Source organism: Falco peregrinus, chromosome 16 (genome assembly GCF_023634155.1).
Source record: "Falco peregrinus isolate bFalPer1 chromosome 16, bFalPer1.pri, whole genome shotgun sequence".
NCBI lineage: Eukaryota > Metazoa > Chordata > Aves > Falconiformes > Falconidae > Falco > Falco peregrinus.
Genome location: NC_073736.1, coordinates 2,571,569 through 2,848,925, shown reverse-complemented (window position 1 = coordinate 2,848,925; position 277,357 = coordinate 2,571,569). Strand labels below are relative to the sequence as shown.

General features: G+C 50.7%; 13 protein-coding genes and 2 long non-coding RNA genes across 32 annotated transcripts in view; 7 read left to right on the top strand and 8 right to left on the bottom strand.

Moving 5' to 3' along the window:
• The window catches only part of LOC129785757 (uncharacterized), a 16,073-nt gene extending 2,226 nt beyond the window's left edge, over window positions 1-13,847 (bottom strand). For both annotated transcript variants that reach the window (XR_008749956.1, XR_008749955.1), the window contains exon 1: window positions 1-13,847. This exon is cut by the window's left edge and continues 942 nt beyond it. This is a non-coding gene — a long non-coding RNA (uncharacterized LOC129785757).
• Window positions 1-20,805, top strand: part of LOC106112649 (uncharacterized) — a 22,260-nt gene extending 1,455 nt beyond the window's left edge. The window contains exons 2-3 of the long non-coding RNA XR_008749957.1: window positions 18,768-19,048; window positions 19,134-20,805. This is a non-coding gene — a long non-coding RNA (uncharacterized LOC106112649). The remainder of the gene's footprint in view (window positions 1-18,767; window positions 19,049-19,133) is intronic.
• Window positions 20,806-23,352: 2,547 nt separating this feature from the next.
• PI16 (peptidase inhibitor 16) lies at window positions 23,353-32,984 on the bottom strand. 3 transcript variants are annotated; one of them, XM_055820027.1, is made up of 6 exons: window positions 32,069-32,984; window positions 29,375-29,593; window positions 28,661-28,770; window positions 27,815-27,903; window positions 25,522-27,372; window positions 23,353-25,150 (listed from the first exon to the last, which is right to left on the bottom strand). In XM_055820027.1, the coding sequence occupies exons 1-6, from the start codon at window positions 32,219-32,221 to the stop codon at window positions 25,008-25,010; spliced, it is 2,565 nt and encodes an 854-aa protein (XP_055676002.1). In that variant the 5' UTR covers window positions 32,222-32,984; the 3' UTR covers window positions 23,353-25,007. The 3 variants fall into 3 exon arrangements, with proteins under 3 accessions (XP_055676002.1, XP_027645705.1, XP_027645704.1); XM_027789904.2 differs by lacking the exon at window positions 25,522-27,372 and having other exon boundaries at window positions 23,354-25,147; window positions 32,069-32,938; XM_027789903.2 differs by lacking the exon at window positions 25,522-27,372 and having other exon boundaries at window positions 23,355-25,150; window positions 32,069-32,938.
• A 1,959-nt stretch (window positions 32,985-34,943) lies between these two features.
• On the bottom strand, window positions 34,944-60,229 carry C16H6orf89 (chromosome 16 C6orf89 homolog). Of its 2 annotated transcripts, none has more exons than XM_055819753.1 (8): window positions 60,156-60,229; window positions 56,205-56,412; window positions 54,760-54,925; window positions 42,677-42,831; window positions 42,183-42,304; window positions 40,791-40,917; window positions 39,969-40,092; window positions 34,944-39,589 (listed from the first exon to the last, which is right to left on the bottom strand). In XM_055819753.1, exons 2-8 carry the CDS (start codon window positions 56,391-56,393, stop codon window positions 39,504-39,506), a joined length of 969 nt encoding a protein of 322 aa, XP_055675728.1. In that variant the 5' UTR covers window positions 56,394-56,412; window positions 60,156-60,229; the 3' UTR covers window positions 34,944-39,503. The 2 variants fall into 2 exon arrangements, with proteins under 2 accessions (XP_055675728.1, XP_005239685.1); XM_005239628.4 differs by lacking the exon at window positions 60,156-60,229 and adding an exon at window positions 56,757-59,403.
• A 4,277-nt stretch (window positions 60,230-64,506) lies between these two features.
• On the bottom strand, window positions 64,507-78,768 carry RAB44 (RAB44, member RAS oncogene family). 6 transcript variants are annotated; one of them, XM_055819651.1, is made up of 17 exons: window positions 78,399-78,743; window positions 76,790-77,015; window positions 76,589-76,703; window positions 76,156-76,327; window positions 75,733-75,879; window positions 75,286-75,379; window positions 75,069-75,164; window positions 74,536-74,723; window positions 74,108-74,156; window positions 73,683-73,777; window positions 72,733-73,127; window positions 68,796-69,389; window positions 68,226-68,307; window positions 67,780-67,894; window positions 66,929-67,030; window positions 66,030-66,106; window positions 64,507-65,577 (listed from the first exon to the last, which is right to left on the bottom strand). In XM_055819651.1, exons 2-17 carry the CDS (start codon window positions 77,012-77,014, stop codon window positions 65,493-65,495), a joined length of 2,631 nt encoding a protein of 876 aa, XP_055675626.1. In that variant the 5' UTR covers window position 77,015; window positions 78,399-78,743; the 3' UTR covers window positions 64,507-65,492. The 6 variants fall into 6 exon arrangements, with proteins under 6 accessions (XP_055675626.1, XP_055675627.1, XP_055675628.1 ...); XM_055819652.1 differs by having other exon boundaries at window positions 75,286-75,376; window positions 75,733-75,876; window positions 78,399-78,740; XM_055819653.1 differs by lacking the exons at window positions 64,507-65,577; window positions 66,030-66,106; window positions 66,929-67,030 and having other exon boundaries at window positions 67,860-67,987; window positions 78,399-78,751.
• Window positions 78,769-81,002: 2,234 nt separating this feature from the next.
• Window positions 81,003-83,350, bottom strand: CDKN1A (cyclin dependent kinase inhibitor 1A). Its single transcript, XM_027789883.2, has 2 exons — window positions 82,940-83,350; window positions 81,003-82,414 (listed from the first exon to the last, which is right to left on the bottom strand). Exons 1-2 carry the CDS (start codon window positions 83,340-83,342, stop codon window positions 82,365-82,367), a joined length of 453 nt encoding a protein of 150 aa, XP_027645684.2. The 5' UTR covers window positions 83,343-83,350; the 3' UTR covers window positions 81,003-82,364.
• A 13,415-nt stretch (window positions 83,351-96,765) lies between these two features.
• SRSF3 (serine and arginine rich splicing factor 3) lies at window positions 96,766-102,825 on the bottom strand. Its single transcript, XM_005239626.4, has 6 exons — window positions 102,708-102,825; window positions 101,720-101,927; window positions 101,040-101,174; window positions 98,794-98,832; window positions 97,902-97,988; window positions 96,766-97,618 (listed from the first exon to the last, which is right to left on the bottom strand). Exons 2-6 carry the CDS (start codon window positions 101,923-101,925, stop codon window positions 97,591-97,593), a joined length of 495 nt encoding a protein of 164 aa, XP_005239683.1. The 5' UTR covers window positions 101,926-101,927; window positions 102,708-102,825; the 3' UTR covers window positions 96,766-97,590.
• A 12,775-nt stretch (window positions 102,826-115,600) lies between these two features.
• STK38 (serine/threonine kinase 38) lies at window positions 115,601-131,696 on the top strand. Of its 2 annotated transcripts, XM_055820051.1 has the most exons (14): window positions 115,602-115,790; window positions 117,544-117,676; window positions 119,902-119,953; window positions 120,124-120,246; window positions 120,808-120,891; window positions 122,751-122,874; window positions 123,770-123,924; window positions 125,028-125,130; window positions 126,051-126,112; window positions 126,654-126,771; window positions 126,968-127,091; window positions 127,811-127,906; window positions 128,159-128,253; window positions 128,885-131,696. In XM_055820051.1, the coding sequence occupies exons 2-14, from the start codon at window positions 117,546-117,548 to the stop codon at window positions 129,013-129,015; spliced, it is 1,398 nt and encodes a 465-aa protein (XP_055676026.1). In that variant the 5' UTR covers window positions 115,602-115,790; window positions 117,544-117,545; the 3' UTR covers window positions 129,016-131,696. The 2 variants fall into 2 exon arrangements, with proteins under 2 accessions (XP_055676027.1, XP_055676026.1); XM_055820052.1 differs by lacking the exon at window positions 128,159-128,253 and having other exon boundaries at window positions 115,601-115,790.
• A 1,432-nt stretch (window positions 131,697-133,128) lies between these two features.
• On the bottom strand, window positions 133,129-160,310 carry KCTD20 (potassium channel tetramerization domain containing 20). 4 transcript variants are annotated; one of them, XM_027789826.2, is made up of 8 exons: window positions 160,218-160,310; window positions 142,082-142,281; window positions 141,119-141,398; window positions 140,147-140,249; window positions 139,511-139,631; window positions 138,388-138,585; window positions 137,772-137,882; window positions 133,129-136,340 (listed from the first exon to the last, which is right to left on the bottom strand). In XM_027789826.2, exons 2-8 carry the CDS (start codon window positions 142,230-142,232, stop codon window positions 136,048-136,050), a joined length of 1,257 nt encoding a protein of 418 aa, XP_027645627.1. In that variant the 5' UTR covers window positions 142,233-142,281; window positions 160,218-160,310; the 3' UTR covers window positions 133,129-136,047. The 4 variants fall into 4 exon arrangements, with proteins under 4 accessions (XP_027645627.1, XP_027645630.1, XP_005239680.1 ...); XM_027789829.2 differs by lacking the exon at window positions 160,218-160,310 and adding an exon at window positions 154,966-155,063; XM_005239623.4 differs by lacking the exon at window positions 160,218-160,310 and adding an exon at window positions 151,710-151,826.
• A 3,868-nt stretch (window positions 160,311-164,178) lies between these two features.
• Window positions 164,179-171,092, top strand: ETV7 (ETS variant transcription factor 7). Its single transcript, XM_005239703.4, has 8 exons — window positions 164,179-164,664; window positions 166,638-166,755; window positions 167,043-167,207; window positions 167,477-167,584; window positions 168,549-168,731; window positions 169,034-169,176; window positions 169,514-169,614; window positions 170,279-171,092. Exons 1-8 carry the CDS (start codon window positions 164,659-164,661, stop codon window positions 170,388-170,390), a joined length of 936 nt encoding a protein of 311 aa, XP_005239760.2. The 5' UTR covers window positions 164,179-164,658; the 3' UTR covers window positions 170,391-171,092.
• A 3,712-nt stretch (window positions 171,093-174,804) lies between these two features.
• On the top strand, window positions 174,805-179,567 carry LOC114012783 (apoptosis facilitator Bcl-2-like protein 14). The gene is made up of 6 exons (XM_055819953.1): window positions 174,805-175,115; window positions 176,239-176,960; window positions 177,637-177,774; window positions 178,151-178,212; window positions 178,485-178,748; window positions 179,111-179,567. The coding sequence occupies exons 1-6, from the start codon at window positions 175,108-175,110 to the stop codon at window positions 179,156-179,158; spliced, it is 1,242 nt and encodes a 413-aa protein (XP_055675928.1). The 5' UTR covers window positions 174,805-175,107; the 3' UTR covers window positions 179,159-179,567.
• Window positions 179,568-184,381: 4,814 nt separating this feature from the next.
• Window positions 184,382-194,999, top strand: PNPLA1 (patatin like phospholipase domain containing 1). The gene is made up of 8 exons (XM_027789879.2): window positions 184,382-185,029; window positions 187,869-188,101; window positions 189,167-189,232; window positions 190,507-190,719; window positions 191,088-191,148; window positions 191,235-191,375; window positions 191,686-191,785; window positions 192,297-194,999. Exons 1-8 carry the CDS (start codon window positions 184,828-184,830, stop codon window positions 192,409-192,411), a joined length of 1,131 nt encoding a protein of 376 aa, XP_027645680.1. The 5' UTR covers window positions 184,382-184,827; the 3' UTR covers window positions 192,412-194,999.
• A 115-nt stretch (window positions 195,000-195,114) lies between these two features.
• Window positions 195,115-206,701, bottom strand: LOC114012771 (omega-hydroxyceramide transacylase-like). Of its 3 annotated transcripts, XM_055819946.1 has the most exons (11): window positions 206,619-206,701; window positions 205,778-206,014; window positions 203,831-203,963; window positions 201,787-201,836; window positions 200,721-200,828; window positions 199,862-200,082; window positions 199,397-199,462; window positions 198,676-198,885; window positions 198,529-198,589; window positions 197,805-198,026; window positions 195,115-195,861 (listed from the first exon to the last, which is right to left on the bottom strand). In XM_055819946.1, the coding sequence occupies exons 3-11, from the start codon at window positions 203,923-203,925 to the stop codon at window positions 195,740-195,742; spliced, it is 1,155 nt and encodes a 384-aa protein (XP_055675921.1). In that variant the 5' UTR covers window positions 203,926-203,963; window positions 205,778-206,014; window positions 206,619-206,701; the 3' UTR covers window positions 195,115-195,739. The 3 variants fall into 3 exon arrangements, with proteins under 3 accessions (XP_055675921.1, XP_027645676.1, XP_055675922.1); XM_027789875.2 differs by lacking the exons at window positions 205,778-206,014; window positions 206,619-206,701 and adding an exon at window positions 205,436-205,526; XM_055819947.1 differs by lacking the exons at window positions 200,721-200,828; window positions 205,778-206,014; window positions 206,619-206,701 and adding an exon at window positions 205,436-205,526.
• A 32,203-nt stretch (window positions 206,702-238,904) lies between these two features.
• Window positions 238,905-256,954, top strand: LOC101921124 (potassium voltage-gated channel subfamily A member 3). Of its 3 annotated transcripts, XM_027789822.2 has the most exons (3): window positions 238,905-242,459; window positions 250,830-250,952; window positions 251,532-256,954. In XM_027789822.2, exon 1 carries the CDS (start codon window positions 239,077-239,079, stop codon window positions 240,826-240,828), a length of 1,752 nt encoding a protein of 583 aa, XP_027645623.2. In that variant the 5' UTR covers window positions 238,905-239,076; the 3' UTR covers window positions 240,829-242,459; window positions 250,830-250,952; window positions 251,532-256,954. The 3 variants fall into 3 exon arrangements, with proteins under 3 accessions (XP_027645623.2, XP_005239679.2, XP_027645624.2); XM_005239622.3 differs by having other exon boundaries at window positions 250,830-256,954; XM_027789823.2 differs by having other exon boundaries at window positions 250,793-256,954.
• A 9,609-nt stretch (window positions 256,955-266,563) lies between these two features.
• KCNA2 (potassium voltage-gated channel subfamily A member 2) lies at window positions 266,564-276,696 on the top strand. Its single transcript, XM_055820025.1, has 2 exons — window positions 266,564-267,212; window positions 267,838-276,696. The coding sequence occupies exon 2, from the start codon at window positions 269,111-269,113 to the stop codon at window positions 270,608-270,610; it is 1,500 nt and encodes a 499-aa protein (XP_055676000.1). The 5' UTR covers window positions 266,564-267,212; window positions 267,838-269,110; the 3' UTR covers window positions 270,611-276,696.
• Window positions 276,697-277,357: the final 661 nt, after the last annotated feature.

The following is a 277,357-nucleotide window of genomic DNA, read 5'->3' as shown; positions in this document are numbered from 1 at the left end:
CCCATCGGATGCCTCTCGCGTTGGGTGTGTGTTCCTATTCAAGGACCCGCCGCCTCCTGTCGTGCTAAAACCAGGAAGGAGGGAGCCCAGGGCTCGTTTCTGCCTGGACGTTGGGGCAGTGGGCGAGGGAGCCGGTGATGGAGGGTGTGAGGAGGGAGGAGGGGGACGAGCAGGCGGGAGAAGGAGCCTGGGGGGCCGGAAAAAAGAAAAATCCACCTCCCCAGGCCTTTTGTTTAACCTGCATTGGTGCAAATGAAGGTCTTGGCTTTGGCTTTATATTTTTTTGCTTCCCCTTGTCCTTTTCCCCCCCGCCCCCTCCCCGTGCTTGAGCCTGGTGGGGCATTTTCAAGCCCAACGGGACAACTTCCCGGAGCGGGCGGTGTCGGAGGTTGATTTTTTGGGAGGTGGCAGCTCGTCCCGCGGGTGCGCGGCTCCGAGTGCAGGAATTCCTGCCAGCTCGCCTTTGTGCCAGCCTCCGTTGGCCTTGGGTGTCTCGTTCGGATGGAGCCTGGCATCTAGGCACCGCCCATTTCTTGGCGTTGAGCTGCGAGGAGAAGGAAAGGGGAGAGAGCGAGCGAGAGAAGGGAAAAAAAAAAGCTGTCTCACTCAAACTGGCCTTTCTCGGAAAAGGATCCTTCCCCGATGATTGTCCGGATAAGCGGAGCTAAATCCAGCCACCACTCAACAACAAAACCACTCTCTTCCACGGTGCGTCTCTCTTGCTGCCTTGGTACGAAATCGAACCTCACTCTTAATTTTGGGTGTCTTTTTTTTTTTTCTTTTTTTTTTTTTCTCCTTTTTTTGTTCGTGCGGTTGGGTTTTTTTTTTGGTTTTTTTTTTTTTTGCCTTTGATTTGAAATAATGTTTTGTTCCTCCAGTTGCTCAGTCGCTTTGTTGTTGCTGTAACCTGCCTTCTCCCCGAAACCCTTTCCTGTCGAGTCCTCCGGCCCTTGGTGCTAAAACATCCGACTTTAAAATCGGTCTCCTATAGAGAGGGATGTATAGCAGATAGGCAGGACCCTACGTACAGGGCGTTTGGAGGAGAACTAGGAGGGTGGTTTCTCTCCCTGCCCTCACACGGCCACCCGGGACGTCCCCGAGAGCCACCCAGGGCTGGGTGCGTGTCGTGCGGGTGCTTCTTTAGTTCCCCACCGGGCACCACCGAGGTAGGAAAAAATATGTCGAATCATGTCGGATTTGCAATTCAACATGGCAGCCGCAGCTAACGTGGTGGGAGCTCCGAGCAGAGCGGCGGGCACGCGTGCTCCCAGCCGGCCGTGCCAGTGCAGGGTGGGGGCACGGGAAGGGTGGAAGGAGGGAGAGGGAGGATGGGAGGGAGGGAGGGAGGATGCCCGGGTGAGGTCAGAGGAGGAGGATAATTTTATTTCATTTTGGGGGGGTGAATTACACCAGGAGGATTCGGGAAGGAGGGAACTCAAGCGTTTTGTCAGCGTTAACTGTTTAGAAGCTGGCTCGTTTTCCACGCTGGCACGGCGTGCCAGGGCGGGCGGCAGGGCTGGGGAGATGCCCAGGAGCAGGGTGGGGGGCTCTGCTGGCCCCCGTGGGCGAAGCCGGCTGAGGGAACGCGCCGGCGGCAGCTCTTCTCAGAGCGATGGCGGCCTTTAGGATTTGGACACGGACTGAGCCAGGCGTTCCTGGGAGGAAGCTGCCTTGCGAAGGCATCGGGATGATTAATGGGGCTGCTCGCGGCCGCCCGGCACCTCCTGCCTCGTGGAGGTTCGCGCCTCTCCCCTCACACCCGGCCGAGATTTGGCACTGCCGCGCCGAAGCTCTCGGGCTCTGCCCGGCCATAACCGAGCCCAGGGGTTTGGCCCTGGCGCATCTGCCCTCTTTCTGTCAAACTTAATTTAGGCCCGTTTGGGACACAACAAAAGCAGCTTGTTTGCAGGGCAGGGTCCTTCTTCCCAGCCGCCGTGCACTTCGCAAGTGCTTGGGAGCCATGAGAGCTGCCCCTCCTCCTTCACCAAATTTTTCCTCCACTTCCCACCCCCCACCCCAGCGTTCCCCCTCCTTCTCCCTTCTCGGAAAAAAAAAACCCTCTTCCAGCGAGCAATGCGTGACCCTACAGTAAAGCCTTTGAACCGGCCACAATGCACCCCAATGCCCCAGCGCTACTTTGCCTCTGTGACCCACCAGCCCGCGCTGGCTGTCTCGGCCCTGCTCCAGGGACACCCCCAAAATTGCCTCACCTGCCCCTTGCCTCTTAGAGATGCTGTCCTGAGCGTTGTGCATCTCCACGGCCCTGCAGCGAGCTGGGTGGTCTCGGGTACCCAGGTTTGGTGGCCGGGATGCCGGGGTCTGGCTCTGAAGCTTGCCGCTCGCTGGCATGCCATTCGGCGCAGCCATACGGGGGGTTCACAATACCCTTCTCCCCCGTTGGTTTGGAAGCCAAAATTCCCATGCTGTGGGAGCTGGCGGCAGGCGGTCATTCATGGGGTCTGACCCCCCCAAATGTGTTGGGATGCCCTCTTCAGCGGAGCGTGATTACACCCGGCTCTACAGCCAGACCCTTTGTGCCAGTGAGAAGGCAGCACAAGTGTTTTGCACCTCACTCCAGCTTTCTCCTTACAGTTTATTTATACAGACGGGGGCTGGGGTGACACCAGACCTTTTCTAGTTCGCTCCCAGTCCCTGTTGCTTCCCTGGGAAAAGCTGGTAGAGGATGGATATAAAAAAAAAAAACCAAACAACAAAACACTGAAGCTCCAGTGGGCTTTGCAGCGGGCAGCCCGAGAGGAGAGAAAGTCTGAACTCAAGCAAGACACTTCTGACGTGTCCTAAGCAAAACATCTGGCACCCCTAGAAGAGCCATCCAGCCAAGGGACGCAGCTGTTTTATTCCACACAGCTCACAGCAAAATAGGGCTTGTGCTTCTAGAACATGGCTGAGCAAAAAAGGACAAATTCTTGAAATTGGGAGTTGGATCTTTCTGCTGTTCATTGCCTTTGAATCCCGAGTTTGCTCTCGGGCTGCTCTGGTGAGAGCTCTGCTCCATCTCCAGGCGGGGGGTCAGGGGCTTTTCTCCATGGCTCGAGCCTCACCCAGCTGCTGTAGCCCCCCCAGCAGTCAGCAGAGCCACTCTGGATTTGCACTGGCATTCCTGAGAGCAGGATCGGGCCTCCAGGTTTGTTGAGGGTGGCTCTGGGAAATTTCCTTTCCTTAAAAGGGCCATGTTTGGCCAAGGCAGAGTTTGGATTGTGATTTCCTTTTTGCTTTTTTTTTTTTTTTTTAAAAAAAAAAAAACCCAAACAAACATAGAAAACTCAGAGCAAAACTCGCACTGGTGAAAATCGCCTAATTTACAGTTGTAGAAAATGCTGGGCTTTGTGTCTCCACAGGCCAGACCCGAGGCGACCAGCTTCCCCCATGCTGGACCATCCATGTCATTAGCTTCACCACTCCAGTGGCCACTTCTAGTGGGGAAAGAGGGGATAAAAAGGCAGGGAGATTGAATTTAGCCTTTGTGGGCTCCATCCTCAGCCTTTCCACTAATTGTTCCAATTTTGGGGCACAAATTTAACAGGATCCTTGTAGGAACACATCCAAGGGAGAGCCGATGCTAGCAGCTTCATGCACCATGGGGTACATGCAGTGGCCAGAGGTACCCAGATCTGATTCACCATCCCAGAAGTGGTCCTCAGAAGAACTCAATATCATTTGTTTTCCTTCCTGAAGGTTTTTTGTGTTTGGTTGGGTTTTTTTTGTTTGTTTGTTTTCTTCTTCCTTTCTCCACCACCTCTTTCATTCCTTAATTTCCCTCCACTTTTTTTCTGTGGTACCGGCTTGTTATTGTGGAGTTGCTCGTAGCTACTGTTTATCTTTGATGTTACTTGGCTGCTGCGAAAGGTGAGGACTGGGAGGACAAAGCGAGGCGGCCGGTTTGTTATTGTAGGGTTGCTCATGGGCACTGAGCTGTGCTGTCTGGCTTTGCAGTTGGAAAGCCCATGAGATAGGTACGCAGGGCTAATGTGTGCGGGGTTTGGCACACTAGGGTCGCTCACGAGGTAGTCCTGGCCACAGAAAATGTAAAAGAAGTAGCCCAGAAAAGGGTACATGCTGCATAAAGTGAGGTCTGTGGAGTCTAAGAGGTATGTATTACATTATCGTGATGATGATGATGATTAAATATTGCCCGGTGTGTGACAGCCAGTGGTTTCAGGAGGACCGTAGCCAGACTGGGGTGGTGGTGGCTTTGCAAGCACCTCTCCGGCTCATTCCCACCAGTGCTGTTCTGTCCTGTGGCTGCTGCCAGCACATCAGCTTCACTGTCCTGGGCTTGGGGACTGAGGACCAGCCAAAGGGAGATGGCTGTGCATCCCAGAGCAGCCCTGGCCTATGCAGGACCAGGCAGGAGGTTTCTCCTCACATGCAAGTCCATGGCAAGCGCTGTGCTGCCTCCTCCTCCTCCCAGCCCGAGGGCTCCGTGGGGCAGCCACAGCCACCTTTGACTTGGTCAACAGTTCAGTCAGGACCTCCAGGGTCTGGATTGAATTTGTGGGATGGCCCGTGCTGATATTTTAGTGCCAGGCGTAGGGACCTGAAGCAGCTTCGGCTGGGCAGGGAGGTTCTGGGAGTAACACCAAGAATTCAGGGAGTGGTTCTCCTCTCCTGCAGTCTTGGCTTGCTCGGCACTGGGCACCGGCTCTGCCGAGGGGAACGGAGGTCACCGGGGCGGCACGTGGCATCCCAGCGTGTGGAGCCAGGATGGCTTAGGAGCCGGCAGCAGAATGGGAGCCAGCTAATTTACTTGCACCGAGTTTGACAACAGAAGCCCGAGAGCCAGGAGTGGAGGCACCCTGGGTGTGCGAGGAGAGGGTCCCAAAAAGCCCAACTCAGAGCAACAGTTCGGGTTATAACATCTGTCAAGCAGGCTGTGGTCCTCACGTGGAGACTCCACCAACAGTCAGGGTGGGTGCCGATACCAGCGTCCTTGACAGCTTGAATTTCTACACAGTGTGGGAGAAGGATTGGGCTAAGAGCTGAGCAGCCCCACAGGGAGGACGCCGGGGATCGTCCCTCCAGCTGCGCTGCCTTGGGAGCACATCGCTGCGGCCAAAGAGAGCTGGGTACACAGAGGATAAAGGGGTCTAGGAGGGTCTCGCTCCTTTCTCCAAGCTGGCACTGCACAAAAGCCAAGCAGGTGATGAAACCTCATGTTTCAGTCTCCCAGAAATAAGAATACAGATAAGGTCCCCAACGTCACCTCCCAGTTCAGCCCAGCCAGTCGTCCTACAGCCTGCTGGGGGATCACCTCTGCTGTTTTAAATCTGCAAAAGCTCCTTTGCTCCCCAGCTGTTCGACACACACGGGGCTCCACCCCAGAAGCGGCTGCATCCCAGCAGAGACGTGGAGGTGCACGATGTGCCGAGCCCCAGCGCTTGTCTTTGTTGCACAACTCTCTCTCCTTAGTCCCAAAATCTTCCCAGCTGTTCAGAGAGGCGGCGGCAAAAGAGAGTCCGGCCACGAGCTCCCAGAGTAGGGAAACTTGAGCCGGCGGAGCCTGGCTGGGCTGGAGCTGACAGCCAGGATAGGGCCTGACCTGGGGCTGGATCCAGCCGTGCCTGAGCACTGTGGAGTTCCCATCTGGATCTCAGCTTTGCAGCCTGGGCCCTCCCCTGCCCAGGGGATTAGCTGAGATGTGGTTCCCAGGGCGGGGGAAGGGCTAATGAACAGAGACAGGATAACGAAGCAGGTAAGGGCTTCCTGTACTTTAGCACTCAGGAGGAAATCCTGCAGCTGGTGGATCTGGATACGATTAGTGTCCATTTCTCCCTGTGTAATCAACCCATCTGTTCATCCTTGCGCATCAACAGTGCATGCCCCGTTGCAGGCAGATGCCTCCCGGGTACTGTTTTTATCCACGTCTGCCACGGCCACTTCAGGCAGGCTGAGAACAAGGCTTGCTCTGAGCTGTGGATGCCGTGATGGCGTCTGCTCCCTCTCCCCGCCGGGCTCAGCAGCGTAGGTCAGGCTGGAGGGAGCCCCGGGAGAGCTGCAGACAACAAACCGGCCAGGATTGCTGCAAACAGCAGCATCAACCCCAGGAAAAGCCTCTTTGGAAGGCAGGCAGGTGTCTTTTCCAAAGGGCTTTGAACAGAAGTTCAAAGGGATCTTTGTAACGCACCGATCAGCTCAGCTTTCCAGGCGCTGCCTGCTCATCCGAGCTCAACTTTACTGCAAGCAGGTAAAGGTGGATTATGTTTTGCTGCCAGGCTTGTCAAGTCTTGTTCATCATGTGGGACCTTGAGTACAGGCTATACAGTCCCCACGTGGCCACGGAAGGGACTGGGCTTTCAGTCCGGCTCTGTAAGAACACTGGTTGGAGTTGGTAGGTGCTCGTGCAGGATCCTCAGGATTTGTTCCACTATCTTTTCCTCGGCAGTCTTGTCCATCTGTGCAAAAAACACATGGCAGCCCTGCACTGGCTTGCAAATGCCAGGCCGATGTGCCTGGCTTGGGCTGAAACGAAGTCAAAGGAGGAGCTGGTGTGTGGATCAATTCTTTTTCATAATGCCGCAGCTCAAGCTTGCACGGTCCTTTAGGGTCTTCTGAAAGGTCAAAGCTTGGTGACAGAGTCAGGACAAAATCGAAGGGTTGTAATTCCCAGTCCTGGTGTCCTGTATGTTCCAACTGTGTCAGACTGCGCTTATATTAGCTCTTACTGGTGTCACATTTGGTTGTGGGAATGTCTTGAGGGATCCATTCTACTAAGTGCTGTCCTTAGTAGATAAAGATGGTCCCTGCCTGGAGCAGTTTATGTGCTCAGCCCAGATCTCTCCTGTGTGTAGCGTTAAGTGACCCAGGCACCTGAGCTCCTGCCATTTGCAGAGTGCCAAAACATCATTAGCGGCCAGAAACAATTTGAGGTACGCATCACAGATTAAATATTTCATTTCCTGTCAAGGGCTACTTGTTGCTTAACTTCTAAATGCAACCTGTCTTCAACCCCTATTATATTGCTCTGGACTGCTCTTCGGGTCCTAAATCTTCCGATTTTTGTTTGGTTTGGAATGCACTGATTTACCGCTGAGGAATAAATGAAAAGCAAAAGAAAACAGCAGTACTTGTTTGCATAGGCCCTACATTGTTCTGTGTTCTGCTGCTACTGAAACAGAAGTGATAAATCCTACTCCCTGGACAGAGCGAGGTTTTTGGGTGGTGGCTGTGTGCAAACAAGGCCAGGGAAGATAAACAAGCAGAAAAACATTGGGTTTAGGAAATGACAGTTGAGGATGGCCAATCAACTGATGGGTCAAAGCCAACACAACACCATCAGTTAGCAAAGACATATTGCTATTATTTCTCCAAGGCATTTTTGCATCAACAAAGAGGGAAAAGAGATGGATCTGTGTGATGGTATCTGTGGTCAAACTTGGCTGCAATTAGGAATCTGTATAGTTTCTGTGTTGGAAAAAGGGGTGTTTTGTAAAGAGCTCAGCCTGTGGAAAAATATGTACACAGTTCCAGAAGGGCTCAGCCAAAAGGGTGATGAAAATCTGTCTGCTGGTGGCATCGTCAGAACTGCTGGAGATGGGAACATTTGCTAATCTTGCTTATTTCAGGGGGTCTGCTTTCGGCAGCAGTTCATTTCTGAAAATGCAACTCTGAAAACTCAGCCCTTTAAGAGCCTAATACAATACACACCTCAGGCTAGGCTAGAAAGAGGGATGCATTTTTCAGACTGTAGGTTCTTGCCTGCCTAATTATGATTTTCAGCTTCTAAAGATTAGGTCTTTGCATTGTATACATGTGAGACAGAAGAAATAGCTGTGACGTTGCCTTGCGCTTTCCTTTCCAGCTGGGGAGGAACCCAGCTGAACCCGGAGAGTTTCAGAGCTTGCAGAACTGATGCGGGAGGAGAATTTTGTTTCACATTTGGAAATCAAACTCCATCTCAGTTTTCTGAGCGGTCAAAATTGTCACAATTTGTCTTCCATCTAGCCCACACAGGATGACCAGGGAACAGTCTCACATTCTTAAGGGGCAACTTTTGGCACCCTGATGAAGCACAGGGTCTGGATGGGTTGCTGCATTCATGCCCGAGCAAGGCAAACAACCCCCATCAGCTCTGGCCGTTACGTCTTTGTTGGATCCTTTCAGAACTAGGTCATAGCCTCTGCTACAGGGTTTGACTTTACTGTTCAGTTGCCTCCACAGACACATAAGGTGCTTGAAGCTGCATGAAACAGCCTTTGGATGAGCTCAGGACTGGCCAAAGTCTAAAAGGGTTTGACTTGCAGGATTCATTGCAGCTGCAGCTCCAAATCCAGTTTGGGATGGGTCCCAGCGGGGTGGAAAGCGAAGCTGCCTCTCACTTCAGCAGGCAGAGTGTTCTCTACCACCACCCATCTTCTTGAGGAGAGAAGAGAAACTGCCTCGGGTGCGCGCAGTCCCCCAGAGCGAGGTGGGATATGGGTCACAACCAGATGGCTGGGCACATACCAAGAAGACTAGCAATGCTGTCAAAAACCCTAGCCTGGATTTCCCGTTTCCTTGCTCTGGAGCCCCAAAGCTGTGTTTGTGAGAAGAGAGGCAGCCGTATCTTCATCCTTGGTGGGAGAAGCAGGCAGGAAAGAGCTTGGATGGACCCCGGCAATTTGTGCTTCAGATGTGCTGTGGCAACGGAATGAGTAATGCATGTAAGTTCAATTCTTTTCTGGCTGAGGGCAAGGTGTCTCGGCTGGTAAGAGCTGGGAGCCCAACCTTGTCAAAGCCAGCGTTGGACTCAGACCTTCATGGGATCTACTGCCTCAGGCAATTCCGTTGTTCAAAGTACATTCACTTAATTAATACATTAACTAATTAACCTTCTCAGCATCCCAGGTAGGGACTATCTATCTCCCAAAGGAGGAAACAGGCAAAGTGACTCACTAAGAATGGATGCACAAGCTCAGCAACGCAGCTGTGAAGTCTGGGTTTTTTCTTCCTAAATTATTTTGTCGCTGCTGCTGCTGCCTTATGTATATAATTCCCCTGAGACAGAAGCAGAGGAGTCCTAAAGACTCCCAAGAGAGTCCTCAGGCCCAGTGAGGAAAGGTACAGCTGGACAAACCTGGAGAAGAAAACAATCCATCCAAATACCCAGAGAAGGCAGTTTGGTTCACCCACAGCTTGCACCAGCTAAGGGAAAAAAAGCTAATACCATTTATCCTCATTCACAAGGAAAGTTCTTCTTACCAGCAAATGAATAACCCCCCTTTGCTTCTTAACTCACATTTTTATCCACTCTAAATTTCATGAACCAGAAGCAAAACAGCCAGCACAAGGAGGAGAGAGCATGTGAGGGTTGGCAGCAGGGCTGCGTTTGTACAGACTTGCTGGGATAGGAGCAGACCAGAAGGATAAGACCTGAAGAGGCTCCAGCAAACAGCCAGAGGGGAAGCTTTGATGTTGAGGAAGTCCACCAACTCAAACACATGACGATAAGCAGCTGATTTCCACCGCTGTACAATGTGGTAGGAAAAAAACAGAGCTAAAGGATGGGTTTCTTTGGCTTGCAAGACCCATGACAGCATCACAGACCCTTTTTCACAAGTCCTGATCACAAACAGAAATGGGAGTCTTGTTCTCCACACCCAGCGCTGATCTGAAGTCAGACAGCATGCTTTGCTCTACCTACTATCAAATGACAACCCTTGGCAGCAAGTATATGTGTGTGGAAGAATGAGAACCAACTCCCTCATTCCATGATTCACCCCTGAGGAAGGGTTTCCTGGGGCTGAAGTAGGGGCCCACGTGCCTTAACAATCCTTTGCTCTTGGTTTTCAACTGGTTGTTGCCCAGGCAGTAAGCTCTTCACAACACTGGAAGCTTGAAGAGCAATATCAAGGGTGTGCCTTGAATGAAAGCTCCGGTGATGCCACAGCAGCAGCACGTGAAAGCAGAAAGCATCACCAGCGAGTGACCCGTCCTGTGGAAGGGAGTCCTTTCACAGCCACATCTTAATCTACCACCAGTTTACTAAGCCCACAACAACCCTGACTGGAGGCTACAGAAATATCCCCCCTGCTCAGCACCCTTACCCTTTGTGAAGCTCCAGCATTTTCATCACATTCACACCTCCTTCTCCTAACACAAACCGTCTCAGCTCTGTCAGTAACCCAGGTCCGCAAAACCTGTGCGTTCGTGATCGCCTTCCCTTGCTCATGTGGTCAGACACCGTCCGCTCTGCACTAATAAGCCTCCCAAGCACACAAACCCTCTTCGTTATTCTTCTTATTCCCATCTTTCACCCCATGCACCCCCACCCCCCATTTGGCTGAAATACATTGAATAACCAACTAGCGCCGAGAGGCTATATGCAGTTTTGTGGGGGCTATTAATGCCTCCAGCAATCCCAGCCCCACGCACATCCCTAATCCTCCTGCTCTATCTCAGGACCCACCACAAAGGTGCTGCCCAGCTGGTCGGGGGGCCCTCTTACTGGGAAAAGCAAACCACCTCATCTTGCAGATGTAGCTTGTCCCGCCTTGTTCGTAATAAGTTTTAACTTAGAATAAGGATAAAAATAAAGTTCCTCAGTTTGTCAGGGTTTTTTCTAGAAGAGAGCAGTGGTGCCAGGGCAGCTGAAATTGTTTCTCACTCCTAGCTTCAAACCGATATGCTGCATGTGACCATTTCTTGATCTGTGGCTGCGGGCGATATAGCCCTTTGCTCCGCAGGCTGCCTCGACGTGTCTCCCAGCAGAGTAATGCAGGAAAAATGCAAAAGTCTTTCAATGTGAAAGCTAGGGGCTCCGAGCGAGCCTTGCCTTCCCAAACCCTACTGCAACAAACCATACCTGGAGCTCTCAAATACCTTCAAAATTCCCAAACTACAAGGTTAATACAAAGTGCACAAACCTACCTTTGAGGTCAGACGGCTCCTCCCTGAGCCCATATGAGAAGTGAGGATGGGCAGGTACTTGAGAGTTTGTTACAGCTGATGCTTCTTTTCAGGACCACTTTAATAAGGCTAATCAATCACAGCAAATTACTAAGCAATAACAATTTTCACCTGGAGATCTTAGGTTACTTTGCAGAAGGATGCAGTGAGGATCAGACACTGAGGAGTAGTGGTTATTAAAAAAACCCTAAAGATTTTTGGGTTCTTTGCAGGATAATTCAAGATGTTGGCATTATGTTTCTGCTCCAAACTACTCTGCAGAGAAATTGCCCTCCCCACTGACTAGATAAAGTTTAGCAGGTCCAGCCTCCAGTGCTTAAATTTATCCCACATGAATATGCCACAAAGTGCCTTGTTCAATTAACAACCTTCCTTGTAGGATTTTCCTACCAGATCTGTAGCAGCTTCAAAACTGTGCTAGGTTTTGGCATTTCCAGTTCCCTGCATCCTTAGGGGATGGGGCTCGTAACTGGCAACTCTTACCCATCCTAAGTGCTGGGAATAGTCCTGATTTTCACCGCTTGCCTCACCTACAGAAGTGGAAATCCCAGTGGGTGTTTGATTCACGTGCTCCTAAGGGTCTTGCCGTGCCGGGTGCTCTCGCACAAGGTCACGAGGTGCTTGCCTTGCTCTAAAAACCTCTTGTCTGGTTTTGGTCAGCACTGGAAGGGCTTAACCTTTGTGGTGAAGGGTGGGATTCATCTCTGTGGCTTGTTGGCTTCAGTGAGGCTGGCTGCTAACCCGGAACTCTCTCCCTTTGGGGAGAAGTGGGTCGGGTGAGGTGCTGCTCCAGCATCTTGAGCCGTAGGCGCTGCCTGGACGGGCAGCGTCGTCGTTGGTCCATGGAAGGGCAGAACGACAGCTAGAAGTGGAGCTGGCGAGGTGCTTCGCAGGTGCGAGGCAGGGCTGGGGGGAGGCTCAGCCCCATCCTCCCCTGCCCGCCCGGCCCTCCGCTCCTCCCGCCGTGCTCAGAGGGGCAGGGGCAGACCCGTGGAGCCAAGAGGTGTCGTCGCAGACCAGCCCTGCGCCGGCCTCGGCCATGCTGAGGCAGCGAGCGAGGGAACCTGGGCTCGCTCCTCCCCGGGGCCTCGTGGCTGCAGGTGCCATTTGGCTCTGGGTGGTAGGGGCCATGCTGCCACCGAGCCGCCGTCCCGAGGCCCGCGCCGGGTTCCTCCCCCCTCCCCGCGGGTGTTATTTACACCGTTTCCTGCACAGGGAAGTTCAGGAGTTTGACGTTACCGCGTTGGTTTCCGCTCGCCTGCCTGGCTCCTGGTGGGAGCTCTCGCAGCGCCCGAGCCCTGCGGGGCCGGCAGCGGCGGGGCAGGAGCCTGCCCGTGGCAGTGGCCATGCCCGGGGAAGGCAGCGTAACCCCTGTCCGGCCAGACAACTCGAGCTTAGCCCTGGGAAGGCTGGAAAAGCCGACCCCATGTCTGTCCTTCCACCTCGGTCCTGCTGCGGGGCTGGATAGGGCCGCTCAGCCCCGGCGGGAGGAAGGCAGGGCGCGCCCGGGCATCACTGCGGAGCTTTTGGGTTCCTGCCGAATGGATGCCCTCCCCTCTCCCTCCCTCTCCCCCCCCATCCTCCCTGCGCACTCCCGCCTGGCCTGCGTCTCCCCTCCCTTCCCTTCTCCCTCCCATCCCGCAGCAAACAAAATGGCTGCTGCATGGCCATTTTGTTTTCCGTCTGGAAGGGGAAAGCCAGGACGCTGGGACTTGGCTCTTTTTTGGAGGCTGCGGCCATGTTCGAGCCCAACTCTCCTGTCTCTACGTGGCACCGGCAGTAGCGAGAGAGAGAGAGAGAAAAGAGAAAAAAAAAAAAAAAAAAGGACCTTTTGGAACGAGACCAAAGTCAGAGGCAGAGAGTGGGTAGTTTTGGCGTATGTTGAACACTGAAAATGCCTGGAATTGCCAAACTGAGCTTTTGTATTAGCAGCATAAGGCTACTCGGTGCACGCAGAGTCGCAGGGCTGCACGGTATAGCCGGACGGAAAGGTTTGTTCGCTATATTCAATAAAACAGCCCTCCTTTCTTCTGTATTTATAAAGTACCAGAGAGCACTGTTGTCTAATTTGTTTTTGGACGGGCGGATGGTTTTACACATCGGCTTGGTATGATTAGAGCTGGTCATTGCCGGACGGTAGCATTTTAACCTGTTGTGTGTCCTCTTGTTTTTGGTGAATATGATATCTGACCTTACCACTGATCTGGCAGCACTCGGATTTAGCTGACGTGATACGGAGGATTTTATTTTTTTTTAGGGATTTTTCTTTCGTTTATTGCCTTCTTTCCTTGAGAGTTTTCATCTCAGGAATACAAAAATCTTAATTTAAATATTAAAAGGAATAGCTGTTCTTGGCTTTTTAAGCCCTTGCTTTTCTTACGAGGACGGAGCTGTGCTGTGATAACAAGCTGTTTACTGCACCAGCGTGTGTATCCTGCACACGTTAAGGTGTGATACACAACAGAGACGCCATCAACAGTAACATGCCTTGAAAGTTTAAGGGAACTTGGTGACGTTACCATACAATTTTGTGCAGAAGCATGGTAAAAATACCAGAACCATGCGCCAAATAAAGGCGATTTTTTTTTTTTATTATTATTATTTTTTTTTTTTAAAAAAAGTGATTCTGCATTTCCTTCAGTAGCCTGGATGTCTTGGAGTTAGTAGTCACGTCTCTTCGTTCACGGATGCTTGGAGGAGCAGATCTCTGTCCCTGTGGCATGGGGGGGATTGGGCTCTGATAAGGCATCGGTGTTGGAGCGATCGTCCTACCTTTCCTTGAGGGGCTGCCCAGACACCTGGAGAGAAGCAGACACTTTCAGAGAGGAGCTGGGAAGGAGAGCAGAAAGAGGTGAAATCGCTTTTCTTGCACAGAAAGGTATTTGCCTCCATATCTGCTTGCCTTGCTTACAAATGGACAATGTAGAGAATTACACAGGTGACGGTGGTCCTGGGGCCGGGGCTGTAGGGGTGGGTGCTGGGCTGGGGGTTCGCATTGCAAATTAAATATTTTGGACAAAATCTACGTTCGGGCTGGACGTTACCTGCACACCTTGCGCGAGCAGCTTTGGAACTGAACATCGAGAAATAAAACAGTATTAATGGAAGCGTTTTATATCACAGGAAAGGATCTGCTTGCTTTAGGTATTTAAGTGAACCTTTAGAATCGAGTATGAAGCAGGTAAAAATAAACCAGAAAGGTATTTTTTCTCTTATATCTCTTGATTTTTAGTGTTTCAGAGGAATTATTCTATGAAATATCAATACCGCCTGTTTTACTTTTATGACGAAAATTCTGGGTGGGTTTTTTTTCCTTCAGGAGAGTGGAAATTATATGCTAATTTACAAAGAAAATACAGGAACGTTTAGAAAAACCGTTACCTTTGTGGCCACCTTTAATAATGGATTTATCAAGGGTTAATAAAAGATAAGTAGTGTAACAAGCAGGTTACAAATGCCTATATTACAGATAACAGTATGAGATTCATTAATAGTGATCTAGGTGTTTATAAACATCTGATAGGACTTGAGACAACCCCTAACAGAGGAGTAGCTATTTATTAAGATACCTGCTAATTGTTTAATAATAAATGCTACGATAATACTGGTATAAAATACGACCTACGTCATTAAAAGAGCATGGAGGAAAAGCATTGCTGGGAGACGGGGGCTGTTGCAGGAATGAACTTTAAGTATTTTTACTTCCACTTCCGTTTCCCTCTTCTCAGCACCTTTGATTAACGCTTTCAAAGCGTGATCTTTTAATATCGGCTCTGGGACGGGGTGACTGGGAAGACGGCCGGCCTTGCTTTTCCGAGAGGTTCGCCTGGCCTGTGAGAAGTTAAAAGCAACTTGTCCTCGTGGCTGGTTTGGCAAATGTTTTTTTTTTGCTTTCCAGTAGCGCAGGGTGCGTTCAAGATGTTTTTTTGCTCCGTCTGCTGCTTTTTCTGCGAGCGGGCTCCTTGCTGCCGGCCAGTAGTCGCACGGCTCTAAATGGCACCCTACATGGCGGCAACATCGGGGAGCAATTGCAGACCTTCCTCGCTTCTTTTTGTTTGGGTTTGGTAGAGCTTTTTCAGTTGGTTTTGGTTTTTGGGTTTTTTTGGTTTTTTTTTTCCCCCTTTTGCATGTTTGCTTTTTGTTTTCCCACTCCAGCAAGGCGGCGAGGCGAGGAGATGAAGGCATGACCGGCTTCCCTACTGGCAAAGCTAAGGAAACAAAATGGCTGCCCGTCAGCCATTTTGTGCCAGTGCAGCCGGCGGGCTGCAGGCAGCTTGGCATCAGCTGGGGCCGGTTCTGCCCCAGCGCAGCCCATGCTCCAGGAGCCTGAAAAGCCTCTCGGAGACTTGGGGCCCTGGTTTCCCACTGAGAAGCCCTGCCTGTCCCCAGCACGTTTTGGCACCGACACACGGGACTGGGGCTATACAAAGGCTGAAAGCAGTGTCTGCTTTTCAAGGAGTGACTTTGTTGTTTTACGGTTTCCTCCTCCCCCCTCCTCCATTGCATTCAGTGCTCCTTAATAAACCAGATCAGCTCCTCAAAGCTTCGGAGCCTTTCCAGCTACTCTCCAGGCTCAGTGCCTCCCGGCTTTAAAGGCAGAGACTTGGCCGTGCTTGGGCATCTTCGGTCTGCAGATGCTTTGAAATTTTGGGAGGCATCAGCTGGGGTTGTCTGCTGGGGGGCTGCTGGGCCAGGCCGCAAGCCCCGCTCGCTGAGGATCAGTTGTGCTTCACCTCCCTCCCAAAAATTAATCTGAAAGCTGGATGGGAAATGCCAGTTTTTTGCCAGCCTAGAGGATCTGGCTGTGAAAAAAACGTATTAATCCTTCCCCTGCCAGTTTTCTCCAAGCCTCCAAGCACTTCTAGGCAGCTGGACTGAGCGGTGGCACGCTCTGAGCATGGGCACCTTCCTGCAGGCTCTCACAAAGGCCTTTTTTTTTTTCACGAAAATTTTATTTTTTAGTGAAAATTTTATTTTCACTAAAATAAAATCTGGGTAATTTTGAAGGATTCGTATGAATCCGGAAAGGGAAGATTGCCATGCCACTACCTTAAGGTCTGCACAGAAAATGGTGTTTTTCAGAGGTCCGGTTCCTAGCAGTCAACTATCCAAACATCTTCAAAATCTGAGCTTAAATAACGTAGAAGGCAGTGAGAGGCTTTGGGGTACAGGCTTCTGGCTCCTACAGACCCTGTTGGCGATTTGATCTGGAATTTTGCATATCTACATCCCATTCCGGCCCTTGCAATCCAATGTTCCGGCAGCAATACGCTAGAAGGGAAGGCTCCGTGTCTGGAAAGCAGGGCAGAGCTGGAACGCAGCTCACTTTGGCGATTGCCATGGGATTATTTTTGCTGAGAATCTTGGTAGACACAGTTTGCACAAATCTTATGGCTGCGTGGATATATGACTAATTCGTGACGCCTCACAAAACCTCAGTGGGGTTCTACCATTGCACTGTTACCCAGTATGTGTGTGATCTCTCTCCCAGGGTCTGTGGTTCTCCTGCAGATATTAAAATGGAACATCACTTTTTCCCTGTCAAAGACAGTCGGGAGAGGTGGGTAGTGACCTGTGCTAACCTGGTTAGGTTGGTCCAGACAAACCATTGCCCTGGCAGTGCGACCAGGGTCTGGAGCAGGACTTCCCAAGGCTGGTACCAGTGTCACCATGGGTTTGCTGCGTCATCTTTGGCAAATTTGGTCACCTCTCTGCTTCTCCTTCTTTCCCCATCCTCTGTCTTGATGGTTTAGACCACAAAGCCATCCAGGAGAGGGGCTTGCTGTTGTTGCAATTTGTATAGCACCTAGCACAAACAAGTGTGACAGTGACACCAAGGGTAGGATGGTCATGGTGATCCTTACTAGGTGCAGTGTTTCTAAATTCTCCCGTTTGACTCGTTTCTTCACAGACCCTGGCAAGATCGGGATTGCAGAGTCAGCATCTGGGTATTCCCAAAACGTATGCTCATTAAGACAATTATTACAATTAAATCTCCTGTTTTCAGGGTTACTTATAGAAGTCAGGAGGAATTCCACCTCCACCACCCCCCCATGTATAATTAGGTTTATGTGAACTAGGAAATATTTAATGTAATTTCCCACCCACAGTTTGAGATTGGTCCAAACGCCTATTCTCTGTAATGGTATCAAAAGTGACCTTTTAAATGCCTGGCCCATACATCTTGCTTATATGTTTAAAGGAATATCAATCACCAGCTTGGGAATCAGGAATAACTGCTCCTCCAAGTCAGTTGCCAAGAGTCTTTTAGGAGATGATGAGCTTTCTCTGCTACATGCATCACCTGATGCCACCATCCAGGCCACCCCACCTCCCCAGCCCTTTACCACTGCAGCGACCGCTGGCTTTCTTGCCACCACAATCCCTTCTGGTTGGTGCCTGTGGCACTAGTTTAATTCTTGGGAAGCTGAAACGCTTTAGACTAAACTCATACTTCTGTCCCCAAGGAGGCAGAGTGGCCTGTGACAGACTGGATGGACCTTTGAGCCCGACTGTAACCTCGGTGAAGCTCTGGCTGGTGTTGCGTGTGAGGAGGAGGAATGTGCAACCTCTGCGCATCCCTTTCTGTGCCAATAAAACAGGGAGAATAATATTTCCCATTGGAAGGCTGTTTGGGATGCACGGTACTTGGCACCGTGGATGGGCTGGGTCCTTCGATGCTATAGGAATCAGTCCTGCAACATGGATTTTTTGACTTTTATAGCCCTTCACACCGGGACAGGCCTGGGCCAGATGGCCTGGCACAGTAGGGCATCCTTTGTGGAGGCTGAGTTTGTCAGAGGAAATTAAGAGAATTACCTGGACGGTGTTGAACACCAGTGAGAAGGACTTGTGGACAGCTCTGCAAAGGAAAAGGGACACTTTCCAAACCTTGCTGCGAAGATATACACCCTAAACTCTCACCTCAAGGACCCCGGCGGCCACAGTTCGCCAAGCCTTTGGGAATCTCGCTTATTTAGGCTGTTGCCTGTTAGCTGGGGAAGAACAAAGCATCAGGCAGCCATCGTCCCTTTGGGGACATTTGCCTTAGCCCCAGCCTCTCCCACCGCCGCACTGGGCAGCCTTTGGGGGGGCTGGGGACACCTCCCGCTGAGCTCTCATGGGAAGCCCTCCATGGGCTGCTGGTGGCTCCCTGGTACTTACGGCTGGCTTTAATCATCAAGGGGAATTCTTTCTCATTGCAAAAAGAACCTCACACGTTTCTTTTAAACTACCAGCTTAATACCTTGCATCTGTATTTGGGTGTACAGAGAAGGAGAAAGTCTCAGAAGGTGAGCCAAAGGCTTGGGGGGAAGCCAGTCCGTCTCAGATCCATGGTAATATTGCCTGGCTGCGCTACAGCATTAAAGGGACACCGAGCCTGCATGTTGCACTCATTTGTTTAGGAAATAAGATCTGCCTTGATGTACTCGATACCATTCCATTTGCAGCCTAAAAGCTTCCTTGTACTCAGTTATTTCTAATCTGCTCAATTCCCTGGAGTACATAGCAGCTAAATTGATGGATTCTCTTATCTGGTCTGGCAGGTTTGTTCTAGATAGGCTTGTGTGTTCAAGGTGAGGTCAGCCCAGCTGCTGTGTGTTACTTGGTGTTACTGCAGTCTCACAGGGCCATGCTACCTGCACGTATGGCCCTGGGTTCAAAGGGGAGGGCTGCTGCTTCCGTAAGCCCTTGGGTACATAAAGTCTGCAGCCAGTGTGATTGCCAAGGGTAAAGTATAGTCCAAGTGGACTGAAGGAGGTTTCAAAAAGGAGAGAGGGCTCCAGGACAAGGTTGAGTACGAGACTCCTTTTCCCTAACATCATGAAGTCTGATGAATTTTCATGCATTTCTCTTCACAGGGGCTGCAGAGTAGCCGATGCCTGGATACGGATCATCTCATTGCCTTTGGACTGCCATGGTGCCAAGCTGTCCTTGAGGCTGAGGTAGTAGATTGAATAGTTGTGGAGTGCGGTCCTCCCTTTGAGCTAACTATACAATCTACTGTCTTTCCTAAGGAGACAGTCAGGTCTTCGGTTCTCATCATCTACTTCTACACCAAGCACGGAGGCAGGTGGTGCAAGTAATGCAAAGCCAGCGGTGCAGCCGCGAGTCACCAAGGCCTCCGTACTGCTCTGTGGAGGTGAGGTAGTAGGTTGTATAGTTTGGTGGGAGGGATTTTATCCCATTTCAGGTGATAACTATACAGTCTATTGCCTTCCTTAAAGAGCAGCAAAACCACTTGGAGGACTGGCTCAGCCACGGAGCTCCTGAGGCATCATCAGTTCTTTCTGTTGAGGATCCTAAAACACAGCATGGTGTTGTTGAACAGCTCAGTGGTCTTCTCTTACAGCATCAAGGATTGCATTCTTCCAGGGACCGCTCTGTGCCTCAGCCGTATGAGTGTGGAGCCACCTCCTTACAGAAAACTGAACCTCTCTTTAATGGGTGCAAGAAAAACAATGAAATGAGTTGGTGCATCAGCTCCTAGTGTTCCGTTCTAGTCTTTTTTTTTTTTTTTTTTTTTTCCCCGGAAGATGGGCTCACGTTGTAGAGGTTTTAAGCATGCCGTTCTTTTCTGGTCTTCCCTCAAGCCTGGAGGGGAGTAGATACTTTGGTACAAAGCAGATTGATCTGAGCTTGCGATTTTAAGTTTGTTGTGCCCAGTTCTGAAGTCTGGGTTAAGAACTGGCTCCAAGAGCAAGCTTAGCCCGTGGACTCAAAGCCTTGGGAGCTGATCAGATTTGGCTGTTTGGCCCCTACTCAGGAAACACATTCTGTTTTGGACAACTACCCAGCTCTCCCATGGTAGAGGGTGGTTCTTTCTGACTTGATAATCCGTATCAGCCTAACTCACTTATATGCAAATCCTGGCGAGGACATTAGGGCTCCTGTGTTTTTGCACAGAATAAGCCAATGTTTCAGACTAACACCCTGTCCTAGAGGGGAGACAGGTGGGGAAGAGATGTGATCCAAAGGGAGCAAGTCCTAATCTTTCTGGGTTCTCCCAGGCAGGTAGCACTGTCATCTGACAACAGGCATACGAGAAGACAGAACGCTGCAGAGCTCTGGTGCTTGACAAGGGTCAGGGAGTTGTTATTTCTTCTCTTAGGAGCAGATGGGACTATTCCTCTGCCATATTCAAAAGTAAGTAGGATCAGGACCATAAGCGGAGCTGTGACACGATCAGGGCTGGAGGACATCTCAGGCCGTTATCACTGCCATCCCACTGTTAGGGAGAAGCGTGAGATCTGAGACATTGGGGCGTGAGGGCAAGCAGAGGACACCTTCTCAGATGAACCGGGAGGAAGCGAGCTGCAAAAAGAAATTGGAGGCCTGAAATTTCACCCTGACCAAACACAGAGCGAGACCCAGACCTGATTGCTTGGGCCATGGGACTCCCCAGAATGAAGCAGCTTAAGGCTTCTCCGCTTCTTGGGCTGGGGCGCAGATGCAGCAGGGCTGGGACATGACTTCCTCAGGCTGGGCAACAGCTGGTGGGTGGGGATGCCGCAGTGTCTAGCAGCGAAGGAATGCAGTCCTCTCTCCATAAATCTGGCTCTTCAGCCGTCCTGGCAACTTGCTGTGCGAAACTACAGCTTAGTCCTCTTAGATGCGTTATTATCCTCAAGCTGCTTGCTAAGGGGCAGGGCTCCTACCCGCAAATTGCTTGGAAGGTACCAAAATAGCACCACAAGCATGGGAACAGAGCGGTATATCCACTTCGTCTGTAAGAGGTATCCCCTAGTAAAGAACTCATCCTGTGTCCCCCAAGTGAAACCAGTTCATCCCCCCCCCCCCCCCCCCCCCCTTCCCACCAAGAGAGTCACAAGCAGTGAAACTGTGCGAGCTGGGAGCCGTGAATTACTGGAGAGATTCTCTTGTGAAAATAAACTTGGTTTGATTTTTTTAAAACAGCGTCTTTTTACTGCCTTGGAGCCAGCTTGGCTGGTGAATTGGGACCTCTAGAGGGGTGGCCAGCATTCCTGACTGTGTGTCACTGGCCAGATTCTCCATTTGACCAAAACCCTGAGCGTGAAAGGGAAGCCACGGCCAGGGCACGATGAGAATGTAGGGCAGATCGGGTTGGCCAGGCAGCGGAGACCATCCGTTCTGGCTGTCAGCACAGATCCTACCACCAAGCCCTAACCTGCTTCCTCACCCTCAGCCAGCTCAAGGGCTGCAGCTTGGGCTTCCCTCTACCTTGGATGGTCCTTGCTATAAGTGTGTTTGTAACCCTTGATACCAGCCACAGAAGATGGGGACTTCCAGGCTCCACTAACCCCTCGCCTTGTCTCCAATAAATCACAACTAGGGCTCAGAAAGCTGCCGAGGCAGTACTCACCGTCACGCCGATCCTTGCTGGTACAAGGGAAGGGCAGCCCCTGCCCAGGAGGGGGGTTAGCAGGCTGGCTGAGCTCCTAAGTACGGATGTCTGGGGCACCCAGCTAACGCACTGGCCAGGATCCCGCAGCGCATCTCGGTGGGGCAGCCCTTCTGGCAGCAATGCCATCACTGGCTGCAGTGGCAAGGAGGGGCAGGCACCTTGCCTTGGTGAAAAGTGGCTGAGAAAGGTGGGTCCCTGCCAACACCTGGGATGCTGTGGGAGAAGAACACTTTCAGCCCAAGCACCCAGAGAGCGTACTTGGCAGCTAGCCCGTCCTACCAGCATTACAGCCCCAGCTGCACATCCCCCAGGATGGTGTGTATGCGTACCCCAGTCCTTCCAACTCACCATATTCAGGTCAGCTTCAGGAACGGGAGCTAAGCAACCTCCTCTCCCTCAACCAGCAGCAGGCACATTCCTCTCCCCAATGGGAAACAAGCCCCAGGGGTAGAGAAACCAGGCAGGTGGGGCTAATGCAGCAGCCAGACCTTATAAACCCCACAAATCCCATGATTTTAACCCAACTGACCACAGCTGATGGTTAACACCTTCTCCTCCTCCCACCACACCCAGCCATGGGGCTGCCAGGACCTGGCAGCATCTCTTCCACGGTCTTGGCTCCTTCCCCCTTCCCCCCCCCCCCCCCCCAAGGAGCTGCCTGCTGGGTCATCCTGATGCCAGAGCATCCTTCATGCCAGCCCCGGAAATGGAGTGGAAATGCTGCAAAAGTCCCCCTTGAATGGTTTGTGTCCTCCCCCGTGCCCCACGCCGTACCCTGCCCTTGCCATGTTGTCACCTTCCCTCCTTCCCTGACCCCCCCTAATTTAGGATTAATCCAAACCACCCCAAATGCCTGTGCTGGCAGGGCTCAGCCCCGCTGCCCTGGGGTGCAGAGGGAAGAGGAAAAGGGATTTCCCTTCTGGTTTTGAATTTTCTGTTACAAGGAACTCTATAAATAGGTTCTTACACAACTGCGTGTCTCCAGAAGTCAAAACCTTAAAGAAAACAGAACTCAACAGTTTTCACAAGGTTCATTAGCCCCAAATTAATGATAAAATATTTAAATCCTAGAATTATTTTGATGGGCTTCTGCTAATGCTGTTAATCAGCAGCACGGTTGCTCCTAGCTCCGTGGTGGCTCTCAGCAGGGTGGGGGATCCGGCTTTGCAAAAAATCAGGTGGTGACCAAATGCCCTGATTTTGCTGGGGGGAGAAACGCTTTTCTGCTCTTTTTATTTTTTGTAGGGAGTGAATGGCTAGGTTCTTCACCCAGATACAAAAACCGTCCTGGTCCTGAAGTGCTCTCCCAGCTTCATCCCTGCCAGAATCCTCACCCCTTAAACAGGTGAACCGCAGCTGCTCCGGCTGGATTTTGATCTGTCCCTAACCCAAGGCTGGATTTCCCCCCCCGCCAAGAGCAGCTCAGCAGCAGGAGCTCAGCCAACCATGGCACCTGGGCATGAGGTTGTTTTTAATTTGATTCTTAACTACGTCTGATGCTTGCGATTAAATAAAGCCCTAAACTCTCCATACGGTTCCGCGTAGCGAGTTGGGAGCTGCCCAGTTCTCTGCGGGGTCTCTCCCACCGCCATCTGCCGGTCACCATTTAGCAGGGCTGGCAGTGACCGTGACCTAAAACAACCCCGCAGCCAGCTGGTTTCCTGCAGCAGGAGAGCTGGTGCTGCTGGGCTCCTGCTGCAGGATTTCAGGGAGAAGGGAAATGCCGAGCTGCAGGGCAAAGCGGGGGCAGAAAGGTGGGGAAAAGCAAAAAAGCAAAGGTCTGATCCCGGCATCGCTCCTGGGCTGCGAGTTTATGCCTCGCCGAGACCCTTTCCCCGTGTGCTGCTCATCCGCTGATGTCTGGAACTACTTGGCTGAGGGATAGAGGTGGACTGGAGAAGGTGATGTTCTCCAGCAAACGTGCTGCAGAAACACAGGATCTGGGGACACACTTGCATTTAGCATCTTTCTCTGCTGTGAAGGTGAAAAATTGTGTGTTTGGGGGCGGGAGAAGCTGGCTGCTGGACCTCTTAAAAGAGGGAACCAGAAACACTCCAGCCCCCCTTTTGATCTCTTTCTTTTTTCCTCCAACTTCTCTTCCTCTTGCTTTCCTTGACCAAAAATTCCTGGCGGGGACACATCTCTGCTTTGCACTCAGCTGGGGGCTCGGGGAACATTCCCTACATCATCCTCGATCATCTCCACCTCCTGCTGCTTTTACACAGGTTTAAAAACATTAAGTTGCAACCTTGCAAAAACTGGCCCCTGGATGCTTTTGGAAAGCCGAACCCACACCCCCTTCAGCACCTCCAGGAGTAATTCTGCATAAGCACACGCTCAAGAACATTTTATAGATAGAATAAGCAGGTCCCTGGCCTCTGGATCCCCCAGCGAGACACTGCACGCCCCACAACAGGCTTTTACAACAGGATTTATTCAGTGCATGCTCTGGGGATGCACAGGACACAGCATCGTGGAGGAGGACACAAATATTTGCCTTCAGGTCATTCTCCACCTCATCTGTTTAAGAAATCAAGGGATGCAACAACCAGAGAAGGGACTGTATCACCTAGTCCCTTCCACCGCTCCGCAAAGCTCATCACATATCCAACACACCTTACTGGGAACCTTCCAGTGAAGGGAGCAGAGACATGGGGCAATAAACCACAGTGTCCCAGACAATGAAAGCAGCCCTGCAACAAGTCCTGGAACCGCTGGTAACCTCTGTCACCATTCACTCGTCTCTCTTGAGCTCAAATTGTACCAGCACATGTGATGACTTGTTGCTCCTGGACCAGGTTCCACCACACGCAAATTATATGTCAACTGGGATCTGCATCTAAATTCAAATACACAGCAGTTACGCAAGGAAGGAAGCCATGCAGAAGAAAGCTGCGTGAAGGAGCCCGTAACTCCTCTTTAGCGCTGAAGGTTTTTCTTCTGTGCATGATGCACCCAGGTGCAGGCACACGCGTAAAATAAAGTGGTGGCAACGGACTAACTGTGGAATGGGTACATGCGGCACAGGGCAGAAGAGAGGAAGGAGGCAAGGGCCGAGGGGTGTGAGGAGGAGAAAGGAGTACATCTGGGTAGTACTGGCCACATACTAGAACCAGGAAGGGAAAATAAAATCCTCTCCTGTGGGGGGAAAAAAAAAAGCAAAGCCACTCTTTCTGGACAAAAAGGGAAGAGATGAAACTTCTCCAAAACTGAGATGAACAGGCACATCAGGAAGGGAAAAGAGCATTTTTGTTGGAAACTCATCCTGACAAAGACCAAACCACCACGTCTCAGCTACAAACACCAAACCCAATGACCATGTCTCATCACCACTCGGGTTTCCAAGTCATTCTGCTTTCCCTGGGGACACGGTGCAGCGGGGCCTGCCAGCCACACAGGTGGGTGGGATAGCTCATCACTTCCAGTCTGGAAACGGACCAGAAGCCCAGGCTGGCTGGGAGGAAAGGAGAAGCATCCAAGGTCACCAGCATTATGTCAGACCCTCCTGCCCTTGGGTCTCTTCAGGAAGGGGACCAAGTTCCCATGGGACTGCCAGCTGCCCTTGGCTTGTCGGGGCTGGAGCAGATAAGGCAGCATAAGAAGAGAGTGTCAACCTGAATTGTCCATGGTGTCTCCCAAGCCCACCATGGCTGTGGAACTACCAATGCTGAAGAAAGCCTTGGTGACTGGTGCAGGGACAGCTGAGAAAGACCATTCAAAGCAGAAGGCCCACCAGGATGACACTGGGTAGGAGGAGGAATGAAAGCCCCAAGCAGGTACTGGGGGCTCCAGCCGTAGGCTGATCCATGCTTGTCTGATCTGAGTTTGTCTCCGGTTCTTCGGTGTCCAGGGCACCTGCTGGCAGAAGAGAAGAAAACATGGAATTAGAGGTGAAGATGTGAACAACAGAGGAACTCCTGCTCATGCAGCGCCATCAGTGACGTGCACCAAGACACTGGGAGGTGCGAGGCAGCAGTGCACAGATCCAGCGGGGGCTGGTGCGTTAGTGGGGAGCAGGCTGTAAACAGAACCATGCTTCACGAGCGAGACATCCAACCGGTCCCTTTCAGTGTTAGAGAAAAGAGTGAGGGGAAGGCTCGGTGCCACAGACAAGAGGAGGATCCAGAGGACCAGTGCAATACTGGGTCCTCCCAAGCGCTCTCCATGCTGCTTGGGGATCATCGAACATCTGAGGGTCCATGCCAGGACAGACCCCACAATTACCTTACCTGAGAGGGAGGTCTGGAAAGCAGGGCTCTGCCCTTTTTTTTCTTTGGAAGATGATGTTAAGCGCAAGAAGGTGGGCTCTTCGGGGCTGAAGACCACTGACTTTGAGGGGGTTATGAGCTCAGCTTTATTGAAACCTAACCTGATGTCTGGAACTACTTGGCTGAGGGATGGAGGTGGACTGGAGAAGGTTGATTTCTCCTTCCCATCCTCTTTGACACCTGTATTCGTTTCTGGGACTGGTTTGGGGCTGAAGGCTGGGCTTTCTAATAAGGCTGGATCCTCTGTGGTTAAGGGGCTAACAGACCCTCGAGCGTCTACCTCTGCTTCTGGAGATGCTTTATAATCCAGGTCTAATGAGGGCTCAAAAGAAAGAGTCAGCCCCGTTGCCTCAGTAGGACTGGATCGTTCTGTTTCAGGGGGTTCTGGCTTTGTGGTTGTGGAAGTTTGTGGTTGTGTCTTTGCTGCTGTGGTAGGTGCTGGTGTTGTAGTGGTGGGTTTTGGCTTTGCCGGTGTTGTAGCAGCAGGTGTTGGCTTGGCTGCAGTGGTGGTGGGTGATGGCTTGGCTGGAGTGGTGGTTGTGGTAGGCTTTGATGTGCCCATCGTTGTGGTGGGTTTTGGTGTGGTGGGTGTTGGCTTGGTGGTAGTGGTAGCTGTGGTGGTTTTTGGTGTGGTGGGTGCTGGCTTGGCTATAGTGGTGGCTGTGGTGGATTTTGGCTTGGCCATAGTTGTGGTGGGTGTTGGCCTGGCTGTAGTGGGTTTTGGTGTGGTGGGTGCTGGCTTGGCTGTGGTTGTGGTGGGTTTTGGTGTGGTGGGTGCTGGCTTGGCTATAGTCGTGGCTGTGGTGGGTTTTGGTGTGGTGGGTGCTGGCTTGGCTGTGGTTGTGGTGGGTTTTGGTGTGGTGGGTGCTGGCTTGGCTGTGGTTGTGGGTTTTGGTGTGGTGGGCATTGGCTTGGCTGTGGTTGTGGTGGGTTTTGGTGTGGTGGGCATTGGCTTGGCTGTAGTGGTGGCTGTGGTGGGTTTTGGTGTGGTGGGCATTGGCTTGGCTATAGTGGTGGCTGTGGTGGGCTTTGGTGTGGTGGGCGTTGGCTTGGCTGTGGTTGTGGTGGGTTTTGGTGTGGTGGGCATTGGCTTGGCTGTGGTTGTGGTGGGTTTTGGTGTGGTGGGCATTGGCTTGGCTATAGTGGTGGCTGTGGTGGGTTTTGGTGTGGTGGGCATTGGCTTAGTGGTAGCAGTTGTGGTGGGCTTTGGTGTGGTGGTTGTTAGCATGGTGGGCTTTGGCTTGGCAGTAGTAGTGGTGGGTGCTGGCTTGGTGGGTTTTGGCTTGGCCATGGCTGTGGTGGCTGCTGGTGTTGCAGGTTTTGGCTTGGCTGGGGTTGTCATTGGGAGTGTGGTGGCAGGTTTTGGCTTGGCTGTCATTGTGATGGGTGCTAGTGTTGCAGGTTTTGGCTTGGCTGTGGTTGGGAGCATGGCTGTGGTTGTGTTTGGGACCGTGGTTGTGGGTAGTGGCTTGGCTGTGGTTGGAACCATGGCTGTGGGTCTTGGCTTGGCTGTGGTTGGGAGCGTGGTTGCGGGTTTGGGCTTGGTTGTGGTTGGGAGCGTGGCTGTGGTTGTGGTTGGGAGCGTGGTGGTGGGTTTTGGCTTGGCTGTGGTTGGGATTGTAGTTGTGGGTGATGGCTTGGCTGGGGTTGTGGTTGGAAGTGTGGTTGTGGGTCTTGGCTTGGTTGTGGTGGGCACTGGTGGTGTGGGTTTTGGCTTGGCTGTGGTTGTGGGTTTTGGCATGGCTGTGGTTGGGGTGGGTGGGCTTGCCTTTGCTGTCACAGAGGCCGGAGTGGTCTCTTCTACTGTGGGTTCTGGTGAGAGACGAAAAGTGCCATGGGTTAGGGCTGGGGTCCTCAGCGGATCTCCTGCACTGAGCAGGGCCAGCAGAAAGCAGTGGGGGGTGAAGCAGCAGCTGACCCCTCTCAGGTCACCCTGGAGCATCCCTCACTCTGGGGTTCCCAACCTGGAGACATCTCTACTCCCTCACGCAACCTTCTGCCCCTCAAGGGGCATCCTCACGGGGCAAAACTTGCTGGCTAAGGGGGTACGAGGTCCTTGTCCGACCCTCCTCGTCCCGAGGCAGCTGACCTGTCCCAGGGGCTGCCATCGCACCTGACGTCTCACACTCCACCCTGGAACTGTGGGTCCAGGGCTTCCTGATAGCTCCAGGGGGGTTCAGAGCTTGGACCCCCAACCCAGGGGTCTGGGTCCCAGTAGCCTGTCAGGGGACACGCGCCGCTTTGCTTCACTCACCGCACAAGGAGTTGACGCAGACTCTGCCCTCGGGACACTGCGAGCATGAGGGTCCTTCCTTGTACGGCTTTCGGCCTTTCATGTTACCCCTGGTGGCAGAAGACACCAAGAAAAGGAAGGCGTGAGAGGGGGAAGCGCCCATCCCAACGAGGGGTCTGACTCAGCTGGCGTATCCCAGCCAGGGCAGAACTCAGGTTTCACGTAAAAACCAGGTCTCGGTCTCCTGCCCCAGGCTGTCAGCGCTGGTTACTCCACAACCTGCCCCCAAGGCTGCTAAAACCAGGGAGACAGCTCCAAGGGCCAGATTCTCCACCACCCTTTAGAAGAGAGCAGTGGGTGGGCATTCAGACAAGTGTCCTTGTCTCCCTTCCCCTCCGGACCCCTAAGAAGGTCTGCAGGTGATGGCTGCTCTTGGTGTCACCAGCTCCAAGCACCTGGTCCCCAGTGGAAGTCCCAGGGCTCTGCAAGCGGGAACCCACCTCTCCTCCCACGTCCAACCCTTCCTGCTGGTGCAAATGGGCTTCTCCACCCCAGGTGACCGCTGCTCCTGGTGGGGAGGAGCAGGGAGTTTGTACCCTCGGCTACTGCGACATCAGTTCTGGGCAGGTCCTGGGGGGGGAACGTCCCTCCCCGCGTCAGTGCCAGGAGCTGAAGCAGACCTCGGCAGTCGCAATCGCGGGCGAGGATCACCAGACAACCCTTCCTTCCTCCGAGACCAGCCCAAGATAACAAAAGCCTTTCTTGGAATTGCTTTGCTTTTACTTCTGAGCAAGGCCAAATCCTGCTCTGCTACGAGGACATTTCCAGCACCGAAACCCACCAAGCTGCGTGAGGTGTGGGACTTACGGGGGATAATAGTTGCAAACAAGCAGGTACATGTCCTCTGTTTCGATTCCATCGATCTTCTCACAAAACTTTGCCCCACAGCCGATCTGATGCGTGCTTGCCCAGACCACCTAAGACAAAGATAGAGGGTGAAGGTGAAGTGGTTGGGTGAAGGTAGATGTCCTGTGGGCAACCTGTGCCCTGGCCTTGAAGGCTTCTCTGTCACTACACCAACAGCCCCTTCATCTCTTCACGTGTGCCCCAGATCCCACATCCCCACATTGCTCCAGCATTCAGGATCCTGCTGCTGCCTGGACCACCTCTCAGCCTAGGGCTGCAGCCCACATTCCTATATGCCACAGCTTTCCTACCACATAGTCTGCCCAGGTAGAGCATCACCATCTCCACTTCGGTCCTGGCACCCCCCATCCATCCATCCTCACATTTGCCACCACCGTCTCTGCTCCTCCTTGCTCCCACCCAAGACTCAGCCATCTCTGCCTAAGACAAGCTGGCACCCACCTCTGCTCAGCATGACCTGGGCTGCAGAGCATGTTTAAAAAAAGGTCTTCTCCAAAGGGCTGCTCACGGCTGTCCCTGTGGCTGACCGTGCCTGGGTCCCCCTGCGTCACCATGATTCCCACCCGGCTCCTTTGCAAGGACTCTGGGAGAAGCTGGGGCTCTGGTACAGCTCCTTTCCCAACAGCCCCATCCCTCCCCACCACCGCCCGGTACCTGGGTGTAGTGGCCACACATCTGCCCGGGGACACACGTGGAAGTTGTCAGGTTGTAGTATTTCTCCTCCCCATTCCAGTCTTCCACGGCAAATTCCAGGTCCAGGGTTGGGGCCATAGCGAAGAGGTTTTCCCCCCGTCGGCCCCTCTCCTTGTTGTGGTCCCAGATGCACTTCTCTGCGTAGGCTTGAGCAAAGGCCTCCAACTCCGCGTCCCAGCTCTGAAAGGAGCTCAGCGTCAGTGCCCAGAGAGGGACACTGGGCTCTCCGACACCAAAAGGACACATACCCAGGACCCCTGGGCTCTCTGGCCACCATTTCCCCATTGACACGTAAAATTCAAATCCCTGCCCAACACGGCCCTCAGGAGAGGGGAGCTCCACCGTCAGCTCAAAGAGGAGCAGGTCAGCGCATCGGCGCGACTCTCACGACCCCAAGCACGTCTAACGTCATCGCGGAGCATCCTCAGCTCAGTGTGGACCAACCGTGAAGTCGGGTGGTCGCAGGGAGGAAACTCACCCCAGGCCACGCAGGAGGGGGCTTTGGGACACCCCTCTTTGATCAGGGTGGGGATGGGAGGAGAGCGGGGCGCATCCCCCCCAGCAGCTGCACAGACACTGGGAGCACGCGCTCCTGGGGAACATCATCTGCTCGCCTGGATCTGAGAGGCGGCCGCTGGCTGCGTGCCAAGAGCCAGCCCCCCCCCCCCCACACACACACAGGCCGCCAGCTGAGCCCACTGGCCACACTGATATGCAGGAGGAGGAGGAGGAGGAGGAGGAGGGGGAGGAGGAGGAGAAGGAGGTGGAGGAGGTTTTCTCGCAAGGAGGCACACGGGGAATCCTACGCTGCAGCTGTTTGGCCCGTCCTTGTGCCATTTGATGGAGACAGCCGCTTTGCTTCTGCCGCGGGCTGGAAGGCAGCCCGGCCAACAGCGTGGCCTGGGGGGGATCCCCCCATTCGGAGCCAGGGCTGGATCCAGCGAGGGACAGGGTCCTGGTGCAGGGCACGTCACCATCGGGGTGCTGAGCGGGGGAGGACACGCCATGGAGCAGCAGTGCTAAGGGACTAGGGGGGAAGGGAACACCGAAATATCTGGATGGGGGCACAGTGCTGGTTGACCTCCCGCGGTGGCTCTGGGCCAGCGTGACAGCGATGGCTGGAAACCCAGTCTGGGGAGCGCGCATCCCTCTGGCACGGAGCTGGGCTGCGTAAACGGGCGACCCACACCTGCAGGGTTTGCCTCATTAAAAACTAGAAACGTGGCTTTAGGCTACATATCCCCCCAGCGCTTAACTATTTCCACAGCAACCAGAGCCGTGTCCCAAACGGGGTGACCTCAGCTGGGCACGGTGCCATGGCAGCAGGTGAACTTGGAGGCGAAGGCAGCCCAAGCAAACATCCCGGGAGGGAGGCGAGGACGATGCTCTCATCGAAAACCTCTACCAAGAAATCATCGGGGCTGCTGTAAGCTAAACATTTGTTGTGCTTCCAAAAAAAAAAAAAAAAAAAAAAAGACAACAACAACAGCAAAAAGCTGCAGAGCACAAGCGGGTCCTGGGTGTTTAAGCAGGAGCAAAGCAACGCTGCGGAGGGAGCATCCCAGAGCACACAGTCCAGCTGGGAGCAGCAAGCACAGGCTCAGGGTTGCTGCTGACTTCAGGACCCTGCGAGATCGTTTCTCTCAGGCTTGCTCTAAGACTTTGCCTCCAAAGCTCTTCTACTCCCAGTTTTCTGTGCCTTGCTCCGGTGGGTGCCCGCGGGTTCATGGTGCTTAGGGTGCTGGCTCCATCCCCTTCGAGCCCAAAGTCAGCAGTCAGACCCTCCTACACCTACATATCACTTCTTGCTTCATTTAGTTGGCAAGTTCTCGTCTACCAGCCCACAAAGGTCTAATTCAGCCTGGGCAACATTTGGGCCAGGCAGGGAGGTCTCCTCCAAGCACCACAAGAGGAAAGCACCCCAGCTATCCACACTAAACAGTCCTTCTCCTCCACAAGTTCTGTTAACAGCGAGAAAAACCACGTGTGGTACAAGATACAACACGATAGGCAAGTCTTAATCAAATCAAGGATGCGAAGACAAAAAGCAGCATCAGCTCGAGAGCTCGGGTTTGCTCCCACTGAGCCACACGTGATGGTGGGCATCTGACTGTTTCCCCAAGCAAAAAGGGGGATCCCCCACCCCCAAGACAGCCGTGTGCAAGGCACGGTGAGCATTAGGAGCATGGTGGAAAGCTCAAATAATGGAATGGTCGTCGTGTTTGACGTTGCCGTTCCCTCCTCTAAAGAAAAGCTTGTTCACCTGCAAAGGTGAACACCACGCAGCAGGCGATGCCCCGCAGCAGGATTCCTCCCTCCAGCCCATGGCACCAGCTCATGGCAAAGTCTCACCGGCCTGTCCTCCCCATGGCAAGGGGCCCCAGCGGGCACTCAGTGAGTGAGAGCTGCTTTGCTTTCACACAGACCACCGAGGGGCTCGCATCCCACTGAGGAACTCCCAGAAACCATCAAAGACAACTCTATAGATGAAAGAAAACTCATCTCTTCAGAGGGAATTTGGGGAACCCCTCCAGGGATGCCCAGCTGTAACCCCGCTCTGCCTCCCCTAGAGCAAACCCCGATCCCTCCTGGCATTAGGATGGAGGCTTGCACTGCGCAAACACCTTCTACACGTCTGCAGCAAAAGCCACTTACCATCTTCAGCATATCCATAGCAGGGGGAGACACCTGGGAGCGGTATTTGTTATGCCCGTCCAAGATTATCTTCTTTTCTTCATCACTCAGGGACCAGCTCAGCTCCAGCGCTGTGAGCAACAGGAACGCAGGAGGAAGACCTGAGCTCAGCATCGTGCAGCCAGCTTCTGCTCTTAGCAGCCCACGGCTCTGGCAGTCGGATTTAAAGCACCTCCCAAAAGCAAGGAACACCCAACAGCCTGAAGATTGGGGAGGAAATGTATTTCTTTATTAGAGTGGAGTTTCGGAGCCACGCGGTACACACCCATCTCACATATCGGCCTTGATGGAGAGGCAGCAGCATGGCCGGTGCCAACAGGCACGCAGGGTCCACTCCCCCAGGCAGACCCCGCGCCTGAATCATAATCCCTGGGTTGGCATTTTTCACCTAAACCTCTGCTGCTCCGAACGTCAGGCGTCCCCTTAGCCCCCGGTTGTGGGTCCTCTCTTCTACCCCCGTCCCTTTTCTCCTAAATTGTAATAATAATAATAATCATCATCATCATCATCCCTAAGCAACCAGCAAAGCCCTGTTTTACACAAGGGTCCTCCCCTGTCCCTGGAACGCAGCTGCGTCTAGAAACGAAGGCAGCAAGATGCAGCCGCTGAGAAGAGTTTCCAGCGACTTCCCAGCTGGGAGCCAGAGCCCACCTCGCCCAGCCCCACATCCACGCTGGCCGCACTGGGGGGAAGCAGCGGGGGGCTGAGGAATGGCCCCCCCGGGGCTCCCCCAGCCTGCTGGGAAGCGGGGAGCAAGCAGAGGGTTGATGCCCCTTCCCTGTGCCACCTAAGCAGGAGAAGAACAGCTGAAATTGCCCCAAAAAAGGAGGGGCTGAGAGTCTGTCACTGCCGGCTGGAGCGCCCCGAGCAGGGGCTGTGTGGGGACAGGCTGTGCCCCCTCCCCAGGGCTCAGCATCGGGTGTCCTGGACCCTCCAGCCTGCCCCATGGAGACCCTCCATCCCGCCCCACAGGGACCCTCCAGCCTGCCCCACGGAGATCCTCCAGCCGACCCTGTGGAGACCCTCCAGCCCCCCCATAGAGACCCTCCAGCCCCCCCATAGAGACCCTCCGTCCCACCCCACAGGGACCCTCCAGCCCACCCTGTGGAGACCCTCCAGCCCCCCCCCCCCCATAGAGACCCTCCAGCCTGCCCTGCAGAAACCCTCCAGCCCCCCCCCCCATAGAGACCCTCCATCCCACCCCACAGGGACCCTCCAGCCCGCCCTGTGGAGACCCTCCAGCCTGCCCTGCAGGGACCCTCCAGCCCTGCAGCCTCTTCCTCCCCATCTGCGATTGTGCAACCGCCCCGGCTCTGCTCCAGGAGCTCCTTCGGGGATCGCAGGCTGTTCGGATCAGCGGGTGGGCAGCTCTGGCCAGCAGAGCCAAGTTAATCACACGCTGTTGGCTCTGCCTCCCCCTCTCCCCTCCTGGCTCCCCAGGCAGCGCTTTGCCATCTTTCCTGTTGCTTTGGACCATGCTGATCACCCCTCTTACCACAACAGCTCTCCTACTGCCCCCCAAATCTCTTACCTCAGCACCTTACCTTCTCCTTCGTTAGGTCCTGGCTCTGCCATACTCTCAAGAGTGGAACAATTTCTGCAAGCAGGGTCTGAGGGTGACACCTCGACGGGTGATCTTCAACTCACCTGGTCACACTGGGGCCCCCGTGTATTGCTAAGGAGTCTGGGTCAAGGCAAACCTGTCTCCATCATGAGACACCTCAACTGCTCTGCTGCTGCGTCTCTGGAGACCTGGAGAAACATCTAGAAAGGACCCACGTTGGCTGCAGCTCCTGCTGGCCAGCTCACGGGGCCCTGGCTGGCGAGGAGCAAGGCAGTGCTGAGAAGACCCCAACGCACGCACTGCTCTCTGCAAGCGAGGTGCGGAGGTGAAGGGCCAAGCCCCCCACCACCCCCGGCACGGCAGCATCCTGGCTAAGCCTGGCAGGAGGTAGCGCAGCAGCAAGGAATAAGGAAAACGGGACACACAGTGCTTGTGGGGAAAACAGCCCCGGAGGAGCCACAACCCGGGCGCGTGGCTCCCGGGGAAACGTGAGGAACAGCCGATGCACTCGGCAAGGTCAGGCGCGGCTGCTGGCAGAGGGGGCGCGGGGCCGTTTGTCAACTCCCCAACCTGCCCCGACGGCTGTTTTTGGAGCCAACGTCTGAAGCCTCGAGATTAACAGCGCAGGGTCCAAGCCCCACCCTGGAGCCGAGAAGCTCGTGTCCAGCCGGCATTAGGTAAGCGCGTGAGGAATGCAGCTTTCCTCCGGCTCACTCATGGAACAGCCCGTCCGCCACCCCCCGGGAGCCGGCAGCCTCAGCGCGGGAGAGGGGACCCCCATGGCAGCACCCGAGGGGGTGCGGCGTCGGGCTCAGGGCCGGTGGGCTCCGGGAAGGCACAACTCTGTGCTGGGGAAGTGAGAAACCCTCCTTTCCTACTGACCCACGGCTCGAGGGTCTTCAGCGGGGCTTCTCCGGCGTCAAACGCATCGCCTCGGTAGTGGCTGGATCCTTCTCGCTTCGCCTGTTTTGACGAGCTCTGGAGGAGTTTATCTTCTTCTGCCCCTGAAGGGTTGGCCGGAACAATCGGGAAGGAAGGACAGAGATTGTTGTTGGGAAGAAAAGAGCTGTTGCATCAACTTTGTTTAGGGAACCAGGCTGAATTGACAAAACATTTTCCAAAGTGTTTCTTTTGACATTTCCCAAACAGAAGCATCCCGACTTTTCACTCAAAATGACCTTTCTGCTTAGATAAAGTGCCCGAAAAAGGGCTAAATAACCCCTCGGTGGCTGACAGGCAACGTGAAAAGAAAAATCAGGAAAGGGGAAAAGGTGCATTAACACTTGTATTTAATTGTAAAAAGTAAAAACTTTTTTTATTCTTCTTACATACAAATCTCATTTATTTACACACTTTACAGGCTTTTCCCAAGTATTTACAAAGTTTGCAATATATTAAATTATGACCATCCATAAAATTCTGCATTAAGTGCATATTTACATTCTTTTTTTTCTTTTGAATCCACCACTGAATTTATAGTGTTCAGCATTGAAACAGTCTTTATGCATATATAGCTTTACCTCCCAGCGCCCCTGAGCCTTTATAACACGGCTCCCCTCCCCGTAGACAAAAAGATAATGCTAAAAATAAATCACCTGTCACTTGTTTGAATGGCCAAAGCAAAGGGGAAGTCCAGCATCTCCCTTGTTTAACTCAGCAGGACAGTAAACCCATCCTTTACAAGGAGTTTCCTGAAGAGGCGAATATATAGTTCTACATATAAAATTTACGAAGAGGAGCAAATTTGGCTTGCAGGTAGCAGAAGCTCCACGTGCACCCACAAACAGCCTCACCCCCGAAAGTGTTTGGTTCCCTTGGGGACAGCGGGGCTAAAAGTGAACCACTGAGCCTGGGACTGGCCGATGTGCGAACGTCCTTGTCCCCAGCGGTGTCCCCGATGCGAACACGGGGTTTTGCAGGCAGGAGGATCACCCTCCCGCGATGCTGGCGTTCACACAGCTCACCTGGCTACTGAGATGCTCTCCTGCCCCCACCTCCCCTCGCCGGGGCTGTTCCCACGCTGCGAGCCTGGCTGCTGCAGAGACCAGCCCCAGAAGGGGGGTGCTTTGTCCAGCCCAGTAAAACCAGCTCCTCTGCCAGACCATTACAGCAAGAGGACTTGCAGGAGAAGCTAGGGCCCCCAGACTCTAGGGTTGGATTTCCTAGGAGAGCTCTCCAGGGCGCTGCAAAGGGAGTTTGAGGTTGGGATTTGTAGAGCTGCCTCTGGGGAATGAGTGTGTGCAATGCCAGCGAGGAGAAAACAAAACAAAACAAAACAAAAAAATCAATAGAAACTGGCAGCTTGGTTCCTTAGGAGATGCTGATTTCCTGGTACTGAAGTAAATAATACTGCTCCTTTCTCCTCCTTTCAGTTACCCTGAGTTCAGGAACTAAGAGCAACGGTCAATGACCCCTGCTTTTCGCAACCAGCTTTAAACCATGATCCTCCTGCCCTGCCGATGGGCGACAGCCCAGCTTCCTACCCTGACAAGCAGCAAGATGCCCCCTCCGCACCCCTGCCCGCCGGGCTCTCCGGTGGGACTGACTCGCTGCACCTCGCCGGCGTGATTCCAGAGCAGCTTTGCAGCCTCCGGGACACGGGGTGGGCAGGAGCCCATCTCCCGGCTCACAGGCAAAGAGCTCTGAAGCACACAAACAGGTTTGGAAAAGCTGGGATGCACGCGTTGCCCGAGCCGGCCGGGGTGGGGAGTGGGGGGATTGTCCAAACCAGCACATGCGCTGGGACACGCACAGGTGCCAAAGTGAAGCTGAAGGCAAGGGAGCCCCCGAAGGGACACACACCCTCTGCGACTCACCCGATCGCATCTGCCGCCGCGATGCCGGAATAGCCACGCTCCCCCTTCAGCCTCGGCAGGCCACGAGGAGCTGCCAGGCTCCCTGGGGAAGTCACAGCCTCCCGCAGCCTTCGCAGAGGCTCTGTGAAGCTGGAGCTCTGGGTGAGGAAGATGAGCTAGGCTCACTCGCAGCTGTTTGGCCAAGGTGTCAAGACGTCCTTTTGCCCATCCTAGTTTTGCCACCCCGGCCTCACGTCCCAGTTTTCCATCCCGGCTCCTCGCTGCATTGCAAGGCGGAAGGCACGAGCACTGCTTCTCTGGCAGCTGAAGACAGGAGCTGCTCTAGAAGCCGTGCTACAGACCAGGGCTCCGCACTCAGCGCTCAGGGCCAAAATCAGCTCTTTATCAGCAGGAGGATTGCCCTCCTGTTTTAGTTTAGCAGCTAATTCCTTACAGTTTTTGGAAGAGGAAGAGAAAATATACTGGAAGTTTAAAAACAAATGATGTAAACTCCAAAGGGAGCAAGGTTGGGACATATGCAATGTATCGCCTAGACACAGATCTGGAAACTTATGCAGAGACCCTAAAGTGCACTTGGAAAGCTGATCTGCAAACAGTCCAGACTCACCATCTTCTGTCCAACCAGCTGCAACTCTTTGAGGGGAGAAGCAATACGTGAGAGCACTTTTGCTAAATAGGCACAAACCTGCCCTAGCCCCCCCCCGCCACCCCCCTCTCCCCCCAATCTAAACAGCAACCATAAATAGATCCATTTTCTCTGCTTCTTCCCCAAGGAGCCAGACGGCCACAATGGCTTAAGCGTGACTCACAAAACACAGGCGTTTCACAGACACTTGAGAATTGTCTCCGCAGCTCTTTTACAAGTTACATTCAAGGACACTTAGAAGTAACAGCATCGCCAAAGCACCCGCAGTCTCAGCAAGAATGGGTCCCGCGGGTTCTCTCCGTACGCACCTCTAACCCAGCGCTTCACAGAAATGGATCAGGTACAAAACCAGTAAGAGGTGAAATAACCTCGTCAACCTTTGAATTTGACTTGAGAAGCTGCCAAAGCGTAAATAGCAACGGTCACTAACGAGGCCCTAATTCTGCCATCACCAAACTCCCGAATTTCCATTAACTAAGATCCAGGCTTTAAGAGGAGGGAGAGGGGTGGCGTGTGTGTCTTGGCATGTACAAGATTGCATGTAGTGTCACACATGTAAAACACACCCCAAACATTAACATTACTAGTGGAAGTCTTACAAGTCCAATTCCCTTTAATATTTTGCTACAAATTAGGTTAGTCCTTTTCTGTCCCGAGAGAGTCAGACCCTCCCCCTTTGGTTCTACTAGATCTGCTGCGTGTCGGTCCCGTGTCGGTCCACTGCCGAGGGCCGTGCACACAGACTGACACGGGTGCTGAGGCTGTTCCCATTTTTTTTTTTTACAGGAGAAAAACAAGGGTTATGCATAGAAACGTTTTGCAGAGTCAAGGCCTCACAGACTAAATTCTTTGGAGCAGGAACTGTCCTCTGCCTTATCCTCGTACAGGCACCAGACATGGTCATCCCACTTGGCAGTTTTGTCAGATGCTAGTAAGATTAGTACAGGGTTTGCTCCCATTCTCCTGGTCTTGCTCAAAACCAAAGGCTGGATAGACATTTTTCCAATCTGTCATTTTACGCGTACCTAAAATATTTACAGAAGAGGTTCTTGCTCCTGAGAACACAGTTAACTCGCTTTCAAACAAAACCCCTCCCAGTTCCATATTAACAAGTGTGAGAGTATGTCCTGAACCCCAGCTCTGGCCTATGAGTTCAGCCTGACACATCTGTAAATGATCTTCAACAAGAGCAGGATCAGACCCAAAGGATCAGACTTGGAAGGGACCGCAGCATCCGCAGCCCGCAAACACTGAACCCGAGCCTCTCTCAGGGCATTGGATAAAGCAGTGCTCAAGCAACAGGAAGCATGCGAAGGCAGCTTGGAAAGGACTCAGGAAAAACCAACGTTCGTTCTGAAGACACAGTTCCAGGTCTGGAAGGAGTCGATGCAAAAAAAACATGCCAGGGACGAGGAAGCTTTCAGGTGCTCCCGTAGGTACCCTGGGCCGGGAAGGCAGGCAGCATCTCTCAAAGCAAGGAGCACACGGAAAGGGTTGTGAGCCCTGGTGTCTTAGGTGCACAATCAGAAGATGGAATCAGAAGCTGCTCTGCACCCAGCCCCACCTCCATCCCGAACTACTGCACTCCCAGCACCAGCACCACCAAAACATGCATCGGTATTTTTATAGGAAAGGAGGTGGAGGAGAAAAACCAAACCCACAGTTACCATTTGACTCACTCACAACCTGCTGATAGAGAACCACAGAAGAGTGATCACAAGACACAAAGAAGAGGCCTGAACAGATTCTTTTGGTACAAGAACGACGCAGTGGGTGAGGGTCTCTGCCCCTAGGCTGCAAGGCTCACCTCAGCCCTGGAGCACGGAGCTGAGGTCGGCTTTGCGGGGTACACCTCTGAGGCACACAGCTATGTACGCGGTGGAGAGAGGGGGTGGAGTTGGGACACATCACCAATTCATTCCCTTTGTAGAGCTGGCCCGACAAGACAGGCTCAAAGCTTCCTCCTCAGGAGGAACGTACACAGAAATGTCACCCGCCCCCTCCACTCCCAACCCCTCCCCGCGACGTTTCAGAAGTGCCATAATCCACAAAGGACACAAAGTGAATCTCATCCTGAGAAATCCCTCTGCTGCTCCTGGAAAAAACCCTTCGCTGCAAACCCAGGGCTTACCTGAGGGGACAGGGAAGGTCGTGAACAGCTTTAGCTTCTCCCAAAATACATTTGAGGAAAGGCAAAGAATTACCTCAAGGGTCAGGAAAACAGTCATTTTTAAACACTGTAAACATGCAGGGTGGCAAAGCTGCCTGCCCCAGTTGCCCCAGCTCGCTCTTTTTCAAGATGTTGCCTTGGCTTCAAAGCTGAAAGTCTTCTTGTCCTGGGAACAGCTCTGTTTTCCCACCCCACCATCCTTAGCTAGCAGCTCCATCACAAACCACTGCCGGCTCTGTCCCTCTGGCCACGAAGCTCATCGTCCAGTAATCCGCGCTGGCGTAACCTTTGGAAGATGCAACGAAGAGGCCGTATTAGAGGAATCCAACCCAGGCTTAACGACTGCTCACATTTCCCGTGAAGTGCTGCGGGTGTGCAGCAGCGCTCTGCAAAGACCCAGCGCTCAACGACACACTGGGTTTGGGACGCCCAGCAGAGCAGCCCACACTGCTCGGTTTTCAGACTGAGCATCCCATGGCATCCCACTGTTTGTGTTCCACTCCCAGTCCAGAATGATCACTCCTCCGTACTGTGACAAGCAGGCACGCACCAGTTTGGAGGCGGCAAGGGCACACACCACCTTCTCAGGTGTCAGAGAAGCCTCAAGCCGTCTCCTGACTCCAAGAGATCTCCCAGACCCTGCACGCTACAACACCGGTACTCACCCAAATCTCCAGCTTCCAGCTCCACCTTGAACATCTCACAGTGTCCTCTGCACTCGTCCAGAGGCACGACGGTCAGGGTGAGCTGTCCACTTCCAACAGCAAAGAGGCTGTGCAAACTGTAGCTCTGGGGCAAGAGGAGAATATTTCAAAAGCCTCGCCAGCTTTTCTTGGGTCGGTCTGATCACACAAGGGGGAGTCACTGCCCTGCAGCAAGGCGAGACAGCACAAACCACGGGGTTCTGCTCCCCCAGTTGCCAGCAGATCACAGCTGAGGTCGGCTGCACACAAGGGTCCTCCTCCCCTCTTCTGGCCAAGGCAATGCAGGCCCTCCACCCCCCCAAAGCCCACAAAAAACGGAGGAGGAGATCAGGCTAGAAGCCTGAAGTGTCACTACCTTCAGTGAAATGCCTTTACGGCACGTATCTCAGAATGGGCGAGACACACTGCCAGCAACAGCTCCTCAAACGCAACTCTTACATGAATTCTGCCCAGCTGTGCACAAAAAGGCCACCCCCTCCACCAGCCCCAGAGGAATCCCAGGACATAAACGTGAACGGAGCTGGGACACCACACAGGCATCTCTAAGTGCCGAGGGAGATGGGCACGGTGCACCACCCGCGCTAAAACCAGACACAACTTGTGGGTGGTACGGCAACCGTGAGATGCCACGTTACGCGGGAACGGACAGAACTGGCACAGCCCTAAACCCTCCTTGCCAGGATTGTATCAGCTGGAAATGTCTTGCAAATCCCTCAGAGGCTTGGGACTTCTGGAGGACAACTCAGAGATAAGGAGATAATGCCTCCGGGATGAATTTCTCACCTTATTCCCCAAATCTGGATGGCGGATGAGGAAGCAGCTCTCCAGGGACACTGTCTTGGGGAAGGAGAGCAAAGAGGAAGCGGGGAAAAGTTCCTGCAGAATCCGAGTTTTATTCACAGATTTGTTCCTAGACAAAACAAAGCGACCCATGTTAAAGAAGTATCACGCAATGATATTGCTTGTATTTAAAAGACTGCTTTCAGAGATCAAAATTCTTCACAAATATTCATGCTTGATAAACAGCATGACAGACTAGCCCCAGGAGCTAGGAGCAAAATTCAGCCTCTCAGCTTCTAAACCTGTGCTCCTTCACATCTTCCTCTCAGTACCTGCAGCAGGACCACGTAAACAGGGAACAAACAGATCATGATGGATGCCTAAACTTAACTTCCCTGCTCTCTTCCCTTAAAATGATCCGAGTTATTGATCGGATCCATTAGTTACAAAAGATGCAGAGAGGTGGCATTGCACGCAACCGTAACTGAAACCACATGGCAAGGCGGGGGCAATCAAGTCTATTCTCCCGGCCAGGGAATGTAACTGGAAAAGCCAGGGTGGGGCTTGTTATTTTTACATCTCTGTCTAGTGGCTTGACGTGATTAATACTGCTGTACCCTGATCATCTACCACTGCTGCAGTCGAGAAGTGCAGCCAGAAGATCCCACCTAAACGTTAGCCAAAGCACAGGCTCCACCATGCCCTTCTCCAGGTCTGCTCGGACACTGCTCCTCTGCTCGTGGGGATGTGCCAGGGAGCCCGCTCCACACCAGGAGGCACCTGCCCACGTTACTTCTCACCCTTCTCCCCGTGAAAAGACTTTGCTACCACGCTGGATTGCCCTGCGACCTTACAGACCCCCGAATTGTTCACGTCTTGTAGCCACACTAAAATCCCTTAGCAAAAAGCTTTTAGTCAACAGGGGATCAGGATGAGCGTTGGCTGTTTTTTTCTGTGTGAGAACCAAGCACAAACTGCAGGATCCCCTAGCTAGTTACTCCTCAGTGTTTTGTAGAAGTCATGGTATCTCTTCTCGGTTGACCCTAATGGTGGAGGATTTCCACTGAGCAGACACAGTTGATTAGAAATGTAAACCAGTTGCCTCAGGTGACCAGACCACAGCCCAGATGATTAACCTATGGCCTGAAGAACAGGACCAAGCACTCAGTCACTGGGATATTTTTGTCTTCTAAGGGGAGCAATACATGAGTCCCAGCCACGACACTCCATTTTTAGTGCAGAAGCCTTCTCCTTGGATCCAACCAGTGCCAGCAAGCAGCCAGAAGCCTGTAACCCACTCCTCTTCCCCCTCTCTCCAGCTAAAGTGCTGCAAAGAGCCTGGGCACCGTGCAGAAAGGATGTATACATCCATCATGTGTTTTGTCTTTGACTCACCAGGGAAAGAAAAAAGGGCAGCTCCACAATTCAGCTGAATTTTCTTCTATTATAACCTCTGACAGTTCTGGATCCTGGGACTGAAAATGCTTCAGTTCTTCATAGGAGAGACGCTGCCCCGTCTTAAACGACACAAAACAAAGATAAAAGCTGTACACCTCGGGTTCCTCCCTGCTCCCATTTCCATCCCGCCAAAGAACATCCGAGAGTGACAGCCATCTAGATTGCTAAGTTTCCAACCACGACGGTAATTAGTCAGAGGAAAAACCTGCTACGGATGCAGTGAGCTCCTCACCCCCCGACATCTTCAAAGTGGCTCTAAACGTCTTCTTAGATTGTTTATTATTATATTATATATTAGAATGTTACTTAGATTGTTTAGATTGCTCAACCAGCAGTTTGAGTTTGTGGTTGAAAATACTGGGCAGGAGTCTTTGGCTGGTGCTCTTCAAGAGTTTGGACCAATTATCCAGCCTTACAAATCTATGCGTTACCTTGATTAGAAAAGGCTGAGACCTCTGGAGCTTTTCTGATAGTTCTCCAAAGTCTGTCACTATCTGAAGGCTTTTCACAGCAGAACAGACTGTGCAGTTTGCAGGAAGCGTAGAAGCGTTCTGTCTGCAACCTGCTGCCCACCAGTCCTGGCATTCTTGGGAAGAAACAAGAGAAACATGTTTAATAAGATCAAAAATGAAATGGAAAGGAGACAGACTCGATGATAAACTCATTATCCCTGACATGAAACATTAAGATTTCTTACAGCTTCCAATGGCTGCAAGTTACTCAAAAAGAGCAAGCTTCACCGGGCAGGGAGCTCATCGCTGAACGTTTCCAGCACAGGCTGAAGGTTTTGGAGATGTGGCTCAGGGTTGTGAGAAATGGGAGAGCTTTATGGAAATTCCACTTCTCTGTACGTTTCAGGCATACAGGCTAAGCTACCCTTTCATTATCGGTGGCAGGATGTCAACCACCATATATAGTGCAATTAAACTGAAACAAGTCCGCAAGTAAAACAGCAATCCAAACATGTTATCGAGGAGACACCCAGACGACAAAAAAGAAATCCAAGTTGAAAAGAGCAACTCTTAACACGGTTAGCACTGGGGCCATGAACCCTGCTAAGATACACCTGAAACCACTACCCTCCCCTTCACCTATGCGTTAATTAAGAAATACTCTGTCCCAGGCAAAGTTTGCCCAGTCCGTGACATGCGGAAGATGCTGGGGAATGCAGAATTTCCCCAAAATGTGCTGCTGCTGTTTTCATTCACCCCGTGCAGTGACTTGAAGACGAAATGGGGACAAAAGTCCCAGCACGAGGAACCCCTGGACCACAGCTATATCCATTTTAAATTCCAGAAATTGTTGTTACACCCTAATCAGCTGAACCAGCCTACAATGAACACTGCAGATACTTACACCCTCAAAAATGCAATTTTTATGTGAAACCATGACTTGCTGCCTATATCCTGCCTCCTTCCTCCAGCTTAACAGCCCTCCCAGCACAAAAAAAGTCGGTAAACACGGACAGAAATGACATGCTGCAGCACTGAATGAACAGGACAAGGGCCAATAATGCTGAATGTCCCACGTATTTCTATCCGAAAGGGTCTGCAGGAGCAGCTGCCACACCTAAAGGACGTGGCTGTCATTTTGTGGCAGTGATAGCCCTGGTTCTGCAGCCTGAATCCGACAGGGAGATGTTTAACTCGAGCAGTGGCAGCAAATCCACCCAAGCACTTGATCTGTCAGGGCAGGTTAGGAAAAACCCAAGGCTCAGGACACATCTCACATGAAACACCCAGAGATCTGCCATCACAACAGGCCTACCCGTCCTGTCCAGTGCCAGCACATTTCAAAACAGCTCGTCTCCCTGACATCACTGCAGGCCACCCACTTGGGAAATGGAGTGGATGGGAAAGGGAAGAAAGAAGAGACAGCGAAGCCTGTCTAAAAAATAAAGTTGGGAAATGAGGATGCACAGCAGCTTTGCAGGGGGAGAAAAAGACCACGCGCAGCCTGCCTGTTACTGCCGCTGCGGTTTCCAGCCATGCTCATGCTCCTGTGCGTGGGTAATAACTCATGAACAGCACTTAACAGGAAAGCTGTTGCCTTAATTTTCCCTCCGACATCTGCAACAGACAACGAGGAATGTTACAGAGGATTTACGTTCATTGGAACGTAACAATAAAGAGCAGATTTGGGATTCGTTTTGCTTTTTTTCTTTCTGAATATTTCCAATCAACTCCCAAATGCTGCATTTCCCACCCTACTGCTGGGATAGGGACTGAAAAGGATCAGGATATAATTCCTAGCCTTTCTGGAAGACGCGTCTACACTGCTTTCAGGGAAAGGGGTAAAAAGGCAAAACAAAGTGTAAAATCCTTATTGCAAGCAGAAGTCCCACTCTCATGAGAAACTGCTCCAACGTACTTTCCCTCCCTGCTCACGAGAGAAAAAAGAAAATCTTTGTTCCATTGCCTGTAGAAAGCTTCAATTTTACAACAACAAAAAAACCCTCAACTCACAAAAAACAGCTGGTCAGTGACAGGAAACAAAAGGCTGAAAGATCTCACCAGAGGAAGGGCAGTTGCCATGAAGAGACCAAGAAAACATATCTTATGGTCTGTCATCATACAGGGAGCAGCAACACTGTAATTTCTCTCTGGGCAAAATTTAGAAACCTCATCCCAGAGCGTTAAGCACAGCTGTCCCAAAATGTTTCTCTCTGGGCTCAGGGCAGTACCCCACGTAACGGGATGCTAATCAGCTTGACAGTATAGAGCTTGATTCCTTTTTGAGCTAGGCTGGGATATTTGCATTCTCAATTGCTCAATTCAGGAGGTTATTTCTTTTCCCCATGAATAACCCAAGCGGAGCACAGTTGAGACGCATTTCAAATGCCGCAAGTGGGGTTGTGGGATTTTTTTTTTTTTTTTTTTTTTTTGGTAATTAATCTTTTAGATTTATTGTTGAGGGTGTTAGTCTGTGCACCAGCATGTGTGTGACTGGCATGACAAGTACGGGCAGCGAAAAGTGCCTGCCCTTCCCAGGGAGGGAGGGAGAAGAGGCTGCGCACAGAGGAGAGGGCATGCAACCGCACACCGGGGACCAGAGCAGGAGTTTTACCAAGGATGCTTATTCTCTCTTTCGATTACCCTCCCTGCATTCCTTTTACATTATCACCCTGCCCAGACACCCTGGGGGATTATTTTGGTTGGAGTCGGGCGCGCTGTCTGCGTGCACAGAGTCTGCTTGGAGATTGAAAAGAAAGATGCACTCTTCATCCCAGTGCAACCATCACACGATGGTTCCATCCACTCACAGTCAACCATTAAAGTGCTGGGCGTGTGCAATGATCCCTGTGGAGTTTGAGCGCAGGGAAGCAGCTGCGGTACGGACACGTACAACTATCCATTACGCGACAGAAGCACGGGCCAGTCCCAACTAACCTCCTCTCCACGCTTGTGCTTCTGCACCCCTTTTCTGAGGGGCAGCTTGCAGTTTGCGAAGCCGAATCTCAGTTCCCCACTGGTCAGACCCACCTGGTTATTTGCTTTTACGCTTTATTAGCTCTCCAGAACAAGAGCTGTCTTCTCCTCTGTGTCAGTAGAGCTCCTGGCAGAGCCAGGCCTGGGGACTTCCAGCTGCTAACACAGCACAGACGAAGAGATAACAACTTTCCTTAAAATCCGTCTATGATTAATGCTAGAAGGAGTTTATGACTGTACTTTCCACTATGCAGAAAAATAATTTTCAACTTACAATCAATTTAAAATGAGCACCCCGCCCTTCTTGGCCATTTTCACAGAGGATCTCCCAAGTTTTTGGCTGTCCCCAGAACTAGAGAGGGGTGTGTGCACACAACCCCAGAGATGCTGGGTGTGGATGATCAGATTGGAAGCTGAGAGGTTATGGAGAAGACCTGGCCCTGCTTCTGCCCGTTGCAGTGAAGCAATAAAACTTATGGAAACTTGCCCACATAGATCTGAAAGCAGGATCTCAGCAACAGCCCTGGTCTCTTTAGGGACCATATGGAGGGCGAAATACCAGTCTGCCACCACAGCAGGTTCAAAGGGAAGCCCTGTAGCAGGGTGAGATTTTGCTCCTGCAAGACACACGGAGCCAAGGGCTGCTCCCGAACCTAACAAAGTGCTGAAAACAGAAAACCTCCTGCACGTAGAGCTGCAGGTGCTGAGGCAGCTTGCTGGCTCCCCACCGAGCTGGTTTGCTCCCCAGCGCACAGGACAGCAGGCAAGCGACAGCTAGGTCCGCACAGGAAAGTCTGGTCCAGGGGAAGGGAGAACCCCCCAGGATTTCACCACCACCAGGTCTTCTGTCCTTCCAGGCTGCTGCTCCAGTCACCCCCAACAACTAGAAGAAAGCTCCCCAGAGGGCTGCCTAATGCGCTAAACAGCTCCACAGTCCACAAAGGTTGGTTCCAGATCCCCGATTCCTCTTTCTGAGAATGATGCTATTCCCCAGTCCCACCGCATACCTCACTAGGGATCGGTGCTAGGAGATTTGAAGCAACTTCAGCAAGACTAGGATGAACCTGGGGCTCCCACGGAAGACCAGTCTACGCGCTGGATATTCACAAGACATCTTTCTGTCCTTTCTGGTAGGTCCATTGTACAAGACTGGCTGTTTGTTCCATTAACACCTACAACACTTTTGGACTGTCCCTCACAGGGTCCAACGTGCCCATCGAGAACTACAAAAATACTTGTCATCAGGGTAGATCTGCAGGCTCTCCAAAAGCATGACCGACCCTACACTGGCCAATTCAAAGGTAAGCTCAGGATGGGGGTGGGCTCACCCAGGCCCAACCCAGTAACTCATTTATGGCGCTGCACTGACAGCTACAGCCCCGTTCCTACATGCTAGATCCGACGATGAGAAGATGCCGATTTCCACTTTTACATTATCTCCCTACAGCCGCACGTTCGTAAAAGTCAAGGGATTTGTCAAGACGGATCTGAAGAGACCCTTCAAAGGGAGGGATTAAGGCCTCAGCCTACCCTCTGCTGCCTGTGACCGTACCTTCCCCTTGGCCAAAGGGACCCTTTATGGATGTGCATCTGACAGTGGGATACCTGCCTCCTCCATTCATTTTCATAGCAGAAGCCCAACCACAAGCTGGTTCTTATGGCTGACACAGGGCAGAGCTGTTTAAGAGTCATTCAGTCCCACCTGTAAGATTCCCAGTAGCCTGGGCTGCATCAAAAGAAGCGTGACCAGCAAGTCGCGGGAGGTGATTCTCCTTCTCCACTCTGATCCCACGAAACCCCACCTAGTGCACCGTGTCCAGCACTGGGATCCCCAACATAAGAAGGGCACAGACCTGTTGGAGGAAGTCCAGAGGATGCCACAAAGATGACCAGAGGGATGGAGCACAGCCTGAGTCAGGCTGAGAGAGCTGGGGCTGTTCAGCCTCTTGAAGAGAAGGCTCCAGGGAGACCTTACAGCAGCCTGCCAGTACCTAACGGGGCCGACAAGAAAGCCGGAGAGGGACTTTTTGCAAGGGCATGTAGTGACAGGACAAGAGGAAATGACTTTAAGTTAAAAGAGGGTAGATTTAGATTAGATATTAGGAAGAAATTCTTTACTGTGAGGGCGGCAAGGCACTGGCACAGGTTTCCCAGAAAAGCTGTGGATGCCCCTGGACAGGGCTTGGAGCAGCCTGGTCCAGTGGAAGGTGTCCCTGCACACAGCAGGGGGTTGGAACTAGATGATCTTTAAGGTCTCTTCCAACCCAAACCATTCTATCATTCTGTGATATGATTCTATGACAAAGGGCCCACGAGATCCTCAGTGCTCTGATGTCCAATTGCTATCATCACAGAAGGGCTGCAGCTCTCCCTCCTGTTGGAAATACCTAGTTTCCAGATGCTGGATTTTACAGTGCTGTTTTCCATTATTTTAAGGACAGGGATTTGCAAGGTCTAGCCCTTAACCTTAAAGTGAAGTTGCAGCTCATAACCTACTGCTATTGCTTTGACAGCCAAATATGCAGGCCAGGTTGTTCTTGCTCCTGAGAGATGACTAGCCACCTGCCGAGTCGGGACCACTGCAGACTTACAGATACTGTACTCCTCAAGCAGACAGCTTGCTACTTGTTGTGCTATGCCATTACTACATGAGTATCACCATGCCCCCTTTCCCAGACTTTACAGAAAGATAAAACAGCGTTCTAAAAACTCAAAAGCAATTTAGACATCCATTCGTGATCACAATCTACAACATGGGTAAATCTCATCGTTCTCACTTTACTGATGCAGAAATTAAGAGCTCTGTAGTTACCGTGTGGCACAGTTCAGAGGAGATACTCAGTGCACTTTGCTGCAAAAACAACGCTTCCCAAGCTCCATCTTGCTGAAATTCTTCACTAGGTTAAAAATTAATTTGATCATTTATAATGTCATGTCAAAGTCAGGCTAAACTGATGGGTTCTTGAGCAAGTCAGACAGGAATCATAAGGAGAGCTTATTAATTACAGTGTGGAAGTCCTGATTAAGGAATGCATCACAGCGGGGTTTTAAATATATACTACAAAGAGAGTCCCTGTTCAGCACAAGGTCCTCACCACTTCCTCACGCTGAACTTTTTTGTAGCTCTGAGTATACTGAATATATTTATGCCAGGAGAAGAAAGTGCCTCCCAGTTTGGTTCCTAGCATTTTTAGGAACAGCTAGCAACAAAATAACAGCTACAAATAAACCCATCAAGAAACCCCTATTTTTGTTCTGGGTAAAAAGTCAACAGCTCCAAGAAATACTCATTCATCTCACTAATGGGTAACGGCTGGTCAAACAACCAAAGGATGATTAGTCAATCTCTAGCAAAGCACAGAAATTATTTTGATCCAATGAAACATTGTGAAATCAAGTCTGCTCAGCCTAGCCCAAGTCCACTGGGGAGCAAGAACATTATTTCCAGGAGAAATCTGCACCTACCAATCTAGAAAACTGAAGGCAGGGACCAAGCTGTCAGGAAAGCCTCCAAAATCCACTCCAGCCTGCACCTCTGGTTACATGCCCTAGAAGACAGCTTGTGCTGATCTGGCAGTGTCTGCGTGAGCAATCTGGCTTGGAGGAACAGCAGGTTTTGGAAACAAACCCCTCCCAGCTGCCGCCACTTGCCTGATGGTGGCTTCAGTCTGTAAAAGGTTTGAAGTCTGTGTGTCACTAGTGCAAACAGAGCTCTGCTAGGCTGCTAAACACCTCTGCAACAGGCCACGTACAGCACACACACTCTGCAAGTGAGGAAACAAGAAATTCTGGAGCCATCAAGACATAGAAGCAAAAGGAAGAGTTTTTCATGTTCCGGATTACCACAATGATTTGTAGTTAGTTTACTATCAGCAAATCCAAATAAACAGTCCACAGGCTGAATGGACGCCAAAGTAAATGAAAACAGCTTGGCACCAGCCTGCCCTGCAAAGTCAGCCTTTTTCTTTTCCCCCTGCTTTGAACGAGCCAACACACATGCCTGTTGGTCACTCTCAGGTTATATTATAAAAGGGTTGTTTACACACACAAAAAAAAGATCAGATAAAGCAGCAGCTGTACGGCGATGGGAAGGAGTCCTGCACGGTGCTGCAACGCACACCATGCTCAAAACGCCTCAAAATGCTCCAGGCCCCGGAGCGGGTGCATGAGAATATGCATGAATGCAAGAGCAAACCAGCCTGACTTTACTTAGGGGGAAAAAAAAAAGAAAAAAGCTCCTTTGTGAGCAAGAGGAGAAGGCCGCGCTGAAGGCAGCAAGAAGTTCGAAATCAGATCCTGCTTTACCTCCCAAGCAGCCCTGTGCAACCCTTCCACTCCGAGCGGGCCCCATGTTCCTTCGGCTCACGCATCACCGAACCCAGCAGGTCAGACACAGCCTGGGCTGCCAGGCTGGGGAAAGGCTGGCTGAATACCTGGGTGCTCCAGAAGCAGAAAGTCCACCCTCGTGTAAGGCAGGCGTGCTGGATGCTCCCTGCCTGCGCGGAGCTGCGCCGAGGATAAACACACTTAGGGCTACAGTAAGAGGGGAGGAGAGTGCGAAGTGGAGAGAAGCGTGGCTGGCCCATCGCAGGCTGCCTGCAAAGGGTTAAGATCAGAAAGAAGACAGGAGCTGGCCAGGTGCCAAGGCAAGCCTCCAGCTAAACTGAAGGCGGCCAGCCAAGAGGCAGAGGCTGCTGTCTTCCCCCAGTAACCCAGCCTGCTCTGACCAGTCCCCACAAACAGCTCTCCCACCCAGCAGGCTGTGACAGTGACAGGCCATTTACAAGGTGTTGCTTAAACACAGCTCCTCCAGTTGCGTTCCTTTCTCTAAAACAGATTGTGTATAAAATCCATAAACATGATTTTAGCCCTACTGGTCTAGGCAAAAAGGAGTGAGCCTTTAACACGAGGAGCCTTTAACACGAGGAGCCTTCTGCAAGCTGCGGGGTAACTTGCGCAGGATCCTTTTTCCAACACCGAGATACACGTGTGCTTGTGTCTGAAGTTAGGTGTGCTGAGTAGCTACTGATCCGGCTGATTTTGAACCGTGTAGGAGTACGCGTTCAGGGCTGGGTCTCATTATTAGAAGCCAAGTTGGATTTTCCCCGAGGTCACTACAAACCTCTGCTATCAGTACGATGCACTGTTGGACGAGAGCCTGTTTGCCACTGACCCACCCGCAGGTTTTTGAGCTGCAAGGACCAAATTTACTACGGGCAGAAACACAAGTTAATGTCAGAGCAACTTAATGCTCTGCTCATCGTGTCATTGCTCTGTGCGGCTGGCAGGGAATGGTTATCAACCAGCTGACATTCAAATTCATATTTAGATATTAAGAAAGCTATGAGGATGTCACACAGTTGGGAAAGGAAGAACCACTCGGTCGAGTGACCATCATCGTCGTTTTAAAAGAGAAAATCCCTTTTCCTTTGGCTCTGATTACTAAAGGCTTGGAAAGCTCATGATTGCTTCCTAATACTCGCAGGGAGAGGGAAGCATTTGTACCTGCCCTTTGCACCAGAGAACTGCCACACAGAGGGAACAAGTTGTCTGTCCCAGCTTATGTCAGAGAGGAGAAGCAACCCCAGTTACACAGGTCCTACTTTCTCCTTGGAACAGCACTACAAAGCCTTGAGTTAACCGATGTGCCCACCCCAAATCCACCGTGTTCCTTACAACAGGTAGAGCCCAGAGGTCTGCAAACCCACCGCCTCCCTGGGGGCTGCGGGAAGCGCTGATCCTGCCGGCTATCAGCTGCGTGCTGCAGCGGCGAGAGGCGTTTCCCCCCGCCCCGAGCAGGCAGCATGACCCAGCACTGGGGCTTACACAAGCTCTGTGTAAACACAAGCTCAGGAAGAGCAAATGCAAACCACATTTCCACAGAACTTTTCCCCAGCTGAAGGGACCTGGGTTCCTAGCCCTGGGAAAACAGCTGAAAAAGAGGCACAGACGCCAAACCCAAGGGTCTAAGAGTCATCTTTGAAGAAACAAAGGGTGGGAACATTCGTTTTAATATGGGAATTGATCTGGGGGAGAAAGCCAGCAAGCAACAGAGCAGAGACAGGCAAAAAGGAAATTTACTTTGGATTTAATCCTACAAATTTAACGCAAGAGAGTGCTTTGCGGACGCTGCTCCTCACCTCGGCTGCTCAAAGGTCCACCCACAGCCACCAGCAGACAGGCAGCCCTTGTCATCCACAGCCCGCCTCTTGGGATGGAAGGGACGAGGATGAAGGTGAGAGTGCAGGCAGGTCACCCCGAGACAGTGGGAGAGAGCAGCAGTATCCTCCACCCCTGCTCCTCCCAAAGCCTCACCGCCACTCTAACGTGGGGCTCTGGCTCTCGGGGGAAACCAGGCATCTGAGCTCCCCTTGTTCTGCAACACAAACCTGGCTGCTCAGCCCACACCTACCAGGGGAGCAGGCTCCAACCTGCAATCCCGGAGACAGGAAAGCTGCCCCGAGCCCACTGCTCCCCGAGCAGGCTCGGGGGGGACAGCAGAGCCCCAGACCGCAGCCCCACGCAGGCAGGCTGCCCCTGCCCGCCCAGGCGCTTCAGGCTTGGAGGAAACGGCACGGACCACCCGTGCGCCCACGCTCGCTATGGCCAGGCTTTGTCTGCACCACGTCGGGCGGCGTGGCCAGGGGAAGTCTGCCAGCACTGCCGGTGGGCCAAGGCAGCCTCCAAACTGCTAACAGGTGGCTTTCAACAGGAACAGCCCAAGCTGGATTTGAACTGGTGCCCAAGCACAGAAAGCTCCAACTTTCGTCCTCAGCCCCCTCACAATTTTCATTTACCAGGATCTACATAGAGAAAGGAAGAGGAGTCTGCACATCGAGTCCCTTCGTTAGCGGTTTTCTCTGCTGCTCAGTCTCCCTGCACGAAACCTTCTCCTATGGAAGCATGATTCAGAGAACGCCAGACCTGCCTGCAAGACCTCCCAGCCTTATGCTCACATCAACAAACACGATGGCGAGAGGCAGCTTTACGCCTTCCTTCAGCAGGCCCCAAGGCCAAAATCAAGGGCAAAACGTTACATCACGCACAAGGCAGCGCTGAGAGCGAGCCTGGGAGCCCACTCCGCCTCACGCCATGGAACTCCCTCTCCTGGGTCTGTGCTGGATGGCTTTACCACAGCCCACTCAGCAGCAAGCCGTGAAGTTGACACCGGTGCCGCTGGGACAGTCCGGTGGCCACAGCTGCCTGCCAGGAAGCCAGGACATGAGGGATTCCCACAGGAATCCAGCCAAGGTTCAGGCTGGGTGTCGCACTCTCCCATTCAAACAACCGGGGTCTAGTCCAGTTCCTTTTGCTGAGGCAGGATCAAAGTTCCCCCAGCCATCCGTAGCAAATCTGCTAACTGGGACATGCTGTGGTTTCCACCACAACTTAATAGTGGTTGGAAAAACAAAGCGGACGCTGCCCTGTCCCCTTCGTGCCTCCCCTCCTTTCCCCACAGCTGGCTTGCTGCCCACCCAATTGCTCATCACTTCAGAACATTTCCAGGACTTGTGGAGGCACGAGGGATTTGATATGCATTTAAACAACAACCTCGCATCCTTCCTTTCCATCCATCCTTCCCCTTCCCCCTGCTCCTTTGGATGCTCCCCAGTCTCCTCCCCATTCAGCTGGTTTTCCCATCAGTAGCCCAGACTTGCTCCTGCTCTTCTTTAGCTTCCCAGCAAGACACCCGTGATTTCAGGCAGCCCTTGTCCTATAAACTTTTTGCTGTCCCAAGGAACCTCCCCGGGCTCTCCCCGTCCAAGGCGGCCCTGCAGCATCTGAAGGAAGAACCTGTAAACTTTCCGAACAAAAACTCACTGAACAAATACAAGCATTCAAGTTCCTATTGGCTTCCTTCTCCATACAGAAGCAGAGGGGCGTTCGCTCCTGTCAATGCTGAAACGCAGTAGATAAGCAGGCTACTCATGTCAAGCGGCTATCAGAGCCATCTCCTCGCCTCTGTTTTTTCCTCCCTGCGAGAGATCCCAGTGTACAAGGAAGGAAAGGAACAATGGGGATACCCCGTCCCACCCATACGAACCCAAGTCAACCCAAATCCCACGTGTCAGCGGAAGAGAGGGAGACACACAGAGAAAATGCAGGACGGCGCTGGCATTTCAGAGCGCCTTTTTGAGCGATGGCAGGAAGGTCAGAGCCAGAACAGACAACTCCAACACAATGAACTGCTGAAGCTAAATATAAACCCGTCAAGGGCATGGATACAGGAGTTTGTTTTTACAGTGAGCCGACAGTTGATCAACACTGTGCCACATCCCTGCTCAAAATAATTCACAGCTTTACCATTACTGACAGTCTTTGTATTTTATCAGAGAGGCGGTGTCCATGCTTCCACCCATTTGCCAGCCTAAGTCAGTGGAAATGATTAACTGAGAATGAGAAATACTCAAACTTTTCCATTTCTATTATGCCAGTCTAGGAAAATCTATTACATTCCTCTCCTTTGATGGGACCACGTCATTAGGGAGCCACTTATCTGCCGTCCACACACACCTATTACCCTTAATGTTACGTTAATGGCTATGAACACCATAGCTCTCCAGCCCACGGTCCCTTCCCAATGCGCCACCTGGCAAAAACTATTTTTCCATAAACCCGGGTCACATGTTGAGGTTTCTACACTTTGCTCACAGACACCAAGATTTGGTTGATAAAACTGTTTTTGCCTGCCTACTCAGAAAAAAATAAAAAAAGGTGACATTTACCCAGCACAGCTATCGCGGTATGATTCTCAGAGCTGCAGAAATTTTGAGAGGAAGGGGAACTCTTGTGGAAGAAAAAACCTGAGGTGTTAAAAGCAAGGAAAAGAGAATGTGCAAGAACGAAATTATGAAGTTAGAGATAAAATATGCTTCAGCCCCAACGAATGGAAGGAAAGAGCCCTAGCTAGAATTCAGGATGCTATTTTTAAGTACGGTGGTAGGAAAAGAGAAAACCATGGTGCCATGCCAGTAACACACTTGTTATTCGGTGCTCAGGGAGACACTCAAATGATTTGCATGGCTGGTATTTAACTTGGTATTTCTTGCTAGGCTTATGTTACAGCAGAGAAATAATTTCCTTACTCTCGAGCATGTACTTCTTGGCAATAGGCAGGGAGAGCAGCCGGATGTGACCGATGAGGGAGCCCCAGGCATGGGCTCTGGAGAGCGGAGCTTCAGGCGGCAGCGGGCTGTAGGGCTGGATCACGAAGTAAACAGTCAGCAAGACCAATCCCAGTGTGAGCAGGCCCTGCGAGAGAAAACAGGCACTTAATTAATTATACCGCAGTGAGGTGATGCATCTCCAGACCAGGACACACCTCCTGGCTGGTATCAAAGGGTTGTGGCTGGGCGCTGCAAGATGAACGCTCCAAATTTTTGCTGTGGCTTCTCACTCAACTGCAAAGCTATTTACGTACACCGAGTCGTCACACAGTTTTATTGTTAGGGCTGTCCAAGGACAAAATTAAGCAGCCTTCAAACCCAAGCCACACAACTCTTCGTATATTTTAGCACTGCAAATAATCCAGCACCAGAGCAATGAGGATTATCTCCAGATAGTTCCAATTCCTCCCACCTAATCAAATAAAAGCTTGCACTTCTGCCATACCTCTTGCACAAGGATTTCAAGGCTTTTTGCAAACATCCGTTGAGCCTCGAAACACTTTGGCAGAGTTGGCACCAGCTCCCTCCTCCATACCAGAATCCCAAATAAGCCTTAAAAAAGATGACATGATGCATTTCTGCCCCTGGCCAAAGTCAAAGTGAATCAACAGCAAAAACAAGAACAGAAGCCTAAAGTTCCCCTTTCCAGTTTCCTGTTCTGCCTTGTTTTACAGCTTTTTATAGGATGCAAGGAAGAAGGCTTGATTTTTTTCCTAAATAGAAACCATTGTGTTGATTTTGTAAAGACAACACTAAAATATGACTAAGTATTATGCCAGGGGAAAGGTTTTCAACCTTGCAGCAAGCATCTCGAACCTACATAACAATAGCATCCCTTTCACCCACTTTGCAAAACTTTTTACAGCGCCTTTTAGTTAAAGGTCTCAAAACATTTTTCTAGCACCAAGCATCACGGCAGCAGGTTTATTTTATAGACTAGAAGGAGAATAAAGACAGGCAGAAACTTGTGACAGGGGTAGAAACAGAAACTTCATTATTCAACCCTGAACTTTAAGAATCTCCTCCTCTCCTTGCATTTCCACTGAGGGTGCTGACACAGAGAATCTTTGCCTGAAGAATCAATCCAAGTCTCGTTCTTTAATAATTTAAGGAGAGGAAGGTGTATTGACATGCAACATTTTCAGCACACATGAGCAATTTCAAATCCTGGTCAGCTGTCTTCTGTTTTCAAACCAGCTTATGGGATGAAGGAAGGAAGCTACGCTTCACAGCCACTTCACAGCTTTTTAAATAAAGAACTCAGAAAAATTCTTCAAGAAAATGCAATGGGAAATAAAAGGCTCAGGTGCAAAAGGAGAACTCCATCCCACCAACGGCCTGTGCATGCACAAAAGACATCTTACCTTGTAGAGAACCACTAAGATAGGGTATCGTGGAGGTCCCCTTTGGGGTTCGTTTCTTTCTAAAAGTTGCTTGATGAATTTCTCAATGGCTTTTTCTGACATCCCACACTGGTGGCCAGTCTGCCTCACTAGATTAATTGTCTCTGATAGCTTGTCATAAATGCTGAGCTCATTGGCTGAAAGCTCCATGGCCTCCGATGAAAAATCCCTGCGGAGAGATTCAGTACGTTAACAGAAAACACACTCCAGCCGTACAGCTCAACACCAGCACGTGCAGAGAGATCACAGGAACATCACAATGTCTAGGCAAGGAGGAAGGCTTCTCTGGAGCAAACCTGTTGGCAGCCAAAGGCAACAATTTAGCTGCAATCCCAACAGTCTCTGTGGGTTCAATATCTCCTGGGGACTGAAAAAAGCCGTGAAATTTCCTGACAAGAGAAGAACCGACCAAGATTCGCAGCTTATGTAAATGAACAACGCTTCCCAGAAATCAATGAAACTCTATTTATTCATCTATTCCAAACGAATCCGTCCCATAAAGCAATTACTCACCAAGTACAAGAGCCAGCAATACAAAGCAGATCATCACACACAGCAGCCAAGCTAAGCTCTCCTGCGCTAGAATTTTAGTCGCTTATTTTAACGTAGATTTGTTTTCATTAAATCCCCTGTCAGCAATAGGAACAGGACAGACAAATAAGCAGTACGCATGGGGCAAAGTTCAACAGTTTACAATTTGTTTAAATTTTCGCAACCTATGTCCAGGCCAACTGATTATTGAGTAACAGTAACACGATAGCAGCGTGCTCCGCAGGCAATGAAAGCTCCGAGGTTCCTCCGAAAGTTTGCCTGCAGGTCATTCACATGCAGAAATGCCACATAAATACCGCAGCAAGAACTGCACTGTGAACGAGACGCAGAGACAAAATGACATGTGATAGCAAATCATTTCCCACCATGAAATTTCAACAGGGAAGCTTGTAAGAACACACCTATGAGCGATCGACATTAAGATGCCAAAAAAAGAGATGGGTTCGTCCACCACTCCGCCTGTCTGCCACAAAGGCAGAGCCTCGTGATACCATGAGCAGCAGATGGGCCGAAGAAAAGATGCAAAGGAATTGCTGGACAAGCTACTAGCTGCCAATATGAGAATCCCCTTGTTAAGAGAGATGTTTTGCCTTGGAAAAACACTGCTGCGAGAAAGGGAGCATCTATGAGGTCTTGCTTTACAACCCTTGTTTCTGAGCTGGGAAAACTCTAACCTGGATCAAACTGGGACAACTGAAACTTTCTAGGGAGATGGAGTTTAGCAGTGCATTGCCCTGAATGCAGAGACTGAGGACCATCACGTAAAAACACCAGAAGCGTGACCGAGGCACCCAGCTCACAGCTGTAAATGGAAATCAGGCCCCTGTCCCCCTTTTCCTCTAAATACTACCTGACACCAGGAACCAGCTCCTCAATCCAGTGTGTTGCTTCACCCGATTCCCCACCTTGCTCTGTGAAGTCTGTTGATCCACTGCAAGAATCGCTCCCACAGGACAAATCAGACATAAACGTATGTACGTATATATCAAGAAATAAGATTCTCTTGTTTCACCATTGTTTCTCAACCAAACTTGGAATCTGATTTACCTTTAAAGAACTGGCCGATGGCTCCCCACCTAAACCATGGGCTCCTACAAGTCAGAACTCAAGCAATAGCATTTTTAATATCTTTTTTTCCTGCAACGCTAGGGTGTAGTTTCAGAAAAAAACCCCACCCAAAACCCAGACACTTTTCAACAGGACTACCAGCTTCAGCAATTGCTCCTCTTCCCCAAGATCAGCTCCCTGTTCTGCTCTTGCACATTTGTTTGTGTGGTCACATGGTGAACCAGGTCAGGAAAATCATCTGGCTGAAAAATAACCCCTATTTGTTTGGTCAGCAGCTGCCTAAGCATCCAACTCAAGCAATTAATGTCAGATGTTATATTAACATTAGTGTCAAATTTCTAGCCATAGCCTTAGAAACACCAGAGGAGTAAAATGCCAAATTAAAACCAAACCTAACCCCAAGCATGCAATAAGAACACGCTGCACTACATTGCCAGGTTAATTAGCTCCTGGCCCTGCTCTACTGACATTCCTTGCATTCCATGCAAATATTTGTCCCAGATCTTACCACCTGAGCAGCCCCATGGGCTAGCAAAGCTGTCTCAGAGCAGGTTTGATCAATAATATCTCATTATGGATTGTAAAGTCTCCAAGGCAGAGACCGTTTCTTCTCGTCTGTAAAGCACCTGGCATGCACTTGACTCTATAAAAACAATATATTGCTTTACTAACTCTTTCATCCATGCAATACCCTGATTCCTAGAACAAGCAAAAGCCAGCACATCTGCACAATATTAAATACCTTCCCCGCCCCCCCCAGTTTTTATGATTACTCTAGTTGCCTTGACGCTGCAACTGGCACGCTGACCGGTCTGAAAGGTTATCTAGCTTCCTCTGGCTCCCGTGCGCCAAAGCTTTCGCTTGTGAAGCTCTCCCATACCGAATTCCAGCAGATTCAGCAAGCTTCCCCTGCTCGCAGGATCCGCCTGGAACCACTTAAAACAATTATCCCTACGGAAACGCCATCAAACACGACGATTTCCCCCTTTCCAAACAGCAGGAGCATCCTACTACAATAAAACACTGGGATACATCCCAGTTCTCCCCGCCTCTACATTCGTATTCAAGTCTGAGCAAACACCTTTGCAGATAACGCTAAAAACCCAACGCAGCTCAGCAAACTCGAGAGCAACCCACATCCTCAGCCAAGCAGTAAGGCAGTGGGCTCCCACATTATTTTGAGAACAGATGAAGCCTTAAAAAACCAACAACACCCCATTCTATCCCTTCCTATCACAATACAAGCGAGAAAATAATAACAACAGGCTACTGTACCCGCTTCCCCGCCGCAGACACATACTGAGTGAGTCTTATCCCTCGCGAACAGCAGCCCCTCAGAGACAGGCCTTTTGTGCTGGGGAACCCATATGTTATCGCCACTTTTTTTTTTATGAACTCCACCACCCTCGGAGGAACAAGCAGCTCTGGCTGCCAAGAGGAATCGCGGCAGCTCTGGGCCTGAAGGATTCTGGCCCAAAAGGATTTCTGCCGAAGGAATCTGGCCCCAAAGATCTCGGCTCGAAGGATTCTGGCCCCAAGGATTCTGGCCCCGAGGATCTCGGCCCCAAAGATTCTGGCCCCAAAGATCTCGGCCCCGAGGATTCTGGCCCCAAGGATCTCGGCCCCGAGGATTCTGGCCCCAAGGATCTCGGCCCCGAGGATTCTGGCCCCAAGGATTCTGGCCCCAAAGATCTCGGCCCGAAGGGTCTCTTGCCTGAAGGCTCTCAGCCCCGAGGGCCCCGGCACCGAGGATCTCCACCCGAGGGCCCAGTCCACCCAAGGCCCGGCGGGTGTCACCCAGGCTTTAAAAAGCTAAATATTCAGAGCGGATGGCTGTCGGAGGAGTCTTTAAAAGGGCAAGCTCGCTCGCCCCGCTGGCGAACCTGAAACAGTCTAAATAAAAATATCCTCATCTGCCTTAGCACCGCTCCTGCCGCCCCCTGGCCCTGCTGAGGGGGGCCTGGTCCCAGCCCGGGGGGAAGCCCCTCCGACCCCGCCACAGGCCCACGGCATCGCCCTTAGTTATCTCTGAGGCCGAGGAGCTCCAGCCAGGATTTAAAAAACTATATAATAATAATAAAAAAAAACCCGAAAAAATTGAAGCACAAACCAGCCCCCACCCCCGCAGCTGCGCGCCTGGCGAGGGCGTCGCTGAGGCCCGGGCAGCCCCCGCGGGCCCGCGGAGCCCCCCCAGGCCCAGCCCCGGGCCCAGCCCGCCCCGGCGCTCCCGGCACCCCCCGATCCCCGACCCCCGCCCCGGCCCCGGCCCGGCCCCGCCGCCTCCGGCCTCACCCCGTCCCCGCCCGGCGGCTGCCCCGCTCCGCCGCCCGGCTCCGGGCTCCTCCCGCCCCGACGGAGGCGGCCGGGGGCGGGGCTGCGCCGCTGCGTCCCGCTTCCGCCTCCGCCCGGCCGCCGGGGGCGGCACCCGGGGCTGCGGGCACCCCGGAACCCCCGCACCCGGATCCTGGGCACCCGGAGCCCCGCACCCTGAGCACCCCGGAACCCCCGCACCCGGACCCTGGGCACCCGGAGCCCCGCACCCTGAGCACCCCGGAACCCCCGCACCCGGACCCTGGGCACCCGGAGCCCCCGCACCCTGAGCACCCCGGAACCCCCGGACCCTGGGCACCCCGGGGCCGCAGGCACCCCGGAGCCCCCCCGCACCCAGATCCCCCCCACCCCGCGGCCGCAGGCACCCAGACCTCCCCACACCCAGATATCCCCGCACCCAGACCCCTGGGCACCGCAGGACCCCGGGCACCCCGAGACACCCCCCATCACCCAGAACCTCCCCCGGCTCCCCGAGACCCCAGGCACCCAGAAACCCCCCGGCACCAAGACACTCCCCCCTTGGCACCCTGAGACTCCCGGGCACCCAGACACCCCCCACACCCAGACCCCCGCACCCCCCAGCACCCTGAGGCTCCCGGGAACCCAGACCCCCCCTCCTCGGCACCCTGAGACCCCCAGCCCCATCACCCAGAACACTCCCCATCACCCTGAGCCCCCCAGGCACCCAGACACCCCACCCACCCACCCCAGCATCCAGACCTCTCCTCCAGTGGCCCTAAGACCCCCCTAAGGCCCTAACACCCACCAGACCCCCTGAGACACCCAGCACCCACCTGAGCCCCCAGCACCAGCCTGACAGCTCCCCCCCACCCCACAGGCCCCCCAGACCTCCCCAGGAATGCTAAGAACCTGCCAGCACCCACCTGACCCCATGAACACCTTGAGACCCCCCCCAGCACCTGCCTGACCCCCCCCAGCACCCTCAGTATCCCCCTGCTAACCCTAAGACCCCTCCCAGAATCTACCTGAGCCTCCAGCACCATCAGACCCCCACCAGCACCGTAAGACACCCCCCCAGCATTCTGTGACACCCCCAGCATCTTCAAACACCCCCCAGTAACCTTAAGAGACCCCCAGCACCTGCCCGAGCCCTCAGCACCCCTGACCCCCCCCCCAGCACCCCAAAGGCCTTCCACAACCAGGTCTGACAGCACCCACACGTCCTTCCACCCCCAAACACATCCTAAGCCCCCAGATCCATTTACCTCCCCCAGCCCCACCAAGCCGCACTCCTGCCCCCCGACAAGACCCACCCAGTGTCCCCCCGAACCCCCCCTACCCCGCACCCCGTGGGGACAGGGATGCCCATTCCCGCAGCCTGAGTGACCACGTGGCGGGGGGGTCATTCCCTAAAAACTGTGGGGTCCCCACAGCCCATCCCCCTCCAGGCACCAAAAACTCGGGAGCAAGCAGGAGCAGGGGGGTCTCGGAGGGGTCCCAGCCTCTGCAGTGGCTCCAGTCCCTAATTGCTATTAAATTCATTTTCCGAGTCAGCGGCTGAGTGTGGCCGCGCTGGGTGTTCCCGGTATCGGTCCCTTTTCAGCCTTGGTGGTGGCCTTGACCCCAATGACCCCCTGCAGTTTATTTAAATTCATATTTTTATTATTTTTTATTAATATAGTTTTTAAATTTCAAATTTATTATAATTTTAAGTTATATTTTTAATTTTAGTTTTTATGTTTATATTTTTATTTATTTATTATTATTATTCTATTAATTCAAGATTATTATTTAATTAAATTCTGCAGTTTAATTAAACACTGTGAGAATAAAGCACTTCCTATGGGGTTTGACCGCCCTGCCCCGTCGTCAGTCCCGCCGTGGGATGCGGGATGGGCTCCGCATCCCATTTTTTGGCCTTTTTTGGGGAATGGGATGAAATTCTGGGAGAGGAGCCGCAGGATGGGGTGGCCGGGGCACCCAAGCCTTGGCTCGTGAGTCGTGGGCTCTCCGCTTCCGAGGTGGGTGCGCCGAAGGGAGTGGGGGGCAGCACCCGGGGCTGGGGTCTGCCCAGGGCAGCCCCCCGAGCTCTTGCAGAGCGCCCCAAGAATGCCAACCGGAAACCACCTGATTTATTTTTATTTTTATTTTTATTTATTTTTTTTATATTTTTTTATTTTTATTTTTTTTTTAAATATTCCTGTGGTCCAAACAAACACGCGTTTCCCTCCTGCTGTTCCCATCGCGGACCTGGACCCTCGTGCGTGTGGTTAGGGGCTGGCGAGCGCCAGGGGGGTCCCGGGATGGCGAATTATTAAAGCTGGAAGATGCTTCCAAAAGCAACGCTCCCACTGGGTTTTCCATCCTTTCTTCCTGCCCTCCTGGCGTTTCTCCCAACCTGGCCATGAAAAAAAACCGTTTCCAAGTTTGGAGCAGAGCTCACGGGTGTTTTATGCTTTAGGCACAAACTCAGTCCTTTTTCCTAGACGGGGTTTCCAGCGGGATAAGGAGCCTTTCCGCTTGCTGGGCTGGGAAGCCCTTTGTTTGCGGGATTCCCTGGCCAAGCAGCGGGGTGGCAGGGCCAGGGTATTCCCGCATTTGCTGCCATCTAACGGGAAAATTCAGCCTCGACCACCTCAACTCTTCTTATTTCGCGAGGAAATAAAAAAAAATACATTTTCCTGCACCCTCCCACTGCTGCCCGGCAAGGCAGCACCCTCCGCACATAAACCCCAGAAATTCAGGTGAAGAGCAAAGCGGCTCCGATGGATGCTCCAGCGCACACACGGCTGGGAGGCACCATGGAGCCCCCCAAAAAGCACATTTTGGGGTTGACCAGGCTAAAATGGTGCTTCTCTTCCCATGCAGCACATGTGCAACATGCGCTTGAATTTATATGATTTTAACATAAACCAGCAAAGCAGAAATAGTGAAAACGGGCCCCAAAAGCCTCAGGAAAAGCCATGGTTAGGGTACCCCAAACACCGGCTCCAGGCAGAGCTCTGGGCTGAGTCGCATCAACTCCTCCTGAGGAGCTGCGGTCTCCAGGCTGCTCCCACTGCTCCATCGGGAAAAATATTTTATAATGAAATATGGGAAAGAGGGATTGGCATGGAACAGGAATATAAGTATATTGCATTAAGAAAGGAACAGGAATATAAATATATTGTATTAAGAAAGGAACGGGAATACAAGTATATTGCATTAAGAAAGGAACGGGAATATAAATATATTGTATTAAGAAAGGAAAGGGAATATAAGTATATTGCATTAAGAAAGGAATGGGAATATAAATATATTGCAAAGGAACAGGAATATAAGTATATTGCATTAAGAAAGGAATGGAAGCATAGATATATTGCATTAAGAAAGGAATGGGGGCATAAATATATTGCATTAAGAGAGGAACAGGAGCGTAAATATATTGCATTAAGGAAAAAAAAAAGTCTTTTAATGATGGAGCCAATGGAAGGTGGCTTGTGGAGGCTGCAGGAAGGCTTAGGTGCTGGAGTGGTGCAGAGGTGCCGGAGCGGTGAGATGGGGCATGCAGAGGAGAGAACTCGTCTCTAAAAGACTTAAAAATTCCTGTGCCACTGCCAAGTTGGACTCTGCCTGGTGGAGCTCATAACCCTGCCGTTTCTGAGTGTGAGCTTGGTCCACCAGCAGCCTCATTTCATCTCCACCTGCAAATCAACCCACCTGTCATTCCCACCGTCGGGTATCGCATGGAGCTGCTCCATCCAAAGGGATAATTCTGGGAGCAGCAGAACCAAGCAGCCTGCTCCCGCCCGGCTCCATGCCTTGCAGGTCTCTCCCATGGAGATTTGGCGTTGTCTGATAAAGGCTAAATTTAAACTGCAGTTTTTCCATCAACACGGACGTTAATTAGTCCCAGTCAGCCAGGCCTTTATTGGTACCGACGTCGGTACGTCGCGGAGCTTTGCAGTAGCTGCCCGCTGGGGAGTGCCAGGCAGCCCACGGATCCCACAACTGCTTGAAGCAGGGAAAGGGAAAACAGGTCCATAGACATGGCATCAGGAGCTCCCGAGCCTTGTTTCCTTGGAAAGCTGAGCTATAAACAGTTACAAACATGCAGAATGATTTTTTTTTATATTTTTTTTAATATATAGTGTCATTAGAAAACCAACCCTTGTTGTCACAGTATTTTTGTCAAGCAGAAACTGGCTACTATTATGCTTTGCCAAAATATACATATAAATAATGACAACAAAAAGCAAACTCATCCGAGCAGAATTATTCCCCCAAATCCACATGTAAGCGTAGCCTTTAAATACATCTGTTGAGCTGCTGGGCAGCAACACAACACATGCAATATATAAAAATACCGAAATAAACCACTTATATTCTTATTTATTTAGTCTGGATGTCTTTCTCTGCAAAAGTATAGTTCTCTGCATCAAGCTGTAAAAAGAAAAAAGAAAAAAAACCAACAACTGGCAATTGTGACATGGTCTTGTTTAGATTTTTCATGCTGCGTTTTAAAACTGATCCAGGATATAAAGAAGCGGCCACAGTTGCAGCAGGGCAGGGTGCAGCACCTTGCTCTTCCCTGCCCACCCTGAGACGGCTGCAATAGTGCAAAAATAGTGCAAAAAAGAGTTTTTGCTAGCATTTACCTGACCATACATTCCGCCAGCCCGGTGCTCTTTCAATTAGCCTGGACCTGCTTTTTTTTTTGATTTATTTTGAGCAAAGTTTTTAGTAGTTTTCCATCAAAACCCGTTACTGCTCACTGGCACGATGGACCAGGAAAGGGCAAAACCAGCTTTGCTGTGCCTGATCGGAGAGACTGAGCAAGTGCTTTTAGGATATATTGTGTATCTCGTCGTTCCAGACCCAATCTGATCGGATGACAAAGCCAGAGCAAAAGCCACCACTGCACAGCAGCACCGACCCCAACCCCCTCGTTTTATCCCTTGGCCTTCGGGTGACTCCCCGATGTTCATTCCTGTTATCCCAAGACTCAGCTTTGCTCCCTGCTGCTTCCCAGTGTCATTCCAGCACCTCCGATCCAGCTGGGTTCCTTTTCTGCCTCATTCCTTAGCCCGGGTTTTGTCTCCTGAAGAACGAGGTGAATTTTCCTACTTCGGGAAATCCGCCCATTTTGGAGGGCTCGTGTGCTGTGGGATAACGGCAGGAGATGGACGGGGAAGGGGCTGGGGGACAGCCAGTTCCTCCACAGTGGCTTTTGCTCAGCATCCCGGGGAGATGAGGGGGGGAAGGCACAGGTGGGGGGAGAGGTGGTGCCTCAGGGCTACTTGTACGCTTTTCTGGCTGTTGCTGCAGTTTCAGATCACAGCAAGGGCTCTGACCACATCAGCAGCAGCCCTTTTTCTTCTGGGGTGGCTTTGGTACCTCTTCTGCCTTAGCTTTCAACTCATCCTCACGAACTTTGAGCAACCTGGAAGAAAAGGAAGCAAATTAGCCAGGTGTTACCCCCCCCCAGTTTGTATCCCTGTGCTATATGTCTCGACAAACATCGGGAAAGGATGCTCAGCGTGGCTGGAAGGAGTTAGGAGCCTTCCCGGCTCACGATTTGAGAACCATGGGTTCTGCTAAAAAATGCCAACCTAAATCAAATCGCAGGCAGAATTTATTTCAGTCAACCCGTGGAGAAACCAGCAGCATCCTGAAAAAGGTTAATTTCATTAATGTCCTTGCCATGCTGGCTGTTCAGGAGACAGCGCTCATCCCCGGCTCATTCCAGCCCTGCACACGCTGCTCCGAGTTCTCCCCACGTCTGGGCACAGGGAGTCTCTGGTGATGCTAACACCCTGGTATTTGGAGTTAAAAAAGCCGGGAGGGAGCCCAGTAAATTCAGGACAGCTGGCAAAATCCAAGCACATGGCTCACCTGATGAGGCTGACCATGGACTCGGAGACGTTGTGGCCCGAGGCAGCGCTGCATTCATAAAACATGAGCTGATGCTCCTGCAAGACACAGAGCCCGGGGAGAAATGTAATATTCTTGCATTGGAATAGCTTAATATAACCATGGGACAGTCACAGTCAAGGGGGAACAGGAGGGTCTCGAGGAAACAAATAACTCAATAACTTATTTACTGGGGTATGAGGGTGAAATCCAGCTTTTCTGGTAGCTGCAACACCAACTTTTAATACCGAGGAAAAGGCTGCAGACAGAGCAAGGCGTGATGCTCTTGGGTTAGCAGAGAAAATACGGAGATGTAACTAGGTGTTCCCATGTCTTTCGTGCCTGTCAGTGACTGGTTTGGGGAAAAAAAAAGCATCTGACCCCCAATCCTACCATCTCCATTTGTAAACTGGTCAACAGATACTGGCCCAAATCCATAAATTTTAAAATTAAGTTGGTAAAGGTGAGATTCTTCTTGCCTAATTTTTATTACTCATCTATAGTTGAAGAGTTTAATCACCCTTTAAGCTTTTCAGTATCTTTAAAACAGGACAGGCTTAGTGGTTTTAGTATTTAAGTGATGCTGGGAAGACAGGTGATGCTTCACAGCAAAGATAAGAGAAGCTGAAAACGTTTTGATTTACAGATCCAGTTCCATAAACTGTTTTACTGGGATGGTGCTGATCAAAATGAAGACGGCAAGGGGAAAGCAAGGCAGGGAGGGGTGAGAGATGGGTTCAGGGACCACTTTGCACCACGGATGCACGGAAGGCGAGTTAAGGGCTTTCATGTTCCTCCGGGTGCTCAGGCTGGGGGCACCCACCCTCAACTGTCCTGCCTCGCTCGGGCGGGCAGCACATCACGGCAGGACCAGCACCCACCTTGGCCAAGCGCTCGCCCTCCTTCGTAGGGACCCGTCTCTCCGCAGCGCAGTCCGTTTTGTTCCCGAGAAGCAGAACAGCAACTCCCTCCTCTGCTCCCTCCTGGGCCATGAGAGAGGGAGGGTCAGGAGCGTGTCACCCTGCCTCGAATCACAGCCAGGGGTACCATGAAGGATGCCCACACGTTTGGGCACATAAAACCATAAATTCTTAAACGAGTTCAATAGCATTTAAGAAAGTGATTTATTTTTTTTCTCCCCCTTTAAATCATCTGTCCTGGTCTATTAACAGGGCAGGACAACTGGATGAGTTGCCCTTGTAGCGAATTCCCTTTGTGCTCAACCTCAGGAACCCTCTGGAGGATGCTCGGGCTGGGATTTATGGGCACTGAGCCAGGCAACATCCCATTTTGTTCCATTTGTTTTTGAACACTGGCTTTGTACTTGACTGGAAATCTCTGACAAGAAGTTTTTAGTAAGACACAAGTTACGTCCCATTTCCCAGGACTCAAAGTGGACTATTCTTCATTTAAAAGTGTTCTTAAAATAACTTTCAACATTTTCCATTTCCCCCTGGGGTTTTTAATTTTTAAAAAAAGTTGATCATTATCGCAACGATGCTATCAACAAATTACCCCAGGAAACACTTCAAAAATGTGAAAGTTATCACTATGAATTTAAATCCTCCGAGAAAAAATATTTTCTAGCCAAAGCAAAGCAGAACACCCTTTACAAGGGGCTTGGTCCCCCCAGCTGTCCATCCCTAACTGGTGGCAGAGGGTGGGCTGATCTTGGGGTCACCACCGGTTCCAAGACTTCGGGGGCAGAACGAGGTTTTCCCGTTTCACCCACCTGGATGCAGCTCAGCCAGTACCGCACGTCCGAGAAGGAGTACTCCGATGTGATGTCGTACATCAGCACCACCCCGTCCGCTTTCCGAAAAAACTGCTTGGTGACACTGTGGTACCTGCGTGCATGTTAAACCATCACCGATACGGTCCAAAGGAGGTTTTGCCTAGGAGCGATCTGAAATCCCAGTGGGAAAGCTGGGAATGCGCGTCTACAAAAAAAGGCAAAGCCCAGATTTTGCTCTTATCCTGATTGCTGAGGCTGTACAAACAGCCCAAGTGCTTGTTTATATCTTAATTACTTCCTTTATTATGCTTTATCAGATCACATACTGCAAAGTCCCTCCTGACCCTTGCTCAGCAAAGCCAGCATCGTCCATCACCACGGCATCCGCCAGGAAAAAGAAAACCACAGGCTGCTCTCCGCAAGCAGACAGCACAGCACCTCACCTTTCCTGACCAGCTGAGTCCCACAGGCGGAGAGCAAAGCGCCTGTTGTCCACGATGAGGTGTTTGATCTGATAATCCAGCCCTAGGGAACACAAAGAGGGATGTTCTGATGCTGTAGCGTTCAGCCCTGTGGCAGGGGATGGATGGAGAAGGCCCGTGGGGCAGTTGTGGTCTGAGGCTGCAGCTCAAGGGCCTCATCCCAAGAGAACCTCCAGGTTTTAGCTCTTTAGCGGTGGGATTTTGGGAAGGTCTCTGATCTCACAATGAATAAAACCAGGTTGGTTAAGAGAGGAAAACACAGAGGAAAGGCAAAGCAGAGAGAAAAGCACTGGGGCTGCCGGTATCGGTGCCCTAGAGAGGGCATGGAGGACCAGCACCGCCTGCTCATGAGCATCCAGACGTGTGATGCTGGTGGTCCTACGTGGTCCTTGGTTGCATTGCACGCTTGGCATGAGCTGTAACATGTGTGTAGCGAACACCAGCAGCTTGCGGGGTGGAGGGAAGGGAATGGCAATGGAGACCCCCAGGTGGGTGCAGAGCTGTGCTGGAGAGGAGCTGGAGGACACCTACCTACTGTGGCAGTGAGGTGCGGGTTGAAGGTGTCGGCGTGCAAGCGGTACAGGAACGATGTTTTGCCCACATGGGAGTCCCCAACAAAGAGCACGTTGTAGAGGTGGTCTGGGTCCAGGGGGGCTTCAGGACTACCCCTCAGGGCAGCTCCTGACCAACCTGCAGTCACAGCCCTTGGCTCTCCTGGGCTGGGCTCACCTTCTGAACTTGTTTTCCACCCAGCCTCTTGCATCTTCTCCTGTTGACCAACACTGAGGTCTTCGCTCTGTTCTGGCAAGAGCCGCCCCTGGGGCTGGGTGCTGCTGTGGGCTGCATCCCCCAGTGCACAGTCTCTGAAGACCATCCCCAGCTGATCATTCCCAGCATCTTCCTCCTGTTGGACCCTCGTGTGAAGGGTTAATGCTGGTGGCACCTCTTGTTTTGGAGGCTCAGCAGGTCTGGCAGCTACCTGCTCTGTTTCCATCACATGCTGTGGCTTCTCCTCCGGCTGCTGGGAAGCAGCATGAACCACCATCACCTTATCTGCCTGTGCGGAGACCTGCTCCCGGAGCTCGCTTTGGGCTGCCTGTCCCGAAGCACGTAGCTGCCACACATCTGGAACGAGAACATCCTCCTGCATCGCCGTTCCCAGCTTTAGCGTGCTGATTTGTAACGGCACCTCAGAGACGGGGGGAGCCAGCGCAGACACAGGGTCATCACAGCCTTGCTTTGGCCCTAGACCCTGAGGTTCCACTAAACTCCTTGCCCCTGCCTCCAGCGCCTCTGCCTGCACCACTTCCAGCCCTGGAGCTCCATCCAGAGGCCTGCCCTCCGCAGCAATCCTCCCTCCCCGCAGTAATCCCAGAGTCTGGGGATCCTCCAGGATCTGCCCATCCTGGCCAGTGAGTGCTCCCAGCTTTGCTCCCGGCTCAGGACCCTTGCCAGCAGTGGCGTGCTCAGGGCATGAAGCACCCTCAGCCGGGGGGGACACGTGTGCCCCCGCAGCAGCTCCCTCCCAAGGACCCCTGGCGTGGGCAGCACACAGACCTGCCTCTGGACCCGGAGCCTGGCTCTGCTCCACTGCCCACAGCCCAGCGGCGCCCAGGGGTGCCAGATCTGCCCCCATGCTCCATCCTGAGGTTGATTTCAGCTCCTCCTCCTCTGTAGGTGGCTGCACTTTTGCATCAGTGCCCTGAGCCTCCAGCGTGCCCAGGATGACAGCCTCCTCCCCTGGCCGCACGCCCGCAGCAGCCCCCTCTCCCTGCGGATCAAGCCCAGGCTCGTGGGGCAGCTCACGCTCACCCTCTGCTCGTTCCCCGTCCTCAGCCTCCTCTATGAGATGTATGGCTGCAGGCTCTCCCCCTTGATGGGGGGTTTCTGGGCTGGCACCCCCAGGCAGCTGCACATCTGCCTGGGCATCCTCTGCCTCCACCAGTTCCAGTAGCTCTGCTCTGTCGCCCTGAGCCGGGGGTTGCACATCTGGAGCCACGCTCACTCCCTGCTCTGTCCCTGGGGAACTGACCTCGCTCAGGAGCTGCAGACCTGACTCCAAGCTTCCTTCTGGAGCCAGTCTGAGCTCATCCACCTCTGCAACCAGCTGCACGTTGCCATCAGTGCCCTGAGCCTCCAGCGTGCCCAGGATGACAGCCTCCTCCCCTGGCCGCACGCCCGCAGCAGCCCCCTCTCCCTGCGGATCAAGCCCAGGCTCGTGGGGCAGCTCACGCTCACCCTCTGCTCGTTCCCCATCCTCAGCCTCCTCTACGAGATGTATGGCTGCTCCTTGGGGGGTTTCTGGGCTGGTACCCCCATGCAGCCGTGCGTCTGCCTGGGCATCCTCTGCCTCCACCAGTTCCAGTGCCTGAGCCTTAACTGGGAACATCCCACACGGGTCTGGGCTCCCTGCAGATGTTCCTGCTGGGGAAGGGCCCTCGCCGTGCACCGCAGCAGCGCCCATTTCTCCCCCCAGCCCTAACTCTGGTTTATCCTCCTCCCCCAGTGGCTGCACACCCGGAGCCCCCCTCCCTCCCTGCTCCAGCCCCCAGGAGCCGACCTCACTCGGGGGCTGCAGAGCTGCCTCCACCTCTGCAAGCAGCTGCACGTAGGCATCGCCGCTCTGCGCCTCCAGCGGTTGCACATCTGTTCCCGCTCCACCTTCCTGCACACGGGTGGGGGGCAATGCCACTGGCCATGGCGCCCCTGCACCCATGTGCCCCCCCCATGACGTGTCTCCCCCTGCAGACTCACCGGGTGGCTCCATCACCCTGAGCCACATTACCTCCACCTCGGCCTCGGCCCCGGCTCTGCTGCTCCCTCCTCGCTGAGCCTGGGCTGGCAGCACGTCAGCATCCCAGGCTTCTCCCGGGAGCTGCAGCTCCTCCAGCATCCCGGGGCCAGGAGCCACCGTCACCTCGGGGAAGGCACCGTCACCCTGGGCTGCTCCCATTTGCATCTCATCCTGGGATGGTGGCTCTGGCTCCAGGTGCTCTCCTGGCTTTATTTCAAGTCTCTCGGAGAGCCCCAATGGCAGGGCAGCCTCTTCCCCCAGCGCCGTGCCCGTGGGCTGTGCACACTCACCCGGAGCCACAGCTGGATGAGGCTCATCCGTGGTGAGCCACCATCCCACTACCAGGCCTGCCTCCCCGGCCTCAGGTGGCCCCACACCTGCCTCCAGATTTTCTCCCTGGTTTAATGCCGCTTCCTCAGCTTCTCCCAGGACCTGTGCCTTTTCCCAGCCTGTTTTTTCCTGCGTCCATCCTGCCCCCCTCCACCTCCATCCATGCCTGCTCCCCTGCCTCCATCCGTGTCCCCTCTCCTGCCTCCATCCGTGTCTCCTGCTCTCCTGCCTCCATCCATGCCTGCTCCCCTGCCTCCATCTGTGCCTGCTCCCCTGCCTCCATCCATGCCTGCTCCCCTGCCTCCATCCGTGCCTCCTGCTCCCCTGCCTCCGTCCGTGCCTCCTGCTCTCCTGCCTCCATCCGTGCCTCCTGCTCTCCTGCCTCCATCCGTGCCTGCTCCCCTGCCTCCATCCGTGCCTCCTGCTCTCCTGCCTCCATCTGTGTCTCCTGCTCCCCTGCCTCCATCCGTGTCTCCTGCTCCCCTGCCTCCATCCGTGTCTCCTGCTCTCCTGCCTCCATCCGTGCCTCCTGCTCTCCTGCCTCCATCCATGCCTGCTCCCCTGCCTCCATCCGTGTCTCCTGCTCCCCTGCCTCCATCCGTGCCTCCTGCTCTCCTGCCTCCATCCGTGCCTCCTGCTCTCCTGCCTCCATCCGTGCCTGCTCCCCTGCCTCCATCCGTGCCTCCGGCTCCCCTGCCTCCATCCGTGCCTGCTCTCCTGCCTCCATCCGTGTCTCCTGCTCTCCTGCCTCCATCCGTGCCTCCTGCTCCCCTGCCTCCATCCGTGCCTCCTGCTCTCCTGCCTCCATCCGTGCCTGCTCCCCTGCCTCCATCCGTGCCTCCTGCTCTCCTGCCTCCATCCGTGCCTGCTCTCCTGCCTCCATCCGTGCCTCCTGCTCCCCTGCCTCCATCCGTGCCTGCTCTCCTGCCTCCATCCGTGTCTCCTGCTCTCCTGCCTCCATCCGTGCCTCCTGCTCCCCTGCCTCCATCCGTGCCTCCTGCTCCCCTGCCTCCATCCGTGTCTCCTGCTCTCCTGCCTCCATCCGTGCCTCCTGCTCCCCTGCCTCCATCCATGCCTCCTGCTCCCCTGCCTCCATCTGTGCCTCCTGCTCTCCTGCCTCCATCCATGCCTCCTGCTCTCCTGCCTCCATCCATGCCTCCTGCTCTCCTGCCTCCATGCTTTCTCCCAGTGCTCCTTGCAGATGCTCAGCCACCTGTAACATCAGCTCCTTCGCACCAGCACCTTTTCCTTGTGAGAATAACATCCTCTGCACCTCCTCCGGGCTCTCCCCCTGCTCTGCCCCTGGCTCCTGATCCCTGAGGTGCCCAGCTCCCATGGACGCACCAGCCTGTGTCACGTCTGGAGCACAAAGCTCAGCCGCAGCTGGTCCCTCGTTCAGGTCTCCTTCAAACACCTTGTGACCAGTGTGGCTGGGGAGGGTGTCTGGCAGGACCCCAGGAGTTGTGCCTTGGGCTGTGCCTTTCTCCAGCCCCATTTGGGGCTCAGCGTCATCCTGGAGGTGATGGGCAGTGTCTGCCGGTGTGGGGGGTGCACCCAGTGCCTGTGGCTTCAGCTGTTTGCTCAGAGCCACTATTGCATCATTCATCTCTCTTAGCAAAGAGCTTTGGTCAGAAAAGCATTCCTCCTTCAGAGATTCTGGGAAGGGGTCCTCTTCTGCAGAGCTTGCTCTCCTCGGGGAGCCCAGAAGGCTTATTTCTGCTGGCTGCATTTCCCAAACCCTGGAGAAGGCAGAAAATGTAGGGGTCAGCCCAGTCCCCACGTTGGGCTCCATCTCCCTCCTGCCCACCTGGGCTGATACCAGGGGGTCTCTGATCTACGCCCCCCCCCCCCCCCCCATCCCTCTCCAAACCCCATTTCATTGAGCCCCCGGGTGTACTGGAGGCTCACGTGGGCAGCGATGGTGACAGGGAAAGGGGGATGCACACCCACGGAGCCTGACCCAGGGCCGTATCCTGCCCAGCAAGTGAGCGTGCCTCTTCCCAGGCTCCGCGTTCACACTATCGGAGATGAAAAGACAACTCCTGGCCAGATGTGCTGGGTGCCTGAGCCAAGGGGGTGATGCAGGGCGACAAGCTGGGGCAAGAGATCTGATCTCTGGGGTGAGAGATGAGCGAGTGGAAAAGGAGCATTAAAGGGACTAAATATCGTGTTTTCCCTGGGGAGGGTGGAGGACTTGGTGCTCAGCACCAGCTCGCAGACCTCGGGAGCGCAAGCTGAAGCAGCAGCTGGTGCTCAGGACCCCTTACACTCGGTGGGTGCTCAGGACCCCTTACACTTGGTGGGTGCTCTTGGATTTGGGCTTGCCGCCGTGGGACCCCAGCCTGATCCACATCTCGGAGCGGTATTTCTCTCTCTTCTCTGGACTCATCTGCAGTGAACAGGGTGGGAAGAGGAGAGAGAAAAGCGTTGGGCGAGGGAGCGCTTCTACCTGAATCGATGCTGAGCTCTCTGGCAGGTATCCAGGTGTACTCACCCAAAATCTTGGGGGTACCAGCACTAAGGGGCTGCTACCCCCCTCCCTTCCCAAACACCTGTATGGCACCATGCCGACCCAGTTTGAGCAAGCTTTTAGGGGAGGCACTGCCTCTGCTGCAGCAGCACCCCGTGCTCTTGGGCTCTCCGGCAGCCCCAAACCAAACAGCACAAGGCTCCGGAGCACGGACACCCTGTCCCATCCCCATGCTCCCAGTTGAAGTACCTGTGGGGACACTGGTGTCTCGCCAGGCAGCTCTGCCACCGCTCTGTCCCTGCAAACACAGAGCACAGGGGTGAAAGTGGCTATTGCATCCCATTCACCACGTCCATCCCTGCCCCAGGAGCAGCAATGGGCTGGAGCAGGACAGCAAAACCCACGACCCATGGATCAGTCCCGGCTGGGTCCCTCTGGGTGAAGGACATCCCCATCTCTGCTGGCACTGCCCTCGGGAGACACGTTCAGTGCGTGGTGCTGACAGTCCTGGCTTTTTTTCTGATGCTTTTCACATCAAGCCACACTTAATCTGCACCGTGGAGACCATTGAAGCACCGTGATGGCTGAGACCCATCAAACTCATTTCTCCATCTGCTGCAACCCCCAGGGGCAAATCACGGCACGAAGAGGGACACGATGCTCACTCAGCTCCTCACCCCAGCTCCTCCGCCTGCTCCCAAGCCACGGCTGCTCTCGCTGTCCGCAGGCGCCCGTGGGTCTGCTGGAGCTGCTGGTGGAGGTGCTGCAGGCGGTCCTCCAGCACCCGGTTGCTCTCCTCCAGCTGCTGGTTTTCGGTGCTGGTGGCTTGCTGCGTGCTGCGGAGGCTGCGGCACCGTGTCTCCAGCTGCGGGATGGCAACCAGGACACTCACACCCCGCCAGAACCCCCGTGCAAAACAAAAATAAATAAAAAAAAAAAAGGTGGATAACCTTCTCCTCTAGACCTGGGGCTGAATTTCCCTGCCACCCTCCAAGAGTGGTGGGTGGGAAACTCAGCTTGGGTCCTCTGGGGATGGAGGGGATGGCAAAGGTGGGGATGGAGGTCCTATGTGACAACCTGCATCAGGGGCTGGTGGGGACAGACCGGGATCAGCTGTACAGCTCCGTGCTGCTGTTACAGCCCGGCTGGGGTAGCCCATAGGCACAAAGGGGGGCTGGGGGCTGGGGGCTGGGGGCTGGGGCCATCTCACCTCCATCTGCGCCGTGACCAAGCGCTGCACCTCCCTCTCGCTGGCATCCAGCACTCGCTGCAGCTCTGCGCCGTGCCGGTGGCTCCGGGCCATGCTCTGGGATGGCAACAAGGACATCAGCACCCACTCACCCATCCGGGAGCTGCCGTGGGGGGTCGGGGGTGCTGGATGCCCCCCGGCATGGGCAGCAAGGGGAGAGGAGCAGCCAGTGCCCCACCTCCTGCTCCAGCCGCTGCTGCTCCTGCCGAATCTGCTGCTCCAGGGCCTCGCAGAGCTGCTGCACCTCCTTGTCGTGCTCGGCCACGCGCCTGCTGGGGACAGCAGGGCCGGGGGGGGGGGTGGTCAGACCCTGCTGCAGTGGGTGCTGGCCCCTGGGACCCCACATCGCCCACGGGAGCTGCAGCCGGGTTTGCCTGGAGGGGTTCACCCCGCAAGGACCGTCCAGCAGCCCCAGTCCGGCACTTTTGCCATCCCACGAGTGACTGCAGAGGGAGCCGGACCCCAGACATCAGCTCCCAGGGAAACCTCCACTCCAGCCACTGGTGGAGAAGCACCCCAGTTTCTCCCTCCTTGGGTACGTCTCCACGGCTGGGGTGAGCAGGGGCCCCATCCCTGTCCCCATCCTTCGCACCCCGTCCCTCTCCGCTGCCCTGGCGTGACTCACGTGTTCAGGGTCACCTCCAATGCCGCCTTCTTGCTCCTGGCTTCCTGGATGCGGTGCCTCATCTTGGCCAGAAAGTCCTCCAGGTTGCCCAGGAGTTGGGGTTCATCCTGCCGGAGCTTCACCCAGAGCTGCCATATCTCCTGTCTGCTGGGAAAGGGGGGTTTTGTGGTGAGCATCCCCCCCCCGAACCCCCCCAAGCTGGGCCAGCTCTGGGGTGCTGGGTCGTTTAGCTCGCACCGTTCAGGATGTGCGGTCCTGGGGGACAGGTGAGCATTGGGGTGATCGTGATCCTGTCTCCTGCTCCTGTGCTTGGGCCAAAGGCACCTCCAAGCCACTGCTGGGCTTGCTGCCTGCACGGAGACCTCCCGCCCCAAGCCTTTCCATCCTGCAGGACACCCATGGGTGCTAAACAGGGTGGCTTACTCATCAGAGACACTGTCCATGCCCAGCTGCTCCATAAAGGCGGCGAAGTGTCTCTGCTCCTCGCTGTCCGCCCCCTCCAACGCCGGGCTGGGGAGGACCAAGCGGACCCTCCGGGATGCTGTTTTCCGCCGGCGGTGGCCCATGGCAGCTTTGTGGGAGCTCAGGAACTGCCCTGCTGACAGATACCCCCAAACCCTCCGTGTCCGGCCAGGGGGACAACAAAGCCCAAACCCCAACACTTCTCACCCTGTGGCCCCAATAAGCCGCTGCAGCACAATAGAGCGAGTCATGGGCTGAGACCCAGGCACGGGGACACTTTTTGGGTCATCCTGTGCCACCCAGCAAGGGGAGAGTTTCAGGTTCCCCCTGGCAAAGCACCGAGGCTGTGTCCAGGATCAGCCCAGGCTGCTCGGAGATGCGTGCTGGCACTTACGGAGCCCGGCAGTGAACTCCTCAGTGCTTAACTGCCCGGTGCCGGCAGCATCCAGCCCATCGAAGACGAGCTCCAGCTCCTCTGTGCTGCACGGGAAATTTTCCTCCTGCAATTTCTAAAACCAAACCAAATCAGGGGAAAAACCTACCCATCATCCAGCTTCCAGCCACCCCGGTAGCATTTGACATCCCCATCCCATACCTGCATGTCCGAGCGGGTGACAAACCCCGCCTGGTCCTTGTCCCGCTCCCTGAAGATGTCCTGCACTCTCTGCACCATTTCGGATGCCCACGGGGGCTCTTCGCCGGGGCCGGGGGCTGCTGCCAGTGCCTCACCGGAGCCTTCACGCAGCTGCTTGCGCCGGCTGGAGCCCAAGCGCCGGCCCTTGGCAGCCGCCCGCCGCTCGGATGTGGCTGCTGGCTCCATCCTGCCAAGGGGCAAACCGGTGCTGAGCCTCGGCCGGCTCCCTGCTTGCCAGAGCCCTTTGCTCCGGCGTGGGGGGACCCAGCTAGAAACTCGTTTTGGCTGGTGTGAAGGGCCCCAGGTTTGGCAATAGGAAGAGGCGCTTATCTCTGATTGCGCAGCACAAACGGAGCCTCCACCAGCAGCGAGCACCAGCCATCCCTGCCGGCTTCAAGCCTAGCACCCGCCGGGCGAGCAGCTTCTCCTGCCACTGGCCAAGTGGTCACCCCAGATCTCCCCTGCTTTGCCCTGGCTACAGAGGATGCGCAGGGCACCGGCACTGCCGGGGCTCGAGGGCCAACCGGGAGGTGACACTGGCAAAGGACCAGCCAAGGCGATGCTGGAGGTCTGGGCAAGACGTGGCGGTTCTACCTGCATCCTCAAGCACATCAGCAGCTTTTAAAATTCCTCCCCCCAGCTCTCAGGGCTGTGAGTCACCTCCGGGGAGAGCTGCCCGAGACCTCGGCTGCTTCTCATCACGCCTTCGTGCTTGCCCCGGCTTGTGGGAGTTGAGCTCAGGACCCCCCCACACCCCCGGCGCCCCCCTCCCCATCCTGGGTGGGTAGCAGCGTCACCAGCAGCCACCGTGCCATCGCCGTGAGGGTTGTTCTCTGCATGGCAAAGCCAAAAAACCAAACGAGGGAAACCGCAGCCCCGGAGAGCAGTGACGAGAGCGGGGGCCATGCTGGCGCCGGCCGCAGCCCAGCTTTCCGCTCCCCACCTGGGGAGACCCCCGGCTGTGCCAGCCCCCTGCCCCTTTCCTTTTGCAATGGCCATTCTACTAAATCCCCAAGTGCACCAAAAACGTGGGAATAAGCCCCAAACCCATCCTCTTCCCCTTAAAGCATGAGGGTCTTGGGCAATTGCTGGAGTCCCACTGGACACTGGGGCTGGGGGGGGCAGAAGCCAGGTGCCTTCTGGTGGTCCCAGCCTCCCAGAGAGCAGAAGTGGGAGCTCTGGGGGGCAAGTGGGGTTGTTTATGGTGTGGAGAAGCCCCCAGTTACCTGCCCCAGCCCTGGGGCGGGGGAGGGGTGGGGGGGGCAAGCTGAACCCACCGCACCAGAGAGGCACGGAATGAGAAGGGGGGGCTGGGCTGGGAGCTGCGCACGCCCCAGCCCTGGCTGTGCAGGGATCCCTGCGGCATTACTGATTCCTGGCGACCTGCCCCCCCCTCAAAACACCCCACGCTGCTCCCAGCCGTCAGAAAAGGGACACCAGACACAATCCCCCGACAGGTAGCGAGAAAAACCTCCCCCCAGCTCACTGGTAGGAATTAAAAATCAAGTTTTCCTGGCTTTTCTCTTGTTTAAGGTGATACAGGAGTTATCCCCGGAGCAGCAGAACTCACCTTTCCCACCTGCCGAGGGGGACCCTCAGGTCCGGGGTGCGCGGGCTGGCGAGGATGCTGCTCCCACGCCGAGGGTGTTTGTCCTGCCCCGTGCCGGGGTGCTCACCCCTCTCTTACCCAAGGCGGCTTTCCGTTTTCGGGTTACGCTCAACTGCCGGTGCTCACACGTTTCCTGTTTGCTACGTTGCAAGCGGGGTGCGGGAAGGGCCTGTCCGGAGGGTCCCTGTCCCCCCAGCCCCCCGATCCCAAAGCAGAGGCACCGGAGGCATCTCCAGCAGAATTCCCCATCCTTTCCTTCCGTATTTGCAATAGTCCAGCCAAGGCTGGGAGGCGTTTGGGGCAGAGGAAAAGCAGCAGAGAAACAGCAAACACTATTTTAAGAGCCCCAATAAGCCGAAGGACAAGTCTTGATATAACCCGCCGGTTATAGCATCCTACCGAAGACCGGGCAAACCTGCAAACCTCCCCCACGAGGTTCTTTGGACCCAGGATTTGGAGGTTCCCCTTCGCTGTGCTGCTCACACCAACGTTTTTTCAAGGCTCCTGCCTGAATCATTAACTCAGTTTAAAGCTGGCACCAAACACGCCGACTGCCCCCACCCCCTGGCAAGGGCGTGGGGGGGGGCAGGTGGGTTCTGTGCATTTTTCCCTCGCTTTAACTGCAAAATGAGAGAGATTCCAAGCAAGGGGAAACGCTAATTACTATCTCTAGGTTATAACTAGGATTCCCATCCCCTGGCTCATGGCGCAGGCATGGAGCAGGAGCCGTGGGGTGGAGGGTGATGCCCTCCCCGTCTCCCCCCATCCAAGCTGGGAACCGGCTGCGGGGGTGCCCAGCCCCATCGCACCCTCCTGGGACCCCAGCCCAGCAGCAGCCAGCTCAGGGGCGTCTGCAGGCGGGTGGAGGGCTCAGCTCTTTCTTCTCCGCTCTCCCAACAAAGCTGGCACTGGTTCTCCCAGGTGGAAGCAACCCCGCAGCCAGGCTGGGGTGCTCAGCTCGCAAAAGCCACCTCTGAACTCAGCTTGTCACCGTGTCTCGCAGCCCCCGGGGCTGTGCGCTGCCACATGAGGGCTGAATTTTGGCTTGGCTTTGCCTAAGGATGCTTTTTGGGGGAAAACCCCTCAATACCCCTGGGAGAGCTCCCCGATTCCTGTGCTCTGCCCAGCAAGACTCCGGCATCTTGCTCCCAGCTGCCGAGCCCTGCCAGCAGCCCGTGCTGCGGTGGGAGGGCACGATCCAGCCCCACAGCACCAATAGCCCCCTCCAGCCCCGAGGAGGTGCCCAGCAGGTCCCAGTGAAAGGGGATTGAATATGGTGGGGAAAGGAGAGGAAGCACCTGACCCTCCTCCCAGCCCCTCTCAGCCATCGTGGCAGGTTGGTCCCTGCGTCCTCGCTCTGCGCTGAGGCTGGGCTGGGAAAGCAGCAAAATACAACCTGGGCTGAAAGCACAAGGTTTCCATCCATCCCTCAGCTGCTGGAAGCCCGGCACCGTTTTGCATCCCCAAAGCGGAGGGAACATGGTCCTCTTCGACCTGGGTGAGGAGATGCAGGGCTGGAGTCTCCCGGGGGGATGCAAAACTCCAGCAGAGGTACCAGCTCCCCCCCGCCCAGCAGAGCCAGAGCCTGGCTGTCCTCAGAGCCCCACAAATGGTGACAAAGGACTATTTGCTGATTTATTTCTCGCTGCCTCCGCTGCTGCTCATTGGGAGCAGCAGGCAGCAGCCAAGGGGGCTGCGAGGACTGACACGAGGAACATTAAAAGGGCTAAATCTGTAGGACTTAGCAGCAGCTAAAAGGCAGCAGGATTGTGCTCTGCAAACATTTCAAGGGGCATCAGCATGTGGGGGTGTCACCCAGCACCGTGGGGACCGGCAGGTGCCTTAGGGAGCCTCAGCTGAAGGATGACAGACGGTTGTTACCATCAAAATTTTGTTTTCACCTGGATCCTCTGCAAACAGGGTCATTTACCACATCAGCCGTAACGAGCTCACAGCCCACACGTGAGCCTTGCTCGGTCCTCAGAGGAAGCAGCTGACGGTGGATCCAGGGGATCCAGTCCTGGCATCCAGCAGCTCCAGTCTCAGCCAGGACTCGGTGCTGCCACAGCACAGGGCACCCAGGACCCCCTTAAGGGGGGGGGGTGTGTGTGACCAGCTGGCCATGGCTAACAGCCACCTGCCCACGAGGCACTGAGGGTGAGGAGCAGAGGACCAGGGTCACAGCAAGGGAGGGGGAATTCTGTGAGCAGCAGAGGAGCCCACATGCACACAGGGGTCCCACGGTGAGATCCCACACGGCTTGCACTGGCAGCACCGATCCTGCACCCAGCTGTCCCAAGGAAGCAGAGCAAAGCATGTGGGTTGTGGGGAAGGTTTTGCCCCCCCCAGCTCCCCCTCCCCCACTTGGATGTTTCATGGTGGAGAAGAGTCACCCAGGGCTGTACCAGCCCCTTCCCACAGCTGGGCTTGTGCTGCCACCACCCCAAAGGCAGCACCCCCAGAGTGACCCCCTCACCCCCAAGCAGAGACCCCAACCAGAGCACCCTCCTCCCCACAGCCAGACCCTGCTCCCAGCACCACTCTCTATGAACCCAGAGACACGGCTTCCCTTACGCAAGGCGAGTGTTTATTCGGAGTTAACATTTGTAGACAAACAGGTATTTCCCCTTCCCCCCCATGCAGACTTAATAGCATTATTATTTTTCTTTTTTCATAAATAAAGATTTAGTGCTGGGAGCTTGCCAGCTTCACTGAGAGCAAAGTGCTTCATGGTGCAAGGCAGGTCGACCCCATCCCTTTTCTGCCTGGGACCATCTTGCACCGGTTTCCAGAGCCCAAATCCAGCAGAGCAGGAGATGAACCCCATGAAAGTGCTGAGACCTGACAGTGTCGAGTCCCTCAAGAGCAGGGACTCATCCTTCAGCGCTAGAACATCCCTTGGTCCCAGAGGCAACCAAAGCCACTCACCCTGCAGAGCTAGGTGAGGGTCCTCTCTCACCCAGGCCCAAAGGAGAAAAAAAAAAGTCCAAGAAAAAAAAAAAAGCTACAACTTCTTCTTTCGGTGTCATCCCTGCTGGTGAGCAGGATGCGTCCCTAGAGCAGTCCAGAGCCGGCGCAGGTAGCTCCCCAGCCTGGTGCCAGTGGTGATGGAGGCAGGAACGTGGGGGCAAGCAGCACCACTCAACAAGCCAACAGGGTAAGGAAGTGGGGGGTTGGGTCAGCAGGGTGCAGGGGACCCCAAAGCCTCCCCCAGGCAGCGCTGGTCCCACAATGGCTGTGCCGAGCTCAGCACTGGGGACCTCCAGCGGGTTTGTCACCATCCGCAGCCCATCTGATGGGTGGTGGCACCATGAGCCACCCAAGGGCTCTCCAGGGAGCAGCGCTCCCTCTCCCAAGCAGCCGTGGGAAGGAGCAGTCCCCACATCGCTCTGCTTCCACGCACGGACAAGGGTTTACCACCCCTGGGTCCATCCTGCTGGCTAGAGGGCCACCACCACGTGCCAGCAACCAGGGTGTCCTCAGGGCCAGGCTGTCCCAGAGCTCTGCCCCGTGACCCTTTCTTAAGGCTATCTGGTGCCACCGGGTGGCTGGGACGCAAGTGTCCTCCACAGCCAGCCATCAGGCAGGGGAAGGACCACGGCTGGGCAGCAGGACGGTGCAAGGACGGTGCTTGGCCCCACCACTCCAGGGCAGGGGACACTTTCTTCTCTGCCAGCAGGGCAATACCTTGGTCCCACCAAGCCCATCTCAGTCCTCCTCCATTGGGCTACAAGCCTCAGCGTGGGCTACTCCTCTACATTGCACACAGTAGAGGTCCCTCAGGACCCCAGAGCTACTCATAAATAGGAAACTACAGACTCTACGTTGCTTCAGACAGGCAGCATATACAGTACAGGGTGGGGGAAGAAAGCCACGGACACCCCCCAGGGACATCAGCGTCAGCAGCTGGCCCCGAGCACTGTCACATCACGGCTTGGGCTTGTCGGGGACCATCCTCCGCTTGGAGCTGTAGAAGTCTGGAGGGCAGAAAGAGAGCGTTGGGAAGTGCCTCCAGCCTGCTGGGAGCAGCAGGGCAGGGAGAGGGGAGGTGTCCCCAAGGAAGGGTCCCAAAACCCAGCCCAGGTGGGATCCCCCCCTCAGAGCCACCCACCCCAAAGTCCCAGGGAGGAGAGCCTGTAGGTCTCCATCTCTTCTTTGGTCTCACTGGCATTGCCACCCCAGGCCCTGATCCTGGAGGACGGGCTCAGGCTGTGGGAACTGAAGGTACCGAACGATTTTTGGGGGCATCTTCAGCTATAAAACCCACAAGCCCAGTGCAAGCCCCCTGCCTGTCCCCCAGCAACCAAAATGCCCCCCCCGTTTGTGGCCTTTTCCCCTTGGAAGATTGATCCCCAGGAGAAATGCATGGAGGGTGGTCCCCTCCCCACACCCAGGCAGGGGTCTTGCACTCAAGTCCCCTCCATCTGTCCCTACCAGGAGAGCCATGACACCACCAATGCCACCGAGCACGCACGGAGTGACACCAAACCTCCAGCACTCACCTTTCATGGTGGTCTGCCGACGTTTCAGGCCCTGTGGGGAACCAGCCCTGTAGACCTCCGAGCTCTGCTGAGATGCCTCAGGGCAAATCCTGCCAAGATGGTCCTTGGGGGGGACCTTGTGGACCAAGGAGCTCCTGCTCTCACTGCTGATGCCCGTGACCAGGCTGTGGACCTCCCGGGACGGTTGCTCAGCCAAGAAGACCCTCTCCCACTTGAACTGTCCTTCCAAGGGAGTCTCTGTCTCAAAGTTGAAGTTCCAGCGCTCCTGAACTTCCTCCAGGTGTTGCCTCATCAGGTCCTCAAAGTCATTCTTGAGTTGGTGGTGGTCCACAGGGCCAAAGAGGTTCCTGCATGCCTTGGTGCTGCATTGCATCTGCCCAGCCTTGCTGTGAGACAGGGGCATCGTGGCGGCTGGGAGGAAAGCAGAACAAGTTACTGGGGTGTTGGGCAAGGCACCCGCAAGCCCAAGGGCCAGCACACTTGCTACCAGAGCAAAGCACCCGGTAGCCAAGGTGGGACAGGCTGGGTTGGGCTCAGCAACAAGGCAGCCCAGAGGGGACCTCCATCTGCCAGCACACATCTTGGGCCCAGACACCTGGGATTTCAGCAGTGTCTTAGGGGGCAGAAGCTTGAGCATGACCAAGGTCAACCACCACAGCCTGGTGTGATGCAGAAGGATGGGGAAGGTGCACACGGTGCTCCCCGTTCCCCCTCCAGCAGGTAAAGCCCTGCCGGGGCAGAGCATCCAGCATCCCGATGCTGCCGCCGGTTCCATCCACGACCCCACCGCAGTCTCACTTCCACACGGGCACAAGGCAAGTGAAGCAACAGGGTGTTTTTCTGGCCAGGTTCTTCATCTCAAGAACCCAGGCCCAGTGGCAAGGAAGCCTTTTAAGCAACTGCAAAAACATGCCACAAGCTTGACCACTTGGTTTACCACCCTCCTTATCCGCAAGGAGCTGTTGGGCAACCAGAGACAAGACACTTTGTTTTTGTGTTTTGTTTTGGTTTTTTTTTTTCCCCCTCAAACTGATGCCAAAAGCCTTGACCTTCATGGTTTTGGCAGAGTCTTCCCTTCCAAGCAGTCCCCCCCCCTCACACGTGCGGGGGGGGGCTAAGGGACCCCTCACGCCACCCACCCTCATGGGGAGCCTTGTTATCAGGGCAAAGCAAAGCAACGCTCTGGGATTTGACGGCTTGCAGAGCTAAGGCTTCATCCTGCTTGGATAACCAAGCTCATTAAATCTGCTTTAAAAAAAAAATAAAAGCTTCATGGAAATAAAATCCCTCTGTACAAGATTGCTTTCTCATTGTCCACCAGATCTGGGACCCCCAAATCCACAGCAGATCGCCAGGCTCGCACCCCCAAACCTCCCCAGGGAGGGGGTGTCAGCCTCCTGCAGGGATTTCTGCCCAAACTCAGCACCCCCAGCCCCCCCGAGCCCAGCACCGCATTGCCAGGTGTGCCATCAGCACGGCTGGAGACCCTCCAGGCAGGGGGCTTGGGAGGGCCACATCGGTCCCCAGGGCCACCCCGACCCCTCTGCCCTGCCCTGCTCCCAGAGTAAGTTACATCCTGGAGTAAAAATAGCAATCCAGCTTCCCAAATCCAGCTTCCTATCTCCGGGCTGCCGGCGGCACAGCCGGGGTGACATCACTGAGCACAAGTCCCAGCATGTCCAGGCAAGCCCTGGCAGGTAGCGGGATGGGGACACACACTGACACCCTGACCAGGCACCCCCGGCAGGGTTGGGCACCCACATCCCCCATCCTCATGCCACCCATGTCCCCCATCCCCCGGCCACCGCCAGGGCCCAGGTGCCACCCCACAGGAGGCAACAGCGTCACTCTGATTCATAATTCCACATCACCAGAGCCACCAGGGGCGAAGGGCCAAGGCCAGCCCCTCCCCCCCCAACCCCCATGTCCCCCCTGGGGGTGGCGATGCTTCCAGCAGCCCCTGCAAGGGCAGAGCTTTGGGGGTCCCCACGACACCGAGCGATGCAGGTGCATGGCTGCCTTAAGCCTCCCCCAGCCTGGCGACGCGGGCACTCCCGGGGAGGGGGGTACACACCCTCCCCCACCCCCACAGCCACCTGCAGCACCCAGGACCAGTTACACCAGTTGGGGAAGGCTTGCGGGGGGGACGGGGACAGGAGGGGCTGGGAGCACAGCACCCCCGACGATGGATGGAGCCGGCAGCCGCTCACGGCACCGATGACCCTGGGGGGGAGGGGGGGAAGGGGGGGCCGGCGGAGCTAGGGGGTTGAAGACCCCCCCGTTGCCATGGCAACACCCCGTCGTCCCCCCCCCCCCCGGTATGCTCCGCGGCGGGGGGCTCTGCGGCGACCGCAGCGCAGCCGGGGCGGAGGGGGGGGCACTCACCCACTCCCCCGGCACCGGGGGACGCGGACCCGGCCAGGAGCTGCCGCCCGTTCCCGTTGCGGCGCGTTCCCCTCCCCCCCCGAGCCTGCACCGGTGACACCGACACCCACAGCCCCCCCCCCGCGGTGACACCGACACCCACAGCCCCCCCCCGCGGTGACACCGACACCCACAGCCGCCGCCGCCGCCGCCGCCCCCCCGCCGTGACACCGACACCCACAGCCCCACCGGCTGCCGCCCGCACTCACCGTCGCGGCTCCCGACTGCCGGTGCCCGTCGCGCCGCGGTTTATAAGCGGAGGGACGGGGCGGGGGCCTCCCCCCCCCCCCCCCCCCCCCCCGCTCCGGGATTTCCCTCCCGCCCAGCCCCGCCCAGCCCCGGGGGTGCCGCGACCGCCGTCACTGGGTGCGGGGACCCCCTGCCTCGGGGTGCTGCAGGGATCCCCCCCATCAGGGCATATAGGGAGCCCCCCATGAGACAGGGACCCCCTCACCAGGTGCTAGAGGGAGCCCCCCCCATTAGGAGATACAGGCACAGCACTCCACAGGGATTGCAGGGACACCCCCAGAAGGGGATGGAGGGACCCCCTTCCTTGGGGGGGTGTATGGACCTCCCCATTAGGGGATGGAGGGACTCCCCTACCAGGGGATGGAGGGACCCCCCCCATCAGAGGATACGGGGACCCACTTCCTATTGGGATGCAGGGATCCCCCCCAGAAGGAGATACTGGGACCTGCTTCCTGCAGGGGTGCCAGGATCCCCCCACGGGGGATACAGGGACCCCCCATTAGGACCTACAGGCACCCCCCTCCTCAAGGGGGTACAGGGACACCCCCCAGAAAGGGGGTGCAGGGCCCTCCCCATTAGAGGATGCAAGGACCCTCCCCCCCCCCAAAGGATAGAGGGGTGTCCCATCCCAGCTGGGAGACGCAGGGTCTTGGCTGGCTGGAGGGGGCTGTCCCCATCCCCCCCAGGCTTTCCTGCCCCCCAAGTCACTGTCGGGGGGGGGAAACGGATTAAGGAAGGGGCGACTCAGCCCCTCGGGGTGCCCAACCTCGGAGCCACGCTGGGGTGATGCTGCCCTGGTCCCCAGGCAGTGCCCGACCCCGGCCCGGCCGCAGGCTGCCCCTGGCCCCTCCTGCAGGATTTTCTCCCGGGGGGTCTGCTCCGCCGACGGGACCCCCCCCGGCACCCCGGCTTCGTTTTGGGAAGGATCTGCTGGTCCGAATCCTGCAGGCTGCGGGGCAGGGATGAAGAGCAGGAACAAGCCCGTGCATGTCCCGCAGGAACCCGCGAGGAGGATCTGGAGGGATCTGGGGCTTAACTGGGAAACATCCCAGTCCACAGGCAGGAAAGGTCTGAACCCAGGGCAGCCTCTGCCGGGGGTCAGTGCAAGGCCGGAGGGCACCTGCCCGCGCGCCTGGTCGGTGGGTCCAGTCCTGCCCCACGGCCGAGAGCTGATGCCCTCGGAGCCAGCTGCCCCGCGACGGGGGGGCCACATTCGGCAGCACCCTCCCGGCACGGCACGAGCTGCCCAGGCCCCGCGGGCATCACGACTCGTGCAGCGATGCTGCGGGGCCTCTGGTGGGGCGCAGCAAGGTGGGGCGCAGCAAGGTGACACGGTCCCAAGTGACCAAGGGTGGGTTGAAGCAGCCCCATGGGAGTGCCAGGCACCCTCCAAGGCCCCTGCGGCCGGCGGGTGCTGGGGTGCTCAGCAGGACCCTGGGTGTGCAAAGCACCCACGTTTCCCTGCTGGACCAGCAGCTTCCTGCGGCCCGAGCGGCTGGGGAAGGTGTCTGGGCATGTTTGGCCGCAGGCTGCCGCGCCGCAGGGGTGTCTGCCATCACCGGTCCCCCCCTGCAGCGCTGCCGCCTCTGGATGGGCACGCTGGGATGGGGAGGGAAGGTGAAGGATGGGGAATGTGAAAGCATCCGGAATGACTATCACACGCTGCAGAGATCTAGCCTGGAAAGCTGGGATCCATCCTGCCTTTCCACCTGCCAGACGCAGGGAAGGAGGGGGCGAGCAGCAGCCGCCTTCCCTCGCAGGGAGCGGGTCCCTGGTCTTCCCATCTGGGAACTGGTTTTGCTCCTGGTTGCAAAGAGCCGCCTTTCGAGCTGCACTGCGGCGGGCTGCCTGCGTCGCTGTGCAGTAGCGGATCGTTTCCTCGCCAACCTCCAGCTCTGCTCCAGCTGCAGCTCCTTGGCACGCTTCTGCTGGACGCGAGGAAGATGTCCCGAAGGGAAGTTGGACACTGGCCCAACTGCAGCACCATGAGCATCCTCCCCGCACCGGCTGCGCCAGGGCTCTGAGGCGAAGCAGCATTTACCAAGAGGATACTCACTGCTTAAACGAACTCTGCTTTTTGTAAAATCCACAAAAGGCAACGGGACCGTCGGAACCGGCAGCTTTTGAAATTGGTGCCCAAAGTGGTGGAGACAGGAGCGGCCTCGCTTGTGCAGCCGGCGGCGAACTCCAGCCACCGCGGATGCAGGAGCGAGGGATGAAAACAGCACCGTGAGGCGGGATAACCAACGGCTGCGAGCATCCCACTTACACGGGGGATGTATCCCAGGGCAAAACCAGCCAGAAAATAAATCAGACCTAAATTATCCCTTAGGAAAAGAACTCTGTAACTCTCTCTGTGATTTGTTTTGGTGGGGTGGGGGTCCACTCCCTGCGCCCCGGGATAGGGGGGGGCAGGTTTCTGGCTGTTGCAAACTCCGCTGTCACTCCCCCTCCTCGTGCCCCCACACCGGGAGCTGGGAGCACTGGCACTGGGGGTTACTGGAAATGGGAAGCGGGGAGAGGAACAGCGGCGGGGTCTGGGTCAGAGAGTCCGTGGTGAAGCCTGAAGTGGCATCACCAGAAAAAAAAAGTGGCGGGGGGCGGGGAAAAGTGTGATTAATACAAAAGGCAGTACAGGAACTTAAAAAAAAAAATCTCAAAGGTGACTCATGATGTTCAGCCCCAGCAACACGTAGGAGGAGGTCAGAGGCGCAGGGCTGGGGACGAGCAGGGACAAGGGGGGGGGGTGTCTCCTTCTCACCATTTTTAGCCACCGAGTGGGAGCTGTCACCTCTCCCGCACCAGGCTCGCCCTCCCCGAGGGGTGTCCCAACCCCCACCCGGCAGGGGTGTGATCGCTGGGGAATCCATCCTTACAACTTGCCTGAAAATCCCATCCTAACGCCTGGAAGCAAATGGAATCACATTAAATAACCGCAGATTTCACAAACGCCAACATAACCTTCTCCCCAGCACCGACAGATGCCGGGGTGGCTGCCCTGGCCGGGGATCCCTTGGGAAAGTTTCTTTCCCAGCGGATCTCCCCAGGTGGGTCCTGCCGGGAGGGGAAACGGCTGCAAAGACATTATTCATGGCAGGCAAAGTCGGTGCGTGACTCAGCCCGTCCGCAGCACCGGCACAACCAGGGTTTCATCACGGGAACGTGCCCGGGCACATCGCCTCCACCGCTGAGCATCGTCCTCACTGGGGACCCGGGGCGCAGCACCCCCAAAGCCCCGGGGAGCTGGGGGGGAGCTCTGGCACGCGGCGGGGGAACAGTTTGGGTCGGGTGATGGAAGTCTGGAGGCCCCAGGCTTGGATGAGGTGGAGGATGGGGAGCCACAGCCGGCAGCCCTGAGCCCCAAGAGACGAGCCAAACGGCGTGCCCAAGAAGGATCTCAGCAGGCCGAGGGCCAGCGACTGGTTTAAATGCACACAAATACCTACACATAAAGATTTGATAAAGGCAGAATAACCACCATCAGTAACATGTAAGCACGTGGTCAACCTGGAAACATTTTCCCAGACCAAAGCCTGCCAGCGCCGATGGCAGAAATGAAGAGATGCGCGCGGTTCCTCACGCAGCCCTCCCCAGCAGCGGGATGTGGAGACCTGGCGGTCCAAGCTGTATGGGAAGTGGTATTTTTGGGGGGGAAATTCATATTCCTTTAGATCAACCAGCGTAGGGGGAAGAAACAGAAAAGGGCTGGGCGGATGAGCATCCATCCTGTTGGGATGCAGTCGGCAGTGACAGAGCAGGGCACGCGCTGTTGTTTTTCCAGGTGGGATAATTGTAAACTCTGCAAAAAACTGAATTTCTGCCCAGGGAAACAACCCAAGAATGAAGGAACTGGTCTAGGACACACCCCACCCCACCCCGGCGCAGAGAGCGGGGCTGAGCACATGGGCTTTGAGGTCCAGTCCTGCCAAACACATCATCCAACACCCCAAAGGTGTGACCAGGGCTGTCGCCCACCTCTACAGATGGCGGGGGGTGACTCTCCCTCTTGGAACAGCTTTTACTCGCACGAACACCCCGGGCAGGTGTGAAATCCCTCGGCTCGGGACAGCAGATTGACAGGCACTCGCTGTAGGTGTAAGCGGCTCTGCTGGGGACAAAGCCCCGCAACAAAGCCCTGCGTGTTCAGGCAGTAAAAAACCCTCTTCAGCAAGATTCAAATCTCCAAGATTTTTTTTATTATCTCCACTAACAAGCTTTTTTCTTTTAAGTGGGAAACGTGAAGGCTCTTAATGAAACACTCACGCTCCAGCAAAAGTCTAAATGAACCCAGTGTTCAGCTGAATGGCGTTTATATCCCAGCGAAGACTGTTTTCCCATCAGCTCTTTGAAGTGCCCAATTAAGTGATTTTATACTAATAGGATTTTCCCAGGAAAGAAAGACAAGAATGACAAAACGCTGAATGCTTGATTAACTCTGCCCCTAAAAGAACTCGGATCGTGTTAATTGACTGTTTCCCTGCCATATACAGCCCTTGTTTGCTCCATTTATGAAGGCATTTTGATGAGACACCGGACCCAGCAGAGTGGAAATAGAGTCCCACCGAGCACAAATGGGGGATGCGACAGTCCCTAAAACAAGGCCCTTCCTTACTGGAAATACTCCTGGGTGCGTGAGCCAGGCTATGAATCGGTCGCTTCATTCGGCCCCTCACTCATTTTCATCCCAGATTGTTTTTAGCCCCATTCATAGTCATTAACGTAATTGCTTCACTGACTTTCCATGAGCAGCTTGGAAGCTTTGTGTGTTGGGTTTGGGGTTTTTTTTTTGTTGTTGTTGGGGTTGTTTTTTTTTTTTCCACTGGCAGCAAAGGACCTCATTGTTCAGAGCCCGGCGAGGGCAGCAGGGAGTACCTGGCTTCGAACCCCGCGTTCGTTTGCCTGTTTATTTACTTGCTGCTTCACCTCATTGACTACGGCCCGAGAGCAAGGCAGGACCGAGCAGCCGGCCGGCACCCACGGAGGGGGCACGGGCACCCCGCTGGGAACCGAGGCGGGCGCTCCGGCCTTTTGGAAAGCTCCACGCAGGGAACATGGTCCATCCAGAACATCCACAGGTTTTTGGTTTTTTTTATTGCAGCCACTTCTTCCCATGCAGGGAACACGGTCCACCCAAAACATCCACAGGGTGGGTTTTTTTTTATTGCAGCCACTTCTTCCCATGCAGGGACCATGGTCCACCCAAAACGTCCACAGGGGTTTTAGGGTTTTTTTATTGCAGCCATTTCTTCCCCGCAGGCATCCCAACGAGGGCAGGGAAAGCTTGCCGTCGAGGCAGCAGCAGGCCAGCGGGATGGATTGCTCCAGCACCTTCCACAGCAGGATTCACAGCGTGGGTGGGGATAAGCAAGCGGAGCATGGGGCAGAATTGCTCCCGTCCACGTGTGTACGGGGTCCCCAGCCCTCGGCAGCTCTTGGTGCAGCCAGGCCCACGGGAAGCCATCAATCGATCCGACTTCTTTTCTTCCCGATGGATGACACGCGTGGCACGGTGCTGCTGCGGGGAGATTTGTTGCTCCCCGAGCTGTGGCGTTGTTCAAAATCCACCAGGAGCATGATCTGGCCCTTTATAGCCGTGCGTGAGAAGGAGGTGACTGTGGAGAGCTGCTGACTAATGCTTGCTCACGATACGACCTTTAAAAATAATCCCGATTCGGTGCAGTCACAGGAGGATGGGGTGTCTGCGAGTCCCTCGGCTCCCGCTTGCGGAGGCAGCGACACCAAAGCCCAAACCTGCGGCTCCGGCAACGTGTGCTGGCCCGCTCCCCGTCCGGCACTGCCAGGCGGTGGCTCACCGTGTGTCAGCACCTCCTGGGATCTCCCCGCTCATGTCACAGCTTTTGGGAATCCTGTCACCCGGGGTGAGGGCAGGCACGGGGTCGTGATTCACTTGGCTGTGGGCGAGGAGTGGGGCGGAGAGGGCAGGGGCAGCACGGCCCCATGGCACTGGGAGCGAAGGGACGGCTCAAACGGCAGCGGCAGGAGGGCAGCACCCGGACCACGCGCCGCAGACGGCTGTCACGTGCGGTGACCGACGCTGTGCGGGGCAGAGGTAATGGGAGGGGACAGCTGTGTGTGCACAACTTCCAATAAAGCCACCGGAGAGATATGACAGCCGCCACCTTGACGCCGGGATAAGGGTCAAAAGCATTTTCATTCCTACGTGTCGGTCGTGCACAGCAGGACTTCCTGGAGCCGGGGTGAAGGAGCAGCTGTCGCCCCACACCGAACCCCGCCGGCCTTGACACCCAGCGCTGGCACAGAGCTGTGCCACACCTGCTGATGGGGACGGCCGTGGGCCACGCACCGTGGTGGAGCTCTGCCCTGCTGCCCACGACGGGGATCCGAGTCAGGGAGTTCCAGGCGCCAATATGGAAAGGAAAAACCTTTTTCTTTGGTTTCAGCTGCCCTCACTGGTTTCCCTGCCTCGCCCGGGAGAATCCCCACTGCACCAGCGAAAGGCAGTCTGCTGCATCTTGGAGCTGCCGTCAGCAGCGCAGGAGAGGCTGGGAACAGGCTGAAAACGCCCCGTACTGCACCCGCCAGCAGCGACGCTGCCCCAGCGCCCTTCCCACCTCCCGCAGCAAGCCCGGGCTTTGCAGAAGACCAAAAGATTTATGGATGTAACCGTAATATGCCACAAAAAGCGCATATGCCACAAAGCGCGGGAGGGAGACAAAGAGGGAGGTGGCGAGATGTAAAATGTGAAAACCTCAAAATGTCTATAGGTCAAAAAATACCCCACCAGCCCCTGTCAGACTGATCCTGCGGAGGGGGAAAAAATCTGGGGAGGGTTCAGCCCCGAGTTTTGGAGCAGAACGTGTCAGCCAGGCAGCGAGAACGGCTGCTGGCAGGAGTGGCGGCGTACCACACCTGGAGCCTATCGCCCTAACCTCCTCCCCAAAAGCTTGACATAACACTGCATGAAAAGCTGCTCGATCCACGTCGTGCAGCACCAGGAAGCACAGCACCCAGTCCAGCCGGCGGCCACCCTGCCGTGCCCGACCGCCTTTTAATGCGATGGCAAATAACATCGGTATTAGTCAGAAATGAGCGACTGCAAACATTTTATAGCGAAAACGGATGGGAAGCCCTGCATGGGCAGCGGCGGGGGAAAGGCTGGGTGGAGCAGTGGGGCTTCCTCGCAGAGACGCCCCTGAATATTGTTGAATATTCATGGGCAACGCAGCCCCCGCGTGCGTGCGGCGGAGATAACGCTTGGCTCACAGCTGGCAGCAGCGATCTTCCAGCCGGCTCCAAAGCGACACCCAGGGTGACACGGAGCCCCACCCTGATACCACCGCTCCACCCTGATACCGACGGAGGGTTGTACCGGGGCGCGCGGCGGCGCCGGGCTGCATGGCGGGGGACGTCGGGCAGCGGCGCGGTGTCGCTGCGTGCTGGCGGTACATCACAAGCCGTCAGCGTGCTGGCCAGCCAAGTGTCCAAGGACAGGGCAGGATGAGTCCTGGGGTACCACGGGAAGGTTGTGGAGGAACGCCGCTGACATCAGTGGCAGATTCTAGCTGGGAAGGACATACACTTCCCTTTTCCAGCTGGGATAACCCCCCCAGAAAATCTGACAGCTAAAATTATTTTGAGGATGGAGCAGAATCACCACTTGAATCAACGTGAAGATTTGTCCAACTAGAAGTTTTGTCAGCTAATACATTATTAAATAATAGATGAATGCATCACTTGGGAACATAGCGTTCCTATTGCATAGTCTATTTTGTATTTGTCTGGATCTCATGTTTATTTTTGTCCATGACAGGATTTGCTTGAAGGGCACTAACAGAATGTAACTAATGGCAGCATCTCAGCGAAACTTCAGAAATGAAACAGAAAACCAAGACAGCGCCAGCATTTCAAGGAAGCCGGATGGCTTCTCGCGTGGGCTGGCAGGCTGGGGTGCTGCTTCAGCTTCCCCACTGCTTCACCGCACGGCTGCCAAGGGAAAACTGCCTTTACTCTGCCCGTTTGGGGCAGGCTGAGGTGCGGAATCGGAGCTCGGGAAACCGAGACCCGCCTTCGTGGCAGGTCCCGGGTCCTGTGCCAGCGCCCGGCTGTGCGGGAGCTAAGGTCGAACCAGAGCTGCTGGAATTCTGCCCTTTGGCCTTCTGTTTGCAAAAGGGGTTGATGCGCCGGGTTTTTCACTTTCTTTCTTTCCTAACTACTGCTCCATCAGCACCAGCGTCAGCCAGTTCATGATGGTGACTGTAGCTCAGGTTTTGGGACAATATTTCTAGGGTACGATTTGAACACAGGTACAAGAACGCGGATTGAAAGCAGCAGAAATGGGAGAAAGTTTGGCAAATGTTCGGGTGCTTTGAGGATCTTTATGTCGGGAAACATTGCAGCATCTCATGGTGATGAGTAGAAGAAAGTAAAACTGGGAACTGAGAAGTGACGTTAACAGCAGAAGAAAAAAAGCCACAGAACTGCTGGGGCACTCGTCACTTCCAGCCAACGCTGCCGACAGGTCCCCACAGAAGCACGTAGAGATAAGAGGCATAACCTGCCCTGCCAGGCAACGCTGGCTGCTGCAGGAAGACCCAAGGGCACGGCGCAGCGACTTCAGACAAAAAGAAATGCAAAGACAGCCCAGGGAAATGCATCCATCTTCTATCACGAACCTATTTTAGTTCTCAGTGTGACTGGAGCACAGAATAGCACAGCTCCCGAAACGCATTCGTTCCGGAGGTGAACTGCAGCAGCTCCCCACGGCAGCTGAAACAGCGTCTCGTTAACTGGAACCACTGCCAGCGTTCCGTACGGCTGCAGCATCTCGCCAAGCACGACCCTGGTCAGCTGAACCTGCCTGAAGGCCGGTGAGACACATCCTACTGAAGAACGAACGAACATATCTAACCTCTCCATCTTAAGTGCAAGGCATGTTCTTAAAACGACCCTCTCTGCCATAAATAAAGAGCAGCATGTACATAAAAAGAAAAAAGCCAAACCACCCTTTTCTTCGCAAAACCACTCGCACACAATGCTCCCCCCAGGGGGAGCGTGAGGGAAGAACGAACTGCACATAGGCAGAGGGTCGTTACGTTGTTCTAACGCGCTTCTGGGATGTGCTCAGATACTGCGCCGACGGGCGGCTGAGCAGCTCCAATAGCATTAACCTCAGGATGCTTCTGCTGGGCAGAACGAGGGGCGGCTAAACCTCTCCCCAAATTAGAAACACAGCTGAAGACGTCAGCGTGAGCGCTACAAAACCCGGCCCTGAAACAATTTGGGAAGTGGCAGAGAGCAGCAGTTCCCCTGCCAGCGCCCAGGATGGGGTGCAGGCCACCCCGTGCCGCCAAGGAGCCCCTGGATGACATCACTCTGCCCGCTCCAGGCCAGGCCACCGTGCTCCGTGGCCCCTCCTGGTTTAAGGATCTTTGGGGAAGGGTGAGGGATGTCCCAAGCCTTAGAAGGTCAACACAAACATTTCCTTGTACGTTTAATGTGAAAGAATTTTTAAACGCAAGCACTACTGGTAAAGAGCGCTCCCAGGCTGGTGGCCCTCTCACAGAAGCAAACTGGAAGCCTTAAGTCCATGAACATGTTGCTGCATTAAAAATACCACCTGCTAATTACACCCTGGGAGGAGGGCTGTGCACAGTCAGCATTCACACACTTCCCATCTTTCTCTAGAAGCTGCTCATTTTGTTCCCCATCAAAACCCCACCTGACAATCTAAAGCCAGCAGCCTGCTGCGTGCAGCGGGTCCAGCCTCCTCAGGCAGCTGAGGAGCAGGATACAAAGCCAGAAACCTGGAACTGATAAATATTCCCAAGTTCCACCGACTACCTCGCACACTAATCCCACAGCGTACGCTGTCCCCAGTCAGCTTTCTGTCTGTCCTTTCCCCTCGGTAGCTGATGCTGAAGGTTACTCGTCCCAGTCCCACACCGCTCCCTCCGCACCGCGCCACTGCAAGAGGAAGCGCCTGCCGGCGGAGCCACAGTCCTTCTGCAAATCAAACACAGGGATTAAAAAAGGGAACGCAGCCGTGTGTGGCACATGATGTCATCACAGCCCTTGGCTGCCTTTCCCCTAAGGCAAACATCCCCAGGGGAGTCGTCACCGTTTTGAGACCAAACCCGGCGGGGCAGCAGCAGGCCAGGAGCCCCAGCCGGCTGGTGGGGCCACCCCGACCTCTGCCGGGGAGTCGCGACAGCGCGTCGCAACAGCCACAGCTTGGCTGCATGCCGGCAAGAGGAGGGATGCGGCTTTGGCACCTTGGCAGCTCACGCTGTGCCCCGCTTGGGATGATTTAGGGCTGCTCAGCGACGGCGAGGCTGGTTACACTCGTAGCAGAGCACCAAGCACCGGTCCCCAGGGAACACCTTGACGATAGAGCCCAACCACAAGAACTACTGAGTAATTAACAAAATAACTAGACGCTGTACTTCGGCGGGGAAGAGGTGCCCCAGCTGCCGAGGGCGATGGATACACAACTCCCCTTCCCAGCAGCATCTCTTTCCGATACAGCTTGTCACAACCTCCTCCCCACCTGGGTACCACCAGCAAAGGAATTAAAACCACCAGCCCAACCAGCATGGCAGATTTAATCTGAACACACATCTCTGCGTTTAGCTGCAGCTCATCATCTCCTGGATACAGAACAAAGGAGCCCCTGGGCTGCCTGGGAGCTGTGGCTGCACCCCAGCCTTGCCGCAGTGTGACGGTGACACCTCCGTGCAAAGCGCCAGCTCCCAGCCCCACCATTTCAAACCAGCCATAAAACCTGTGTCGTTACCAACCCCCAGCCAGGATGCGGAACACCCCAGGGTGAAGCTCTGGCTGGTTTGGGGTGGGAAGTGCTTAGGAGCTCGCCCTCAGGGGGGAAGTCAAGCCAGCATCACCAACTATGGTCACCTAGGACCAACATGTGCCACCAGTGCCAGATGCCCAGCCTTCTGCCAGGGTGAGAGATGGCAACACCATGGCAGCAGCCACCCGCACTGAGAGCGGCGCCCAAGCAGTCAGCGCTGGTGTCACAGCGAGACACAGCGGTGTCCTCTCGCCCCGTACTGCAGAGCGTGTTTTATTTGAACAGTTGTGCCACGAGACCCAAGCGTGCGTTTCACAATGCCAAGGTACACAGCAGGTACTCAAGTTAAATACCGAACAACAAGTTGTAACCAAAACTTTAATCCCAAGGATCTCACAAAAGACATTTTACAAGTGACATGAAAATTCTTGTACAGTAAAGAAATGTTTAATTCTTAACTTTTACAATGTACCATTACACACTCAACACATCCACTCCAGCTGCAGTGCTGCTGTGTATTTGGTCTATTCGGAGGTTCTGGAATAGATGGTCTGTCAATCACCTACGCAAGTACTCTAAAGTACAAAATTAACTGACCCTACCACTAAAAAAAATTGTATTTCACATGATATAAAGTAGCTCTGTTCCAGGTAATGGAAGTCAGAACTAGAGCTCTGGCTAAAACTGCAGCCCAGCCATTCCCCTCGCACACCACTGGCTTGACATTCCCGACTAGCTCAGAGAACTGTACTACAAAGCATCTACATCTCCCCCTGCATGACTAGCACCGCTCACAGCCACGCTTCTGCAATGAGCATGTCTCCATCGCGTGCCTCCTCCCAAGAGCTGAATCCCAGCACAACACAGCCCAAGCACATCAACACCAGAAGCATTCTTCTATCTACGCAAGACAAACTGCTCACCATTCAGCACAAACACAAAATTATGTATAATGGTATATTGTAAAGCGATTAATATTACAAATCATATGTTCTGCTCAGAACCATATACAGATTCACATCTTTACATTTGCCACCTGTTACAAGATACAAGGAACAAAGCAAGTTCAACAGCTAAAACATCTTAAAAATGCACCTAGCTTTATGAAGTTTCAAAACAAAACAATGTTCTGTACATACTCCTCCTGTCCTCAGATCTAATGACTTCCTGTACACAGCTCCTCATACTCCTATTTCCTCTCGTTTGACCTGGAGCGACTGAAGAAGAACAGACACATTAGTACCCAGGTGCCAAGAGCAGCAGATTTTGCTTTAACACACAGCCCTCCCCCCCAGCCCAAATCAGTGATTATGTTTATGCATTTTAAAACCACTGTTCATTTAATAAATTAAATAAATTTAAATAAAGTATTTAATTTTTCAAGGTGAAGAACCTCGTAAGACACTAGAGACAGCTCCCCACCACAGCCTTCTTCAGTATCACCCCAGACACCAAATCATTTTTAGGCATTTGCTCAAAACACCAACAGGCTCATCCTACCTGCGAGACCTGGAGAAGGAACGAGAAGGCTTGTGATTCCTCTCCCGTGAGAGTGATCGCTCTCTTCTTCTGTCTCTGGAGAGGGACCTGTTCAAGATCACAATGCCAAAATGATTACAGTGTCAAAGCTAAATTGGGTTGACAAAGCTATCGGAACAGCGTCCCTTCAGGGAGTTAAAAAGTTTTTAATTATTCATCTGGGGGAAACCCACTGAAGATCATGGCATTAGCCTTTCCTTCAGGTAAGAACAATCAGTTGAGCCATACAACACAGCTTAAGTTGTGCTGCAAACAGGCATCTATCTCTCCCTCTGCAGCTGTGTACAGCTGCTCGCTCAGACAGCAAGCGACAGTGCCTCTGCTGACACTGTGCCCACATGCGCTTACGCACCCCTGACAGTAACGCAGCACTATGCTACAGGAACGTAAAGATCGCCTCCAAACTCTGCGAGCTTCAAAAAGCCTAACACAGAACTGCGTTACAGTGCTGGGCCATTACCACCTGGCATTCTACAGCCCACGACAGCAGAATGCGCTCACTGTGTTTCTTATCTGCTTGTGGCTCCCAGCATCTGGGGGAGTGTAGCACCTTAACACAGAAGTTTTGGGAAAAACTGACAGGAACGCTGGGAAGCTGCAGAACAAAAAAAACCCCATAAGTGCTTCCATTCTTGACATCCTTCAACTGATAACCCTGGAACCTAAAATAGCTGTGTAAATATATGAACTCCAATCAAGCAATGACAGAAGCAAACCCATTACCTCCCTTTTACTGGGTTACAGCGCTTGCCCTGGAGTCTCTGAACGCATACAGCCCAAACATTCAGCTGTTCCTGTTTGTTTTTAAACCTCCTGGACAAAACGGCCCATGCAGGAATTAACAGATGCATACCTGCTGCGGCTGCGAGAAAAGCTTCTCCTTCGTGGTGATCTAGAACCAGAAAAAGAAATGTGAGGCTTTTTATCAATTCTTTTAGCATTAATGGGGTGAGGCATTTCCCAACTTGTCAAACTCACTGTTGGGCCCAGGGAACGTGCCAAGAATAACTGGCATCCATCATCCAGTAAAAGGCATGGAAAGATTAGGCAGTAAAACCAAGCTCAGTGTGAACAGCACGTTTCCAACCATGAATTCACTTTAACTAAGAATGCTTCATAGCAGAGTTGTCCAATGCAACACTTTCCATTTCAACTAAATACACTGCCCAGAACACCACACCAAAGTCCCACAAGTGGTTCCAAAAAAAAAAAAAAATAGCACAGACCAAATGTTTTGGAACCCATGCAAGCCAAAAAGGTCCATAACACGACATAAAAGAGATACCAAGTGGAAAAAAGTGAAAATGCGCTCAGTGTAAATATTGATAATGCCATTAAGTGCGCTACATTAGAACTGCATATTGTGATTGTCATTTTTAATGCCATAGAGTGTGTTTAGACTATTTTCTTAAAGAATAAAAATTAAAAAATAAAAAAATAATAACCTTAGCTCGGCCCAGTTCATCCCAAAAAGTAAATGTTTTAAGTTTTGAAAACTGTTAGTAAAACCATTTAAAGGTGATAGGATTTTTCTGGCAAGGAAAAGCTAAGTTTGTTAGAGCTTTATTAAAAATTTAGTTTGGCATCTCACATGCAAATATACTGGTTTTTACGTTATTCGGTGTAAGAGCTTCCATATCACCCTTAAAAGTTTTCTCAAGCAACATATGTACGTTACCACTCAATTATGCACAGCCAGCCTTTGATTGAGAAAAGTAATTACTTATAAGCCGCTTACTCCTTATTTTAACCAGCAGTAAACTGTATAAGCAGGAAAAACTTACTAGTTTTTGGTTTCAACAAGCTAGAAATGGTGAGGTGAGGCTGCCGGACTGACTGCCAAGAAGAATTTGCTGAAAAGGTTTTGCCAGATGTTGCGTTGTATTTAGTTGGTTGGCGAAGGGGGTGTTGTGGATTTTTCCTGCTTTTTTGTTAGCCGAAGGCTGCTGCTGTAGTTGTTGTGAAGACATTTGGTAAATAAACAGCTGAGCTGATTGGCCGGGAATGTGTGGGCGGTCGAGGTGGCTGCTGCCGATTTGGTTAAGGTTGGAGAGAAGGCTGAGAGAAAACAGCATGCTCGGGAACCAAAGGGCGGTGCAACCTGACGACTGGCCATGCCTGGGTCATGTGAAACGACACCAGCCAAGCTGAATGGGGCGCGCTGGTCACATGACGCTGAAAGGGCTAGTTGACTGGCTAATGCAGACTCAGAGGGTGGTGAGAAGAGACATGATGGTGACTCTGTAACGGGTTCATTTTTATTAATAGATGGACCAAAAAGCATAAAAAAAATGAAAAACAAGCCATCAGTACAACCATCTATTAGCTAACAAATACTCCTAATGTGTTATTTTTCAACAGCAAAAGGGTAAGCTCGAAACCCTGACTCGTGAGGACTTCACTCACCTGCAACAGGTAAATTCAGTCCTGCAAAAACCACGTTGCAGACTTAAACCGCCAGACAAGCTAGTCTGGGTCCAAGAACGTGTCAGTTACCAAAAATCCTGCTCTATTTTAGAGCTCGGTTTGCAAACCTCGAGTGACAGGATCGTCACCCAATGTTTTAATTCCAAACTAACAGTGAAGTGTCAAGATTCTAGATGTTTAGAGCAACTGTTACTCGGTCTATTATTCAACAGCTGCCTACTTGGAAAGTATTTCAATTGCGCAAACAAAGCGGAGAAACACATCTGTATGGAAATGCTAAGCTGCCGTATGTCATGTTTTGCCATTATGGAATAAAGCAAAGGAACAGCCTAAGTTGAAGTATGGGGAAGAAAGGGAAAGTGTGACTAGAAGATGAGCAGATTTTAGGAGGAAGGAGGACAAGTCCAGGATAGAGGGCACTGACTACCAACTTGCACAGTGACCTAAGGACAAAAGCCAACATTCAACACAACTTAAGTTCACCTCGATTTTGTGGGGTTTGGGGTTTTTTGGTATTTTTTTCTTTGGTTTTTTTTTTTAGCATTTGCCATCTCCAAATTGTGATCAGATAGATGAATGTTATCCATCAACATGCTTTTAAAAAGCCTGCTTCTAGGATGCTACGTGGTAACAGTGCCAACAGCTCTATGAGTGTACTTTGACCTAGGGTACCTGCGACGAGGAGGAGGACTTCTTCTGCGATAGTCATCTCGAGGACGCCTGCCCCAGGATGGAGGTGGACCACGGTTCCGACTCCGTTTCTCACCATTGGAGAGCTCCACTCTGACACGACACCCACAGAGGGTTCTGTGAAAAAAGACTGACATCCATTAGCATTTCCAGGGACAAGTCTGCATGCACAAGCAGCCCTATGGACTTGAGAGAGGCAAAAGGCACAGACAAGGGCAGAACCATTGTCTATACACATCAGTCAAAATACACAGTAGTCAGTATAAAAAAAAAGTGGATTCCAGCACAACAAACAAAAGGTTTGGCCATTTTTGAAAGCTTGCCATGCCATTAAAAGCAGGCACAGAAGGAACCAAGCAGAGTCTCCCTGATCAGTTTTGCCTCTTTATAGCAACACCATCCTGGATTTAACTCACATGCACCACGAAGTCCAAGTCATGTCTAACTTAGAGTCCAACTCTAAAATGTAAAATTAACCATCCCAACACTATTCCTGCACTATGAAGAAACACTATCCTTGTATCACTGTACAAATAAACACTGTGTAACTAATGTGCCAAGTCCTTGGTTTCGCCAGCTGAAGCCTCCCAATTCAGACTATCACTACCCACACCTCCTGATTTTTCACCAGGCAAGCCAAACACACAAGAAGCTAATTTTACCTTCCATCTAGTTCTCTTACTGCATCAGCTGCATCTCGTGGATCTTCAAATTCCACAAAGGCAAAACCAGGAGGATTTCTTGCCACCCATACACTGCGCAGAGGTCCGTAGTAGCCAAAAGCTCGCTCTAATTCAGTTTTGTTGCCATTGTTTCCAAGGTTACCCACATAAACCTTGCAGTCCAGCGGACAAGAGTCACGATGCATGGCTAGGACAAAAAAAAAAAGCTCATGTACATTTAATATACAGCACGTGTTTATTCACTTACAAGGAAGTAATGCTGTTGGTTGCTTTTTCCAGAAACTGAATTTGATAGAAACATTAAGCTGCGTGGAACTGGGGGTGGGGGTGGTGGGGAAGGCGTCTAAAACCAAACCAAACAACTAGCTGTTAGATCGTAAATCACTACTTTTAGGAATTTCGTTCACTTCTAAGGCCTCCCAACTTTGCAAGGGGGTGTTTCCCTGAGGCCCCCTCCCCGGCCCCCGGGTGAGGGCGCGGGCCGGGCCGCAGGGGGAGCGCTGCGCGGGAGAAGGGCTCCATTGTTCTCGGAGCGGGATCCAGGGGAAGCTGCACACGGCGGAGGAGGAAAAGCAGCGCCATCTCCGGCGGAGGCCAGGCCGGGAGCGCTCGGGGAATCCCTCCGGAGCGCTCCGCAGCGCGGCCTGAGGAAGCGGCGCTCCCGCCGAGCGGGGGGAAGGCGCCACACCACCCCCGCGGCACCGCCCGCCCGGCCGCGCCTCGCCTCACTGGCCACGCAGGAACGGCGGCGAGCGGCCTCTCCAAAGCAATCCGCGGCCTCCCCGCTCTCTCCCCGCCCGGTTTTCCTCAGCGTAGCGGCAGCCACCGCCCGCGGCCCAGCTTTACAAAATGGCGGCTGCTCTTTGTTTGCCGCCACCGGGCACCGCCGCTTCCATCCGCCCTGCCGGGGACCGAGACCGCGGGTGCCGCCTCCTCCCCCCCAGCCCTCCGAGGTGAAGATCCTCACCGATGCTAAGAGGGAGGGCGCGCGAAGGGAGCCCGCGCTAAATTCGTAGCCGACTCGACCCTCAACGAGACTCCCGCTCCGCTTTTCCTCACTGGACAAAATGGCGGCGGGCCCCTGCCCCGCCCGCCCTTATATACGGGCCGCCTCTCACACGTGACGCAGGCGGCAGCAAATCAGGAGGGCGCTGTTCGGCTGATTGACAGCTCGCCTCATCCCGCCGCCTCCGCGCGGGCCCGAACGGTCGGCGGGCGGGCATCGCCTCAGCGGCGGGAACATGGCGGCGGGGCGTGCTGCCGGCCCGACCTGCGCCTTACGGGCTGCTGACCGACCGAGGGCTCCAGGCCCCTGGCACCGGGAAACGGCAGCGCACCCAAGGAGCCCCTTTTGCTGCCTGAAAGGAAAAGGGAGGTTTTCTTTTCTCGTGGAGCCTCTCTGAGCCGGTGGGATGCATTCAGGCTATGTTTGTTAAGCATCATCCCCTCGTTGTTAGGGTTTTACACGTCTGAAAGCTTCAGTTCACTAGTAACCATTTTCCCCCATGAGCAGGGGTTTTAAATAAACACGTTGAGCAAAGCAGTGTTAACTCAATAGTTTTTGGTGAAATTTACATCTGGGCTTGGGCCTACTGAGGCGCCACAGAAGGAATTGATTATTTTTCAGCACTCGGTAGAAAACAGGGGGATTTGAACTGAGGAATTTTAGCCTCAGAGAGCACTGTCTGTGGTGTTTGCGCTTTACTAAACTCTCATTCATTTAGACAGGATATATGAGTTTTAAATAACTTGCTCCAGAAGGGTTGCCGTAAATACCAAGCCCCTGGTTCCGAGTTACCAGGCGACAGGAAAAACCCACCCAGGGCCGCCGCTACAGCAGCCTCCCCAAATAAATGTCCCTGGGCAGCCATGTCTGGAGGCTGTATTTAATCCTTTTTGACTTGTGCCAGACAAGACAAAATTACCTGTTCCAAGTATAATTAATAATACTTGCAGTGCTATTATATGCGATAAGACATTTTGAGTACAAATGAATGCACACGGATGGTGTTTTCCGAGCAGGAACTATGCAGAGCATGGGGTGCCCTCAGTCTGCTAGAATTGTACCGGCGTATAAAGAAAAAAATTATCAGAATTTAAGACAACCAGCTCATATAATTCATTAGAATCTTCCAAAATCTTTTGCAGCATCCCTCATTATTTTTAACAACTCTTTTCAGTAAAATCATCCCAAGGGTCAAAATTGGCCAAGGGACAGAAAACCAAGGATTTGGAGGTACTAGATACTCTACAGTATCTTTATCGTGTTATCTGACAGTTACCTGCTTTTAATTAAAGAAATATAACACATTGTAATCTAAATTAGCTGATGGTTAATGTCCTGAGGCAACACAAAGAAAGGAAATAATTGAAGCAGACGTGGGGCTGTTCAGCCATTTCACTTGATGATTTTTTTGGAGATGATGATCTCCCCTCCCTTCTCCGCTGGGGTTTACAACATTAACTAGACCCTGCCTCATACCACACAATGTACATTTGCAACAAGATTTAAGTTTTGCAACAATATTTAAATAAAAGAAACGAAAACACATCAAACATGAGTTAGAGAGCAACGTGGACAACCTTGTAATCTTAATAGATCTTTTAATTTCACACCAAAGTTACACCTGACATATGAAAATAATTACAGATGACAGACTTGATAACAAAGGATTTATTCAGAAGTAGGTTCTCCTCGTGCAAAGTAAACACAGCGTTCAGCACTCACCTAGGACTCACCTGTTCTGTTCAAGGAACTTCCTGCATGGGCTTAGGCCCAACACCATGCTTTGTAAATCACATAGCATAAAAAAAACATGTAATCCAAATCCAATCCATTTTCAGTCTGCTTTTGGCATTATAAAGCAACTCAACGTGGCACATCACGGTGACAAAAGGCAGAGGTTAGAGGCAACTGCATCCAGCCAAAACCCCAACCTGTTTCTGCAGTCGGTTTTAGGATGCCCCAACACAGCCACACAACATTTCAGTAATTTGAAAAGTCAGCGTTTTGATTGTGCTCTGAGAGATGATACCCTGACACAGCTCTGAGCAGCACTATATATGTGTACATACACCTAGATACGAAAGCTGCGCTGTGCTATGTTACTTTCTTCCTTATTCCAGGTTTCTAAGATAGTGTTTGAAAAATCCTGCTGCGTTGCAACTCTTTTGCTTTTGCAGTAAGAGAACACCAGTTGTGCCCAATATTTATGTGATGTACAGAACTCTGACATTCATCGGCTCTTCCGTACAAGGAAGGTGAGAACACTGACCTTACAAGCAAGACCAGCTCTAAACAGGTGGGCCAAGACTGGACTCAAAAGGCACCTAATGCCAGCACGCTGTACAGCGGAGCGCAGCTATCTATTTTATAACGTGGCCAGACCGGAATCCATGGCCAGACTGTCAAGGAGGAAGGTATTATATTCAAGCTGCTATCATGGCTTCTGAGATTTAAATGTCACAAAAGAAAATGAGCCTATTCCAGCCATTATGATTTGGAAGAAACCTCAGCCACGTGAGCTAAATTTCAGGGATACTTCAGGAGAGAGACAATATTTACTGAAGAATATTTCTATCCGCAATAGGATCTCTTAGAGTTGCTCCTCAAGCAAAACTAGACATTAGCAAAAATACTTATTTACTGGCATGATTCTATCTGTGGAAAACGTCATTACACAAACACAACAGGAACGGGTTGAGGGGACAGGCCTTTACTTAGTCAGAAAACTGACAGCAGAGTCCTACCTCAGCTGGCTACTTGTGAAGGTCTTGTGGATTCACCCCATTTTCACATCCTGCCAACAGACTAATCTTGATGAAGGCTATTTTCTAAAGAAGCAGTGACTTACACTTGCCTGATCTTTTGATACACTACGTTCAGCTTGCATAAGCTTATTCCCACCACAACGGCTCTTCTGTTTACAGGGTGCAAGTCGCTGTTCCTTATTCTTCCACTTTTAAAAATTATAAATTTTTACACTGTGAAGGCCTTCAGCTGTGCCTCAGACCTCAAGGGAGAGTGAAAGAACAGACGATAATTTATACATCACAGACCTAAACTAAGGAACACTCAGCACCCAGCGCAGGGGCACAGCGTGTCCTCAAGGGCACTGGAGGACTAGTTTGCAAGAAGCCAGTTTACTTGAATGACACGTCATTGGGGGACTCTTAGTTCCTCAGCCTTCATCCCCACCTTTCCAGGCATGAGCCTTCTGCCATTGTTGGGGTCCCACTTCCTGCACCTTTCACACCTAAGGGCTGGGTGTTGATGGCCACCCCAGACCCTGTGCTGGGAGCCCCACGACCTTTGCGTGGTGGCAGGCTGATGCACCACTCTCCCTCAGGACCAGTACACCATTTGGAAGCACACCAGTGCAAGATCCAGCACACCAAGTGTAAGGTCCTGCACCTGTGTTGGGGCAACCCCCAGTTATCAATACGGACTGGGCAGAGGATGGATTGAGAGCAGCCCTGAGGAGAACTTGGGGTTGCTGGTAGATGAAAAGCCCAGCATGGCCCAAGAACGTGTGCTTGCAGCCCAGAAAGCCAAACGTATCCTGGGCTGCATCAAAGGAAACGTGGCCAGCAGGTCGAGGGAGGGGATTCTCCCTCTCTGCTCCGCTCTGGTGAGACCCTCCCTGCAGTATGGCATCCAGCTCTGGGGCCACGGACCTGCTGGAGCACGTCCAGAGGAGGCCACAAAGATGCTGAGAGGGCTGGGACACCTGTAAAGACAGGCTGGAAGAGTTGGGGTTGTTCAGCCTGGAGAAGAGCAGGCTCTGGGGAGACCTTACAGCAGCCTGCCAGTACCTAACGGGGCCGACAATAAAGCCGGGGAGGGACTTGTTACGAGGACATGTAGTGACAGGACAAGGGGTAATGGCTTTAAGTTAAAAGAGGGTAGATTTAGATTAGGTATTAGGAAGAAATTCTTTACTGCAAGGGCAGTGAGGCGCTGGCACAGGCTGGCCAGAGAGCTCTGGATGCCCCTGGACAGGGCTTGGAGCAACCTGGTCCAGCAGAAGGTGTCCCTTCTGGGGTTGGAACTAGATGCTTTTTTAGGTCCCTTCCAACCCAAAGCATCCTATCATTCTATAATTTGCCAGCACCATTAAAGAAGTAAGAAATCCAGCCCAGCTGCGTCCAATCTGGTTCTTTAAGAAACACCTTCTTGGTCCTACAGGTATTAGCAGCTGGGCACCCCTGCTAGCATAGAGCCTGGGGGACAAGACACCCGATTCTCAGGTAGCCTGAGGGCTGCCCTGCTTCTCAGGCAGGATTTAGGGGCTGCCCCTGAGCCGCAGCCCCGGACCCACCGGGGGGTCAGCACCCCCTGCCCAGCCAAGGCGCAGGCACCAGGTGGCGGCAGTTCTCCGCGCCCGAGAGCTCCGGGGCAGGCCCGGTGCCACCGGGAGAAACGCCACCTCCTATTTTATTTCTGCTCAGTCGAGGTTCTCGGCAGACTTCTCCAGGCATCCCGCAATGCTGTCGAACCAGGGATAAACTCTGAGGGTGCAGCAGGTGTTACAGAAACAGCAGAAAGGCCCCGAGGCTTTGCATCAGCTTCATCCAAATTTGTTTTGTGCACAGAAAATATTCCCTCTGAAGTCTCTTGTGGGAAGGAAAGGAGCCAGCCCCAGGCTTGGCTTCAGGGCAGGTTTTGCAGGACAAAACACTTACCCTTGCTGCTGTGTTCAGAGAGAACTGTGAGTCTCAGGCACTTCTGTAAATCTGGCTTGAAATTAGAAAATGGAAAACGGCGAGCCTGACTCATGGCTGTTTGACTCTAATTTTAATCCCCTGGAAGACCGGAGTTCTCTCTGTGGTGATGCAGTACGTAGTGGAGTAGGGACCAGGATTTCAAACTGCCCCATGCAGTCCAGATGCTGGCTCTGGACCCTACCTGCCACAAATGCAATTACTTAGGGCTCTCCAGATTGCACAAGACGGTCCCGCAGCGATCACAAGGTGATACAGAAGAGCTATGAGCACGGAGGGGAAGCCTGCAGCCTGCTCCCCAGGAGCTGCAGTTCATCTGCTGTCAGTGGTTATGGCTGTGCTGCTGCTGCTGGCTCCTTCCTCCCAGGGCCGAGAGGGCTGGTGTCAGCCCCGTTAGTGCCCAGAAATGCGGGTGCAGTGGTGCAAAAGGCTTTGGCCTCTGGGTTTGCTGCGAGGTGTCATTTCCTCCGACCTCTCAATTAGGGAGGCCAGGAAGGGAGAGCAGTTATTCATTAGCAGCTGCTTCACCAGCAGCTCAGGGGAACTATATTTACCAGCCAAGTGTGGTCAAACAGTTTCCTCTCAACAGGGCGGTGTCTTTCTTTCCACACGCCGCACTGAACAGCTCATATGAATTTTAGTCTGTTAGGCTAAGGGCAGTTAGGGGGAAAAAAAAATAAAATCCGGAAAAGAACAAGGTAGATTTTTGCATTAGGGAAGCACGAAGCCTTCTGGAGCCCATCCTCCTGTTACTGGCGAGTAACAGAGAACAGCACGTGGAAAAAATTCATCGGATCCAGCCATCTCCCTACAGATAGCAGACCTCTTTGATGCAATACAGTCTTTGTTTAATTAAGACTTCAAATCCCAGGCAAGAGGACCCCTCCTGCCCTAACGAGGCTATTTGCACATTTGATTTGCTTTCTGTTCCCTCCCCCCATCCCTCCTTCCCCCTCAGCTGGGCCTCCAGGCTTTCTCCTTCCTTTTTCTTTCATGCTCTGCACAAGCCATATTCCCTTCCTCCCCCACCTGGCTCCCTGGGGAGAGGGCTGGAAAGCAAAACAAAGGAATGGCTCACTGGGAACGGGGAATTTGCACAGCCCTCCTCGCTCAAATGCTCCCACTGAAGAAGGTGATGGAGCAGCAAAGGCACCCTCTGGTGCGAAGTCAGCCCCTCCGACCAGGAGAAGCTGGAGGGTGGGAGCGAAGCCTTTGAAGCCAAAGCAAAAGCCTTTTGATGGCTCCAAATGTGCTTTGAGGGAGGCCCCGAGGTAACCAAACGCCGATCAGCTGGGTTTGCTGGTTACATCCCTGGCAAAATGGGCTCTTAGCCTGCTCCGCAGTACTCAGGGCAGAGATTAATCTAGACCAGCTGAAAATAGCCGCTGGTCGTGCTCTTTGCACGATTTGTCCTTGTGAAATTAGCAACATTCCCATCGTAGTTAGAAATACTAACTACTATGTGTGTGGCTGTGGTATCAGCTGTGCAACTGACACGTTTCGTACTTTTCTTAGAAATACCACAAACCATGGAAATGGGTCCTCGCAAGCACCTCTTCCCCACTGCGCTGCTAGTGCTGGCAAGTCGTTCCGCGGGATGCTTCCCAAAGGTGGATCGTAACTTCAGCGCGGTCTGTCCTCACGTACGCCTCAGGCAGGCGTTGCAAAGTCAGGACCAAGGTTATTGTGACTTCTGCCAAGTCCTTGGGTGGAAAAAAAGATGTGGAAGAGTGTAGCCACGGCGATGCGGTTTGGCCGTTTCAGAATGTTTCAAGTGCCCGTTTACCCACCCCATGTCAGTGTCTCTGGCCCACTGCAGCCACTCCGGTTAGTGTGGTATTACCTCTCCCGGTAACTGCATTCAATGCAAATCCATTGTATAATGGAGGCTCGAAAAGTTCAAGGATGAATGAGACAAGATGTTTTGGACATGACTTTGGGCAATGCTCGTTAGTCCTTGAAGATGTAGCTAAGAAACCTTGGTTTCACGGGTGGATAATTCAGTGTAACTGCAGCATAACTGCAGCATAACCGCTACCCTGGAAACTGAGATGTGAAGTAGGCCCCTGTTTTACCAATATTTAACAAATGTCATCTTTAATTGGTGATACACTTTGTTCTCTTTAATGAGTGAAACGCTCCTTAACAATTGGGACTCGTGTCATGAAATCAGGAATGCTTATTTGATTGCTGCAAAACCGTGGGGCTTAAAATAAGCTGTCATGAGGAATATAATAAAGAGCAATTTGATGTCCATAGAAGCGGCGAGAACGGACGAGGTCGTGCGAGCACTGCTAATAGGGCCTGTTGCCATTCGGACAATGTGTTTGCATTCACCTGAGACTGGGTTTAATGGGAACGTATGGCCGTGTCTTATGTAAAAGGAATTGATAGCTTCTGGTTAACGCTAAGCAAATTACCTTTTCAATCCTTCCAGGGAATTTTTCCACAGAGGTGAAAAATAGATTCATTTTTTTCTTTCACTTTGAGAAATAGGAACTGGTCCTCTTAAGTAGACTTGTGTTTCATCTTAATGGTCCAGCCACATCCTGAGTATCCAAATTCTATTGAAATTACCTGGTTAGAGATCATAAAGTGATTATCGAGCCTCACATGGCATCAATGCGTAAGGTTTAAAAGCATATCATGTGGCTTTTTGCCTGAGCTACTACTTGCATTTTTATTTAGTCAGTTTTCTTTGCCACGTTTCCCCAGTTTCCAAGATTTAAAGCAAATACGTTTAGTGTACAATCAACGGATTTAAATGAAATTTGTGCTGAACATTAAAATCCAGTGGGATCTTATTTATCAACTCCTCAGATTTTCTGTAAATAACTCCCATTTTGCTGATTGTATGCTAACTGGCATTAGCGAGTTCATCAGTATTGTTGATTTAGATTCCTCCTACACAACTTTAGTGTCCTACATGTGAGTTTATGAGGACAGCCAAGGAGTGAGCCCTTTTTTGCATACCAGAGACATTTTTCCTGATCAGCCTTGGAACAACTGGTTTGAACATCCCTCTTCCATCGTCTTGGGGCACAGGAATGCTGTGTTAGAATAAAAAGTTCTCACAAAAAAGGAGAGACAGCAAAGGAGTAAGAAACTGTCCATGAACGTGTCACAGCTGAACAGAACATTTTAGAATCCAAGATTTATTATCGCTGGAAATGAGGAGCTGTCTCATTTCACTGACATGAGAGGAAAGGTCTTAGTCACAAAATGCTGCAGAGATCATTTCTATTGTTTCTGTGGTTTCTGGGCTGGTATAAAAGAAGGTGAAAGGCACTTGTCATTGCAGCTGGAACATCACGACAAGACCGGCAAGACAACACATCTGCACAGATCAGAACTTCACTGTGATCGCTACAAGATCATCAGTAAGTAGAAACTGTTACTTTTGCAACTGGAAGATGCTTTTAAATTAATACCTAGTGTACTGTTGATCACCCTAGGAAAGTACAGCTTATCTATTACATATGAGCAGAAGTTCTGCATTAGCATGACCTAAAATAATTTAGCATGTAAATACACACACATCTGTGTATTTATGTGTATGTATCTGTATTTAATACAGTTGCTTTTTAATCACAACTAATACCCATTTGTTATTTGATGCCTAGTTTATTCTGAATTTATATTGGCCAAGGAAATCACTCACAATTTAGTGGAGTAGGCTTCTTAAGGACAAGCTTAATTTACAACCAAATGTATAATCTGCTTTTCTATCCAGTCATTGACAATTCAATATTCAAGTTAGTATAAAGAAAAATTATTTGAGGAGATGCTGAGTTTTTTATTGACCCAAACTGCTTCTGCACAAAAAGTATTTCTTCAAAAAATCATTGTATGCGAACATATCTTTTTTATTCTTACATAACAATTTAAATGCTGCAATTTTTGTTTTGTTGTCCATCTGGGTTTTGATGTAACAACTAATACAGCAATTGCTAGTAAATAACTAAAGGGACAGGTTGGAGCCAATGCTAAAAGCAGGGTACAGTCATTAGTGTAAAAAATGCAGAAATTTTAGCAGTAGACCTGGCGATAAAGGAGCAGTGGGGTTGAAAGGATGGGTGGGTAGAGGTGTACCAATGCCAGCAGCAGATATAGAACTGACTGCAGTTATAACTTAGATTAACATAATCATTGCTCAATTAGAATTTCTAGTTATCATTTCCCAAAGCCAGAAATCCACTTCCTTACAGAAATCTAGGATCAGCCAAATACGGTTCTCGTGGACTGGCAGATTTGGATGTCAGCACTTGTGTTGCTCGTGGAAAACGTGTTATTAAAGGTCCGAGTTCCATGGCGTATACACCTTTTAACTTGATCTGCATGGTCCAGTCTTAAACTCTTTTTCAGTTTTGTGACAGATTTCTTAAGCAGCAACCCTGATCTTTTTGTTAAATTTCTGGCAAGTTTTTATCAGGAAGGTCTCTCGCCAGTTCAAAATGTTCAAAATCTCCTGTGCTTCCAAATGCACAGAAGTGGGAACCAGTATATTGAGAAGCAATAGCGGAGAAGGAGATTTAGGACTATGAGCAAGGAAATGTAGAAATATACTATGAAACCTATTAATCTTTTACTGGTATATGTTACAAATCCACACGTCTGATGTTCTGGGAGGTCCTGGGATGATGCACCATAGTACAATGCTCCACTTTTACCAGTGCTTAAAGGCTGAAATTAATTTTGTCAGGTGAAAGAAACAACAGAGGAAAAAAAGATTTTTGATCATACTGTCAGCTTCTTGTCCTGTGCAGAAGATTTAAAGAAGAGAGAGGATGTTCCTGCCCCAGAGATCTCTGCAGATGGTTACATTTTTGGCAGTTCTTTTTTTTGCCTGTTTTGCAACATGTCAAGACACTGAAAAGTAAGCATTATCATCCTTTTACTTAATGTTCTTAGAAGACTGCTTGCCTTTGATTTAATAGGCTGTATTCTCTGCTGCTGTCATTTACTCCGGGGCACGATGGAAGGAAAATTCTATGCATTTGATATGGCAATATTTTACATCTCCCTCTATGCAGTATAAAATTAGACCAATTGCATTTTTAGATGTGTAACGTATATCACATTTCAGCCGAATCTTTTAAACGCAGAGTAGCAAACCATGTAAGGCTGTTCAGGGCAAGCCATGGAAATAGTGCACACTAAAATTCCCTATTTAGGTTCCCATTCAGATCCAAATCTGCAGTGGGAGCCTATAGCTGCAGTTAGATGTTATCTAACCAGCCTGAAATCCAGAAATATTTGCATCCCAGAATTAGACTGTCCTCCTTAGTATTTGGCTAGAAATTTTTGGTATATCTGAAGAAAATATAGATTTGTTTTCATTTCATGGATGCCACTGATTTCAGTTAAATCAGTCCTGACTTCCATCTCTGGAAGGAAAGCAACAAATCCAACAAGCCTAGAACACTAAGGTCATGAAAAGGGAAAAAGAATCCAAATTTGGGAAAGACCCAATCTCTGTAAGAGCTCTTTAAGCCTGCTAAAGTCACTTTGTCACTGTCTCCCCAGTTTGCTTTTTTTAAAAAAAAGAAAAAAAAAGAAGGAGATTGGAGGTATATGTTTTGGGAATGGCCGTGTTTCAGCTTCCCATCTTCAGGAACCGGCCGTGGGAGTGCTCCCGCTGCGGGCTTTGCAGGGATCAGGCTGGCTGTGAGCACCAGCACCACCAGCCTCACCTCTGGGCTGTCCACATCACCTGTAGGCACCACCGGTACTCCTGCCTCAGCTTAGGGAAGCCTACAAAATGGATGGGTGCAAATCAGTTTGAAAGAGGAGCTCGGATCTGGCTGTGCTTGGTTCCTAATGAACTCTTTTTTTCCTGTTGCAGTAAGAGAGCAGTGACAGAGCATCAGCTCATGCATGACAAGGGGAGGGCATTTCAAGGGCTGAAGCGCCTGATGTGGCTCCACAACGCCCTAGGTAGCGTGCACACAGCCAGCAGCAGGGATATTTCGCTTTCAAATGCCATGTGGGATTCGCAGAAGAGCCAAGATCCCTCAGATCTCTACAACAGCATCAACAGAGATGAGACTTCAAGCCTGATGAAGCAGCTGCTGGAACTCACGGAAAAAGAGCAGGGCTCCCCCCCGTTAAAGCACCTGGGTTTGCTGCAGTAAGTGAAGACCCCCAAGGGTAACTGGAACCCGCAAGGCCCTTTCCACCTCCTTCAAATCAAAGAGCTAGGCAGCAAGAGAAACCCTAGCACCCAGCTACAGAACTATCCCCGCTAGCCTCAACCCAGCTCAGCCCATTGCTTTACCCACGTGACGATCGCAAGGAAAAGCTCTAGCGCAAAGGTGAACCGCAAAAAAAATGAAACCCCGTCCATTTGTTCCATTAACTACTCCTAGACGTCGAACAGAGACCCTGATCAAGGCCCAGGTCCCCTCCCTAGCAGGCAGGCTGACCACTGCGGCTGTGACACGGGGTCATTTGTCACAGGCCAGAAATGTCTCTCTCCGTGGCAGGGCCCTCCCCGTCTGTCACCAAGCCCGTAGGGCTGTGGCAGCTCTTTGACGCTCCCGTAGCCCACACGTATCAGAAGTTTGGTTCATTCATGTGCAGCCTCACAGGCTCGCCTGCAGCCCGATGTTCTGCCTCCTGAAGAAGCAAGTGACCTCCCGATACAGATGCTCTCCTATTTCACACCTGCCTGCAGTTCCGCCCGGCACTGCAGGAGTAATGACTTTTCTTATACTTTAGGTCCAAAAGTTGTGGTTTTTTGGTTTTGCTGCTTCTCCAGCATACAGAATGCTTTGAGCCTCTCATCTCCCAGGTTTTCCTTCAAGGTGCCAAACTTTTGCGGGCCGCAGAGGGAGAAGCTGGCAGTGATCTCCACCCCTCCCAGCCAAAGCCCGAGACATTCACCTTGTTCTGCTGCTGGAAAAAACGAGGATCAGCTTCCAGGGTCCCTGTTATAAGCCTTTTGTTTCAAGACTGTTCTTTGTCCATGTGAAATCCTCTCGAAGAGCTTCCCCAGTTTATCAGGTTTTCTGGGCAGAAAACCAGCTTCATGAGGCCAGCTGTTTCCTGAAAGAGACAGCACATGATTTTGCTGTTCACCTTTAGTATCAAACTGACCAGCTCTGTCTAAGCAAAGCAAGGTCCAGTTTAATTGCAAAATTCAGAAATTAAATCTCTGTCGTGTGTGTTACTAATATATCAGCGTTTCCATCCTGTAGGGACTATACACACCATTTCAAATCCTGAAATTCCTCTGTTGCTGGTGGGCTTCTGCATGTGCAGAAGGTATTTCTCAGTGATTAAACCCCAATAAGTCCTTGATGTTAACAATAAAACCCCGTTCCACCCTCTGAATTGCAGTTGGGTTTTTTTTTGTAGAAATGTAGATAAAATGAAGCAAAATCCTCTTTTGCTACTATCTCCACACATCGGGACGAGTATGGAATCACATTTCTTTTGTCATGCCGTTACTCAAGATGTCCCTGTTAGATTCCCAAGGCCAATCAAACCATTATGGAGACAGACGGCTTCAGATATTTGGGAAGAGCTGGGACGGCCGGGATGAGGATGGGCTGTGCTGCCCAAGCAGCGTTCCCTGAGCTGGGATGGAGGAGCCACCTGCTGAGCCCACGGCTGGGCTGTGCCACCCTCCAGAGCCGGGGATGGCACCCGGGGGGGCCCTGATGGAAAACCTCGGGGCGGGGGCCGGGTCCCGCTCAGCACCGCAGCCCCCGGCCCTCGCGGGTTCGCTCAGGGACCGAGGGACCGTTCCCTGAGCCCCGGGAGCCTGAGCGACCATCGGGGTCCCCGCGGCACCCATCCCCGGGGACACCTCGCTCCCGTAGCCACCACCGCGTTATGGGGGGGAGGGGCGGGGGGCCTGGGCGCTGCGCAGCGCCGTTGCGGGGTGCAGGATGTGGCTCCCCAGGCCCGCGGCGGGCGGCTGGCACCTTGCCGCTCGGTGCTGGCTCCCGCAGCCCGGGAGTGACAAAGGGGGGACCGCACTCCGCACGTGCGCGTGGCCACCCACCCCGGGACCCCGGCCCCACCGCGCAGGCGCCGCGTGCCCCCCGCTCCGCTCCCCCCCGCCGGGGCCGGCGCGCCCATGCGCATGCGCGGGTGGGGGCGGGGCGGGAGGATGGCGCATGCGCGCTGCGTGCGCGGGGCTGGGCGCCTCGTCCCGGCCGGGTCTCCGTCGGTGCGGGGGGCGGTGGTAGCGGCTGCGGTCGCCCCGGTCCCGTCCCCCCGCCCATCCGCGCCCCCGCAGCCGCTCTGCCTGCCTTGGCGGCGCCGAGACCCCGCCGTCGCCCTCAGCTCCTCGCCGCCCTCCTCCCGAGGGGCTCCGGTAAGCCGCTCCCGCGCCGGTGCAACGGGCATCCCCCACGCCCGGTGCTCGGCATCCCGTCCCCCTCCCCCGAGGCCCTTCGCCGCTCCCGGGCTGGGCTGGGGGAGCAGGGGACCGCATCCCCCCCCCCCCCTCGGAAGACCCCCGGGCCGGTGGGGCGGGGAGCGGGGGCGCTGCGGGCCAGGGGCGTTCCAGCGGCGAGGTCCCCGCTTCCCCCGGGGGTGGCCGCGCTGCGGGCAGGGGGACGGCGAGGACCCTCTCCTCCCCCTCGGCCGGGGGGCTCGGGCCCCTTTTGTCCGCTGCCGGTGATGCTGCCGGGCCGCACGAAGAGCCGCCGGGCCGGGGGGCTGGAGCCCCCTGCCCCGTGGTGGGCATTGGGTGGGCGTCGGGTGGCCCCGGTGCAGCCGGGACCCGAGCACCAACAGGTGGTTTGGCTCTGCTGCCCTCCAGCCCGCTACTTTCCCTTTCCATCCCATTTTTTCCCCCCTTTCTAACCTGTTTTTGTCACAAAACCTTCACGTTCTGCTCTCCAGGGTGTGAACCTGGGGGCTTGGGCTTCCCACCGGGGATGCAGTGGGATGCAGCGGTCCATCTCCTCCACCTCGGGGTGCAGGGAAGGTGACCTGCCCCTGGCCCGCGGTCCCTCGGTGCCGTTCCTCCGCGCAGCCGTAGCTCCATCTCACGCAGCACACGGTGGGGGGCTCTGCCGGCCCCCACGCTGGTATCTTTTCTGGGAGCCAACCTGGGAACACAGCAGACAAAATAGTTGGTGCCCGTGATTTGCAACGGCACGTAAGGAGGCCGTGTAAAGATCCCCAAAAAGCCAACAGCAAAAAGTCACTCTTAAAACACTGCCACTGCCCAGGCACGGTAAAAACGGGAAGTGTGCGTAACCTAGATTTGTCTGCAATTTCTAGTAATAGTTGCGAAACTTGGGTTACCTTACTGCGAGTTCAGTTATGAGCGGCAGAACTGGGCTAAGGTGGCTTTCCACTTGAAATCTTTGCATTTTGGTGCGTTTGAGAAAGTACAGCTGGTTCTCCAACGTGCCGTGAAACTTCCATGCTACCGGTTGCAAGTGGCATGCTATGATGCTGACCTACTGGATTCTCTTAAATAAATACTTACACTAGGGTGTGTTTTCTCTTTTTTTTAAATTACAACTTGTTCAAAGGCGGTGGTCTTCTGGATTTTGCCAGATTTCTGTGTGAAAACCTCTAGGAAAACCAAGAGAGCTTAAAAGCAACTGAATGCCTTTTTTGTTTTGTTTTTTCCTCCCTCGCTTGCTCTGTTATTGCGATGACTTTTGGGGTTTTGATAAATTTCAGAGCAGAAGAGACTGCAGGCAACTGATGGCGTTATTTCTGCAAGGGTCACAGGAAGAATTTCTGAATAGATGTTTCAGCGGTTAAAACTAAGAAAATATTACCATTTATTAAAGATAGAATATATCGGCAGAAATAAACATTCACAGTACTGCCTGAAATTGTGGTTTTTGAGGCATCATGTTTCTTAAGTTTCCTTCCCTCTTATTTTCAGATCAAAAATGTTCAAAACAGGAAGTTTGACTTGTACCTTTTATTTTGTAAGACTTTTCCCTACTTAGTCTTAGTTCAGACGACTGGGCTGTCAGCGTTTGTTGTTAAAATCTTAACTCTGTCGTTCAGCATCACTTTGCTGGTTGCAGCTCTTGTTTGAAGGTTATTTGTCATTTATAATGTTAAAAGTTTCCTCCCTTTTTCTTTCCTAACAGCCATGGCAATGACAGGCCCGACACCGTGCTCGTCTATGAGTAATCACACCAAGGAGCGAGTTACGATGACGAAGGTGACGTTGGAAAACTTCTACAGCAATCTCATTGCGCAGCATGAAGAACGAGAGATGAGGTAAAAATCTTTCTTGGTTTCTTTCCAACCTGGGTAAGAGCCAAAAATACATATTAACTGCATTTAGTTTTTTGGAGCCGAGGCAAAAATAGAAGATTTGTGCTGAGCACGTACCTAAGCTCCCAAGGTGGGCACCTGGATGGGGCTTGGCACGAGAAGCTTCCAGAGGCAACTGCTGGGTTTCTGAGTTCCCCAGTAGCTTAGACTGGAGCTTTTCAGAATTTCTTCTGAAAGGAATAGAAACATGCTTGCAGGTGCAACGGTGATACCACTGTTACAGAGTTTAAAAAACTCCACATATAATTTGATGATTCGATTTGATTCTATATACATTGATTACAATGGAGTAGAAACTAACTTTGGGATGTGCTTGGGGCCGTTCAAGTACAATTTGGAAGTAGAAAGCCAACGTTTACAAACATTTCTCTTGCCTGTGTTCTGTTGCCTCTTCCCATTTTACGTCCCTGGTTGTAGTATGTAAAACTCGTTGTAGAGCATCGTTTCCAGTGTGGGTTGTAATGTGTGGTCACGTCGGCTGCTGAAGGAAGGGAATCTTTCCAGAGACAATGAGGGATGGCTGTGAGGACTGTCACTTAATGCTAACTCCTGATCTGTGAGTTAGCTGCACCTATGGCATCCCTTTACGTTGGTCAAAGTATAACAGCGGTGTAACTGCTAAGCGTGACTTTTACTTTCCTTTGGCTGGAACCCTCCAATTTGCTGAATACCCTCAAGCTGTAGCACCGGCACTTCTGACGTTCTCCCAACTTGCAATGTAGCCTATAATCAGAATTTTGAAGAAGCTTCAGTGTTCATTCTGCCAAAACCCTAACTAGATCCAAGAGGAATGCCTGCTAACGACAATAACTGCAGGACTGAGGGAGCAATTTAGAAATAAATACTAACTTGCTTACATATTTTCTTCAAAGCTTCAAATTAGTAAGGAGAGATTAAGGTCTAATCCAAACAGATAATATCACTGATTTAATTCCTTTCTTTCTCTTCGCATGGCTCTTGCTTTTTATTACGAGTGCCATTGTCTACTCCCAAAACCTCAATGGCAGGGTTTTTGGTTTAGGATCGAGACTTTGTCTGAACAAATGTACTAGACTTTATTTTTTTTAAACACTAGATGTGTCTGTGGCTGTGCAATTATAGGACCTGTTAAGGATATTTGGGGGAATTTCAGCACCGCTTGGTCTTGCTGAGCTATTTAATTCTGTGTATTGCAGCAGCTGTCTTTTGCTGCTGGAGTCACTGTTTTGAGTGTGAAATGAGATGACCAGACAGGGCTCACTGGGTACTTAAATAAGGGCAAAGTGATTTAAATGTGCCCGACTGTGGAAGCAATAACTCAGAATATTATCGTGTCGCAGCAGCTGCGTAGTAGCACAGGAGACCGGAACAGGATCTTGCAAAGAATGACTTGCATAAAGAGAAGGAATTTTTTAGTACATTTCTAATGTTATACCAGTAAAAACACACATGGAGAGGGAAAAAAAACCCCAAACCACCAATCCCAGTTCAGCCAGCTATTAATATGATCAGTGTTGGGGAAAAGGTCCCCAGGGGGTAATTACAAAAGTCCCCTGAGGCCATTCCTCCCTCTGAAGTCTTGCTTCCTCTTTTTATTTTCGCCCAAATAATAATTTTGTACTAAGGCTGTAAATATTTCTGATTCTTTAAGGGGCAGAATGTGTACAGACATACATACTTCCTCTTCCCAAATATTTTGAGTATCTCAGGTATTAGGAAATAGAAAGTAACTTGGTCTCATTTTGTGTATGATGAGTTTGAGATGCAGAGAAATTACAGTGCAGATCCACAGATGTGTTTAAACAGCTAATTCTCCCTGGAATAAGTGAGACTTTGATGTTTAAATATTTATTCTGTCTCTGGCCTTAAGCGACTTGCCCAGCTGTCAAAGAGAGAGACAAGAATTGAACCCAGATCCCTTCAATATACAACAAAAACATGCACTTGAATCGGATGCGAAACTCGAGGCAGATTTAGATCGTCAAAATTAGAGAGGAAAAGGCTAGAAGGGTAAAGCTGTAATATCAGAGTCTTCAGAATTCATCTCATATCTGAGTCTCTCTTCTATATCATTTACACTTTCACTTGCTGGCATTACATCCTCCTTTCACAGCAAGCATAGACCAGGGTGTGACTAAGAAACAAATCAGTGATTCAGCCTTTATTTTTCTATTTTGTCTCTGCTATAGACAAAAGAAGCTAGAACAAATGATGGAAGAAGAAGGCTTAAAAGACGAAGAGGTAATGAACATGGGAAGATTATCTTAATGGTTAAATAAAAGTGATTTTTCTTTATAAATAGAGATTTATGGAATTTATAAATTCCATAAATAAATGGAATTGCTGTGTTCTCTATGGAGCTCACCTGCAGAATTCTCACTGTGGGGTGTTTTTTTTTCCCCCTAAACTAGAAAAGAATCAGGAGGTCAGCACATGCACAAAAGGAAACAGAGTTTCTTCGCCTAAAGAGAACAAGGCTTGGTTTGGAAGACTTTGAGTCTTTAAAAGTAATAGGCAGAGGAGCATTTGGAGAGGTAAGCCCTGAAATGATGACTAAATGTGTTTTTAAACAGCACTGGTATTTGTTAAAGACTTGCCTAGTTTATACAAGTGAAAAATAAATGTTGTAATAACTGCAGATTGTTTTTTAGCTTAACAAGTCCCACGCATCTGCCTTTATGCCTAATAAATGCTGGTTTAAAAACATTATGTGTTTTAAAGGAACATGAATGCTGTTGAAAAGGACTTGATGTTTGGCAGCGTACTTTGTGTGACCTCCTGGGGCTGGCCTTACAGACGGGGAGCGGGAGGGCCACCCCCAGCAGTCTCTTCTGGTGGCCTCTTCTTCAGAGAAAGTGGGTTTGGCCCAACTGCTTTAGGTGTATGATCGCTCAGCGTGCCGTCTCCTGTTAAAATTATTTTATCTCTTAGAATTAACAGAACTTGTTTGACGTGACTGTGCCCTATGGAATGCTTTTTCTCTTTATAATCTGGTATGATTTCATGAACTGGAAGCCAAAGACTTGACACCCAGATTTGTCAGGGAACTGTGGTGATAATGGTGTAGTTGACTCAAGTTTTTGCATACTTCCTAGGTGCGACTTGTCCAGAAGAAAGATACGGGGCATGTTTACGCAATGAAAATACTGCGCAAAGCTGATATGCTTGAAAAAGAGCAGGTGAATAGCCACCCTGAGTAGCAATGCTACCGTCCGTGTTTTCGATGACTTTGGGGAGGTCACTGTGATGTGTGGAGAGGAGTAACACGCATCTGTGGTTTAGGTTTACTACCTAAAAAATTGTGGGGTTGTTTTGTTTTTCCCATTTCTTATGGAGGAAGTAAGTCAGAAAAATCTCATATGAATGCACAAGGACCTGTCTTCTTGCAGGCTCTTTTCAGTGTGGGTTTTTTTGTTTTTTTTTTTTCTTTTTTTCTTTGAAACGTTCCTTGTAACAGTGCAGAAGTTTGAAGGTTATGTAGTTTTCACCTAATAGTGTTACAGCAGCAGTTGCAGGCTATATTGCATGTCACAGAACGCTCAGGACGGTGTTTCAGACGACCTCTAACGCCTCACTTAGTTGCGATGGAAATTGCGATCGTAACACTTTGCTAAGAGGCTCTCTGGTCTGAAGCAAGGTAGCGCTGAACTCTTTCTGCTTGAAAACGTGGGGAAGCAGAGTGTTTTTCGAAGGACCAGGTGTCTTTCTCCACTGAAAGAGAAGGGATGGTTCTACGTATCTAACGTACGTGCCTCCTTGCTTTATGATGATGTTACACATAGGGATACACAAATGATCCTGTATAGATAAAGATCGGTGTTCTACTGCATTTCCGATTTACAGAATTGGATATAAATATCAAAGTGATATGGACGTGGAATTCTGACTCAGAGACATAAAGTTTAACATTTTTAAGGCTTTCCTCTGCTAGTATTTCTGGGACTATAATGGTCTGAGACCATCGCTTTTTGGTCAGCACTGGGGTCAATCTAGGAAGCACTGTGTGTGTTCAAAAAAAACAGGAACCGGTTTCCATTTCTGAAAATACTTGTTTAAAAAAAACAAACAGCAGTGTGTTCACACACAAGCTTTATGCAGCACTGCTATATCAGTGCTTTGGTCTAAATCTGTGGGAATAGGCTGAAGCCGTATCTGAAGCGTGTGCTAACTTTTTAAAGAAGAGCTAGGTTTATAGAGATTTGTTAGATACTTTTGTAAAAAATGGAGCTGCTTTTGTATATAGGATTAACCTGTTTTTATAATCAACCATGTGTTTCTCCTCCTGAATCTTCCCACAGTAATAAATTGTGTTTTGGAGTGGTGTGTTATCCAAGTGGTTTTAAGATAAGTGTTTTCATAGTGTTCCGTTATCACTTGTACAGTTCTGGTTTGAAGGGGACCAAAATGCCGTAAGAAATGAAAGATTAAAAATGTAAATATGGGTTATCTCTCTTGTACGGAATCTTGTTGTTGAGGAGGGTGATTTACATTTCTGTAGCTTGAGTTTTTGCTGAAAGGAGTGAGGTTAGTGCTCTCTCGTCCCCCTACATGCCTTACTTTATGGCAGCAAAAGTCACACAATAAGTATAAATGTTATTCAAGTGTAAATGTCCAAAGGCAAAAGTCCCCATAAAATTTCCAGTGAAGACGCTTGAACGTAAAAGGGTCTTTCAGATCTTCACGCTGAGGAGTAAAATGGATTTGCTGTTCAATGGGCTTTATCACATAGGAAAACAGACAAAAAAAGAAACATTTTGGAAAAATAATAGCAGCTTAATGAAAGTTTCTCACCTTTTTACTGTCAGAAGGATGGCTTTTGGATTTGTATTTGAACATGTGATGCTATTTTATTACCTGAAAATATCGAGGGGTGTAACTTCCTGAAGTTTTGGTAGTGTTTCTGCCCTTGTGCAGAAGTTTGACTGCTGTCTTTTCAGTATTTGATGCTTTTCAATGTAATACTTGAACTATCTGTGAAATAAATGCATCTAATAAAACACAGCCTTGTAATTAATCAGCTGCATATGTGTATCTCCAGGTTGGCCATATTCGTGCGGAGCGGGACATTCTAGTGGAGGCAGACAGTTTGTGGGTTGTGAAAATGTTCTATAGTTTTCAGGACAAGCTAAACCTCTACCTTATCATGGAGTTCCTGCCTGGAGGTAACTACCCGAAATCAAAAGGCTGCTTTCCTTTTGCTTGTGGATTTCTAATTTCTTAATTACAACTGTAGCCTGGGCCTAGAGTGTTCTGTGGTTACCATCCAGCGGTGCTTGTGCTGTCCGTTACTTTGTGAGGAAACAAGTCCTTGTAAAGCTTTTTGCTTTTTGTAAAGCTTTTTACAGTCGGGGTGCTGAGGTCTTCGGGTCAGGCTGGAGGTTATCTGCCTGGGTCTGCCAGCTGCAGATGTTTGAAACTTGGCCTCAGTACTGGGCTAGTTCTTATCTTTACCACGCACTGGCTATCTATAGAACCATAACGTAACCAGGTTTGCATTTTTTGTAACCTTTTGCTTTTAGCTGGCTTGCAGCGGGAGCAGCTTTTAAGGTCTTTTTTTTTTTTTTTTAAAGGATGATGTTTGTTCTTGCATGATAATGCTGCTGTAACTCAAAGTTATCCTGAAAGCCTGTAATGTATGTGATGAAGGAAACCACAAGAATGCTTTCTGAGATGACACTGCACAAATGCAATCTGTTCTTTGTAAAGTGTCTATTTTAATCTGTGATTCAGATGTGAAGAGTGGCAGTCCGCGGCAGTCTCCTTTAAGGGATGCTTCTATACTGCCAGTTCATCTTTATGCTATTTAGCTCTCTCAGTGAGTTTAATGCAATGACAGTACAAACCTTTCCACATACAGTGACACAAGGGAAAATATGAAAGTTTGTCACAGAGGTGCTGGGGAACTGTAGTATTTTATATGAAATATTTAAAACCTCAGGAAATCTTAACTAGCTTGGCTCTTTTCTCTGTAAAAGCCTTCAAAAATTAACAAGAGTGGAGTTTGTGTGTTTGCTTGTATTTATTTACCTTTGCTATTTGCGGGGGATGGGCTTCTAGGTGATATGATGACCCTGTTGATGAAAAAAGACACTCTAACAGAAGAAGAGACACAGTTCTATATAGCTGAGACTGTGCTAGCCATTGATTCTATTCATCAGCTGGGCTTTATCCATCGGGACATAAAACCCGACAACCTTCTCCTGGATAGCAAGGTGTGTACTGACCACTGGCTGGGGAGTAGTAAATAGGTCTTGCAAGTTTAATTATCGACCTGAACTAGTGTTGACAGCTGTGAAAGGCAGTGGGTGGCGGTGCTTCTTTCGGAGCCCTGTTCCTTCTGGCTTTTGAGGGTAGATCTGCCACATCGCTGGGGAAACAAAAGCCAAGAAGGACCTCCAGCTGTGTCCGTACCTCACTTACGAGCTCTCTTCTGTCACTTTTTGGTTATTTCAGCTGCAATTTAAAACACGCAGTTTCAGTTCTCCCCTCTTAGTCAAAAGATGTTTCCTTTTGCTCTCACATCTTGTATGTCACACTTGCCAGCTGCTGGGTAGATGATGATATCAGATGTAAAGGATGTAGTTGTTCCTCTAGCGAGACTGAAGACAGAGATATGATCTCCCTCAGAATCAGAATCTATTTCTGATTTCTGAAGGCTTGGCCGGGTTACCCGATTGTTTCTAGGTGGTTATTGCAGGTAATGTGCAGAAAGCACGATTGTGTCAGTATCTTCCTACTGCTCACTACAAGTTTGCTTAAAATTTAGCTTGCTGGGAGAAAGTTTGCCACCAGGAAATTACTTTACCAGGAAATTACTTTGCCAGTTAATGCATTGTTGGAATTACTGCTGGAATTCTGTGTGTCTCCATCTAGACACAGACAAATTTAGAGCTCTGAAAAGGATGTAGATTTTTAGATACACATTTAAAAATTGCACTTAGTTGGTGCGGTTGCATGTTGTGCACTAACACCGGTCCAATTACTGAATTTAAGGTGTTTGCCTGTTGGGGTCAACACAAAATCCAGGGATTACAGGTGCCTCTGGAGACATTTGCTTTCACTCTGAAGTGGTCAGGAGCTTAGAGGAGCAGAGATTTCTTGAAGTAAACAGCTACTGGGCTTTCTCTATAGTAGTGATGAACGTATCAATGGCTTTATGTACGCATCCAGTGTTAGGCTAAAACAAGGAATGCAAAAAGAGTGCGTCTATTGATTATACAAAATAAAGGGAGGGGAAGAAGTAGCAAAGTTTATCTGCTACAATAATGTCTCGTATGGGTTTGTATTTTTTAATATATTTTTTTTTCTTCTCTAGGGTCATGTGAAACTCTCAGATTTTGGTCTATGTACCGGACTAAAGAAAGCCCACAGAACAGAATTTTATAGGAACTTGAACCACAGTCTTCCTAGTGACTTCAGTAAGTTATTTGGCTTCAGAAGGGTATCTGTGTACTTGGTGTTGGTGCCTGACATAACTCATTTCAATGTGAAGCTAGAAGTCAGCAGTGGAGGGTCTAATAATCAACACTGCATCCTGAGGTGTAACTTTGATTTTCTGTAAAACATCTTTATAAAAATAATTTCAGTTACTTTAACGTACAAACACAATCCTCGTTTCCAGAAGTTTATCTTTGAAATAGATTCGGATGTAGCCCTTCTTTGCATGTGTATTAAACCTTGAATGAAAGCTCAGTGTGATTTGGTAGGTGCTAGCTCTATCTCAAGTGTTATTTAAATTACCAGGTGAGCACACAGTCTCTTTGAATATTCAGTAATTTTCTCAGGGGGAGTTAAAAAAACCGCTGAAAGCATGGATTGCTAATGAAAGGCTTGATAAAATTTTATCAGTGTTAGGTTTGGAAGTTGCTGGTAGGTTTAGGGTATTGACAGATGTGCTCTTTGCAACCATCTGTACCGGTGGAAGAGGTTACGTCCCTGCTTTGCCTCTTAACTGTCGGCTGCCACTGCCTGCTAGAGGCTGCTGACCACTTGGATCTGCCACTGCAGGTGCCCCTTAGATGGTGCCAGGTAAGCTGAGGCAGGTTAACTAGTTCATCTCTGCTGATGTGGCTTGCCTTCAGCGGGGGGAATTAAAGTGGGCTTCCACAAATAGCTCCAGCTTCACTATGGTGGTAAATTTTGGCTGTAGGGGCCAGTGATGAGCACCTGGGGACTGTGAGCTCTTACTGGGACAGCTGAATACAAAATGGGCTGTCTGCCCCGGCCTGGCTATCTTTTTTTGATGTCGTAAGGGAGATCTTTAGTATGATGTTTTGGAGTTAAAAATGTATACTGGGTGAGACTGGTAGTCAGTCACATATATTTCAATCTCCTTTAGCTTTCCAGAACATGAATTCCAAAAGGAAAGCAGAGACCTGGAAGAGAAACAGACGGCAGTTGGTAAGTACGTTTCACCTGCTTGGAAACGTTCTCTGCTGAGCTGCTGCATTCAAATGGCACACGTATTTACATGAAGGGCAGTCATCCATTTCAGAGTTCTGAACACTACCGAAATAAAAATATTTGTGCTTTTTCTTTGAGAAAGAGGAATGATTCTAGTTTGTCCTTCATCCATCTGCTGAACAGCTGGTGACCTGTAACTGAGATGGCACTGCTGTAATTATTTACATTGATATCTGATGTCTCCCGAGCTAAAACTAACAGTTCTTGCCACTTTCTATATAACAAAGGGCTAAAGACCATCCCAAGGTGTATACAGACAGTGATACCTTTCCCCACTTCCCTGACGGTATTTTAAGATTCCTTCACGTGAATGTCTTGATTTTGTCTCCATGTGCCTTGAAATAAAGGCTTTAAACAGCTTTGCTAAAGGATCTTTGAGGCAATCTAGTGTCTTTCTCAAAATAACCGTTGTGTAAGTTCCCACTTCCATATCAGGCAGTTTTCTCTAAAGATGCGTAACTGATGGTATTTGTTCCAGGCTTTTTCTACTGTGGGAACTCCAGATTACATTGCTCCTGAAGTTTTCATGCAGACTGGATACAACAAGCTTTGTGACTGGTGGTCACTTGGGGTCATCATGTACGAGATGTTGATCGGTAAGAAACGGGCAGCGCACAGGTTTTATGCAGGAATCGTGGTGTAGGACATCAGCTGTATTTATGTGCTTGGGATCAGGTTCTCAAAGCATTCACTCCTTTGGTTTTGTGAGGTGTGTTCTGACAGCTGCTTTGTAGACTTCAGTAACTACAGCAACTGTTTTGACTTTAAGATTGTATTTTTCTTTCTTTTCAGGTTATCCACCATTCTGTTCTGAGACTCCTCAAGAAACATATAAGAAAGTAATGAATTGGAAAGAGACTCTGACTTTTCCTCCAGAAGTTCCAATATCTGATAAAGCAAAGGATCTTATTTTAAGGTGCCAAGCCACACGGTTTGCCAATTAATAGTACTAATTTTCTTGTCTTGTGAACTGTAATATATGCCTCTCGTGGCTTGCTTCACATGACAAATACCCCTGATGGCACATACTGTTGCACACATGCATCAAATACTGAACTCCCTTGTCAAATACATTTGTCTCTCAGAGTTCATTTAGTGGTTCCCTGACGGAACTATGCTAAAAAGGAGCTCCCATGGAAGTGCTGCCGGTCTGGCAAAATACAAATGTTTCTCCTTATTTTGTCTGTGAGCTTCTTGTGGAAGCAACTTAAATCTTTTTGTCAGAGCTAGCTTCTTACAGTAGCCATGCTTTTGACATTGTATGCACTGGAGCATACAGACGTATCCCAGCGCATGCTGACTCTTGCTCTTTCATTTGTATTTTCAACTCTTATCTATTCTCAGGACAGAAATATAAATGTCTAGCTTTTTAGGCTTTATATGGTCTCCTGCTCTACACTGGTCCTGAAATAGAAAGGGCACATTATCCTGTTGTGAAAGAGTACCACATCTTAATTGTAGCATTTGACACGGCATTCCTAAACATAACTGTGTGTTGCTTCTGCAGTGGGAGTTCTTAATCTTCTCCATTTATATGTTAAGAAACCGTAGTAGTATCAGTTCAGAAAGCCGTTCCATTTCTGGATGGAATGCTTTCATTTTCATTCTTCATTTTCATTCTTCCTTCCATCCCAGATTTTGCTGTGAATGGGAGCACAGAGTTGGTGCATCTGGTGTGGAGGAAATAAAGAGTAACCCATTCTTTGAAGGGGTTGATTGGGAGCATATCAGGTAAGATTCTTTGCAGAAAAGCAAGCTGCTCTTTTCTATGGACTGTTTAAAGCTAGTCCTGTTCAACAAAAGGCAGCAGTTTGACTGGCATTTATCATATCCAGGTGTCGCTAAGATGGTTTTGTTCCTTATCTGAAGCTTGCTAAGGTTTAGGTATCTACAGTCTTTGATTCTGTTACAAAATGGAAACTGGCTGAATCCTGATTTTTCCTGCTTTTGAAATCTTAACGCTGAATCTGCTCTTCTTGGCAGAGAGAGACCTGCTGCAATTTCCATAGAAATTAAAAGCATTGACGATACCTCAAACTTTGATGAATTTCCAGAATCTGATATCCTTAAACCAACAGGTGAATGCTTTGATTCTGCATGTAAACAATCCTCCTCCTTCTCTAGTGGAATAATATAACTTTCCTGTTAATCAAAGAAAGGATCTTACTAGATGCTAGGGGTTTTGTGTCATGATCAAATTGTTAGCTTGGTAGTCTTGTGGTGCAGGGGTGTGCAAACTGTAATTTGGGTTTCAGGAGGCAGAATGCAGACTTGCAAGTGATGTGGGAGCTGTCTGCGAAAGGGCATCTCTAAGAGGCAGCAGAGGTCCCAGCAAGTTCAAATCTCAGCAGGACTTGTGAGCCCAGCATCGCGAGTACCCCCTTAGTACCGGCTAATTCTTGCTAGCATGTCTAACCCCTAGTACAGGGAGTAGGGAGAGAGTAGGACAGAAGGGGATGATAGGTTTCTGTGTAAATCTCAAAAGGATCCTTGTATTTACCTGTCAAAGCACAGTCACACATTTGCTCCATGTGTTTAAAAAAAACATGTTACAGCAGTTCTTGATGGGGGCTGAAGAATGAATCTGCCTAGACTTAACGATACTTCTTTCTTTAGAAGCATTCTCCCCTACTGCACAGCCAGTGTTTTGTATGAAAATAAACTTTGCAGCCTTCAAAGGATAATTTTACTTTTTCTATGTCTTACCAGGGGCAACAAGCAACCATCCAGAGACTGACTACAAGAACAAAGACTGGGTTTTTATCAATTACACCTACAAGCGTTTTGAAGGTCTGACAGCCCGAGGAGCAATACCATCCTATATGAAAGCAGGAAAGTAACAAATCTTCACCTGGGACGACTTCTGAGCCATGAAATTCTGTTCCCGGACTTTGGGTTTATATCCGTACAAGAACTTTTTCTTTTTTTAAAGAAAACTTGAGGGCTATTAACTCTTGAAGAAGACTTCAGGACCCTGTTTTGTTATGCACCCTGGTTGCTACTAAGGATTTTTTTTTTTTTCTGCACCATTGAAAAATTCCACAAAATGTTTGCATCATCTCTGCTGCAAGCACATTTTGCTGCTTCAGGAGCAAGAGTTTATTATCTTTTGAAATTCTTTGCCAGACCGTACAGTCCATCGGGAGATGAGAGCAAGCCTTCACTTTGACATTAACAAAGCACGCGATGCTTATGGGGACTGTTTTGCCAGTCCTGCATTAAGTGACAAACTCAATCTGCCAATTCTGCCAGCGCTGTTTTCCCAGTGGCTATGGACTTCAGTACAGAGGAAACAAAGCAATAATTAAAGTTTGAGGTAGACAACTCTCCAGTAAACTTACCTAGTAGGACACAACTTGTATTGCCTTAACTTTAGTTTGTAGTGCTGTTTTTTATAATGTTACTTGGAAGCCTCTTTAATAGCATTTCTCAGCTCTGTCTCAGTGGCCTCCAGCCATGGTGCACTTTACTTTTGGTACTAAGACAGTGACCCTCAAGCCATTGAATATTTTTTTCTAAATTAAAAAACTGCGCAACACTTCTAGACAGTGACAGGAGAAATCGGCCACTTCCTCTACCAAGCGCCAACAGTTTTCAGTTGTTGTATGAAAGGATGGATCTATGAGCAATGCGGATAATAAAAAGCACAGCCGGTAACACAAGTGGGTCTGGAATTAGAGCAGAGAGGGAGGGAAATTCATTTAATCTGATCTTTGGTGGGCATCTTGGGTACAGCTGGGTCAGCCATGAGGCTTCCCGGTCCTGCTGCTGCCATCGTTTGGCCACTGACAAGTCTGCTGCATCTTCATCGGTTTAGAGATGAAACCAGCTTCTGTGGCCTTTTTGCTCTTTGTTTTGAGCAGAACAGCAGCAGCTTCTTCCATGAGTCTTGGTATCGGGGGCCTCTCTGGCTTTTCCTTACGGAGCTCCTCTTGCTGTCGTGGCTGAACCAGCTGTCCCTGTAGTCTTCCAAAGAGACGGTGCCTCGTGGGGTCACTTTTGGGGCAGTGGAACCCACCGTGTCCACTCTTTTGATTATTGCCTAGTGTAACTTATCGAAGTCCGTTCAGTTGTGATCAGGTCGCTCCCCAGGAGCGCCCCGAAGTGCCTTTCCTTGCCTAGGCATCTCTCGGAACACGACTGCATTTTGGGAGGGAGGATTCTGCCTCAGTTGAGCTTTCCCAAATTCATCTGTATCACCGTGAGCTCTGCTCTGCACCAGTGTTGTCGTTAACTCTGTACTTCCGTGGCAGATGCCATTAACCTCTGGGCCTGCCTGGTTCCAGTCTTTAATTTGCAATTAGATTCTTAAAAAAATAGAAATGGAATGAGGTTTCTAAAAGCACGTATCAATTCGCATTGTCTTGGATTCTTGCAAACTTTTATTGGTGCTGAACACTAACAACAACAAAAGCTTTTTTAGAAAGAAAGCTAGGGCAGTGTATCAAAATAAAAGGAAGGCTTTCAGTTATATTTAGTCCTAACTTTCTAGATTAGGAAAAGAAAGAAAATGGGTTTGTAGTGATATATTTTTTTTAATAGGTGCTTTTAGGGAATTTTTACCTAGATTTCTTTTGAACCGAGTGCCATCATGAAGGACTGATTGGGCAACTGAAAGTACCATATATAGCTAAAACTGGGTGATAACTTGTTAGCATCCTCTCCCTTACCACCCCTTGTGCTTTTTACGTGTCCTAGGAGTTTAATGAATTGCCATAAGCAGTTTAGATACTAGTTGGATCCTACAAAGCAGAAATGCAAAAACAGCCTTAACTAGAAGTACCAGTACTACCTACTGTAGTTAGTAGGGCTTACTCGGAGAACTAAGGGCTAATTGAAGTAATGATTTATAGGATCAGGCTTTTTATCAACTAGTCATTAATAGCACCTTCTGCTTCCTTTTTACTTTTTATGAAGGGCTGATACCAACTTCTCATATTGCTCCATCTCCTTATCCTGCAGTTTCTTCTAGTCGTTTGAAAATGGTGCCTTAAACCATTGGAAAACTAAGAGGTACTAATATCAAAACATTTTTTTTTTAAATTCCTGACAGCTTAATTACTGCCTTAAAAATAAAAATTTAAAAATCAAAATCCTTTAAAGCTGCTGTGGATTAGGAATAAATGATTTTGAGATAGAAGCTGCATTATTACCCTTTTAACTAAAAGGGACTGGCATTTTTATTTATAAATACCAAAGATGAAGAAGCTAAACAATTGTAAGTTGTGATCACTTGCTGTGAAAACCCCCCAACTATACAGTAGTATGTATTGTGCATTTTTAGTGTGTGTGTGTTAAAGTCTTCTGAAACCTCAGCTTGTTCACTTTTTGAGTTAAAGGTGAAGTTTTTCAAAGGCACAAGGAACAGTTGGGTACCTCGCTCCTGTCATCTTTCGGTAGAAGTTGGATGGCTTTGAACATAGTCCTCTCGGACACCCCTTTTCCAGGGGTAGGTTTTGGATCAGAGTTGCATTGTAAGCCTGCTTCCTAGTACAGCTATTCACCAACACTAGGGGAAAAATAGAATACAGTGTCTTCTTTCCAGGATCCATACTTCACTGCTAACAGATTAAGATTTTTGTATGCCTGTTCCATCTCCCATATTAGCCAAATGTTTTTCTTAGCTGCTGGCTTGTGTATTGAGGTTTTAAGTATCTTTTAGCACTATTTTTTTTTTTTTAAGCTGCAATCAGTTGCTGGACTTCTAGGAGTAATTCCCAACTGAATTTCCAATGGATCTGAACATGAGTTATGCTGCCAGTTCATCTCTGTATCATGCCTAGCACAAAACTGCACTAAATGTTTATCACTGTGCCCTGCCTCTGCCTTAACCTGTAAGTTGAAAAAGTGTTCTGTAAATATTTAAAAGCTGTTACTAAATTGCACTGTAAAATTTAGCAGGTGTATTGTGTGTTGCAGGGGGAGCCAACTTTTTATGGTAAGATCTTTGCATTGTTGTGTAAATAAAATCCTCTTAATAAAAAGACAGTTTTGCTAGTGGGTTTTGTTTTTACAAACTGAGATCTCTCAGGTTGGTGTTTTTTCAGAATTGAAACTGATTTTAGAATCAACTGCTTGGGCATGAGAATGGAAGGGTAAGTCCTAGGCTGAAGCCGGCATTGCCAAAAGAGGCAGAGCAGGCATGAAGAAAGGTGAAAGACAGTGCTGATGGTTGGAAGAACTAAATCTTTCTGGCAAAACGTGCCCAGCCTCCTGGCAGGGGTGGATGACCCTGGCCTTAGTCATGCCTACCTAGGTGTCAGATCAAGTTGGTTTTAATCTTTTTCTATTTTTAAAAGGGATAACAAGCAGTGAGCAAGTGAGGCTGGAAGCAAAGCTACACCCCCTCATTTATTTTTTTTTTGTAACAGGCTAAAATCAACTTGTAGTTCTTATTTCATTGCTTCACATTTGAGACAGCTCCACTTGTGAGTACAAGTTCTTGTTATCACTTCAGTAATTCCACTAAATTCCAGCTTGTTCAAACTCTTAACACCCTTCTCAAGTTTCATCAAGAAAACCCCTGAAATATATCCAACAATGAAGATGTAAATAAAAGCCAGACCTGCTCTAAAGCTGTCGGAGGCAGGCAGAAGTGGAGAGCATACTAATGAAAAAAAGCACCAGGGCCCATTACAGATGCCGTGTAGTTTATGGGTTAAAAGTCATGTCATCTCATACCTGTGCTATCTGCTCCTTTTAGAAGATCACAGCAATGAGTTGTTAAATTCTGAGGTTCTTTCAGCACAAACAGTAGTAACACTTCCGCGCAGCTGCTGCACGGGGTCCCTGCCAGATCAACCAGGCTCTGTCTGATGCAAAACTCCTTCTAAGACTTTGGGGTCACAGGCCACACTTTAGGAAGCAAGGAAACAAACCCTTCGGGGAATCTTTCTCATACCCATTTTTCTATTCCACATGTAAAACATTTTTTAAGAGCCAAACAAGCCAAATATAATTTATACTTTAATACAGAAAAGAAACCATACATCTGTAGTTCAAACACACCAGGGGTAACAGTTCAGTATATCTAGAATAAGACAAAACTTGACCTTGTAGCTGAAGTAGGTGACCATGAGAGAAGGAAGGCAAATGTGTACTTTTTCAATTTGATTTCGTATTCCAATGGGACTCACTCTACTAAAAAAAAAAATATAATTAAATCCTGAATTAATCTTTATTTTCTTGGGAAAGCCAATAAACAACTGGGAGTGGTAAAAACTGCACGGAAATCATGGAGGCTGAATAGCTCCAGGTCCAGTTGATCACACAGAGAACCAACAAGCTCCCACAAGGCACTGACAGGCCTTAGCTCTCAGGCAACAGCCTGCTGCAGTTAAGTGCCTGCGATCACTATTTTTAATAAACTCGCCAAATCCTTCAAGAGGCCTTAGCTGACCCTGGGCTCAGGGACAGACGCTGGTGGGATCTGTTCTGGCTGAGTACGGTACTTAGGTGTCAGATCCCATCAAGTGTTGTCAAAGTCAGATGACGCCTTGACACAGTCCTGCAGGGTGGTGCTCACCACCACGCACACTTCAGGTCCTTCGAGCGGAACACATATAAAACTCCAGCTCCAAGGCAGCTGGTCAATACCAATACACATTTACTTAAAACTTACACTGCTGTAAAAATAAATATACACACACACACAAAAATAATCCATGGGGCTGGGGGGGCAAGCTCCATCATTGCTGGGCGGACAGCCTCACCAGTGCCTTTGCTCGACTTGTGGGAACCGCTCGTTACCAAGGCAAGTAATGGGGTTGGTCTGGCCCTTAGCTGGAAGGTTAACGGTCCATATGTCTTCCTTTCTCTACTACAAAAATAGAAATTCATCTAGAGCAATAATGGTAAGTGACTGCACACCACCTCTGTGCAGATACTGAAGGACACTTCACTATACTGATCCAATGACACACAGGGAGAAATTTGCAAAAATAGTCAGGCGGACCTGGGCATCTGAACCCCTGGGACTCTCAGGAGGTCCTAAAGCGCTTTTGGAAATCTTCCCATAGGCACTTATAAAAAGAAGAAACCCATTTACTGCACTTAGGAAAGAAGCAAAAAGAGAAACACTGCAAAGAATGGAACCTGTATCCATACAAATGGGAACTAAATGTATCAGCAAGTACATGCCTTGGCAGAGATTTTCTTACTCGTAACTACAACAATACTCGTAAATCTTCAGGAAAATTCGTGCTCGATATTGTCATATTACTTACACTGAAAAAACCAAACATCATTAGCAGCAAACAGTTAACGGCAATCTTCAATGCTAACTCTACCACACACTTTGCAGACAAGACTAAGGATAATAAAAATTTGCTTGATGATACAACCCTGACAACAAGGGATTAAACCTTCTAGAGGCAGACCGATACCTACCTCTGTTTTGCAAAGGTAACTCAACGTGTAAGTGGTACAGGTTCGAGCAGCAGTCAATTGCAAGAGCAGAAGGTCACTTAAGAACCTCGTGAGGGAACATTTAAGTACTCCGCTCTGGGTACGCTGCACCTCTACAGAGCCACTGGAAATGATGGCTTTGCAAGGCAGGCTCGTTCTGCCTGATGTGCGGCTCTGTTGTGGCCATCAGGAATTCACCGTGCTAATCAGGGGTTAAGGAAGCCTACAGATAACTCCATGCTGCAGGAACAGGACCAGCGAGACTTCCACGTAACTGACCTAAACCAGCCTGGAGTGTGTCACTACTTACAGCTTTGTGGGCCCGGAATCCAAAATGAACAGAGCCTTAACCACAGACTAGGATAACGTTCAGAGCAGCAAAGGGGAGTTGTTCCCAGGTATGTGTATTTTTCTCTACTGAAGGCTGGTTTACTATCGGTATTTCTTACCTGCCTGACAGCAAAATGGTCCAGTCAGTTCCAAACTGGGAAGAAAGCAGCTGACCTTTTAAAGCTGCCAACGGTAGAGTGCTCCTTGGAGAGTCTACAGGAATTCTGACTGACTAAGGTTGACGAGATCAAGGATTCTACTCGGGTAGCAAACTGTCTGTACTGGGAGCTCCTCCCACTGGCTTTTTTCATCTTAGCAGGGGGATGGAGGAGACAACTTAAAGTCTTTAGCATGCACAGTCACCACTAGAAAGCTTCTTACATCTACTAGGCTACTAAACAGATTTACTTTGTTGGTAAGGTATCAACTACAGTCTCTTCTTTTTTTGCTTTTTCCTTCCGCATGATCTACTTGTTTTACTGAACAGACAACATCCCTAAAAACAATGCTTCCATCTTACAGAGAAGTATGTACGGGAAATTCCTGTGGACAGGCATATGCTTCCTATTGAATTAGTTCATCCTTCCCCAGACCAGCAGTACAACATGCTGGATGCAAAGCCAGGTGGCAGTGTAAACAGACTCCTCCACACTCAGGATTCTGTTGTCACAACTGTGCTACATTTCTGCTGGTTGATGAAAGAGGATCATCTGTCCTGCTTTGATGTTCGGTCCTTTGTAACTGATTATCACAAACGCAAAGCTAAGTGCCTAATGGTAAATGAAAGCTTTGTCTTGACAGGCCCAGACTTTTCCTCTCTCATGTCAAACAAGATGTTTCTAAATACCTCTGCTCTTCTTTTAGAAGTTTAGCTAAAATATTCAGCATCCAACAATCTGGAAGCTTTTGTAGTAGAAACAAACAGCATAATTTCTTTTTGTTTGAGGTTATGTTGCTTTTGATTGCACAGTTAAACTATGGTGTGTGGCTCTTTATTAACATGCTTGAAATATGACAATGTAATAAGAGCATGAACGAGGATAAAGCACCTTGCAGGAGTTTGTGTTCCATCACCGGGGATGAAACTATGCTGAGACGTTCCCACACCAAGCAGGACTATCCACCCTGAGCCACGACTAATCTGGTAGATCGTTAACAGCCATTTGGGAGAACGGTGCGTTTAGCCTGTCCAGTTCATCTACTTGTGGGGGGTGATGCATTATAACCTCATGGTCCTCCGAAACGTCATCACCCACAGAGACTAGGTTTGTTAGAGATTTGCTCCGAACACACTGGAAATCAACATGACGGCTTTTGCCCTCTTCCTTTTCCCATGACATCTGGATGAACGGCCGTTGAACATAGTTGTATATCACTTCGGATCGGCCACCAGGCCTCCTCTTCACCTTCTCTTTACAGGTGGGATACCCTGGAAACACAGACAGCCAGTCAGTTGCACTACACAACTCTAACTTGCACAAAGGGACAACAGGATCCCAGAAGGATAGGAGTAGGAGGTAGGAGTGACTATGGGATCAGCCAGGACTTGGCAGACAAATGCTCACATTCCACATTAACCATTATTGGCTTGCAAAAAACATTCCCTTTTCCCCTGCAAAGGAATCCAGGAAGGCTGTACATTCTTCAAGACGGAAAGCTTAAAGGCACAGGCTGACCCCATGTGCTGGAAGATGAGCTGGTGGGGAAGATGACCAGCCTGGTTGAACAGAGCTTTGGCTGGAACTCAGGAAAAAAAAAGGAGAGTTTATGACCTTTGGAAGAGGGGGCAGGCAACTCAGGAGCACTGCAAGGATGTTGCGAGGTTTGCAGGGAGAAAATCAGGAGGGCCAAACCCCAACTAGAATTCAATCTAGCTGCCATAAAAGATAATTAAAAATGTTCCTATAAATACATTAACAACAAAAGGAGGGCTAAGGAGAATCTCTAACCTTTACTGGATGCAGGGGGAAACACAGTGACAAAGGGTGAGGTACTTAACACCTCCTTTGCCTCAGTCTTTAGTAGAATGAAGACCAACTGTTCTCCAGGTACCCAGTCCCCACAATCCAAGGGGAAACAGTGACAGGGATGGGGAGCAGAATGAAGCCCCCATAATCCAAGGGAAAATGGTCAGGGACCTGCCACACCACTCAGACACACACCCGTCTATGGGGCCAGATGGGATCCACCCCAGCAGACCGAGGGAGCTGATAAACTGCTCACCAGGCCACTTTCCATCATTTATCAGCAGCCCTTGGCTAACTGGGTTGGAACAGGCTGCCCAGGGAAGTGGCCGAGTCACCATCCCTGGAGGTATTTAAGAGATGTGTAGATGTGGCACTTGGGGACATGGTTTAGTGGTGGACCTAGCAGTGCCAGATTAACGGCTGGACTCTTTAAGGTCTTTTCCAGCCTAATAACTCTATGAAGAGAATTGTTTGTAGTCACGATCAATGGCTGCACAGCGTTAGCCATTTTGTGAGCAAACATAGCTACCATAAAAATGAGACAGTCTCCCAGGACATAGCACAACATTCTCTAAGGTCCCTAAGGGAATTCCTGGATCAGCAAGTGGAAGTGTTTGACTCCTGCATCCTGTTTACTTGGTCCTAAAGAGACAAGGCTTACTGGTACACGCTACATATCTTTCACTTTCCCTTAACTTTTAAGTCTTCTGGCTAATTTCCCTGTAACACGATAGAGGTGAAGGAACATGCCCAGCTTCTACTAGTCACATGAAAATAAATGCCTAGTAAAACACAAAGCAAAACAGGAAGCACCTAGAGTCCAGAGGAAACCAGGCTTTACTGCCTCTGAAGTCACCTGTTTCACAGTTTCCTTTGTTGAAGAAATACCTTACCTTCAATGCCAATGCGAATATTTTTCAGGCCCCGTTCCTTTAATACTGCTTTTGCAACATCGCGGTTCTCAATGTACTTGAAGAATCTGTACAGCTTGGAACTGTAAAGGACTTGGGAAATAAAAAGGCTGATTAGAATCTACAAGGTAGAACCTCTCCCTGTTTCTGATGTCTCTCAGCTGTGGGAGTGCCAAAACCCAGGTCTGGTTTCCACGATCTACTTCAGGTGTCTGTTCTCATCACTGGGATTACCTGCACTTCCCTGGTGGGAAACTAGTGATGCATATTACAGGCTGGATGGCGATGGGTGGGTAAACCAAAGAGTATTCACTCACTAGGCAGCCAGGAAAAGGCCAAGGAGGAGGCAACAAACAAAAGGGAAAGATGCAGTGAGTGCTGTCATTACCAACGCAGGCAGGCCGGCCAAAGCTCTAACTAGCCAGGTACCCTGCCTCTGGCAGCAGCCAGTTCAGAAGGAAAGTACGAAACGGGCCTCCATGTGCCAGCACCTCTTCCTGGAGGAAGACTGCTCTTTGGGAATGGGTTCTTTCCTTATGGCCAGATGTCTGAGTGCATGCTGAACACAGAGCCAGGAGCCCCAGTGCAGAGCCCTTACTTTGCGAGTACTCCTCTCCCATTGGAGGTGGATGATCTTCATCCCAGTCCACGGTGTCTTCATCTGTCAGCACAACAATATGGCACTCACGTTCCCCTTTCCTTGCGCTATCCACCATTATAGGCAGAATTAGCTCCTCTAGGTAGCTATCAAACTGCTTGTGAGCACCATCGTTGGAGAGCTCGTGTAAGAGAGCACCTAATGAGACATAAATCATATGATGAGCTTTCTTACACAGTATGAAAACATGGCCCAGCTCTACACTTTCCAGATAAACTCAAGAGCACAAAATCCTTAACATATGTTCAGATGCATCAACAGCTTTCAGCTCCAGAATTGGCAAAAGCAATGTACTGGACTGCATTTCAAATGGAATGCAAATTACACTGCAGAACCATTACATTACCATTAAAAAACCCCACCAAGGTCCAATCAATACAGTGAAACAGCAATAGACTGAATAATTTAATTCATTATGAGACTTCAATTTGCAGCAGCAACTTCTGTCCATGAAAGCACATTTTGTGCCTTCTCTGTGATCACTCATCAAGAGGACAAGGTAGAAAATTCTACCCATAGCCTGTGCTATGATATACCCCATTTCAGTATAGTGCCTTTCACAGATCTGCCTATGTTAAAAGTACTTTTTTGCCAGCATACCCAGCAAAAAGCTGTTCTCAATGCGATCCCTTCATGACTAGGAACCCTCTGGTACTTTCCAGCTTTGGTATCTTTGGTTCCTGCTCTGCCCACCATCCTTTAGCTTAAATTATTCATGATTCTCTGGTACATTTTTAGACAGGAGTTATAACCCTGCTTTTAGCCTTCACTTTGTTCGGCTGTGAGAGCAAACTCTCGGCCTCTGTCACACGAGGAGGCTAGAATTTTTACAATTTCAGTTTGCTTTTTCGAGTAGTGTGCCTGCATTCTGCATGATTCAATCACTTCACTTTGGATTGACGCAACAAAAACCAAAGCTGTTTAAAGGCAACGCATTTAAAGTGAGTCACAGCGGCGTCCCTAACTTCATGCTTAAACTAAAGCACACTAATAAGAACTTGACTGAATCAGGATCAGAGGGCTCAACACCACGATCTAAGAGCTGATTTCTCTCTATACTTACTTAAATCTTGACATTTGATTGTGTTGAAATCAAAGTTTATGCAGAGGTAATCACATGTGTCTCGAAGGTCCGGGATGGAAATCCCATCAGGGCAGTTAATGATTCCAGTTTTGTAATAATCCTGCAAATAAAAGAACAGGTTTTGGAGAGAAAAATTAAGAATGTCTTGGGACTCTGATAATTTTTAATTAGTTCTTTGTTTTGTTAACAAATATTTGAGAGTTACAGAGGCTATATATAGCTCTGTGAGCAGTAAAAACAGCCCTACTTGTCTGAGAACCTATGTCTCTATGCAGATCCTCTTGGGTCTGATAAATGGTGAGCTCCAGTTAAAACTTTTCCCATGGCATAGGGTTTCATAACATCTTATATGCAATATGCATTTATGTGCAACCACAAGATCATGACACAGCTCAGGAACTAAACTGCACTACTCAAGAAAGGTAAAAGGCAACATAAGCAAATATCTGCGATGTTCACTCATACCAAAGTCTACTATAATTTTTAGAAAATCACAATGCAAACCAGTAATAAAAGAATATGTCCCGAGGGTGTGCAGCTGCCTGGGAGACGGCTCAGTTTTGCACATGTGACAGATTGGTTGTTTTTTTTTTAAATCTGCAAACATCTCCTTACCAGCACAGTCCGGAACACAGCTGAGCTAATTCCTTCTGCGATTTCATATTCTCCCTTTTCATTTGGCCTGGTGAAATTATATTCTCTTCCTGGTCCAAACATTCTGAACAGATAAAAATCTATATAAATGCACAAGTATATTTAAATTCATTCATGCTAGAGGCCAACAGGAGCACTGATGTTAAACAAAACCAGCAGTGACACATATACACAGTAACCTGAAACCTCTACTTCAACCTCTTACATAGTAAATAAGCACAAGAGCTGTCTCTGCTAAGTCCTTCTGTAGGTGGACTCTGTCACTATAGCTACTCTACTGTACGGAACAAGCCACAGCCCAAAGAAACAGATCGTGCAACCCTGGGTCAGAAAATACCCTGGCAATAAAGCCCTTTAACCGACAATCACCGCATGCTTTTTCACCCCTTCTTTTACACAATGACCTGTGCAAGGGTCAGTAACCCAACAGAAACTGTCTCCCTTTGGTCAGAGATGGGTGAAAGTGCTGGCGGTACAGAAAATGAGTGCTGCTTCTTGCAGGAATAGACTCCAACCTTTAAGCCACGTTACAGGGAGCCGAGTAACTTCTCTTTTGGGACAGTATCAAAAGATAACAGCAGGAGGGGGATGAAGCACTATCGTTTTCCCCATTCTGGAAGGGAGGTTATCAGCTGTGAACAGATGTACTACTTACAAACAAGGCAAACACTTGAAGAGAAGGCAAAAGGAGACCATGTCTAGCTAATTATTGTTTGAAGGAAGAGGACCGAAGGGAGAATCTTATCTGCAGACCTACCAGCTCTCTCTACATCTGGTCACATTTTCAAGGCCTCACAGCCAAGTTCTGAAAGAGGTCAACCTTGCTTTGCTTGTGCATACAGATGAGATCGCAAAACAAACATTAGGGGTTTGCTCCATTTTAGCAAACATTTGACCCCTTGATGTATCTTGAAAATAGTGGAAATCACCCACCTTCCAAGCATAGTATCAGGGTGAGCAGTGAAAATCTGTGGATTCACTGCAAAGCGTGTGCCATCTACCACAAGCGTCACTTTCTCTGGAGCTGCTGTTTGTGAATTGCTGGTTGAAGACAAAGTGCAGCATCCATGGCGTTCCTGCGTATTAAAATATTCTGACTGTCTCTTATTTCCATCTTGGAAGTGACAGTTGTGCGTGTCTTCAGGAGCAGACAACATGCTATTGATCTGCGGATTTACTGGACAAGCAGTGTGTCGGCATTCAGAATCTAAACCTGAGAGACACAAACATTGCAAGGGTAAGATATCATTTATTGAAAAACATAATGAGAAAACTAAGTCAATACCATAACAAAGGATATCAATATACATAACTGTCAGGGTAACGTTACATGACATAAAACTAGACTGCGTTTTCAAATTGAGCCGGCAGTGGGATTTTGGATAAAAAAAATTCCCCGATGAACCATGATGGTTAAATCTCCTCATTAAAGCAGGATAGATTCAGCGTGTAAAGAGCAGGAGCACAGGAACTGTAGAGGGCCAGAAATACAGACACAGATTCCTAGCACTGATAACTGCTCTCACAGGAAAGCTGGAGCAGGAGCACGCACCACACCAGAGGTGGTTCAAGCCAGCAGTGTTTGATGCCCACTCCATGGTGGGCACACAGCTCATCAGGACTGTCCCAGGACAACCTCAGAAGAAGCTGCAAGTTGGCCGGCCAGAGCATACCTGTGCGATGATCTTGTCAAGACAGCAAGAACCTAAACGCTGCTGTGGACCCTCGTCCTTCACACCAGCCAGACAAAGGCAGGGTACATACTTCCCACTGCACACTGCCTTGGGATACCGAAATTTTTCCAAAATATATCACTCCTCAAAAAAAAACCCCAAAAAACCCCAACACAAAAGTATCTCCTGTAAAGATTCTATAAGGTAAAGACATTATCCTTACCCTCAGTCCTGGGAACTGCAGCAGGGCTGTGACCTCCTAGCACCACATTACTTTCTTCTGACTCATGGACTGCTACCGTTACGTTTTCCACAGAGCAACTGGACTCCAGATTTCTTGACCAGTCTGTCCCACCAGCAGAATTAACATTCATGCTGGGCCTCCGTGATGTGAGGAGTTGGTTGCGTTTCCTAAGAGAAGAGCTAGGAGAGAAAATACCAGGTTGTTAGTTTTGGAAGAAACTCTCAAGCAACGAAGGTCAAATCCCTGTACCTGGTACTTCAAGCAAAGTCCCTCAGGCTCAGAAGGCATTGCTTCAGATACTTAACTGTGTTTCAGAAAGGCTTGTGATGCTAGTTATGCCCCTACACTTACCTAGGAAGAAGGGAAAAAAGGTTTTAAAGTAACCAGGGATCTATTTAGTCTATAACCTTTTGCTTTTTTAAAATTAAGTCTAAAGCCACTGATGTCACTAGATCACACGTGTGATCTGCAAATACCTTCCTGGGCAATTGCCTGACCTCCAGACCACTAGAGCCCTTTAAAAATGTTTATATCTCTCTTGATTCCCCAGCACTGGCAAAATGAGCTCTGTAACATGTCTATAGCCCAAAATATAACATTTTCCCAGTTAACAGCTTAGGCATTGCCTCCTAACCACTCTTGAGGTTTGACTAGGAGGTTCCCTGCTCCCAGTCATTGCTTTTGTTTGGTCTCCCTTCTTGATTTATCACTCTGCTGTCTCAGTATTTAACCCAATATAGTCCTACAAGAAATACTCATATCGCATAGAACAGCCACGACTGCAGCAGCCTTGCATCCATCGTACCCTGGCTTGGCCTGACACACAATGCCTCAACCGATGCCATCCCAATCTTAAATGCTCTTTCAGCATATGCAGAAAGACATCTTCTGGTTTTGCTGTTTGGCCACCTTACTCTTAAGTGAAATTCTTCTTCCCTGTTCCTGTCTTTCAGATCCGCCTCACTCCTTTGTATCTCCTAACAGATCTCGGTCCCTCATTCTCTCTTCACCATTTATTTTGTCCTGCTATTGCCTTGGACAAGAAACTGTTCTCCTTTCTTGGCTTGAAGTATTTTCCTTTCACCCTCTCAAACATAAAACACCAATTTCCTCATTAATAAATTTTCCCAATTTCCCCCCCTGCAGAACAATTGCCCTGTGTCCTTTTCTTGGCTGAATTAAGACTCCAGGGCCCGCGGGTGCCCTCTGTAAAGCACAGCAGAACACTGCCACGGCTAGATGCAAACCCGATAAAATACAGCACTAATAAAACAACAAAATGCCAAATAAGAGTTGGCGAGTTTTCTGGTCAGGACCCGCTGAGGACGAAGGCCTTTAATGAGCAGTTCAGTGGTGGGTTTCAAGCCCATCGTTACTGGCAGTCAGTGTAAGCATTTCATTCTTAATTAGAAATTTGAAAAAGGATTAACAATTCCTTCCTCTTGCTCCGTAAAACCAATACTAAGTTGCCAGTGTTATTGTATCTGTTTTATTTTTAGAAAATCTGTTGCTTATGCACCATGTGACATTCATCAGAAGGAAGATCTCTGGCCACAGCAAAACCATGTGAAAAGCTACTGTATTTTTTCCTTTTTTTTTAAAGGTGCTGGCTGGCTGGCAGGAACAGCAACGCGAGGAGCCCGGGAGAGTCACCTTAGCTCCAGCAAACGCAGCACGCAGTGCATCACTATGCAACCTCTCCTCTCACCAAACACCCAGAGCTGGTTGAGAAAATTCCCTTTCCCAAGGGAAAAAAAAAAACTTTCCAGGCTGTTTTCTTGCACCCACTGCACCGGTTGCCTGGATTCTGGAGAGACCCCACTCATCAGTCCCACCAGAACCTCAGCAGTCCCTGTGAATGCTGCCTTGCATTTGGTCACAGGTGAACAAATCCATCCCTCTTTGCCTGAGCGAAGGGCAACGCAAACTCCCCGTGCAAAAACCCGTGCAAAAACCCGTGCAACCTCCTGCCCTCTTCTTACACATGTCAGAGCAGCGAGGGCAGGCGGGATGCTGGGCAGTGGGATGCGGGTGTGCGGAGCACGCTGCACCGAAGCAGAACACGCCAACTGCCCCACTCACAACTTCAGGATAAACCTATTCCAGGAACGACCTATATAAACGAGTAAACATGGAGAAAATACTGTTTAAAGTAAACATAAATATGCAAACGCACATATGGTACAACACCCTGGAAGGAAAACTAAAAAAAAAGCCTTTAAATCAATTCCAGAATTGTCAATATCAAATGGAACAAGTCAACCATTCCCCTATTTCATATAGCCTATCATAATTATTGCAAGGAAATGGGATTTTCCAGACTGCAAGTGTTAAATATTTTATACAACTAATACTGTGCTTTCAAACACATTCACTGAATTCCAAACGTAATTACGCTATACTTTTTTGACCAAAATGCTTGAAAATTTGGCGACTGCCCAAACACCGTTTTTAAAACTGCAGTTTGATTTACTTAAGCAAATGTGTTTTGAGATGGGGAAAAAAAAATATCCTCGTTGCATGGATATGTTATCACCTTGGGAAATCACCTTGGGAAAGCCCTTAAGAGGAGTAGTTTTTGAGACTAGCTAGTTGTCAGAACACAAATACTGGGTTGTGTCTCAGGGACTCTCCCCGCCCCCCGCCAGCTTTTATATATTGAAACAAGCTTCCTGATAAAACTGAGATGCTAACACACTCACTTGGGAACCAGATTTGCCCTGTGAGCTGACAAGAACTCTATTAAGAAAACTTGATAAGCATAAAATTTACTTCTTAGGCCTCTTTTCTTTCAAGAGTGCTCCACTGCTGCAGTTCTGCCGATAAACTCCCCTTGCACTGCCTGAACAACCTCTTGACTATTTAATACGTTACTTTGCAGAGAGAAGAATTTAGGCATGGAGCAGATCAGTAAGTTGTTCATATCTAGGCAAACATTAATTTTATCAAGGGACACTTACATTCCGTAACTTCACAAGCGGCCTGCCTTATAACCCTATTTAAGTGATGTCAAATAGCGTGAAATGCTTGCAGACTGAATTTTCACAACAATCAAATTGGGTTTGATGAATGTTGCCATCTTTGCTCGTCACCATAAGCTCTGAATTAAATGCATGCACAGTTCCAGAGACCCTGTGTGCCATTCCGCGGAGTCCTCTACTACAGTATCTCAGAAACTACACAACTATCATCAGATACATAGGAACTACAATACATGAATTTCCCCTGATCATTCCCCCCGCCTTTTCATGCTTAATCTGCTAAACAGGATTTTTAGGAAAAAAAAAAAGCCCCAGCTGTTTGACACCTTTCTCCTCAGTCTTTTCTGTTACGCTAAGTTCAGCACCAGCGAAAGGTGCCAAAAACTGCAGCCGTGGGCAGATTCAGAAACAGATGCTCTTCACAACTGGGGTGGCTCTTAGGAGCATCAAATCTGACTTTCCTCATTAAATCTATGGGAAGCTGAACGTTCAGCCCTGCTGATAATCCGACTCAGGCCAAGCTAATGGTGCTTTCCTGTCTTCTGTCCCCTCTTGGCATGCCCAAATCCTACACAACATGTGTCAGCAGAATTGAGGTAAATGAGTAAGGATTCCTTTAGCACATCTGGCTGGGAGAATAAATGTCCAAACCAGTCATTTAACATGACAAATACACTGCAATCACACATACAACCCAGTAGGAAAACTAGTACATAAAGACTTCAGAAGGCCACACTCATGCCTGACCAGCTTACAAATGTCCTGGTCTCTTTCATGCCCAGGATCAAGGTGAACTACCTATGGTGAGAATGAATACCTATAAATAATAATTAGCACTATTCATCTTCAAAGCTTTTTACAAATATGAACGGCTCATTTCTCCTAACAGCCCTGGGAAGCACTGCAGGGAAGTCTTTTATGAGAGAAAACAGGGACACAGAAGAGACACCATCTTCTGCACTAGCCAGAGCATCAGGGCCACTAACTAACGAGGTGTTACGCTGACTTTTTGCACGTTTGCTGCTCAAGCGCCCTGGCTGTGCACCAGCAATTACCCTGCAGTTAGCAGGACAAATACTAGCAGGTTACAATCTTTTGAGGTCTGTTTCCATGCATGTTTCTACCCTCTGGTAAGCATGAATTGGCTGGTACCACAGAACCAATCACGAGCAGTAAATGAACACCCTGACTTGCTGGCATGCTCAGATCCTGAAGGACCAGGTAGGGACCAGTCTGCAGAAAACTTGGAAAACGCACAGCCTGTGGACAGCTGTATTTTGGGAGCTGGGAACTCGTGAATATCAAGAGCCTAGTGTCACGTTCAGCACTAAAAATCACAGAAAGAGCTCCTAAACAGGCTATGGTTGGTTGGTTGATTATTTTTTTTAAAGGAAGTATTACAGTCAAAAATCAAAATTCACATCTGACTCTGGCTGTTGGTTTTGCCTAACTTGGAGCATTTAAGTCCCTCCTCCCTCCAGAACATCAACAATGTTAAAAATGAGCTATGCAACTGAACAAGCATCTCTGTTCTCCAAACCATGCGCTGATGGTCACGGTGAAGTCATCCTTATTTGAAGTTGTTTAGAGCCAACACTTTTGTTGAGAGAAAAACATGGGAAGGACATTAAAAAAAAATTTTTTTTTAAACACAAAGTGGGAACAGTTTGCATTGCATCTTTGGCACAAACAATTGATGCTACAAACCTTTTGCAGAGATAAAGAGGCTAATCCTTGTTCTACGTAATTCTTAAGAAAGAAGGAAGTGTACTGGAATATAAAAAGGCTGGGATGATCTTCAGCACGTTATCCTTCCCCACCCTAATGAATATGTGGCATGTCCAAACCCACTTCCCAAGGTATACAGTTCTCATCCAGCTACTGGAAAGTGCCGAATGGCTTAACTCGTAGAGGCCACCATAAACAGTACATCGGTGATGCGTGCAAAGAAAAGAAACTCAAATACATGTCCAGCAGAGAAAATCCATTTAGATGTCAGATATTTTATTAAGCAAAAGATATCAAAAGCATCAGTACAGACTTGCAGGTTTCTAACTTTTTATTATATTACTTGTTCCTTATCCTTGGGATTTTTTTTTTTTTTAAAGAGCCATTACAAAATATTTTAGGTATCAAGGTTGCAGAACTTCACAGAAACTTCAAAGAAAAATCATGAAAAGCTGAGCTGTCAGAATCTGTTGAAGAGTAAAGCCCTTTACTGTAACATTGGACAGCTTATGCACTGCTTGACTGTCATCTGGCACGACAAGAAGCAAGTCGTAAGGGAGCAGAAGTGAATAACCTTATTTCACCATTTGGTTTGTGAATTGTGAAGAACGACCAGCACACTGAGCAAGTGAATCAGATGGTTAGCAATCTTCCCCTCTTCCTAAACCACAGCATAACCACAATGACTTAAAATAAAACTCCAAACAACTCATTTTTAAGGTGACAACACTCCTATAAATCTACAAAAACATTCTCATGTACAATTATTCTCAGAAATATGAGCAAGCAGGAAACACACATATGCAGGGTGTGCCTGACCTAATTCTACAGTCTACTACTTTAGAACAAGATGTATTTCTAATATAATTGCATGCCTTTCAAAAAGTTTAGCCACGCTTTAATTTTTGTTGTGGTTTAACCCTAGCTGGCAACTGAGCTGCACACAGCTGCTTGCTCACTCCCCCTAGATGGGATGGGGGATAGAATCGGAAGAGTAAAAATGAGAAAACTCATGGGTCAAGATAAAGACGCTTTAATAGCTAAAGCAAAAGTTGGGCATGCCAGCAAAGCAAAACAAGGAATTCATTCACCATTTCCAATTGACGGGCTGGTGTTCAGCCACCTCCAGGAAAGCAGGGCTCCACCACACCTAGCAGTTACTTGGGAAGACAAGTGCCATTGCTCTGAACATCCCTCCTCTGCTTTTTTCTTCCCCCTACTTTATATGCTGAGCATGATGTCATACGGTATGGAATATCCCCTGGGTCAGCTGGGGTCATCTGTCCCCTCCTAACTTCTGGTGCACCCCCAGCCTGCTCGCTGGTGGGGTGAGGTGAGAAGCAGAAGAGGCCTTTGCTCTGGTAAGCACTGTTCTGCAATAACTAAAACATACCGGTATTATCAACACTGTTTCTAGCACAAGACCAAAACATAGCCCTGTGTTAGCTACAATGAAGAAAATTAACTCTATCCCAGACCAATCCACCACAATTTCTTAAAAGCTATCCTTGGAACATGCCAAAAGTTTCTATAAACATAAAAGCAGAAAAACAAATTTGCAATGATTCAATTTGTCCTCTGGAGAGACAAAGGGAAATCTCACAGTCCTAAGATAAATAACGAGAAGCCTTTCCTGTGCGTAAGGGTTAGTGAACCACTACAGGGTACATCTAAACCACAGAGATACCCAAGCCAGGAGAGATGCGCTGGCCCAGGCTGTGCTGTACACAACCTGCGGATTTCGAGCTGTATCAGTCCTGCACCACGCTGAGTAAACCTGGCCTCTCTCGTGTAGTACTCACCACTACGTCCATCTCCTCAACTGGGCTGCTCTTGCGCAGCCTACACAATTTTGAAATTCGGTGAAATAAAAAGGCAGTGATCAAACTGGCTATGAAAAAATACCACATTGGCAAGTAAGCAGCAATCCAACTTTCTAATTTTCATTAAAACTATTTGCTTTTGATCATCAGATGCATACTTTCCTGGAGAGAGGGAGGAAGAGAAAAAAACCCCACCATACTGCTTGCCAGCTCAGTTCAGTGGCAATAAAAATTCCCCAGTTGCAGGGAAGCATTCCAGAGGGCTGTGCAGAACGAGAGTAACCCAACTGTTAGAAAGAAAGGCAAAAAGTAAAGTGTGCTTTAATAATGACTGAAAACAGATCTGGGGTCTCCTCCTGTAAATATGAAGGTAATCCACTGAAAACAGCAGGTTTGAATTTGCATGAATGAGACTGGAGTCACGCCCTAGGAATTTTGGCCCCAGCTTCTGTTCAATCCCACACCTGTAACTTGGAAGTCCCTGAGGATTTTAAAACCTAAAATGGAGAAAGCATGAAAAGGAAACGGCGTAGAAGGGCACTGCAAAAATACCTGCCAGGCTGCGCCTGCTCTGGTCTAGACAAAGCCTCCTGTATTAGTCTAATAAGTGCTCTGCTTTGTTCCCTTCTGCTTTCCCAGTAAGAGAGAAACACAGCACCATTAGCAAACTGGAAGAGACACAGTGTAAAAACTGCCTATTAAAACACATCTTCTGTAAAAATTGTATCAAACTCCCCTAGAGTTCAAAATGCAAGAAGCTGCCTTTCACAAGTTGCTTGGAGTAAACCCAAGCCTATCTGTCCTTTATCTAGTCAAAAATAAAAGCGAGCAATGGGCTCCCATTGTCAGTACTGCACAGTTTACGTAAGAAGAAAGGCACTTCCAAAGCAATGACACATCCTGCATTTAAATCTTACCCCCTGCTTTCAGCCAAATGCTACAGTCTTAAAACATTTTAAGATTCAGAAGGCCTCATTCATTAGTAGGTGCTTTGGTTTTCATTTTTTTAAAAGCATTTTTCCAGTTGTCAAGTACAGACGTGGTTCCCCACTTACTATTCTCTTTTAAGCATAAGACTCCCCTAGGAGATCAGTTTTTACCCTCTTCCAGAGGTGAGGGGCCACATGTGAAGCTTCACCTAAGCAGGGAAGCTGGTGTCATCAGGCTGCCCTGGACCAGCATCCCCTCTAGGACAGGGGTCTGAGCCCCAGGCACTGCCCTTTGCAGCTGAATCAAACGAGATGCTCAAGGCAACATGAGACTTGGCAGGTCAGAGGTTGGCCACTCGCTGGCACCTGTAGATAAGCCTGTACCACAGGAGAACACCATAGAAGTGCACTCACCCTGCATCAGATAGAAAATCTACCCAGAGCCAGTAACATGCTTTTCTCATACCTACTAATGATCCTTGTTTCATTTTCTGAACACAAACATAACCAGACAATAAAAGGGTGATTTATAGGTTGAACTAGCACAGACGCATTACAGAAGGCTTTTCCCTTGCTATGAAATAAGTCTATCAATATACAGAGGATTCATCTTCCATCTGGTTTCAAGTTATGGATGGAAAATAATGTCCCACAGGACTGATGCAATGCAGGACAGCCTGCAAATTCTGGCAAGAGACAGCAAGAAGGCTGATGAAATGCTTGATTGTTTTCTCCTATTCTGTGCATAGTGCTTCACTGTTAGCAAAGTTTACAGACTTACTCGTTTACTTGAGTCTTAACAAAAATCCACTGTTTCTACAAATGCAATTCAAAGCTACAGTTTGCAATATGGTTTTAATGGTTTAACACTGTACATCTACACCTTGATTTAAGACCCGTGGTTCACCGGGTCCTCCGGTAACTGCCAGTGCTAGGTTTATGCGCTGCAAGCTCACATCGTTCTTTTTCCATCAGCCCACACTGACAGCATCATTTCTTTTGCCAACTTACAATCACCAAGACTAATATATGCAGAAAAATTGTTGCGATTTATTAACTTGAAGTAACTTATTACAGGCTTTTCCAAAATAGGAAGGTTACACTGTGGCAGCCTCCTCAACTAGCTAGATGAAGTGCATCACATAATGTCCTATCACTGGGTGTCTCAAAAGGGAACAAAATTTCTGAATAAGGCAACAGGTTAATGTTTTGCTAGGGCTATTTCCCTCCCTGCGAGGCTCAAGGTACTAAAGACCACAACCAAGTAACCTATAAAGGCTATTTCCACTATTGGGTTGGAGACAGTCATCTGAAAAATGACAGTTCTTCTATTTGATCCTCATAAAGAGCTTCTTAACACTACAGTAATGGCAGTTTTGCTAGTGCTATCTGATTAAATTCAGTCAGCAATTTAAATAAAGCTGGCCATGCCCACATATAATATATACCTCCTTTCTAGGCAGAAGGATGGAGCATGCAGATCTGATCAGGGTAAAACTGGTGAAAAACTGGTAAAAGATGAGCTGTTGCAAATATGAGCAGGATATTTTCCTCTAGAGACAGGAAAAACAAATGTTCCCTACTAAAATACAGAATACTAAGCTAAATAAAGTTTTAAGCCAGGTGACACCTGAGCTACACTTTGTCTTCACCTGTGTTAGATTAAGCTACAAATACTTCTGTAAAAATCTGCCAGCAGGAGCAATAGCAGCAGACAACTAAGTTTTGGTTTGCATTGCCTGTTCCACCATTTTCTGCAAAACTACTTACAAAGCTTTCAGAAAATAAAAAGTTTTAACAAAGCATAAAAGCAAGACCTACCTTCTCCCTTTAGATTTTAAAATGGTATTTACTTTTTTCAATCTTTTCTTCTTAGGCAGTTAAATCTAACTTGGTTTCAACTTCACACAGTGTCAGTTCCTGTACCTACACTACAAGAAGTCAAGCTTTTCAATTATAGGCTATACAAAAAGAAAAAAAAGCACAAGGACAACAGCATTTCTGAGAAAGCTCTAACCCCAAGTCCGATATACCTGCACCCATCACAACTTCTGAACAGAAATAATCACCCACAGTTCCTAGCATAACTCTAGAGCAAACCCTCTGCCAAGCTCCCCCTTCTCAGACAACACAGCTCCTTACTTACTGGCGGCTCATATGTTCTCAGTGCTACCAGCACCAATATCCTGAAATCCTCCTTTCATAGAGGGAAGCACTAAGTCACAGCAAAGCTTCAGAGTTTAAACTGTTTGTGCAGTAATGGTCACTCCCCCAAAGCCCAGATGTCTGATTCATATAAATATTTCAGTTTAAAAGTCCCCACCCCCCCCAGCTGATTCATGAAACATTTGAATATAAAAATCTATACTGTTAACAAACAGCTTTGTTTCAAGCCTCCTCTTTTCAGAAAAAGCCCCCCCAAATCTCTCCCCCCTCAGATTCCCAGTTCAGCCTGTTTTTGCAGGAATTGTGTGGCAGAAAAGGCAGTGTGCTACTAAACCTTTAATGGCAGATGAATAAATATGCTCCTGCCACTCATCTGCCACACATCCCCTTACGCAGGCAGAAAGGCATCAACCAGCAGAATTTCCGAATATGTGCATAACCACCTGCATACAGATTCCCAAGTCCAGAAGACCTCAGACAAACAAATTTACATCAACTGAGGATAAAATAAGTTATTTTGCCATGTCAGTGCCTGCAAGATACATTGCTAATGAGTCCCAAAGGGAAGTACCACCTCCTCTCAGCGCTCAGGTGCCTATGCACAGCATTGCAGAGGCATTACACATTTATGTCACCTGGAAATGTTACCCTCTACGAATTCAAATATTAAATCAGTCTATTCTGTTGTTCTTGACACTCTCCCCTAAGATATATCTGGATTGCTCAGAGATTGCTCCAAACACAGTTTCACAGATCAACAGAATTAAATATATCACATATCACCAATAATATATTATTTTAAATGCAAATAGAGCCTGAAGTAGGAAACCATTCTCATCCTGACTCATGCTAGTGATAAAGCATGTGTGTGTAGTGACAAGTTTTAAAAGTCTTAACAGTACATTGCACCTGAACATATTAATGAAAAAATGCCTTAAAACCAATCCAAACAATCCAACATAGTAAAACCAAGTTGTCACTAATTTACTATCTCATGTTTGTACTGTACATATATACACTATATCACAAGCACTTACTACTTTTGGTTTGGGGGCAAGCTTTTAATCTTTTAACGCCCGATTATGTAGTCCATACAGAAAGAGGTGCAATAACGCACCTGTAGCCTGTGGAAGAGGTTGTGGAGAACGTAAAGGAAGAGCAACAGGCTCTCGTCACTAAGGCGCATGTCTACACAGGGTGAGGGACATGCAGTGGGGACAGTCACTTGTTCTTCTTGGCAGCTGGTGCAGTGCTGTGTTTTGGATTTGGCGTGAGACTCACGATAACACACCGATGGTTTTAGTTGACGCTAAGTCAAGGATTTTTCCGTTTCTCAGGCCCTGACAGCAGGAAGGCTGGACGGGCGCAAGAAATGGGGAGGGGACGCAGCCAGGACAGCTGCCCCGAACTAGCCAAAGGGATATTCCATACCACATAACATCAAGCTCAGTATATAAACCGGGGGCAGTTAGCTGCAGCCGGGCGATTGCTGCTTGGGGCCTGGCTGAGCATCTGTCAGCAGGTGCTGAGCATCACTTTTTTCCATTCCCTTTGGATTTTTGTCCCCCCTTCTAATTGATTTTATTCTATTTCAAGTGCTAAATTGTTCTTACCTCAACCTTTGAGTTTTACCTTTTCCCCTGATTCTGCGCCCCATCCGACTGGGGGAGAGTAAGCGAGCTTAGCTGCCGGCTGGGGTTAAGCCACAACAGGCAGGTTCCATCATTCAGGACTATGAAAATCCCCCCTGAGCACACAGTGCTCAACATCGAGGCAGCTTGTTGCACTTTGAAAGCATGCAGTAGAGCATTCACCCCAAAAATCAGCAAGGGGGAGACAGCAGGGTATAAGTTAACAGTTCAGCTCACACTTGAGGGGCTGAACCCACCGTAAACCCCTCCCCATCTCCTCCACCAGTGGCCTTAGGAGAGCCAGAACCTGCAGACAGTGCCTGAAGCCCAGTACCCAGAGCTGCTGCCACCATCACCTGCGATTTCGGCCTGCAACACAGGGCCCCCACACCAACACCCAGCCTGCAGCACCATAAAGGCTAAATAAACTACCCTACTTATTATATTAGCATAGCAACTGTCCGGTGTGGATCCTCTTGAGAGGAGGATCAGTTTATTAATCAGTGTATTTTGAAATACACAACAGTTTTAATATGAGTGGATTATTTTACAGCAGAACATAAGTAGAGAGAATATCCAGACTAAAAAGAAATATTCTCTCCTCACTTACTGAGCTTTTAGTTTCCCACAAAAGGTTTGTTGGTATTTCACCCAGAGCAAAAAGCACCTACTTGCTCTGACTCTTATTTAGAAAGGCTGTGAGCAGCTTAAAACTCCACCTTCCTTCTCTGGAAGGAATCCCAACAAGTAACTGCTCACTCATTCCCAGCTCATCTGCTACAACTCCAACTGCCATTCATTTTTAACCAATTACATGGCAGCGGCTTGAAAAACTAACAATAGATGGCAGATTTTTGAAAGTTGAAGGCAGTTACAGTAGCTATTCACCGAAGAGATTTCAGAATAACACAGCATACCACATAAAAAAAACCAAAAAAACCCACCACCACCCAAGACAGGGAAGCTGCACACTGTTGTGTGCAATTAAATTTGAAAGTAAATATTCCAGTCTTGAAAGAGCGGTTCACCTGTACTACAGTCAGGAGGAGCTCAGTGCTTATTGATGTACTGGAATAAGCTCTGATCCACCTATACACCTCTGTTTCAGGGCCCAAGGGAGGGCTGTGCGAGGGGGATGGGAATGGGAAGAGAGAATGGGAATGGGGAGGGGGCACAGCATAGCAAGCCAGCCCCTCGACCTGCAGGGCCGGGCAGTGCTACACTGATTAAAGGTTCAGCAGCAGTTTGTGTCCAGCGTGGAAGAGCAGAAGTAAGCTTTGCAAAACTCAAGTGTCATACTACAGCACAGGAGATCTTTACCTAACTTTGGTACGAGGCAGGCTGGTAGGGGATCCCGGCCAGGGTGATTACCCTGCATCAGCAGGAGGCATTGCTGTATCTCACCACGACAGCAGAGCCAGTGGCTGGAAGCCAGCTCAGACAAAGCCACCGAAGCTACAGCTGTACCGTCGAGCCGAAGGGCTGAGATACTCCGTACAAGCAGAGGCATAAGCAAAGCAAAGACTCTCAGTGTCAAAGCGATGGAGTTCTCAGAATCAAGCAAATTGTGTGATTCACATTAAGCAAAACAAACATAAGGCCTACCTTTTAGAGTGCAGTCACATGAGTAAACTCTGCAAGTAATACTACAGTAATCCGAAACCAAAATAGAAGGGTTTTATTTAGCACAATTACAGCTCTTTGGGAAAACACATCTTATTTTTAGGGAAACAAGAGCGGAGGCTAAAATTTCAGCTAGGTAAAGCCAACCATTAGCACTCTGTCAACTTATGTCAGTAGAGAACTTGGTACCTTATTTTCAAGAGCTGAAAAACATCTTGCTCAAGATTTCAAAATAACTACGGTTTATGGTGGTACATTGGCAAGACACCTCTTGGTTTGTTTACATGCCTGGATAAATATTTTACATGTCAAGCACAGTTATAACACTTTCTAAGAATATTCCATTACATTCTTTCTTATGTGACTAATAATTCTTTCACAAAAATATTTGACTAGTGTCACGTTTCAGCAAAATTAGCCAGGAACTGTAGCTGTATTTTGTGGGAGTTTAAAAAAGGGAAAATACCACTAAAAAAAATACAAAACTGAAAAAGCAGAGATGATGCCTATTTCAACACACATAATGAGGTGTTCGTGCAGAGGAAAGGTGCCCATTTGCGCCCTCAATAAGGTTGCTCTTGAAAGTGGAAAGTTCTAAAATTGAAAAGTATTCCAGAACAGTCCACTCCGGCTCATTTTTAATCTGACAAGCAAGCAACCCATCAATATTCTAGCCAAAACTGCAGCTGGTTTCATAAGTGTTTATCTCAAAGACAACAAGCAAAAGAAAGGCCAGGATTTTTAAAAACCTATTTATTTCAAGGAAACAGTCTTCAAAGGCTACCCTTATGAAGAATATTCAACTCTGCTACTGAATAATCCAAGAGATTCACAAATAAATTAGCATATGCCAGTAGCAGAGCTTATGCATAATTTTAATAAATCTTGAACAAGAAGATAGGTCTTATTGCAGAGCTTGCTAATTAAAGTGTCTATTAATGTACAAAGCAGCTCGCTCTAACCCTAGGATTTCAACTCAATCCCCATCACACGTGACCAAAACTGTGACATTTTCGTGCTCTAAACGTGGACTGCATGAAACGAGTTTGCCATTGTCAATCTGGCTGTCAACCAGACAAGACACTGACACAAAACCACCATCACTAAGTGAACCTCTCGGTGGTAAATGCAGACCAAACCTCAAACCAGCAGAAGTCTCAGCACGCTCAGCACCACTGGGTGAATGCTTCTTCCAGCCCCCTCCGTGGGACACTGCGGGAGCAGCACGAGGCTGCTGGTGTGCTGTTTGTCAGGGCTCCAGCTGCTCCGGGGATAAGTAAAGCCTTTAAGTCTCACGGCTGTCAATCTGGCTGGCCCGAGTTCACAGAAGGTTTTGAATTGTTATTTTTAATTCAGCCGTGACAGTCTCCTAATTAAAGATAGCACTAAGCGTCTGCAGCAGACAGGGTGAGAGACTGGAGAAGAGACTATTTTTTGCATTAATAATAGTTTCATCTTTCAGAAATGCAGTAATTCCACTCTACAAGTGGTGAAATGACATTTCATGTAGCTGTCCACAAAACCTTTAAAATGGTCTTGGAATGACTTAACAGCACAAAGTGAAGACATGTACAGATGCCACAGCCATGGCATATTAACCAATTTTCTGAAAACAATTGAGCTTTTAGGAGAGGCCCACCCCATGATCTTGGCAAAGAACATTTTGTAATAGGGACATTTGACAGACAGGGTACCTTTTAAATATAGCACAGCCCTAATGCACTAAGCTCTCCACAGCTTTATAACTACCAGTAAACAGAAATCCAGCTTCCCCCTTGCTCAGCCAACACTAGGTAACAGACATAATTAGACTGGTTTCACTTCAGTATCTTGTGCAGGACGTTCAGAGCTAACCATCTCAAAAACAGCTGTTTACCACCTCCTCTCCCACTTGCTGCTCGCACATGTCCAAGAAACGCACATGATCGAAAGCCATTAATTTGGATGCTGCACTAGTGGAGAAAAATATTGATCATACTCAAAAAGAAGGTTTTAAATGGCTGTGCAGTACAGCTTAGTTCAGAGATAAGCAGCATTAGGAGTAAAAGCTAAAACCTGTCTAGTCCAAAATGACTCAAGCATTAGCAAATCTACACACCATAAGAATGGATCTCATAGAAAATGTGGATATGGGCAAAAACTTGAGGTTTTGAGGTGCTTTACATTAAAGTTAACCCCATTTCACAAATATACCTGAATCATCTGATTTGAAGATCACTGAATGATCTTATGATTTTTTCATATTTGCAACTTGGTCCGTCTGAAAGGAGAAAGAACAAGTAGATCCTACAGAAAACAGCCTGTAGAAGAAAAAAGATTATGTCCGTATGTAGTAGAGAGACTCTATAGATTTAACAAATCAAACCGTAACAGCAAATCAGCACTTACTGAAATTTAAATAACATACATTTGTTTGATATGCATTAGTTGGCCTCCTGAACAAAGTTACAAGACAAACTTTTTTAAAACCTCCAAAGACTCCTTTCCCAACACACAGAGTCTTTTCCTAAAAACTGTATCTGTATAAAAGGCCTTTGCTATCGTGAAGTTCCATCTCCCAAGCGTGTATCAGTCACTAACACCTGACGAAGGGCAGTCTTCTTGAAAAGCATTAGACAACAAGGAGGTTTGCAAGCGCCTGCCAGAACATTTATGTCAATGGATTAGGGAACTCATTCATAACTACCAACTGCTACAGCAGATAACATTCCAGGCAGACGTAACCTTTTCCATGGCTAGAGATTATGCAACGCCATGATTTTTAATCCACTCACGCAGAGGAAGAAGAAATTAACTAGCTTTCACATAGGTTAAAGCTTCCTTATTCTGTTTTTCCCCCTCCATTATTTGTTCCAGTTATGTTGAATTAGCAGATGATACTAACTGCACATGAACTGGGAGACTTGTAAAATCCACCCAGCTAATTTCCAGTCCTACTAGAAACTCTGCTGCTGCAGCCGCTGCCTGCAAAGTTTCTCTCTTCCTGCCTTTTCCCTAATCGCCTCCTTTGTGGACCTTTCACTCCAGTTTCTCGAAGTTATCAGAACACCCTGAGTGGGAACTGCAGTCATTCAAGTTATAAAACCAGATAGCACTTAGAGAAAAACAACGTCAATGATTATTAAACTAAGAAACATTGCTAAAGTTGGAGTACGTGCTTAATCAAGACAGTTAACAGGACATCCTACAGCATCATGTCGAGTCACAGGTTAATTTCAGGAAATGTGACCAGCAGTGAGCCACAGTGCTGGGCTCCACCTACACCTTCTAGACCCACAACTACATTTATTGAGGAAACCCTTCTTTTTACTAAATATGGCCTTGCTATTTTGGCCTGCCTAATCTGTTTTTCAAAGCTACGCTGACAAAACTTTACATACAAGAAGCATTATATGGTAGCAGCAATCACTAATTATACAGTTTCTTACTGCTGTCACAAAAGCAGGCTGCCACCAGACTTGCACGTTGTTCTCGCGCTACTTGGTTGCGATGAGCATTAGGCACGAGGTTCAGTTCTGCTATTTTTATGGCTGCTGAGCTCTACTTCCTTCTGAAAACTTTGATTTCATGGAGCAAACTACTACGTCCCAACACACGGGTCAGGGACACAGTGCTATTTTGTGAGAGCTAGTTGGTTGCTGCATTCATTTCCCAGTTCTTGTAATACACGCTTTTGCCACTGAAAGTATGACTAATAAATTTTCATCTGTATTATTTGCAAAGGCAGAGACGATTCACACAGAGCTGTGCTCTCATTTCTCTACCTTTATTCCATTTTCTTCACCCTTTTAGTTGCTTCTTTTGGCTATTTCAGCATCAGATCCCAGGTAGTTTTCTATCCTCACAGTAAATTGCTGACTAGCTCTCTAGTTGCTCTGACACTGGGATACATATGACCTGTTCCAGTTATAGTTCACAAGGGTATTACTATATTTGCGTGTTCAGTAGCAAAACTGATGCAATGACTGAACATTCCCACGCTGAGGAGCAATCAGCGGATTAACATCATTTTTAACAGCTGCACATTTCAGGCTGTTCTGTGGGCAAAAGCCAGGGAAAAAAGAACCCTGGCCATCACAGACAAAAATGCTGAACTTCAGCAACAGACCACATTCGATGCTTCTTCTAAGACTAACAGTCATTTATTTTACTTCTCAATTTCAGGCCTGTGCTCATGAAACAGCTGCCCTTGAAATGTCCTAGCCCTCTTTTCTGCTCCGACAAGTGGAGCCAAAAAATAAGCAGGCCAGCACGCCGTCTCTGCTTGGGCCAGAGGACACATCGTGACCACAAAGCAGAACTGGAACAAGGCACAGGAGGAGTAAACGGCCACGAAAGGTGATGAAATGAGACATAGGCAAGTCCCAGGACTGCAGTTACTTACACCACCTGTAATTATCTCCCTGTAACAGACTCCTGAAACACACCCATGTGAAAGCCCACTCTGCTCTGCCTTTGTGGTTCTGCTGTGTTACAGCCCAGCCTAGTTCGGTCACCAGTCTGCTGCAAAGGAATTCCAGTCACCATTTCTGTGGGTGCGGGCTAGCAAGGTCTTGATAAAAAAAATCTCCCCATTACTTCTAGACCTGAGACTACAGGATGTATTCCTCATCTCTGCTCTTCTGTTATAACCCCTTTCTCCAGAAAGCTGGATGTCCTTCGACCCTCAAAACCACTGCTCCTTGGCCTCTCCTCCCACCACGCACAGACACATCCAGGGCTCCATCGTAGCTGTGAGCTGCCCGAGCCTCTCTGGGGAACGTGTGGTAGCAAAATCAGGATGTCAGGCTCTGTAGCAGGGATCAGCTGCTAGCTGTTCTCGTCTCACAAAACTGCAGTCTGATTTTCACGCTGCTGACCTGCCTTTCTCCATGCTGCAGGCTGGACGGAGTCCCTCCTGTAGGTATCATCCCTGCCATGCAGCAGTGGTTGCCTGCTTTTTCTCCAGGACAAAGCGGGGCTGCGTGCTTAAGCACCCCCTATTTACCCTGGAGCACAGGGGGTTGGATTCATCTCACCTGAGCTGTCTAGATTACAAGTCCCAGCTCCTCTATGCAGATACTGGTAAAAAACAAGCACTGGAAGGCAATTCAGCTCCTCAGAATACAGATGGGATCAGTCTGGGCTACAGGACCGAAGATGAAATCTGGGAATTTTTCAGTATTCAATATTCAATAGGCAACAATTCACATGGCAAGGCCATCCAAAAGCCAAGGACCCAAAATTGTACTAACCTTGACAAAAGATGGTCCACAAGTGCTAGCTGACTGTCACGTTGGAATGAGAGGGGATGTTAGGATCAGAAACCTAAGATCAGAGGGGCTTTCATCAGCAGTCTGGCCAAGTTCCCCCCAAAAAACAGACATTGTAAACACATTACTTCTACAGAAAAGGTTAATTTTACCAAACTAGTAATTTATGAACTCATCATTAGCTCTGGTTATGCTATTTATGAGGAAAGTAGAAGAAAATATATTGGTGCCTCCCTATCCCTTTATATTTCCCCACAGAAAAAGTATGTATCATGCTGCTTGTCTGGATACGGGTTAAATTAGCCAGTAGTGAACCAATCCTCTAGCTAAATTTACTTTCTATTAAGCAATTCTTTTAAAAATCAGGAGATCCTTTAGACAGCTGAAGTGGCCTTTATCAGGAGGCACCAATTCAGCATTTTTCCTGTAAAGAAAGAGCTCATTATCCACACCCTCCTCCAGGACCTCTAAGCAGAATGCTGCAGTTCCAGAGGCTCATTTTGCATTATTAAACAGGATTTTACTTTCTAGAAGGAAGAAGAGTTTCTGACACTGGCTTTGGCAAGAACATGTAACTAGGAGAGACTGCACAAGTACGTGCTATTTCAGGTAGCTCTGCAAGTCTCCTTTCACAAGTTATTTGACTGCTGAGTCAGCCTGTCATCATGCAGAGACTTTCATAACAGGACTGCAACTTTGTGATGCGATTATTAATACAGTACCACTACTACCTAATGCTTGGCCAATATTCCTTTATGATCACAGCTTTTGGCAAAAGGGGACAAAGGTGGTGTTAATTGCTACACAGCACTGAAGTCTTACAACAAATTCATTACAAAGGGTGAAGTATTATTTACCTTTCTCTACACCCAAATTTTCTACTTACGGGTTTTCAGATATTTAAAGTGGCATTCATAGCATTAAACAGTATTATACTCTGCTTCCTTTGACTATGCTGTTACACTGAACAAAACACTTGGCTGCCTGTCATGGGCACATGGAGTAAGTTCAAGATGAGGTCAAACACATCCTAGCATGCCCCAAACTTTGTGCTGAAAGCATCAACTAATAAAACCAGACATGATTCTTGCTTCTCATGACCCGTAAAGACAGACTGAATCACCACACAAAAAATGTTACAATATCCTGAACAGAAAACTCCAGGCAGGGAGTTATGAAACCTCTTGGATTCCAAGAAGGCAAGACTGAGCATGCTAAGACATGAAGGCACTTCATAAAGACTGAGGTGAGATCAGATTTATGATCAAATCAGCTGAAGCAAGAGGGTTCCTCAATTCTGATGGTTAAAAATACTTTGGGGAAGGAAACAAAGGCTACTGCTGTGTAGAGCTCAATTAAGGCTAGCTCTGGAGTGCAGAAAAAAAATGCAACGTTGAGTAATTTTATACTGGACACATCCAACAAACCTGGCCACATTTATTTGGACCTTGGATGATAAATTTATGTTGGCAAGTTTATGACCAGCAAGGAGGCTTCCTATTTTTGAGACTCTGGAATTACTATCTTACCTTCCACTCAAAGAGCTGTCACAAAACCTTTCCAGAAAAAAAAAACCAAACCCTAACCCAACAAAACCCCAACCACTTTCTCTGCCTGTAGGTACATGCTATCTACATCAAACAACTCAAATGCCTTTGCTGTAACTTGTTTCTCACCACCGTTGAGCAGTATATAAATAGCCCATTTGGTCCTTTCGACTACAGTTTCTTCCAGGTAGACACCTGCAGCTTGACCGGGATTGCTGAAGTTCACTCAACTTTACACAGAATAACTAGAGAACAGAAAGCTCCCCCAAAAATAAAGTTGTGATGAACTCCTACCAGAAAAGCACTCCTTTTAAGCCCAAATCAAACAAAACTCAACCTTTCCAACTCTAGCAGCAAAAAACTGTACTGAAAGAGGTCAAAAAGCATTTCACATGCTGCAAATACATCTGTCTTGAAACAAACACCAAGTTAGCCAACTCAGCACACACCTATTTCTGAGACAGCACAATTTACTTTAACGTGTTCTTACTTGCTTTAAGATAAACTGAAGTAAGTCTGGACGCAGTCCTCTGCACAGATCTAACTTAGGATTAGTCTACATAAACTGCTCCATTTCAACCACAAGATCAGATCACAGAAGACCCTCTAAAGTGGATTTTAATATGTAAAATAAAGACAGTTACACCAACAAGCACACGGAGGTTGTAAACATTATCAGTCTATTTATTTTAGCAAAAGGTGACTGCTTCCCTAAATAAAATTGCTCCACTGCAATAAAGATGTGTAAAGCCAGCCTGAAGACTAATAACAACTCTTACAAGCAGCTTCGACAACAGACTAACCCAGAGTTTTCTGAGCCAAATAATTCACTGTGTTGGTGCTTACAACATTGAAAATGCTTCCGTGAACTGAGGGCAGAAGCACTTACAGTGCTTAAACCCAGGTGATGGTCAGCAGTGCAGACTCCCAGCCCAGGCACTGGGGTAAATTATGTTCTCCCAGAAGGGAGAACTGGGCCTTTCCATGGATTCCTGAGATGCAACCTCCTTCCCATTAACAGTTTGTGATTGCTGCTAAAGCCAGCAGGAAGGATTGTGACTTTGTGGTGAGGATAAGGCAGGCACAGCGAGGCACAGGTGAATTTTCTGCCTTAAAGCCAGCCATAACCTACACTACAACAGGATTTGGTAGAATAATTCAAAACTCTCCCTACCGATCCTCCCTGGTTTATACCCAAGATTGCTAGCGTATTATTGCCCCTTCCCTGAAAAGCCTAAAGTCACTGAGAAAGCAGTACAGAGAAAGTGCAAAGAGGGTCAGAGACAGGGAAAGTCACGACACAAAGATGCCTGTGAGCAGCGGCAGGCTGAGGTCTCACCTACGGCACCCGTTTAATGGGAACCCCTTAGAACTCCTGCTCCTTTTCAAAGCACCGTGCAGCCTGAAAGGAGGGAGGGAAGGGAAGGTGACCTCAAACCTAAAGCCATCACAGCACGCGCAGGAGGGCAGCGTGACCACTCAGCCCCCCAAGAAGGGGATGGTCCTGCTGCGGGGCTGGTGGCCACAGGCCGCAGCCTCTACCAGAGTCACTGCCCAGGCCCCGAGGCCTCCCGCACAGCACAGGGAAAGGGGTAAGGTAGCAAAGACGCAGGGATGAAGCACTGACTCAAGGGACAACAGCCCCAGCCCCCTCCCAAACGGGCAGAATGCAGGAGAGGCCCCCGAGGCCCCCTCCCCAGGCGAGCTCCCCGCCAACCCCCGACGGCCCTCCCCCCTTCGCGCACACAAAGGCGGCCCAGACGCACCTCCCCAAACGCCCACAGGGGAAAGGCAGCTCCCCGGCCCCGCAGGCCCCTCCAAAGCCCAGACAAAACAGCGGAGCGCACTGCGACCCCCCAGACGCCCTCCTCAGTGCCCGCGGGGGGCAGGAAAGGCCCCCCGAGCCCCGAGTGCGCCTCTTCCCCGGCCCGCACAGCCGGCGCCCCCCGGCCCGTAAGGCGCCCTCAAAGCAGAGGGAGGGCCGGGCAGGCCCCTAAAGCCCCCCCCAAGGCCCACGGAATGCCGGAGGAGGCCCCCACAGGCCCCATGGAGGGCCGGCAAGGGCCCGGGCCGCACCCCCGCGCGTCGGCCTCACTCACCGCGTCCGCGCCGAGGCCGCTCCCTCAGGCGGGCGAAGGGCGGGATCCCGCCGCTGAGCCCCGCCCCCTGCGCACGACGATCCGATTGGCTCCGCACGCGGGGCCGGCTGGCCAATGGGAACCGAGGGAGCGGCAGGGGCGGGGCGTGCCGGGGCGCGCTGCTGGGCGCGGCGGGAGCAGCGGTGCTACAGGCGGTGCGCGCCCGCCGCATCCCCCCTGCATCCCCCCCCATCCCCCTCCCCGCATCTCCACCTGCATCTCCCGCCCCCCGCATCCCCCGCCGCTCCCTGTCCCCCCCGGCCCGGCCCCACCGGTCGGAGAGGAAGGACGGGTCGCACTGCCCTCCCCGCCCCCGGTGTGCCCCGGCAGCCCTCCCTCCCCGGGTAGCGCGCCTGCCCGCGGGGCCGGGCCCCAGTCCGCGGCGGGACGGCACCTCCGGGATAACGGCGTCCTCCGGTGCTGTGCTGGTGCCGGCGGCCACACCGGCCGGGTGGGCTGGGGTCCCCGGGCGGGGGGATCCGTGGGGCCAAGGCACGGGCGGGAGGGAGGGGACGGACACACACGACACGGCCCCGGGCGCTGCCCCCCGCCGCTCTCCAGCCTCCCGGGGCTCCGGCTCGTTTCGATTTCGTTTCCCGGAAGGATCGCGCTGAAGCCGCGACGGCCGCAGGCCTGGGCGCCGGGGCACCGCCGGGCGCCGGGGCACCGCCGGGCACCGGGGCAGCGCCAGCACCGGCTCGCAGCGCTGCGGGCAGCGGCCGCCCACCGCCACCGGGGATGCAGGTAAGAGCTGCCCGCCCCCAGCCCCGTCCTGTGTCCCCCCTCCCCGCTTTCCTCCCTCTATTAAAGGCTGCAAGTTGATGCCCCGGTGTGTGTGTGTGGGGTGACCCCCCACCCGCCTCCCACTGGCCCCACGGAGCGGGGAGCAGGTGGGGGGCTTCGGCCCCCAAGTCCGGGGCTGAGCCAAAAGCTGCTCTCACGCCTCTGTCTGCACCATCCTTTTCCTGCTCTCCCACTTGATCCCCTCCGAGGACAATATTTCCTCTTGAAGCAAGGAAGTGCCATCTCAGAAACGCGTCGAAGAGCTAAGCAGGAAAAAAAGCAAGAACATAAAATCGGTATAAAGCAATAAAAATTCAGAATGTGTCTCACGCCCTAGAAATCTTGAGGAGCAAGAAAAATATTAAACGTGTTGGTTTTGCTGTAAAAGTCGTAGTAAGAGAGTCACACCGATGGGAGAAAAATCAAGTACCTTTTAAGAGGAGTTCTAGACAAAACACACCGCTAATTTCTTTCACTTTTATTCTTCCTGTAGTTTGCTGCTTAGAACGAATCCGAAAGACAGTTCCCATTGCTATCAGGCCTGTTCAGGGTTTATACTGGAGTTTCTCTGCTTTCCTCATGCAACTGCTTTGCTAAACCCATCAACCCAGGGACAGCCAGCAGTCCCTGCAGGCAGATTGTTAACCCTCGACCTTCTGCTGAAGGACCCCTCACCTCCCCCCAAGCTGCTGCCTTCTCCTGCCATAACCCCCCAGGTCGCAAGGAAGCGTTTTCCCCAAGCGGGATGGGGTGCTTTGCTCCTGCCTCCCATACCCCTGGTTTTGGGGATGCCAGCTTTGCATTTAAGATGTGTCCGACCATCACCTGCTCCGTCAGTGCACACTGAGTTTCTTCACCCCTGATTTTCAGCGGGGGCTCAGCTCTTCTGCACCCCCCGCTCTGAGTCAAGGAGTGCTAGCTGCTCTAACCACCTCCAAAAATCTGCCTGAGAGTGTACTGAAGTGCCCAGGGTTGTCAACCGCTTCAGAAAATACTATTTGGAGGCAAAATTGTTAATTTTCCAGAGAATGAAAGTGAGAAATTGCTGGGATTCATGTTAATAGATTTTTTAAAGGCAACATTATCTGCTTGGCTGCCAGTAATATTTCAAGACCTAGATGGGGCTGCAAGCAGGATCCCAGCTGCCTTCTGGCTCACATGCTCTGGGTGGGAGCCTGGGGGCAGAGTAGGGGCGATGCTGACCCTCAGCCCAGCAGAGGTGCTGGGGCTGCCTCTCCCAGCACGACCCATCTCACCAGCTCAGTGAGGCTGAAGGGGCTCCTTAATGAGCAACCGAGAGGGAGGGCTAATTCTTGAGGAGCTGAGACTTAATGGCAGGTGAGCAAGATGGGTTGGCATCTCCCCGAACCGTGGGATGGCTATTTCCAGTTATGCCCAAGTGATCACTGGGGAAAAAGTTAGAGAGAACTCTTCATACAGTGTTTTTAAGACAAAACCTAAGTGCTATTACCAGCTTTATTTCCACAACTCTAAAGAACTGAAGCACTGTCCTAAAACCCTGGGCTTCCAATGAGCATCTGAAGATGCTGCAGGAAGCAGGAGCCAGCACAAGTACTGCAGGGTCTGTGGGTCTTGGCTCCATCTTCTACCTCCCTGCAGCCATGGGGCAGTGGGGATGGATAACCCGCATCCAGAGTCTGGGTAAGGACAGGTACCTCTGCTAAAGAGAAGAGCTGGAGAAAGAGGGGGATCTCTGGCTACTAACGCTGTGTTGGGCAGCCAGAGATTCATCCTGGGGCTAGTAAAGGTCCTAGAGCCAGTGTGGAAGAGCTGCAGACAGCACATCGTGCTGCTATGAAACTGGTTAGAAAACACTGGAGCGGTGTTTACTGCAGTGGAGGCATCTCCAAAGCAAAGGCAGGACCAGAGCTGGGAATTTCCCCCCACTGATCTATTTGATCTCTTTTCCCCAGGGTAACATGGCAGTCAGTTCTTCCAGACCCATTGCTGCAGCTTTGTTACCATCCCCATCCCAGGCCAGCCACACACCCACCAGCGAGGGGGAGATCTTCAGGCTTCCAGGCAGGCTGAGTGAGTAGATGTTGAGCAAGTCAACACTACTTAAACAAGGAGTTCCCACAGGGTGGGACATGGTGGGTCCAGCCATGGTGTCCCAGTCAGGGACCATCCCCTGCTGTCAAGGGGGACAAGATGGACTAGTCATCATGGTTCTTTTTTTCTCTTTGGGGCATTTTGGACCTGTGAGTGCTTAATGTAGAGGGAAATTTCGGTGATGGAGGAGACCAGTGTCCCACCCTGCCCCTCAGCAGTTCTGAAGCTGGAGACTGAGTTGTTTCAGAGGCTGCCCCTGGTTTCAGGAATCCAGCCCTCACTGTGGAGCAAGGACGACGTGATCCACTGGCTAAGATGGGCTGAGAAGGAGTATTCCCTTCGGCAAACTGATGAAAGCAAGTTTGAAATGAACGGCAAAGCCCTGTGCATCCTCACCAAGGATGACTTCAGATACCGAGCTCCGAGCTCAGGTTAGACCGAGCGCAAGGGTGTTTCTGAGGACCCTCCAAGTACAGCACCAGCTGTGGTCTGCTGAGAGGGGCTGCATGGGTCCCAGCAGACCAGGCGTTAGCTCTGGCCAGTTGGGTGCTGGAGGCAAGGACAACGCTCTTCCTTCCTTTAGTCCATCCGGACTGCAAATGCTTTGGGATAGGGAATAACTCCGTAGCAGAGACACATAAGCAACACCATCAGCTGAGATGATATAATACAGATCTGAGCAGGCTTTCCTTCCCCGCAGGTGATGTGTTGTATGAAATACTCCAGTACATTAAGACTCAAAGAAGAGCTCTGGTGCGCAGCCCTTTGCTGAACTCACCCTTCAGGGAGGCCAGGAGCACAGAGGAAGGTATGATGAGTGGCAGCTGTCCATCACACGGCGCCTGCCCTCAGCTACAGTGGGTGGCTCACATCTGGGGTGTGAAGCCAACCCACACGGCCTGAGCAAGGCAAGCAGGACACTCCTGGAGATGCAGCCAGGTCCAACCAAGCCCAGGTCACGGAGGAATTTTGTAGGGATGAAGCAGGTCTGGGCAGAATCAGAACTAGGTAGCGCCAGGCGGGTCTGGGGTGGGTGGGTGTGTGGTGTGTGTGTGTGGTGGGGTGGGTCTGTGGTGGCCAGGCACGTGTGTGGTGGCCAGGCGGGTCTGTGGTGGCCAGGCGGGTCTGTGGTGGGGTGGGTGTGCGGTGGCCAGGCGGGTCTGTGGTGGCCAGGCAGGGCTACGGCTGCACTGGGGGGTCTGTCAGCAGATCACAGGGGGGTCGGGGGGGTCAGTGGCCAGGCAGAGGCATAGCCCTGGCTGGGGACCAGCCCTCCTGTGGCTGAGGAGCCAGGGCTGAGCTTAAACAGAGCTTCTGGGCCACTGGGTGGGGAGAGGCTGGTCAGGGCCAGCGAGGCTTATTAGTGCCCCCGAGGGGGCTAGGTAGGAGCTGGGGTGGGGGTGGGCTGGGGTCAGTGGCTGGCTTGGCATTCGGGGGCTCTGGGGGGGCTCTCCTGAGCTCTTTTGCTGGCTGAGGTGTAAGGTGATGAAGACCTTCAGCTTCCACAAGAATTTACAAAGGAATGCCTGTGCTCCGGTGCATTCTCCTATTCCGGCTTTACCTCTGTATCTGACCCTCACCCTACTCAGCGTCTCCCCCAGCCCTTCTGCTGACCCAGCCTTAGGAAAGCCCCAGGCTTTCCATAGCAGCTCCTGGGCTGGTACTGGGCTGATAACCACCCCGGGCTGTCCCTCCCCACCTGCTTCAGGGTTTTGGAAGAGCTGGGACCTGCCACAATGCACCGCAGCGTTGGTTTGGGCTGTTTTTCCCAGGGCCAGCCCGGAGCGCTGAGGCAGGTGCTGGTTTCTCCTGCCTGGATCGTGCGGAACAGCCTGTGTCCCGCAGACACGCGGAGCCGCTGAACCTCTCCTGTCACAGCTCGGAGGGCAGGTGCGTGGCAGACACCATCTGCTCTTCTACAACCCTGTCGGCCCCAGCGGATGGGAAAATTGCAGGTAAATATGAATTTAGAGCCTGGTTCCTTGGGGAGATGTGCTTTGTCCTGGCTGCCCATCTGTCTCCCATTTATTCCATGCATCGGTGTGTGCTTCCCTGCCTTGGTTTCCCCACCTGAAAAATTGTAGTTCCTGCCTGCGTTTTGAGATCGAGCACTAAAAGTGCTGTGCATGAACTTTGCACTCTTCTTATATTTATTATCATTGCTAACACGTGCAATCCTGTTGCTGATCGGACCCTCGCTGGAGCACAGGTGCCTTGGTGGGAGCTTGGTGACTATTTATTCTTGCCCGGTGCTCAGACTGCAGGTTGCTGTGGGATTACATGTACCAGCTCCTCTCCGACAGCCGCTACGAGCCTTACATCAAGTGGGCAGACAAGGAAGCCAAGGTGTTCAGGGTTGTTAACCCAAACGGACTTGCCCAGCTCTGGGGGAACCACAAGGTAAACACAGTTGAGAACAATTCCATCATTCCTGGGCTTCTACATGGCACCTTCATCCTGTTCCTCCGAGCTGATGGAACAGGGACTGGGAAGGGTGAGACAGAGTGCGCGCAGGGCCGGTGAGAGATGTCACCCTCCCAGTGGTTAAAGAGGGAGGCTTTCCCATCCCCTGGAAAGCAAACCATGCTGGCTGTGGACCCAGAAGCAACCCTGGGTTAGAGACCCACACTGTAGCCTGCAGAGCCCAGGACCCACCTCCAATGTCCCCCTGGATGACCCAAACCAGGTGTAGGTCCTTGCTTTTCCTGAACCCACACCAATTCTTTCCTCCTTCCAGAACCGGATGAATATGACATATGAGAAAATGTCACGAGCGCTGAGACATTACTACAAACTCAACATCATCAAAAAGGAGCCAGGGCAGAAGCTGTTGTTCAGGTGAGATGAAGCAGATCAGAGAAACGAGCTGCCTGGGACGGTGCAGATGGGGCACGGGAAGGCGGTGGGCTCCAGAAGTTGGCAGCGGCTTCATCCAGCAAGATCCTCCCCTGAAAACGCAACAGCCTGGTGGTTTTGCACCCAGGCTGTCCTGTGTGAGCCAGGAGCTGGGCTGTCTGGGCTCCAGGTCCGTCCGATGCCCCTTCCAGGGCTGCGGGCCAGCAACCCGCCCTGGGGTCCGCATCCATCTGCTCTGTGCTTGGAGTCCTGCTGGTGCTGGAGGGACTCCCCAGGCCCCCCCAAGCTGGAGGGTCCCTCCTTTCCCCCATTGCCAGCAGGTCTGAAGTCCACCTCCAGACGGAGGAGCCAGCCAGACTGGAAATAAGTCAGGAGCCTCCTGTTCCCAGTGCTGGCTGCTCCCCTGGGACCAGCTTGGACTTCAAATGCCAGCTCTGGGCTGGTGAGCGCTGAGCTTTGTCTCCCCACGCTTGGTGTATCCTGGGTGCAAAGCACGAGCTGGGGTCCTCAGCAAAGCCCAGGGCTGGAGATATCCTCTGGTGAGCTCCAGAGCTGAGCTGATGAGGGCAAGAGCTCCGGCATCTACAGCCTGGTTTGGGGCTGCGTTTGGACACGCCCTTAAAGACATTAAAAAAATGTATTCCAGGTTTTTGAAGACTCCTGGGGAAATCATCCACGAGAAATCCAGCAAACTGGAGCAGCTGGAGAGCGAGGACCAGGAAGACTTGCAAGAAGATGCATTGGAGCTTTCGCCATAGGAAATCTTTGAAGGTGGCACTTGCAGCGCATCACAGAGAGACTCAGGCTCTGCTGGGAAGTGCCGGTGGCTCTGGTGTCTGGTGGATACAAGGCCACAGAACTGGTCCTGGATTTCAGAACCTGCCCTGAGCCAAAGCTGTGACATCTCTGGGGCTTCCTTAGCAAAACACACCCAGAAACTGTCCCCCAGCACTGAAAGCACACTGAGCGTGTGGGCTGGCCTGCTTGCTTCTCTGCTGCCCACGGGGAGGGAACAGGATATTTTTGCTCTGTAAACTTTGCTGCTTGTCTTTAAGGTTCAGACTTGCTGGTAAAGACTGCCCTGTTCTTACAGCAGGCTGTGCTGAGCAGAGAGCGCTGGAGCACGTGCTCCAGGTCGGGCAGCTCCTGAAATGCTTTTGCAGCTGGCAGTGGCCCCAGGAATGAGCCCGCTGCTCCGAGTCTGAGCCGCATCCCCGGTACGAGGACGGACTCACCTTGCGGATGCGCTGTGCACTGTAATCTCTCCGGCTCCCGTGGGGTTGCTCCAGCGATTAAGGGTGGGAGCGTGCTGCCATATCCACCTGGATCAGGTGTGGCTGGAGCTCCAGGCTGCATGGATGCCGTAAGCTGGGTCTCCTTTTAACTCCTTTCCCCTCCATGTAATGCTTTTTATAATTAGCTGATTAAATAACGTGAAAAGAAACACAGCCAGTCATGAATATGCCGTGAAGCAGCGTTGTGTTTTCATGCCTGATGGGGAAAGGTGAATTCCTTCCAGCCTCAGTTTTGCACCGTGGCAGAAATTATCCTTCTGCCCCCCGTCTTTGCTCTGGACCCTTCCCCAAGCCCAAGGTGCCGTCTCAGAGCTGCATCGGTGCCGCTTTCGGGGCAGCAATACCATGAACGGGTCTGGGAACTGTCAGTCTTGTGAAAAACTTTGGCAATGGTTGGTGACCGAGGCTTCCACCAAAACCAGCTGTTGTCAACCTGAAACTACAGTCCCTTTCTCTCTAACTGGTGTTGCTCCTCCAAAGCTACTTTATAACCATTAACTGGAGCCTGGAGATGCTGGTGGGCTGTAGCCAGTGAGAGGTGGAGGAGGGACACGTAGCAGCCGGTTGGCAAAACGTCAACGGTACAGCAGCTCGGGAAACCCTGGCCGAGAAGTTTCACTTCCAGAAAAAAATCACCAGCCCGTTGTCAAAGCGCAAGTGTTTGTCAAGTCAAGTGACAGAGGAAAAGGAAAGCTCTAGTGGGGTAAATGAGCATCGTGTCACAGCCTTTGGGAGGTCCTAGCTAGGAAGGGAGGCCAAAATCTCTGCTAGGAGAGGGGGCTGGAGGCTACCCAGCACGCAGCCAAGCTGCAGCCTGGGGATGCACCACACCAGCGAGGCGCAGTGGAACACCCAGACCTCGTCCTTCCTTCCACAAAAGGTGCTTTTTGTCCCAGAGAAGACTAAAGCCAGGACTTTCTTGGGGTGAAATCCAGCAGGGGGTCAGTGTAAGTCCTGCCCAGCCCTGAGGGACAGCTTTGGTGGGCGAGCAGACCTTCTGTCTCAGCAATTGTCCCATCCTGGCCCTGCGCCACTGTTGGCATACACACCCGTGGGTGCATTTTTCCCGACCTCCCGACAAGATATTCCCCCAGCTTTCTGGTTGTGGGAACAGGCCTGACGGCTCCCGAGCATCCCACCGCTTCTCCAGCCGGTGTGGGTTGTTCTGGTGGAGCTGGTGACAGTCAGTGACCCCGGGGCTTGTGCCGCGCTCGCGGGGACCGTGCGGGATGCACGCTCTTCACCTGTTTTTCCCACGATGACTAAGGATCCCGCTGCACTCAGCCGGGGAATTCCTCTCCCTGTTGGGAAGCTGCCAAAAAATGCTGGAACCTCCTTGTGTCACGCCGTGCCGTCACGGCTGCCGAGCGATCTTGGAGGGTGAAAATCAAAGGGCACTTTGGCAAGGATGGGCTGCGATGACAACCTTTTTCCATGCTCCCAGGAAGCCCTCGTGCCCTTCCCGGAGCAACACGCCTCTTCCTTGAAGTAAACAGAGGCGGAAGGAGTGTGAATCTTTCCTGGAATGGGGACCCAGCCCTCCCAGTAAACAGTGCTGCTGGCGCTGGGGTGTTCGGTGCGGGTGCGTGGGGAGGGGGAGCACACGGCAGCCGGTGGTTTTGGCCCTGGCTGAAGGTGGCACACAGGCACGTCCCCATGCAGGCATCCCCCAAGGTCTGCAGGGGTTTTGTTCCCTGGGGGGGACACCCAGCACCCAGGTCGGGTGGTGGCCGGGGTGGGGGGCTGTGTGCCACGCGTGCCTGCTGCTGCCTGGTGCTGCTGCCCTCAACACCCCGTTGTGGTTCCGCTCTCCACCTGCAGCGATGTTTGTGCCCAGGTGGCTGGTGCAGGTGGCTTTTGTGGTCCACCCAAAAGTGCCTCCAGCACGCGGCAGGGCTGACCGTGGCCTTGGCTAGCCAAAGATCTTCAAGGCTGGTGGTCCCCAGCCCCTCTGGACACTCATTCGAGGTCATCCCACCCTCCTGCAGAGGAGGCTTTTCGTGATATCCATCAGCCTGTGGCCTCTTTGTCCTGTTCCCAGGAGACCTGGGGGATTTGCCTTCTCCTGAGTCCGTTGTAACCCACTCATACCTCACAGCTCCATGCCGGGAATACCTCTCCCTTGGGGTTTTTTTCCCACCTTTTGGAGTAAGTTCCTGTAAATAAGCCAGTTACCCCCTGCAGTGTCCCTGTGCTTTTAGTTCTGCTATTCCCTCCAGTGTCACCGGCCTGAAGACACCAGCCCCAGTGCTGTCTGCTCCCTCCATGTGACTGTGTTTCCAGGCAGCTTCCTCATTCTGTCTCGGTGCTGATGAGAAAAGCAGACACATTTGCACCCTGACCCCCTCCCCCAGCTCTGGTAACGGGCTTTTGGTTTGTCTCAGGTCTCTTGCAAACATCTTTTTCTTACACCTCTCTCCCATTAGGTTTGAGCATGTCCCAAATCCCAGAAGAGATCTGAACTTGGATAAAGGTCTGGATCCAGAATCATGATTCAGGTAAGATTTTTCCTGGAGTCACTTTGGGTATCCCATCTTCAGGCTGTGTCCAGAAATGCTGCTACAAGGAGGAAAAACCTGCAAGAGGCCGTAAGTCAGTGCTGATTCCCAGTTTAACCCTCCACGAGCAGTGACGGTGTTTGGACACATCCCACAATCTCCAGCAGCAGGATCTCCAAACTGGAGATGGCCAAGCTGTGCCCCACCACCAGAGTGGAGGTGCCTTTTTGGTTTATGGATGTTGCAGAGGAAAAAAACCCCAACAAAATGGATTATGAAGCTCCTTCTCACCCAGTGGAATCGACCTCCTTATGAAAGGACGTGACACATGCTAGTTAGCAGCGTGGAGCTCCTCGTGGATGGTTTAATTATGTATCAGAATAGATGGGGATGCTGAAAAACAAAGGCAGGTAATTCCTAATCAATACCAGACTGATTCATCAGTGTAGGCTCGGGACAAACAGAGGGAAATGGGCCAGATCCCTCCCAGTTATAGGAAATGATGGCACGGAAAGTTTGTGGAAATAAAAGTAAAATAATCCTGGACCGTTTCAATTGCAAGCTGAAGCCGTTAACAGGAAAATATCCAGGAGGCACCTGGGCAGCACATCATCCCAGCTGAAACTTAGAGAAAATGCATCGCTGCTCACGTGGAGCTCTTGCTCAGGGCTTTTTTTTCCGAGGCCCGCGTGGCAGCCAGCAAATGCGTCCGCATCCCGGCGCATCCCTGCGAGGTGCAGTGCGGAATATTGCCATCAGATGGCAAAATAGCAATGAGGATGGCGGGAGCAGCCTGCGGGAGCCTGTACCAGGCCCAGAGCCGCACGGGGATGGCTGTGGGACCATCTGGCTCTTCGGTGTATGAAAGGTGTAAGATTTGTTTGGCCCAGGGGCAGACTGTGGATGTTGGGATGCGCGGATCAGCCTGGCGGGTTTGGCCCTGGAGATGCTCTGCCCCTGGGGCAGGGTAGGGGGCTGATGGGGTGCAGAGGATTCGGGTGCTGGAGCCGGTCCTGTGTCATGGTTTAGGGTGGGCGCACGGGCTGATTGAAGGACCCCGGGGTGGGTTTCAAAGATGCTGCAGCCCAGCCATGCCTGGTGTAAGGCATCAACCCGATAGCACCGTGCCCCGGAGTGCCTCCGGTCCCACAGCAGCTCCCAGTATCCACTTCCCTGGAAGCTGCTGGGATGTGAGCAGGGCAATCGGCTTGCCGCATTGAAACCTTGTTTATTGGAGAAAGTTATGACCTCTCCTTACAAAAACAACCCAGAGAAGCCCATATATGGCATCACACCCACTGAAAAAAAAAAAAAATAATCCCAAAGAAACCAAACCCACCCACCAGACAGCTGGCAGAGATAGCTGGTTTCAAAGGCCAGCACCTGCACCAGGAGCCAGGTGATGGTGATGCTGTTTTGCTGCTCTTTGTCACAAGGAAATCGTTTTCTCCTCCAGCGAAACTCACACCCACTGGTTTTCCGCCACGAGGGAGGTGATAGCGGGGATCCCAGGCGGAAGCATTGGCCGCTCTCCTACCTGAATGGCTGATAAAAATAGGACTTAACTCAGCCAGCCATCTGCCCGGGTATAAAAGAGCCACCTCCCAGGGGAGCCTGACAACCCTTCGTGCCTGTGGCCGGAGAGCTTGTCTCGACATAAGTCCAGAAGGGCTGAAACACTGATGGAAAGGTAAATACCAAAAGAGCAAATAAAGAATGATGTGGCCAATGTACTGGAATCAATCGAAGTAGGATGGGGGCTGTTGCTTTGCTGTGATTAAATCTAGTGGAATGATTTATTAGTATCGGGTGGCTTTGAGGTTGGCTCAGATGAAGGAAACTTGCCTTCTTGATCCAAAAAACGGCCAAGTTGGCGTGGGTGGGTGCACTCGTGCGTGGTGGTGATGCTCATCTAGACCGAGCGGAGGCTGATGGCTGGCTCCAGGGCAGTTTGTACAGCCGAGCGTGCCGGATTTCCGTGTTGGCTTCCAAGTGGTGCTCCGCGGTGGAGAAAGTCTGGTTTGGGGCTGGTTCTCTGGAGGGTGAAATTGCTTTGGGAAGTAGAGCCAGCACAAGGCACAGGCACGGTTCTCTGGTTTTTCCATACAGCATCCTTCTATTTAATTTTGCTCATAAACAGAGTAAAAAGGGCAATGGGAAAGGCAGGGCTCAGGTGCTCCAAGCTCCATTCACAGCCGAACGCTGGTGAGAGCTCACAGGGGGGCTGCACCATAGCAAGGTGCTCGGCCAATATCGGCAGTGACTGAGGATATTTGTAAGACCCCATGCTGCCTTTGGCCTCTCCAAGGGCTGGAAGCACCCAGCCTTGCTGGGGAATGCTGTTTTTTTTAGCAGCCAAGGCTTTAAGGAAAGATACGAAAAACATCTGGGTTGTGTGATTCATCACGGAGATGGTGCTCCCGGTGTGTAGGTTTTCGTCATAGCCTGGGAACACGTCGCAATAGAAAGGTACAGTACCACGGTATCTGGATTATGCCTTTGCTGGATTAAACCCTCTGGAGGATAACCAGGCTCTCCCTCCGAGGCGAGACCAGCTCACCTCCCCACTTCCCACAGTTTCACTTCCATTATCAGCAGTGTCTACAACCCATCATAAAACCCTACGTGTACCGCCTGTGTAAGGAGCACTGAGATAACAGCTGTACAAGGAGTTGATCATTTACTAGGAACAGAAACAGTCTCAGACACCCAAAGCACCCTTGGGTGCCAAAGTGGGGATGATTTCCATCACACGCCACCTGACTGCACAGGGAAAGCAAAAATCAGGCTGAAAATATTGTTTTTCTCTGCAGCAACATGCAGGCTCTGGCGGGGGAGAAGCCTTGGCAGGACATGGGGAGGCAGCCGTCGGGCAAGATCCTCTCTCTGGACAGGCAAGGGGCCAAGAAAGTGCTGGAGATCTACGTCAAGCGCTCGCTGAGCTGCTGCGAAAACTCACTGATGGCCAAAAAAAAGTTTCAGGAGAGAGCTGGAGGGCGGGGGAGGAAGGCAGGTGGGCTGCAACGGTCGAAAAGTGACTTCTGCAAGTATTCGTGTGCCAAACATGGTCCCAGGAAGGACCAGGAGGAGCAACCCAAAGCACCAGACCTGGATGAGGCTCTGGATGAGAACAGCAAAGCTCCTGGGGAGGTCCCTAAAGAGGAGTTGGAGCCCAAGAGGAAAAGCACAAAAAACTCTTCCCAGGGCAAAACCCAACGCACCTGGTTCAAAAGTTTCTTAAACGTAATCTTCAAGAAGAGCCCTGAAGACCAGAAGGAAAGTGCAGGACAAAAAGCAAAGCAGAAAGATGCCAAAGCTCCTCACAGCTCCAAAACAGAAGGGGCTAAAAGACCCGGAGGGGACTGGAGCACGTCCCCGCTGCTGGGCAGAGCCCTGAAGAAGAGACCCAGCCTCAAGAAGGTTTTCTCCTTCAAGAAGCGCGTGGAGGAGGAGCGGGGAGAGGCAGCGGCGGGGGCGAGGGCCAAGCGCCCCAGCTGCCTTCCCCTGCGGCACATCCAGGCGCCGGCCACTGCAGGTGGGACCCCGACCACCCCCACCCCTGACCCCAACCCACCCACTGTGAGGGGACCTCTGTGGGGAAACCTATAGAGTCCAGTGCTGGCTTCTAACTGCAGCGTCACCCTCCCGGTGCTTCCCGGGGTTTGGGATCGGTTTGGGGGGCTCCAATCTCAACCGGCTGCTTCGGGAAGTGTTGACGCCCCCGTGCTTCGAGCAGACGGGCTCCAACTCAGGGGCGCAGCGAGTTACCCCAGGCCAGTGGCTGGGCAGGAACCATCCGAGCCCAGGGTTTCCTCCTCTGGCAAACGAGGAACACGGTGGTTTAGCTTAAACCTGCGTCCAAGACTTGAGATTAAATCCCCAACCGCTCCCGGGCCCACGTGAAGCTGCTTTCCACTGGGTGCGGGGAAGGGTGCGGGCAGCCCGTGGGACACTCCCGTCACCACCCAACCCCTTCCCCTGCCAAAATGCTGGTGAAGGGATTTTTGTGGAGCTTTGGTGGATTCAGGGTGAGCTGCAGCCGCTGGGTTACCATCAGGGAGCACAGCCCCACCAGTCACCGGCCGTTCGCACTAATCCAGGCTGGGCACCAGCACCACGCGGGTGCGGTCACCCCCGCCGCTGCTTTTGGCTTTCAGTCAACAGCCGACAAAAAAATAATCCTCGCTTCTGTGGATGTGTTTTGCTTCCAGCAGAGGTGGAGCAGCCCGATGGTTACTATGCACAAGTCTCGGAAGAGATCGGGCTGATCGTGCAGGGCAGCGAGAGCCAAGGGAGCAGAGTACGTGGCTGCGAGGAGCCCCCCCGGCTGACCAGCACTGACGGGGTCGGTGAGTGTCGCCCTGGCAAGCTCTTCATCGCCGGCACATATAGAAAATATATGTGCACAAAGCTTGTCCCCCTGCAGAGCCTACACGGGACCCAAATCCTACTGCAACCCCCACCCAGGGGTTTACGTGACCCAAACGGTCCATGAAGACCTTGGGTGAGATTTTCAGCATCAGGGCTTTGATTTGAGAAGGTCAAGGGCAGGAGGGTGGTTTTGCTGCCTGAGGGGGTGGCGGCACTTGGCAATAGGCTGAAAGGGGCTTTGGAGGGATGGAGGTGGATGATGAATTTTTTCCTGGGGACTAAACAGAGGGTCTGGGTGTGAGGCTTGGAGAAAGGTAACGTGGGCTGAAGGTAACGTGGGATCTGTCTCTGTAGATGAAGCCATCAGGAGAATCGTCGCCCTGCTCCAGAGTGCAGGAGATGAGCTGGACAGGCAGGTGAGTGGAGAGTGTGGTCAACTGGAAGGGGTTGAGGGAATGTGGGCCAAGCTCTGCGCTGCCGTAACACACAGCAGCACCGTCGGTTTCCCCGGTGCAGGGAAAGGCTCCATAAAATCAAGGAAATGGCAACTTTTAATTCCCCGACGGGGTGTGATCACAGCTGTGTGTCCTCCCTCAAGTGCCATCCTAGCATGGAGTGAAGGCGTCGACACAAGGATGACACACCAAGTTATTCGCTCGTAACGTGTATCTGCTTGCTCCTTAACCAGGTGAAGGAAGACGCACGGCTACGGATGTTCTTCAGAGACATGTCCTACAGCTCCTTCAAGAACCTGGCCGATGCCTACGTCCATAAGGAAATGACAGCCAGCAGACCCGACATCAACCCCCAGGAGATCCAGTTTGCCTTCACGGTGCACCTCACCGCCAAGGTAGCCGGCATCTGCAACCAGGCGGTGAACAGGATCATGGGCTTCGGCACCCGCTACCTGGAAGATTCATTCGCACCCTTGTCCTACAGCAAAATTCTCCAGGTAGGGAGGAGGACCAAGGCTGGGGCTGAGCTTCCAGCGGCGAGTTAGGGCAGGTGGTGTCATTTTAGGGTGATGGGCAGACCTGGGTGGGTAGCAGTCCTGCTGGTTTGTACTGGGGGGTGGCTGGGTGCTGTCTGGGCTGCCTTTGCCTTCCTCCAGTGTGAGCATGGCACACACAAGGAGCAGGACTTGCTTTACCTGCGGCAGTGCAGCCAGGAGATGCCCCACAGTACACAGCATTGCTACAACCTGGTGTAACCGCAGCTTTCCTCAGGGATAATTTCCTCCTGAACCCATCTAGATGACCAATAGCACTGGCTCGGTTGGGGAAGGGACCTCACAAAAATTTCCTTCTGTCTCAGCAGAACAGAGAAAAATTCAGCACAGATAACTGCGAGAGCCCGGACTGACATGGGCTGCTCCCAAAGACCTGCGGTACCCGGGAACCCAAGGATGCAGATTTCCTGATGTGGGGCACGGTTCCTCTTGGCGACCTGGATGTGGGGTGATTTTCTGAGCCGTGGCTTAAAAATTTTCTAAGAAAACCCCACAGCGACAGCCACAGCAGGATGAAATGCTTAAAACCCACGTGGCTGGGGGCGAGGAGGCTGTAAATCAAACGCAGCCCAAATTTCACCCTGTATTTGCATTTTAGCTCTCACCAAGTGCATGTGCTGAACCTCACGGTTTGTTTGTATTCACGTGTGTGTATTTATTTACCGGTGTTTCTCTACCTATCTGTGAATGTACAGCATCATTTTTGTACTTCTGTTGTCAGCCAAGCATCCAGTTCAGGAAAAAAAAAACCCTAAAACTCAAATAAATTGGTCCCTAAATGACAGCCAGGCTTGTCCGATGGGTGATGTGTGTGGCCATTACACACGGAATAACGCTTGCCTTGCTACAGCTGTGGTGGGCTGCTCCTTTCGAGCCAGATGCAAAGGGGCACAGAGAGTCTTACAGCAGATACACGGGGCGGTCCTGCCATTTTTTACTATTTATAGCCATTCCCTTTCCAGCAGAAGGAGATTTATTAGCTGAAGCAGCTTGATCTGACACCAAGAACTGGGTAAAGCTTGGACCCGGGTGGTGCATGAGCTGCCGTCACTCCTTTGGGGACGGAGGGGATTTACGGTGACTGGGGTCCCACCTATGAGGTCTAAGACGACGAGAAATGCCAAAGCGATTAAACCCTCACGTTCCCAGCTAATCTGTGCCCAGACCCCTAAGCAGGGCCATGGATTAAGGCAGCTTGGGGCTGGGGGGGATTGCCAGTGCTCAGGAGCATCTCCCTTGCCAGGGTCAGAGCCAGCCTGGGGCGAAGGAGGCAGAATTTTGGGGTTTGCAGTGTGCAAGAGGTGGAATGATCCAGTGGGGTGAAGGTGATGATGGTGGCAAACAAACCTGCGGGTCTGGGTTGGCACCACGCGTGGGGCGACAGTCCCTCTCAGGCCACCGGTGACAGCCTGGGTCTGCCCGGCACCGCCTCTCCTGCAGGATCTGATCTTTCCAGTCCTTTTAAAAACCGAAATAAAATAAAATGGGGAAGCAGAGTCCTCGCAGGAAGGAAGCAGCCCTTCCCCACGCAGAGCAACTGATGGAGATGCAGAGGGCTGGGTCACCGGCTGCCGAGAAGCCCCAGGGTGAACGCATCCCTCGCAGGGGCTCTGTCTATTTTAGCCCAGCTTAATTAGGACAGTGAAAAACACCCGATCCCACTCCTGGGTCCTGCCCACTCATACCAGCAACAAGCACAGCACCAGCACCGCGTTTCCTTTTGGCTGGGAACCAAGCTGGGAGACTTTTATTGCAGGAGAAACCGAAACCTCTCTCACCTGTTTGCCACTGGCACGACATCCCTGTACCTGCCCGGAACCCTGGGGACTGAGCCGGGCTGTGACCAGGACAGGGCAAGCTGGTGTCTGGGACACGGTGGGGACTGGTGGGAGGATCATGCGGTTGTTTTGCATCCGAGCTCATGCGGTGCCGAGTGTGGGCTGGGATTTGCATGGAGCAGAAAAGGGGTTTGTCTCCTCGCTGACTTACCGGAGGACATCATCTTCCCTCGGCACATGGGACACACCTGCCAGGGAAAACACCAGGGAGAAGAACAACTCACCACTCTCATCCCCTTCTCCTGTGCTTTTCCTGACGGCTGAACCAAATACCCTCCTGTGATCACTGGACATTTCCCACCCCTCGGGGCAGTGGTGCTGGGGAAACAAGGAGCAGAATCTGCACAGCCCATTGCACAAAGGGCTCCCAGTCCCAAATAACCCAACCCAAAGCAAGGATGCTGCTCCAGCCCAGCGCGGTGGGATGAGGTTGGGAAGGGCCAGCAGTGCAGCACCCCAGGGCTGGCAGCTCTCGGAGCGCTGGTCCCTTCTCATGAGCCACTCCAGCACCTTGGCTTAATGTCTGGGTTATAAAATCGAGAACCTGAGTGTCTGTGGCCACTGAAGATATTAAGACAGTATTAAAGAAGGGCAAGTTATTAGCCCCAGAGTTTTGATTAGGTTCCAACTCTCGGTATTACCTTCATCCTTCCTTAAACGCCCTGCTCTGGCTTCAAACAGCTAAGACAATCGCCTCGCCTGAAAATCCCTGGGATCATGGACACTGGCCATCTGGGCACTGATCCTGCCTGGACAAAGAGCAGCCTCGCACCCTGCACAGCCCCCTGCCTGCCTGGTGCTCAGTGCAAGCTGGGGGCCCTTCTCCTGAAAGCATCTCAGGCTGCTCCTATGATCTTGCGTCTCTGAAGCCGTTAGTCCCCGCTAATCCTGCTTTGCTGGGTGCCAGGTGGGGGAGGGTGGCTTAGAAAATCAGCCTGGCACTTATGAGCCAATTAATGCAAAATTCGCTGTCACTAAGAGGATGATGACAAGGTTTCATCTCACGGGAGCGTGGCACCAGGCCAGGGAGGATGCTGTCTCCTGGGATGCTGTCCCAGGGCCTTGATGTCTGCGGTGGGTGAGGGTGCAGGGTGGATTTTGCATCCCCCCCGCCTTGAGAAGCCCCCCCCGTAACCCACTGCAGGATAAGGCAATTTGTGGGGAACGCTGTGATGTGGCTGTGCACCCCCTCAGCCAGCAGACCCCCGAGGTGTGTCCCCAAAGCCCAGCTCCCCTTGGGCTTTCAGGGTCCCAAGGAGACCCCAGGGTATCTCAGCATGCTGCGAAGTCCTCGCAGGTCTGAGCTGCCCGATTTCAGGGTGCTGCTCTCCCCTTGCCAGCCCAGATGACTCCTGTCCTCTGTGCACGGACACTGATCCTCTTGCCCATCCTGCCTTGCCTCCCCTGCCCCTCTCCTGGGGCTGGCCCTGCCCTGGTGTAGGGCTGTGCTCCCTGCTGGGCTTTCTCCTTGTTAGAGACATCCTTGCATCCACCAAGCACCTCCCCACGGAGCTACTCACTTGTTCTCCTGCAGGGATAATGGCTTTTTCGTAGCCACTGCACTGTCCTTCATCATCTGGCTCTGGGAATGGAAAATCCCATTTAATACATTACTTCTGTAAGGAAAGAAACTAAGGCAAGGAGCCCGAAGGAGAGCCTGGGGGAACTGGGGGAACATCTGCCGGCTCAGCTTGGCTGGGATTTGCACTCACAAAGTGTTCCCGGAGCACCACATTTTGTAGCGAGTCCAGCTCCTATGAGGAAACCATCCTCATACCGTGCACTGGATGGAGAAGCGTGTTCCTGCATGTCCCATGGGATCATTTACGCTATTCCCAAAGCCTGGCAGCTGGAGCTGGGCTCCACCGAGGAGGTGCAAGTGCTGAGTGAAGCAGGAGCATCCTGCACCTCTTCCGTGCGGTGCCTGTTGAGTTCCCTCGGGGCCTGATGCACTTAATTGGCGGAGTTAATGCACAGAGAACATGGAAACAATTTCTTCCAGCGTGCACTCCTGTCCTTGCCTGTCTGGGTGCACTCGTGTACTTGCCTGTTCGGGTCAGTTGCAGTGAGAGCAGATCCGTTTGGCCCTTCTGCCTGCAGGTGTTTGCCAGTGCTGGAAAAAAGTCCTTTACATGGAGGAGTTTGCTTTCCCAAGGGCTGGAGGGGACAGTGGCGTGAATCACACAGATCAAAGCTCAGGTACCACCAGAAGGCTGGTAGAAAGGCTGGGACATGTGGGAGACTCGCCCAACGAGGGGATAATGTGAAAACGCCATCAACCATTGAAATAAAAGAAATGAGAAGACCAACTCCAGTAAGGCTGTGTATCCAGAGCAGGATGTGGGCGCACGCCCATGCCCTAATTCAAGCAGTTGATCACCTCCAGGATAGTCCAGATAACATTTCAATCTGTCTCTGAGCTGCCAAGTCACTCCTGCTTGTCCTGTCGCCCATGCAGCAGCCGTCGAGGACAGACCATGCTGTGCCGAGTGACACTTCTCCGGCGGAGTTTGCAGGCAACGTCCACCCGCTGATGGGCAGCCACCGGTGAAACTTCAGCCCAGTGACATGTGCACGTCGCCGTGGGGGTCTCTGCCCCCAGGTGTTGCAGAGGACACAGCTCTCATTGTGGGGACCTGGTGATGGCTGGAGAGGCCAAGGGAAAACGTGACAATTTGGGGTGAAACAGCATTGCGAAGGCTGTACCAGGGTGCTGGGACCATCCTCTGTTTTCTTATTTTCATAGGATGGGTTGGGTTGGAAGGGACCTTTCAAGGCCATCTAGTCCAACCCCCTCCATGGGCAGGGACACCTTCAGCCAGCCCAGGTTGCTCCAAGCCCCGTCCAACCCAACCCTGAATGGTTCCAGGGATGGGGCATCCACAGCTGCTCTGGGCACCCTGTGCCAGCACCTCGCCACCCTCATCATAAATATCTTCTTTATATCTAGTCTGAATCTCCCCTTTTTCAGTTTAAGACCGTTACTCCTTGTCCTATTCGTCCAGGCCCTGCTAAAAGTCTGTCCCCATCTTTCCTAGAAGCCCCTCTAAGTCCTGGAAGGCAGTAGGATCCCCCTGGAACCTTCTCCCGCCCCGTCCTGGCCAGGCTGCTCCACCAACATGGAACGAGACCCCCAGCCTGCACCCCACTGTAACACACGCACCTGGGTGATGTGTATGTACACACCCTCGGAGGTAACGTACGTCACCTTCACTATATAGTGTGCACGCTGTATGTATTTGGACAACATAAGCGGCAGAGTATTTAGTAATATTTAATAAATCCATCTGTTTGAAATGGCAATTTTTATTCTGTGTGTTGGCAGCAGAATTAGGTTATTGAGGCTAAAAAGACACCAGGCTCTAATCGATGGAATTTCTCCCTATTTTTAAACTATCATCCAGCCAATGCAGACAGCCCAAAGGCAGTTTGATTTTGGTTCGGTAACTCCGGATTTGGGGAAGGCAGTGCCGCTGTGGGCATCCTTCTGGGGGCTTATAGAGCACCGTGCTGGGGGAAAAGAGGAAAGCACACCCAGCTCCTTGTTCCCTCCCCCAACAAAGGATATCCAAGAGTCAGGCATGGACAAACCCCTTCCAATAGGAAGGAAATACAAACAGTATTCCCAAACCGAGCCCAATGTAACGCCCTGCATCCACCCCTTGTGTAACACCCTCTGGCTTTAAGTGTCTTTACAAGCCTTCACTCGCTCACTGCTGAGCTGTGCCTAAGCTGGGATTGACGGAGAATCCTATTTAGGAAAACACCCTTGATGAAGAAAGCACGAAGCAAAGAGGAAATTTTGCATGGATCTTTCCAAGTGTGACGGGCACTGTAACGCGGGGACCATCTCCGGGAGGGCTCCTGGGGCACTTGGGATCACTTGGTACAAAAGGAGAGCCTTCATTCAGCCCCGAGCATCTGAGCTGGCTGTGGTTGAGGATTACAAGAGCTGTTTTGATCAGGGGAAAAATTCTGTTTTTAGCACAGGCAGCAATTAAAATAGCTCGTGAATCTAAACGCCTTGGGGAGCTGTCATAAAAGGAGGTAGAAAATCCATCTTCTGCACTCCTCTGCAGCCAGAGATGTGCCTGGAGAAAGAAGAGGAGAAGAGAGCTTGAGGGTCACCTGGTGAAAAAGGACAAGCCGAGCCATCGAGCCAGACACGCCAATTTGATCTCCAGATGGCTGAGGAGGGTCTCCGGGGTTCAAGCACCCCCTTCTCGCTCTCCTTCTCGGGCAGCGGCTTCCTTGCCCTGTACCAGGTCGGGGTGGTGCAGTCCCTGCTGGAACTGGCTCCCGAACTCCTCAAGTCCGCCTGCAAGGTCTACGGGTCGTCCGCCGGCTCGCTCATCGCCGCCGCCGTCGTGTGCGGCATCGACATCGGTAAGACAAGTCATGGATTTCCTTACTGTAGAGTTTTGATTTCAAAATAGAAATGGAGGGGCTCATGCTTTACAGCACTGGTGCGGCCGCGATACTGGTGTCACCTCACAAGGCACAGACTTGCAGATGGTGCCACTGGTGGCAGCCACCCTGGAGCAATGTGGGGTGATGTAAGTTGAAAAAGCCGGTTGTTGCTGCCGGAATGTTATCTCAGATTGTGGGGTAGATACCGCCTGGGTAAATCTGGATGTACCTGTATTTTGTTGGCTCATTTTCCTGCTCTTGCTGAAGGAGCAGATCTCCTTCTCTTCCTGCTATGAGCTCTAAGGGGAGCTGAGATGTGTCCCAAAGCACGCCTGCACGGGTGGATATGCCCACGTAAAGCCCCCTTGTCCCCGATGGATGGGTCCCTCGGCACCCTTACCTGTGGGGGACAGCAGCGGCACTCACATGGGCACCTACAGAGCTGACAGCTCTGTTTTGACGTTGCTTTGGGTGATCCCACTCAACCTTCCCAGCACAAGGGGAGATGTGGCAGGATTCCTGTTTCCCGATAGCAGAGCATCTTTCCCTTCGGCAAAAGCCCGAGGGCTCATCAGTGGGATGTGCCCAGGGAACAGCAGCCCCCGCCCCAGCCCAGGGCTGGGGTTTCTCTTATTGCCACAAAAGAGGTTTTACTCTGAACGTCTTTAGACAAGGCGCCCCCAGCAATAAGATCATCTATGTGTAGAATTAATTCAGAGCAGTTAATCCACTTTTAATAATCACGTCCTCACATATTTCCAATTAGTGTCTGTGGGTAAACAAGTGTACACAAGACTTAAGTCTTCAAAGGCTGATCCAAGCCTCGCTTCGAGCGATGGGACATTGAGGGGGGCGGGGGTTTTAGGGTCCAAATAACGATGGAGGCAGTTCCTGAAACCTCTGGTGGTTGCTAGAACCATTCTGCTAGAGCTAAAAATAATTCAATACTTTGGCAAATATATTTAGACCAAAGAAAAAGGAACCTTTCTGCCCCAAAGGGGATGAATTCCCCTACAAATCAGCAAGGCCCCCTAAACTTTCCCCTCGGATTTCTCAGGCCGATGTAACTGGATGGAGCTGGGGCTGTCCAGCAGGTATAAATCCCTCTGGTAACTGGTCTTGCTGTGGGAAGCAGGGCTGAAATGGGGGTCTCCTTCACTGGGGGTGGTAGGCACCATCCACTTAGAGGTGCTGACATGAGCTTGTGCCCAAAAGCATCTTCTCCAGGGGAAGAAAAGACCTTTTGGGTAGTGATGATTCTGGTGGGTTTCTAATGAGGAAAACAAATGTGGCACAAACTGTCCAATTCACATCGGGGAGGACTGGGGCAAAAAGAGAGTTAAAGGTGTGCTTGGCTCCTGATGGGGGGGGTCCCATGGGGCGGCTGTGGTCGTGTACCCGGCCCCTGCCCTGACCCAGGCTGTGTGTGGAGCTCTGAGCTCCTCCACAAGTCACCCGGGCACACTGTGTGACCAGCAAGCCGGTGCAGCTGGGGACGGTCATGGCACTGCGTGCCAGGGTCACCCCTCGCTCGTCCTGAGCCAAAGTCCCATCCAGAGCCAAAGCCCCAGAGCCGGGCTCGGCTCTCACCTCCTGCCTGGCAGTTTACCGGCAGTTTTTCCATGTTTTTCCCCCACTGCCAGGACACCGAGCAGCCAGGCAGGGCCCAGCGGGTGCATCACCTCCCTGGGGCACCTCTGGCTTTTTCAGCATCCCTGAGGACTCTGTGTAAACCTGCTGAGCATTAATCATCACGCCACATGGCCTGAACATCAGCCTAAACATTTATAACCCCTCTTAATACCTACGTTGCTGCAGTTGCCTTCGGGACACTCCATCTAATCCATGTCTGTCCCTGCTTTTAAAGCAACCTCACGAGACAGCCTGGAAACCTTTGCCCCTACAAATCTACGGTGCTAAGGCAAACCTGGGGCTTTGTGCCAGCACAGGGTCGCAGGGAGCCCACCCGGGTGCAAGGATGGCTCTTTGCAGCGCTGAGGAGCTGGACAAGCCTTCTGCTGCGAGAGTTTAACCCCCAAGGTGCGGTTTTCCCCCAAGCGTGCTCCCCATTTCAGCAAAGGGACCAAGCTCACTCCTCGGGATCAGGCTGACCGTGGGTTTGCTGCACCCCTATTCCCCCCATCCTGCACAGCCTGGCGTCTCCTGAGCCTCGGCTGGGGCTCAGCAGCTCTGCCCCTTTAATCCAGCTTTTGGGATGTGCAAGACACATGTAATGACTATTAACACCAGCTGGGAGGTCACTTGGGGAGCTTGGATGAGTGGGGAATCCCAGCACGATGGAGCCAGGGTGCCTGGCTTGCAGGAAAGCCCGAAGGAGAGGAGGTGGGGATCTGCTCCTTATCCTCACCTTTGAGCTGTTCCAGCTCCCCTGGGACGCTGGGGCTGCCCACGTGCAAAATCGGAGGTGGAAAGCAGGAACGTGTTGTGCAAGTCACATTGGCACCGATAACTCAGTGTCTGCACCTGCGTCCCCATTCCCGGGGCTCTTCGGAGCCTTTCCCTAAATCCCCGGCCATGCATGTCTCGAGCACCCGTCTCCGGCGGCGCAGGCGAGGGTTTCATCCGTGGAGCTGTGCTCAGCCATACGTTGTCCTTTGAGGATGTCACAGGGGTGATCTCCTGCTTTTGTCCTGCCACAACGTCCCCTGCTGTAGCAGCATCATCATCCTGGGGTCAGGCATGGGGGCAGCAAGAGGCTTTATTTGTAAAGGAGCATTAAAAACAGGATAAAAAATATAACTGTTAGGGCAGCGGCGATACTGACTTTCTGTCTTTCCCCTTCCCTCTCTGTCAGATGACCTAAAGGAATTCTTCTTTGCCATGGCAAAGGAAGCCAGGAGAACCATCCTGGGCCCTCTCTCTCCCAAGTGCAGCTTGATGGCAAATATCAAGACTGTTCTGGAGCGGATGCTGCCGGAGGACTCGTACCAGCTGGCTTCGGGGCGGCTGCACATCTCACTCACGCGGGTGGCAGATGGCCAAAACGTCATAGCCTCGGAGTTCAGCTCGAAAGAGGAGCTCATTCAGGTAGGATGCCGTAGGAAGAACCCTGCCTACCGCTTGGGATGGAGGTACCTAAGCGCTGACGACTTTAACTGCACGGTTTTCCTGCCCATGGTGGGGAGAGTGTCGGGAAGCTCTGCCAGAGCCATGGTCCCACACCAGGGAGCTCCATGAGGCTTGGCGGGAGGGAAGAAAACATTGTTGGGTCCAGAATCAGGCAGGAATAAATCATGCTAAAAAAGCAGGAAGTTTTCCAGCCTCAAAAAGCTGATGCTGACAGGTTGGCCAGCTCTAATAAGTGCTAATGACCCTCTACAAAGAGCTGTGTTAATGCTAGCATGACCTCTCAGCCTGGACAAGTCTCTCCTCGGCCAAGTCCCATTGGCGGTGACTCTCCTCATTGCCCCAGCACTTTCCTGGGGGGAAAGAGCTGGACAAAGCCCCTGTGCTGCCCAACAAGCAGCTGACGGACCAGTACATTAGAGAGAATCCCAGGGTAACTGGCCATGGGACCCTGTGGGCTTGCTTGTCCCGGGGAGGGAGCAGAGGATGGCAGCTCCACAAAGACGTTGGTGTTCCCCCCGTGGTGCCGGCCAGGTCCCCCCAGGAGCCTGGGATGCTCCTTCCCAGCTGATGAGGTTGGTGGCAAATAGTTGCAAACGGCCCAGCAGTGGCTTTGTCATTGAAAAATCCCAGCAGAATGAAAACACCTTGTGAGGATGTCTTGGTTTTGTCCCAAAACCCACAAATAAAGAAAATAACCCCCAAGCTTCACCTTGTTACCGTCAAAGGGCAGCGTTCGGACAGTGATATACAGCTATACAACTGTAATATTGCTGGCAGCTCTAAAAATGAGAAATGAGGTGCTGTGGCCTTCTCAAGAGAAGTGTTTCAACTGTATTGAAATGAGATGTTTTCCTCTTCTTGAAACCTTTCTTCCTGACACAGCCAAGTGCCAAGCACAGGTGGTGCTGCCAGCCTGGCTCCAGGTGATTTCTCCAGCTTGGATTTGCAGGCACCCAGTCAACGGCTTTTGTCCAGGAGAACTTGGACAGGAACATTGACTTCTGCAATCCCTCTCCTCCCCAGGCTCTCCTCTGCAGCTGCTTTCTTCCTATCTACTGTGGATTCATCCCTCCATCCTACCGGGGTGTGGTGAGTGATATTTCCAATAAAACATACGTTCCCAGCAGCATGTTCTGGGGTTGGAACTTTACGTTCCCTTGAGCGGAGAGGGCTATACATGTCGAGGCTTCTTTAGTTCACGGAGGATGATGAAGTCGGTGAGTTTGTTCTTCCTCCCATCCTAACATGATAGTTGGGCGGAGCTGCCTACGGACAGAGCCTGGCTGAGTGATTCTCGCCTCGCAGATCTCCAAAGCGAGAGGAGAGGACGCCCACACCGGACTTTGTCACTCAAGCCAGTTATCCCAGGCAGGATCTGTCTCAGTGCAGATGGCTCCATTAGCTCAGGTGCAGACTTGCATGGCTGAAATAGCCCGAGTCCGTGGGAGGATGGATCCTCCCCCAACCACGTGCATATTCCTACTCTGAGAAACACCCCAGCAAAGCCAACGGATTTGGGCTGGCTTCTTGCTAACCCTCAGCGAAGGAGGAGCGCAGCAGCGTGGCGGCGAGGCGTGGGGACCTGCCTGTGTGTCGCAGCCCACAAAGCCACGATTCCAAGTTTGCAGCTGGGATCGAGCTGGGATCTTTCATTGGATTGTCAGTCTGCACTGATTGAGCCTATTTAGTCCTGGGCCGTCAGGTCAGATCTCCAGCCTACCCCGGGCTGCAGGGTTTGCCCACCAAGTGCCTAAAATTTGCAGGACCCAGAGCTCAGTGGCGTTGCTGCTTGAGGCTCCTCTGCACTGTAATTTCAAGAGCATTTAACGGGACCAGCTGCAGTCCTTGCAACCTCAGATCCCACCGAGGTGGGTGGCAAATTCAGATTCCTTTTGGAATACAGCAAATGACATTTTCCTTGCCCAGTGAGTAATCCTCCAGGGCTTTGCAGGCAGTTATTAAATGCGGGAGCCCTGCTGCTGGAGCTCAGGACTTGAAATTTATGCGACACTGTAAATTCAGCGATGTTTGAATTGGCTAATGACTGCCAAAACAACTTGACAAAGCTTTGTGAATTAAAATAATTACATTTCTAGTTTAATAACTGCGGTGGATTACAGCACCTTGTCGAGGAGCTGGCTGGGTGCCGTAGGCAGGGCAGCAGGAGTTGGCAAAAGGCAGGATAAAGAGCGAGGGGGGAGGAAGAGTGGCTGTCGCAAGCGGGAGGAGAGGACGTGCTGGGACTGGTTCACGGCAGGAGATGTCGCCTTTGCAGCTGCTTGCTTTCCTCTCGGTGACGCTGACCTTGCACACAGGCTGTAGCAACCCTCAGAGCCAACCCTCCCTCTGCTCTTCACCCGCAGCGATACGTTGATGGAGGATTCACCGGCCTGCAGCCCGTCTCCAGCTTGGAGGAAGCCGTGATCACCGTGTCCCCCTTCACGGGAGAGCTCGACATCTGTCCGCGGGATTGCCCCGCTATCTTCTTCTGTTTCCAGATCTTCAACGGCAGCATTCAGATCTCGATAGAAAACCTCTGCAGGATTAGCTACGCCCTCTTCCCACCTAGCACCATGGTAAGCCCACCAGATCTTCCCAGCTTTTGTTTTGGTTCAACCAAATTAATGCTGGTCCTGCCTTCCCAAGCTTTGAGGTTCAGCTCGACCTCCGTTATTAATTAATCAGATTTCAAAGGGAGGGAGCAGTACCCACTGTTTCTGCAGTGCATTTTTTTGGTGGACACTGCTGACGGGTACCTGTGATGGGGTCCGCCCTGGTTTGACAACCTGCAAAGGACCAGTGCTTTGGTGGCTGGAAACCAACCCATGCTAGCTGCCTTCCCAAATGGACCATCCCAACCCTCCACGGTCAAAAAGCCTTGGTTAGGTCCTGCCACTGCCTGGCTGGGGGCCTCTTTAGTGACCTCAGGTGTTTCTCCTTGCAGGTCTTGAACGACATTTTCTCGCAGGGGTACCAGGACACTGCCCTTTTCCTGTACAGGAACAGTAAGTGTCACCCCAAGACCTGAAGGGCAGCGAAGAAATGCGACGCATGCGCAAGCATCAGCCCTTTTTCTTTCCGTGTCTCACAGATGCCTTTGGCTTTAACTACTTCAATAGCAATTTCTGCTTCGCCAGCATGTGTGGGAAGAACGACTTCGCGCAATCCAACAGGACACGCACCGGCCTCCGCAAAAGGGTACTGCAGTACCCGCTCCCTTGCTTCCTGCCAGGTAGAGGATTTGGGGTACTGACCTGGGGGTTTGGGGGTGGCTGGGGCCACTGAGGGCTGCTGCAGTCTTTGAGAGGAGCAGTATTAAATTTAAGATATCATTATCTGTTCTAGTAAATATTTCTAGATCTGCGGTAGCTGTTCATGGAGGGGCTTTGTAAGAGAGGCTCCAGCTGGATTCTGGCCTGGGCTTCAGGACCTGCAGGCTGAGCTGCAGCAAGAGTTGCTGGACAAGAGGAATTATTGCATTTAGGGGATTATTTCTAACTACTGATCTTGATTTATTTCTGTGTTATCATTCACGAGCACAGGCTTGGCTCTGTGGAAGAAAGAGCAGATAACCGGACTGCAGGATCCACTGTCGAAAGTCCTGTTGCAGCCATACAGGCTGCCAGCTTTTTTCAGGAAGGGGTAAGAGCATCCCAGCAGAGGCATCGAAGCTGAGAGGGATACAGAAACCAGTGGTTGTGCCTTCAGCAGTGGTGAGACAGCTGAAGGGACATGGTGCAAGCTTAGCATGAGGCGTGCAGGCATCCCTGCGAGCCCAGCAGTGGGGGCTGCAGCGTCCCTCAAATGGCAGCTCTGTGGGGAATGCACGGGGCACTCTCTGGGGCGGTGGAGGCTGGTGGCAAGTCCCTCCTTTTCTATGGACCAGAGGAAGCTGATGCACATCGACTGCATAAGCAGGCTTAGCGGCATCCCTCCTCTGCAGGGGAGCTGGGTATTCTCTGAAGGCAAGCTCTCAGGAAGAGTGGGCATGGCTAGCAGGAAAACCATAGGATTGCTTGGTTATGAAAGAATATTACAGCGTGCATTCATCATTCACACCCTCTCCCTTTTGCTGCATTTACTGGTCACTTAATATGTGACATTAATATGTGACAATGACAATAAAGTCAGCCTGTTTATTTTGGTTTTGCAGGTTGCAGAAGATGTGGCGCCTGCTGGGAGGTATCAGCTCCATGGTAAACTGGTTCCAGAAGCTCCTCCAAACCGCGGTGCCTGGTTTGCCTAAGAGAGCCATGGCCAGGACGTGAGGTGCTTGGAGAATGCAAACCCTCAGCGGAGGAAGAGCAGGGTACAGAGCAGGGAAACCCTGAAGGACCTCACCCATGGGCTGAGCATGGCTAAAACCTCCAAACCTGGGGCACCCCACATTAAAAGTAGCTGGTTTTTTTCCCTGTGATATTATTTATTTAGTGACATCTGAAAGGAGCTATGAACCAGCCTAGTGCTGCTTCCCCACAGCAACATGTTCCTGTTCCAGAGCATTATCTGCTGGGCTCTGTCCTAGCAGGACATCAGATGCATCCAACAAGATCCTGAGAGATGTTTTGGCACTAGAATCTCAAGGGTTCAAGGCATTTAACTTGTCACACAGACAGCTTTTAAGCTGTAACTCCCCAAAACCTACTGGCAAGTTACTTCACATGCAGCTGGTGAAGAGACCTGCACAGGACGGTTTCACACTGCAGGCAGCTACACAGCTCCTCAGCTGTGAACAAGCCCTTCAGTATCAAATGTCCCTGGGGCTTCTTGTCCCTGTTGATTCATCCACCCTGGCTCAACTAACTGCCAGCTTGTTCTCTCCTGTAACCACCCTGGATGGGCCCTGGGGGTCTCCGCCACCACATGGTTCTGCTGCCCTGGGAAGTGGTGGGCAACATCAGAGCTCATTTCACACACCAGCACGGCTGCTGGGTTTTGATGGAGTGTTTTGGGGGTGGTTTTGGGTTTTTTTTCCACTTGAGGAAACTAGCTGGTTTTGTTCCCAGTAGTGCTGCCGCAGTCTCCCTGCCCAGGCCTGAGCTGCTTCCAGATGCCAGCCAAGGCGTTTAACTGCGGTGCTGCACCTGCGATCAAACAGCAGCCTGCACAGGGGAGACAGGGCAGCTGTACTTGCGTGCATGCACAGCCCAGCCACTCCACTTGCTGATCGCCAGCAGCATCCCTCCCCCTGCTTTAATGCAGATTACAGGGCAGGCATTTGCCAGCAAATGTCACATTTCAGCTGTTTTCCTCTCACTCAGAAACTTTCAGAGAGATTCATCAAACAGAGAGAGAGGGAGAAGCCTTAGGGAGCATCACACTGGGCAGGAACTAATTTTTGTTCAGTTCCCTGAAGTTATTTTACCAATTACATATTCTTGAGCTTCACACACCCTTGGAGGCCTGCTTCTCCTGCCAGCAGAGCTAGGTGCACATTTGGACCCCTCTGAATTTGCAGCTGTGGAGAAAGATGAAAAGACCTAAAGATTTACCTTCCCCTACTTCGAAATACCACAGTCTTGCAGACTGCATCTCTTATTGCAGCAGGAGAGCTGACATTTCACAAATACATTCGTTTTTTTCATGCAGTTTTCTGTAACTCGCTGCTACAAACAGCTGTATGGTCCAGGCAAACATGCCTCACGTAGCTGGCCTGCATGCAGAATGAATTAGCAGCACACTTAATCATCCCAAACACATTTTAATATCAGAAGCTGACGGACTGGCTTTACCCTAACTGAGTCTCCCCTGTTTGTTGGTTCCCAACGGGCAACAAACTGATCACAACAGCCCAAGCCATTTATTTGAATGAACAGCTCATTCAATCGCACAAAGGGAAATGGTAAAGAAGGAGGTTTCATCCAAAGTGCCCTGGAGACTGCAGACACAAACTGGGGGACAGTGGAAGGCTGCATCAATGTAAACAGGTCCAAAATTAACCATGAATGCTCCGTGAAAGACGAATACGTTCTGCTGCTTCTGGTTGAAATCGATGACCTGGAGATATTTTCTCTGCAATGAGCTTGCTAAAAGCAACTTGGATACTTATTTGCTTTGGATCCATCAAAACCTACTCCTGTCTTCCTTCCATCCTGGACAGATTCACATCTCTCAACCCCTGCAGCCAAAGCTGGGCTGCTCAAAACCAGCTTGCAAACTGTGACTATGCTCCTGCCACAGATCGAAGTGGAGAGGGCACAGAGACACCCACTACTCCCCAGGCAGGAGCGGGGCCAGCCAGCCCATCATCTGCTTTTGCTCATATTACACTTCTGCTTTCTCCCCCCAGGCAGACAGCCCCACTTCTGCAACAGCCCTTGTGCCAGGCTCCTGGTCTTCTGAGCAAGCACCACCACCTCCAGGCAGGATATAACTATTTCAGTCAGCCTCAGGCAGTTCCACTAGCCCTATTCAAATGGGAATTAAAATCCCCAAAAGAAAATTTTCCTATAGGAATTGGACATCCAAATCCACTACACTTGCCTGCAAATCTTAGTCACAAACAGGAGCACAGTTTGAACTACCTGGTGCATCCTACCTGTCCCTACACAACATAGTGCTTGATCATAAAAAGTTAGCAAAACTTTGAGAACTTCAACAAAAAACAGCCTACAAAGAACACCCAAAAAACCCCCAGTCATAGCACAGAGCCCCCCTGCTCCAAACCTGCAGCAATGTGCCAAGATATTAGTCTTTAATGACTTGCCATTTAAATCGGCTGCCTTTTGTTTTATTAATCCCCCATCTTTTCAAGCAAGCACACCTGGTGCTGTCTCCTCTGCATCAGCCTGGAGCTAACGGCAAAAGGAGGCTTTGCCAGAGGCAAGGGATAGAGGCAAACTTTGTCATCTCTGAATCACTGTCGGGGTTTAACCCCAGCTGGCAACCAAGTACCACGCAGCTGTGCACTCACCCCCCCTGCAGCAGGATGGGAAGGAAAATCGGGGAAAAAAAAGCTACAACTCAAAGGCTGAGATAAGAACAATTTAATAATTGAAATAAAATATAATAATAATAATGAAGGGGAGAAGAATAAAATCCAAAGAGATGGGGAAAAAAACCCAAGTGATGCTCAATACAATTGCTCACCACCCACTGATGGACACCCAGCCAGTCCCTGAGCAGCAATCAGCTGGCCCCAGCCAACTCGCCCCAGTTTATGTACTGGACATGACATTCTATGGTATAGATTTCTCTTTTGCTAGTTCAGGGCAGCTGTCCTGGCCGCATCTCCTCCCAATTTCTTGTGCCCCTCCAGCCTTCCTGCTGGCAGGGTGTAAAAAACTGAAAAGTCCTTGACAGTATAAACATCACTTAGCAACAAATCAAAGCATCAGTGTTATCAACATTATTCTCACACCAAATCCAAAATGCAGCACTGCACCAGCTACTGAGAAAATTAATTCTATCCCAGCCCAAACTAAGACAATCACCTTGTGCAGGAGTTTGTTTCACCCCTAGGGAAGCAAGCTGGGAAACCCAGCTGAACCCAGTTCAAACCAGCTGCAACAGATCCTGTCTTCAGCCTAAAATGCCTCCTTTAAAGGTGGGTCATGGGAAGCACCTGGGGTGGGATGGAGGTGGGGTTGTGGCTCTTCAGTGCAGCTTGGTGTCTGTCTGCAGGCTGGGCTGCCAGATGCTCTTTTTCTCTTTAAAGAAGGAACTGGGGTCAAAGGGAGCAGCAGGGTCAGAAATGCTCTTCTGCAGCTGGCATGGCCCTGAAGGGAGTAAAACCATGTTGGTCAATCTGATGGATGCTTCTGGCAGTTCTTATGAGACAAACTGGATCCAAATACCTGACCAGGGCTGCTGCTCTCCTTCCTGTGGTCTAGAGGGTAGTAGGTTTTAATGTCCTTAAAATATTGCTCTTGTACCACTATGCTGTTGCTTGCCCTGGTCTGCATTGAACTCAGCAGAGATGTGAAGCCTGAGGTAGGTGAGATGAGAGTTTGGAGACAACCCACGTCAGGAGCACTCTCTAAAGCTGGATCGCTCTGCGGATCCAGAGGGGAGTCTGGGGGCCTGATCCATGCAACTGAGCAAATGGAAACAAACATGTGTCCAGTCCTGCTTGTGGCTCTGGCTGCAGGTGCTTTATGCCAAGCTCTACTTCTAGTCTAGATCTGAAAGATGGTGCAGCTTGTGTCCTGGTGGGCACGTGGTTACAGGGGCAAATCCTTGTGGCTAACCTGCTAATCCAGCCTGAGCCTGGCCCGTGTGCAGGCTCTACCGCAGCAGTAGTCCTTTGGGGATATTCTCACTTATTCAGGAAAATGGGTGCGAGTTGTTCACAGGTTTATACCCTTGCTTGTTTGGTAACATCACTGATATTATAGTATGGTGCAGATAAACAGCAAAAAGCCTTTTCCTGGCTTAGGTCATCAGGGCTTTTCCTTCCCAGAACTGAAAAACCTGATGCACTTCTCTGGAGACCGAGTCCTGACTGCCTTCTTGGTTGCTTTCTGGCGTAACAAATGGGTCTTAACTCTTTCCACAGGTGACCATTGTTGCCTAGCTGCAAACCAGAGACTGAGACCCCCAATAGACCAGAGCCTGCCCAACCTCCAAAGGAACCTGGTTCCTACTGTGCTGTTTTCAAAAAACTCCATGTAGTTCAGACTGATGAAGCCTTTAGAAAAGCAAGCACGGAAGTAAACTGTACAGCCTAACTGTGTCCTGAATTTCTACAGTGAGTCTCTTTCCATAGGTAGAGTTGTCTTGTTCTCAATAGAAATGTCACCTTTGCTTTCATTTTATGTTTTTCAAGCTTTTATTTTTAGAGCCGGAATGGTTACAGCCCTGTTCTTTCCCCTTTATGTTCCTCATTTGGCGTGGTCCTCCTAGATACAGCAGAACAATATTTGGGGTTTTTTTCATTTTTTATTTATGTGGCAATGTTTTAAACCATCACCATGTTGGAAAAGCTGTGTAGTTTTCCCTAAGCTGACAATCTCTGAAATGTCAAAAGACCGGGAAAGAAAAAGAAAATAAATAATAAAATTGAAAGAAATGTTGCACTCCGGCATGTGGTTCTTCATATTCTGCTAGTAACAATAAGACAAACTGGAATCTGAAACACTGAGGGTTCTCCAGCTTCCCATGTCAAAAGTGAAATGGGAGAGGGCATTATTTTGCATAGCATTGCAGAAAACTATAATTTTTAGATGTAAACCTGCCTTATGTTGCTTAGAAATGATACTGCTAGAGGTTTACCTGCAGCTCTAATAAGCTTTTCTCAGCTTAAGTATTTACACGTCTGCACACCAGAGTTACTTAGTAGAAATTTTGATTTGTCTGGCACAGCAAAGTTGAGACACAAACCATTGAGACACAGCTCCTTCCCCCACCTTTAATGAAATGATGTGTGAACAGAACCCGTTATTACCTGGCAAGGTGAGGAAATGGCTTGCTTCACAGAAAGAGCTCCTTCTCTAAAGAGTCCTTCTGACCTGGCCACAGCCTAAGTCCTCATCCCTCACCCACAAGTTCAGCATGAGGCCTCGCTAATAACCACTGACCCAAGAGGGGACTTTCTCCCAGTCCTGATGTTCTACTGGAGCCTGCAAAAAACCCACACAGCCTCTTTTGGCAGCGAGAGCCCTGAGCAAGCGTCACTTAGCTCATGAAAAGTGATGGGGTAAAGGAAGTGCTGGTCCTCTACCTTTCTGACGGTGGAGAAGGTGGTGTGGGACTTCCTCTTCCACTTCATCTGCTGCCCGGATGGTCCCTGGATTCTCTTCAGTGACATCCTCAAGGTCTGTGGCTCTGGAGCAAAGTAGTCTTGTTTCTGGCTTCCAGCGCAGGGTCCTTGCACCTTTCTGACATGATTCATTGCCCAATGAAAGCATAAAGTCCTCATCAAGGTAATTTACGCCAAAGTCACCTGGTGGGAAGAGAATCCAGTTCTCACTTCTTGTTGCTCAACTACCAGGTCTCCAGCAGTGTGAGGCATGAAATAACTGGAAAATAGGGGTGCTGATAACCACAGTGCATGGCTAATCTGAGTTGGGTTTCTGGGTCGGCGATCACCAAACATCATTGCTTTGTGCATCAGTGGGTTATCAGTCTAACACCACACATGGCGCCCGAGCCTACGCTTGTCCTGTCCAGGTCCTGGGGACCTGTGTTCCATGGGAAGCTCTACCATGCCCAGTGTGGCAGAGAAGAGGGGAGCTGACATCACTGGGGGGAAGGGGTGACCAGGGAGCTCTAGGAGAGGCCACAGAGAAGGTGGGACTCAAGTAATCCTGGCAATGCCAGGGATGCAGGGATCTCTCTACCCTGGTCACTCTAGGTGCACTGGCAGCATCTCTTACCTTCTATCAGCAAATCAATGTTGTAAGAGAAGCACCTGACCTACCTGCTCCTCACTCCCAATCACTTACTCAGTCTTTTTAAGAAGGAGACTGTGTCCTGGTAGCCGTGGATATAAAACTGGTCCAGAACCTGCAGGGGGGAGGTGGTGGTCAGGGCAGATGGGCCAGCTATAGGGAGGGGTCTCATGGCTCTGGGTACCTGTAGAAGCAGCTCACCTGATATGTGGGAAGCTGAAAAATATACTGCAAGCGGCAGATGTTTATTTTTGATATCTGTAAAATACAGTCAGAGAGTTGGAAATTGAAGAAGGCAGCTGGGCTATCTTTGGGACAGATGTCGTATTCGCCGGCAAAAGCAGACACGGTGATTGTGGTCCGGGACGTGAAGTCGGCTCGCCACATGCCGAGTTCCCCATCAACATAACGCTAGGAGGGAAAACAAGGAACGCTGAGCCTTCCTCTTTTCAGAGAGGAGAGTGCTGCACCACATATGCATGCATTAGGGGTTTCTTCCCCACCCAGGCCCAAACCAGACTGAGTTACTGCGGCTACACAGATCTCCTGCTGGGGAACAGCCCTGCCTGCTGTCCCATGTGCTCCAGGTCTACACCCACCACCTCCTCCCTTCCAGCCAAAAAATTACTCTTCAATGAAACTGGAGGAAAATGCAACAGAAAGGAGTTGAACTAATCCCGGCGGCCAGGGTGAGGATGGACACTTTTGTAAGAAGGTCAGTTCTGTCTGCAGTGAGGTCAAATTGCGGGGCACCTGGCTTCAGTTCTTCATACTGCAGATGCTGTGTGATCACAGCACCAAGTGACTGTGGTGGCAAACACAGCTATAAACATGCTTAATGCCACCACTGGAGAAAGGGCTCAGGCTAGATGGGCCCTTGGCGCGAGCCAGGATAGGATCTCCAGACCACAAGGCTACTCACCACCCCATGGTACGTAGGAGGGAAAAATCCAAAATACAGAGGAATGAAGCAGCTGCACGTTATGGCCTGTGGGTGAGATGCGAAGCACGGAGGTGAGCAAAGAGCCAAGAAAACCTGTTGTCTTTGGGAATGGTGGCTCATCTGAATGCCAGAATGGGGACCCGCGGCTGGGCTATTGGGCACCACTGAGTATGGTGGACCAGACCATGCCTGACATCCACAGCCAGGGCTGGAGAAGTAAGAAGGCAACCTGTGAAATGCCTCGTTTTTCTCCATGCGTACTCAGGCCCATTAGATAATTCAGCCAGCAATCAGAAGGGCTGATTTTCTTATTAGTTTCAGCTTGTGACCCTGTCTGCTTGCCACTCTGGCTTCAGAGGGTGACAAAGACAGAAATCATGGCATGGACAGGCAATAAATCCCACACCGCTCTTACCCTCGCGGGGTGGCTGTGGCTGCTCTCACCTGAATGAGGTCCTCCTTTGAGGCAAACTCTGAAATGGCCACGCTTCTCCAGTCGTGCACACGGGTGACGATAACATGCAGCTTTCCAGATACCAGCTCGTGGGCATTCGTAGGCAGGTATTTGTTTAAGCTATCCCTTAAGATTTTAAGGACTTTTCCTCCAGGAAAGTGCCCCAGTGAAGAGATTTCCACAGTGTTGAAGAAGAACAGCTTAATCTCCTCTAAAGCAAAGCGAAGTGATCATTCCACATCCCTTATATTATTACTTACACACTTTCTGGGCTGCACTTCCACCTAGTAAAGGAGCATTTTACCATGCTGGTAAATGCTCATAAAGAGCCATTATTTTCATTAGGACTGAAGGTCTCATGAGAGGACCCAGATTTTCCAAGGACCTTCAATACTGCAGGAAGCAGAAGTATTTTGTTTTCTTTCCCCATGTCTCTCCATCTTCATCTTAAAAATTTTTGGAGATATGGGAGGAAATTGACAGGAAGCCTTTGCATAGTTTCCTCTTGTTGGTTCTGCATCTCTGCCCCCTTTCTCCTCTGCATTTTGGGAATCAACAACCCCAAATGCCTTATTAGGGAGGGCACTTCTGTGTCTTATGTTAGATATACTTAGAATTAATTCAAATTAATAAGATGCAATGACTTATTTAATAACTATATCTAGTCTATTTTCTCTGTGCTCGTTAATTTACCCATGTTTTCCACTCCTAAAGAGGTCAATAAAGTAAAATTCGGAGGAATTAACCACTGATTAATGACAAATAAAAAGAATTACCTTTTGCAACTCCAAAATTTCCAGACATTCAATCTCTTTAGACACAGAATAAATGAAAGTGCACAGCCCTTACCTAGATCACAGTCACACAACACAAGTGTAGCTATAATCGATCCTGAAGATGCCCCATAGATCCTGGATGCAGATTTCAGTATGTCTGGTGACAAATTCTGCAAAGCAACTGACACTCCAAGCTCATATATTATCAAGAAACTGCAGCCTCTAAAAAGTACAGAGAAAGGTCTTCCCTCGTTCCCATTTATCTTCATCACCTCTGCTAACAACAAGCACTCAGGCCACACGAAAGCAGCTGCTCAGAACAGGTTTGGAGGTTTTTTTCTACAGCTGGGGCTGTTTCCAACCTGCTTCTGTTTCTGACCACGCTCTTGCTGTCTTATATCTGTTGGACATAGATCTCTAAGCCAAACGCACAATGAAACAATAGCAGTGGGCAGAAGCAGATGACGTGATGTCTTAATACCTAAGGCCACTCATTAAAATAAAATCATTACATTGCAGTATGTTTTTAAGGTGTGCACTAAGCTGCTGGGTAAAAGCCCCAGGCACCATGGAGGGCCATCAGTGTCACGAAGCAGCCCAGGGGAGGTCAGCAGGGCCTCAGCAGGGAGCCCTCCAGAGAGAAAAGCTGCTTCCCCAAGCTGGTGGACTGCTTTAATGGTACCCTGGGGTCCCAGCCTAATTTTCCACCATCTTGGGAGGTGGGAATCGGCAAATATTCCGTGGTACACAAGAGTGTTGAAAGGTGCTGCTCAAAACTGTCTTGCCCCATTTGTAACAGGTTACCAAAGCTCAAGCCAGGGAGTGGAGAAGTTGGAGAAGGTGACTGGATTATTAAAGAAATCATAAGCCACGTTGTTCTCCTAGTTTCACAATTTCAAGGTTTGAGTTTGCTTACAAAAGGCTAAAAACAGGGAGTCCAGGTAACAACTTGTGGCTTAATCTAACTCCTAAATGGCTGAGGTTTCAGTAGAGTAACAGGTCAATAAATTAGTAAAGAGGGGGAAAAAAAAAGTCTGACAAACACAGTAATCTATTGATTATTCATCCAGAAATGCAAAGCCTTCTCGGCCTTGCAGCTAGGTGAGACACTGAGAAAGTGCTACGGGGGAAAGCAGTACCGAAAGCTGGGTCCTGTGATTCCACGAGCATTGCAGATCCCACCACAGAACTGCAAAGGAAAAAGAGAAAAACTGAAGACTCAAGAAAAGAGGAATAAATATATTCCATGCCTAGTCAAGAGAACAAATGCACTGGAAATTATTTTCCGTCTACTCTCTAGCCTAAGGAACCCTACAAATTAACTGTAACGAGAAGAGTTAATTCCAGAAGCTGCTCTGCGCTATTTATTGGGTGCAAGAGGGATGTGGCGTTTGAAACCCTCTGGTAAGCCACACAAAGGATGCTCTTTGAGATTGAAGAAAACTTTGATGCTTAACTCTGGGAGAAGGGCAGAAAAATAGAACCAGCCTTGCAGAAGCAACAACATTGCCACTGCTTCAAGCCTTGGGTTCAAGCCCTCCTCCCCTAAGTCAGCAGCACGGGCAGGGAGCTAGAGTTGTGACACATCATTGCACTGCTTTCCAAACACAGCTGGACAACTGAATTACTCAAACCACAAACCAAACCCACGGAACAGGCCATGTTTTACTCTTAATTGCATCTCTGTATTACTGAGATAGTTTGTAAATCCATTTGTTTTAACTTCTTACCCAGTCTTGCAGCACCAAGAAGTAAATAGTGTTTATAGGGGGAAAGTAGAGGGAAGCCAAGTCTCTACCTGCTTACTCCATCATGAGCACATACTGCCATCTCACCCTGTCTTTCAAACCCACGGATTGTCCTTGGTGTCCTTCAAAATGAGTAAGGAGTGAAAAAAAAAAAAACAAACCAGAAACAAAACTGCAAACCTGTTTATACAGCCCTTGGTGGGCTTTGCGTCGGAGAGAGGTACCCAGACCTCAACAGTGGGGCTTGTAATCTAGAAGAAATCCAGGCGATCTGAATTAGAGTGACCCAGGTGGCATAAACAGTAGTTGAGACACCCTGCTGTGGAAATGCAGAAGCTGCTTCTTGGCCCCTCTCTGCCCTGCACCAGGATGGGACACAGATAGTGTGCAACCCCGTGTGATCAGGGGGCTGAAGCCTCTCCCTTATGAGGAAAGGCTGAGACCCCTGGGCCTGTTCAGCCTGGAGAAGATGGAAAGGGGATCTTATCAAGGTCTACAAATACCCTAAGGGCAAGTGTCAAGAGGGTGAGGCCAGACATTTTTCAGTAGTTCCCTGCAACACAAGAAGTTCCATCTGAATAGGAGGAAAAACTTCTTTGCCTTGAGGGTGATGATGTACTGGAACAGGCCACCCAGAGAGGTTGTAGAGTCTTCTCTGGAGACATTCCAAATCCACCTGGACAGGATTCTGTGCCACCTGCTCTAGGTGAACCTGTTCCAGCAGGGGGTTGGACTAGCTGATGTGCAGAGGCCCCTTCCAACCCTGATCAGTCTGTGATTCTGTGATGCCCTGAGTTTCAGGTCTGTTGTTTTACTAGGCCAAATGCCTTCATGATCTTTGGTGTGTGCTGTGTCTCCATCACCGGGTCAGAAACAGCTGCTAGCAGAGGGACCCTGCTGGTTACTCTCTCGTTCTTCATGCCAGCTTTGGGGACAAAGCCAAATCTGGCTTTGAGCAAACTGACCATCCAGGGTGGGCCAGTCTGAAGCACCACTTCGGGTAGTTAAATGAAACAAAGGAATACACGTGCATTCACAAACTGACAAAACAGGGCAACACCCAAAATAGGCTTTTCCTCCTGTGGTATTAAAATGAACCAGAAGCCGACCTAGCAGCCTAGTCAGGACACAGCAGGGAACAGGCTGACAGATGCCAAGAGGTTATCTTGACTCCCCAGTGTGGCATATTTTAGTGTTGAGCTGATGCCAAACCAAAACGTTTTTCTTTCACAGATCTTCTGCAATGACAAAACTGTGACCTCAGGGCTGCACTGCTCTGGGAATCCAGTGGTGTTCCTAACCCACGTACGGCTTCTGATGTGCAAGTCATTTCAAGAGAAATGGCTTTGAGGAATTCATTTCTGTGGGACAATGAATCACCTCACCACTCTGAATCAGATGTGAAGTTTGTCAGACTTCAAGCACTAACACATACCTCAACAAATGCATGAAACGTGCAGCGGATGAGCCGGTACTGTTGTGCTTTGTGGGATTTAACTGGCTGTGAGCTGCAGGTGCATTGCTTCCCATGCAGACCGCTGGATGTCCAGAAATATCATCTCCTGTGACTGAGAAAAAAGGAAAAGCCATGTCCTCAATGTTTTTTCACTCAGCCACGTATAATACAAATTCATTCCCCTCAGACAGTAATGTCTGGCTACTCAAAATGCATCGCCCTGGATGAGGAACCTTTTAGCTAGGCAGGGTGTTCAGGGCAAGAGGCAGAGGTCAGGAGGTGTTGAACTCATCCAAGCTATGTGCTGAGTCACCTCCCAAAATTTCCTAACCCAACTATACTTGTGCAGTGCCCAACACTGATCTAAAAGCCCCGTGACAGTTGGAAGGTCCCTGGCACGGACAAACTGTGCCGGACCAGGAAGAATTTTGAACTCTGAAGCTGCTGATGCAAAAGACACTTGAAAAAAAGTTAGTGACTGCAAGATGTTGAGCTGGAGAGGGCTCATGGCTTGAACAGAAGAGCAAAGCACCTGTGAGATTTCCAGAATAGGAAATGTTAGGAGTCTGTTTCCTCTCTCTCAAGGTGAGCAGGGATTAGCCTAAACTGTATCCTCTGTCACACATCCTGGAACAAAAGGGTGCAAATTCTGGCTTCAGCTTCGCATTGAAATTAGCAAGACCATCTCAACACCAACCAAAGATTCATCAACCTTGCCTATAGCCTATGTATAGCACATATCAGCCTAGCCTCATTGCCTTGCTGCTTCCGTGAATAAGAGGAAGCAAGCTATTGTGCTGCAGGGTCCAAAACAGGGAAACTGGGCTTTCCCTACAGTGACAGCAGGAGAAAAAAAGTTAAGGACTGGGGCAGCGGAAGAAAGAAATTGCTGTAGAAATCCAAGATAACAGTTTTATTTTGGGCTGAAATCTTCTTGTGTAAGAGTCTAATCTCAGCAAAAATCAGTTTGTCTTTCACTTTCATGGAAGCTGAACATTTTTTTGTTTATCTGCGTCTGAAAGTGATTAATCAAGGAGTTTCCTTGGCACCTCCCCAGCTTAGTGCACTGAAACAGGAGCATGAGTAAAGGTGTGGCTGTTGACAGGGGTCTGAACTTGCCCATGCTGCGGGAAATGCTGCTTCTCTGAGCTTGGCAATGTGTGCTGTGCTCAACCCGTGCACCTTGCCTACCTCTTAGCCAGCTCATGTGTTATATCACAAATCCCCCGCTGCCTCCTCACCAGGAAAGGCTGTCACTGGTCTCAGAGAGCATGCTCCTATCTGCCTGCCCTCCTTCCAAAAGACTGATTTTAACAGAGCTGACATGATCAACACTTGGGCCGCTGATTTCACTGACAACCTTTATTGTAATTAGGAAAGAAAAAAAAAGGGGAGGGGATTAATGATCCATCCTAGACCTTGCATTATAAATCGGTATTTCTGACTTTGGCAGCTCCCAGAATGTGCCCCAATATACTTTTTTTTTTTTCACTTTATAATGGGAATATGATGTGTAAGCTTCCAGACTATGCTATGTTTACCATTAAAGAAACCCTTCCCCTCCTCATATGACAAGTATCTCACCCAGGCACATGACATGATGTCACTGTCTACAGCAGCCAGATGAATTGTCCTAATGGTGATGAAAGCCACTGACTTCACAGGTGTCCTACGGCTGCAGGCAAGGAAGTAGGGTACAGTGCTTTACAGTGCTTGCAGACAAACAGACCCGCTGCAGCAAGACCGAGCCCCTGTCCTGTAGATGTTTTCCTGCTAATAGCTGCACACATGGGGCTTTGAGGACAAGGAAATGTCTGAAGCAGATCCCCACCTCTAGTCTGAAGAAAGGCACTACTTCTTCATGCTAGTAGAGATTCTTTAGCCTTACCAGACCCTTAAGAGCACCCTGTTACACTAGTAAGATACCTTAGCAGTAGATACTACATGATAGCGGAGCAAAGTTCCATCGTCCCCTCTTTTTAGGTAGGGGAGACCTGGGCAGAGCTGCTTCTACAACAAAAGGCAGCCAGAGCCACACAGGACCTTTCTGATCATTCATCATCAGCGCTTATGGCCACACTGCTCAGCTCTTCAGTGCTCTTGGCTGCTTTTGGGATTGCAATTGCCACCGAGGTCAGCAAGTCAGCAGCCACATAACCCATTCTGCAAAAAGAAAAGCCCAGGGAAAAGGTAAGTTTGGCCTCTTAAAAGTTTTAAGGCTTTAAGATCAGTATGAGGATGCAGAAACCTGCAGGCCCTGAGGAAGAATCGGAATACCTCACACAGACAGTTTAACGAAAAGGGCTATCACACACTGAAGAGAAAAACCACAAGTTGCAGAACACCCTCCTAATCTTCACAGGGGCATTTAGCATTTCTTTCCAACAATAGCAGCCAAAAAAATCAGGACACCCGAACTCCATGTGGGACACAGCCCTCCCCCACCACAGGCCCAGCCCTTTGCTTTAGCACCTGCCTCAGACACAGCCTAGGAAGGGCCCAGCAGCAGCAGGCACCCCAGAGCCACCAGCCCAGAACCGGGGGGTGAGCTGAGCCCCCAGAAGGGCCGAGAGGACCCCTGGGTGGGGGAGGGGAGCCCAGGGGGCCCCACCTCAGCACCCCCAACACACTCTGGGGCAGGCAGCAGTGGGGCTGGGCCACCTGCACACCCACCCCCCCCTCCCTCCTTTTCCCCTTACAGCTCCGCTTCAGCCTACAGAAACAATGAAATATAACAGCAAAAAGAGCCAACCGGACTGAAGCAGACCTGTCCCTCGCGCTTTTAAAGCCTGCCGGCGAGCGCATGCTCACGGCCGGCACGTGCTGTGTCCGCCATGTTGAAGAAGGGCACGAGTGAGGGCGGAGGCCCCGCCCCCCCTCCCCCCCCCCCCCCCCGCGGGAGTATAAAAGGCTGGGCGGGAACGGGGGGGAAGCTGTGCCTCACTGAGGTGAGGGGCTGTGGTGGGTGTCTGTGTTGTTGAGTCTCTTGTCCTTTTCTGTTGGTTTTTTGTTTTTTTTTTTTTTTTTAATCTTATGTTTCACTTTTACGCTGCTCTGTGTCTGTATATATTGTAGCTGTGGTGAAATTTTAAGTGTAAAGTACCTTATAGCAGGTGCTGGCAGGGCAAGCTGCAGGCTAGGGTTCCTTAGCAGACCTTGGAATGGCCTGGGGGAGTCTAGGGAGCCCCCGGAGCCCCCTCTGCATGCAGCTGCTGCCCGTAGACAGCTGCTGCCCTGGAAGGCATATGAGAAAATGAACTGATCTGAAACAGCTTTTTAGGGTTTTTCCTATTTAAAGTTAGAAATAACAGCTTGAAAACTTGGTTTGAGAGAGATTAAAAGGTTATGCAGTCCAGCTCTCCTTTCCAAAGTGGTGTGAGGTAGGAGTTCAAACTAGGGGACCCAAGATTTAGGTGTGTAGGAGAGCTAGGTTTCAAAAAAGTCTCCTTCTTTGCAGGAGGAATTAATAAGCCTGAGTAGATGGGCCCATGTGTCTGAGGGCTCCTTCAGACACTTGGCAGTAGTTACAGCCTCATGAAATGCAGCTGCTTGCAATGACAAGGCACCAGCTGCTTTGTGCTGGGAAGGGATGGAAACTGTAAGGAGAATTCAAAATATTTTAGCAATAAGGGCTTCAGAGACTTAAATGGTAAAGAATAACTAAGTTTGTTTTTTTGTTTTTTTTCCCCTGTACGTTCTGGGCATACAGTTGGGCCTGGCTCTGTCTTGTGGCACAGTGTTTCACTGAGGGAGCATTGGTTGAGAAGGACAACTGTCCTGCTGCTCCTTGTGGGTGTTGGGTGCTTTCCTATTTCTGTTCTGACTGTTCAGCTTTAGCACCCAAAGTGACTGCAAGCTCACAGAGACTAGGTAGAAGCAAGACTAAAGCAACTGTATAATGGAGAAGTCTAAGATCATCTTTGCAGTCTTTAGATGCTTTGCACTGAAATGTGGCGCTGAGCTCCCGGCAAACAGATGGCTTGACCTTCCTCCTGTCTTACTTGTCAGAGCAGGTTGGGCTGTGAGTCGCTGAGGGTTTGTCTGGGAGCGGAGCGAGGTGGCCATGCCATCTGGTCTGTGGCTCTGGACGCACTGGATCGCACTGATTGTCAGCTTTTGGGATGGATCCGGCGTCCATACAAGCAGCTCCCTGGCAGCACCTGTGTGGTTCAGAGCCAAGTAATGAAAAGCAGCTCTTGGATGGAAAAAGGCTCGGTGTGGTGGTAGTGTGCTGTTGGATGCAATCATGCAATCTAGAAAAAAGCCCTACATTTTAAGGCACAGTCCTGCAATGGCCATGACAAATGACTGGAGGAGTCCAAATGGAGTTTGTTCTCCTTATGTCCATAGCATTTAAAAGGCAGTGGGCTGTGGAGCATGTATTTTGTATTGCGTCATCACGCCAAAGTCAAGTAATTGATGGGGCCAGTGACAATCTATGTGAGAGCATTAAATGCCTTGGGAAGATGAAAGGGACCCCAGGGAGCCGTTGGCATCTGTCACTGGCACTTTTGAGAAGGAGGAGAAGACAGATTGCTGTACAGAGTTTGACCTGGGGTGGCTTTTGTAGGCAGGGTGTGTGCGTGAATATTCTGGTCTCTAAAAGGGCTAGCTATTTTTGACTCACCGCCTGTTTTGTGCCTCAATGTTACTGTTTCAAAGGAGAGGCACTACAGGTTGTAGGCACAGAGGGAGTTGCAGTGACGGGTTTATAGAGGGACCCATCTGCCTGGGCTGGGTCGGTGCAAGATGTACCATTTTCTCTGAACAAGAAAATGACTTGTTGATCAGATGGCGAAGCGGTGGGGTTTCAGGTGGAGGGGGATGTGCTTGGAGGGCAGCGTGCACAGCAAGGCAGCAGACCTCCCCGTCTGTCCCTGGTCTGTCTCTGTTTCTGGATGAGTCACATCCCGTCTGTCCCTACATGCAGCCAACAGGAGATGGGATTGAAGTGGAAATTTGGGCCATGCTGGTACAGTTCACACTGGCACCAAGAGTCGATTAGAGCCAAAGGTTCCTGCTCCTTCTGGACAAATAACTTCGTCTTCAGCAGGGAGGAACATGCTGAGCCCCAGGCTGCTTACTGCATCCCTGCCCTTTCCTGGCCGTATCCCCTGGGATAAGCCACCAATTCATGGTGTTCCATGGAGGCAATACCCAAAACAAGGTCATGAAAAGGGGAGGGAGGGATGAACCCTGTAACATGCTGGCTGGTGCACCTGGGGAGCTGTTTGTAGGAAGAGCATACAGACATGCTCAGGCTAATCGATAGACTGAACAGCCTTTACTCCCATGGGATGCTGGGGAAGCCCTGGCGTAGGCTGCATAGAGAGAGTGAGAGCTTTGTCTCAGCCAAGGCCAGCAGTGCAAGGGAGAATTGGCTCAGGGCTTTAAAAAGTGATCAATTGCCGGATGAAAAAGGGTTGAGCCCAGTGGGGGTTGTTGCAGAACTGGTAGTGATGTGTGTGGTTTTTTTTGGAGAGGTGATGGTTTTTAAAGCCCTTCATTTGTGCTCAGGCAGTCTTTAGTGATGCAAGTTGGGGACAGTCACCAGCTCTTGGTGTCTCTGCCTGGGAATCGAGGTAGCGTGGGAGCGTGGGTTTGCAGAGCTCTAGTTGTGGATTTCTGCAGAGCTTCACAAGAGGGCAGAAAACAGCTGCGAAAAAGTATGTGGCTCTGGGAGCCTGACAGTGACTTTCTGGTGGAAAATTCTTAGGGACGCTCTGGTCTGCTTGGAGGCAGAAGCGTATTGTGGATTTGCCAGGAAAGCTGGCATAAACATGTAGCAGAAAGCAAAAACGAGAGAAGCATCCCTGCCGTGAGCACCCTGTGTGAACAGTTGTGCATTTCATATGAGCAGTCACAGCTATCCTCATCCTTCTGTCTGCTGGGGAGGGCAAAGGGGATTTATTCCAGATATAAGTATGGGCAAAGTGGGAAGGAGAAATGTAGCTATGGGAGGAGATGGGGGGGAGGGGGTGTTTACTCAGGGTTGTGGGAGGCTGGACAAGGAATGGTTGACATGGTTGTGTGGCTAGTTGTTTCCTTGCTCAGCTTCTCTTGTCCCAGACATGCTGCTTTTCCTTTTTCCAGCAGTTTCTAAACAGGAACTGTAGTTTACACCAGTGCACTGGCCTGGAAATTGCTGTGATAGAGGGAGAAGATGTATGTTCTCCCTGGTGTATGCTATCTGCCAACCATCACCAGAGGTGCATGGTGGAGTGTCCAGGGACACCCATAACCTCAAGCTGCACGCCGGCTCTTGGGGAGGCTGCTCTTTGGTTTCCTTAGATCTTGGCCTAGGGATAACCCTGTTGTGGCCAGATCGGAGCAACCAGCCTTGGCTCTTGGGAGCTCCGTGTTTGCCAGCATCAAGGAAGCCGTAAGAGGAATTTGTATGTGCAAAACTAAAGTGATTGCCCATATGAACAGCCTAACCTCTGCTTTTCCAGCTCCTATCAGGGTATCCAGGGTATTTTGAAACATGCCACATGTCTGGCACCAGAGGGAGAAGCAGCCAGCAGTCCCAGCTTGTCCTTTCCTACAGGCTTCAGCTGAACCCCAGGCAGCCCTTCTCCCAGTGCCAGGGGTCAAATGAGCATCTTTGAATCTCGACAAGAAGGAAGCTTGGAGTGCTGATTTTTCACTCCTGTTCTTTTCCTAACAAGCTCCTTGAACCCTGGGCTCTGACTACTCAGCAACAAGTTTCTCCAGGGCTGGGATGGGTGTTGCCTGTTATTTTCCTTCTTTCCCTACTTCTGAGGCAGAGAGGGCAACCTTGGGTGCTGGATATTTATGCTCCCCTCTGTTGATTTGTCGATAGGAGCAGAGCCTCGGAGTCCTGGCTCGCATCCTCCCCACCGCCTGTAACCCCTAGACAACACCCACCCACTCACCGTGGGAGCAGATGGTAAACGGCGCAAAGCAGACGGCTGCCTGAAATGAGCTTACAGTGTAACCCTGCATGGCAGCGCAGGGCAGCCCTTGGGTGGGGAATGTGCGGGGTTGCGAGCTAGCACAATGGGGAGCGCTGCAAGGATGGATCCAGCATGCCAAGAATTAATTCTACGCTGCTGAAGTGCTGGGAAGAGGTTGGGGAAATGCAGTAGGGCTGTTTGGGCCTGGGCTTGAATTAAACATCCTGCAAAGCTAAGTCTTATCTCTTAAACCCTCATCTGTGAGGGGGGGTTTGCCTGGGATGTCCTGGCAGTCAGGCTGACTCCCAGGGGAACCCAGAGCCAGATCCAGGGCTGGTGGCACCTGGGCCACCAGTTTTCCTTAGTGGTGACTCTGGCATGGAGGTGGGACTTGGTCACATAGATCTACTTTAGGGAATCAGTGCCAAAGTGTTTAAAATAATTTACAGGCCAGTTTCACTTTTCAGTTGTCTTTTTTTTTAAGGAACTAAAAATAAATCTTTAGTTGTAAAGCAAAATAAAAACACTGCCATCTTTCATTCCAGTCATTATACAGTAGCTGGCATTCTTTAGACAAAGCTTAAAATAACCATGAACATACCAGTGAAAATAAATGGGTGAGTCATGTTTGTTAATGCAGGATTAGAAGTATTGCTCTTGGCTCTCCTACTGTGTAATATCGCATGTTTCCTCAAGCAGATACAAGGTTTTGGCCAGCCTGGTGAAAGAAATATTGGGATCCATCAATTCCAGGTCCTCCTAAATGGGACCTGTGTAAGGAGGTTTTAAAGCAGGGACTATTTTTTATTTATTTGTACAACCTCTGGCACTGTGGTGGTGTAAGCACTGTGCAGTATGAACTGTCAGTAGGAATTAGATGTATGCCTCACTCTTGGCTGTGCAAGCCTGATTTTGAGGGGTTAAATGATGAATCTCACTCAAAAAAACTCATCTCCAAAGGTGCTGTGAGCGGGTCTGGCTCCTGCACTCCTGTCTGCTCCATCTTTGCAGCTTTCTTCCCTGGGTCTGGAGTTGAGAGAGCAGGCGGATATTACCAGCGCAGCAGTTTTGGAAGCTGCTCATGGGTTTCAGGCTGCACAAGGTCTGTCATCTGCTCTTTGACTACAAAGACCCCAGATTTCCCCTCTGGAAGAACTGCTAGTGCTGGCATTTGGATCTCTGCCTCATGCCTGCCGTGGAACACAGAGGGTGGCCAGCAAGGTGTCATTAAAATCACATCTCAGCCGTTTTGGGGGCTGCTGGAGAGGGTGGACAGAGCAGCTATGGATGTGGAGAGCAGTGATCCATGGTGATGTGCTGTTGGGCATGGCCTACCAGCTTGATGTCTGTCAAAGTCAACTCACTGCAGCCAAAGCAAAGGGAATTTGTGACCAGCAGGACAGATGCTGCCTTTTTCCCTGCAAGTTGCACTCATGGAGGTTTCAGGGTGGTTTAAGGAGACATCAATGAACCTATGTGGAGCAGCTGTGATCTCCAGGGCATAAAGACTTTGACAGCCCAGCTCTGGTGAATCTTGATGGTGCTCTGGAAGGAGCTACCTTTCTGACTGCATGGAGGTGACTGTCCCTGCAGGAGGGACAGCTTGGTGCTCACACGTGTCTGCATCCCGCTGCCATGGTTCACAGCCAGCCCTGTTAGCACAAGCTGCAAGTGACAGTGATTGAAGTCAGGCAGTGACATACGGCAGTTGGGGAGGTGAGAGACGGTGGTGGTGGCTGTGTTACGTGGTGGGGGCAGAGAGCCGCTGGAGGTAGCGAGTGCAGCGTACCGGCCTTTTGTGAAAACACAGATCCAGGCAATCAGAAAGGACTCTGGGGGAGGCTACCTGATGTGGAAGATGCAGAGCAAGGATTCAAGCAAAGAAACTGGTCAAGGATCTTCCTGAAGGACCTGTAGTGAGGCATGAAGCAGTCTCCGCTGAACCATAATCCATCTGCATTCAGGTATAGGCCCACAGCTGCCCCAGACGTAGCCCAAGATCCCTCTGCAAGGGTCTTGAGTGGTGTAAGGTGGAGCTCAGCTCTGCCTTGCGGTGCTTTACACTGTGTCTGGGTATGGACTTCAGCATCATCATCCTCTAATCATCCACCCGTGGGCTGGCAAAATGGGAAATAACGAGGTACATATTGCCCCTCCCCTTTAATCTTTTCTGATATCAGCCTCCCCCAGGGGGATTTCCCTGTGTTCCTATTTTCATGCCTTTAAATATCTTAGTCCAAATATAGGCCAGCAAGAGGGATTGCTTATACTTCTAGTTAAAGTAAAAAAACCCCACCCACCAGGGGTGGGTAGCATGCCTGGCACAGTGTGATTGCTGCTGTATTTCTAGCATGATGCTCTTTCTTAGGTATTGTGGCTCTGGGTCCTTAGCTTGTGCTGTTCAGGACAGACACAAGCTGAGAACTACCACCTTGTGAGGAAAATCAGAAAAAAAAAAAAGACCAAATTATAATCTCAAGAGTGCTGCTGCATGTTGCTGACAGAAAGCATTAGTGTTCAGTTCCTGGGATAGAGCTTGGCTTCATTAGAGAAATTAGTAGTGATGCATATTAATTGAGGAGGAACACATTTTTGTTATTTATGAAGGAGAGTAATGCTTTTTCATATGAATATTTAACAAAGCACCCCCCTCCCCCCTGTTTAATTTTTCCTCGTCAAGTTCAAGTGTGTTCCTGGGAAGAAGGAGCCAAATGCGTTGCTGTGGCATCTAAAAAGCCAGCCCTGGGTTGTGACCTCCCCTGTCTCAGGGGCTTAACATTTCTCTTTGGGCTCTGTAATTTTTTGATTTTTCTTATTGCCAATGCGCAGAGGGTCAGAGCATACAGTCTGATGTGAACATTCCCCCCATCCTGCTCCTGACATTGCCTGTGAGTGGTGCCCAGGCACTGCAAGGCTGTGCAAAATCTCTTTATTCCTGCAGAGATTGAAAATCACAGTTTGAAATCCCATTCCCAGCCTGAGTTTCCGTATCAGTTGGAGCAGGACCGTTGCATTAAGGTCAGCAACGAAGTGGGTTGAGATGCTTTCTACAAGAGGTTCAGCCAATGCTGGGTGTCTCCTAGGAGAACAGGTCTGCTGTCTGCTTTCTTCAATGCCAGAAACGATTTGAAGCCAGAACTCCCGAAGTAATTTTCAGTAGAAATGTCTCAAGGAATTGTTCCTCTCCTTCTACCTCTAGACTTTGTTTTTATCCCTTTGGAGTTCTGGTGGTGGGTGGAGGAAGCTGCAAGAAATGTCAGGGCAACCCCACTTGGCTGGAGGCATAGCTGAACAGTTTTAGATGACAAAGTGGCCTTTTCCGATGTCCCCTGGCAAAGCAGAGGCAGAGGAGAGCTCCTCATCTTGCTCCTAGCCCCTGGCTGCCTGGCCACGGCCACCTTGCATCCATTTCAGCTTGGTGCTGCGGTGTGTAGGGCTGCTTTGTGTTGATGCAATCAAGTTGAATTGGACCTTTGGCCAACAGGGCAAGCAACTCCTTCCTCTGTTTTCCTTTGGCTCCATAACAAAAGGGAAGAAGCCAGAGGCTGCTTTATAGTTGAAGTCATTAGGGCTGTGCTCCTGCTTCCTTGACAATGTGTTAATTGCTTGCCTGGCCAGCGGGTCTGCTGGGCTGCTTGCTGTGGGAGACTGCTGGGGCTTTTTTGTTTTTGTTCCTCTTAGGAAGGCAAAATAAATATCTGCAAGGAGCCTTGTGCTTTTCCTCATCCCCCCAGGGTTCAGTGGGAGATGGGGTGTATTGGAGTTGTGCTCCAGATGCCCTCTGAGCAGGACAACCACTAAGCACCCCTATGTGCAGAACTTTGGGGAGTAGAGGAGATAAATTCCCTCTTTGCCAGGACTGAGGATGGGTGCCGCTGCCTCCCCAGACTGGGGCAGTTTGGATCCATGTGCAGGATTCCCTTTTCCCCCTTGCTTAACTCCTGTGGAGTAGACAGAGGCTGGCACCTCACACTGAGCAACATCTTGCAGAAGAGGAATTTAAACTCTGCTGAGCAGCTCTCACTGCAATAAGCTCCTGATTGCATCCCCTCTGCTGATGCAATGGCCCAGAAGTCATCTGAGCTGTCTCGCCAGTCAGCCTTGCGTCCACCAGCCCTGCCTGAGCAGGGGCTGCACACTCGCTCCCGCCTTGGGTGACTGTCAGCACACAACAGGCGAGGTTATTACGGGTGACAGCCTTGTCACCCCTCTGATAAATCACACACCAGTGCAGTATTGATTGTGGTTAAATTCACTGAAGACAATAAATGACCCATCTCTCTATTTAGTTTTTTTAATAGAGAGAATGGTCTTGATGTTAAAAATCCTGCCTTGAGTCCATCGGCAGCCAGCTGTGTGTATCACCTTGGCCGGCAGCTTATTTTCCTGCTGACCTGGAGCTGTGGTGGAGCTGGTGGGTGGCTGTGTGCAATGCTGCATGGAGGTGGCAGAGCCCTGCTTTGCCCACAGGCAGCTCTGATGAGGTTTGGCAGTCCAGAAGAGCAGCCTCTGACTCCTTGCCAAGCATTTTTCTTGCGTCTTCACATGGTTTGGCTGGATTGTAACCCCCAGAGGTGGAGGCAGACTGAGAAGACTTTCAGAGACAGGAGCCCGCAGGAAGGGGCAGTCTGGGTGTCTCTTCACTCCTGTTTCTTTTTCAGGGCTGTACTAGGGTTTCATTTGTCCCCCAGAGGGCAATTTTTCTCCTGTTCCCCTTCCCAGCTGGTGCAAATGCTTGCCGTTTTCTCCTGACATGGGTTTTGGGGACAGATTCCCATAAAACGTGGAAGCACCTGAAATCTAGAGGAAATGGTGAAGCTGTCTTGGCTGGTCTGAGCTCAGAGCTTCTCCATTGCATTGACCTCTTTGGGGTTTGCAAACCAGGGCACTGTATGACTAAGTCTCAGGAGGACCATGAGGTAAAAGGCTGAGATCACACCCAAATCCCACAAAAACCATCAGCACTTTTCCTGCAGACTCTGCAAGGCAGGCAATACCCTTTTGTCCCATTTATAGCTGAATCTAACAGTGAAAACACTCCGCCAGGAAGCAGAGGTTGGACCCCAGCCCAAGGGTGTTGAAATTCATCCCTGCCAAGGATGGAGAAACCTGGAAGGACCTCACTTAAACAGCACCCACCCCAAGCAGATGATACGATTTCCTGGGTACTTCTTTCATGCAGAGACCTACTAGCCTTATAGACTTCTATAGGGGGTGTTTGCATAGGTGCTACTAAAAGATTGACATTTGTGAGTATATAGAAGAATGGAAGTCGCTGTCTCCTAGTCTTGGATGAGTCTGGATGCTGGACTTCAAATTTGAGGATGGATCCTATATACTTTTTGCACCAGGGCTTGCACCAGCCTTCCTGCCCCTGGAGCCGGCCATGGGTGGTGAGGGTGGCTGTGCAGAAGGCGACTCTGTTCCATGCCCCACTGGAGTGAATGACATGGTCCTGTCGCTTTTGCTAAAGTGACAACAAAGTCCTCAGCAGGAGGAGATGTGTTATGGTGTCATAGCTTAAATGGCAGCCTGCTTGGTGCTCATTGACTAGTCTTGTTAGCACTAGCTGTGAGATATGGAGAACCCCCTCCTCCCTCTGCGCCCCTGTGAGCGTGCACCGTGAAGGGTTTCATATAGGAAATAGAGCAGAAGGAATTGAGCATAGCATGTGTTACTTCTAAAGATAGCACGCTGTAGCTTGCATCAAGGATCCTGCCACACTCGGCATCCACAGCAACTCCATCGCCCTCCCTTCATGACGGGTCTCCCGGCACGCTGGAAGGATGCCAGACCTGGAGTTCCTGGGACTTTTCTACCCTGCTGCAGTGGACTAGAAAACGTATACATAGAGCAGGAAAACGCAGGCGGTGGTGGTGGCTCAGGTGCTGGCTGGCCGCTGGCACTGCAGGTGTAGTTTGGAGGGTCGGTGGCATGCTACCATAAAGCCGGGTGCAGAGCACAGGGCTGTTTCAGGCTTATCCGAGCCCAGCCCGTCACCTGTGTCACAGCACTGATATGCAGCCTCTGCCAGAGAACAGCAACACAGCCCTGTTTTATGGCCTTGATGCTGACTGGTGGCCCCAAGTGTCATTTAAATCTGCCCCAAGGCTACCATAATATGTTCCCGAGGTGTTTTTTTTACAGGAATAGCTTGATTTCCCCAGCCGAGCCCTGTTTGCTCCCACCACCCTTGGCATTGGTGTTGTGCTGGGATTCCCTACACGCAGGGAACCCCGCGGAGGCTGGCTGCAGGTGCCGTGGGGCTACCAGAGCAGATGTAGGATCTGGGCTCAGGATTTCTATGGGATTGTTCAGCACATTAAATCCAACCATGCTTGCTCGCCTGAAGGTCCTCCATCTGGCACGCTGAGTCTGAGCTCACTAGGCTGTTGCTGCTGAGAAGGGACGTGGCAAAGGGGATGGGAGCCAGGAGAGTTGTTTGTCTTCAAAGTAAATCTCAAGCCGTACAGGTCATAAATCTTGGGGTGCTGTGTGTAACCCTGCACCTCTGCAGCTGCAACAGCAGAGTATCACAGGGTCTCTCCAGCTGTTCAGCACCCTATTTTGCATCAAAATCTCTAGGGTCTGGAGTTTTTTGGGGACTTAGCTGTGATTTGCGGCACCCCTGTGCAAAGTGCTGTGGAAATACCTAGTCCCCATGAAGAGCTGGCCCTATGAGAAAGATGGGTGCAGAGGCTGACCCCCCTCTTGTAATGAAAGGGAAGAAATGAGCATCTCGTAGCTCTCCCTCTTATGAAAGACACCCAGATATTGCAGAGTTCTGCCCTCTCCAGAGAGCTGGGCCAGCCCCTGCCGCAGAGCGGGATGGGGCTGACAGCTTTGCAGTGATCAAAAACCAGAAAGAGAGAGGAAAAGACAGACAGTGTACCTGGGAAAAAAAACCAATCATGTCAAATCACGTTAAAGCAACAGAATCAGTTGCTGCAGGCCTGAAAGGAAAGCACTGTCTGGGGTGAGGTCTCATGGGGTTTGAAACACATCCAGCCATGCCTGCAGAATGGATTTGCATTCTTCATGTGGCTGCAGGCGTGCTGGATAGTGGCACGCTCTTTCCATTTTGAGAGCCTTGGGGTTGAGATGGGGAAGGAGCATCCCTTGCTGTGGGTTTCCTTACAGGGAAAGCACGGGTTGGGGTACGGCAGAGAGCAGGAGGTGTTGGAGCACGTAGAAGGGGACTGGAGACATCCCTGGGGTGTCTGGTCCATCAGCCAAGTTATTAAATTCATTCTCAGTAGCAGCAGTGCTGCACTGAGGGTACTGAGCATTGCTGGGTTTTCACATTGAAGTTTGCCATGAAGAGGTGGGGAAGCATCTTGTTATGTGAAGCAGCCCCATCTGAATGTATTTCTGGTAGGCTTTGGGTCCAATACAAGCTCAAATAAAGTCCTCAGTCCCATTTCTCTTGCTTTATGAGGCTGTCACAGAGCTGAGCATTAAATGCACAGCCAAGTGTAAAGGCAGCAACCCTGAAACCTTCCCTCAACTACTTTCATCTACCATAAATTATCCCCTAGGCTCAATTTTTAGTTGATTGCTGGATTTTAGTGTTTACCATCACCTGCCCTCACAGCCTCTCCCTGTTGGGATCAGAATATCCACACCTCTGCTTTTTGTCCTGGCTTTTATGCTTGGCTGGTTTCTGAATCCAAACATGGTGCAATAAAACTGCATTTACCAGGGATTAGCTGAGCTAATCCCATAAATGTAGTTTTACTTAGTTATCAGAGGCAGGTCAGCATATAGGGCTTTCTCCTTTGCTGTACCAGGTCTGCCAAAGGGTTTGTGGATCCCTCCCACAAATGAAAGGACAGGCTGCTGGGGAGACAAGCTTTTTCTTGTTTTTAGGATTATTTTGATGAGGGTAGGAAAAACAGTGGAGGTCCCTGCCTGGGCTCCCAGGTTCAGTATCCCCTTTTTTAACTTTCCTGTCTCTGCAGCTTCCAATCACTGCAGATTTCATAGAAGAATTAGTATTAAAAATAAATACAACCCCGCTTAACTGGGCTGAAGTCCCTGTTGACAGGATTTTTAAGTTTCCTGAAACAACATGTGCTTCTGCTCTAGCACTGTGGGTTTATTGTCTGCTTAGTTTTGCTTCTGTGTTAATAACCCTCCCAAACGCCAGAAGACAAATAACTCCCAGCCAGGAGGGAGCTCAGCACAATGTGTCTTCTCATGGCAGGGCTGGTGGGGCACATACCTTTCCCCTCCGTGAGTTCAGCTGCGCGCCTGGGTGTGCAGGTTGGTGAGGTGGGTAGGAAGACAAACGGAGCCGCTGGAATGGGGACGGGAGCAGCCACCTCTAAACTGGCTGCTAAGATTTGCACTTGCAAATCAATTGGTTTGGGGGGGGGTGTGTGGTCTCTAGGTGGCCAGATAGAGGTGGTTGAAGGTGCTGTCATCTGGCACCAGTGACACTGAGAGGTGATGGAGGTTTGCATGTTACTGGGCACTCAGTTCTTTCACACTTGAGAAATCGTCAGCACTCCCATCCCAAGCTCTCCTCCACATCCCAGGCGGGGCGGGATGGGATGGGATGGGATGGGATGGGATGGGATGGGATGGGATGGGATGGGATGGGATGGGATGGGATGGGAAGGCTGCTTTCTCCATGTATCTATGATGACTCAAGTTGAAAATGTGAGCATTGTTCCCATTGCACAACTAAACCCGTGACTGCACTCTGATGGGGTGGCTGTCTCCACCTTCTCCCTGACACTGTGTTCACACCGCTGAAGATTTGGAGAAACACCTCCAGCAGTTGCACAGCAGCACCTTAAAATAGAGGCGTGCTGGTTCATCACATCTCACCTGGTAAGATGGTGTTGTCCAGGCACTTGGGTTAGAACTAGATCCTGCCGCAGCATGAGCAATGAAAACAGGGAGAATTCAGCTGTCCTTGTGCAAAGGCAACCGAAATGAGCTGCTGTTCAGCTCCCCCAGCAGCTGTAAGCACGTGCCTTGCTGGGCTGAGAGGTGCCTGTGGTTCTGTGGCGGGGACGATGAGGTCAAATGTGAGAGATCTGCTTGTAGTTCCTGAGATGAGGCTGCTGGAGGAAACGTTATGCCTCAGTTTCCTATCCCTGAAGCGAGGCTGGCACTTTCAACTGTAGCTTTTTGAATCAAAAGTGGTCTCTCAGTAGGTGTGTAGGCAAGACTTGACACAGTGGGCAGCAAAGCCTGGTGGAGGGATTTGGGGTATTGCTTTAAACTGAAAGAGGGTAGCTTTAGATTGGATATTAGGAAGAAATTCTTTACTGTGAGGGTGACGAGACACCAACACAACTTGCCCAGAGCAGCTGTGGGTGCCGTATCCCCTGGAAGTGTTCAAGGACAGGTTGGACGGGGCTTGGAGCAACCTGGCCTAGTGGAAGGTGTCCCTGCCCATGGCAGCGGGGTGGGAACTGGATGGTCTCTAAGGTCCCTTCCAACCCAAATCATTTTATCGTTCTGGACTACAGATGGATACACTGCTGTAAATGTGGCGGGGTTGCTGATGTTCCCAGCATCAGCTCACAGAAGAGATTGACCCATTGTACGCAGACTGATAAAAACACCCAGAGGTGTCTCCTTACCGTGCTAGGGATGCATGTTGGATGCTGGTGGGGATACAGTGCTTTCCAGGAAAGCTCTCCAGGAGTTATAGGCACAGCTTGTGGTCAGCCAGGACCTGTGGCAAGGAGGGACAACCTCTCCGTGGCATGGGGTCCATGGCAGGAGTTTGGGGCGTTTGCTGAAGTCACTTTGTGCCGTTCAGTGCCCCATCTTCATCACAGTGCCAGACTCACTACTGAAGATATGGGTGGTGGGTTTGCTTTTGCTACCCTTTATTTCTGGCTCTTGCTAGAGAGTTTGCAAGGTGTTTTGTTAATCTGGGGAGGGATTAATGGGTTTGGGTGGAGGCTTTGCCACAGCCAGGCTTCCTGATACTGCGTGACTATCATAGACGTATTGTAGATGCAGGGACCAAATCTCAGGCTTGGCCCTGGGTTTCTGTGTTGGGGCTGCTCAGCTATGTTGCTGAACTTTTCAGAAAGGGTTTTTTCTCAAAGCCACTGCCTGGATCTCTCAGGCTTTTGTGCCTGTTGGTTCGAGGCAAGCAGGGCTGGCAATCAATGGTGCCAGCTTCGGTTCATTTCAGCTTGCTTAATGGAATTTATAATCAATTTTCTTAACAGTCTTGGGTCTGAATGGCCTCCTAAGGACTTGGATTCTGGAAGTGCCAATTCTCTGAGCACCCTAGGAAGAACAAAGGCTTGTCATTCTCCTAGAAGCTTCCTTTGCAAAGCAAAAAACAAACCTCCTTCTGCCAGCTGTAACTATAAAATGAACAAAAAACCAAGGTGCAAAACATTTTGTCCCAAATCTTGTCATTAATGATGTTGGTAGAAATGACAGGCTTTAAATAGATATAAAAGTGGGCTGTTAGGACCTGGAAGGATGCAGCTGGTGCTTTGTACGATGGAAAATAAGCTGGCTGGCAGCAGGCTAGCCGTGGGGTTACTGATGAGAAATGAAAGATGGTATCAGCTTCCTTCAGTGTTTCCCTATCAGCTGCTGCAGATGGACATATGGAGTTTAACCACCTCTAGATAACGTGGAGGTTAAATAGACATTTCTCTTAGATGAGAGCATTCTTCAAATTGCAATTATGCCTGGGAAGGAACAAAGGCTTGTATCAGTTGGGTATTTCTGCAGTGGAGAGATTTGCATCTGATTTTAATGCACGTGGCTCTGTAAGAGAGCCTGGTTGGGAGCTGAAGGCGTCTGGGGGAAGACTTGGGGAAGTCTGTGAGGTTTTCTGCTTTCTGGAAAACATCTCCATGCTTGTCACACACACACACCGGGCGCATGAGCAGAAGCTGAGAGGCACTGGGGCTCTGTGTGTTGCCTCAGAGACAGGGGTAGTGCGTGTGTGTAGGGAGCCCTCTGAACGTGCAGGTGAAGGGACCAGGCTGGGTGTCTGTGTGTCTTCACAGCCTCCCCGAGGACAGACTTCCTGACTAACCAGGCAGAGAGCCGAGTCATGTAGCCTTTGTATTAAAGCAGAGCTAATAACCACAGGCAGCAGGTTTTCTGGATGAACTTGTTACGCTCGGCTGAGCTCCAGTCCCTGGACCTACAAAGGTCCATCTTTGAGCCTTGGAAGTGAATGTTCCCATCCATCCAGTGATGGCTAAAAATAGTCTTTTTTCCTCTTATTTTCTCTGCATATATTTATGGTTGGGTCAGTCTGAGATGAGGAGTGAAAAGGCTGCCCAGGGGGGCTCTTCGTCCCCAGCATCGCTCCTGGGTGCTCACCTTGCTGATGGGGCTGGGAGCTGGTGTGGCAGTTTCCCCCAAACCCCATAGCTCCCACTATTTTCAGACTCCAAAACCAGAGGGGGGGGTGGGGGGAAGGTAAAGAAGTGATTGTGAATCTGAAGCCAGGATTTTTAACGCATCACCTGGGTATAGGCCTGCTTGACTGAAAAATTCACAAATGTAATCCCTGGCTTTCCTAGACTGGGGGTGCAGGAGAGCCTGTATAGTTGGAGGTCAGCAGAGCAGTATAAATAGAGCAACGCAGAGATTATTAGGTAAAATGGAGAGAGTGGGGATTAATGGAAGAACCAGAAAGGATTTGGTCGCTGCTGAGCTTTCTTGGATAATGCACAGAAGCTCTTCCCAAGAACGGTGCAGCGTCTTTGTGGGATGTATCAAAAGTAATAGGTTCGGCATCAAACAAAATTGAAGGAGACAAAGAAATTAAATCAACAGCTTTGGCCAACTGCATTTGTTTTGTCTTTCTGCCACCTGGACCCAGCCGGTGTTAAAATAGGATCAGAAACAAACTCCTTGACCTCAGATGGCCAAGATCGATTGCTGTGTTTGCTCCAGGATGGTGCTGAGGGCAGTGGTGCAGTCTCTGCTTGGCTGGCTCATGGAGATTAAGTTTTCTTCCTAAGCAAAATTGCATTTTCCATTCAAACTCTGCATCTCAAAAAGAATTAATAAGAAGCTGGGCTAAGCCATGTGTATGTAAACGGTAGGCTCAAGTGCTAAAATCCTTGGCAGGGAGTTGCTTCTCCTCTTGTCTCCTTCTTTTAAATGGTGGCTAAATTGCAATCGTGTTTGGAGCTGAGGCCCTAAGATTTGCAGTTCAAAGAGTATCTCCCGCAGCAGTTAAGGGGCTCTTTATGGGAGTGTCTGTAGGATGTAGCTAAACAAACTCAGCTGTGGAATAAAGAGGGAATGGAAAAAGTAGTGGATATTTTGCACTGAGATGAGGTGTAACGTTAAAGATCTCCTCCAGCTCTGCTGCACACCAGGCTTGATGTGGGAATTACAGGGCAAGAAGTTGTTTTATATTAAACACAACGAAAAGCCTTCCTGCTTGCCTTTAAATCTGCGTTTTGTACTAACATCGAACCAGATGTGGAAAAGCCCAGATCATTGTCTTAAACTGTTTGTCAAACAAGAATGGGTTTAGCCTGTTCTTTGGGGACACAGTTTGGGGAGCATTTCCCAAGAAATGGCTAAGCGGAGGCTCTTCGTGTTTCAGAGCAGTCTTTTCCCAGGGGCAAGAATTTTTGGTAGCATGAAGCTCTTTTTGGTTTCTTTACTAACAAGTCAGCTTTTTAGAAGAGCTCAGTGTGGAAGACAGTGGGTGCCAGAAGCGTCACCCTTCCTAGTTCAGAGCACCTTTCAGGATGGTCTAATGAAGCCCAAGGCACCGGCTCGTACAGTGCATGCCACAGCTGGATCTCCAGACTGTGTCACCTTCCCTTGTTGCTCTGGAGGAGGGACAGCTGGAAATAAGGTCAACTCCTTTCCTCAGCAAGGGAGAGGACATCGATTTGTGTGAGGGGGGGGGGGATGGAAGGGCAGGTTCTTAGAAAGCGGTTTATAATCGTTTGCACTTACAGGCCGAACACATGCAGCTGGGACTTGGCTTCTCTCAGGATCTGGGATTTGGGGAGGGTTCAGGTTGAATGTTCAGTGCAACAAGCAGGACCTGAAATCTGTCTTGACCTTTAACTTAAAAAAACCCCAAACCCGCATGCTGGGGAGCTAATGAACACCCCGCTGTCCATTCTTTTCCTTCTGCTGTTCTGAGTGCCTGGGGTGAGCCCACACTCTTTGTCATGCCAAGAGGGACATCCCCACTGTGGGTGGCTATGTTCCCCCCTGCCCTGCCATCCCCATGCCGTTCCCTGTGGCCGTGTGCCAGGACAGCTTGCTGGGGACGCATGGGACACATGGGAGTCTGTTCCAGTGGCTGCACACAGACTCCAGGGTCATGCTGCCTGTGTGGCTCAGCAAGATCAGGAGGCTTAATGAAGTCATCAAGAGATGTGTTGGGTATCCCTGAGTGCAGGATTTGGCCCAGATAATCCATCTGCCAATGAACATGTTGCAGCACAAACCTCAGTAAATCAAGAACGCTTTATCAGCGTTGGAGCCTCCCTGGAGGCTGCGTGTCCTACATAGCTGCAAAATGGCAGGAGGAGGTTACGTGACAACCTACAAACCTGCTGTCATTTTGGGTGACACGGGGCGACTTGCTGGAACCACAAAAGATGCACCAGTCCTGCACTGTCTGGGCTTGGTTTTCAACTGGGAACAGCATCATGACCCTGAAACCAACCGGGCATGCCTGTGGAGAACCCAGCTCCTTAGGTCCTAGGGAGAGCAGTCCCCTCTGCATGCTGTCTACAAAATATTAATGAAGAACCGTCACTGGAACACATTGATTTCTAATAAAATGTCCACACTTCACGTGTCCCAGTAATCCCCTGTGAACACGTGTGTGCATGCACACACACACACTCCCTCGCTGCCTTAGGTAACCAAGTTCACCAATTTCTATCCTAACTCTGATCTCACCAGAGATGCTCTATGTCCCATGTTTTCACTGGAGACAGTCTCTGTGTTTGCAGTACATCCCTTAGAACTGGATGTGAACCAAGTTTTCTGTTTCCCATGATTTCCCCCTTGGATTTTTTTCCTCTCCAGCTTTTCTGGGGATTTCCTAGGAATTGTGGTTTTCTAAATAAATTTATAAGGATGGGCAAACTTGGATGAAATCAGAATATTTCATTCTGGCTTTGACTCCTGTGAAGTATTTTAAGTAGCAATATTGTGAACAGATTTTGGGGAATGAACTTCTCTCATCTTCTATTGAGTTGTATCAGATTTTAGAAGCAGAAAAAAACTGCCTTTAGCAAAGAAACGTACCTAAGGGTTTTCAGCCAAAAAGAGTCATTTTGGGAAAAATGTGGAGGCAGGAAAGGCTTGCTTCTAGGCATTTGACGTAAAGTTCCTTATGGATCCAGCTGCCCTAAGGGAAGATATGAGCAAAAACCTGGGCAGCAGGAACCTTAATTTTGCTAAAACTTTGGAAAGTTGCTGTGACTTCGGGGGCAGCTTTTCGGACATGATGGGGCCATTTCCCAGCAAAACTTTATATTCCTCATATAACATTTATTGTTCTGTCTCAACTGTAACATGCAGCATAGCACAGAGAAGGTTTGAGAAGAATATTGTACAAAACAAGACCGGTATAGGCTATTGTATTGTTGTTGTAGTACTAAGAAGAGAATGTTTAGGTGCTGTATGTTGAAAAATAGACTAAATAGCCTTATAAAGGACCATGTAACTTCATCCATGCACTGTAGGATAAATCCTCAACCTCCAAGAACTTAAACATTAATTAAAAAAAATATACATATCTGGGGAAACTTAATGCAGCAACTTGATTTGTCACAACATGCAAGTCTCCATGAATATTTTTTGTACAATGCTTGACTGCTTTAAGGGTTCCCATGCACTTGCACAGCATCCTTCCAGAGATGCCTTTCAGCCAAAATTATTCCACCGTGATACTGGATAGGATGCTGTTCTTTTAAATCTCTTTCATTAAATGTTCATGCACACACAGATCTCAGTTTTTTTCTGAGAGCTTAAAAAAACCCAAACACATTGGAGCTGCTACTGCACATACCTGATAGCTATATCCGTAGCACTGGGTAACTTCAGCAGCACTGGGAGTAGCAGAGGATCCCAAATATTTTTCATAGTATGATTTACATTATAATGCAAAGATTAAGGATTGCATCTGCCTTTCAGGAGCCTAGTATCTTCCTTTTGTCCCCCTGTAGCAGCAGCTCTATATAACTGGGAATTACTACATGGAGCAGCAAGGTTGGAAAGTAACTTTTAGCTGACCTATGCTGTTAAGCCAGAAGCTGGGATGAGATGTCAGGCTGAGCACAAGGAACAGAGAATTGGAATTACCTGGGAAAAATTCCCCTCCTAATCTTTCTAGGGGGAGAACAGAGGTTAGCTGGGGACCACCTGGCGCAAAGGGATTCTGCAGGAGCATCATCCTTCCACTGCTGAGCGGCAGCCCCTGCACCAGAGAGTCCCAGGCTTCCACTTGGATGTAAATTTACTTGGTTGGGCTTTTTTTCTTTTCGCCAAGTAACCCAAGTGCTCCAGCCAAGCTGGAGTTTCCAGCCCTCCCAGCTGTGCCTGTAACCCACAGAGCACCCGCTTGGGTCTGGTGTGGATTTGGGACCTCTCCAAAGGAACAGGAGGAAATGGGCGGTCCCAGCCCAGCAAACTCCTTGTAGACTCATCTCTTACCCCTGATGTTAGAGCAAAGCAGCCTGTTTGGAGACTCAGAAGAAAGAGAGGCTTTAAATTGAAACAATAGTATCCCAGAAACCCCAGATGACCTGTCCCGTGGATGTAGTAGGCTTTATCAGCCAGGGTCTGCATCCTGGCAAGAGTTTCTTCTGTGCTTTCCCACAGTATATCGTATTAGTCATCCCTAATTATTCAGCTCTGGTTGAGCAAAGCCTTGTCTCTGTCTTTTTTTCCCCCGTTGTTTGTTTGTTTGTTAGGCTGAAAACCTATATTTAAATATGAAGGGGTGGGAGGCATTTTTAATCCCAGCTGGTTAATTCCTAAAATGCACAGAGGTAAAGCTGTAGCAGACAGCTGCCATGAGAACGTGCTGTTACATTCTTCTGCTGCCTTGGGTGTGTAAAGCCTGACTTGAGCGCAGCTTATGCCAGGCTCTGCCTTGCCCCATACCTCTGGGGCAGCAACTGAGTCCTTTCTGCCATGTTTTGCCATTCTGTGCTGGATTTGTGGCATACACCTGTGTAGGGATGTTTGTGAAGCCTTTCTGGATTTATATGCTTCTTTTCCACTTCAGTCCTGCTGTGGATACCCCGTCTCACCCATGCGACTCATCTGATGCCTCTCCCCACATCTTACTGGTTTAAGCCCGTTAAACTGCATGATGTTTGGGAGGCAGGGAAGTTTTGTGGCTCAGCAGAGAGGGATGACAGAGCTGCAGTAAGCTCATATGCCATGGTGTCCAGGGGGCTTTTTATGGGGGTAAGTTCAGGAGAAGAAACTAGTCAGATTTGGGGCTGTTCCTTGAGTAGCCAGAGAGACGAAGATGTGATACAGCCAGGGACACCCAGCAGCAACTGCAGACCAGACCTTGCCTCTTTCATTTGTGAGAGAAGCCAGACACGGAATACTCTCTGAAATAGAAATGCTACACGTGCAATTTTGGTATGAGGGTCCAGAGCTCCAGGAGACTTAAATGCCTGACCCAAGGCCATGTGGGAGGCGGTGACAGAGGCTTCGAGGATTCCTCCAACCTATTCCCTATCCTCAGCTCATCTTCATCACAGGCTGCCTCTCCATCCAGTTAATTTGAGCTGGGGAGGCTTAGTCTTGCCTTGTAATCTTGATTTGGAGTTTCATTATGAATTACTTGAGTCTCATGTGCCATTTTAAATTGATTCGTTATGCTAAGTACTTGCCAAATGCATAATGAGGGTCTAAATCGGTCCGTATGTAACAAGGCAGTGATTCAATTATTCCTAACACTCACGCTCTGACAAAAGCCTCGATTATTGTTGTCACTTGCGTTTTGGGACCTTCCCGCACATATACACACACACACAAAATCCGTTGGAGGCACTTCATGGTTTCTAGCACCCGCCCTGTTATTTATTATTATTATAAATGTTGCTATTTTTGGCTTCCTCAGACACGAGCATGGGGCTGGGAGTTCGCCCCTACAGGGATTTGTATTAATGAGAATTGGAGCGGCTTTCAGGGGGGATAGCTGCTCCGTCTCTTCCAATCCATTCACAAAGTCGGTGTGGAAGCTCTTAAAGACCAACGGCAGAAATGAAAATTAATCAAATGAAGGAGCTATTAGCCACAGCACATCAAAGAAAGTCTTCAGACCGAACAGCGGAAAAAGCTTTTATCTCTTTCTAACAAATGTTAGAAATCCAGCCACAACCATGACAGGCTCTAAAATGCCATTAGGGTGGTGTAAATAATTATAATCGCCACCCTAATCACGTCCTCCCTAGATTTCAGGGCACTCCACGAAGGAAGGTCGATACCTGCAACCCACTTTACAGATGGGGAGACTGAGGCACCATTTCCTGAGGGCATTGCAGAGCCTCAGTGACAGGGATGAGGGGACAGTTTAGTCCTTTTCCCCAAAAATTTTGTGCGTCACCTAGGGAAATAGTCCCGAAGTCATCTGTTCAATGGACTAATGAATAATGGGCTAAACCAGACCCAGATGTGGGCACTGGGCCAAGCCTCCTGGCTTTTCCCTGACCCTGATTTGCAGCTCAGGTATCTTTAAATGGCAAAGCAGCCTCCAAAATACAGGGCCAGGGCCTCCTCCTGTCCCTGCTCTGTGGCTTTTTCCCTGTCCTCGAGTCAGGCTGGTGGAGGAGGTGGTTGCAGTATTGGTCACATCGAATTTTGGGGCATTTCTGCAAACTTCTTCAGAGCTCAAACAAATCCTTTCACCTCTTTAATTTGGAGATTCAGATGAGCAGAGATCAGCCTCAGGTCCAAACCTTAGTCTCTCCTCCATGCTGCAAAAAGCCAGGAGATTCTGGTAGCCATAAGCTTTTCTTCCAGGCTCCGTCGTGATGAAATGTCAGTGGAAGGCAGCACTCTGTCCGCAGAGCCGTGGCTGACACCGGGGTGGGGAGCTACCGTGAATCATCCTTATTAAAAAAGCATTTCCAGTTCAGCTTTGCAGAGATGCCTCTCATCATCTTTGCTGCCATAATGGAGCTATTAAAAGCTTCCATGTAAGGCAGGCAACAGACAATAGATACAGGCAGGTAGAGCCTGAAACCCCATTGCAGAGGGCACAGGATAAAAAGCACATTTTCTCACCCGTTTTCCATGCCAGGATCACGAGGAGGAGGCTGGATCTGCCGGCAGCACCTCCGTGGCACAGCTGCTTGCTGGGGATGGAGGAACGTGGCCTTATGGCATAGGGGCTCCTAGGGAGGCTTATCTATAGGTGATGGTTGTCACCTGAATGTGGGTGAGTTGGGAAGAAAGATGTGTGCAGGGGGTATGTACAATCTATGCGGATAGCAGAGCTTCTTCAATGTCCCATCATATCCCCAGAACCACATTATCCACATGCCCTGGGCTCTGGCATCGTTGGGTTCCTGCAGTGCTGAACACGGTTGTATATGTTGCAGAAATTGGAGGATTTAGCAGGATTTCCCTGTTGAATTCTGGCTTATGATAACTGTTGAGCTAGGAGGAATCTTTTGGGTTGATTTTTCTCTAACAAGCTCTGCCACCCTCGTGCGTTTCCCAGCCGTGAGTCACATCTCATCCTCTGCTTTTCCCCCTCCTTGAAATCGTCAGGCATCTCATGAGGGTTTGGGAAGATAATAACAATAATAATGCCTTGTGCAGCATTTTTGCTGGCTCTGCTCTGCGTGAGGGCTAAAAACTCACCCTTTGAGGGAAAGGCGAGGATCTTCCATCACTGCTGGGTGGCAGGAGCTGGAGTCAGCAGGAGAGGGAATCAGCACAGACATGATCACGTCTGGGCAGCTTTACAGTGTGTCAGGGGTACCTGGACAGACTTCCCATGATGGACCAAACAAATCAAAAGCAGAAACAAATCCTGGCAATTAAAAAACCATCGCCAAATTTGCTGTTTATTAGGAGGGGTGTCACACAGCTTTGCTCCCAAGGGGGCAGCTGCAGAAGCGTGTCCTGCTGGGGACCCCTGTGACATCTCGGCTCCCTCGCTGCTCCCTCCCTCCCCGAGATGCTGGAAGCCACCCTTAGGTCCTGCTCCTGCCAGCATCTCCATGTCTGCCTGCACTGTGTTCCCATTGCTTTCCAGCCAAAATGACTTTACCAGGAGGAAAAGCTGTGAGAAAAAGCCAAAGTCAACTGATTTCCTCTCTCTCCTCTGTTGTGGATGTCATTTTGTGCTTCCCCAAGAGAAGAAGGGAACAAAGTAGTGGAGGAAGCACAAGATTTGCATTAAAAAAGAAAGCAAGCAGCAGACAAAGAAATAAGGTCAAAGGAAAGGAGAGAAAAGACTTTCAATCATTTTGGCGAGAATTCTTCTTTTTAGAAGGTCTTCTCAATTTTCCTCCCCTTTCTTGCTGTCTGCAGGCTGTTAATAATTCAGTGATTTATATTTGCAGCAAAACCTTCCATCTCTGGAGTCATTTCTGTTTGTAATGACTTCAGCGAATTAATGGTGGGCACTGCCTTTTGAACCAGAATGAATTCCTTTGTGGAATTAAACTTTTCCTTGATATTCACTGATACTTTTTTTCATGTGTTCATTTATAATTGAGGCTTCTTCGTGATTTTTTTTTTAAGGGGAGGGGGTTAGAGGAAAGGAATAGCAAGACTCCTCCAGCAATGCTTTTTATGAAGGGTGAGCTGCAAAAGCGAAGCAGGCAGTGAGTCAGCATCCTCTCCTGCCTCTGCTGGCAGCCGAGCTGTTGCTGGGGTTACTGTTACAGGTGACAGAGCGGATCTGCCTTCCTGGTGTCCCCAGGCTGAGCAAGGACCTATTTTGCCTAATATATCAGAAAAAAGAAAAAAAAAAAAAAAAAAAAAAAAAGCCAGGCTACAGGAAGAAGGCTCCCACCCTCCAAAGAAAAATCCCCAAATCAGTTAAATTGTCATCGTGGCCTTACAGATACGGGAAAGAGGAACGTGGTGGCTTTTACTTTTCCTGTGGAGGTTGCATAAGAAAAGTCATTTGAGAGAATCTTGTGTTAATTCTTAGCAGGTCTCGTTTGTTATTACTAGCTCTTGCCAAAAAGGATGTCAGTCAGCAAAATGAACCTGGCGCCTGCGGCACCCACGAGTGATCTCCTGGCAGGACTGTGTCACCCATCACCCAGCATCACAGCCCCTCGTCCTGACAAGATGGCTTAAGAAGACAAAAAACCAACTCATCTGCTACCCCTCACCCCATTTTTGGTGCATTCCTTCTTGCAAACACCCCGTGATACAAGGGGATTTCTGAGCAGGTTTGCAGGGTTTCTCAGAAATGAGCTGTGCAAGAAGGGGGATCCCAGAGAAGAAGTGCTGAGGCTGCAAAACAGAAAATCTGCTTAAAAATAAATCACAGGATTGAGCTGCAGAGCTCAGGTCTTTGAGCTCTCCTGCAGACTCCCTGCGATGCTGCACAAATTCCTTTGCTCCAAATTTGTTCTCGTTTGGGTTTCCCAGTTAGAAACAAAGCCCTTTGCCTCCTGGCTGGGAAGCGTTAAAAAGCTCCAGTGTTACCTGCAGGCTTTGCAGATCTGCCAGCACCCAGATGTTACAGCTAAACCCAAACAAACTCAGTGCCGGTGCTTGAAAACTGCATGATGTGCAAATGCATCTTCCCCACAGAAAACGACCCCCGTAACAAGATTGTTACTTCTGAGGGGGTGCTTTTTATAGCAAACCGGTCCCCAGCACTGGTGACTGAGGGTTAAACTCACCGAAGGTGAGGAGGACAGACAGAAGGGCCTTCAAGCAGAAGAGAATTTCCCCTGGACTACCAGCTAGAAAGTGAATGATGACAATGTTGGTGCTTAATGCAGGGTGGGTTGTTGTTTTTTTTTTTGTTTTGTTTCAAAGCCTTGTACAAACATCAACTAATTAACTTAAGCCAGGAAGCCCGGGCTGCGGTAATGTGTTTTGCCTGGTGACCTGTGCAAGTTTTAATTTTCTATTTAGCCATTTCCTTTGAGACTGAAAGCCTGAGGACTGTGTCGCTGGGGGATCCAGCCCTCTGGAGCGTCCTTGTCATTGTAACGCAGCTCTCTTGTTGCAGCTGGGCAGCAGTCACCCTGTTTCTTTCCATGACTTTATCAAACTCTAATGGAAGTTTGATGGCTTCAGAATAATTCTGCCACAGCGAATTTGCTCCTGTGTTTGTTAGAAGGCGTAAAGCAATGAAGTGCGAAAGGGTGTTTGTCCTCTCTTGGCTCTCCCCTACCCTGCGTGTTCCCCATTTTAACCATCAGCAGTTTCGCATTGGGCAAAACTGGTCGTGTGATTTCAGTGGAAGACAGAGAGCTTCCTCAGGTTGTTTTTGGGGTTAGCATAGTTGCGTGGGGGCTGTGGGTACCCAGAACTGGGTGGATCTCCCCTGATCCTGCTAGCGCTTAGGGGACTGGGATGCTCTGGGGGACAAGTCTGGCTCTCCCAGAGCTGGCTTGTCCCCGAGCTGAATGTATTGATGCTTGCATTAAGCGGCGTTCCTCCTGCTAGCTCCTTACTGACACCACATTTACTAAAGGATGGCTCTTCCCCACGGATGCCAGAGATGTGTGGTTGATGGAAGTCATATCCCACTTGAATACAATGTGATGGCAGTGCCTTATTCCTTGTTATTTGCTCCTGGGCTGTGTCGATCAAACTCCTGCAAGCTCAGATTTCATCTCTTTCCTTTCTAACATGATGTTCACTGAAGTAGCAAATGAAAAGTCACAGAAAAATTGGGAGGATTGGGGAAAGGCAGAGAAATCCAAGAGACAAAACGTGGTTTGAAAGTCCTTGCCTGCTTTCCAGGCAGTGCAGTGGCTGTCACAGGGATCCTGTGCTCGAGTGAGACAGCTCAGTGCCCTCGATACATCTCCTCCTTGCCCAGCGCCTACTGATCTAAATGCTGGCAGGGCCCCGTGCCTGGTGCCAGGGCAGAGAAGGGTTAAGGCAGGCTCCATCCCCACTACCCAACACAAGAAAAATAACTTGGTTTCTCTGATGTAATTTATTTTTCCGAATAGAACTGGCTAACGAGTGGGAAAAAGGTGGAGAGTGCTTGTTTTAAAAATAAACATTTGAGCCCATACAAGGGATGCTTTGTGGCACAACGGTGACTTATAGGTTCTCCAGTATTTCTATGCAAAGCAAAATCGTATTACTTAAAACCAGAGTTGTTTGTGAAGCCAAAGGGAGTTAGGTACCAATTCACCCTGAATATCTTGAGCATCCCCTGAAAATATTATTGTGAAGAGACTGATCCCATATTCTAGGGCACACTGCTCCGACCACATTCCTTTAGATGGAGAGCGGTTGCTGGGTTTGTTTGTAGGGACTGAGAGTTTTTGCTGCCATGGGATTGCGTTGCGGCTTGCTCGGTTCAAGGAGGCTGCGAAGGCTGTGCCTCATGCCACCTCGCTGGGTGACTTTCACCAAGTGACATCCGTGAAATAAATTATTCAGGGGGCGAGTAGTCACCCCTCACCCACACAATGCTTTTTGCTGCCAGAATTAGGGGCTTTCACATCTTTATCCGAGGCTGCATCTGACTCAGCACTGACGCTCTCCCAGCGTCACCTTGAGCTCTCAGGAGTCCCTTGGCTTTCCTCCTCCGTGTTGCTGAAATGCAGGTCGTCTTCCACTCCTGCAGACATTTTTACCTTTGTAATGAAAACACAGTAACGTTGCCCTGTTATCTCACTGGATTTGTGGTTAAATTGCTTTGTCAATGTAATTTTATATCTTAATGACCAAATAATGGCATGCAACAGGATCTGCATAAGAAGTCACTGGGTATCATTTTGCTGTCATTGTGAAGGCCTTGGAACATGATCCCCATTACAGTGGAATTTGCATTAACATTGCTTGGCCACCATAATCCCACCCAGTTAATCACATTTTTAGGATATTAAAATAGGTCTCACTATATCCTGAGTTGTAACCCCTAGATATCCAAAGGGTTGGATGGGATTTAACTCAGGCAGCTCTGTTAAAGCTGATGGAGTCACCAAGTGAAATAACCGAGAGATGCAGAGTAACTTGGGTGACCTTTTTTAGTCACCAAACCTTGTACTTTGCTGGCCAGGCAACACTCTTGCTAAATCCACAGCACCGTGGAAAAAAATATGAAAAATAGCTCCTGTCCATGCTCAGTTATTTTGGGTTAGCAGTTCAATTTTCACTTCCCCTTTCTGTTAACAGTAATGACTGTTCTCTAAAAAAACGTGCTGCCTTTGGTAGCTGGACTGCAGCAGTCGGAGAGGATCCCAGGGCGTTTGGGTCCTCTTGTGCTTGGTGCTAAATGCCCTGTTAAAGAGAGGAATCGGTTATCTCTGCGGAGCTCACAGCGATGCTCTTCACCTGCGCTGAGGGCTAAGCAAGCCACAGTATTTTGACAGCACTGAATTTTCCTCTCACTTCCAAATTTCAGTATCTTCTCATTTTCTGCAACCATGAGCACAGCAAAAGGCTTCTGGCATAGGATTTAAATAGACTCTAGGTGGGAGGCGAGAAATATTCTCTTAATGTACAGATGAGAAACTGAGGCACGGAGAGACTGGAGGATTCACTCCATGACTGAGTTACACGCAGAGTCTGACTAAGAGGGGGACAGGAATAGGGACTGTGTGCTCCAGAGTTAGAGCATTAGATTCACCCTGGGAAATCAAGATTCAGTTCCCATCCCTCCTGGTACCTCCCTGGGTGGCACTGTCAGAGAATTTGTCTGACCCCAGGTGTTACCCCAGAGGGGCAGCCCTCATCGGATGCTTCTGTGGCTTGAGGAGATGAGACAGGACGCCTGATTTCTGGGAATGGGGTCGGTGACCCCATCTTAGTGTATGTTGGGATAACATCATGGCTCTCCTGGAAGGGTGTGTGCTTCGGGGCCTGGGGGGATGCTCCCACCTCCCCTGTCTGCAAGGGAGAAGGTGAGGGTGGCAGGACTGGTCGGTCTGGAGCCAGAGGTCCCATTGTTCAGCTCATTCTCCAATTACTGAGCAAATAATAATAATTAAATCAGGGATAATCTGATGGGGAAGAGCCAGACGAAGGCGACAGGGAGGGCAAGCAGCCAAACCTGGCTGAAGCAAGCTAAGCAGAGCAGGGTTAGAGCATCCATTCATCTCTTTTAGCTGTGTGATGTATGGATTGCTCCAAGTTACTCTTGAAAAGTTGGGTTGATGCTGACCTGCCTGTCTGACGCCAACAGTCCTCTGCAGTCCTGTCTGCAAAGGTTTCAGGCAGTGATGAGTGACCCTGGTGACACCCCTGAGCCTTTCACCGTAATGTTTGTCCACGTTATGAGCGGCAGAGGTAGAGCTCATGTTTCCGAGATGCCATGAGAAACCTTGCCAGTGAGTTAATGCCGTGCTGCCTTGATGTAGCAGTTGGGGCTTCGTGCGTTCCCCGCTGTGGGAGGAGAGACAATACATTTACAGTGCATTAAGGTATTACTGTAACAACGTTTGCACTGAAAGGTTTCTGATCCTCAGAAATAAAGAATAGCAGATTTGCCCCAGATTTATCAATGGAGGCAGGGTTCCCATTCAAACGCGAGGGAGGGGAGAGCGAGTGAGATCCTGCTCGCTGCAGCAGCCAGGGTGGATGCCAGACTGCTCTGCCCAGCTGCCTGGTGCTAACATGGGAGAAGCAGGGATTGGTGGAAGAAGAACAACCCCAGAAGGCTGCTTGAGAGGTGATGGGGTTCAGCGAGAAGGAGGCAAGATTTCAAAGTGGAAGCATGGTGCTAAGGCAGCTCCATGCCTGGGAGTAGCTGAGGGTCAGGGTGAAGGTCCTGAGATGTTTTGTGCAGCCCATGTCCCTCTGGGGGGATGCTAGGGGGGTTCCCCTCATGGTCTGGGTCTGGCTGCGGGAAGAGGAAAGTTGTGTGTCCCCTTTGCTTGGGAATCCACCCTAAGAAGGCCATTAAAGGAGGGAAAGTGTGATGCTTGCTCTGCTTCTTTGTAGAAACTGCATCTGATCTTATAGGTCAGCCTGTAGATCATTGCACAGGGGGATTTCTTAAATAGCCATCAGGAATAAAATTAAATTTGTTGAGACCAGATGCAGCAGAAGAGCTGGATGAGAAAGCAGAGGGAAAGTTGCAGAGGGAGGACTGGGACATCTCGCATTAGACAGAAAAGCCACAGGCTTGAGGAACAGGTTTGATGCTGCACCTCGCACAGCAAGTTCCCAGCTTGCAAGGAAGCACTGGCTGGGCTGGACATTGCAGAGATGTCCCTTCCCCTGGGCTTTTGTTCCCTTGCCTCTGCCCTTGTGCTCAGACCTCCTGGTTTTGGGACGTGACCTGGGCCACCTCTGTTGCTGCTTGACAAATGTGGGGCTTGATGCAGTGCCTGTATGCAAACCAGTGTGGGGAACACGTGTGTGGGAGGCAGCAGCTGATGCAAAGCAGGAGGTGATGCTATTGCTGCATCCCCGATGCTGAACCAAACTTTGGCTGGGGACCTCCCAAAGAGGAAGGAGCTGAGGATGCTTTGCAGTGGAGGAGGTGATCTGCCCCTCTGGCTGCTCTTTGCCTGCAGCGATGGCTGCTTGCCTGGCACAGCTTAATTGGCTTTGATAGGATTACGGGGAAGCAGTGGAGGAGTAAACAGGGCCAGGAGGCTACACAGTGCCTGGGGCTGCCCGGCTGTAGCCCCTGGAGGAATCCTTTGAGCCATTTTGATGCTGGACCACAGCTGCCTGGAGCTCAGGGGTTAATGTCTGCTGCTGTGTTGCAGCTGATGGGGGGTAAGGACTTAATCCTCCTCCTGGGTTTAAGGGAAGGGCTTTTCCTAGCAGCATCTCAAAGGTCTGTGGCTCTCAATAATTTCTGAAGAGTTTGCCCCTGACTGAGATCTGGAGTAAACTGTTGCAATTATGGAAGTTACGCCTTGTTGCCATCAATACCTTTTGTCATCAATAAATGTTTATAGTTTAAAGCAGCCTTGTTTGTTTGCCTTAGACCAGATGACAGTGATTTATTGGCAGAAATCCTAGCAAAGAGATGAGCCAGACAAGCTTTTAACTGATATATATATGTATGTACAGAGGAGATGATGGTTATTTAATAATCATGAAACCTATGGAAAATAGAGCCTCAAACCTGGATATGAACTGTTGTTTCCAGGAATTTTTTTCAATCTACAAGCAACATGAGCAGCTCAAAGGTTAATGAAGCTCCAGGGCTTTGCTTCCTGCTTTATCTGGGCTTTGGGATGGCTGGGAGATGCTGTGTGTTGGAAAGGAGGAGTGGACACCCTTGCCAGGAGCATGTTGCTGATGAGCACTATTAATTGCTGTAGGAATGATGGGGGAGCAAGACTGGAGACCTGTTGCCCCAACTCCCTCCTCCCAGGAGATCTGGAGCCTCAAGCAAATCGGGACTCAAAAGTGTGGCTTCAAGCCAAGGAGGGAGGTGGCAACAAGCGGCATGTGTCCAAGTCTGGGGCAAGGTGACATGGCCTGGAGACAAGTGTCCCTGCATGTGATTGTGGGTGAATCTCTTCCAACAGCCGCGCTGAACTGATGCTGATGTGGAAAAACCCAGCGCTGGCCATGGCAGCGCCAGGAGGTTGGTGGAGATGAAGACAGAGCAGGCAGCTCACTGAAAGGTGGGTTGGGTTAGGTCCCACGCCCAGGTCCACATTTTCATCCGCAGGACCTCGCTGAGGCTCATTCCCGAGGAAACCTCCCTCATTTCTAGTGGCAGAGGGTTTTTTCCCCTCTGTCAGCAAAGGGGAAGGTGGGCTCGGCTCGCTCAGACCTCGTCTGTGCTGTTAATCTGCCAGTTAGAGTCTGGAGTCAGCTCTTACACCACTATTTATTGTTGTTCTCCTCCCTTAGGTTTGTATATTTTGTACATCTTGTTTCTAATTTAAAGTATAAATAAGTTTGATCCTTTCATCTGTTTTTCTCCCTACCTTCTGGAGGCTGTGCTGGTTAAAAATAACTGCGGCGATGAGCTAAAGCGGGGCTGGTGGAGGGGTTTTAACCTCCATCATGGCAGGACCATCCGGCTGGCACTGGAATGGCAGCGTGGCTGCCCTCCGAGCCTCTCCCCAACCCTCATGGTCAGGCTCTTTCCCAAGCTGGGAACTCCCTGAATTGCCTAAACCCCGCTTGGCACGTGGCTGGGGATTGAAGTGCTTCTGCTGTCTGGGGAGGTAGGGGGTGTTGGGAAAATGAGGACCCACTGTGGGGGCTGGGGGGCACAGTGGGTGCAGGGATCAGAGGTTGTCCCTGATGCACATCTCCTGGGAACGGAGCATTTTCCAACGCTGGGCTCCTGCAGAGGAGGCTTTTGCCTTAAAAAAAAAAAAAAATCCCTTTTGACCAAATATGAACTATTTGCATAAGAAGATGAATTGAATGGAGAAAGGGGGGAAAAAAAAAAAGCCTTTTGGCTTTCTTGCAGGAAAGTCTGAAATGCAATTTGGGGTCAGACTGAAGCTGGCTGAGGGCTGGCTCAGCTTCGCTTCTCCGTTTATTTTGCTGGGGGGATGCACATGCACACGTGTGTGCAAACACACATGCACACACAGACACAGGCGTGCACACACACAGGCACATGCTCTCTTCTCTAGACAGCAAAAAAAAAAAAAAATCCCCAGCACTAGCCCAGACGCTGATTCAAAACAACTGTTGGTGGCTCCGGCCGCTGCTGTCTGCTTTCCATTACCCACAGCCCCGCCGCGGCTCGAAATGGTGAAACCAACAGGCAACCCCCCAAATTAATAATCAAAATTACATTTCACCTTCCCGGGGGAGGGACAGAAAAACTCTTTCTAGGCAGCGGTTCTGCAAGGAAAAAAAACCCTCTCCCTGCTTGCAACCCGCTGAGCATCAAAGGATGCTCCCCCGGAGGGGACCAAAGCCCCTCGGTGCGTGGCGGGGTGGGGGTCCGGCTCGGCAACCCCCGGGCAGGGGAGGGGGTGCCTGCAGCTCGCCGGGGGCCGCGGGGCAGGGCCGGGGTGCTGTGGGTGTCTCCGGGAGCAGTGACTGAGCGAGGCGGTGCCAGGGCTGGGGGCGGATTTTTTGAGAAGAGCCTCAGCGCCTCAGAGCAGCGGCAGCCGCTGGAGCAGTTGCGCGGCTGTTTCTCCCTCTCCGCCCGGAGGAGGAGGAAGAGGAGGAAGAAGAGGCTTCGGCTGCCGCCTCTCCGATCCTCCCTCCCCCCTTCCCCTTCCGCCCCACACCTTTATGGACGAGCGCCGGAGCTTGCTCTACTCTCCGGCTGCCTCCTCCGCCAGCCGGCATCCGCGGGGCGGCTCGACCAGCCACCACAACCTGGGCTACACCGAGCAGCTGCCCCCCGCCGCCCCCCAGCCGCCCCCCGACCAAGAGGAGGAAGAGGGGGAAGAAGGGGAAGAAGGCAGCATGACCGTGGTGGGAGGCGGCGGCGGAGACCCTTTGCTGGAAGAACCACAGCATCCTCATCCTTTGCTGGGGGGGGACCGCTACGATCACCCCCCGACTCCGGCCGCGGTCCCCGCCGGCCAGCCCGCGGGCGGTGGGGAGCACGAGTGCTGCGAGCGGGTGGTGATCAACATCTCGGGGTTGCGGTTTGAGACCCAGCTGAAGACGCTGGCACAGTTCCCCGAGACGCTGCTGGGGGACCCACGTAAGAGGATGCGCTACTTCGACCCCCTCCGCAATGAGTATTTTTTCGACCGTAACCGTCCCAGCTTTGACGCCATCCTCTACTACTACCAGTCGGGTGGACGCATCCGGCGACCCGTCAACGTCCCCATCGATATCTTCTCTGAGGAGATCCGCTTCTACCAGCTAGGGGAGGAGGCCATGGAGAAGTTTCGGGAGGACGAGGGTTTCATTCGGGAGGAGCAGCGGCCGCTTCCCGACAAGGAGTTTCAGCGCCAAGTGTGGCTCCTCTTTGAGTACCCTGAGAGCTCTGGGCCAGCCCGAGGCATTGCCATCGTCTCTGTCCTGGTCATTCTTATCTCTATTGTCATCTTCTGTCTGGAGACCCTGCCTGAATTCAGGGATGACCACGACTATGAGGGAACTGGAGGGACCTTCGGGACAGGCGGTGGCCCTCTCCCACCTGATGTCTTCACCAACTCCTCATCCTCAGCTACTTCCATGGTGTCGTCCTTCACCGACCCTTTCTTTGTGGTAGAGACTTTGTGCATCATCTGGTTCTCCTTCGAGCTGCTGGTCCGCTTCTTTGCCTGCCCCAGCAAGGCCACCTTCTCCAAGAACATCATGAACATCATTGACATTGTGGCCATCATTCCCTACTTCATCACGCTGGGCACCGAGCTGGCTGAGAGGCAAGGCAACGGCCAGCAAGCCATGTCCTTAGCCATCCTCAGAGTCATCCGGCTGGTCAGGGTCTTCCGTATCTTCAAGCTCTCCCGGCACTCCAAGGGGCTGCAGATCCTGGGGCAGACCCTCAAGGCCAGCATGCGGGAGCTGGGCTTGCTCATCTTCTTCCTCTTCATCGGCGTCATCCTCTTCTCCAGCGCCGTCTACTTCGCAGAAGCCGATGACCCCAGTTCAGGTTTCAGTAGCATCCCCGATGCCTTCTGGTGGGCGGTGGTGACCATGACCACGGTGGGCTATGGGGACATGCACCCCATCACCATTGGGGGCAAGATCGTGGGGTCTCTCTGTGCCATCGCAGGGGTGCTAACTATCGCTCTCCCCGTGCCTGTGATAGTCTCCAATTTCAACTATTTCTACCACCGGGAAACAGAAGGTGAGGAGCAAGCCCAGTACATGCACGTCGGGAGCTGCCAGCATCTCTCGTCCAGCGAGGAGATGCGGAAGGCTCGCAGCAATTCCACCCTCAGCAAATCTGAGTACATGGTGATCGAGGAAGGGGGAATCAACCACAGTGCATTCAAACAGGCTGCCTTTAAGACAGGCAACTGCACAACCACAAACAATCCCAACTGTGTGAATATCAAAAAGATCTTTACGGATGTTTAAAAAACCCACACCAAAAAAACAGCAACAAAATCTAAGGATGCGGTAAAAAAATAATAACAATAATAATGCAAAGTGACTGTGTACTCGGTATTGTGTGGAACATGCACCATCGTCGGTCTGTGTGTGCCCTCGTTTTTATACGTTTATTTTTTTAGATCCTTCCTTTCTAAAGATAAAAAAAAAAAAAAGGATTAAAAATTCTCCGAAGAAGAGGACAGCTAAAGGGTAAAGAAAAGGAAGATGAAGACAAAACACACTCACTGTCGAAACAGGTGTTTGTTCTGCAACGTGTTGCAGGGCTGCTTTGTTTTCTCGGTTTTGGGGACCTCTCGTTTTGCTCCTGAATTTTCTCCCTCCCCTTCCCTAAAGGCAGCGTGTAGCCTTCCCTTCCATCACATAAGCTCACTTGTTGGATTAACAACCCTGGATTGAGTGGGGAGAGGAGGAAAACATGTTGCAGAGCCTACTGCAAGGGGGTTGGGAGGAAATAACCATTTAATTTTGCAGAGAGTCTCTGTTACCACATTGTTAAATGACGCTTAAATTGAAACGTGTGGTGTGCCATTACAGGCACATCACAGATTCCCTTCTCTCCCCTGTTAGATGATTTCTGAAATTCTAATCTGGTCAGAGACCTGAGTGCAATCAATGCTGATTTAAATAGAAAAAAGAAAAAAAGAAAGAAAAAGCCCTTGTTTTGTGTTCTTAATTCCCTTCCCCTGTAACCCTATGGTATTATTTCATCCAACGCCAAATTTGTGGCCGTGCAGCAGGTCTGTGTGCGGGGAGGAGGGAGGCAAAAGGCAAAATGGAATGGTTTCAGGAGCCGACAGGGTGCAGGGAGCGATGCCAGCATGGACCGGGGGATGCAGAATCCGCGACGGGCTCCTCGCTGTGGCTGTGCAGCTTCAAACCCACCCAGCTGGAGACAAAGGGATATTTCCTCCCTTTTTTGCAATGCGTTTGGGAGAGATGCAGCTGCTTATCGCAAGAAGATTAAAGTGGCGAACACGCCTTCCAGCGGAAGTCACTAATTCGGACCGGAGTGATGCAGTTGCCATGGTGACCATGGTTTCCTGGGAAACCCCTAAAGGTTGTCATGGCATCCCTTCTCCCATCCCCCTTGGTCCTCGCTCTTCGCACAAAAACCTTTCCAGATGGTTCCAGCCCTGTCATCCCACAGGACACCGTGGCTCTGCCCCGCAATGTGACCCCATCCTGGCACCCCCTTCCTGGGCCACATCCTGGCTGCAGCTTCCCCTGTGCCGAATAAAGCACCCGTAGGCAATAAGCACACCACGAACTCACCTCTCCCTCGCAAAGGAGCTCACACCTTGGTGGTGAAATTGGGGGATGGAGTCTCCTGCAAACACGAGTTCCCACTGCGCCGACAGTGACCCTGCGCTCCCCCTGCGCCACACGAAACCCGGCGGTTTCCCCAATCCCAGTGTGAAATGGCACTGGGCAGCCAGCGGGAGAGCTCGGCTCAGAAACCTCGGCAGATTTTTGAAACAAGGGGGACAGATCTATAAAGAACAGGATTGAAAAGTAACCAAAATTCTGCCGGGGAAAATAGACCCGCTTCTTCTTCACATGTGCACCAGAGGCCACGGGACATCTGATGGGATCAGGTGAGCTTTGCACGGGGTAGAGTTTAATAGCATCATAAAGTAACGTTGCTTTTTTGGGGGACAAACCTCATGTTTTCCACTGATTAGTTGTTTTTTTCAGCTTACCCTGCTGCTCTCGGGTCTTTTTATGCACGTTAGGTAAAGTGGGATAACATCCTATAACTCCTCTGATTATATTTGCTTTTCACTTTGCTTTTTAGTGCTGTGCGTAGAAGGTAAACCCTGCTGCTTTTCTGCAGCTGGATTTCTTCAGTTCTTTGCTAGGAAGGTCATTTGCAGCAGTTTAATGCTTTGGTCCGGCCCCTGCCACCAAAGGAGGCTGAAGGCAGGGCCTGGCTGCTCAGCTTCGAGTGCCTTGGCTTCAGCTCTGCTCTGTTTCACTAGGTTTTGGGTTAAATAAAACCAGATTCATTCAAGGTAGGGTACTGCACAGGGCTGCTCTTAAAAGCCTCCTACATCAAAGAGAGATTTGACCCCAACCTGTGCAAGTCACATCACGTTCCAGCATGTGGAAAGGGGGATTTTTCCTGAGAGATGCCAGCCATGCCGAAATTGGAGTTTGGCTAGGATTTTACCCAGACTTAAAAGGATTGGGACAGTTTGTAACACTCTCCCTTAGACTTGCCTTAGCCCCAGTTAATAAACCCTTATAACCAAAATACCCATCAGAGCAGCTTCTTGGCTGATGGTATGCAACAGCTCTATTGGAGCTACTGTAGTTTTCACCAGCTGAGGATCTAACAAATGATCTTTATTAGGAAGATGATCTGGAGCATTGCAGAAGGTAACTGGGATCCCTTGTCCAGGATAACTGGGATCCCTTAGCTGGGGTAACTGGGAATACCCCAGTGTGTCTTTTCCCCAGGCTGCCAGCAGGCTGTAAAGTAATTTCTGCCTACAAGCTCTCACTTTTTATTGTTGTTAAAGCTTTTCCACACACCTGTTCCTAAAAGGAGGATTTGAGTTTAACAGCAGTGGAACAGTCCCACGCTGGAGAGTTTGCAGATGAGTTTTGTGTCTGCATTTTCCCCGTGGCAGCTGCACAGGGTACGGAAACCACGTGTTCTCCTGTAAATGGCACCGTACCATTTTCAGTTTCTCTGTCATCTAAAATAAGCAGAAACCGTACAGGTTGTTAGTTTGCTTTCCTGACTACTCCCTGCCTTATTTAGTAGGGGCAGAATAATTTCAAATGGATTTTATTGATGGTAGAAGATGCTGTATGGGAGAGGTGTCAAGGAAACCACTTCGTCCTCTGGAGTAAAAGGCAGTTTTGCTCCAGTACCCAGTGGTATCGCTGAAAAATATAAAAGCACCACTGCTCTGTCTGTCAGATACACCCAAACAACTGGATGCAGAAAAACAGGGATATCTTTTTGATGGTCTGCCCCATTTCTGTCTGCTGCTTCCCTCTGCGCTGTCTGGTTAGGTGCTGTTCAGCGAGAGAGCTGCTCTGTTCCAGCACGGGCTGACGGCTGCTCTTAAAAGTGGTTGCTGCGTGTGTTGTACCAGGAATTGGAGAGATCGCAGAAAGATTGCCCTCTTTGCAGCCAGCTGCTAGTTTAACTTCCTTTGCTCTCCTGCAGTGTGCCTCCTATTAGGACTTCAGACTGTTTTGACAGTCACTGGGGAGTTAAAGATGAGCCTCAGCCTGTGCAGCGTGTTGGACTTGACTGGTTCTAATGTGCTTAGAGGGGGCAGCATTAGGAGATTAGTATTAGCGGAGCTGCCTGCCTGCTGTCTGCAAGGCGAAGGGCTTGCCTAGACTCGGTTTATTACATTAGAAGGAGGAAAGTGCATTACTGAAAGCTGCTGGCTGACATTTAAGATCGCACAGAAAATAAGCAGGGGTGAGGCGGGGTCCCTGAAACGCGTGGTAGTCCCCGGCATAGACTCCAGACCTTGTTGTCTGCATGCACGGCGTGGCAGGGATGCTCTCTGAAATATTCTCCTCCTCCCCTGTCCTTTGTACCTGTCATCTGAGTGGCAAAGTGACACTGCTGGCACTGGAGGATGGGAACAAGGATGGGAGCCGGCTGCCTCTGCCCCAGGGGTGCAGCCCTGGGAGGCTGTAGCTGCCTCCCTGGCTGCTTTCTGTGTTCAGTTTATATAGGGGCACTGGGTGGTATAGAGCCTTTCCTACCTCTTTTTGCAGGCTCCTTTCCCTTTCCTTTTGCTTATACTTTAGGACCTGTTCCCTTCCCCTGTTTTCAGCCCTGGATGCCACCGTGAAACACATCCTTGGTACAGCGAGACAGGGGACATGCAGCAACCCTAACCCTGGCCTCTTCACTTGGTACTTTGACACTATCACCTTTTACTCTTGCTTATTTGCCCTTTTTCGTGTGTGTTTTCAGGCCTGAACTCTTCTAAAAAGACTGTTGTTCTCCAGCACAATAGGTGACCTTCAGGTGCTTGGGGCGGCCAGAGGAGCAGAACAGTATCCATCCCACCCCACGTGTGGACACACACAAGGGCTAGATATATCTCTTTCCTCCAGGAGGGTTAGATTTCTTCCCAGGCAATTGTTCCTGCTCCATCACTTGACAAAAGGAGTTGGGTTTTGTTTTTAATCCCCAGTTTATGGACAGTTAAGCGGAGACAAAGGGCAGACAAGCAGCTTCCCCAGCAGGAGGGAAGGAGGCATCCAGAGGCATCATGGAAGGGGTCTCTCCTGGCAGAGCTCTAGGGCAGGGAAAGGGTCTCTGGCAGCGGTTGCTGTGTTCGGAGAGTTTTCTTCCTGAAATCTGTTTAATTGTGTAGTTTGGAGCCCTCTTCCTGCCAAGCTTTTAAAGTATGCGTATCTTGGTGAGAGCACATGGCAGCTCCCATCACAGCCTGGCAGGGCCTTTTTTTGTTTTCCCTTTTAAAATGCTTTAACAAGTGATGTCTGGGTAGGCTGCAAGCAGCCAAATAGGATTTAAATGCAACTCATTTTGCCCTTCAGTCTTAATTGCTCTATGTACCGGGAAGAAGAGGTCAGTGCACCAGCATCATTGTGCAAAGGCAGTTGTGTGGGCAATGGATGTGGGGAAATAGGGACTTTCTAAACATCAGAGGATGCTGTGGGCAGGGCAATATCCTATAAAATGTTGCCTTCACTGCTACAGAGCTGGTACTGCTCTTCGGCACCCTTCCGTGCTATGGCTCTGCACCCCCAGTCTGAACGGGGTGCTTGGCTCAGCTTTGGGGGGGTGTTGCATAGCTGGAGGATGTGTTGAGGACGGGATGCTGCTGCTTTTACCGTTTCTCCCAGTGCTGTTTACCCGGCAGAGGCTGCAGGAACAGAGCACCCACTGGGGCTGGGCGAGCCCGATGGGTGCCGTGCTGTGGGTGCAGGGTGGTGGGAGCCCTCTCCCGGTGCCGGTGGTGGGAGTCGGGAATGAGCGGGAGGGCTGGAACCGTGCGATGCTCTGGCAGGAGGGTTTCCTTGGAAACAGTCATGGGACTCTGGCTGTCGATGTTCTGACAGGGACATTTTGGGGGTGTTTCAGGGTGGGTGCCCCGAGCTGCCTCATCCTGGCTGGGAATCGCTTCTCCAGCAGTGGGGAGGGGTTGTGCTTCATTTTGGGGGGTGGTGATAGAGGGTTTTCTTCGGGCAGAAGTAGGACTGGCATGAGGAGGGGAGTACAGCCCTGCTGGAGGGCAGAGCCATCCCATGGTGGGGGGCACGTTCGCTGCCAGAGGAGCCCTGCAGAGCAGCCCCAGCCCCATCTCCGCAGCATCTGGCTCTTGCCCCAGCCGAAGCTCTCCCAGCTCAGCTGTGGTTGAGCCTGGGATACAATCAAGACTTTTTACTCCTGTGCTTGGCTTCCCAAATGGAAAATGAGTAATGGTGTCTCTGTCAAAGCGATATTCATCCCACCTGACAGGACGCGTGTTTGCTGCTTTGCTGGGAAGGCGTCAGGGCTCCTGCTCTTTGTCACCCGGCAAATCCCATGTTTTGCTCATGAAAACTGTCCTCTGTGTGGAAGAGGGATGCATGTGGGGTCCCACACCACCCTTGTAGCTGAAGCCCTTCTACCCCTCTTGCTAGCAAAACTCAGCCACAAATGCTCTGAGAACCCCCCTCCCCTGAGCCCCCATGTGCTTTTTTTATCCACAAAAAAAGCGCTGCTTTGTGAGACTCACAAATTCTGGGGTTTGTCTGTGGCTCATCACCACTCAGAGCCTGAATTTTTGGTGCTGAGGATGCTCTGCAGCAGGGCAGGGAAACCTTCACGCATGAACCTCCCCGCAGGCCACTGTCAGTTTTCTCCTTCTTATGAACCAAGACATGCTCAAGTAAATTAAAACCTGTCTCCTGTCTCGTTCAGCTTGTCACTCGAGTTAGGAGCAGCTAAAATACTTCCCTATCGCTGCTCTTCCCCTCCTCGTAACGGGAACAGTCCTTACCTAACCGCGCTGCACACTAATACCAAGACCCCCGCTCAGCGTTGCAGACAGCAGCACACACTGCTGGGTTTGTTTAAGAATGATTCATTTCCTTAAGACTTGTTATTCAGATGCTTTTCTGAGCATGTTTAAGCTCTGTCGTGTCTGTTGCTTTTCTACAGTTGTTGCACTTCATTTTTAGCATCTTTAACGCATACTGGGTGAAGCCTTGGTTTGGATGCATGGCTCGCACGCCTAGATTAGCGAGTGGCTCTCTGCTCTCACTGGCAAGGGATGCAGAGTGCAATCAGGTTTATTTTCACGTTGACCAGCACCAGCTGCTTTGCTTTGCTTCCTCTGAAGCACTGTCATGAATAGATACGGAAAATCCTTTGGGGTTGTGTCATGGTTCAATCGGCAGCGGAAGCACCGAGGGCTCAGCCCCCACGGGGGTAGTGGGACTGCTGGCAGCAGGGTCTGTGCTGGGGGTCTTGCTCTCACGGGAAGCTGGAGATCGCAGCGGGGCGTGGAGAAGATGAGCACACACTTTGCAAAGTGGTTTTTTTGCGTTTGCAGAGAGATGTGTTCGCTGTGCGCCTCGGTTGCAGTCGAGGAGCTGAGTGCAGTGCAGGGTGGTGGGCGATGCTGTGCTGCTCGGAGAGATTGCGGTTGTTAGTCCATGAAAATGTGTGTCCCTGCACCCCTGACCTGCAGGGTGGGAGCACTGTGGTGTTTGCTGTTGGCCTGCTGGGTGGCTTTGGGCAGGCCAGCTCCTCCGGACCTCGGTTTCCTCATCTGTAAATGACACGGAGCAGCTTCATTAAGTGCTTGCAGTGAGACACGCTGTGGATGGAAGAGGCAGTTTTGAAACACAGGACAAGAAGTGAAGAAGGCTTTGTGGAGTTCAGCTTCCTTGAAGCTTGCAAAGCCTGCAGACCCTCCCCCTGATACCCCACTAACTGCAGTTATTTCTCCCACCTGGGGGAAAGCCCCGGGTTTCACCCAGCCTCCTGGGGATGCCGGCTCTGCTCAGCTCCCTCCCCCAAACCATCCTCCCTCCTGTCCTGTGATTTCTTCACTCTGCATCTTGGCACTTGCTTTTCCATCCTTATGGCTCATTTCTCCTGGAATCTCTGTGCATGTATAGTTTAAATCCCTCTTCTCCTTCCTTGCTGGTCTCTGCTTGGAGCTGCCACAGCAGCTCCATAATGATTTGAACCTCAAGCTGTTGCAGCAGGTAAGAAATGAGATGTAAGAAGTTTGGGCTTAAAATGAACCTGCCTGCTGCAAATTTGAGCTTGGAGGAGGGATGCAAAAGGAGTTTGCTCTGAGCAGGGTGTAGCATTGCAGGCTAGAGGGGTTTTCTGCCTCTCTGTGTGCATCCCCGAATTAAAGGAGGAAATCTTTCTGCAGCATCTGAAACAAGCCTGGGCTGTTTTCTCCTGGGGCACGGAACCTTTCAGCAATGTCTCTCCCATCCTGGTTGCAAAATGCCCTGAGAAAGCAAAGCATGCACAAGGAGAAGTGAACCAATGAAAGCAACCTGGGTTCAGCTGCTTTTCCTACCTGTGACTCTGGGAGTTTGGCTTTATTGCTCTGTTCTCTTAACCAAGCTGCCAGGCAGCTCCCTTAGAGGAGAACATTGCACAAGCGCTTACCTCTATCAGCCAGACATAGAACTCAGTAAGAAGAGATATCAAATTAATATGATAAGATCCATTTTCCCTAACCCTGCGTTGATTGGCATCGATTATAGCTTCCTCTTTAATTCTGTATTAAGACTCCCAGCCATTCCAGCATAGTGTTTGGGATCAGCGACAGATGGCCAGACCCATGATTTTTGCAGGTTGCTTTGTTTATCCCTTAAAAAATTGGCCTAACAGGAGCCATGTTCCAGTCCTCGGGATTTTCACTAGGTCCAGGGCTCAAGAGATACTCAGTACTTGCAGTCTCATGAACTGCTTCACCACCTCTGAATGCTTGGATACAAGTTGTTTGGCTCGGCTGGTTTAAAAACGTTTAATTTTTGTGACTGCTCTTTAATATCCTCTGTGTCTCTTGGAGAGGAGAGGATTTCGTCACCCGCATATGATGGGAAGACATCTGGATCCCTTCAGAGGAGCTGGAGCAGCACTATCTCCTGAATGCTCCTGACTTCTCACTCCCACTGCTGTTCTTGCGGAATTCAGTGAGATAACGTCACCGTTAGGCTGAGGATGTGGGGTTTCTTTCTACAAGGGCAAGGACACAGCCTGAGAAGGCACCAGGGTACCCCAAAGCACAGGATTATTTGCCAGGTTTGAGAACATTGTTATTTACCGCTTAATCTGCAGAGCCCCAGCTCTGCCGTCTCCTCAGCCAAAGCAATGGTGTCCCCCGGGCCGGGCGGGGTGGAAGGTGCTATTTGGGTTTTATTTGTGTAATACTCCAGCAATGCTGGAGGATCCTGGCACTTTGACCATTGCTTTGCAAAAAAGCAGGAGCCCTTCCTTGCTGGCAGGTGGGAGGGGGGCTTAATCCCCCCCAGAAAGCCCAGTCCAATAAAGCATAAACCCCAGTTAGCTTTAAGCCCATGAGTAGTCCTTCTGGCACTCCCAGATAAGCTGGTGCTCGAATAACTGGCTGGTCTGAGACCCTTGCAAGGAGCACTAAGCCCCTCTGGTAGCTTATTTCCCCCCCGAGTGCTGTGCTGCCTTGCAAGGGGCTCTTTGCTCCTTGTGGGAAATCCCACCTCTCTCCTTTCCCTGCCTGCCTTTAGCATCCCTGCAACACCCAGAGCGTGGGGCTCACCCTCCTCAGTGCAGGGATCCTATCCCGTCTCGCATAGCTTCATCCTGACTCTCCCTTTGGGGAAAATAGGCTCATTTTAGGGGATGAGCTGGGACCAGGCAGCTCAGGACCAAGAACCTTCCTACGCTTGGCTCATCACCGGCTGCTAATGAAGCATCCGGCTCACGTGATGTGATGTGGTGGTAGCGCTCATCTTATTAGTGTGCACCACACACGGGTTTTATTATAGTTAATGAACCTTGCTATAGGAAGCTTTACTAATTCCCACTTGAAAAAACACCATGAAAGGGCCAGAATTTGGGGGGGGTGACTCCTGCTGACTTACACAGGGCTGAAGTCCTCAGGAAATTTGGCCGTGCCCATCCCCATGTGGGTGCAGAGCCAGGACACAGTACAGCAGGAGGTGGGATGCTCCGATTGCTGCGGTGTGAACTAAAGGCAGAGCATACATTTTTGGGAAAATGAGAGGAATATAAGTAGTTGCGTGAAGTTTCTAAGAATTTCAGCGTCTTCAAGACAGAGCAGAGCATCTCACTGTGTTCAAATAGAAGTCAGGATGCGTTCCTTTGCGCTGTAGAGTTATTAGGCTTCAAAGCCGACCTGTTGCAATGCCAGCTGGGTTCACGCATTCCCAAGGCTCGGCAGCTCTGGCACCGCAGAGATTGGGGGATTTTTTTTTTGTCCTTTGCTAGACGTCTCCATCCTGACATCAAAATGGAGTCTCAGGTTTGAGCTCTGCGGGAGCGACTCCGCGGTCCGAGGGCTGGGTGTGGGATCCAGCCCGGCTCCTGCTGTCCCCTGCATCAGATTTATTAGATCCACCAGTTGCTTAATATCATGTGAATCATACCGGGTCAGAACAAACCCAGCTTGATTAAGATAAAAATATGATGAGAAAACCCCACTTTGTGCTAATCATTCTGGATTTGGAACTTGTCATTAACGTGAGATAATAGTTAATAACTAGAATATATTTAATGAATCTTTTTTCTATCTTTAGCTCGCTTTAGGCTGCATTGCATTTAGTCTGTTAAAGAATTTTAATTAGCAAATTTTCACTTTACATTTGTGGGGAACGGGGACGTGAGGTCGGAGGGGACCAATGTGCAACATCTCTTCCACTTTACCTTGAAAAAAAATAATAACCTGTTGCTTGTTTTCCAAACCAGGCTGTGCATAAAAGTGGTTCTTTGCTCTGCCCAACAGATAACAGAAGAAGTTTCAAAATTAAGACCTTCAGGACTGTGTTGAGAAATAAAACGTCTCCAAGAAAATGGCAAACATCACGGACACGGTGACTGATGCTGCTGTGGACCCGACTGACAGAGGGTCTGTCCTCCCCAGTTAAATCCATTTCATATTTCATATATATATATATATATATATGAAATATTTGCCACGTTATCTGTGTTTTCTAACAAGTGCATTATGTAGAAGGGAACATATTTGCAGCCAGAAGATTATCTTCCAATCATGTGCAATATAACGAGACTGAACACAGCCAGGAAAATGGAGGAGGGGATGTGGATATCAGTTGGATGTTATTTCAGTCTTTTTTTTTTTTTTTTTTAATTTAAAAAAAATCTCTTGAAAGATTAAGCAACCGGAAAGGAAACGTTAACCGGAGCTGCTCATAAGCAGTCCAAGTGTTTTCCTCGAGGTGGGAGGGAGATGGGGGAAATTCAGTTGCTTTCACTCTTCCCTGTCAAAGGCCACGGGCTGTTTTCAGCGCTGGGATGTGAAATTTCTGTTCCCTCTTTCTGACTTTCCTGCAAATGCTCTTTATAAGTAGGTATGTACTGTACCAAAGGCTGTGATTTATTTTAAGTCCTTATTAAGAAAGTAACATCTCCACTGATGGTGAGGAAAATTGTGTCACACAGTCGACAAATTGTGCCTTCTTTTCAGGATCGCTCCATGAAAAACTACGGAAAAATCGAATTTCTAGAGGTGGAAAAGGTACAAACCCCCAGTCCTGGCTGGTTGTGCCCCTGCTTCATTTCACAAAAGCCTGTGTGCCCTTCTCTGTTGTTCCACTGTCAGTCCTGAGGGAATATTATAGTATTGTTTTGCTAATACTATAATAAATGGGAAGTCCATCACTCCTTTGCCCATCGCTGTTTCATTCTGCACGCTGAGTTATTTTTTGTGGCAGGTTAAGAGCTGTGGGTTGCCTGCACTCAGCTGCAAAGCTGTTAAAACTGGGATTTCCCTGACCTCACTGCATTTCCTAGGACCCTATGGCTAAATATTCTCCCAGTGCAAAGGGATAAATGGTCTGCAAAGGTGTAAATGCCAAACGGCAAAGGGGTCCATGGTCTCTCCTGCTTCAGGCTCCCCACTCTCGCCCCAGCCTCATCCACCTCTGCACGCTGCCTCTGTCCCAGTTTTGAGACTAAACCCGCCCCCCCCCCCAGCACATACTGGGTTGGAGGAGCAAGGCAATACTCGCAACAGCATTGGAGTTCTGGGCAAAAATAATGTTGGTGGGACTGAGCAAGCATGGGAACCTCTGCGTCTGCATTGCAATAATTCACCGGCGATGGTTCGGGGAACGTTAATTCGGACTGGACCAAACAAAGCAAGCTGGAGCTTGCTCTAAAGCAGAGGGTGCTCACAGGGAAGTGACAGGAGGCAAAATCTTTAGGCATGTGAAACAAACTCTTGAATTCATGCCACTGACTGCTTTGGGTCCGTGTTCAAAGACAAGCCTTGGGGTCCCCACTGGGTACCTGGAAAGTAGAGCAAGGACCACCCTGCCACCAAAACCTGGATCCTTCCCTGAGCAAAGCTATTTACCTGCATTTCAAACCAGATCCTGGGCAGGAGGAGATGGGGAAGATACACAGGAGACACATGTGGGATGCTTCAAGTCACAACCCAAAGGAGGATGCACCTAAAAATAAACACCCTACCTGGAAGAAAGGCTGGGAAACAGGAAAACTCAGGGGAATACTTGTGGCAAAGCAACTGGCTTTCTGCACCAGGCATCTTTCCTTGCAGAGAGCTTTGAAGACGAATGAGACCCAAGTGGGTTCCTTGAGCTGTTCCTGAATGATAGTTCAGGGCTGGGATTGCTCTGGACCTGCCTGTGGTTCAGCATCCTCCTTTCTGGCTGTCTAAGCCCCGCACACAAACTTCAGCCGAAATTAGGATTGAGAAATTCCCTTAATGGTGGGGAAATAATGTGGTTCTTAAAGGAGTGCATTGACTTCGGTGAGGTCACGTTTTGTTTTGTTGGTTTTTAAACACTGATAATTTCTTGGCTTGAATTCCTCCTCCTGTCATGGCATATGCGTCATTGGTGATGAAGACCTTGTTCATGGGAGCACAGCTTGGGGGGTCCCAAAGACAGATGCCTCTGGGGCTCTGCGTGGGTGCAGGCTGTGGAGAACAGGCTGAGATGGTGAGAAAAGAATTAAAAATTAAAAACCCAGCAGTTTTAGTCAAAGCTGCGTCACTGGCCTTGGGGAATGAAGAGCAAATATGGATCTGGCCCTTAGTGGGCCATTGCAGCTGGGGCTTGTTTGCATTTATTCCCAGCATGGTAGAAACCCTGTGGTCCCTGGAGCTGTGGATAAATGAATTTGAAGGGCCTGGTGCTGCTGGCACCTGGTTTTAGCACAGCTTTTGCAGCACAAGGTGCAGAGGGAGCTGGGATGGGGATCTGGAGTGCTGGAGGAGCCTGAGGAGCAGATCTCCAAGCCCACAGAGACGAGCTGGGGGTGCCAAGGCTCGGCAGAGGGATGCTGGAGAGGCACAGAGGTGAAGCACCCTGTGGTGTGACATCAATCCGGTGTAAAAGCCCTCTGCACAAATTAAAGCTAATCGGAGTGATGGTTCTCCTTAACTTGGGGTTTGGCCGTGCCCTGCCCTGAGGCCAGCCTGTGGGGGGGTAGGCAGAGGGAGCTCCTCCATGGGATCCTCCAGCTGATTGCTCTGCTGGCAGATCCCTGGGGATCTGGCAGTAACTGCAGTGCTGCCGCAGCCGGAGCGGTTTGAGGATGGGCTTGCAGAGCTCAGCCGACAGCATCTTAACATGGATAACTGAAACCACCTCCCAGGCATCCATCCCCTGGCTGTGCCCCCCCAGGCTGTCTCATCCTGCAGCTCCCTAGCACCAAAATTAATTAATATTCACACGATAAAAAGCCTAAGATCTTAAAAAAAACACCTAAAAAAGACAAGAAAAAGTCTCCGGTGTTTGGAGAGTGGGGGCTGAGTTATTTCCATCACTGGAAACCCCAAATAACCGAGTGGTGGTCTGGTCTCTTCCCCATTGCTATGGATGGAGCTGCTGGCAGGCTGGGGTAGGTGGGACTGGGCTTTTTTTGGGGCGCTCTCACCTCCAAAACCACTTAGGAGCTGCCAAAGATATTTGTTTGCAGCCTTCCCTGCAGTGTGCCGGGTTTGTAGCGTGCACATTAACAGGAGGAGTATTGATTTTCTGGATTGCAACACAGACCTGGATGTTGGGAAGCCCTGGTCCCAAAGGTGTAAAATTTAGTTTCTTTTGGAACATGATCTAGTAGCCCTTAAAATGGGGGATAGAATGTATCAGTACTAAATTTATTTTTATTTTTCACAGTGTTACAGAGAGCTTTTTTATGGCACATGTGTATGTAACGTAATTATACCTCGTCTGTTTTCAAGAGCCACTTTGTTAAAGCGTCTCTCTGTTATGGTTCAAAAATGTATTTTGATGAGCAAAGTGATGGGAAAAACAGATCCCACCACCCGTTTGGGTTGGTGGATCCCAGCGGTCCTGCTCCCGGCAGCAGAAATGCCCCGTTCCCGGAGCAGAGCTGAGCCCGTGGCCACCAGCTGCTCCGCTCCTCCCGGCCAGCACCGAACCCACCCCGAGGACATCTCACACCAGTGACAGTCTTGCCAAATTTCAACCTCTTCTCAATATTGTACATACTGGCATTGATGACGTTGCTCCACGCTGTTGGTTTTCTTTTGCTTGGTCGCTGAGCCAGCTAATTGTTAATGTGCTTTTTCAAAATGATTGAGAGTTTGATAGTCTTTAACTGTCAGTCCAGTGTATTAATCTGTGTTGCCACGACTCTGACTCCAGCCTTGTGCATTTTAAAGATAACCATCGTATCGGGACAGCCGTGTTGAAATGTCATTTGGAGCGGAGGGCTGGATTTGGCAAGGGAAGACAAATTAAAAATGTATCCAGTTGATTAAAAAAACCAAAAAAGGGAGCGATTTAATGATGGCTGACATCAAGAGAAGAGCCAAAAAATAGCATGCATTGATTCCCATAATCATCCGAAGACAGGCTGCTCATCTTTATTCATAGCCCTTCCGAGCCGTGCTCTGCGATGCTGAGAGCATCTCTGCCATGCCATGCATTAGACGTGCTCTTCAGACGCTGAGCACGCAGAGGAGCTGAGCACACCGACGTTCCTCCTCTGCGCCGTCCCTTCCCCCTGTGAATTTTAGGGTGCAATTGAAGTGATGAGAGCTCTGCCGTTGGGTCCATCCTGGTGGATCGGCGGGAGAATCCGAGCTGGGCTGGTATAGGGTCACGTAAAGCCACTTGTTTTAAGAACAGGTTTGAAGATTGTTTTGAGAAGGCAGCAAGATTAGAAAGCAAAATATCTCTGAAGGTGTTCAAGGGCGCTAAGGAAGGCTCAGCCTCAACCCCACGGGATGGGGCTCAGCGGCTGGAGAAGGCTCCCAGAGCCGACGTATGAAGATCCGTGAGGCTGCTGTGCTTGCCCCACGAGATTTTTGGGAAAAGTCAGGATTCCTGTGATCCCATCCTGGCCTCCAGCCTCTTTCCGCAGGTGCTGGCAAAAACTCCTGCAGGATTAATGGCTCAGAAACCAGCCTTTGAGCACCCTGGAGGCTTCAACTGACGCGCACGCTTGGATGTTTTCTGAGCCAGGTGTATCAAATGCTGTTACTGCTGCTGAATCCTTGTAAAATTACGGAATTTGTGGGATAGCATTTTTCTCCCCTGAAAAACTTGGGGAGCGGCATGCTCCCCAGTCTTTTCCTTTCCTTTCCGTTGCACAGCCAGCTGGAAAGTTGTCCCTCAGGCTCAGGTGAACACCAAGTAGCAGCCCTGGGTGAATTAAATGACATAGCTCTGTAATCCCCACATTTTTGTCCACCAGCCTCTGACACAGGTCAATTAATACGTTTCTTTTTCGCATTTCTTCTGCTTTCTCCAAGATGACATCAGTGCATCTATAAAGGGAATGGTCTGAGGAACCACTGTGCCCAACTGGTGTTTTCCCTTACACATCATCTTGCTGACCATCACAAGGCTGGGATGCTGATGCTGTGGTTTAAATGCATCGCTCCCATCCCTGAGGATGATTTCGGAGCAGGACAATTTATCTGGCATTACACAAGTCATTGATAGAGCTGGAGTTGCAAGTCGAATGGTATTAAGGGGAAACGTAGCTGGGAAATGGTAAACCAGTGCCTGAAATAGGGCAGTTTGAATGCAGAACGACGTGTTTGCTGCCACATCCCTCGTGCCGCCATTAGGATACTGGAAATGGGACTTGATTATTCAAATTGCTCAGGTCTTGCAGGAAAATTGCCTGCACTGCTGAAGGTCAGCCGTTCCCATGGCTGAATTTAGCATCTTGCAAGGAGAACGGGCTCTTAATTCATCACCTGAGGTCTCAAAACATTGCAAGTGGGGGGCGTTGCATCAATCATCGACCTCCAACACAGGAGCTGCTCATGTTTCTTAATTTCCCATCCTTTACTATGCAACTTACCTTCACAGCATCTTCCTGGGACCGAGACAGCTGGATATAATTTTTGTCTTTGCTTTCCCTCGTTCGTGTGCGCAGCTGGGTAAGGCTGAAACGTTTCCATGACTGTCTCAACTGGAACACACGTTGGGTATATGTGACAGCGAAATATTGCCTTGTGAAATTCAGTGCATCAGGCTGAAAAACTAAAGCCTTCTCTGCAAGAAGGCGAAATCTTGACTAATTAGGTGCCATAGAAATGATGCAATTTTGGACTGGAGATGTAAAGCGCAGTCTTGTTACTCCGAGTTCATTTTCAACTCTGGTTTTGCCAGTGAGCTGTGTTGCGATTGTTTAAACTTGTTCTTTTGATACCAGTCTGATGCTAAAAAAAGCTGCTGCATCCCATCATCCTGGTGACCTCCACCGTGGTGTGGACCTTGTGTTCAGTTACCGGTAAAAAAAGTGATTGATTTTTTCTGTTGTTGTTGTTGCGTGATTTTTTTACCTGACGTTGAATTTATTTTTTTAATGTGTTTTTTTTTCATTAGAACTTGAAACTGTTATTTCATACGCAAAGTTCAATAAAATGGCTGAAACATGCAGCGCTTGGTGTTTGAAACTGCAGTGGGGCGGAGGGGAGATGTCGGGGATGCAAAGGGTGGTGCAAGGATGAGGTTTGAGATGCATCCTCTGGGTGAAATAATGTTTCAGAATGAAATAATCTGCAATTTAATACCATTCTCAGGAGTAAAATGTTTTATTTCTTTAGAGAAATAAAACCTTTGGGGAAGCTCTGCACATTGCCAGCATCCCAACCAGCCGTCTGGAGAGCTGTGCTGTCTTTATGGACTCAAAAATTCCAGGCGAACCCTTGAAATTTTGGTGACGTGTCATAAAAAGGGATGTCACTGGTGATGCTTTGGCAAAGGAAACACAAGTGGAGATGCTCGCTCCAGAGCTGACCCCTTGTCCTCATCGCAGGCGGGGATCTTGCGAAACGAGGTTCGAAGCTCATTTGAAAACCTTGCTCTTGGCTTCGTCCCACGTCTTTGAGCTTCACCCAGAAGTGAACGTGGCCAAATAATGTCAGAGCTTGTTTTGGTTTGTTTTGTTGTTTTTTTTTTAGATGACCAGGTGTCTTAAAAATATTGAATTGAATAGTGAGAATGGAAAAAGTTAGGATTTTACACACCACCTTTAATCGGTAGCAGCTGTGATCGGTCTCACTCCTGCACAACCACAACCTTCGAGGAGAGGATCTCCAAGAGCAGCTGAAAACTGGAGACTTTTCTGGGTCCTTTTGCTTTTAAATCACCTGTTTCTGGTATTTGTGGATTTAATTTAAAAAAGTAAGGTGCACATTCCTGGTTGGGGGAAAACAGCTGGAGACAGTGAAGAGAGCAAAGCCGTGGCTCAGCCCAAACCCCAGCTGAGATTTGGGATGTGCGTGAGCAGTGGGGGCTGGAGCTGGTTCAGGATCAAAGGGGATAATGACAAATTATTAGAGAAGGTGCTAAAAACCCAAGATTGGATGGAGCTTTGAGCAACCTGGTCTAGTGGAAGGTGTCCCTGGCCGTGGCAGGGGGTTGGAATGAGATGCTCTTTAAGGTCCCTTCCAACCCCAAACCATTCTGTGATTCTGTGAATTTTACAAACCCCCTTGTTTGACCCCCGTTGGCCTCGGGAGGTCTGACAGGGCCACAGGAGTTCCTAGAAAAGCAGCACTGAGTGCTGGGACTGGTTGGCGTGGCTTTGTCTCTCTTTGCTCTCTAGGTTTGCTGTGAGCACCAGGTCTGCTGGCGAGGTTGAGCTGGATGGTGGATGACCCACGATGAGCAAAATCAGCTTCAGTGTGATTATTTCCCAGTTATCTCCAAGTAGCTGTACTGGGTGGGACCAAACTAGACCCCAGGCTGTGTTGGTGTCAGGGGCAGCTTAAAGGCTGCAGGACGGAGCCTCTCTGGTTCAGGGATGCTCACAGGGGGGTGGGTTTAGCAGCTCTTGGTGCTTCTCTCTCTGCCGTGACCTTGATTTCTGTATCAACTTCCCCAAGGGTGGTGGTGCCTCCCGCTGCAGGTTTCGGTTGGTGTGTGGTTAACAGGGGAGGTACTTCAGCATCCGCCAAAAACAGGATGTCGCAACGTTTGAGATGCAGACAGTGGCACGAATACCAGGGGAAGGACGGGCACAGGGACCGTGTGTGGCACAGGCCACCTGGCTTTGCTTGAAGCAAGCAGGAGACACCTTCTGCAGCCCCAGTGATGGGTGGGGGTGATGTTCCCATACCCAACCCATCACTGGGACCCAGGAGTGAACCTTGATTTGGGGTCCACACCCAGACCCCATGGGTCTTGCGGGGTTTCCAGCCCGTACTTGGGGTGATAAATGCATGGAGACATTGCACCGAAGAGCTGCAGAGGGACTGGACGTGGTGACGACAGCAAATCACCCCCAAGCCGCCTTTTATTTACCAACCTGTTGTTTTTTTGGAGGGAGGAGCTGAGAGGCTCGCAGAGCCCAGGGCTGGCACAGTGTGACAGCAGGGTGGGTGTCTCACGCTTCATCTCCAGCGGTTACAAACAGCAGCAGGTAAATGGCCGTAACAGTGCTGGGTGTTTGGAGCCACACATGGAGCAAACACTGGTGCTGCCCGGGTTTGTGAGGTATAAATTAATCTTAAAATAAGGGTCTGGAGGAGCCTGGCTGTGGCAGGGCTGGTTTCTGCTCTTCTTTAGGCTGATATTTGGCTCACCTCCTCACCCAAGCATAGACATCCCCGCAGCAGGGATGCCGTGGTGGCATCCCTGCGCATCAGTGTGACATGTGCCATAAATCCTTCGCTTGGTGCCTGGAAATTTGCTGCTTGGAAATTTCCCTGGGTGCCATTTCCTTCTTGTGTTATGAAGCAATATTGATTAATCATTCCCTACTCACCATCTCACCACTACGCAGGATTTTAATGGCCTGTGTCGTATCCCAGAGCATTCAGCTCGTCCAACTGTGACTTTTCCAGGATGCTGCAGAGGGGCTGTTCCAGCTCGGAGTCAGGGTTCTGGGTATTCCCTCTCTCCCCAGACCTGCCTTGCTAAGCACACCTCGCATTAGATATTTCGCTTCCTATCTTTTGAACAGCTCTTGGTACCCAAAAGGATCTTCCTTTCTTTTCCAACCAGTGAGGCTGCATCCTTCTGCAAGGGTGGTTGGCCGTCCCTCTGCTGCCATATTCATCCATAGGATGGCTATCGTTTCCCACGTGGAAATCTCCTTTGCTTACCACCACCTGATCCTGGAAATTGGTTCCTATCAAATTTATTGATATAGCCTTGAATTTCTGCTACCCATGCTTCGTTGTCAGCACCTCGCCATGCTGGGCTGCAGGCAGCGCTGACCCCGGGGCCGCAGGCGCCGTTCCTGCCCTGCCTGCGCTTGGGAAGGGTGGAAGCAGGTGTCACCTCCTGCTCTCCTGGGTGTCCCGGTCTGAGCCACCTCTTGATTTATCCATCGGCGTGAACATGATGTGCACCAGCAACGTAGATGGGATGGAGACACCAACCGACAAACGTCGTTATGGGGGTGGCAGGTGCTTGGCTTTGGGGAGGGGGGGCAGAGGGGACCACGCTCTCCTTGTCTGTCCCAGATGATGGCCATCACGGCGTGGCTTGCTTGGCTGCATTTGGGCAACCTGTGTTTGTCCCAGCTGAGGGCTGAACAGGAGCCAAGGGGCTACGTGGGGCTCTGTGCCCTCTGTGGTTGCAGGGAAGGAAATATCCCCCTGGCTTCACGGGGTCGTGGAATCCCATAGGATGCTGCAAGGATGGTCATTCCCGAGGACACAGCTCGCAGAGCGGTGGGGATTTCGGATGCTCCCAGGACCTTCCTGCAGAACAGAAGCATTTCCTTTATACACCAACATTTCCACAGTCCCAGAGGAATTAAGTACAAATAAAGGGAACCACCAGGATGTGGACCACCGACCTGAGCAGGGATGAAGCTGAACCAAGTCACCAGCCACATGGGTGGTGCCACCACTCCTGTGGGTGCTCGGTGGCGGTGACAGCGCCGGGTGGGTGCTGCTTGTCTGGGAAAGCATGAGCTGGGAGCAGAGGGTGGGGAGGGGGAGAAGGGGAAGCCGGAGCTAAAAATAGCTATTTTTGAACGAAGCGGATGAAAACCTCTTTGAAGAAGTGAGGGGAGAGGGGGAGGGTTTCCATGGAAACGGGGAAGTCTGTCTTTTCCCAAAAGAGGGGGTGGGAGATGAAGAAATAGTAAATACGGTAGAGAAATGACGGGGAAGAGGATGCTGCAAGTTGGTGGTGTCCCCCACGGATTGAGGGGACGGGGCTGTGGGGTCTCAGCGTGCCTGGGTCCCGCAGGGAGCTCTGACAACTGCCTGTCCGTGTAGCCTTGGGCATGTCACCTGCTGTCCTCCCCCCTGTCACCTGCAGCCCTGCGGCTGTCACCTGCCCAAGTCACCAGAAGGAACAGTGAGCTCAGGGAGATGCTTGTAGGGCCAGATCAGTGTCACCACAATGGGACATCTCCAGCCACTCCTGGCAGCTGGGCAGCGTGGTAAAATAATGAATTTCCTCCAAAAAACTTTGAGAAAGTGCACAAAATCTGGGATTTCTTTTTTCTTTTAGGAAATTTTCCACCGTGGCACGGACAGACCCTGCAGGGAAAGGAGCTGGGATGGGCAGCAGAGACATGGGGGTCTTGGCCAGTGAGTGAGGGGGCTTATGGCACGGTTGGGGGCCAAGTCGGAGTGGCCCGGCACGGCACGCCATTTGGCACAACTCCGAGTCTGGCACAATCCACAGTTTGGTGCAGCTCATGACTTGGCATGGTTCACAACCTGGCACGGCCGTGGGGCTGGCGTGCCCCATAACCTGGCCCAGCTCAGGATTTGGCCCAGTGGGCTGGGCTCAGCGGTGGTTTGTGCTGTGCCATGCAGTGCCATCTCGTGGCTGAAGCCACCACGGTGCCACCGTGCCCACAGTGCCACCGTGCCCAAAACTGCCCTGGTGCCCACGCCACCGAGCCATGGGGAAGGCGCTGCCTGGCCCGAGCATCCCCACTGGCTGCATCTCCCCCCTGCAGAATCTCCGCACGGGAGGAAGAGAAGAGACGAATCATCCTCTCAAACCCCTGTTCCTCCTGGCATGTTTGCAGTCCTCCTGCTCCCCGGGGAGGGATGAACATCTGGGGTGGTGGGAACATCTCAGCCCACTCCGTGGCTCAGCTCTGACTGTCAGCAGCTCTTAACCCCCACCCAGCACCAGCAGACACTTGGGCTGAGACCCACGGGGTCTAAAAAGAGCCTCTGCGGGGCCGCTTGTCCCATTTGTGCCGTGGTGGGAGATGCTGTCACCCTGGTCATCACCTGCACGGGGAACCAGCCCCAAAACTGATGGCTAAAAGCAGTTGTGCCCCGTTAGGGCAGCGCAGAGGGGACCCTGAGGTCACCTAAATGCTCCCCCAAGGCAAAGGCAATCTGCCCACAGGTACTGGCTGTCCCCACTGGAGGCTTCTCCCCTTATTCTTCTCCTTCCTAAGCTCAACAACAAGAAGATTTCAGCTCTTGGCCCTATTTCCCTGCTTGTTGGTGAGCATCACCCTCCTGGAGCTGGAGGAGGAGGGATGCTCCATGGGGCAGATGGGCAGGGAGTGGGGCAGAGCAGAGGATGGTGAATCATCATCAACCAAACGAGGTGCTCCTCGCCTCTCCTCTCCTTGGGGTCACGGAAGCAGCCCTGGCTGGGCAAAGCGGGCGTTGGGTTGGCGTCTTGAATAAAGGCGCTTTTGGACCCCTGGAGCGACTCTGCTCTCTCGGTCCCTTTGGGGCAGGAGGACTGGAAGGACAGAGGGACACGGCTGGGTCCCCTCGGTGAGGAGGGGGACACAGGGGCTCGGCTGACCCCTTCGATACAGCCCCAGCCCCGCGGAGGGATGGGGGGGCTTTATCCACGGGTGATGCACAGGCTTGCGAGCTGGTGGGCTTTCTTTCCAGAGCTGAAAGCACTCGCGCCTGGCTGGAAGGAGGCTATTGATTCCTTTTCTGTTTGTTAATTTGGCTTGTCCTGTCTTTTTTGTTTGTGCAAGTGAAATAAAGCGGCTTTGAGAGCCTTTTAACCGGCGCTGCTGGAGCAGCCCAGGCAGGAGGCAGCTTTCCAGGGCTGGTGCTCCCCCTGCGCCAGCCCGGCACTGGGTCCATTAGCCGTCCTGGAGCGAGCAGCAGCCTGGCATGAAATAATTGGCAATCATCTCGCTGAGCTCCAAAGAACTGAAGTTCTTTACTGTCTTTCAGTCGAGGTAAATTACTTTTATTTTCAATGAATGGTGCCCAGCTCCTCTCCAGACCGCCTGTCCAGGCTGGTGGAGAATCTTTGGAGGCAAAGATGTTGCAACTCAGCAGTCTTGACCGAATGAGAATTCAGATTGGTACCCAAAGGAGCTATTTTAAAAATCATCAGATATTTTATTATGAATACCACCTTGGAGAAATAGAGAGGCAGAATGTATTTAATCTTAACTTTGCAGGCAGGCGATGTTTGCTGGTTTCCCTTTGGCTTTCCCAAGGGACCAGGAGAAACCCCAGCATCGCTTTGTGCTCCTTTCCCGTGTCACCCTGGGCAAATCCACGAACCCTCCCCTGTCTCCCCAGGTGGGGGGAGCTGCTCTGACCTGTCTCACCACGGTATTTTGGGATTCACCAGCAGCATCTGCTATGGAAGAGCAAGTCCTGCTCTGTGAGTCTGTGTCATTTTGTTCCCCAGCTGTCTTCATTTTTAGATGCCATGCCACTGCATCAGGGTCACCTACATATCTTAGCGTCCCCTCCTTTTGCCACCAGGCACTGAGACATGGGTGCTGGGGGGCCAGGAGCTCGGTCCTCTGATGTAGGCAGCGGGTGGGAGGTCGGGTGCTTTCACTGGAGGGTGACTCACAGCCCTGGGAACTCGCTTACAGCTTTCACAGCTCCTCAAATGACAGGGAGCCCAGTTATTTCAACCCCTTCAGCTGGAAAACCATGGCTTGGATGGAGATGAGGGCTCAGCACCCTGCCCCATCCACGCCCTCTCTGCTTGGCACCATGGCCAAAACCATGGTCCAACTTGGCTCTTCCTCCTGGCACAGCTGCTGGTGTCTGCTCCAGCCTTCAAATTCCCTCTGGCTTTGCAGAAGGTGGCACAGGGTCCCCAGGAGGGTCGCTACAGGGAGATGCCATCACCTGAGGCTGTGCAGGATGTGTGAAGGTGGTGGGACAGGGTCTGTCCTCCCTGGGAGGGAGTGAGGAGCAGCTGGGTTTACATAAGTGCCCGTCCGAGGTGTCCTGAGCAATGTGGTGTGGGGCTGGCTGTGGGTCCTGCTTTGCAATGTGACACAGGGACTTGAGTCCAGCTGTCCTGGATGAGGCCAGTCCGGGGGACAACCCTGCCCTGTGGGTTTCATCCATGTCCCTACAGCACCACGTCACGGAGCATCTCCCAAACCCACCACTGGCAGGCTACGGGGCGGGGGGAAAGGGAAAAAAGTGCACATTTTTGATTTTTGGTTGGATGGTTGGCTGCAAGGCCACAAACAGAGGGTCTGAACAGCCTTTGGGGGCTTCCTGGGAAATAAAAGCAGTAAAGCAAGGGAAGCTCTTCTGCTTCCTGGTGGGACCTGGCCACTGGCTCTCCTGGTGCCTGGGATATCCTCACTCCGGGTGGCTTTCCCAGGGCCACACGCATGCAGGTGGGGTAAGGTTTCCAGTTTGGGTGACTATAAAGTCCATTTTGAGAAGAGAAATAATCCAGAAGGGACTTATTTTTTAATGCTAATATTGATGCAAAGACATCGGCTGGTGAAATCCGTGTAAAACAGACAAGTGGGTGCAGTGCATCAGCTTGTCTAGTTCTCGGAAAGGCTGGGTTACGTCTGGAGTTGTCAGCGTGGCTGAGGGAGGCAAGTGCAGACACACAGACTATAATAATAGCTCCACAATTAGGATAGTAAATCAGGAGAGTGTCACTCAATTCAGAGAAATTCCCCTGGTTTGCTAGAGACGGGGTTTTGGCTCTTTGTAAGGAGCTGGTGCTGTTTCTATGAAAAATCCCCCCGGTTTTGCAAAACCTTCGCAAGGCGGCAGCAGGAATAACAAGTTGGAAATTCAGCTTCACTCGAATTGTTCCCTGCCCGGCCTTAGTTTCTGCATATTGCATAAGAATTTGCCTTGGGGAAATAATTTGCTGGATTCAACCTACCCTGCTATGGCAGATCTGCCTTCAGAAAAGGCAGAAATGATGCGGATGAGATCACCCCCCCTTCACCCAGGGCAGCCTCCTGTCCGGCTGGATGCGAGCGGTAAGGAAGCCCATTCACAGCAGGGAGCCAAGGATTCCCAATTTTCCTGTGGGGTTTGAAATTCATTTTCAATCTTGGGATCGAGCTGGGGCTCGAGGAAATGGCTTTGTGTTTCAAGATGGAGAGGTGTGTTGGGAGGAGCAGTGGGCAAGAGCATCCCCCTCACCCCCCCCAGTGCTGCTCCCACTCTCCGGCTCTGTGCATCCCGCTGCTCCTGGCACCTCAGGGAGCTCGGGTCACGCGGTTTAGACCTACCATGTCCCCACGTCCCCCTGGATGCCTGGGCGTTCCACTTAGCACTGATTTTCTTGGGTATTCAGCGTGGTCCATGCCCTCCCATCCCACCTCGGGTTCTTGTCCCTGGGGCGACCGCTGTCGGCACCGGCAGCTCCTTGCAAATTTGACCCCTGGGAATAGGAATATTTCCCATTGCCTCCTCCAGCCCTCGTGTCTGCTGGGTGCCATGCGCCTTGCAGGACTTGTTGCTGCCCCGATGCTTTTTGTGGGGCCACAGGGTAATTGCAGAGCAGTCCAAGCCAAAGCATCTCCCTTGTGGCCTAAGACAGGGATTGATCCACGGGTTTTGTATGGCAAGTTTGTAGGAGCTTGGCCATCTCCCTCCTCTGGGCATGGGAGATCCCTCCTTATGGGGAGAGGTCAGTAAGTGTGAAGTGATATAAAATTATTGCGATTTACATCCTCATCCCAGGCAAGAGCAGAGCAGCATGGTCCCTGTGACTCCGATCCTGCCCCATTTCCTTCCCCAAAGCTGCATGGAGCTGGTGGCTCCCCATCCTCCAGATCTCCCTGAGCAGATCCAGGCTATTACCGAGAATATGGCATGGATCGGAGCCGCATGGTAAAGCAGCATCACGTATCCAGGGATATGATTATTTCCCAGTGGTTGAAATCTAGGTCTCTTGCTTGGGAGGAGGGAGGCAGGAGGGGTGGGGTGGGGGGAAGATGCTCATATTAGTCTTATGAATATTCATGGGGAAGCTCTGCTGCCTTCGGAGGGGTTGACTCCAGGGGTACGAGTTTTGGGGGCCGTAGGTGCGAGGTGCTGGCGGCGGCACGGAGCGGAGCGGCTGCTTGTGCATTCGCCGCATGCCTGACTGCAGAGCCAATTGTGAGTTGGTGCCTTTTTCTCTTCCCCCCCTGCCTTGCATCCTTCCCCCCCCCCCCCACCCCTGCTCTCCCCCCTGCCGCCCTGCTTCAACACAGCCTGGCCATACACCCTGAAAGCGGGGGGGGGTCCCTGGTTGAGTGGCAAACGCGACCTTGTCCTTGACACCCCTCCGAAATGCAGGCACGGCTCCTGCCTGCAGCCCTCTGTGCAGGCAGGGGGAAAACTGAGGGTCTTTGGGCAACCCCCCTCCTTTATGGTCCCTCCCCAGCCCCCCAATCTGCATGAATTAACCCCCAAGATGCTTGGGGGGGGGGGGGCGATGGGGAGCAAGTAGGAGAAACTGAGTGCTGGGATGTGTGATGTCAACTGGGCTGATGCTGTAACCATCTCCGAGAAGCACTGAGCATCACCGCTTGGGTTGGGGCTGGGAGGAAGGAGCCTAGAGCTCAACCAAATACAAATCAACATGTTAAAAAAAAATTAAAATTAATAAAAAAGTAAATCTCTGCGCTGTTAAACAAACCTGGGGTGTTTTGGGAAGGGAGAAAGGGGAGGAGAGAGTGTATGGGCAGGAGAAAAACTTTATTTAGGAAAAAAAAAATATTGAAGGTTGGTTGATTTTTGGTGAAATGGGGGTCTGTGGCTGCCACATATTTTTTTGCAGCAGCAGAAAGATGGTGTTTGTGGTGGTTTAGTGTGATGCTCAGAGGAGCCAGGGAAGGTCAAATCCAGCTGAACTCCTCAGCGGGTCGCTGGGGAGCAAGCGGTGGGGGGAAAATGCAGGAAAAGGAGAAAAACTGGGACAAATGCAACCTCCTCTCCTGTGGGCCTGGCAGAAAAGGGTTAAGCGAAGCGGTTGAATGCTGCAAGCCTTGTCAGGGTTGTACTATTTTTTCTAGTGCATAAGGAGAAGGGAGAGGAGGGTTGCACGGAAAAGGGAAATTTCCAAGAAAAGAGGGATCTGCGGCAATATCTGCACCTTGGGGGATGAAGAGAGGAACCAACAGGCATAAATGGCCTGGAGACGGCTGAAATCTTTGCTGAGGAGATTGGGACCGCGGGGTTATTTTCCACCTGCCTCCCCTACCCGGTTCTGTAATCCTGGCTCAAAGTAGACAAGTCGAGTTGGAGCTGAAGAAGGGAGGTTAGAGGGGTTTTTTGGTTTTTTTTTTTTTTTCTCTTTGGGAGGGAAAAAAAAAAAAGGAAAAAAATGAGAGGTTGGTTGGACCTCTCTGGGTTGAGCATCTCCATGGTGTGAGGCAATGCAGGATGATGTAAATGAGCACTCGTTAGGAGCGGGGATGCTGACGACCCGGCACCAACCGGGGACCAGAACCTCAACATCCCCATGAGAGATTTTGCCCACCGGAGTGGAATCCCCACAGGGTGGGTCGGATGGGGGGGAGGTGGGGGCAGCTTTTGGGAGGATGGGGAGGGTGGATGCAGGTCGCGTGGGTCCCACGGTTGGGCCCACAATACTCGGGGGGCTCCTCGGAGCCATCTGGGGGGGCAGGTGGCCTTGCAGAGGGGGGGTGGGGGTGGGGGGAGGGCAGAGAGGGGACCGGCGGGGGGGGTCAGTCTCGTGGCTGCAGCCAGAGCCTCCTGAACCCCCCGGAAGATGATGCGATGGCGTGGGCGCTGCGCCCACTGGGTACCACCGGCTGCTCGGCGCTGGTGGGAACCCACCGCGGCTTTGCAGAACCTCAACGGCCCGGGAGGGGGGGGGCTGCGTCGTTCCCCCCCTCCCCTTTGCCTGGCACCGGCTCCCACGGGCAGCACGGCCCCGTGGCGCTGAGCGAGAGCAGAGGGAGATGGGGCTCTGGTTTTTTCCGCCGTGCCGCTAGCGCGCTCTCGCCCTCCTCTCTGTTGCAGTGCAGGTTGGCCAGGCAGCGGGCAACCAGCTCGCGGGGAGGAAAAAAAAAGAAAAGGGGGGTGCCGGGGGGTGCTGGGGCTTTGCAGATGCTCCTTTCGAGCCCCCAGCAGCTTGTTACCTTCTCGGTGTTTTTTCCAGGCGATGCCACACCTCCCGAGGACACTGGGGACATCGGGTTTTGCTGAGCTTAGCATCTTTTCGCCGGCGTACCGAAAGCATCAGACAGACGCTCGTCTGCCCTGAAGTGCAGATCTGCAACAGCTACCGAGAAGACCCTGTCTCTCTGTCTCTCTGTCTCTCTTTCTCTCTCTCCAGTCCAAACCATTACAAGACCTGACTTCCACCATCTGGGAATCTAAGCCCTTTTATGTCCCTTCTCCTTTTTCTACGATGACTCACCATTATTTTTAACTTTGAAGAGAGAGGAAATTATGGGGATCTTGGAAGCCTGTATTTCTCTCTAGGATTTCCCCAGGGTCAGATAATCGGTGTTACTAAGAGACACTAAGATTTGGCTTCTCCAGGTAATGTGATTTGTTTTCTGTGTGCCATGGTGGTTTGCAGAGGATGACAGGAGCCGGGACACCAGCGAGGAGGGGGACTGCGGTGGTCCGCGGGGCAGCTCGCACCGGCGGCTCCGGCTTCGGATTCGGCAGGCAGGGAGGGCAGCATGTGGCCTGGCCACTTTCTGGCCAGGGAAGAGAGGATGGGGAAGGTGTGGAACTGAAATCCAGAGTCAGAGCTTTCCTAGAGGGTAGATTGCCTGAGATCGCACGGTTAAATGTTAACCCTTAGCTGCATGCCTGGAACTGAGCTGAGCCTGCTCTGCCTCTCCCCTCGCCACGCTAGGGCCGGAGGGGGGGATTTTTCATCCTTCCTTTCTCTTCCCTTCCCCCTCTTTTCTTCTTGTTTTTTAAATCGGGATTTTTATTTTTAGCCAAAAAAAAAAAAAACAAACAAAAAAACCCCACAAGTCCCGCTTTGCCTGGGCCAGTTTTTCCACACTGGTTTGGACTAGGGGACGGTTCCTCAGGTGTTTTCTCTCTTCCACCTCATGGGTTTAGATGGGAGTTGTTGAACTCTGTCCCAAGGAAGGCAAATTCCCCCCCCCCAGGAAGGGGATAGACACGCTAGTGAAGAGACCTGCTCTCCTCCCCCCAACTTTATTTCATCTCTCTCTTTCTCAGCAGGGGCGATTTTCTTTCCTTTTTTTTTTTTTATTTTTTTTTTATTTTTTAATTTTTTTTTATTTTCTCTTTTTTCTTTTATCTCATCCCTTCGCCTTTTCATGAGACACTTCCAAACCTACGTACCTGTCCTTCTGCAGGATAGTAGCCCTGCCCTGAATCCGATCCCACCACCACTGGGCCCTGGGAAGAGTTTAGCCTAAGGATTTCTTTTAAACCCCAATATGACAGTTGCTACTGGAGATCCTGCAGACGAAGCTGCAGCTCTTCCCGGTCACCCGCAGGACACGTATAACCCTGAGACCGACCATGAATGCTGCGAGAGGGTGGTCATTAATATTTCGGGTCTACGCTTTGAGACGCAGCTCAAGACGCTAGCCCAGTTTCCCGAGACCTTGCTAGGGGATCCTAAAAAGAGGATGAGGTATTTTGACCCGCTCCGGAATGAGTATTTTTTTGATCGGAACAGACCCAGCTTCGATGCGATTTTGTACTATTACCAGTCCGGTGGGAGGTTGCGGAGGCCGGTTAACGTGCCCTTAGATATCTTCTCGGAAGAGATTCGTTTCTATGAACTGGGGGAAGAAGCGATGGAGATGTTTCGGGAGGATGAAGGCTACATCAAAGAAGAGGAGCGGCCGTTGCCTGAGAACGAGTTTCAGAGACAAGTGTGGCTGCTCTTTGAGTACCCCGAGAGCTCAGGACCTGCCAGGATTATAGCTATTGTCTCCGTCATGGTGATTTTAATCTCTATCGTCAGCTTTTGCCTGGAAACATTGCCCATTTTTCGGGATGAGAACGAAGACATGCACGGCAGCGGGCTGAGCCACCCCCCCTACTCCAACAGCAGCATGGGGTACCAGCAGTCCACCTCTTTCACAGACCCCTTCTTCATCGTGGAGACGCTTTGCATCATCTGGTTCTCCTTTGAGTTCTTGGTGAGGTTTTTCGCCTGCCCCAGCAAGGCTGGGTTTTTTACCAACATCATGAACATTATAGACATTGTGGCCATCATTCCCTATTTCATCACCTTAGGGACGGAGCTGGCCGAGAAGCCAGAGGATGGTCAGCAAGGCCAGCAAGCCATGTCCTTGGCCATCCTCCGAGTCATCCGCTTGGTGCGGGTCTTCAGGATCTTCAAGCTCTCCCGGCACTCCAAGGGGCTGCAGATCCTGGGGCAGACTCTCAAGGCCAGCATGCGGGAGCTGGGCCTCTTGATATTTTTCCTCTTCATCGGTGTCATCCTCTTCTCCAGCGCCGTCTACTTTGCCGAGGCTGATGAGAGCGAGTCCCAGTTCCCGAGCATCCCCGATGCCTTCTGGTGGGCTGTGGTTTCCATGACGACTGTTGGCTACGGAGACATGGTCCCCACGACCATCGGGGGGAAAATAGTGGGTTCCTTGTGTGCCATCGCTGGCGTATTAACGATTGCCTTACCAGTGCCCGTCATAGTGTCTAACTTCAATTACTTCTACCACCGGGAGACGGAGGGAGAGGAGCAGGCTCAATATTTGCAAGTAACCAGCTGCCCAAAGATCCCCTCTTCCCCTGACCTAAAGAAAAGCAGAAGTGCCTCTACTATTAGTAAGTCTGATTATATGGAGATTCAGGAAGGCGTAAACAATAGCAATGAGGATTTTAGGGAGGAGAACTTGAAGACAGCCAATTGCACCCTAGCTAACACAAACTATGTGAATATCACCAAAATGCTAACCGATGTCTAGTCGCTAAAATCTAGTAACGTGTTTAAAGCTGAAGTGGAACAATTGCAGATATTGAGTGCTGCTCTGCATTGTAGTTAATACAGTATTTTCTACGGTGTATATTTGGTTCTGCATGGGAAGCAATAGCTGTGTAAGTGACTTTTAACCTTTGATTTCCACACTGAATAAGCGTTCGTGCAAAAAAAACCAAACAAACAACCCGCCCCAAACCATTTCGTTTCCCTTCTCCCATCCCAGGCTTGTGGGTTTCCAAAGATACGGAGCGGTTGGGCATTTCGAGCAACAGGATGGGGATGCGGGGGGCAGCTCCCGGCCGTCCTGGGGTACCACGACCGCCGGTCCCCGGCCTGCGGAGCTGGGTGACAGTCCGTCACAGGCGTGGGGAACGGCTGGGAAAGGTGGGGCAGAACTGAATGAAGGGAAGAGGCAGTTGTGTGTCCCGGTTGCCTGAAGGCTCGGCTTTCCGCCCCGGGAATGCCAAGTGCGAACGCATCGCCCAGGCTCATGTTTCATAACTGAAAATGCTGCATGCTGCAATAGTTTCAGCCACTGCAGTATGCCAGTGTGAGGCCCAGGGGAGGGATAATTAGTATGACGGCACATTATTTATTAAGTCTTAAATTTTCTACGCTAGGCATCGGGAGGGACGAGTAAATAAATCAAGCGCTTGGATTTTATTTATTTATTTAGATGACAATTCCATCACTAATATTTTCCAGGATCACCAAAGACACCTCCACTGACACATCGAAAATGAGTTGGAAAAAGCATCTTTTTTTATATCTATATATAAAACTGGAGCAACTATGCTGTGGCCTATAATATATTTATGCTGCAGTGAAATTTAACCAGTAATACACAGTACAGCTGCATGGATATTTGTTGCATGAATCTGAATATTTAATACACACACAAATATATATTTTCTTAGTAGACTATACAGTATTCATGTTTATAGTGTTTATAGATCCTCCGGTGGCTCGAAGGAGATTCATGGGAGTTAAAAAATCTCCATTATATTTAAAAACTGGATGGGGAAGGCACATGCTGACAACAGTTTGATAGATAACAAGGCAAAGCCTGAGTGTCCGAGCGTCCAGACACAAGAGCCAAGTAATGCAAGCCAGGGAAGGTGAGCTGAAAGTGAAACACCTGCACTCATTATGGGGCGAGTAATTAGTCATTAATCTTGGTGTCATGAGCAGAAAGCACCGTGGGTCAGAGAAGGCACGAGGAGCAGGTGGAATAGCAGGTACCAGCTCTCCTGACTTGTTTGTTCAGCAATTTTCAGCTGTTTCCCGTATAATTATCGTGTGTGTGTGTATAGATATTTAGAGAGCGACACTAGGGCCGAATCCTCAGCAAATGTGAGCGCTTGGAGCACTGGGGGGGCTCCCGGTTCAGGGGTGCCGGGATGGTGGGACATGGGCTGGAGCAGGATGCCCTGGCCCGCAGCACCCATGGGACAACCAGGGCAGGGTGCGTTTTGGGCTGAAAACCTCCTTTTCAACCACATAGAGGCTCAGGGCTGGTGGTTTATTCCTTTATGGTGGAAAGGGCACGTGCTGAGGGGGGGGCTGGATCCGTGCTGGCACCTCTGAGCCTTTGCTTTGCGTTCTTCCAGGATTTTTAGGAGGGGTGAGGCGAGGTGCAGAGACCTTGAGGTTATCTCTGCTTCTTCTTCATCCCCGGTGTTATTTGGGGATAGGTGGGACCTGTTGGTCCAGGGGGATCTCATCCGCTTTCCCCATCCCTGTCTGGTTTTCCTTGTGTTTCCCCCGCCGTTGCTGACAATCCCCAGGGATGGACGCCCCGTTCCTCTGCCGGGTCGGGGGAAGAGGGATGCAAACCTCTTCCAAGGTCTTGGTCAGGCAAAGCCTCCCCGGGGTGCAGGATGGGGTTCAGCAGCCGGTTGAGTTGGGGTGTATTTGGGTTGGCGTGGGGCACGGGCAGCGCTGCACTGCTGCGGTGGTGGGAACCGCACGGCCGAGCACCCAAGGGACGTCCCTCAGACCCGTCCTGAGCTCAGAGAGGGGAACCACACTAATAACAATAAAATAAACGGTGCTAGCGTATTCTACAGCAATGGTTTAAAATGCTGCTTTAGGGACGGATCCACCTCTTGTGCTGACATGGCTCCACTCGGCCAGGTGGAATCACTCCTCACTTTTATTTTATTGATTGATTCAGGCCTAGCTATAATTAACACCAAGTGTCCACAATTAGTGCATGAGAATCCTGGCTTCTGCTTGGTGCAGAGGACCAGCAGCATCAATGCATTGGGTCTCAAAGGTGCTCAGCACCACACAGCCTGGGGCCCCCGGCCTGTCTTTAGTCACATCTCGTTATATTAGGAACCCTCTGCTCCCTCTTTGCTGCTGCAGCTCTGAAATGGGAGCCCCTGAAACCTGTTAATGTGTTATATACACACACAAAAAAGAAGCAACGCAACTGAAAGCAATAAATTTCTGCTTCTGAAGCTCATCCCGTCGAAGGGGATGGGGCTGGAGGGAGTCACCGGCTTGGGCACCATTCCCAGGGCAGTCAGCCAGTTTCCATCGATCCGGCTCGCGGTGGGTCCGTGGGGACGCAAGCTTGCACGGGGAAGCTGCCTGATGCACCAGGATGCTGATGCACCAGGATGCTGCCCGCTCACCCGTGGGTGCCCCTGGCACCAGTGGTCCCATCCATGGGGTGTGGGAAGCACCGAGCGCGGGTTGCTGCGGGGTTTTGGGGGGATGCTGGCACACAATGAGACTTTGTGAAGGGTTCGGTTGTTTAATGCCCATGGGCTTCGGGTGATTTTGGTGGTGGTGGTGGGGATTACCAAAGTATTGGGTGCATCTTGGGAGCATGAGCACGGCTGTGGTTTGGGGAGAAGGATGGTGACGGGTTTATTGGGAGGTGTTGTTCTGGGCACGGTGTCCCTCTGGGCTTTCTGAGGCTGGACAGGAGGGGAGAGTGGATCCGTGAGCAGGATCAGGCCCATCCAAACCCGCTCAGGTCCCAGCTGCCTTGGGAAACCCCAGAGCTGCATTGCAGGGACAAACGGGGCCAAGGAGTAAAAGGCCACGTTCCTCCCATCATCACCAATGTGAGCTGGCATCTGTCCCCATGGCAGGGGTCAGCACGGCCGCTCCCTCCCTCGGGACAGACCCTGCACCTCTCGCACTGACCCAGGCAGATGTTCCTGGGGAAGACCAGCCTTGGTGGGAGCGTGTCTCTGGGCTGCCCTTGGCACGGCGTTTGGGAAATAGGGAAAACCTGGATAAGTGCTCAGATGTTTAGTATGGGGCAAACAAGGTCCACGGGGGCCGTGGGCTGGAAGCGAAGCATCAGGCTGCACAAGGGTCCAGGTTTCTCCACTGCACAGAGAAATGGTTCCCCTAAAGCTTTTAATGGGATTTGTGCCTGCAGGTCGGAGCTCTAGTGCTATTTCTAGCTTTGCTTCTGACTCACTGATGTGATCTTGAACCAGTTTTTCAGGAGGAGACTGTGATTTTTTTGGGAAAAAAGAAATATGGTTTTATTTTTTTCTTGAGGAATTTGGTTTGAAACTCTGGGCCCCTTTCTGTGGAGATGCTGAGCATCCCAAACTCCCCTTGACTCTGAAAGGTGCAAAAATGAGCTGCAAAGTGGCTCAGACTGAGGATGCTAAATCAGGGACCAAGGAAGGGGAAGGTCCTACCATCCTCATCGGATTTCATCGGGCCACCTAACGTAGGTACTCTGGTTCCTCTCCTCCTCCCATGGAGGTGTTTGCCTCTCTCCAGGCGGGGGATGGAGGACTGAAGCTCTCTGGTTTATGGAGATGCTCCTGGGTTGGTACCCAGAAGGGACAGCACCTGTATTTTGGTTTTACCCTTTGTGCTTTGTGTTTTGGAGAGATGGAAAGTGGTGGTTACAGCACGGGTTGTCTTCTAGGACCCAACCACGTGCCCAAGCCTGCAGGCAACCCATCAGCCCTTTAATATCTTCCAAAATCTCTGCTAAGGGCAATGGGGTGAGGCTCGTGTACCAGCTGGATGCCAGCAAGCGATTAGGGCTGCTAGGAAAAAATTATCTGTGTGGGGGAAAGTGTTTAGTTGGGAAAACTAATCTCTGCGGTGACGTTTTGTGTCCAGGTCCTACAGATTTGAATACTGAGCTATACGACGAAAAGGATCTCTAGATTGGCGTTATGAGAGTGTAGCATGTGGGTGTGTAAATATGGACATATTTATGCGTAAATACACAGAAGGAGAGAAGAAGACAGAGGAGGAGGAAGTATTTCAGGAAGGGCCTTGCTTTGTTATCAGATAATTCCTGGGTCAGCCCTTGAAATTGCTGCCAAAGTCTTGTAGCTTTTCCAGAGCTTGCAACACTCTCAGGGATGGGCCCAAGCCAAGGAGATGCGAATCTGGCCTGGGAAGTGGGAGCATCCCGAGGGGCAAGCAGCATTCGGCTCCGTGCACCCCTCTGCAAACCAGCAGATCTGCAGCATCTCTGTTCCCGATCCCAGATCCCCGGGCTGGTGGCTGTGGCTGTGCAGGGAAAGCCCAGCAGAAGCCGAAGGGATTTGTTTGCGGTGCAGGCGCTGTGCTGCACTCGGGGGTTTTCGACTGGTTGGATTTTAGATCCCTTTGAACCACGCGGGCTTGTGGTCCCAGGGTGGTGGTGAGAAGCATCTCCTTGTTTTGGAGCCGGGGTGGGTTTATATCAAGGTCTACATCCATGGAAGGCCTGGAAGGGGGGGTCCCAGGGGTTTCTCCTGTCAGTAGGAGCTGCTCAGTGTGCTGCTAGGGTGGAAGAGGCTGAGGAAAGAAGGAGTCAGCCCCAAACCTTTTCGTTTTGTACCCAAAAAAAGGCTGTGGCTCCCTCCTTGCACCCCTGGCAGCATTTGACCTCCTCCGCATCTAGCACATCCCTCAGTCCATCCCCTTGGGGGGCAGCTGCTCCCCTCTGCCAGGAGCCCTGGGGGAGGGACAAGGGTCCCCTCCGTGCACCAGCCACCATCCTGCCCCTGGCCAAAGCACTGGCCTCCCCCAGCCCCCGGGTGAACGGCGTGCCTCGGTCTCCTCGTGGTGTTACTGCATTTGGCTGCCCCAGTATCATCCCCCCTTCTCAGAACTGGGCGCTGGGCTCCTGCCTCGTCCCATCGTGGGGGGAGATGAACCAGCCTCCAGTAGTGTAAACCGTCCCTGGGAGCTCAGCGCTGATTTACACCCAGGGGCAAGATCCCCCAGCCCAGTTGTACGTGATGAGAGGAAAATTCCTTATCCATGTTTCTCCTCTGGCGAGGGGGAGGTGGGGGGGGTTGGCTTCTAGGAGCTGCTGGACATGGTGTAACCACACAAGGTCCACGCACGTGGACACTCGCGGGGCCCACGTTCCCCTCCCCAGCCCTGCCCGTCCTGAGCTTGGGGGTCAGTCAGTCTTTTGGACTTTGGTTTTATTTTGAAAAAAATTAATTTGTTTAATTTCTTTTAATTTTCTGCCGCCTAGAAGACTATAATTATCTATTTGCACTTGCTCCCTTGTTGCTTGAGATTGCGCTCTTGTCCTCCAATGTCACACGCCGAAGCGCAAGGGGGGAAAAAAATGGGTATTGGATCCACCCCGCGTGCGATGCCGAATTTGAGCGAATCGATAGGAAGAGGAAATCCAAGAAGGACTCATCCTAAGGATGCTGGAACTGAACCTTTTGTTTCCATGGTTACGGGAGAAATGGGACCGGGAATGGAGAGAGGCCTATAAACTGTTCAAGGAGGACTCGTGGGAATTTCAAGTCATTTAACCATGCGTTTGCTAGACACAAATTTAGACACCAGCTGTATCCGAATTGCACAGTGTGTATAGACGTGACTGCTCTTATTGACGATGTGGGGGTGTCCCGGGGGTTGGGTGGGTAAGGGGCTGAGGGGCACCCCCGTCAATAAGGCTGACCGTTGTATATAGGTATATAGATCTGTGTACATACGTATTCCAAATGAGCATTTGCTGTCTGGTTTATCATGAGTGTATATAATTTATTCTTCACAGAGTATCACGATTTTTGTAAATATCAGCACTAATTAAGAGAAAATAAATATGTATATTATTGAGGAGTTATTTTGATATCGGTTCTGTGGCGGGTGGGGAAGAAAAAGACAAGCAGCTATATTTTGGGTAGTCTGGGCATTTTTTTGCTGTACGTGTCAACCTGCTGGGAGAAAAAGGAGCAGCCTGAACTGTGGGAAATTCAGTTTGTGCTCCACCATCAGCCAGTCGGCGAGGGCTGCTGGGGGGGGGGGGGGAAACCCCTTGGGAGGAGCTGGTGGCTCTCGGTGGTGGGCACTGGTGAGGACAAACATGCTACGTGGTGTGTATGGGACACCCCCCTCTGTGGGATTTGCTCCAAAACATATCTCTGGCAGCAACACAGGCGAGGGGAAGGGGCTGGAGCCGGGGTCAAGGACATGGTCCCCATTGTTCTCCACTCCACCAATTTGGATATTGGCTACATCCCTGCAGGTAACGGGCATGGGAGGTGCTGGGGGACAAACCTGCTCTTGGGAAAGCCTGGGGAGGACCCGCTGGGTACCCGTTTCAGCTGGCATCTTGGAAGAGGGAGAGGCAAATGGGCAGGGACGGCACTAGTAGCCCGTCCTCTGTGGGGCTGCAAACGTCGTGTCCCCAGAGGTGCCTCCCAGCAGGGAACAGGGACGGGCTCCCCGGGGTGGCTTCAGCTCTTCTGGCAGAGCCACGGTTGGGGTGCTCCATCCCCAG

What these genes read in the sequence shown, in the direction of transcription:
- STK38 (XM_055820051.1), top strand. Translation starts at nt 117,546, where the DNA reads ATGGCAATGACAGGCCCGACACCGTGCTCGTCTATGAGTAATCACACC. An exon ending in AAGGCTTAAAAGACGAAGAG is followed by an intron (nt 119,954 to 120,123) that starts GTAATGAACATG and finishes CCCCTAAACTAG; the next exon opens with AAAAGAATCAGGAGGTCAGC. An exon ending in GCAAAGGATCTTATTTTAAG is followed by an intron (nt 127,092 to 127,810) that starts GTGCCAAGCCAC and finishes CTTCCATCCCAG; the next exon opens with ATTTTGCTGTGAATGGGAGC.
- KCTD20 (XM_005239623.4), bottom strand. An exon ending in TGCAGTTCCCAGGACTGAGG is followed by an intron (nt 141,399 to 142,081) that starts GTAAGGATAATG and finishes TGTGTCTCTCAG; the next exon opens with GTTTAGATTCTGAATGCCGA. An exon ending in CCTGATACTATGCTTGGAAG is followed by an intron (nt 140,250 to 141,118) that starts GTGGGTGATTTC and finishes TTATCTGTTCAG; the next exon opens with AATGTTTGGACCAGGAAGAG.
- SRSF3 (XM_005239626.4), bottom strand. Translation starts at nt 101,925, where the DNA reads ATGCATCGTGACTCTTGTCCGCTGGACTGCAAGGTTTATGTGGGTAAC. An exon ending in AGTCCTCCTCCTCGTCGCAG is followed by an intron (nt 98,833 to 101,039) that starts GTACCCTAGGTC and finishes TTCTGGTTCTAG; the next exon opens with ATCACCACGAAGGAGAAGCT. An exon ending in TTTTCTCGCAGCCGCAGCAG is followed by an intron (nt 97,989 to 98,793) that starts GTATGCATCTGT and finishes GATCTTGAACAG; the next exon opens with GTCCCTCTCCAGAGACAGAA.
- RAB44 (XM_055819648.1), bottom strand. Translation starts at nt 77,014, where the DNA reads ATGGAGCCAGCAGCCACATCCGAGCGGCGGGCGGCTGCCAAGGGCCGG. An exon ending in ATGGACAGTGTCTCTGATGA is followed by an intron (nt 75,880 to 76,155) that starts GTAAGCCACCCT and finishes CCCCTTTCCCAG; the next exon opens with CAGACAGGAGATATGGCAGC. An exon ending in AGACACCAGTGTCCCCACAG is followed by an intron (nt 73,778 to 74,107) that starts GTACTTCAACTG and finishes TGTTCACTGCAG; the next exon opens with ATGAGTCCAGAGAAGAGAGA.
- LOC114012783 (XM_055819953.1), top strand. An exon ending in CCAGGCGCCGGCCACTGCAG is followed by an intron (nt 176,961 to 177,636) that starts GTGGGACCCCGA and finishes TTTTGCTTCCAG; the next exon opens with CAGAGGTGGAGCAGCCCGAT. An exon ending in GACCAGCACTGACGGGGTCG is followed by an intron (nt 177,775 to 178,150) that starts GTGAGTGTCGCC and finishes CTGTCTCTGTAG; the next exon opens with ATGAAGCCATCAGGAGAATC.
- ETV7 (XM_005239703.4), top strand. An exon ending in CAGGCTTCCAGGCAGGCTGA is followed by an intron (nt 166,756 to 167,042) that starts GTGAGTAGATGT and finishes CCCTGGTTTCAG; the next exon opens with GAATCCAGCCCTCACTGTGG. An exon ending in GGCCAGGAGCACAGAGGAAG is followed by an intron (nt 167,585 to 168,548) that starts GTATGATGAGTG and finishes TGTTTTTCCCAG; the next exon opens with GGCCAGCCCGGAGCGCTGAG.
- LOC114012771 (XM_027789875.2), bottom strand. An exon ending in GTTGTGTGACTGTGATCTAG is followed by an intron (nt 200,083 to 200,720) that starts GTAAGGGCTGTG and finishes GCTTTGCTTTAG; the next exon opens with AGGAGATTAAGCTGTTCTTC. An exon ending in CTCCTACGTACCATGGGGTG is followed by an intron (nt 198,886 to 199,396) that starts GTGAGTAGCCTT and finishes TTTCCCTCCTAG; the next exon opens with CGTTATGTTGATGGGGAACT.
- CDKN1A (XM_027789883.2), bottom strand. Translation starts at nt 83,342, where the DNA reads ATGCCCCTGTCTCACAGCAAGGCTGGGCAGATGCAATGCAGCACCAAG. An exon ending in TCGGCAGACCACCATGAAAG is followed by an intron (nt 82,415 to 82,939) that starts GTGAGTGCTGGA and finishes TCTGCCCTCCAG; the next exon opens with ACTTCTACAGCTCCAAGCGG.
- C16H6orf89 (XM_055819753.1), bottom strand. Translation starts at nt 56,393, where the DNA reads ATGGAGCTTTCAGCCAATGAGCTCAGCATTTATGACAAGCTATCAGAG. An exon ending in CTCAGCCTTTTCTAATCAAG is followed by an intron (nt 42,305 to 42,676) that starts GTAACGCATAGA and finishes GTGTCGTTTAAG; the next exon opens with ACGGGGCAGCGTCTCTCCTA. An exon ending in ATCCAGATTTGGGGAATAAG is followed by an intron (nt 40,093 to 40,790) that starts GTGAGAAATTCA and finishes CTCTTGCCCCAG; the next exon opens with AGCTACAGTTTGCACAGCCT.
- PI16 (XM_055820027.1), bottom strand. Translation starts at nt 32,221, where the DNA reads ATGCTGAGCTCAGGTCTTCCTCCTGCGTTCCTGTTGCTCACAGCGCTG. An exon ending in TGTGTGGCCACTACACCCAG is followed by an intron (nt 28,771 to 29,374) that starts GTACCGGGCGGT and finishes TCTTTGTCTTAG; the next exon opens with GTGGTCTGGGCAAGCACGCA. An exon ending in GTTTGCAACTATTATCCCCC is followed by an intron (nt 27,904 to 28,660) that starts GTAAGTCCCACA and finishes TTCTGCCACCAG; the next exon opens with GGGTAACATGAAAGGCCGAA.
- PNPLA1 (XM_027789879.2), top strand. Translation starts at nt 184,828, where the DNA reads ATGGCTGAGGAGGGTCTCCGGGGTTCAAGCACCCCCTTCTCGCTCTCC. An exon ending in CGAAAGAGGAGCTCATTCAG is followed by an intron (nt 188,102 to 189,166) that starts GTAGGATGCCGT and finishes TCTCCTCCCCAG; the next exon opens with GCTCTCCTCTGCAGCTGCTT. An exon ending in TCTTCCCACCTAGCACCATG is followed by an intron (nt 190,720 to 191,087) that starts GTAAGCCCACCA and finishes TTCTCCTTGCAG; the next exon opens with GTCTTGAACGACATTTTCTC.
- KCNA2 (XM_055820025.1), top strand. Translation starts at nt 269,111, where the DNA reads ATGACAGTTGCTACTGGAGATCCTGCAGACGAAGCTGCAGCTCTTCCC.
- LOC101921124 (XM_027789822.2), top strand. Translation starts at nt 239,077, where the DNA reads ATGGACGAGCGCCGGAGCTTGCTCTACTCTCCGGCTGCCTCCTCCGCC.